Consider the following 265,403-nt stretch of genomic DNA (forward strand, 5'->3'; position numbering starts at 1 on the left):
CTCTCTTTCTCTCTCTCTCTCTTCATCCTCATTTGTCCATCTGGGGGTTTTCTTTGGTGAACTTCCAAAGCATATCCTTGCTCATTTTTGATTACATTAGTTATTATTTTCCCATGGTTGATATTGAAGCAAATCTATTTGCTTGGTGTTTTGCCTGTGAGGCTACCCTTTAGCAGCTGAACCATCTCCCCAGCTCCAATTTCTAAATACTATTTTATTAAATACGATGCCTATGTCAAAAAGCTCACCCCTTTCAAATATACAAACCAGTGCTCATTCTATATACATCCACAGAGCTGTGCATCCAGCACAACTCTTTACACTAATTTAAAATCTCGTTATTTATTTCTTTATTTTCATGTGTGTGGCTACATGCCGCGAGGCACATGTGCCCGTCGAAGGACAACTTGCAGTTGTTAGTCCTCTGCCTTCTACCCTGTGAGTTCCGAGGTTTGAACTCAGGCCAGCAGGCTTGACGGCCCTCTCGCTGGCCCCACACTATTTGATTTTAAGCCATAATCTTTGTGACCGTCCAAAGCAAGTTTATATCCACTAACCCATTTCTGTCCTCCCCCACTATTAGCCCCAGGCAATCACCAACTTAATGTCTATCTGATAGATTTGTTTATTTCAGACACTTCTTATAAATGGAATCCTACAATAAAGTCCACTTTGAAACAAGATGGTTAGTTCAATGAGCTATAGGGAAATTTGGCATTTTTGAATTACATAAGTAGCCCACTGTGCTTAGATGCATTTTGCTTGCATTGAAGTGCTCTCCCCCCCTTCTACCATGAGTTCTGATGAACAAATATGTGTTTTTAAATCCCGACTTCCTGTCGCTGGTATCTTTCACCTTCAAGGATTCCTGGGGGATCTAAACCTCCCTTTGAAAACCATTGGCCCAGAGCAAATTGTAGTCTAAACACAGCTCTTGTGAGAGCAGAACGAACATTCACTTTTGTTTACATTTGGCTGAACTAAAAGGGGTCATTTCAAGAAAGAGTCAAGGACCAGAGAAGGAAATGGCCTGGAATGAGTCTGAAATATTTAATGTTTAAAAATCAAGGATGTGCAGGAGAGCTTCCAGCTATTGTCAATGCCATGATGGAGAAAAAAATCAAGTGTTCAGGTATCCAACCAAACCAAAGTTCCTTTAAGGACAAAAACCATAAAGCACACATTTTTATATGTATATAATAGAGCATATACTACAAAAAATGAACATATTTGCCCTGAGGCCCCCCAGGGAGTGCATCCTTTGAAAACTGTAGGATGCAATTGTAGGGAGGAAAAAGTGGTCCCTAACTAGATTGAAAATACATACTCAGGGCATTTCAAAGATTGGTTAAATAGCAGAGCCTGGGAACTCTGTTCAGCAAGTCAAAGATAACATCTGCATATTTTGCTTTTCTAACTCTTCTAAAGCAAGCAATGGTGGCCATTGATTTTTTTCCTTGTACTTTCTGATAGGCAAGACGATGTTTTAATTTTTATGAATTTAGAGTTCAGCTTGCATTAATTCCAGCAGTAGTCTTTTTATGTTGTGATGCACTTTATGGCAATGTATGTTTCAATATTAATGTAATACGATTCCCCCCCAAAGATATATACTGTAAAGATGCCCATAACTTCTCTAGCATCTCCCACAGCTCCAGCGGGCTTAGCGGATGCTGCATGATGCCAGACACAGATAATGACCATGGACGTGTTAGCCCGGCTGACATCTTCTCCTACGAAGTGTGCATATATCAACATCTTTCAACATTCAGTAGGTCCAAGTGTAAACAGGATTGCAATATAAATGCACTATATTTTGTGGACTTGAATCTCCCCCTTATTTCTCACCAGTTGGCCTCATCTTTTTATCCTGATTTTAAGGAGAAAATTGCCCAATTCTCTAGCGGTCCCTTGAAGTGAGAGTAAGGAAATTCATGAGACATTCACGGTAACACTTCAGTAACCTCAGCTAACAGTGGGAACACAATCTAAAACAGAGAATATTTTTTGAAGAACCGGAGTTTATTGCTTTCTGGCACATTCATAAACTAAAGCTGCAGACAAGGTGTTTTCATGTCAAGGGATCCTGGTCTGTGTTTATGTCTCATTTGTGATGGATGGTGAAGACACACACAGGATGCGAACATGCTGTAAGCAGCTTGTGCAAATACACTCGGAAATATGAACCCTCCTAGTTCCTTTATTAACTTGTTTATTGAAATCTTTTTAAAGAGGTAAGCAGCAGCACTTAAAAGTATTTAAATGTTCAAGGTTGAGTCAATAATACCAAAGGTTCAAACCACAGAAACTCACCAAGGAAACCAGCGGGGACTTGGGGTGGAACTCAGTGGGTAGAGTGTTTGCCTAGCACGCAGGAAGCCTGGGGAGGAGGTAGGAACATCAGAAGCTCAGAGTGCCGCAGCATTTCTTACCTAGAGAATGGCAGTCACCATGAGGTAGCTACAGATTGATCCTCCTGCAACATGGCTTCAAGATGCCATTTCCTATCCAAAAACCGTATCGTTGTCTCTCTTGTATAACCAATATTCCAATGCTCAAGGGCCCCTGTTATTTGGTTCTTCTTTAATTATGTTGCCAGCCTGGTCTCTCACTATAACAGAATACCACATAGGCTTTAAGAGGTCAGTCTAGGCACCATTACCCTGTCTGTATCTTCATATTACCCCGGGCCTTTGCTCATGATGGTTCCTTGGAAGACATGCATTCACATCTCCAAATCCCAATTATAGTTCTAAGGGAAACATGCAACCGAATTTATATTCCTCAGTTGTGACTAAAATGGATTTTATTACAGTGACAGGCTAAATCATGCCCCCTGCCAAAGAGCCCCACACCCCCACATCCTGGCAAGCACTTTACGGGCTGAGCTGCCTCAACAGTCTATTTATTTATTTAGATAGTGTATGTGCTATGGAAAACTATAGCGTGAAAGAAAGGGTTTTCAGAAGATGGGGTGAGGAGAACGGATAAATAAAGGGAAGCATGACCACATCCATTGGCAGCCGTTGGAATTGATAGTCCAATGTGACTATCTCTTCCTACTTTTCTCTTCTCTTCCTACTCCTCTTTCTTCTTATGAGACAGGGTCTAAATAGCCCAAGCTGGTCTCAAGCTCACTGTGTAGCTGGGCTCATTTTGAACTCCTAACCCCTCTATCCTCACCTCTTGAGTGCAAAGATTGTAGATGTGAACCACTGAACCTGACGTCCGTACTGTGTTAGTATAGGTATCTTGTACATGTATTAGAATCTGGGCATATGTTTAAACTCATAGATTGTACACTAATGTGGATCTCTTCTGTATAGACTTTAAAAAAGGATAAGCCAGAGAGTAGGAAAAATATTTGTAACACATACATATTTGATATAGGACATGTATTCATATATATATATACATATTTGAAAAATTATATATATTCAAATGTAAGAATAGGAAGGTAAATATTCAAGGCTGTGCATTGGTGGCACATGCCTTTAATCCCAGCACTCGGGAGGCAGAGGCAGGCGGATCTCTGTAAGTTCGAGGCCAGTCTGGTCTCCAGAGCGAGTGCCAGGATAGGCTCCAAAGCTACACAGAGAAACCCTGTCTCCAACAAAAAAAAAAAAAAAAAAAAAAAAAAAAAAAAAAAGAAGAAGAAGAAGAAGGTAAATATTCCATTTAAAAGGGCAAAAGATTTGAACAAACATTTATCATAGAACATGTCCAGGGGCAGGGGCTGTAGATAACTATGTAGACAAGGCTGGTCGTGAACTCAGAGATCTGCCTGACCCTGCTTCTTGAGTGCTGTGATTAAAAGCAGGGGCCACCACACCATCATGGGGTTATAGTTTAATGGTAGAATGCTCATCTAGCATCAGTGAGGCCCTGGGTTCCATTCCTTGAAGCACAATATCTCTAAGAAAACGCAAATTAAAACCATAATGTGAGCTTATTAGAACTTGTAAAACTAATAAAGTCCTAAAACAATGTGACACTACCACCTGCCAATGGAACAGAGGCTGGAACTGGGGGGATTGCTGATGGTAAGGGAAAATGGTCTGATCCTCTCTGGAAAACAGTGTGTGGTATTTTCTTGAAATGTTCAGCATACCACATGATCCAATAACTGCACTTCTTCGTGTTTAGCCAAGGAAAATGGAAGCATATGTTCATATAAAAACCTGGACATGAGGGATTATAGCAGCTTTATTCATAATTGCCCCAAATTGGAAACAGCCCAAATTCCAAATGTTGTCTGGCTGTTGAAAGGATAAGCTCGGCAATCCATCCATGCATCTTAGCATGACACTTGGCAAAAGGAAGGAACTACTCATACGTGCAACAAGGATGAACTTCTCATTTGCATTATGCTAAGTGAAAGAAGCCAGACTCCTATACCAGATGATTCTATTATGGATTCTAGAAGAGGGGAGTGCTCCAGGAACAGAAAGTAAATAAGGGATCCAAGGGGTCACTGGGGGTCCAAGGAGGAGTTGACTATCATCGGACATGGGAACACTTTTAGTAACAGAACTGTGTTCTGTGTCTTGATCAGGACAGTGGTCACATGGCCTAATGTATATGTCACTATTCACAGATGTGCATACAGTAAAGAGCAAACTTATTGCATGTAAATTATATTGTATAGTTTTTTTTAATGTCAATGGTCTTCAGATCCAGGAGAACTTGACATACTATGAGTTTTACTATTTCCATCAAATGTGATTTCCCATGGATCCAACAAGGATTGAGTGTGTATGTGTGCCATCTATGGTGTTAAGTGTTTTGGAGATTGTAATAGAAGTTTAAGACAATCTCAAGTTGTTCATAACTACGAGGACAAATTTTGCTGTTGAGACTTTATGTGGAGGATTACAGCTGGTCATCTCAAGTCTTCCCATGAGTAAGGACTCTACATCTTACATAGGTGGGGCACAGTTTTATGTTTTTAAAATTACAGCTGGGTTATAATGAAGAGGGAGATGAAGAAGCCAGCCTATGAGAAATGATGTAGATAAAAGTGGAGACTGGGGGTCCATGTATGTCTCTCTTAGGGTGACCCCCAAGAAGGGGAAAGGGACAAGATCTCCTGAGTAAATTGGGAGCATGGGGGAGAGGGAGGTAGGAGTAAGTGGAAGGGAGAATGGGAGGGTGGAGGAGAACATGAGTGATCAGGAAGATTGAATTGGGGGAAGAACAGAGAAGGAGAGCAAGGAAAGAGATACCTTAATAGAGGGAGCCATATGAGCTTAACGAGAAATCTGGCACTAGGGAAATCTCCAGGGATCCACAAGGATGACCCCAACTAAAAATCTATGTAATAGTGGAGAGGCTACCTTAAATGCTTTTCCCTATAATGAGATTGATGACTACCCTAAATGCCATCATAGAGCCTTCATCCAGTAGCTGATGGAAGAAGAAGCAGAGATTCACAGCTAATCATTGAGCCAAACTCCTGGAATCCAGTTGTAGAGAGGGAGGAGTGCTGAACAAAGGGGTCAATACCATGCTGGGGAAACCCACAGAAACAGTTGACCTGAGCAAATGGGAGCTCACAAACAGCAGTCTGACAGCTGGGGAATCAGCATAAGACCGAACCAGGCCTCCTGGATGTGGGTGTTAGTTGGGAGGCCTGGAGAGTCTATGGGTCAACTGGCAGTGGAACCAGTATTTATCCGTAGTGCATGAACGGGCTTTTGGAGCCCATTCCCTATGGAGGAATAACTCTCTCAACCTAGATACATGTGGGAGGGCCTCGGTCCTGCCCCAAATGATGAGACAGACTTTTATGATCCCTCATGGGAGTCCTCCCCCTCTATGAGGAATGGATGGGGGATGGGATGGGGGGTTGGTCAGGGGAACGGGAGGATGGGAGGGAGAGGGAACTGGGATTAGTATGTAAGATAAGGTTGTTTTTAATTTAAATAAAAATCATAAAAATTTTAGAAAAAGAGTGGAGATGGGGGTTGGAGGTTTTGATCCCTGGCTGACAGATTAAGAACATACTATAAGACAAATTGGGGGTAGCTAGAAACAAGAGCTCCACAGCTTAGGATTTTACACATTTTTGCTACTTATCAAGAAGGGCAGTATACATTTTAAATATTGGGACCAGGTCTTAATTTGTCTCTATGTCATGATTGTGGAGATAGGAGGGGGAAAAAAAAGGTAAACTGATAAACTTTAAAACACTAGAAAGGGCTGGGGTGCTTGTATTTGTTACAGCCATTCAAGCTAACCACCAGGGCACAATTTGTGGTCACCATATTCAGATGGGAAAATGAAAAGAGGGTTGTCAGTGTGGCTCAACAGAAGAGTGAGCTTATCATGAACAAGGCTGGGTTCCATTCCCAGAACTGCAGAGGACAAGGCCCAGACTAAAACCATAAGGCACAAAATAGGGAAAAGCATAAAACAGTGATTTCCAAGTTACAACCTCTGATGGATTTAACATTAACAATGAGGGAAAAATCCAACAGAAGCCAAGGCAGGGAGGATTGTCCCATGTTGTATGGGACTGCCTGTACAAATGACTCACATAGTTTGGGAGAGGGTTTTTTTCATCCCAAATGCCCTGGGCTGCCTTGCAGGTCCTGGAACAGGCCAAGCACTCCTCCTGGAGTAGCTGCTGATCTGGCCAGTGACTTAGCTGTGCCCTCAACATGAAATGCTCTTCCCAACAGAGCTGTGTGGTATGCCCGCCCTTCCCATTTCTTTATGTAAATCCCACCTTCTAAATGACGTATATCCAAGTACCCTAAAAGCAAAATGAAACAATAACAACCACAACAAAATTCCTGTGACCAGCCTTCTCAAGCCTCTGTGTCTGTCTCCACTTTGCTTTCCCATAGGGCTTATCTTCTTGCTTTAAAGCATTCTTGACTGCTCAGAACGCCTGTTGCTGTTCACTGTCACCTCTCTCGATAGACTGCAAGCCCACAATGTCAGGGACCATTGGCTATTTTGTTCATAGGCAGACAGTAGTTGCTCGGTAGATATTTGAGGATACAATAATAATCATTTCCATTAGCATCTGCATTACCATTAGCAGAGGCCAGGCCCACACACTGATGTATGACCTGTTCCTGTTCCCACAAAGAAGGAAACAGGACCGCATAAGGGTTTTGATCGTCTGAGCCAAGGTTTCCTATAAGACTAGAAAAGGGGGTGCCAGTGTCCAGTCATGAAAAAGCTTCTAAACTCAGAACGCTTCTAAACACCACTGGGAGTTGCCAGCACGTGGAAGCCTAGAGGGTTCTGGGTTGTCAGGTCCTTGGATAGACTGGGAGAGGAAGCCATTTCAAGGAGTACATTCTCCATGAAAACCCCTGCAAGGAAGATATGGAAAAAACACAGGGGCTAGGAGAGGACTTTTGCACAGTAATACAAGGGGAATTAAATTCAAGTTTTTAATTTCTCAATAATCAGATTCAGCTTAAAGTTACATTTTTTAAAAAGGTAAATGCAGGCTGAATCTCCTTTATTCCCCATTTGGGGTAAAATATACCTAAAATAAGATCCACCTAATGATCGCAAATTACTAAAATTGCTTCACGTAAGTAATTATTTTGGTTTCTGTTTTACCCTGCAGACCGGACAATTTATTATTGCTGCTAATGAATCTCTAAGAATTAATTGTTGAAATGGGATTAACAACACCAAAATAGTTGGAAGAAAATCTTAATTTGGATCATGTTTTCCTAACTCCGTCAGCAGCTTCTGATTATAAAAATAGTCTCAACCCCCTTAGGCGGGACTTACTCTTCCGGTGTCTGCGGAGGGCAGGGTGACCTTTCACTGGCTTTTGATGACCGCCCTCTTGTGGCGGATAGTGAGGATGCTCGTCTAGCTCCAGGGTTCTTTGTGAGATCCCAGCTCCTCGTGGTCTAGAGCATTCTGGGATCTCCCTGGTGGATGATTCCCCTGCTTTCCTTTTCCTTCTCTAGGAGTCTGCATCGCTGTTGTTTCTCTGTATTACAGTTTTTTGACTGATTGTTTTTGTGCCAACTGCTGTTGCTGTGGCCAATTTTAGTCGTACAATTACTTTTCTCTTCCTGTTTCACTGAGGTTGTAAGTAAATGTGAGTAAAAGAAAATCAAGTAGGTAAAAGGATTTCCTTTCATTCACAATTCTAACTTCACTCATTCTCCAAGTGGCTGCAATATTTTTTTGTTAAAAATACAAAGCAAAACCAAACGGCACCCAGGAGGTTAAGTGTGCTTAGCACAGGTCTGTACTTAATCTTGGCACTCAGGAGGACACAAGTTCGGGGCTACAAACAAATAAGCGAACAAATGCATGAACAAGCAAAAACGCCAAAGGATAATATATATTTAAGCCCGAGAAATACCAGAAGGTTTGACATTGTGAATTCTCCCATTTAGTAAGTGCCTTAGGGTAGTGATTCTCAAGCCCCTGGGGTCGTATATCAGATATATTTACATTACAATTCATAATGGTAGCAAAATTACAGTTATGAAGTAGCAACGAAAATAATTTAATGGTTGGGGGTCACTGCAACACGAGGAAATGTATTAAAGAGTCTGCTTTGGCCCTTTAGGAAGGTTGAGAACTACCACCTTAAAGTCAAGGAGAAAGTGATAAGGTTTGGGCTATAGGAAGAGGAGGCCATTTGTGTCAGCTCTTCTACAAGGTCTCTCATGCACAGACACTGTATGAAGTGCCTCTTGAAAATGCAAACACACTGTCTGCCTACAGCGAAACTTACTTAATGGCTTCCGTTTACACTTTACTTAATCGAGGGACAATGCCTGTAACTATATATAAAATACTTTTATTACTTGAAAACTCCAAACATGCATATAATATACTCAACAGTATTCACCCCCATTCCGTCACCTAGCCACCACCCACTCCCCATCCCCCACCTAATTTCATATCCTTCTTTTTCTTCTAACCCATCGAGTCCAGTTTGTGCTGCCCATATATGAGCAGGTATGGGACCATCCACAGAAGCACTGTTGTCCTACTAGGGACCACACCTCTAAAGTAAAGTGGCTCTCCTTCCCCAAGCAGCCCTCAACTGTCAAAGCTCTTCCATGAGGGGTGGGATGGAGTATCGACTGGCTTAATCTTGGGCAGCCACAGCTGCTATGCCCCCCACCCCCTCTCTCTGCTAATTCAGTCTACAGCTGTCTATTTACGATTGCACATGAAGGGACAGTGTCTTAGGTGTACTTCACGACACACTGAAAAGGGTTTGGGTCTCTAGGATCAGAACTGAATTGGAGTCTGAACGCCCAGACTTAGCAGTTGCAGTGGTTTGAATGAGAATGGTTCCCATAGGTTCACGAGTTTGAAAGTTTGGTAGCTGGGGAGTGGAACTATCCGAAAGGACTAGGAGGTGTGGTCTTTTTGGAGAAAGCATGTCACTAGGAGTTGACTTTGAGGTTTTAAAAGCCCATGCCAAGCCCAGAGTCTCTCACTTGGCCAGTGGATCAGGGTGTAGCTCTCAGCTACTTCTCCAGCACCATTTCTTCCCCGTGCTTCCCACCATGATAATGGACCAAACCTCTGAAACTGTAAGCAAGCCTCAATCAAATGCTTTCTTTATAAGAGCTGCTTTGGTCATGATGTCTCTTCACAGCAATAGAACAATGACTAAGACAGTAGTCTGACTCTGGGCACCTTGCTTCACCTCTTGGTGCAAACAGATGGCATTCCCCACTTACTTGAGTCAGGTGACTCAGAAGAGGTAATAATGGAAGAGCCTGGTCTGTAACCTTTCATTTGAGGCTCTGCCTAACCACCCACTCATCGCCCATTTTCATAATGTGTTTAGGAAGACAAATCGCTCTGAAACACCAGGCAGATGAGACACAGCGCGTTGAAAATCATTCGCTCTGTGTACCAGATTTTCCCATCATACTATCTGTGTCTGAGTGGTTTGAGGTTATCTGAATAAGAGAACATAGATATAGAATTGCAATATTGTCCAGGTTAGTTGAAGTCTTTAAACATATCGTTATTTGTCAGCTTCTAGCAATGTTTGCCTGAGAGTCTGTTTTGTTTGCTAATGCCTCAGGTGCATCAGCTGTCCTTGGCTAATATTAGTGGCTTGATTCAGGTTTGTGATTCCAAGTTTGCAATTCTGGAAACCAAAGTTCTGAAAACAAAAAGTTGCTTTTGTAATTCTCCAGGCAGAAAACTCTGTTCTGTGTCCATGAGGAACTATTTAACCTATTATTTTACTTAGTGTGAATGGTTATGTTATTTTTCCAGAAATGCTACTGTGTTTGAGCATGCCCCACTCAGCTCTCACATGTGCCCAGTGTTAACTTTTAAATAGATTAATCTACATTAAACATATTTGGGTCTAGGGTTTGAGCTAAGAGTTGTGACTCTCTTTGTGTATACAGTCTGTATTCTTATGCATTACGTATGGAGGTTATTTTTCACAGGATTTGCTCCTAATGAAATGCAATCAACTATTATTTATCCATGTATCTGTTACTTGTTTTGGAGCAGGATTCTCCATGCCCAGACTGACCTCAAAATCTTAGCCTTCCTGCCTCAGCCTACCAGAGTCCTGGAATTTCAGATGTGTCTATCGTACACCATATCAATATGTTATCTTTAAAATGGAGAATTAAATAGGTTTGAATCTCTTTCAGTGTATTTGCTTTTTCTTCTTCCTCCTTCTTTGCTTTCTGGATATACCACCTTGTCTATGTTTTCTTCCCTTTCAGGGTCTGGTAGAATGACTGGACATCCTTTCCTAACACTTTGATAAATTACACAGGAGTCTGGCCCTCATTATTTTTCTTATGGCTAGTTTTGAATTTATTTAACTTACAAGCCTTCTGACTTGAGTGCAATCCCCCAAACCTATATGATGGAAGACTACACAAAGTTGTCCGTTTATGAGGACACACACACACACACACACACACAGAGAGAGAGAGAGAGAGAGAGAGAGGATAGTTTTGTGGGAACTTGACATAAGCTATCGTCATCTGAAAAGAGGGAACCCCAATTGAGAAAATGACTCCATAGCAGAAGCAGTTCTCAACTTGTGGGGCATGACCACTTGGGGTCTGAAGGAACCTTTCACAGGGGTTACCTAAGACCATCAGAAAAAACACAGATATTTGCATTATGATTCATAACAGTAGCAAAACTACAGTTACAAAATAGCAACAAAATAATTTTATGGTTGGGGTTACCACAACATGAGGAACTGTATTAAAGGGTCACAGTATTAGGAAGGGTGAGAACCACTACTCCTTAAGATCAAGCTGTATGCCATCTTTTTAATTAGTGATTGATGCAGGAAGGTACAGCCCATTGTGGGTGGTCCCTGCCCTGGGCAGGTGGTCCTGGGTTCTGTAAGAAACCACGCTGAGCAAGCCATGATGAACAAGTCAGTAAGCAGCATGCCTCAATGACCTCTACATCAACTCCTGCCTCCAGGATCCAGCCCTGCTTGATTTCCTGTCTTGATTTCCTCCAGTGATGAACTATGATGTGGAAGAATAAGTGAAACAAATTCTTTCCTTCCCGAGTTGCTTTGGTCATGGTGTTTCCTCATAGCAATAGTAACTTTAAGACAATAAGTAAATGTAAAGAAAGAAAGAAAGAAAGAAAGAAAGAAAGAAAGAAAGAAAGAAGAGAAGAGAAGAGAAATAGCCCTTTGCTTCAGCAATGCCAAGCCATGCTACTGTTGTAGTTCTGACCACACTCTATCCACTTCTGTGCTGTTGTCTACCAAACTTGTCTTATTTATTTGTATCCCAGCAGGCCTTGAACTCACTATGTATTGGCCCAGACGTATTATCCTATCATCACCACCATTCAGGACTGCTACTGCTATTTCTGCTTCTGCCTCCCCATTCTGCCTTCCTCCTCCTCCCCATCCACTCCTTGCCTCCTTCTACTTCCTCATCCTCCCCCTTTTTCTTCCTTGATGCAGGGTCTTGCTGCCTTAGCACTTGCTATGAAGACCAGGCTCAACTCAAACTTCAGTTTCCAAGCACCTAGAGATTACAGGTGTGTGCCATCATATCAGGCTTGTATTTTCTTTTTGTTAAATTTATTACTGTTCTATTCATTCATGTCAGTACTGAAGGGACTAGCTCTGCATTTCAGCAGCCATAACTGCCAAACACATGCTTGTCTGACCTTGTCTTGGTCACTAGGAGGTCAGATGCCTGCCTCGTGGCAAGGAACCAATCAGAAGTTGGCTGGTGGTCCTATGCTTTATGTCTCTGGGTGTGCTTTACGGACAAGTGCACAGCAATGACTCACAGAGCATAGCAACCATCCTGGGAGGGCCTATGGGCCATAACAACCAGTTGACCAATCAACAAAGGGCAAACCCTCCAAGCCTGGAGGCACACCAATCCTGAGCCTGTGCGTACCCCTAGACACTCCCCTTACGCTGCTGTATAAGATCTCTATGCAGACGCTTTGAGCCATCCTTCTAGCCATCTGCCATGGTGGGTGGATGAAAGGCCTGAGCTAACGTGGGGTTAGCTCATTAAACAGCTACAATAAAGCCTCTTGCTGTTTGCATGAAGTTTCTGCCTCCGCTTGGTGATTGGGGTGGCCGAGGTCCTGGGCTGAGATCCTGGAGGCCTGAGCTTCCGGGGGTCTTTCAATACTATTTTACATGGATTTTTTGTTAATTGCATTTTAACTTTTCATTTATAGGAACACATTAAATTTTGTATATTGAGTTTTAATCTTGTGACTTGCTGAGTTGATTTAACAGGCTTTTGTTGTTGTCGTTTAGAGAAATTGTAATTGTTTCCTGCATTTGGGATCATGCATCCAGTGAAAAGATAGTTTTCCTCCTTCCCAAAGTGAATGACTTTACTGTTCTTGCCTAATTCTTTTACCAATTTCCCGTTGAGTGGAAGTGGTGAGGACAGACAGAAGTCAACCCTCCCCCCCTTCCTTATCTGAGAAAGCACTCAGTCTTCCTTGTTAGGTGGGATTTTAACTGTTTTTGTTTGTTTGTTTGTTTGTTTTTTGTTTTTTGTTTGTTTGTTTGTTTTAATCTGGTTAAGGTTTATCTCCATTCTTGGTGAAGGAATTCCAATCCTGAAATCATTTTGCATTTGTTTGGCCTTGCACCTTTTCTGCATCTGTTGACCTGGTCTTGTGGGGTATGCTTTATCTATTGATATGCTAACTGATCACTGACTGTTAAACCTACTTTGCATTCCTGAGGAAGATTCCTTATGGCTGCTGTGTTAGTTACTGTTCTTGTTGCAGAGACAAAACATCTGACAGAGATAACTTAAGGGTGTGTTGACATAACAGCACATTCCCAGGGCGGCAGGAAAGAAAGGCATGGCTGGAGCCCACCCTTTCTCAGATACCCACCTCCTCCAGCAAGGCTCTACCTCCTGAGGATACCACAGCCTCCACAAATAGCACTGCCATCCAGTGTTTAGATACTTGATCCTTTGAAGACATTGTCCATTCAAACCCCAACAGGCACTATATTTCTTACCTTTTCCATATTTCTGGATTTCATTTGTTTGCATTTTATTGTATTTCATGATGTGCCCCTTAGTTTTTGTTTTGTCTTACCCCTCATGGTATTATTGTTTGGCATCATGATGGTATTAGATTAATATTGAACTCAGAACCATTCTTTAAATGTTATTTTCAACATTGAAGACATCTGGGCCTGATATATATATATACACACACACACACACACATGTATGTATGTGTATAGACACATATGCCTGTGTGTGTGTGTTTAAAACTAAAAATTCAGAGTTTCCTTACTTATTCCATATCTATTCATATTGTTTACATCTTCGTGAGTCAGTTTTGGTAGTTTGCGTTCTAGAAATCTATTCATTTCATTAAAGTTGTATGCTTTTTCCACACATTATCAATTTGTTTACAATTCTTTCATTGCTGTGAATATGGTAGGAACTATCTTTTTCACTTCTAATTCTATTCATTTAATTTCTCACTTCTTTGTTAGTTTAGCTTAAGATTTCTTAATCTTTTCAAGGAATAAGTTTTTTGTTTCATACGTGGATGTGTGTGTGTGTGTGTTCCTGTGTGTGAGTCAGAGGACAACCTCAGGCATCAGTCTTATACCTTGTTTAAGGCAGTCTCTTGCTCACCACTGAGGTACTCCAGGGGAGCAGAATTTTCCTGTCTTTACTAGTCATCTCCCCCCAGGAGCATTGAGATCAGAGATCTGTTCTCCTGTGTCTAGCTTTATGTGAGTTCTGGGGATATGAACTTAGGTCCTCATGCTTTGCAAGTACTTTACCCACTAAGCTGTCTCTCCAGCCCAATTTTCTCCATTGTTTTTATACCCACTATATCATTAATTTCTTCCCCAGTCTTTATTAGTTCCTTCCACCTGTTTGTTTTAGATTTGGTTTGCTTTTCTTATTATAGTATCTTAAATTAGAAAGTTATAATATTGATGCATAATCTTTTTCTCTTAACATACACATTTCTAAAAACATCTTTTATCTCAAGTTCCAATTTAGCAGCATCCCCACGTTATAGCACAATGTGTCTTTAATATCATTCATCTCAATTCTAATATCCCACTTTAATTTCTTCTTTGACTGAGCATATATTTTTCTTTCAGAAGTGTATGTCCTCACACTTTACAGTTAGGTCTGTGATCCATTTAAAGTTAATTTCCTGAAAAGTATGAAGTCTGAGCTTAGATGCATTCAAAATTTTTTATTTATTTATAATACTTAATTTTTAATTATGTGTTTGCAGTACCCAAGCAGACCAGGAGAGGGCATCAGTTACCTCAGAGCTGGAGTTCACGGGCTTATGAGCCACCTGATGTGGGTGCTGATAAAAGAAATCCAGTCCCTTGCAGGAGCAATAAGTTCTCTTAACTATTGAGTCATCTTCCCAGCCTGTAGATCATTTTTTTTTCTCTCTTGTGAATGATCCTCCAGCTGTTTCAGCAATGTTTTTTGGAAAGACTCTTCTTCCTTCACCAAATTGCCTTTGCTTTTTGCACTTGTTGGCTACATTTTTTTTATTACCTTTCTTCTAGAAGGCATACACATTTTAACTTACAGCACTAGTTTTGGATTCATGTGAATTTCATTCTAGGGAGGTGTCGGAGCATTGTTCTCTTTATCTTCGCCTGTGTTTCCTCTCTTCGTGACATTTTGTTTTACATATTCTACTTAACAAAGATTTCAAACACAACAGCACAAGCTATACTTCTATTTTTTATGCTGCTGTATCTTCTAAGAAAGATGAGAAATGCCAGGCATGGAGGCACATGTCTTTAATCCCAGCATTTGGGAGATACAGACAAGCATCTCTCCGATTTTGAGGCCAGCCTGGCCTACACAGCAAGGTTCCAGGACAGTCAAGGCTACATAGAGAAACCCTGTCTCAAAAAACCCACCAACCAATAACAACCACCGAAAAAAGAAAGAAGGAAAGGAAGGAAAGGAAAGAAGGAAAGGAAGGAAGGAAGGAAGGAGAGAGAAAATCACTTCTTTAGTTCTTCAAATGTTTTAGAGCTACATTGAAGACTTGCCTAAATTTTAGATCTGTTGGCATCTCAGGCAGTTTCTGCTTTCTTCTCCACTCTACCCTCCTCCTCAGTGTGAGTCATTTATTTATTTACCTATCTACTTATTTGTTGTAAGAACTAAGCTTTTTAGATAACATGTTATAGGAATATTACTAGAATTGCCAGTGTCTGAACCTGCGTCCTCAGCAAGCCAGGGAAAGCAATCTATCCCCACTAGGCCAATTAACCAGATGAGCAATACTGAAAAGCAAAGAGGTTTATTCTGTGTGGCCACATTTCAAAGAAGGACAAATAAAAGGTCCAGTGACCTTCCACTCACCATCCACTCAAGTCCATCTTCTGGACCTTGGCAAGCAGTTTAAGGAGGGGTATGCATAACAAAGTGGTCCAGATCAAGTGTAGTCAAGGAGTAGTCCTTCCCACCACTGACTAACCTGTCATCCTCCTGTTAGCTCTGGTTATTCCCAGCACTGACCCATCATCCTCATCTAGACTCTGGTCCTTCCCACCACTGACCAGTCATCCTTGTCTTGGCTCTGGTGTCTACTGTGAGAGATGGTCTGATAAGTTATCAGAACAGGCTGGGTGTTGGTGGCGCACACCTTTAATCCCAGCACTTGGGAGGCAGAGGCAGGCAGATCTCTGTGAGTTCGAGGCCAGCCTGGTCTACAGAGTGAGAGCCTTCCAAAGCTACACAGAGAAACCCAATCTCAAAAAACCAAAAAAAAAAAAAAAAAAAAAGTTATCAGAACTATGTGAAAGCTCTTCCCTCTACTGGGCACCAGACTTCAGCAAGTACCTTTCCCACTGTGAAACTACTCCACAAGCCAATCCCATTGGCTCTATTTTCAAAATACAATTCCAATCTAGCTACTTCTCAAGATCTTTGAAACTACCCTACCCCTGGTGGCAGTGGTAGATCACTTGCTAGGAATGCTTAGGGCCCTTGGGTTCAATGTGGAACACATTAAAAATAAAGCAAAATAAATAAGTACCCAAACCCTCCTTTCTGTGCTTAAGTTCCGCAAGAAAGATAATTTTATTTTGGATGTGGAAAGGAGTGTCAGAATCATTGATAAATTTACACCACGGACCATTTGTCCCCTGGAAGGTTCCTTTCTTTTTACCCTTTAAGTCTCAGCTCAAAATCTATCTTCTATGAAACCTTTACCAACTTCCCCAACTGAATTAATTTAACATACAGTTATTAAACATTTTTGATTTTTGGTTTATCTGAATACATTTTGTTGAAAGATCAAAATGACCAAGACCAGATACTTGAAGAGAATGTCACCTGAACTGTGGTTTTGGAGGAAGGAAGTTTGGGTCACGGACCTACATTTTTTGGTTTCTGGTGATGGCCTCATGCTGTTACACAACACGCAGAGAAACAAGAGGAAGGAAGTGTATGCAAAGAGGAAACAGCCACAAGGAGTTGGGTTGGGAGGCACTGAGCTCGCTCTATGACTATCCACTCTCAGCACCTGTGGGGATCAATGGTGACACTTCTGTTGCCCAAATCCCCCTCAAAGGTCCCCAAACATGAGTTTGGGCAGGGACAAATTGCATCCAAGTCATGGCGGAGCTTGTATTTCAAAGAAGAACTTTGATTTATCCTGAACTGAGCATGTGTTGTCTGTGGTTTGCAATTACCACAGTCTCTCATAGCTTTTTAATTATGTGTGTGCATGGGCATGGGTATGGGCATGGGTATGGGCAGATGACCATGGAGGTCAGAGGCATCAGGTCCCCTAGGGCTGAACCTGAGTGAGCTGCCAGACTTGAGTGTTAGGCTTCGAACTTGGTTCCTCTGCAACAGTAGTAAATACTTTCCATCTCTTCCACCCAACACATTCATTGTCTGTCCCACACACTGCTTTTTCCACACTCATTATCTTAATAGAATCATTCGTGCATTTTTTCCTTTTCTAGTCAGTCCCATTGGATCTATTTTTGAAACATAATATATAACCCAGATTCATCTCTCAAGATCTCTGAAAATACCTCTACCTTCTTCCCACATATACTATGGTATCTACTAACTCCTTGCTCCTTGGCCTGTGTACAACAGCCAATGGGCTTCTCCTAAAATATGAGTCAGCTCACATTACTCTTCTGCCCAAAACTGTGCAGGGCAGGCTGGGGATCAAGCTCAGTAGCAGGGGTCCTGCCTAGAGTAACCCAAGCCTTGGGTTCAATCTCCAGCATGGTAATAAAGCAAAAGCAGCTGCCCATCCTCCAGGGATCATCTATACACAGAGAAATTGAGCTACTGGCCTTAGAACCTGGCTGGTCCTTCACACACCCACCCTACTTGGAATTACTAGTTTCTACACATCCCACACATTCTCCACCTTGCGATCTTAACATTTTGATATCTCTGGTGGAAACCACTCCCACAATGAACCCATATTTACATGCCTCCTTAACCTCCTGTGGTGGTTTGAAAGAAGATGGCCCTCAGAGGGAGTGGCACTATTAGGAGGTGTGGCCTTGTTGGAGGAAGTGTGTCACTGTAGGGTTGTGCTTTGAAGTCTCCTATGCTTAAGCTATGCCCAGTGCCACAGAGTCCTTATGCTGCCTGTGGATTAAGTTGTAGACCTCTCAGCTCCTTCTCTAGCACCACATCTGCCTGCACACTGAGCCATGATGATAATGGACTAAACCTCTGAAACCATAAGCTAGCCCAAGTCAAATGTTTTCCTTTATAAGAGTTGTGGTGGTCATGGTGTCTCTTCACAGCAATAGAAATCCTAACACATCCCTTCCTTTAAGTCCTTGGCCCCAATCCCACTTCTAGTAAGGTCTTTGTTGTAATGTGGATCTGTTGAAATGTCCCACAAAGGTCATGTGTTTAAGGCTTTTCCTCACCCCATGGATTTTCGGAATGGGACAGAAACCATAAAAAGTGAACCTAGTATGAGACTTTAGGTCATTCTGTGAATGCCATTGTGAGACACAGGTCCTTATCATACCTGCTCTTAGCAGATTCCTCTACCATGTTGTTTTCCATGTTTCCTAGTTGCTGTAGGCCAAAAACAATGAAACCAACTAAGCATGGACTGAAAACTCCAAAACCATGGGCCAAGGTTAGCCTTTTAGCTTTATAAGTTGGTTAACTGGGGTACTTGGTAACTGTAATGGAAAGTGACTACCTTTCCTGGCCCACCCTATTAAAAAGCACATATTTCTCTACTCTCCATTTCCCTCAGTTTATTTATTTTTCTTTACAACAATTATCAACTTATAAGTATTCAGAGTTTATTATGCACTTCTTTTTCCCTGTCTGTACCCCCTAGGACATGGGGTCCTTGAAGGTCCCTAGGACTGCTATTATATCACTGTCACAGCCTATACCTTAGTGGGCTCCCAATATCCATACATTGAATGAAGAAGTATGTTCATGTAGGGATACAATATGGAAATGGTGGTTGTACTACGAGGACAGGGGAACCACTGGCAAAGAAAGAGAGCTGATGATGTTCGCCTACTTGGGCTGTTTTCTTGGTGTTTTTGGTTTTATCTGATGCCTTTGGCCCTATCTCCCTTGGTTTTCCATGGCACATATTTCCTTCCTTCTTGAGGGCCCCAAAACAACTCTCACTAAGTACTTCTTGACTGACAGCTTAATAAAGTCATTAGGAGGGGATTCTCCTGTGTGACTACAGGGTGGGGAAGGGATAAAGCTCTTTCCAGATTGCTTTGTTGCACATGCTTGTCCCCAGGAGAGATCAGGGGTTTCCTGTGTTATGTGAGGGGCCTGGATTTGGACCACAGGAGTCATAGTGAGGAGGTGGCAATACAGGTTGATCAGGTACAACTACCTGAGACAAAGGCAGAACCAGTGAGATAGCGCAGTGAGAATCCAGGTTGAGAAGAAGCAGGACAGGTTAAATCCAGTGCTTGGTGGCCATCTTTAGCTCAGTGTCACCCACTCACTACTTTATAACTTCAAATGCTTCAGTTTGTGTGTGCATGTTAAGAGTCTGGGTTGTCTACCAGAACATAAACTGAGAGAGAAGATCTGATTATTTTGCCAGCTTTACTTCAGGCAAAATATTTGGTCATGCTGTGTCTCACATATGGCAGCAATAATATTTAAAACATGAAACTCCAAAGAGGAAGGAAGTAACTGAGGTTTAACTTCAGTTGTCCCAACCAAAGTCAGCAAGAGATGTGCTTCTAGGGACAAACTCTCCTTCTAGCCAGAATCTTGTCCCAAGTTACTCTACTTTTTCTTCCTTTTGATGACTTATGGTTTTCATCCGAGGAAAGAAAAAGTACCCAGATTTTGAAGAACTGTTTCCCATTTTGCATTTCCTTGTGTTTGCACAACAGCATTTAGAATTTCAAAGTCTAAAGAGATGACAAGACATGAATCTATGTTCCTACCTGAGATGCTAAGCTTCAAGATCCACAGCTCTAAGTGTCTAAAGTCTCTCCTGCAGTACACGGGGCAGGAGGCAGACAGTGTGGTCCAGGCAGCTTCAGGTGGCACAGAGTGTGGACCGGCATGGTATGTGGTCTACAAGGGCTGCACTAGAGTAGATGGCTGAGACCAAGGAGGTGAGCAAAGAGCGGTGTGGGGAGAGACACTGCTCAGACAGAGCAGCAAATGACAGAAAGCAAACCAAATCGGGGAAAACAAAAAGAGTGATTTCATTTTGGATTTATTTATGTGTACATGAGTCTGTCTGCAAATATACCAGGGCAGTGCCCGTGGAGGCCACAGGAGAGCGCTGACTACCCTAGAGCCAAGTGACAAGTACTTGGTGTGGGCACTGGTAACTGAACTCAGGTTTTTGGGAAGAAGAGAAAGTGCTCTTAACTGCTGAGCCATTTCTTCAGAGCCCCCATACCCATCAAAGAGATATTTATCTGAGGAATGGAGAGGTAGTCAGAGCTACTCAAGTCCCAGGGACTGAAACTTCTCTCATTCTTCCCCCATTTCCTTCCTTTCACTGTCCTTCTAGCCTCCCTCTGTCTTCCCTCTGTGTATGTGTCTCTCTCTCCGGTTCTTCTCACTTCCCTCATTCCCTCCCCCATCACTCTCCTGCTACACTGAACCTTCCTTTCTCTATGAATTCAGATGGACATTCTCTCCTTAGCCAGAAAAGGGGCCTCTAGCAAATGTCAAAGATGCATCCTGAAAGATCTATAGCTAGACATGAAAAGAAGCTCTTATCAAACAGCCCAGGTTGGATTCTCTGTCCCTCTGCCTCTGTCTCTCTGTGTCTCTGTCTCTTTCTGTCTTTGTCTTTCTGTCTGTCTGTCTGTCTGTCTGTCTGTCTGTCTGTCTGTCTGTCTGTCTGTCTCTCTGTTGCTGAGGATTGAACTTAATACCTTGCACAAGCTAGGCAGTACTCTAACACTAAGCTATCTCTCCAACTCCATTTTTACTTTTTTTTATTTTCACTAAGTTACCCAGGAAGGCCTTATTATTCTCCTGACTCAGCTTCCTGAGTAGTTGAGATAACAGGACCATATTACCAGGTCAAGCTCAGATTGGAGTCTTTTGTTTTGTTTTATTTTTAGAAGCAGGGTTTCTCTGTATATCTCTGGTTGTCCTAGAACTTGCTCTGTAGACCAGCTGGCCTCGAACCCAGAGATCCTTCTGACTCTGCATCTCCAGTGCTGGGATTAAAGGCACGAGCCACCACACTTAACTCAGATTGGAGTCTTACGTCTACCATTTAGACTGACACTGGGGCTAGTCCATATTAAAAATATTTATTATGACTAAATATTTTGTCTAAAGTATGCCACTGTAGCCAGGTGTGATAACATACACCTGTAAATCTGGAACCAGGGAGATGAAGACAAGAGGATCTCGTGTTCAAGACCAGGATGAACTACTTAGTGCTTGTCTCAGGAAATCAGAGTATGTTTGTGCACGTGTGTGTGTGTATGTGTGTGTGTGTGTGTGTGTGTGTGTGTGTGTGTGTGTGTGTGTTTAGACAAACAGGGTTCAGACTATGACTTACTGGCAGGGCAGCAATGTTTCCTGTTCATAAAGTGAAAATATTAATAGTACCAACTTCATGGGCTTGTGGATAGGATTAAATGTCTTTCGTATAAAATTATTAGAACAAGCTTTGGATATGTAAAATTAATTACGGCTAACATAGATGTCCCTAAAATAATGACACAAAGACAACTTGTTCAGTAAGGAGGGGTTCACACCACCTTAATTTCACTCAATTTCCCACTCACTGTCCTATGCTCAGATGCTGTCTCTACTCCCTGAGAGGTGCTGTCACTTTGGCTCTGCCCAAGCCTGGGGGGTCTTCCTCCTTTTAGGGTCCCAAAGAATTTCTTTCCTGCATTGCTTTTCTCCTCACTGGGATAAAGTGCCTGGAAGAAGCAGCTTGAAGGGAGGGGGGTTCATTTTAGCTCACAGTTTGGGAGGTTTTACACACTATCATGGTGGAGAAGGCAGAGTGGGTTCAATGGCCCTGGTGGCTATGACAGTGGGAGCGAAAGGCTGCTTGCTTACATCTCAGGAGGCAGAGAACTTAGGAGGAAGATGACCCAGCCTGGGAGGAAGATGGTTCTGTATACAATGAACCTCAGTGCCTGCTACAGGTGACTCATCTCCTCCGGTTAGACTCCACCTCCTTAAAGGTTCTACCACCTTCCCGAGACAGTACCACCAGCCAGAGACCAAGGGTCAAACACAGGAGCCTGTGATCTCTCTCTCTCTCTCTCTCTCTCTCTCTCTCTCTCTCTCTCTCACACACACACACACACACACACACACACACACAGAGCAATCACTACTCATCACCATGGTGACTTATCCATCCTCTGCTGCCTGTATAACAGTCCACTCATCCCTATGTATACAGCCATGCACCTCAAGTGCCTGAATTCCTTTACCTCTTTGTTAAGTTTTTTTTCTCTCTCTCTCTTTGCTTTATTACACAAGATGCATCTAGATCCAGCTCAATTCAACAAATGCTCTCTGGGGTTCTACAATATCCTGATATTACGCTTCATATCTGTGGTCGTTTGAAAGGAAATGGCCCCCAAAAAGAGTTGCACTATTAGGAGGTGTGGCCTTGTTAGAGGAAGTGTGTCACTGTGGAGGTGGGCTTTGAGGTCTCTTTTACTCAAGCTTCCTGCAGTGTGACAGTCAGTTGACTTCCTGTTGCCTGCAAGATGTAACACTCTCAGCTCCAGGATGACGTCTGCCTGCATGCTGCCCTGCTCCCCACCATGATAATAATGGACTAAACCTCTGAAACTATAAGCAAGCCACCACAATTAAAAATGTTTTCTTTATAAGAGTTGCTGTGAAAAAAAAAAAAGAGTTGCTGTGTCATGGTGTTACTTTACAGCAATAAAAAGCCCAAACTAAGACAATATCATTCACTTTCCTTGCCCTTTTCAGTCTCCATTTCTTTCTTTTCTGAAGATGCCTCCATAGAAGGAGTGACAGCCATCAAGTACTCTTACATAACTGAAACAAAATTTTCTTGCTGAAAAATGTATTTCAAAAATGTACCTTTTCATTTGATGTGAGGTGATTTCAGTAGGGGCCAGGGAGTGTAGATCAGACTCCGTGTCTGTAGATAATATGCTCTACACTGTAATTTCATAGTGTGGTCTCCTTATCCTCAGTTGAACTTTCTGTTCCCAGCTTTTGAAGACTGGACACCTTTAAAGTGAATAGCTAGGTCAGAGTGCTCTAGCAACATTTATGGTCTCTTTCACAGAAAAGGGGTGCAGAAAGACTGTAAGAGCAGAAGGTCAGGGAGGATGGAGTCAAAGTGCCTGGACCCCTGCCCTTACAGCAGCTGTGGTTGCCAGGGCACAGCCAAGCTGATCAACATCCCAGCATGAGGCAGGGAAGGGCCCCTGAGCTCATCCCTAGCTGAGAGGCTGTGGGAGGCTGGGGTGGTGGTGGTGGTGGTGGTGAGGTTGTTTTTCTTAAGGTTGTGGCTCTTGGTAGGTTTACCATGCTCCAGTGGATGGTCCCAAAACTATGGCTATATGGGCAGCAGAAATTGGACTAGGTGGGTTATTTAAAAAAAAATGCCTGGGTATAGTAACAGGTTTCCTGCCCCACATAATAAGTTTCTGCCCCTACCCATACCCCCCACTCCTGAAAATAAGTTTCTCCAGCAATGCAACAAGCCAGATCAGGCCCAACTGAAAAATATAACAACAGGTATACTGAGCAAAGCAAATTTCTGGCAGATTCTTAGGTCTCAGAGATCGAGGCCAGAGAATTTGCATTCCCACTCTAAAGCAGGGAGATTTTATAGGTTTTGGTGAGGTGTGATGATGTGTCTGCCACAAGCTGGGTTTGTGCCTCAAGTATGGTCAAAAGCTGAGCATTTAGGTGGGTGTCAGGGAGGAAGTTGCCATAGTTGCTAAGAATTCAGAACTGGGCTTTTTGGTGCCTTTCCTTTGTTTGGGGACTCTCTGAGTGGGCAGGGTTTGGAGAGAGAAACTGGAATGGGGATTTCTGGGACCATGCAGCGGTGCGTAGAGGCTTCAGGCTCTGTCCGACTGAACACATAGTGTCACCCACCTTTATTCCCAGCACTCAGGAGACAGAGGCAGATCTCTGTGAATTTGAAACCAGACTGGTCTACACAGAGACAGACTATCTCAAGAAAAAAAGAAAAAAAAGGATGTGAAGTTGAGAGGAAAGGGCCTGGGAAACTCAGGGTATCTGGGAGGGGTTAGAGGGAAGAATGGGAGTTGCATACAATAAAAATATATTGTGTGCATGTATAAAATTCTCAAGGAATTAATAAGGATATTCTATTAAAAAACATTACCAGGCAGTAGTGGTACACACCTTTAATCCCAGGCAGATCTCTGAGTTTGAGGCTAGCCTGGTCTACATAGTGAGTTCCAGGGCTACATAGAGAAACCCTGTCCCAAAGAACCAACTACCTCCCCCGCCCCCAAAAAACCATTTATGGTCTCTACTTGTTTTCCAAAGGTGGTGAAACCCATCAAGAACAGGCAGAAGCCTCACAAGGAACCATTCCTGCACAAATGTGACACGTACACTTCAGTGCCTCTTGAAGTGGCAATAATAATCCCCCAGTCTAGAAAGAAACAGGTCAATTAGATGCAGGTAAAGCTCTTTAACTCTGTTGCTAGGTAACTAAAGGAAGTGATGATTATTAAGTAATTTATCATATAAACATTTTCACTGGGAAGACAAGGATCCACAGATAGATAGCATGTTTGTAGAAATATCCTCAATTTTATCGTCTCCACATTTATATCACAATTATCATGCCCATACTCACTTATCATTAGTCAAGCACTTTCTATGTGACATGTGCCACGCTCTGAGCTGAAATCAATAATAAATTTATAGTTCAATCCCACTACACTATATAGACAATACAAAATACATTTTTGTCACTGATAAAATGTTTTACCTTTCAATGATGACTAATCTTGGTTGTCAACTTGACTACATCTTGAATCAACTGAAACCCAAGCAACTGGGTGGACCAGTTAGGGATTTTCTTGACTGGATCATTTGAGGTGATGAGTGGGTTTCTCATTGGCCACAATGAGATTGTGGGGCTGGGCAGATAAGAAAGGTCTTGAAAAGAAGGCAAGTGTATACCCACTATTGTGCTGATAGGATGCCTGCACAATTGTCCTGAACTTTCTCCTACTTTAGTGTCAGTATAGCTGAACTTATGGCCCTGTACATGCTAGACTAGTACTCTTAACAGTGAGCTACACTGCATTCTAAACTCCTGATGCTTTACTCAGCTAAGGAACACTTACAGAACACTCAGAATACTGTGGGACTTAGTTCTAGAGTTAGAGATACACCCATCCTCAGGGTAGATACTCCTACTCTTACAGTGCTTGTGAACAAGTGAGTACAAGAAGATTCAGACAAGAACGATATGACAGGCTCTTATGAATGAGTATCTTGGAAGAGATGATACCTCACCTTGCCAATCAGAGGAAATGAGTGGAACTGTGCAGAACAGAAACATAAAGTGATGCCTTAATTCCAATGACAACATGGAGTCCACTGTCCAGATAGCCATCTTTTCTCAAGGAGCCAGTGCTGCAAAGGACAAGGAGAGTCCGTGCTGGTAGAATCAGTGACTGCAGGTAAGGGTCAGGGTGGGGAGTACAATCGCCAGGGGTGCAAGTGTGTTGATACCTGTGGAAGAAGACAAGTTGGAGAGGGTCTGTTTAGGGTTTATGAAGGCTACTTATTGGGCAGTGGGCATTTATCAGTAAAAAGGAGGACTTTGATGCATTGTGCCTCATCTGGAAAGTGAGTTGACTCATTCTCTTAGGACTTTTTTTCCTTTCCAGTATGCCATGCAAGACCAGCAGTGGAACATACTGTCTATCTCAGAATCATTAAATGAATGAAGAACATTCAAGAAAATATATTTGATAAAGCTAAGAAGAAGAAACTGTTTCCTTACCACAGCCCTTACTTTGTTTCTGAAGAATTTCATGTAGTGTAGGCTAACCTTCAACTACTTAGGTAGCTGAGAATGGCCTTGAACTTCTGATCCTCTTGTTTCAATCTCCTAGGTGCAGGGACTGTAGACATACTCCACCAAGCCCAGCTCCTGCAGTTCTGGGGATCCATCCCCAGACTTCCTGCGTACTGGCAGGCACTCTACCCAGAGCTATATCCCCAGCACTCTTCTGTCTCTTTTAAACAGAGACTTTCATGGCATTTTCATCTATGGTAACTGGCATTTTGTGGTGATGTTGTGTAGCAAAATAAAAAAACCAGAGACAGATATTGGAGTTCAAGCTGAATATCAGAGAAGCAAAGCAGCCAAGCCACCAGAGAGCTCTCACCTCTACCAACACTGGTACTGAAGGGGCCATCCATCAAACCCTGGATTGCATCTCCAGACTGCATTGTTCTTCATCAGATCTCAGACTCGCTGAGCTCCTTATATTCTCTCTAGTGCTGGGATTAAGGGCATGAACTCTGTTTCTCTTTTAGACTGATTCACTCTCATGTAGCCCAGGGTGGCCTTGAACTTACAAAGATCTTTTGCCTTTGTCTCCTGAGTCCTGGGATTAAAGGTGTGTGCCACCACTACCCACCTTCTATGGCTGTGGCATTCTGATCCCCAGACAAGCTTCATTAAATCATAAACAATATAACACCACGTTGTTGCTCTGTGATCATTGTCAGCTCCAGAGATAGGGCTTTGATAATGAGGTTCCCTGGCACCAAAACCCCTTCAACAGGGTTGATATCAGACTGTGTGACAGGTTTCTATACCACACCAGGGTGCATTTAACAAGGCTTTGGTGTCAATTTGGTTCCCTGAGGATTTGTAGAGCCACAGGCATGATACCTTAGCATCCCTAGGTGTTGCTATGGTAATGACTCGTGTAAAATTTGAGCTCCATTAGAATATTTATAGAGTTAAAGTTGTTTAAATATTTTGATAATGCTTTCTCTAAAATAAACCAAAAATACAGGAAACTCATTAATTTGCTAAATATTGAACCTCACAGAGTCCTTTGTTAAAGACACTTGGGAAGAGTAGCTAGAAATTTAAGCCAGATGAGAAGGCTAGAGACTTTCAATGCTATAATCTAACCTGACACTTCCATTTTCTTTTCTATGAAAAACTATAGCCCTTTTCTGCTTTTGTCATGAATTATTGACACCAAGTTAGATATTTCGTTGGTAGGCAAAGCATAATAATCTCTTTGACAGACTGAGAAATTGGTATGTGGCATAAGAGGCAACCCACCAGTATCGACCAAATTTGAATTACTAGGAAAGCCATAAATAGGCATCGTTGTATGGAAACATGCAGTGGGTCCACCCATTTCTGCTGTCTTCAGTGAGCAAGCAAAAGTACAAGCAGGCTCACATGATAGGACTGAAGGCTGTAAACCAACTTAACAAATCGTTAAATAAAATAGCCTTTCTCCCCTATTCCTTTCCCTCTTCCCTTCTCCTCCTCTTCCTCTGGCAAGGCCCTCCCTACTTCCTCCTCCTGCTCTGTGGTAGTTTTTATAAGAATGGCCGCATAGGCTCATATGTTTGAATGGTTAATCACCAGGGAGTATCACTACTTGAGAGAATTAGAAGAATTAGAAGTTGAGTCATTGGGGGTGGACTTTGAAGTTTCAAATGTGGGCAGTCCCAGTCTCTCAAGATGTAGATTTCAGGTACTGCTCCAGTGCCATGTTGTCACCATGCTCCCTACCAGGATGATAGTGAACTAACCCTCTGAAACTGTAAGTCAGCCCCCCTGTTAAATGCTTGCTTTTATAAGTTGCCTTGATCAAGGTTGTCTCCTTACAGCAATAGAACAATGACTAAGACATCCTATTCTGCTTTTTCTGTGGTGAGGTCAGGTCTCGTACAGCTTAGGCTGTGCTCAAACTTCCTGTGTAGTCAAGGATAACCTTGAACTCCTGATTCTCTTGTGCCAGCTTCCTGAGGGTTGGGAGAATAGGCATGATCCACATTGCCCAGTTTATGGGGTGTGGGGGATGGAATCCAGAGTTTTGTGAGTACTAGGCAAGCACTCTACCAAATCCCCATGCCTAGTTTATCTTCTTCTACTGACAAGAATACCTTCTCAGCACCTGAAGGGCAAAGTCTGATTTCACATTGGGATTATTTAATGCTGCACATGGATTTGTGGTCATCTGGGGGCCACTCAGCTTCTACCCAAGGGCTCCTGTATTCAGGCATATGGAACCCATGGCATATGGAACCTATAGGGACACCCTAGCCTTGCAAGTAAATTTTTATCCACCTGCAATAGCTGCAGGCAGTTACCTCTCTACCTTACCAGATACAGCAGGTACTCCAGCAGCACACAGAGAAGATAGATAAAAATGTAATACTGAACCAGAAGAGAGTTCATGGTCATTTGAGAGGAAGAATCTTGGGTACCTGGAGTGAGATTCAGAAGGAAGAGTACTTAGTGTGTGGCATAGGGTAGGAAGAGTTCACTCTCTAAAACATGAGGTCATGGGTGGGACATCTTACCCACACCATAGGGCAGGGACCAGAACCCTCCTTTAGCTAACAGCAAAAGCTGGAACTACTCCCCTCCTGTTGAACTATTATCTTTTTTTCAGAGTGAGCTGTTTGCTTTCCTAGATAAGCCACTTTTATGAGCTTCCGGATGTGCCATCATTCATAGAGAAACAGGAAGGAAAAGGTCATGGGCTTCTTAGGGAAGTGACAGATGTCACCAGAAACTTGGATTGCAGAGAAGACCCTGATAGCAGGGTCCTGTGACCATGCTTTTCTTTAAGGATGTTTTCAAATCACCTCCTTACCTGACTCAGAGCCCTTTGCCAAGGTTCCCTGATTCTTGTTCCCCTTTCTCTTTCCAGTTAAAGGATTCCAGCAGGGCTGGCTGAGAGAAAGTCCCTTCCCCTCCAGTGGTGATCCATCCATTCACCTCTCCCCACCTGTTACAATGATTTTGTGTATGGGTGTGGGAGGGGTCAAGGATGGGTCGGTCTCTCTCTCTAATCTCTGTATAGTGACTCATCTGTATAGTGACTCATCTGGGGGTGGAGTGGAGAGGCCAGCCACACCTGGGAAAAGTGCCTTTTGGATCCTGGAGACTGAATTACTCTGTACTTTGCATTTGATTCAACTATTTAAAACAATGTAATTGGAGTAATGAGAACAAAAACTGCTGTTGGCATTTCCTCCTGTCTCACCACAAATGTAGAAGAGTTCTCTTGATTTCTCTCAAGCCCCTCCCTTTCACTTGATCTCTAATCCTTAACTCATTTCCGGCAGGGTAATTTCAGGTTCAACTTGTTTTTAGTGTTATGAATCATTTCGGTGATTCAAAGCAAACTTGGGTAGAAAAACAAAGCAAAATAAAAACCAAAGCTAGCTCCCATTAGAAATCAAACCTAGAAAGGAATATGGGTTATTATTCTCAGAACCTTTAGCAAACACCCACTAAAGCATCATTCATTTATTCAGCAAAAATATGTTGTAGTCACGCCCAATGGCACGGTTTATAAATGCAATTTTTATATAAAGACAATTAAGTGCTTTTGTCTGAATGGCACTAGATTATTTTTAAATCTATATACTTATATAAAATATTTTTAATGCAGAGTAAAACCATACTCGAAAGTATTGCATACCATAAACCAGTGAAAAGATGGCCAGACATGGGGCTTACACCTTTAATCTAAGCACTTAGGAGGCAGAGCCAAGCAGGTTTCTTTGAGTTTGAGGCCAGTCAGATCTACATTCCAAACTCTAGGCCAGATGTACTTCATAGAGACTTGCTCAGCCTATTTAGGTAGGAAATGGATATAACCCAAATATACTTCAGTTGATAAATGGATAATGAAAATGTGGCACATATTCACTGTGGAATACTATGCATTGTAAAGAAAAATGAGATCATAGATGAAACAGGAAAAAAATAATCTTGGTGAGGTGACCCAGACCCAGAAAGATAAATGTGGTATCAAATATGGTATGTATTCACTTATCTGGAATTGGAAGATCAAACAGCAGTGGGGGGAATGGAGCTGGAGGATCCAGTGGAGAAGGGGGACGAAGTGTGAGGGATAAGGGAAGAGTGGGGAAAGACAGCTAAAATTAAGGGCTATTTGAAGGACTGAAAGAAACAATACAGTAGAAGATTCATAACATATACACATATATGAAGGCAATCCAAATGAAATGGCTAAATTAAGAGGGAGGCAGAGCTCCAGCGGGACATCTCTTGTCACCAAATGAAATTTCCAATACCAGGAATGGGTTACATTTAGTTGAGTTGGCCAAAGGATTCCCATGGTGTCTTACTTAGGGTTTCTATTTCTATGAAGAGGTAGCATGACCACGGCAACTCATATAAAGGAAAGCGTTTAACTGGGGTTGGCTTACAGTTCAGAGGTTTCATGGTGGGAAGTATGGTAGCATGCAGGCAAACATGGTGCTGGAGAGGTAGATGTGAGTTCTGTATCCAAATCCACAAACATCAGGAAGAGCTTGGCTTAGCATCTGAGACCCCAAAGCCCACCCTCTGTGACACACCTCCTCCAATAATACCACACCTACTCCAATAAAGTCACAACTCCTAATAGTGGCATTCCCTAGGAACCTATAGGGACCATTTTTACTTAAAGCATCATGTTTTACTCCATGTCCCCCATAGGCTTATAGCCATATGATAATGAAGAGATGCATTCAGTCCAAATTCAAAAGTCCCCATAGTCTATAACAGTCTCAACTCTGCTTAAAAGTCCAGTTTCTTCTGAGACTCATGGTAATACTTTAAGAGTAATTCCCCCATAAAATCAAAATACAAAAAGAAAATAATTTACATCCAACATATACTGAGGCAGGATATACATTACCATACCAAAAGGAAGGAAAGATAATGTAGTGAGGAAATATTGGACCAAAGCAAGACTGAAAATCAACTGGGCAAACTCCAAACTCTTCATTTCTGTGTTTGATGTCCAAATGCTCTTCATATATCCAACTCCTTTCAGTTTTGTTGACTGAAACACACCTTCCTTTTCATGGACTGGTTAACTGCTTTCCTTGGTGGTTATTCCATAACTTCAGCATCTCCAACATCTTGGGGTCTCCAAAGCAATCCAGACCACATTTGCAGCTTCATGTAATGGCCTCTCCAGGTCTCCACACAGGGACACCCCTTAGAAGGAGACTCTTTAATCCCTTTCTTGTATCATTGACTCTAAATCCATAACCATGTGACCAAAGCTGCCAAGTTCTGCTTGCTGGGCCTGGGACATGGTCCTTTTATTCAATTACACCTTCATCAGATTTCTGTTTTGATGGTTTCCTTCATTGCCTAAGCTTGGCTGTACTGGAACTTACTCTGTAGATCAGACTGGCCTTGAACACAAGAGATCTGAATGTATCTACGTTTTGAGTGCTGGGAATAAAGGTGTGCACTACAATGCCTGACCCTAATCTTTTCTTTAATACATTTTTCCATTTCTTTAATTTCTTTTCACAAGCTGAAAGTTTAGCTGGGTGGATTCTTGCTCAGAGGACACCATACCTTTTTTCCACTTAGCATCAGTCCCTTCTTTAATCTGTTTACACTTCCTGGTACCCCCTATCTCCTCAGATTGTGCATTTTGTATTTTTCCTTTCTCAACTTTCTCCTTTTCATTATAAATTTGCTAATAGTGAACACCAATAAACACAGAACAGAGTCAATACTAAACTGTTTTAAGATTTCCTCTGAAAACTCAATTAATCCAAAGATCTTCAATTTAGCATAAGCACACTTTTTGGACGAGGGTAAAAGCAAAATATCTTTATCAAAATATCTCAAGAACAGTCTCTAGACACATACATTTTTTTCCTCTCTGAAACCTCTTTAGATGGATCCCCACAGTTCAAATCACCCTCAATAACACTGTCTTCCATGCTTCTACTATAATGGCCCACTAAGCCCCACTTAAAATGTCTTTTTTTTTTTAGTCCAAAGTCCCAAATTATTCCATATTCCTCCAACAAAAGCATGGTCAGGCCTATTATAGCACTACCCCACTCCTGGTACCAACATACTTGGTACTTAACTAACGTCTATGTTAGTTAAGGTTTCTATTGCTGTGAAGAGATTCCATGACCATAGCAACTCTTATTTTTATTTTTAGTTAAATTTATTTATTTTACATCTCAGCTATAGTTTCCCCTCCCTCTTCTCCTCCCATTTCCCTCTTTTCTCCTTTGCTGTCCGCCCCCATCCACCCCTCCTCCATTTCTTTTCAGGCCGCCCATGGATGTCAACAAAACATGGCATATCCAGTTGTGTTAAGACTAAGTACCCCCCCACCCCTTGTATTAAGTCTGGGCAAGGCAACACAGTATGAGGACTAGGTTCCCAAAAGCCATTCAAAGAGTTAGAGACAGCCACTGCTCCCACTGTTAAGAGTTCTTCAAGAAGAACAAGCTACACAACTGTCACATATATGTGGAGGGCCTAGGCCAGTCCCATGCAGGCTCTCTGATTGTCAGTTCAGACTCTGTGAGCTCCTATGACAATTGAGGTAGGCACCAATCCATAAGTATAACAGAATATCATTAGTCATCATTACATTAACATTTTTTCTCCATTCTTGTTTGGTTCTTTCCTATATCTCTGGGCCATCCAGCCTCTGGGTCCTGGTGTTCCAGGCAATGTCAGGGGTAGGCTCACTCTCATAGCATGGGTCTCAGGATGTACCAACCATTGGTTGGCCACTCCCACAATCTCTGTTCCATGCTTACCCCAGCATATCTTATAGGTAGGTTGAACTGTAGGTTGAAGGTTATATGGCTGGGTTGGTATCCCAGTTCCTCCAATGGAAGTCTTGTCTGGTCATAGGACAAGTTCATGGCCAGTTCAGTCTACATATCCACTATTGCTAGAAGTCTTAGCTAGGTTCATCCTTGTAGGTTCCAGGGAGTTTCTCTTACATCAGCTTTCTATCTGACCCTGAAGGTGCTCCCCTTTCCAGTTGCCTCTTTCAGTACTCTTCCCCTTTATCCCCCCAACTTGATCCCTCATGTTTCTTCCCCCATCTGCCCCCAGTACACCAACAAAACCTTTTCCATTTCCCCTTCCCATTGAGAACCAAGTCTCCATTTGAGTCCTCCTTCTTACCTAGCCTCTCTGGGTCTGTGGATTGTAGCATGATTATCCTTTACTTTATGGCTAATATTCACTTATAAGTGAGTACATACCATGTTTGTCTCTGGGTCTAGGTTGCTCACTAAAGATGATTTTTTTCTAGTCCCATCTATTTACCTTCAAATTTCATGATGTCATTGTTTTCAACAGCCAAGTAATACTATACTGTGTAAATGTACCACATTTTCTTTATCTGTTTTTGGCTGAGGACTTCTAGGTTATTTTCAGGTTCTGGCTATTATGAATAAAGCTGCTGGAAACATAGCTGATCAAGTATCCTTGTGGTGTGATTGGGCATCCTTGGGTATATACCCAAGAATGATATAGCTGGGTCTTGAGATAGTTCAGTTCTCAATTTTCTGAGAAACCACCATGTTGATTTCCAAAGTGGCTGTAAAAGTTTCCACTCTACCAGCAATGGAGGAGTGTTCCCCTTGCTCAACAACCTCTCCAGAATAAGCAATCACTTGTATTTTTTGTTCTGACAGGTTTAAGATAGAATCTCAGAGTCATTTAATTTGCATTCCCTGATGGCTAAGGATGTTGAACATTTCTTTAAATGTTTCTCAGCCATTTGAGATTCTTCTGTTGAGAATTCTCTGGATAGATCCATACCCTATTTTTTTTTAATTTTTTGAGGCAGGGTTTCTCTGTGGCTTTGGAGGCTGTCCTGGCACTCGCTCTTATAGACCAGGCTGGTCTCACAGAGATCTGCCTGTCTCTGCCTCCCAAGTGCTAGGATTAAAGGTGTGTACCACCACTGCCCAGCTCCCATACCCCATTTTTAAATTGGATTATTTGGTCTTTTGATGTCTAGTGTCTGAGTTGTTTATATATTTGGAAAAATGTAGATTTCATATATTTTGAGTTCTTGATATATTTGGTGTGTGTGTGTGTGTGTGTGTGTGTGTGTGTGTGTGTGTCTGATGTGGGGTTGGTGAAGATCATTTCCCATTGTGTAGGCTGCTGTTTTGTCCTATTGATGGTGCGCATTCCTTTTCAGAAGCTTTTCCATTTCATGAGGTCCTAGTTATTAATTGTTAATCTTAGTGTCTATGCTATTGGTGTTCTATCCAGGAAGTTGTGCTAATATGTTCAAGGGTATACCCCGCTTTCTCTTCTGTCATGTTCAGTGTGTCTGGTTTTATGTTGAGGTCTTTGATCTACTTGGACTTGAGTTCTGTTCAGGGTGATAGAAATGGATCTATTTACATTCTTCTTCATTCCTGTTGTTTTATGTATGGCTCAGCAGATGCACCTGAATCTACTGCTGTTTCAGCCAATAATTGCAGCTACACAGTTACTGTCCCTTTTTTCTGGTAGTGGCCCAATGGGATTTTTACATCCAGCCAGATCTGATTCCTGCCCCTGCTGCCAAATGTAGTTTTAACTAAATCTCTATCGTTTTATTTCTCAGTAAGACTCAGGAGTCAGAGCCTGGAGTGAACATCTGCTAGCTCAGAGAGGTTGAGGAGCAAGTAACTGACTTTCCCTCTTCACCAGGGTCTCAGCAAGAGAGCACCCTTCTGCTCGACCAAAACAAAAAGAGACCACCACACTCAAAGTCCTTCCCTACTACGTCCTGTGTGCCTGATCTCTCCAAGACTTTTATCACTAAGGGGTGTTAGATTTTGTCAAAGGCTTTTTTTGGCATCTAATAAGATGGTTATGTGTTTTTTTTCTTTCAGTTTGTTTATAAGGTGGATTACATTGATGGATTTTCATATGTTAAACTTTCCCTGCATCTCTGAGATGAAGCATACTTGGTCATGATGCTTCATGTTCTTGATATGTTTTGATATGTTCTTGGATTCAGTTTGTGAGTATTTCATTGAATATTTTTGTATCAATGTTCATGAGGGAAACTGATGTGTAATTTTCTTTCTCTGTTAAGTCTTTGTGTGGTTTGTATACATTGTGGCCTCATTAAACATGTTGGCAATGTTCCTTTTTGTAGAATAATTTGAGGACTGTTGGTATTAACTCTTCTTTGGAAGTCTGGTAAAATTCTGCATTAAAACCATCTGGACCTGGGCTTTGTTGTTGTTGTGGAGATACTTTTAATGACTGCTTCTATTTCTTTAGCGGTTATAGGTCTATTTACATTATTTATCTGATCTTTATTTAATTTTGCTATGTGGTATCTATCAAGAAATTTGTCCATTTCTTTTATATTTTCCAATTTTGTGGTATGCTGTAAGGACTCTCTGGATTTCCTCAGTGCCTGTTATTGTATCCTCCTTTTCATTTCTGATTTTTTTAAAATTGGGATGTTCTCTCTCTGTGGTGTTTGGATAAGGGTTTGTCTATCTTGTTGATTTTCTCAAAGAATCAACTCTTTGATTCTTTGTATTGTTTTCTTTGTTTCTATTTGATTGATTTCAGCCCTCAGTTTGATATTTCCTGCTGTATACTCCTCATGGGTATGTTTGCTTCTTTTCTCCTAGAGCTTTCAGATGTGCTGTTAAGTCATTGCATCCCATAAGTTTGGTTATGTTGTGCATCCATTTTCATTGAATCCTAAGAAGTCCTTAATTTCTTTCTTTATTTCTTCCTTGACCCAGCGGTAATTCAGTTGAGAGTTGTTCAGTTTCCATGACTTTGTAGGCTTTCTCTAGTTTGTGCTGTTGTTGTACTCCAGCTTTAATCCATTGTGATCTGATAATATTCAGGGTTTATTTCAATTATTTTTTTTAATCTGTTGAGACTTGCTTTGTGACTGAGTATATGGTCAATTTTGGAGAAGGTTCCATAAAGTGCTGAAAAGAAGGTATATTCTCTTATGTTTGGTTGAAATGTTATGTAGATAGCTGTTAGGTACATTTGAGTTGTAATGTCTGTTCTGTTATTTCTCTGTTTAGTTCCTGTCTGGGTGAACTGTCCATTGATGAGAGTGGGGTGTTTAAGTCACCCACAACTAGTGTGTGGGGCTGATGTGTGATTGAAGCTTTTGTAATGTTTCTTTTACAAATGTGGTACCCTTTCATTTGGGGCATAAATGTTCAGAATTGAAACAACATCTTGGTGGAGTTTTCCTTTGATGATAAGTATGAAATGCCCTTCTTTGTTTCTTTTGATTGATTTTGGTTTGAAGTCTATTTTGTTAGATATTAGGATAGTTATACCAGTTTGCTTCTCAAGTCTGTGTGACTGGAAAATCTTTTTCTAACCCTTTACTCTGAGGTAATGTCTATCTTTGATGTTGAGGTGCATTTCTTGTATGCAGCAGGATGGATCCTGTTTTTGTATCCATTTTGTTAGCCTGTGTCTTTTTATTGGTTTAATTAAGTCCATTGGTATTGAGAGACATTAATCACCAGTGATTGTTAATTCCTGTTTCGTTGTTGTTGTTGTTGTTGATGGTGGGGTATTAGTGTGTGTGTGTGTGTGTGTGTGTGTGTGTGTGTGTGTGTGTGTGTGTGTGTTTCTCTTTTTGGGTTTTGTTGGTGTGAGATTATGTATTGCCTATGTTTATGTGGGTGTAGCTAACTTCCTTGGGTTGGAGTTTTCCTTCTAGTACCTTCTTTAGGGCTAGATTTGTGGATAGATATTGTTTAAATTTGACTTTGTCATGAAGTATCTTGTTTCTCCATCTATGATGATTGAAAGTTTTTTTCTGAGTATACTAGTCTGGGCTGACATCCATGGTCTCTTAGAGTCTGTAAGACATCAGTTCAGGCCCTTCTGGCTTTTAGTGTCTCCACTGAGAAGTCAGGTGTGATTCTAATAGGTCTGCCTTTATATATTACTTGGCCTTTTTTTTCTTGCAGCTTTTAATATTCTTTCTTTGTTTTGTATATTTAATGTTTTGGTTATGTGGCACAGGGAATTTATTTTCTGACACACTTTATTTGGTGTTCTGGAAGCTTCTTATACCTTTATAGGCATGTCCTTCTTTTGGTTAGGAAAATTTTCTTCTATGATTTTATTAAATATATTCTCTGGGTTTTGAGCTAGGATTCTCCTCCTTCTCCTATTCCTATTCTTAGGTTTGTTTTTTTTCATAGTGGCCTATATTTCCTGGATGTTTTGTGTTAAGAATTTTTTAGATTTAACATTTTCTTTGACTGATGAATCTTATTTCTTCTATTGTATCTTCAACATCTGAGAGTCTCTCTTTCATCTCTTGTATTCTGTTGGTGATGCTTGCTTGCATCTATAGTTCCTGTCTGGTTACCTAGATTTTACATTTCCAGAATTCCCTCACTTTGTGGTGTCTTTATTGCTTCTGTTTTGATTTTCAGGTCTTGAACAGTTTCCTTTGCCTGTTTGACTTTTCTTGGTTATCTTGGTGCTCTTCAAGGGATTAATTGAATTCCTCTAATTTTTGGATGCCTTTTCCTCAATTTCTTTTTTTCTTTTCTTTCTTTTTTTGTTTTTTTGAGATAGGGTTTCTCTGTGTAGCTTTGGAGCTTATCCTGGCACTTGCTCTGGAGACCAGGCTGGCCTCGAACTCACAGAGATCCGCCTGCCTCTGCCTCCCCAGTGCTGGGATTAAAGGCGTGCACCACCAACATTGACTCTTTTCCTCAATTTCTTTAAGGGGAGTTTTTCATTTTCTCTTTAAGGTCCCCTCATCTTCATGAAGTTGCTTTTAAGGTTGTTCTCTTGTGCTTCACTGTCTTGGAATCTTCAGGTCTTGCTGTTGTAAGATAGCTGGTGTCTGGTGGCTCCATATTGCCCTTGCTTTGTTGCCTTCATCCTTACACTAGTGCTTAGATCTTGTTTTGGGATGATTATAGGTTTAGGTAGTGATTTCTGAGTTTGTCTTTGTTGGATGGGTGCTTTTTCCTTGGTTTCTGCTTCCTTTTTGGTCTTCTAGTCTTTGTGGCCTGGATTTCTAGTGGCCGGTGTGACCATCTCTCATCTAGTAAGGAGTCTCTGTCCAAGTTGGGCCCTGACCTTCTGGTGGTTAGCATGGCTGTTGATGCAGACAAGAGTTCTCTGTTCTTCTGACTGGCGTGGTCTGTTTTTCCGACTGGTGTGACTGTACCTGAGCCAATGAAGTCTGCCGGAGTTGGAGTTGGGGGAAGGGCTAGCCATGGGGAGGGTGATATGGTGGAAGGGCTTGGGAGGTGGAATGCGTCTTGAAAGAATGGAGTCTAGGGCGTGGGATAGTCCAATGGCAGGCAGGTTACTCACCTGCCTGGTGTCTGACTGATGTGGGCTTATACATCCAGATTGGCAGACAGCAGGAAGAGAGAATGCCCTACTAACTTTGTTTGAGCATCTGAGACCTCAGAGCCCACCCCCAGTGACACACTTCCTCCAACAACACAACTCCTGTTACAATAAGACCTTACCTCATAAGAGTGCTGCTCCCTACGAGCCTATGGGGGCCGTTTTCACACAAAGCACCATGCATGGGAACCCCCAAACAGTCAGGCTATTGCCTAGGATATAGGTTGCTCTCCACAAACTGACAGAAAGGACCTATTGCTAAAGACAACAGCTACACAACTCATAGAACATGGAAAAGTCAAGCTGGTGCCTACCTAGAGCCTTCACTCCTGTGTGCTAGTGTTCTTGGTACTAGAAGACATTCTGCACACTACTCTGTAAACACCAACTCAGTTACAAACCATTCAATCTGTCTTGTGCAATGGCACACAAAGCTTGTACAAATAACCAACTTGTAGGTAGAGTTTCTTTGTGTCCCAGCAGTCACTCCCCAAAACTACACAGACACTTATTAATGCTCAGCTGATAACTTGGGCTTGTCTCCAGCCAGCTCTTACAACTTGAACTACCCATTTTTATTAATCTATGTGCTGCTCCAAGGCTCATTTACCTCAACTGTGAATTTCCCATGTTGCTTCTTCTGTGTCTGGCTTGAGACTCCTCTGACTCTGTCCTTTTTCCCATCATTCTTTCTGCCCTGAAAATCCTGCCTAGCCATTGGTCAATCAACTTTTTATTAACAAGAACATTACATTTTCACAGTGTTCCATAGCACCAACAATATGATTTGATTTAAGTCCTACTCCATGGGTTGCAACCTATGTTCAATGCTGCTTGGTTAACCAAGATAGCTCAGAGAGCTAGGGTAAAACCAAATACAACTACTGTTCTACTTAAAGAGCTTAACAATGAAATTACTTCTAATGACTTTCTTCCATACTCATAGATTAGTGTCTTGCTCAGCCATCATCACAGAAGCCGCCTCTTTTTTTTAAGATTTTATTTATTTATTATGTATACAACATTCTGCCTCTGTGTATATCTGCACACCAGAAGAGGGCACCAAATTTCATAATAGATGGTTGTGAGCCACCATGTGGTTGCTGGGAATTGAACTCAAGACCTCTGGAAGAGCAGTCGGCGCTCTTAACCTCTGAGCCATCTCTCCAGCCCCAGAAGCCTCCTCTTGTAGCACATAAGAGCAAATACAGAGACCCACAGCCAGACAATATGCAAAGAGAGACTGTGAATAGGATATAGAAATGACTACTTTATATTGGTATGTATTTTCATTTATTGATACAAATTTAAGGTCAATTTTGTGATGTGAATAATTAAATACAGATTATATTGTCACCTATAATAGTCAATACTTACAGTTAGGTTAGTTAGGCTTTCTAGATATACAAAGATGTATTTGAGATAGATATTCTTCAAACCTTTCAAATATATAGAATATATTTTTGCATTTAAATGGTTTAGTGTTTTTCTTGGCAGTGAGACACAACTGCTCCTGGCACACCAATTATGTCAGAAAGGAGGATGGGCATCGACAAAACTCATTATGGAGTTTGCTTTCAACATGGCAATTGGCCATTTGGGCAAGAAACTGCTCTTGCCTGGACTGTTTGTTGCTATATAAACTGAACTTACAGGACCCACAAGGAAGTGACTGCTGAACTTACAAAACAAGATGAACAGTCCTGAAGGGTTCCTGCTGAAATGGAGATGTGTGCCAGACACACTGTGGCCTATGGGCTGAAGATGGATGCCCCAATGTTACAGAGAAACTTTGGATGACTGTCCAGGCAGTGAGATGTCTCTGTCAGTTCTAGAGTTTATGTATTATCCTTCTGTGGTCTTTGATGGAGTTGAAGACAGATAGTTATGGTTATAGTTTTCTTCAGTTATAAAAGATAAGTTACCCTTCTTTTTATTTAGACAGAAAAGAGGAGATGATGGGGGAAGTGCTTCTGTGTATGTGTTTGTCTTATTGGATGATAAATAAAGTACTATCTGGCCAATGAGGCAGCAAGTTACTCAGTCCTAATGGAAGATCTCCATCAAATCCCTCCTTTCACAGTTCAGTGAACTTTGTAGAAGAGGGGGTAGAAAGAGTGTGGGAGCCAGAAGAGATGGGGGACACCAAGGCAACAAGGCCCTAGAAACACAGAGGATCAACACACATACAGAGTCAGGGGTTGAGGCAGCATACACATATAGGTCTGCACCAGATGGGGACCTAGAGCTGAAAGTAGAAGAGGACACTTATCCCTAACCCAGAAGTTATTTCCAATTGATAGCCAATTGCCAATGAAAGTTTAGTTTTCTCCAAGTGAGTCTTGCTGAGGAAACAAACGACTCTTAAGGGTAGGCCACATGCCCAGCAATAGATGGCCAGCAGAAAATGAGCTCAATGCCATCCCTGGAGGTTCTTTGTCTCATAATGTCATGTTAGGGCTTTAAAAATTTTTTAGCTTTTTAATTTTAATTTTTTCATCCTACAGGTCCTTTGCATCTTACAGTTCTGTATTTTGATGGGACTCCTGAGTGTGCAAATGAGTGACACTCTCTGTATCTGTTTCTTGGCTCTTTCCTTTCTGTTTGTTTGTTTTTGTCCTATTCTAGGTGTTTATTTTTGCTTTATTTTATAATATTTTATTTATTTAGTTTTAGTTTTGTGAGACAGGGTTTCTTTGTATAGCCCTAGGTTTCCTGGAACTTCCTCTGTAGACCAGGTTGATCTTGAACTCAGAGATCCGTCTGCCTCTGCCTCCTGAGTGCTGGGATTAAAGGCATGTGCCACCACTGCCCAGCTTATGTGATTTTATTATTATCTCTTAAAAGACCATTTGTTTTCTAATGAGAGACAGAAAGGGGGTAGAATAATAGTGTACAAGGGATATGATACGGGGAAAGGGAAAACAGGGTAGGGTGTCTAATTAGGGAGGGTTAGGGAGAGATAAATAACAGAAGAATGAGAAAAGATGGTAAAATAACAGTAAGGATGTCTGGAAAAGTTTTAAGAAATCATACTATTTAACTATCTACCTAAAATATCTATAATACATTTAAATTGGTATATAAATATACTAGTATAGTTTAAATGAAAATTTCCCATCTGGGCTGACAATGTTGCCTCCAAGAGCCAAAGACCATCTAACAAAAACCCAAACATCAAACATTCAAAAACATAAGAAGCTCTTTGGAGTTGTTGGTCAAGGTAGTCCAAGAGAACCTTAAAACATTACAGAATAACTGTTGCCCTTGGTTATTCCATACAGGTGGAAGGTAAGTCTCTATTGCTGAAGACACCATGCATTTCAGACACAGGACCTAAAGGTACATGAACCAGAATTGACTTGAAAGCCTCCTCCTTGAGGACTAGCTTTCATGGTAACAGAAGGGTCATGCAAGCATCCAAGGGAAGGGAAGCAACTAACAGTCCTACCCATAATACTCTATCAGCTATGATGCCTATGAACCACAAAAATGACCATCATGGCACAATAACTCTAAAGGTGAGATAGTGGCACACATAACCTAGTTTTACCCAAAAGCTTTCTTATTGGACTTAAGACTTGCTGAAAAAGAGGGAGACCTACTCAACTACCCAGGGCTAGTGAAGTCATGGATCATGGAGGAGAGCATATAACTTCTACTTTACTAAACCAGCATAACCCCTAACTACAAATTTATACCCGCAGTGAAGTGTAATCCTTATTTGACATCAAGAAAACTTCTCTATGCAACAGATGGAGACCACTACAGCAAACCATAAACAATAAAAATGCAGAACTGTGGAACCCAGTCCAAACTGAGATATCTACAATTCAGCTCCTGCACCTCAGGTGTAGGGGTCATTGTGGAAAAGGGAATGAGAAAGATGGTAAGTGCCGGAGGAACCATGAGCTTGCTGTGAGACTGTGTCTTATAGTAATGTCAGAAGTTACACCTATAAATCTCAACAGCATGGCTGCCTAAACATGAGCTGAACAAGTCAACAAGAGGCATGGCAATGTGGAAGCGGGAAAGCCATGGGGACCTAACCCTACAGTGAGAATTTCAGGCAACGAAGGACTGCAGACACAGGGAGGAACAGTCTTCTTCAGGGAAGAGCATGTCAGTTGATTATCAAATACCAAATGGTCAGGCCTGAAAACATGTATATACAAGTCACATTAGATGAACTAAGCAGGTTGTATTTAAGAATGTGTATGTATATAAAATAAAGTGTATGTATGCATATACATATATGTCAACAATTAATGGACAAAGAGGCCATGAATTTGAAAGTGGGCAAGGGGATAAGTGAAAAAGAGAAGGGAAAAATGTAATTATATTATTGTCTTAGGGTTTCTATTGCTGTGAAGAGAAACCATGACTGTGGCAACTATTTATTTATTTATTTATTTATTTATTTATTTATTCATTCGTTCTCAGTGTCTTTCACATCATGCTTCCTGAGCCCACCTGTCTTTCTCTCCTCATGCCAAAATAAAACAAGACAAAATTTAAGAGGGAAAAAAGGAAAAAATAAAGGAAGAAGGGGAAACTCTCATCATGGAAACTCCAGTGTGACAGTGAGTCACGCAGTAAACCCCTTTATTCATATATTTTTACATGTAGGTACTTATTGCAAAGAATCATTGGTCTGCTTCAAGGCCCGTGGTCTCTGCTGCACCACTGACACTGTGCCCTCACTGGGACATTTCCTGGACATCCTGTTGCTGCCCTGTGTCTTGGAGATCCTTCAGCCAGCCTTGGGTCCAGAGAACTGACCACGGCCCCTCCATCCCACCCTACCCTCCTTGTACTCCAGCGGATCACAGATGTTGGATGTTGGGGTAGATCAACACATAACCCTGGTTCTGGGTCTGGGTAGTTGGAGGGTTGGTCAGCCCACCAGCTCTCCACTGTCTTTGCCACCAGGGTGAGCTCTCCAGCATTGCCCTTGCTAGTTGACTGACCCGTTTCGGCAATGAGCAAGGGGCTCACCTCCTCAAGGTTGGTCCCCTCACACCTACAGGGCCAGCTCTACTGTGTTGCCCAGGTGAGATGTAGAAGCCACTCTCCCAAGTGCTTCAGCTGGTGAGGGGCAGGTACAGCTCTCCCACTTTTATGACCTCAGGGCCTGCCACAGGCATTGATGGAGGGGTGGTGCATTTCTCCTCCATCAAGCAACTTATAAAGGAAAACATTTAATTGAAGTGGCAATTTACAGTTTCAGAGGTTCATCATTGTGGGGAGCATGGGGGCTGGGAGTACAGCGGCCTGCAGGTAGACATGGTGCTGGAGAAATAGCCACGAATCCTACATCTTGCAACAGGAACTGTCTTACTGGGAGTAGCCTGAGCATGTATGAGACCTCAGAGCCCACCTCCACAGTGACACACTTTCTCCAAAAAGGCCACACCTACTCCAACAAGACCACAACTCCTAATAGTGCCACTCCCTATGAGATTACAGGGGCCAATTTCATTTAAACTACCACAATTATAGTTTCAAAAAGAAAAAAAAAAGCAAGAAAGAGGATAGAGCTTTTCAACCCAAACATGGTATATAAAACATGGTACAATGGTGAATTGATAGATTAAACTGCATTTTATAAGCCGAAGATCTGCAGAGATCTCAAAGATAATAGGCAAGATCCTTCAGTTTCATTAATGATGAGAGGGAGGCTTTTACCTAGCAATGACCAGCTCAGCGCTGCACAAGGGCTCAGTCACGGGCAAGCCAGGCCTGGAGGCAGAGCTTTGATCATCTGTGAGCAAGTGCTTGCTGCAGGCACAATCATGATAGCTTTTTTTAAAATGCTATTTTTATATATTATGAAGGTAAGACATTGAAATACTTTTAAATTTATTCTTGGAGAATTTCATATATATATATATATACGTATATACACATATATACGTATATATATGTATATATATATATATATTTCACATATATCATATTCTGAGCATATCCCCAGATCCTTCCAGACCCCCTCCCCAGCCCCTGGCCATGCACACACTATGTCTTCCTTCCATCTTCATGATGTCGTCTTTATTTTAATAAACTGAATCCAATTAGTGCTGCTTCTATGTGCATGGACACTTTATTAATTGCCATATTACTTAATTTCCACATATATTTTCTTTAGAGAAAAAGACATCAAATCTAAGAGAAAGCAAGCCTTTTAACCAAAGGTCTCCAGATTGGTTCCTGTCACAAGGACAATTGCAAAAGGCAATTAGGTAAGTCTCGCTGCACAAGTCAGACCCAAAAGCCCAACATAAAAGCCAGGCATAGTGGTAGGTATCTGTAAGCTTAGTGCTGGGAGGGTGGAGATGGGCAGATATTGAAATTCACTGGACAGCCTGTCTAGCCAGCTGGTAAGGTTTGGATTTAGTGAGAGACCCTGTTTAAACACACACACACACACACACACACACACACACACACACACACACACACTGATCCCAAGATATAAGTGTGTACCACACACTGCAACTCTTTTGTTTCACCCTTTGAGTACATTGATGGGCTTGTCATTCTCTAATAACCAAAAGGACTTGGGCTGGAAGCGAATCTGCCCCCAGGTTAATTTTGTCATTCAAACATTCATTCATTCATTCATTCATTCTCCTCTGGGAAAAGTATTGAATTATGTCTAAAAGAGTTTTAAAAGGTGGGTACGCACAAGAAACAGCCTGTCGTTCTGATATTCAGTATCAAAGGACAACTTAGGACTTGTTCACTTACAGATAAAATATAAAACAGAATGTGCTAAAGGGATGCCAGTTTCAGGAAAAGTAGAAACATTTTTATGATTTAGAAGGTTTAGGAACTCTGGAAAGGAAATATATTAGAAAGATTATGGGTTATTTTTTTCTTTGACACTTACATGATTTTTCTACATAGAGAAAAGCTGTAATGGTTTGTCAAATAATAATTTGCTGTAAAATTTATATGTATAATGTGGAATAACTAAATCAAACTAAATAGCAATCTGTCATCAAAAGCACTTATCATTTTCTGTGGTTAGGACAACTGAATTTTACTCGGTTAGCAATTTGAATATAAGCCACAGTGTTGTTAACTGTTACCCCCTATATAATTAATCTCAAAACTGTTTCTTTGGGATAACCGACACTCTGTACTTTTTAACGAGCATCTTTCCATCCCTCCAACCCTGGGGTAACCACCATCCAACTTTCTCCTGTGAGTTTGCCTTTTCAGATTCTGCACCTAAGTGAGGAGGTGTGGTACTTAGACATGTGTGGTACTTATACCTGGTGCTCTGTATTATGTGAAATGGTGTTTCTCCACATTTCACCTGTGTTGCAAATAACAAAAACACTGGTGGAAAAAAATTGCCCTTCCCCAGCAACCATTAACTTGCAGCATTGCTCAGGAAGAGGTGAGCCTTAGGAGCCTACCCCCCATCTCTGATGATGGGGTCCATCTGGTGCAGGTAACTTCAGCTGTTGTGAAGTCATAAGTGCAAAAGCCACACTATGTCTGAAGACAGCGTTTCACAGTATCTCACTTGTGCATTTTCCTTTTCTTCTGGGATGCTCCTGAGTCTCGGAGAGTGTGATGTAGATGTGCCATGTAGAGCTGAGTTCTCAGGAGTTACTTATTCCTAGTGCTTTGTTTTGTTCTGATTATTTGTTTCTTTTTAATTATAAATGCCTTCTCCCTATGGGTCTAACTTTCGTTTCTCTAATAGTGATTTTGAGAATTTTTTTCATAAAAATTAACCATTCATAGTCTTCTTTTGAGCAAGGGTCTTGCTCATTTAAAAAAATGTTATTTTTCTTACTATTGAGTAATTTCAGTTCCATATCCACTTTAGACATTGACCCTTTACCAGCCATATGCTCAGATCTATGTTTTCTTCTAGTAATGCTATAGAATGCTACAGTTTTTTTTTTGTTTGTTTGTTTGTTTTTTGTTTTGGTTTTTCGAGACAGGGTTTTTCTGTGGCTTTAGAGGCCGTCCTGGAACTAGCTCTTGTAGACCAGGCTGGTCTTGAACTCACATAGATCCACCTGCCTCTGCCTCCCAAGTGCTGGGATTAAAGGCATGCACCACCACTGCCCGGCTAATGTTATAGTTTTATATCTCATGTCTAAACTTAAAATCAATTTTGTATTAATTTGTTATTGTTGTTGTTCTGAGAAAGTATCTCTATGTGACATTGGCTATTCTGTAACTCGCTATGTCAGGCAGGCTGTCCTTGAATTCAGACATCTGCCTCCCTCTGTCTCAAATGCTAGAATCCAAGGAATACACCATAGGACCCAGCTTCAGTTTTGTATTAACTTTTCACATGATATAAGATTGAGGCCTAATTCGATTCTTTTGCATCTATCTGGTTTTCCTTATTCTCTTTATTACAGAGAACATCTCTTTTTCCTGTTATGTCAGTGGACCACAAATGTGAGGGCTTATTTCTTGGAAATCTGTTGTGTTCCACTGGCCATAGTATAGATTTTTGTGTCATTACCATGCTATTTTAGTTATTAGAGCTTTTAGCACAATTTGAAATCAGAAACAAATGCCTCTGGCTTTGTTCTTTTTGCTCAAGATCACCTTAACTTTTGATCTTATTTTGTGGTTTCTAGATGAATTTTAGGATCATCTTTTTTATTTCTGTGAAAAATGTTATTGGAATTGTGATGGGGATTGCATTTAATCTGTAGTCTGCTTTGGGTAACATAAATTTCTTAACATTAACAATTCAGTTGTGAACACAGGTTATCTTTCTATTTCTGTCTTCATCTATTTATAGTCCTAAGATTTTATAGTTTTCAGTGGATAAGGTTTTTTAAGTCTCTTCAGTCAAATTCATCCCTAAATATCTTTTTAATTTATTTTACTGGTATTTCAAGACAGGGTTTGTCTGTGTAACAGCTCTGACTGTCCTGGAACTCTCTTTGTAGACCAGGCTGGTCCCAAACTCACAGAAACCCACCTGCCTCTGCCTCCCGTGTGAGGGCTGAGACGAAAGGTGTGTCCTACCATTGCTCAGGATCCCTAAATATTTTTAATAGCTGTTGTAAATGAGATTATTGTCTTGATTTCTTTTTAAAAATTCGTTGGTATTTCACACATGTATGCAATGCATTTTGGTCCATTTTAATTCCCCACTACCCTTTCTCAGTACCTCCCATGATGTACCTCCCATGATGTTCCCCGAGTCTTAGGGGGTTTTGTTGTGTTCATTATCTTGTTTAATTTTCAAACTACACTTAAACACAGCTTCTTCCTCATTTAAACTACAATGAAATAACATTCAATATAGCTCTAACTTTGAGCCCCTAGTGAACACAATCTCTCTCCCTCCTTCCCCCTCTCTCTCATGCTCTCTCTCATGCTCTCTCTCATTCTCTCTCTCTCTCTCTCTCTCTCTCTCTCTCTCTCTCTCTCTCTCTCTCTCTCTCTCTCACACACACACACACACACACACACACACACACACACACACTTCAAGTTGTCTGACAAGTTACGAAGTAGACAATGAAGTCATGACTGAAGGCACAGGTTCTGCCGTTTGAGAGCAGCCCGGCACACTGCTTTCCTATGGTTTCGTGGTCAATTTCCTTTCAAAAGTCTGTGTGCTAAAAGTTTGGGCCCCGGTGTGGTCCAACTAGGAGGTGGTAGAACGTCTCTCCTCCTCTGCTTCGTATTCCTCCGTTTCTCTCCATCTCTTCCTCCCCCACTTCTCCCTCCTTTCCACTTTTTCATTGTCAATGCTTCTCCCTCTTTTCTCCATCTTCTTCCTTCTGCCTCTCCTTTTCTTTTGGTTCCCTCCTTCTGCTCCTCTTCCTGAACAATGAGGTGAGAAGTTTGCTCTGCTGTGTGCTTTTTCCACTCTGAACAATGGGGTTTGGGCTGTTACATCAGCAAACGCAACCCTCGTGAGGTCACTGGGTCACTCAAGTCCATTCCAGAACCTCACCCCATGTGTCCGTTCTCTTGGCTAGCAATTTACATACAAAAAAATACCCTTTACTATAAACTGGTAATAGTTACTATAGCACTTCCATAAATTCTTATGAGATCATTTTAGAAATCATCAGTATGAGAATGGGGCCAGGGAAAGCCTGACTGATAGCCAATGAGAAATAAGCTGCAGGTGGCAGCTGGGATAGGGGCGGTCTTGGGAATAAGCCTCTTCCATACAGATCTGAATGGAATTCCTGGACAGCTAGTTGTATCAGGAGAGCTGGAGTGGCGGTGAGCTCAGGAGAAACAACAAATTCAGTGCCTGGAAGCGCGTGAGTGAAAAATCAATCATTTTTACATCCCGAAGATTTTATCCTATTTTTTTTAAAGATTTTACTTATTTATTACTTATACATGCTTGCATGACAGGAGAAGGTAACAGATCTCATTCAAGGTGGTTGTGAGCCACCATGTGGTTGCCGGGAATTGAAATCAGGACCTCTGGAAGAACAGTCAGTGCTCTTAACCACTGAGCCATCTCTAAGATTAGTATGGAGTTTGTTGGCTTGGTCCAGTTTAATTTTATCCTTATTTTATTTTCACATTTTTCTAGTTTGTTTTTGTTTCTTGAGTCAGGGTTTCACTATATAGCTCGAGGTGACTTCAAATCCACGATTTGCCTGCCTCCGCCTCTCTAGTCCTGAGATGATACACAACACCCAGGTAAGAGTAATAATTTTCGCTATTATATTTAAGCCTCTGACTCACTTTTGCTTTCTGTGCAATGTGTGAGGTTTATTCTCAGGCTCATGTTTTAAATTTTTAAAATTTGTGCCCGTGTGTTTGTGGAACATGGGGTGTGTGTGTATGTGGTGTATTTGTGTTTGTGGCATTTGTGTGTGTGTGTGTGTGTGTGTGTGTGTGTGTGTGTGTTATGTGTGTGTGTGAGAGAGAGTGTATGTGTGTGTGTGTTTGTAGCATGAGGGGTATGTGCATATGTTGTCTGTGTATGTTTGTCGCATGTGGAGTGGGTGTATATGGTGTGTGTATGCTTGGCTTGTGGGGTATGTGTGTATGTGTTGTGTGTGTGTGGTGTGGTGTTATGTATGGTAAGTATGCTACAGCACACACGTAGAGGTCAGACGACAACTTTTGGGAATTGGTTCTCTCCTTCCTCCATGGATTTTGGGGGCCACACTCAGGTCTCTAGGTTTATACAACAATCAGTTATACCCATTGAACCATTGTCCCCACCCATTAAGCTAATTTTCTGCCTGTGTAAATTTCATCACTGCAGCATCTCTTTTCTCAAATAACTTGCTTTTGTGCCTTTCCCCAGCCTCAGACATGCTCATGTAGATCCGGTTCTGTTTCCTTGACTGATGTGTCTGATACCCCATCAGTGCCATGGTAGCTTTAGTACTATCGCCACCTAAGTGTTAATTAATAGCTGGTGGCATGGCTCCTACTTTTTTTATTGATTCTTTGGAAGTTTCACATTATGTACCCCAACCCCACTCATCTCCCAGTCCCTCTGTATCTACCCCTCACTCTTTTAGTGTCCCCCACAATGGAAAGCTAAAAAGAATAAAAATAAGATAAAAATAAATAACAATAAAACAAAAAGGGGAAACACTGATTCTCCCTCTTTTCTGCCTCTCCATCTCTTCTTCATTCATCTCCCCCACACACACCTTTTTTTTTTTTTTTCTGTGGGTTTCTCTGTGTAGCTTTGGAGCCTATCCTGGCACTCGCCCTGTAGACCACACTGGTCTCAAACTCACAGAGATCTGCCTGCCTCTGCCTCTGCCTCCCGAGTGCTGGGATTAAAGGTGTGTGCCACTACTGCCTGCCCTTTTCCCTTTTTAAATTTAAATTAGAAACAAGCTTGTTTTACTCGTACAGCCACTTTGGAAATCAGTATGGCAGTTCCTCAGGAAAATGGGTATCAGTCTACCACAAGATCCAGCAATTCCATTCTTAGGCACATACCCAAAAGATGCACATTCATACAACAAGGACATCTGTTCAACCATGTTCACAGCAGCATAATTTGTAATAGTCAGAACCTGGAAGCAACCCAGATGCCCCTCAACTGAAGAATGGATGGAGAAAATGTGGTACATTTACACAATGGGGTACTACTCAGTGGGGGGGGAGGGAGGACGGGGGACAATGGAATCTTGAAATTCGCAAGCAGGTGGATGTCACTAGAAGAAACCATTCTGAGTGAGGTAACCAAGTCACAAGAAGACAAACATGGTATGTACTCACTCATACATGGATTTTAGACATTGAGCAAAGGATTACCAGCTTACAATCCACACCACCAGAGAAGGTAGGAAACAAGGAGGAGTCTAAGAGAGACATACATGGTCCCCCGGAAAAAGGGAAAGGGACAAGATCTCCTGAGCTAATGGGGAGCATGGGGGGAGGGGAGAGGGAGTTAGGAGAAAGAGAAGGGGAGAAGAGGAGGACATGAGGGAGAAGCAAGACTGAGTCAGGGGAAGAATAGAGGAGAGCAAGAAAAGAGATACCATAATAGAGGGAGCCATTATAGGTTTAAAGAGAAATCTGGCACTAGGGAAATGCCTAGTGATCTACAAGTTTGACCCCTACCAACAATCTAAGCAATAGTCGAGAGGCTATCTTAAATGTCCTTCTCTGATAATGAGATTGATAACTACCTTATATGTCATCCTAGAGCCTTCATTCTTCATTCATCTTAATGGCACTGGGAGCTACTATGTATTATGAAATATACCCTTTAGTCCAAAAAGCATTACTTGCAAATGTTCATTTTGTAATGAGTTGTTGGTCAGGTTCAAGGCCTCTGGCTTTGGTACATGATCAAAACCTGGACCTCCTCCCCCACCAACTTCCCGCTCATATCCTGCTGTTGCCCTGAGTCATGGCAATCCTGTGGCTATGGTTCTGCAGGACCAGTCCCTTCAAATACTCTAGCAGATCATAGATGGTGTAGATATTGGGGTGTGCCAACTACAAGCCTTGAATATGTGTCTGGGTGGCAGCTGAGTTGCTGAGTTGGTCGGTCCGGGACACTAGGACACTTTATTCTTTTCAAAAATTATCTTAGCTATCCTGAGCCCTTTACCTTTCCATTAATTAGAATAAACTTGTCTATGTTTTGCTGAGAATAACCCTAGAAGATTTTTATCTAGTTGGTTTAGAATAGATCTGTGACAGCAGTATTCAGAAAATGTCCCCGGGTGATTCTGAGGTAAAGCCAGCACGATGAACTTTGGTTTAAAGCAAGATATATGGGCATGAAAATGGCTGTTAGAGAATAAATAACTCAAGGATTGAAGCTTGAAAGAGTGGGGTGGGGCACTGGAGATATGGCTCAGTGGTTAAGAACACTGGCTGCCCTTTCAGAGGTCCCGAGTTCAATTCCTGGCACCCATGTGGCAGTTCAAAACTATCTATAACTTCCAGTTCCAGGGGAATCCATTGCCTTCTTCTTGCCTTTGGGGGCACTTTACTCATGTATATGTACCTCCCTACAAACACACATAATTAGAAAATGGGCCAAACAATGAAATTAGTTAATTAACTAATTTGTAAATGTTTATGAGCTTTGGTGTATTGCAGAGGTTAGAAGACAAACTGTAAGAATTCCTTCTTTCTGTCTACCATGTGGAACCTGAGGTTCAAATGGAGGTCTCCAGGCTTGGCAGCAAGTACCTTTACCTGCTGAGCCATCTTGCCCACCCTGTGCCATTGTTTCATGCCATTGTGAGGCAGGATAGAAACACAGGGACATCTTAGTACCTAGGGAGGGAAAGATGTCCCTCACCCTGTATCTGAGTGAGGACTCTTACCAGCTCAGAGGCAGGAATTCCAGCACAATTAACACTTGCTGTGAAGGCTGGCTGCATGTAGACAATACTCCTTTTATATGGATTTTCAAGTAAAACTGTTAAAATAGCAATGAATTATGCTTAAGGCCTAAGCATGTATGGCTTTTTCCCTTCTCAAGCTGTTAACCTGATGATTTCTAGGAATTTTTCGAGGACCCCCATTTACAGTAAAAAACACATCTTCATCTTCTTGTCCTACCTTTGTGACTCATGATTTAACAGGATCATATTGTAATTTTGTCTAAGGCTGAGCTATTCTATAACTTCATTTATCAAAAACTGGAACAAAGGAGAGTAAAGAGGAGTTTCTTAGAAAATCTTTGAAAATGTCAAGACTTGAAATTCCTATTCCAGCTAAGGCACCAAGAGCAACCTCTCTTGAGAAGCCACACTCACAAGCTTGGGTTGTGTTATCTTGTTTCTTTGAGCATCTCTTTCTTAACTGCCTTGCTTGGATCTATGCTAAAATCTCTTCCTGATAAGCCCCAAGTCTGCTTTGCACAGGCAGGTAGGACCCCAAATTGTTTTCTGTGGTACAGTCAAGAATCTAGTCTTCACCACAGCATGGAGTTGTGTTTGTAGTCCATGCTGGTGTCCTGTGATAGTGTATGTCTAACTTCAGGCAAGCTTCGGATGAGAATGTTTATAAGGTCAGCCCTGTTGGTGGAAGATGGGAATCTTCTGAAGGTCAAGGACTTTATTTATATTATCCCAGTCTCTGGAGATAAATATGTTCATTCTGCACATACGCAAAGAGGTGGAGTGGGTTGGGAACTTGCTCCAGTTCTGAAGCCTGCAAACAGTGAGAGTGGAGATATTCCATCACATGGTCCAAGGCCCTTGTTACGATAAATCTTTCTGCCAAAAGCCGCCGAGCCCCACCGCCATGTGTGAGCTTTACGACAGCCGCCTGCCCGAGTTGGGCCCAAATGAATACACAGAAACTTGTATTAGGTACAAAGCTGCTTGGCCAATGACTAGGATTCTCATCTGTTAGCTCAGTCTTAACTATCATAAATCTATATATGTTATAAGACTTATCTTATCGGACGCCTTATTGGCGTCCCTCCTTGCTGGTGGATCACATCGTGCCGCTGGAGCAGGAGCTGAGGGGAAAAGAGGGCCTTCCTCTTTCTCCTTCACTTAAGTATGAGTCTCCTTGCTGTGTCACTTCCTGCCTGGATCATCACTTCTCTACTACATTTCCCAGAATCCTCTTTGACTCCTAGTCCCGTCTACTTGCTGTCTCATTGGCCAAACAGTATTTTATTTAACAATCAATAAGATAAACATATGCAGTACATTCCCCATCAGGCCCTATTTTACTTTCACACACACCATGCCAAGTCTCATGATGTGGACTTAGATGAACTGAGTTGAGGACTTCCTGATATATCATATAGACTGTACTAGCTACTTTTCCCACCACTGTGCTAAAATATCTAACAGAAGCAACTTAAGAGAAGAGAGATTTGTTTTGTCTTGTGGTGAGGAAGGCATGGTGGCTGCAGGAACTCTGTTCATGGCAGTGGCGGCATGAAGCAGCTGATCATATGGTGATAGAGAGGAAGAAGAGAGAGCTTGGGCTGAAAGGAGGCTCAGCTGTCACCTTCAAAGGTCCCCAGTGACTCTCCTCAGTCAGCCATGCTTCCTACCCCAGTGATTCCATTATCAGCATAAATGATCCCACCAGCTGGAAATGAAGTGGTTAAATATTATAGCCCATGGGGTACATTTCACATTTCAAATTACAATACACACACACACACACACACACACACACACACACACACACACACACACACACACACACACACACACACACACACACGCATGTGTGCACACATGCATGTATACATGCACACACTTGCACTTGATTTTCTTGCTCTTATTTGATTAGTGAGTATCTTTAAAAAAAAATCTGAACTATGGGCCGGTAAGATGGCTCAGCAGGTAATGGCTCCCTGTAAACCAGATGACCTGGGTTCAATCCCAGGACCCACACTCTGGACACGAGACCTAACTTCTACAACTTCTCTTCTTTCCTCCATATGTACATTGTAGCACATGTGTGCCTGCATGCACATACATGAACTCACACAAAAATAAATGTAATAAAAAATGTAAAAACTGAGTTACAAGGAGCCTAAAATTAAATCTATCTCTTTTGTGGTCATCTTCTTTCACCCATGTAGCCTCATCTATAATTATTAAATCAGATTTTTTTTCTCCTGAGAGTCCTTCCCTCTGAAAGAGCCTTACCCACTAATTGATCACAGCTATTCAGGGGTGATTGCTAGAATTTCATTTAGGGGTTCTTTGGGAGCTGGTGTACTTGATAAACTTTACAGACACAGGAATATTAATTCTATCACTGCTGTCTGTTGAGAATACATTTCCAAGCCTTCCCTTTCCCTACTCACTTAACATGTATATCACAAGATGAGGGAATTAAGAATGGAAATAGCTTTGGTAATTATTTTACCTTCTTCTTCATGCTACAGTGAGTAAATTAACTCAAAGAGAGTAAGTAATTTAGCCAAAACCAGAGAGGTAGCTGTTGGAGACATCAACAGAATCAGAAGAAGGATTAATACACACAAAATTCAGAGCTGAAGTAGATGTCTGTCTTTCTAGGAAGCCTGCTCTTCATTTCCCTGTCTTTTGATTACAGAGCCCTATTTCCTGCCCCTCTCCTACTTTCAGTCTGATAGGATCCAATTCCATCTCCAGCCCCACAGGCGAGTACGTGGTACAAATCAGAGGTGTGCATCCATTCTTTGGTTCAGAGGTCAGCACATGATTGCCCAGGGCCAATAGGAGTCTCTCCTAGGATTTCATTTGGAAGGACAGAATGAGTCTGATTCTTGAGAGTCCTGGTTACTTAAACTACCATCTTGACACAGTCTAGAGTCACCTGAGAGGACCTGTCTAAGCCAGGTTGGCTTGTGGGCATGTCTGTGGGGGGATTGTCTTGATTGTTAATTGATGTGAATAATACTATTCCCTGGACAAGTGGCCTAGACTATGCAAGAAAGTGAGTTGAGTGCCAGTCAGTCTGTGATCCAGCTAGCAACCAGCATCTATGGTTCCAGATGTACTTATTTGTGAAGTGAGTTCCTTGGTTCATTACAGATGTAATTCTGTGTGGAATAGCAAGTAGGCCCTCCTTTAAGTTCCTGTTTGAATTCCTACCTTGATGTCCTTCAGTGACAGACAGTAGCCTTTATGGTGAAATAAACACTTTTGCCCCTAAGTTGCTATTGGTCAGAATGTTTTATCACAGCAGCAGAGATCAAACTAGGGCAGAATGTCAGGCAACTTGTCAGCTGACAGAAGGCAGATAGGAAACTGCACGGGAATGGCACCTTCACAGAAGATTTCAATATTCATGATGGCCATTGACCAATCTTCAAAACATAGAGACTGTGGATGGAGCTGTGACTGTTATGTAGCTTCTGGGGATTGAACTCAGGACACCAGTCTTAGGTAGCAAGTACTTTTACCCACTGAGCTGCCTTGCTAATGCTGGTATTAGTTATTGTTCTGATTTCTGTGACTAAACACTTGACAAGGGAAGTAAGGGTTTCTTTTGGCTCCTAGCTTGAAGTTAGAGTCCATCATGGTGGGGAAGGCAAGGGACTCAAGGCCTTTGGTTATATTGCACCTAACATCAGGAAGCAGAGAGAGAGAGAGGGATGAATGTTGTTGCTCGATTACTTTTATCTTTTTATTTAGTCCTGGACCCCAGCCCATGGGATAATACTATCTACATTCAGGATGGATTATCCACTCTCAAACTCTCTGGGAATGCACTTGCAGATACACCAGAGCTGTGTCTCTTACTTGGTTCAAATCCAGCCAAGCTGACAGTGAAGATGAGCCATTATGGTCACACTTACCTCCCTCCGTTATTATTTCTGTGTATTACTTAAGGAAATAAGACAATAATGGTATCAGATAGCATCTGAGATCTAGAGTAGAGTTTTCCTCACTTAGCTGCTAGCTACTTGCCTGATGGTTCTACCAAAGTTCTTAAAAAGTTTCTTGATTCATGACTTTCTCTTGTTCTATAATTGTAAAAACTGTAAAACCTTCATTAAACTTACCACATTAGAGTGGGGTACATGGATTAACAGGAATCTGGCTTTTAGGCTACGGTCACTTATATTCAGCTCTAGAATGAACTATCCCTCATTCCTCGGAGATTAGGGCTTTTTCTGCATTCAATATGTAAAACTCAATATGTAATTCAATATGCCACCCCCTCTTACCTACTGTATCTTTCATTTTTAAAATATATGTACTTATCATTGTCTAGTAACTAGTACTGGTTTTAAGTGGTTTGTTGGTTGTTTGAGGATGCATGAGGAGAGGGATTTTGTAGATGGGTTGCTTTCTGTGTATCTGGAGCACAGAGAACAGAGCTTTACAAATCATGGCCCTGCCCTGAGTAGTGGCACAAGCCTTTAATTCAGTATGAAACACATAGAGAAAGGCAGAGTTCTATAAATTGGAGGCTGGTATGGTCTACATAGTGGACCATAGGATAGGTTAGGGTTACATAGTAAGTCCTTGTTTCAAAAGCAGACAAACAAAACAAGCCACCAAAACCAACCAATCAATCAAACAACAACAAAAATAAAACCATAGCCCTTTTAAAATAAATGTGTGCTGAATATAGAATAAGTATTCACAAAAGAAGGCATGATTCTCCAAGTGTGATATGTGGGATGTGAATTCTGAAGCAAGACTTGGCAGACAAGGCTGTGGTCAGATAATCTTGAAGGCTCTTCTTGGAAACAGACACAAGAAGGACCCCCTGGTATCACCCATGATGGTGCATACCTATATTCCCAGCACTTGGGAGGTGGAGGCAGGAGGATGGTGTGTTATAAAGGCCAGTCTGGATCACATAGTGTGACCATGTCACAAACAAAACAAAATTAAACAACCACTATAAACAACAAGAGACTAAACAAGATAGTTGAAATATTGATTGATGTTTGAATGATTGAAAAATACCAAATGAAATCAAAGGTTAAGATATGGTACATTAGGGATACCTAAAAAGAGCCAGGGGGTGTATGAACTTTAGACCCACAGGCATGAGGTTTGTCTAAATATGTAGGACCTGTGCTAGCCAGTCTGATGTGCTGACTGATCACTATACAGGCTTAGTACAAAGAGATAGGTCATGAGGATTTTACTGAACAATAGAAGAGACAGTCATGAGCCTGGTTGGCTGTGTTGATTGCCAGGAAACATCCATCTATTTGTCTCATAACACCACTACGCTTGGTCCTGACATTGGCTCTGGGGAATAAGGCTGCTGAGCAGGGAATGAAGAATAGGGTAAAATATAAGAGCCAAAGGTGATGCTGAATAGCCTCCAAGAACACAGTCTGGATTTGAAGGGCTTATCCTGCAGAAGTCTGTGAAGCTTAAGATAACAGTGGCTTCACCCTGGAGGAATGTGAATTGAGGAAGGATGGAGCTTGTCAGGTCCAAGCATCTTAGGATACCCAAAGGCTTCAGGGACATTAGTAGGGATCTAGATGATTTCTGAAGGTGAACCTAAGCCATGTATGGTGGTTCATGCTTGTAACCCTAACACCTTGGTGACCTGATGCAGAAGGATTGCAAAGAGTTCATTGTCAGCTTGGGGCATATAGCAAGGCCCTGTGTCAATGTTCCTTAAAAAAAAAAAAAAGCAGCAGCAACAACAATAACAACAAAACACCAATGACAAGCCTCCACCCTTGATCCCCAAATCCCTGTAGCATACCTCAAGTTCTGGATGTGCTAGTTTCTACCTCTCCATCGGAAGCATTACCTGTAATCACATTTTACTATTCACAGGATGTTTTTTTGCAAGAGAAATTATTTGGGATCCCACCAAAGCAGGAAGTAAGAGGGGAAAGCCTCTGAATATGTGACTTAGGAAGGGGTGGAGTTAATCTTGAAAAGGAGCACTTTCACCAATAATCCACTAGGTTCCCACCAATCCTAGGGACTCTATGGCAAACTGTAGGCTTCTCTAGGTGGCAGAAGATCCAAAAGACCAGGCAGGTTGTGACAACTGAAAATAGAGGGAGAAAAGATGAGGACAATAGACAGCAGAGGTGTTGTTGAGAATAATGACCAACTGAACATGTACCTGGTTTTCAAACTCTCCCTGGACTGAAGCCTGTATTTTTCCTCACAACAATACCCAACTTGTTAATGATAACTCAGTTGTGGTCACTAGCTCTCTATAGCTATGGGAAGACATGAGAAATATCTCTTTCTTCAGATTAAAGATAACAAGTTCACAGGGCTGGAGAAATGGCTCAGTGATTAAGAGCACTGACTGTTCTTTCAGAGGACCTGAGTTTGTTCCCCGTCCCCACATGGTAGCTCACAACTACCTGTAACTCCAGTTCCAGGGAATGCAGTACCTTTTTCCAACCTTGCAGGCATCAGGCATGCATGCGGTACACAGATAGACACGTAGGCAAAACATCCATACACATTAATTGCATTAGAAAAAAAGTTCACCAAGGATGAGAATCCACCAAGCAGGGTTAATATTGAAGAATCACTTGCTATTATTTTACATAATCTTTCCTTTGCTTCTCATCCCAGACATCGTGGTTCTTCATATTTGGCGTGTGTGTGTGTGTGTGTGTGTGTGTGTGTGTGTGTGTGTGTGTGTGTGTGTGTACATGCATATGGAGACCAGAGAACAACCTTGAATATTATTTCTCAGGTGCTATTTGCCTTTACTCTTTTGAGACAGTGTCTCTCATTGACTGGAACTCATCAAGTAGGCTTGGCTGGCTGCCCTGTGAATTCCAAGGATCTGCCTGTCTCTGGGTTCCCAGAGATTAGAAGCAGGAGCCCCTTTGCCCAGTTTATTTTATGTGAACTCTGGGCATGGAACTCAGGTCCATGGGTTTTCAAGGCAAGCACTTTACTAATACACATCTCCCCAGCTCCCTTCCTCTTTACCCCCTTTCCTTCTTTTCCCTTTCCTCTTCTCCCAACCTCCCTTTTCAGATGGAATCTTCCTACATAGCCTAGACTGGCCTTGTACTTAACAATTCTCCTGCTGTACCTTCCCATTGCTGGGATTATGGGGCTACACCATCATACTGGACAAAATAATCATTCTAATGCCACTTCATAATGGAGGAAGCTGAGGCCTGAAATGTGGATGTGGATGGCTCAGAAAAAAAGGGCAGTAACCTTCCCACCTCCTCAGGGTTGAAGGGATTTCATTACCTGCCTTCGATGGTGTATTTGGGCTTAAATGATGACCACTCAGGTACACAAAATCATGTATTAAAACAGTGTTCTGAGTATTCTAATTAACAGGGTGTTTTTTTTTTTTTTTCAGGCTTGCTGTCTTCGTCTGACTTACTGTTTTCCATTTCTTGTGACTTTTTTTTTTTGTATCATATAACAGATTCTCTTGTCTTTGAGTTTATCAGTATCCCCTGGATGTGAGAAGCTAGTTAACTGAGATAACTGGTGTTGATATATCTTAGATGCCTACATGTACAAAGTATTCTTAAGGAAAAAAAGTGTGGTAACTGTGGTAACATTGGATGGCTGTTCAGTTTTATTAGTTTCTTTTTTTCTGAACATGTGAAATAGAAAAATAGTGGTTATCTTTGATCTCCAGCCTGGAAAACATGTTTGGCCAGTAGACAATAATAAACATCCAAACACACATCTATCTGTTGAGCTAAAACATGAAGAAACTGGAGCAGAGATTGCAAACTATAAGTTCCTTATGCATTGTGGGTAGGGTAGGAACTACTCAAAGGCCAAGGACAACACTCCCTGCGAGTTTCCACCCTTCTCTGATCAGCTCTCAAATCCTGAGACTCGGGTTTCACTTCTCATGCAAACGGTTTCTTCTTTTTCCTGAAGGTTGACTCCTAGTATAATAAACAGATCTCTGGATAATTAAAAGTAAAATGGAACCATGAATTTTATTTGTATCTTTGCTGTGTTCTAGCTGAATAAACCCGATGACATCTCTAAGTCACTGGTAACTCTGTATTCTTATGAATAAAAGATGACATACTAATAGAAGTGTGGTTCCCCCACGCTGCTAGAGTTGTTGGATCAAAGAAAACCACATGAATGCTAGTACTCCATGAGTCTCTGCTGTCTCTGTGTAGACATAACATTAAGAGGCAAGTTTAGCTTGACATAGGGTGTGAAGATAGTTTCCGTTGTCCTCAAACAAGGTGTGTGTATCTTTGAAAACTTTGAAGATAGTCTTAATTCAGTTATTCTTTAATTATCTTAGTCTTGGTGGAACTAGCATGTGACTGCTATTATTAAAGTGTATGTGGAGGGGGTGGGGTGGGAAGATGGTGGGACAGGAGCTTGCTTCATAGCCCCATCTGGCCTAGAACTCATAATCTTTTGCCTAAGCCCCCTGGGTGTTGGTATTACAGTCTGGTGCTATAGGTGTGGTTCGCCCAACAACAGTGGTATACACTTTTCCACAACAGGCCACAATCTTTATCAGGTCTTGTTGTACCTGACCTTCAGTTTTTATCATGATGAACTGCCAAAGATAACATTCATTTTCATGGAGATATCGCCCCCTCCTTGTTTTTGTTTGCTTTTGGTTGGTTTATGATTTTAAGTGCAGGTGCCCTTTGAGGCCAGAGTTGTTGGATTTCCTGGAGCTGGAGTTACAGACAGTTGTGAACCACTGACCTGGGTGCTGAGAGATAAACTCAGGTCCTCTGGAAGAGCTGCAAGTACTCTAAACCACTGAGCCACCTCTCCAGCTCCCTCACCCCAGAGGACAATTTTTAGACATCCAAGGAGCCTAGCCTTATTATGGGAAATATTTGCTTGAGAATACTAAACCAGTGGCCTACTTCTGTTCTGTCAATTTCCATCCAAGAGCTCCTTTCCCTTTCTTCAGACAAGATCCTAGATATAGCCTAGATTGCCTCCAAATTTCTGGGCTCAAGGCTGACTCTATCTCAGCCTTCTCAATAGATAGGACTGCATACATACCACCATGTCTCCCTTTTAATAAATGCTTGAAGCCCCCATCTTAAATGCTTCAATTCCCCATTTAAGCTTTCATCTCACTTAAGATGAGTATTTCTTCAGCTTGGTTACCTTCCAGAGTTGATGCTTGGTGAGTCTGCCTAACCTTGTTAGCCTCAAGCATATTGCTGTGTTTGTGTCTGTATATGTATCTGTGTTTATGTGTGTGTATGTGTGCTTATGTGCGTGTGCGTGTGCGTGTGTGTGTGTGTGTGTGTGTGTGTGTGTGTGTGTATGCGTGTGCATGTGCCTGTGCCTGTGCTGTGAGTCTACTTGGGAGTAACGGAGGCTTTCCCATCTTGCTCTTTGGTAGGGGGCATGGGTCTAAAAACTGTGGCCTAACAGTTTAATGTTGGCTGTAGCTTTCTAGGAATGACATTTCTAAACACCAGTGGTAAAACCTATGCTTCTGGGAAGAAGTCGTTGCCTGTGTCTGGCAGGCTATCAACTTGAAACCTGAGTCCACATTCATAAAATCTACCTAAAGCCACTGACTACCTCTCTGGTTGGATACTCAGCTAGCCAATTCTTGACTGGAAGCTTCCAGATGCTTCACAGTGGGCCCACAAAGCTCTTTTTCCTTTGGCTTCCTACACATCAACCCAGAGTCCTGTGTTCCTCAAAGCCTCTTCATCAGCTAACATTTCAAGGTTCCTGGAAAGGATGTTAATGGAGTCTGAGGATATTGCTCAGACTGGTCACCAACTTCAGGCTCAAATGATCCTGAGGCCTCAGCCTTCCAAGTAGCTGGGGCTACAGGTGTGTGGCATCATGCCAGACTTCCAATGTGGGTATTTATTTTCACATTTTACTCTCATATTTAGTGGGAAAAGGAGCTCTCAGCAATGAAATGCACAATTCTGCAGTTCTTCAGAAAAACAACAGTGCTTCCATTGACCTCATTTTGTCACAGTCCACTGCTTCTGAGACTGGGCTTTCCTGGGCCAATGCAGCAAGCAAGGTTTCCTGCGGGGTGCTAGAAGATACCCCTCCCATACTGATGGACAACTGGTATTGGGGGGGTGTCACTAAACTTTTTAAATGGAGCTGGGATGCCGTAGTCCTGAAGCTGGTACACAGAGGTTGGAGGGACACGGAAGTAGGAGGTACACAGAGGCTGGGATGGAGGTACATGAAGGTCAGAGGTACACTGTTGTGGAATAATCTTTTTGTAAACTGTTAAGATGTGTCACTCGGATTAGCTTAGTAAAAAGTTAAGCAGCCAATAGCTAAGCAGGATTTTCAGGGCAGAGAGAACACTGGGAGGAAGAAACTGGAGTCGCCAGCCAGATGCAGAGGAAAAAGGACATGCAGGAGGAGAGGTAACAGCCACGAGGCACGTGGCAGGATGTAGTAAGCAATGGGTTAATTTAAGTTAGAACTAGTTAGAAACTAGTCTAAGCTATCGGCAAGCTTTCATAATAAGTCTCTGTGTGGTTATTTGGGAACTGGCTGGTGGGACAAAAACTGACTGATTGTAGTTCACAGAAGTTGGAATTATACAGCTGTCACAGGACCATTGGAGGTGGAGGGCATATGGGAGATAGGAGGTCAGCAGTGTCATCTCACCAAGTTGTTGAAAGGTTCAGGCTTTGATGCTGATCGGCTCTATCTCTTTAAGAGACAGACCCTGCCCCCTGACAACAGTCAGGGCAGGCACAGGAAAACTTGCTAAGTCATCACCATGTCACCTGCCATGCATTACGGCCTGCTGAGGACTCTGTGCATGCATGGAACCTTAGTGTGCACGCGCAGTCTTCCCTTTAAAAGCTCCAACTTTCCTGCTTCACTCTCTCTGCTTCCTCTCTTTATGCCGCTCTCTCTCTGCTCACTCCTTCTCTGCTCTTCTCTTCTCCCACCTACGCACTCTCTCTGCCTCTCTATGGCGACCGGCCAAGGCAGTCAGCCATTACCCCTGTTCCTCTTCTCTCTTAGTGTCCCTACTCTGCCGGGCCATATAATAAACTAGTCAACATGTCTCATCTTAAAAGTTTTCTCTTTTCTTCTTTTTAAATAAAAACATAACAGTTGTCATTCTTCTGTGTCTGTGTCCCTGTATTCCGTGCAGGGTCTCTCTATAGAGCAAAACAAGGGTTTACTCATAGTCTCTCATTGACTGCACAGATAGTAGCTTACAGTTTCTGTAAGCTCATGGGGACATGGCAACAGCTCCAGTTCATTATCACCATCCTGTAAAGATGCCGAGAAATAGCTTTAGCCACAGTGTGGGCCTTCTCTGTGGCTGACTGCGTGTTCAACTACTTCACACTCCTACAGAAAGGCCCCAATTGCCCAGTTACTCCACAGTATAAGCAAAGGGCTGTAGAGGCTGGCAAGACATCCCAATGGTTAAGAGAATTTCCTGCTCTTCCAGAGCACTTGACTTCAGTTGCCAGCACCCCTGATGAACTGTTCACTACTGCCTGTAACTCCAGCTCTGATTCTCTCTTCTGGCCTCCACAGGTACACACACACACACACACACACACACACACACACACACAGAGAGAGAGAGAGAGAGAGAGAGAGAGAGAGAGAGAGAGAGAGAGAGAGAGGGCTTGGTTTCTGGTTTCCTCTCTGTTCAATAGGTTCCTGGGTGTTTCTCAAATTCCCAATATGAACAGCTGCTTTGACATCTGGCTAGATGCAGCAGAGTCTGGAGTGCTGGGAGGGTCTCCCCCATGTCTTCAAATATGTATCAAAGTTGAAAAGGATTTCCTAAGCAATGGCGATACAGAGATGTTGTGGCAAGTGAAAAGCTGCCACCATGTGCATAGTAAACAGTAAGCAAAGTTTACAGGAGAGAAACAGCTCCTGGTCAAAGTGAGACCAGTTGCAGAAGCTGGCGGTCTCCAGTGTTTGCCTGTGTGAAGCAGCGCCTGTGGATCATGGTGCTGGAAACTGAGGCTTGAACAGAGAAAGTAGAGAGAGACTAGCCTTGGGTTCTGGGGGGAACCCTCTGGCAGAGGACCTGAGTTCAGTTTTCAGCACCCACATGGTGGCTCACAATCAGCTGAAACTCCATGGTCTCTTCTGGCCTCCAGAGGCATCAAGTCACAGGGGCACACAATGTATCAAGTTAAGATAAATTGTGTGTGTGTGTGTGTGTGTGTGTGTGTGTGTGTGTGTGTGTGTGTGTGTATGTGAAGCCTGTTATCCCTCATTGGGAGGTTCAGATAGGAGGACAGGAGTTCAAAACAAAAAGAAAGAGAAAACAATTCACACACACACACACACACACCACACACACACACACACACACACACACACAGAGAGAGAGAGAGAGAGAGAGAGAGAGAGAGAGAGAGAGAGAGAGATAAGGAATCTAGAATGGAGTTTTATGGTTGGTGTGCACCTGTACTTCCAGTATTTGTGAGTTCAGGGCTACAGGAGATCTCACCTATAAATAGCAAATAAATCTGAAAAAGTGAGCAGAACATGGGTGTTGGCTAGCGCGAAGATGTCTTCTGGCTTCCTGAATGGCAGCTGGAGCAGGGCCTGAAAAGAAAGCGCAGGACACCTCCGCTGACTGGGAGGAGGGTGAGCGCCAGGGCGGACCCTAAGCCCCCCCTCTCCCGCACACCCCAGGGTAGACGGGCTGGGGAGCGAGCTGGGCGTCTCCCGGCCGCCCCGGGCCCGGCTCCCGGGGATCCGCGCCCTGCTCCGCCCGGCTCCTCCTCCGGGGCGTCCCCGGCTGCCAGCCAATGGGAGGCGGGCAGTACGGAGCGGGAAGCCGAGCGCGGGGGGCCCAGCCCTCCCAGGCGTGGGGCCCGTAGCGCCAACTCCGCGCCCTGGAATAGCCGCCGGGTTCCTGCGCGGTCCTCCCGAGCCCTCGAGGTGGCCGGTGTGCAGCGTCCGGGCGATAGCATACCCGAAGATGCAGGATGGCTGCGCGACCGCCCGTCAGCCTCTCCTACCGCACCACGGGTTCCACCTGCCTGCACCCGCTCAGCCAGCTCCTGGGCATCCCGCTAGACCAGGTAACAGCGTCCCACCCACGACCCCGACCCTCTGTCTGGGGAGAGGGATTCGCCCGGGTCCCGACCCACAGCCCACAGGTGCGAGGGTTTCTTTTTGAGTTGGTTGTTTTTTATGTATGAAAGCTACCCGTTCACCTAAACCAGCAAGTTGGACTGAACTTAAGTTTTGGTCTGTGATCGAATTCTTCATTCGATTTGCGAATCCAACGTTTTCCCACCAGTGTACTTAGGATTTTGTGATTTTGAATTTAGGCGATCCTACTTTAAGAATAAGTCTGATAGAGCTGGGCGTGGTGGCTCACGCCTCTAATCCCAATTCTCCAGAGCCTGGGGCAGGAAAATTGCTGCGTATTCCAGTCTACTGTCTAAGTTACTGAGTGAGACGCCTCAACCCCCAAACAAAACCAAACAACAACAAAAAGTGTAAAGTCCGATTAGCCAGGTGTGGAGGTATATAGTATAGCATATGGTGGAGATTTTTCGTTTGTTTGCTGAGACAGCATCTGGTTGTGTAGCCCAGACTTTCTTGACACTCTGTAGTGTGGCATCGATCTCTCCATTTTGCCTAGGCTGCGCTACAACTTGTGACAATCTCTTGCCTCTTGTGTTGAGATGTTTCTCAGACCAGGAGGGCCTTTGTTCCTCAGTCTTCATTCATCTCTGCTGTGAGAAGCTGATGAGTAGGGCCAGTTCTTGGGAGGAGAGGGCCTGTGGGGAAATCTTTTGAACTGTTCAGGAATTGCCTGCTACATTACAGTTAAAATTGGCAACAGTAACCTGGTAAGAAATCTTGCAAAGACAGCCTGGGCTGCAGCTCAGTGGCAGAGCTTGTAGTATCCAGGAGGGTCTGGGTGCTTGCCCCAGGACTGGGCAGGGAGTGGGGGTGGGGGGGTGTTCTTCCTGAGGTGTAGGCTTGTGTACTTTCTTTTGGCGCCTCAGGCTGTATCACTGTGTAAGAAGCCTATTGATTTAAATGGACTCTGGCAGGGCAGGTTGGAGTAAGACTCCTGCTTCCCCTACTATTTCATTTCTGCTGAGTTTTCCCAGTTTATTTTCCCTTCTTTAGCTGGGTTTTGTGGTGCATGCTTCTATTTCCAGTACTTGGGAGACTGAGGCAGGGAGATTGCTTCTGTTAAATGGCATCTCAGCTATTTGTCCCAGGGTATGAGGATTAACAGCTTCAAGTTGGAGACCAGTTTAGGCCATGTGTAGAGCACCAAGGCAGCCTGGGCTACATAGTAAAACCCTGGCTCAGAAATGCAAAACAAGCCAAAAAATTTTCACCTTCCTAGAGCTGTTTTCTTTCTTTCTTTTCATGCTAGAGCTACCTGTACTTACTGCCCGTCCGTTTGCATTCCTTCTGCAATGATGAAGTTGGACCTGGCCTTTGCATTACTTATAGAGCCACCCTCATCCTCTTAGGCTCTGACTTCTGCCTTCTTATCAGTTGCAAAACTCCGAGAATCAGGAACTTGGTAGAAGTATTAGATGTTAAGTCAATTACTCTCACTTTGTAGTAAAGATCAGGAGTCCAAGGGACCTTGTACAGAAAGAAATGGATTGATAAAGTGCTAAGGCAAATTGAGGGGAGGTCCTAGTTTGTAATTAAGTTTTTAGCTGCATCCACCTCCATCCCCAAGCTCTAGAGTTTTTGTGAAAGTTTCCTTAGTTTTTAGAAGAGATTTATTTTATTACTTTAAAGTGTGTGAGTGTGTGTATGTGTGTGCACACACGTGCATCCGCACATGCATGCACACACTTGCAAGCCCTGATGGATACATGCACATGAGAGTAGGTGCCCACTGAGGTCAGAAGAGGGCCTTGGATCCCCTGGAGCTGGAGTTATGAGCAACTGTGAGGGGCGGGATGTTGGGTCCTCTGAAAGAACAGTCTTTGCTTTTAACCTCTGAGCCATCTACCCAGCCCCCAAAGTAATCCTGTTTTGAATTTATGAAAAGGAAGAGAAGAACATTACAGAGGTGAAGGATTTTAGTTCGTAGCACAAATGAACTCAGATCATCATGGGATGCATGGAGAGTCATAAGGAACACTTGGCATCTCTAAGATCTTGGGTCAGCCTGACCAGCAGGGTTGGTCTAAGCAACTTGGTGGAAGATGTGCTAATCATATGACACCTCAAATCACTTGTTTTCAGCCTGCGGAAAAAATCCCAAGCCATAACTATAATTTGGAACCATACTGTGGCAGTGGGATTGTCCTTGAAGCCTTTTGCCAGTGTCTTAAGATTTCATATTCCTATTCATAGTCTCTCATAAATCACATCCGTGGTTGCCTTCAACCTCTGGCTTTCCGTACTTTAAGAAGTTTTCTATTGGGGTTGGAGAGATGGCTGAGCAGTTGAGAGTGCTTGCTCATCTTCTGACAACTTGAATTTGGTTTCCTTCACCCATATCAGGCAGCTTACCACCTTCTGTAACTCTAGCCCCACAGGATAAGTTTGCACACATACAGACCCTCTCTCTCTCTCTCTCTCTCTCTCTCTCTCTCTCTCTCTCTCTCACTCTCACTCTCTCTCTCTCTCTCTCTCTCTCTCTCTCTCACTCACACACACACACACACACATCAAAAGCAAGTAAGTCTTTTAAAAAGAGTTTATTATCCACAAAACCCTGTACTATCATCCTCTATGTCCCAGCTGATGGGAGGAAGTCTTTGTTGCTGCTTATGTCTATTTTATGTCTATTTACCTGTCCTTAGGGGCAATCTGAAATAGGAATGCTTGGGTCCAATTGCATCTATGATGGAAGCCTATAGCTTTTTTTATAGTTTTTTTTTTTTTTAAATAGGGACTTGCCTGACAAGCTCCTGAAGCTGTTAAATGTAAACTCTTTTTAATGACAGACAGATAGAACACCGAAATCCAAATGAAGTATAGGAAATGGGGATGACTCAGAGATTCTGCAACTTGGCAATGTTTGCTGAAAACTGTATTATGAGGTCCAGGGAGATAGCTTAGTGGGTAAAAGGGCACTTGAGGCTAGCCTGATGGCTTGAGTTCAATCCTAGGGACCCAGGTGATGAGAAGAGAAAACCAACTTCCACAAGATGCCCTCTGACCTCAGCATGTGCACACACACTTGTGCACAATAGAAATGAATTACACACACACACACACACACACACACACACTAAAAGACTAAACCTGCCTTCACTTAGGATAAATTAGGCAAGAAATACCCTTTTCCACTTACAGGGAGTAAGGAGTGAAGGAAGAGGGCTCATGCAGAGAGTTTTGATTTTGGAGTGTGACACGATGAACTTTAAATTGAACTGCAGCTTCTGTGATTACAAGGCAAGACTGACTCAACCACCTGAACGGAACTTAGAGTTCTGACATTATTCATTCTTGTGGTGTGTGGTTGTAGCTTGGTGACAATGCTCATAGAAAACAATTGCTTTGCAGATTTTGAGGGATGTTAGTGTGGTGGTGGTGAATTCTGGGGACCCAGGACATTAGTGCCTAATGGTGTCCCAAAGCTCTGTGTGTTTCTATCAAGGGCCAGTTCAACCTTAGGCCATGATGCTTTGTTTCCCTCCCTCCCTCGGTCCCTCCCTCCTTCCTCCGTCTTCCCTTCCTCTCAATTTGTCATCATCTGCTGAAAAAGAGACAGATTAGACTTAGAATTCAGGAAATGATTCTGAGGTTAAAGTAGCCAAGGTTTAAGGGTTTAACATAGACCTGTGATCCCATTTAAAAGAGAACTTGTGGAGCTGGAGAGATGGCTTAGATGGAGAGATGGTTAAGAGCACTTGCTGCTCTAGCAGAGGACCTGAGTTTGGTCCCAGCACCCATGCAGTGGCTCACAATCATCTGGAACTCCAGTTCTGACCTCTTCTGACCTCTGAGGGCACCAGGCATGCATGTGCGATACATACATACAGACAAAAATACTCATATGTATAAAAATAAATCTTAATTAAAAAAAAGTGCACTCAAGAAGGCCAGCCAGCCTTGGAGACCTGGCACTAGGCTAATGGTGACACAGCAGAATGTTATTACGCTGAGATCTGTGACCTGAGGTTTCGGTCACCTGGTTGAAGTTCTTGGCTATGCTTGGAAAACCCAGGCTCTGTTCTTATCTAAATCTTGCCCTACGTTAAAAGCTCAGCTCACATTCCACAGCCATTGTTAAATACATTAAATATTTATTTAATCCTGTTAGTACCAGGCACTTGGGCGTGTGGTGAAATAAAGTCAAGGTCTCCACTGTAGAAGAGCATCTGAGGAGAGGCCTACACAAGTAAACAGGTGGTTTGTACTACCAAGTTTGTAGTTGGCACCTCAGGGGAGCAGGAAAAGAAGTGCAGGACATATTTGACTCCTGTAGAATTTACTGAATACAAACAAGACACTGGGTGAAAGTCACCTTGTATTGTGACTTTGCTGGCTTTGCAGACTTGATTTCAAATTCAAGTTTTTTTTTTTTTTTTTTTTTTTTTTTTTCATGGTTTCAGATTTTGTCTCACTTTCCCCGGGGATTTTAGATGCCCAATAAATGCCTGTTGTTGTTCATAACAGTAGATACCAATGCTGTTAGTTATTAAAGTTCTGTGCAAAGAACAGTATTATGATTTTGTGATTTTTGGCCCCAGGGATTGAGCCCAGGGCTTTGAAAACACTAAGGCACAGTCTACCCCAGGAGGTGATCCCAGCTCAGGAAACTTGTTTGTTTGTTTTGAGACAGAGTTTCTCTGTGTAGTCCTGGATGTCCTGGAACTTGCTTTGTAAACCAGGCTGGCCTTGAATTCACAGAAATCTGCCTGCCTCTGCCTCTGGAGTGCTGGGATTAAAGGTGTACGCCACCATGCTTGGCTTGGAACCTTGTTTGTAAAGGGGGCAAGAGGTTGGCCTTTTGGAAGAAGATACCTTATTGTAACACCACCGTTGTCTGTGCATCCTCCAGACTGTGACCTGGGTTTGCTGTGGCTCCCCCCAGCTCAGGATGGGTGTGAACACGCATCAGGGCACAGAGCATCAGCCAAGAAAGCCCCCTTTCCAGGTCCCCTCCTCTCCATCCCTCTTCTTTCCCTCCTTCTTGCTTCTTTGGTTTAGTTATTTTTTACAGTCAAATCTCTTCCTAGTTAATATTCCTGTCATTGTTGGATGTCCCAAATGACTTGGTTACAAGAGGAGATTAATCTATTAGACTGCAGACCACAAGAATCAAGTTTCTGTTGGGTTCCAAGGGTTTCCAGAATCCTGGGAAGCAGTGACTCAAGCATGATTACAATAATGTTGACCTTAAAAGCTCATTATGGTAAGGCAGGGATGTATTTTCTGGGTGCCACCTGGACTAACAGTGTCTTTCTCAGAACTTGTTAGTACTGACCCATCTAAGCCAGTTGTGTTGACTCACAACTGTAATTTTAGCAGTTAGAGGCTAAAACAGGAGGATTTCTGAGACTTCCAAGTCTGTCTTGTCTATAGAGTGAATACAAGGGAAGACATTGAAGGGCTAAGGTATAAAATGATCGTCATATTACAATGATACAGGAGGTCATTGCTGATGGAGTCAAGGATGCAGGGTGCAGCAGGGACTTTGAGGGTGGATGAAGGTTTAGAACAATGCTTCTCAACCTTCCTAATGCGACCCTTTAAAGTAGTTCTTCATGTTCGGGTGACCCCCAGCCATAAAATTATTTCCTTGATACTTTATAACTGTAATTTTGCTACTGTTATGAATCATGATACATATCTGATATGCAACCTCTGTGAAAAGGTTGTTCGACTATAAAAGGGTCTCGACCCAAAGGTTGAGAACCACTGGTTTAGAGAGATCATGAAGGGCGTGTGTTAGTTACTTTTCTTGTCTCTGTGACTAAGTAACTTGTGAGAGGAAAGGCATGTTTTGGCCCATAATGTGAAGGTATAGTCTGTCATGGTGGGAAAAGTTTGGTGTTGGGAGAGGCTTTGTGGAAGCATTGGGTCCATCTATGATGGTAGGGAAGGCAGATAGTGGGAGAGGCCAGTAGAAGCATTGGGTCCAGTCTATTTGTGGTGGGGGAAGACAGATGATGGGAGAGGCTCTGTGGGGCCACTGAGCCCAGTTCTTTAAGGCAGGGAAGGCAGATGGTGGGAGAGACTCTGTGGGAGCATTGGGTCCATCCCTCATAGTGGGGGAGACAAACGGAGGGAGACAGTTAAAAGCATTGGGTCCTGTCTATCATGTCAGGGAAGACAGATGATAGGAGAGGCTCTTTGGGGGCACTGAGCCCAGTTCTTTAGGCAGGGAAGGCAGATGATGGGAGAGGCTCTGTGGGAGCTTTTGGCCCGGTTCTTCATGGTGGGAGAGACAGAAGGAGGGAGAGGCCAGTGGAAGCAGGAACTTGTGGTGGTTGCTTCTTCACATCCACAGGGCTTGGGAAAGCAGAGGGAGAACAAGAAGTGATGCCAGACTGTCAATTTCAGGACCTGCCCACTCAGCATCCATTTTCCCTAGTGAAATCTCACCTCCCCAACATTTCAAACCAGTGCCACCTGCTGGGGATCAAGCATTCAATCATAGGAGCCTGTGGGGGACATTACACCATCCAAATCATAACAGAGGGATTGGCGAAAGAGGTCAATTTGGTGGGCTACTGCACATAATCAACTCACCAGAAATTAAAATTTCAGCTGTTTACTCTGTGTGTGGGTGCGCATGCATGTGCGCACTCACAATGGTATATACATATCAGTATGTGGAGGCCAGAACACAACTTCCAGTGTCATCTCAAGGTTGTCATCCGCCTCCTTTGAGACAGGGCCTTTCACTGGTCTAGCGTTCACCAATTAGGGTGGGCCGGCTGACCAGCCAGTCTAGGGATCATCTCTGCATCATCAAGTCTTCGCTTATAAATGTGCCACCACACCAAGAATGTTTACGTGGGTGCTGGGACTCAAATTCAGGTCCTAATGATTGTAAGGTATGGGCTTTTCATACTGAGCCATTTCCTCTGGCTGTCCAACTTTCAGAGCATGAATCACACGTCCTTATCTCTTTCAACAGCTCCTTCCAGGAGCAAAATGGAACAGGTGAAGTTTTCAGAGAAGGTTATTGCAAAGTTAAGCAGGGATGTTGAAAGATACTGGCAAGCAGGCAAATGTGATAGCAGTGAAAAGGGAGCTGTAGAGGCGAGGGACTTGAAGGATCAGGTGCAGAGCAAGCTTGAGCTGGGGACTGAAATTCTTGAGTGGAGGATTTGTGGGCTACCTTGCAAGGCAGGGTTTAGACATATGGGGATCAGGGTAAAAGCCGGGTCACCTGTGCAATCCTCAGGTGCCGGGGAGCTGATGGGTTGCCCTCAGTGTTGAAGTTACTCATGTGTATTTGGGGTTTGGAGATAGAGAAGATTTTGAGGTCTGCAAGATCTCAGGACTGGGCAAGGTTTTGGGCAGCAGGAAGAAAGACCAAAGGAGGACATGTCTTGCTGTGCCAGCCTTCCAGCTTGCATTATCTCATTGAATGCGAGCCCTGGGAGGAGTCTGGAAGGAGAAGAGGTTTTGCAGAATGGTGGAAGGAAAATGATCCCAGACAGCAGTGGGGGTTTGGGAAAGCTCTGACCCTTTTCTCCTGACATTGACTTTGCAATTTTAGTGGTTCAGTTAAAAGGGAGGGAGGTGAGGTTAGCAGTGGCGGGGAGGAGACTGGTGAGGAGATGAGTCACAGAGGAGGAAGTCGGGAGCAGCACATTGGTGAAGATTGAGAAGTAGAGCTTGCATGCCAAGTCTGAGGTCTAGAGAGGTGCAGGTGTCTCCCCGAAGCCACAGAATCCAATGAGTCCAGAGACCTACCTCTGAGACTGCAGTCTTTCCTAGAGCAGTGCATGACTGTGGTGGAAAGTTCCTTTGTGCTTCTGAAGAGATGGCAATGGGAGGTAGAATGTGGCTTTTGGAGCCGCTAGAGAACATCAGGAGGGTGTGTTAGGTTTGCATTCTGTACTGTTTGCATAGGACAAGGCTGTTGGGGTGGGGGTGCCCCTCACCCAGCCGTCAGCTTTTAGATAAGATCCCTGTACATAGGGAGCAGGAAGATGAACAGTCTTCACCCTAGATTCTTTAGGATGCCCTTATGCAGAATATTGGTTTATGCCACAGTGTGATGTATTCCCCATCATTCAAAGCAGAGACCCTGGGATGTGGACAAGAGGTCTTTACATCTTGGCCTCAACTTACCTATCTATGCAAGCATCAGGCACTTGCAATCTCAGTGTTAGGGAGGTGGAGAGAGGCAGATCTCCAGGGCAAGCCTAGCCCAGTTGGCAAGTCTCAGGTCCTTTGGAGAGACCCAGTCTCAATAAGCTAGACTGCTCCTAAGGAACAACGCTCAAGTTGACTCTTGGCCTTTACATACACACCTGTATGTGTACACATGAACCAGAATGTACACAGCACACACATGTGTACACACACACACACACACACACACACTTACTTCAGAGGCATTCCCCAAATTTCAAATGAAGGAACATATCCCCAGGATTTGTGGAGCTTGTCTGTAGTTCTGTAGTTACAAAGGGGAAGAAAGAGAAGCAGGATTTAAACACCGTACTGTGGCTGAAGGCTCTGTGTCATTACTGCGCTGTGTTCTAGCCACACCGATCCATCTTTTCACCCCAGTGGATGGTTCATTCCCTGTCCCTCCCCACTCTTCACAGATTCCAGCCTCTGTGCACACACTTCCTCCCCTGGCACGTTATGGCTAGCCTGTGCCTTCTTTGCCTCCTGTCCCACTGGTTCCCTCTCCCCCAGTATCTGGGAGAGCTCTTGGTTTCTCACAGTTCTTTTTGTAACTGTCATGATTATTATATTTTAAAACTTATACAGATTACTGAGGACTGTTCAGCTGGGCCCAGCATCTTAGAGTTTGAAAAAAGGCTAAGTTTGAATGAGAATACAGTCTCCTGACTAGATAAGGGAATAAAGCAGCAGATGTCATCCTATATAAATGGCTGCATTCATAACTAAGGTATATTTGGGTTTCTAAAAAGAAAATTATGCCGTACATGGTGCCACACACTTCTAATCTCAGCACTTGGGAGGCAGAGGCAGTGGATCTCTGTGAGTTGGAGGCTAGCCTGGTCTACATAGTGAGTTCTAGGACAGCCAGGGCTGCCCCAGACATAGTGAGACACCTCCCACCTCAAACAAACAAACAAACAAAAACCCCAAACCGAAAAAGCAACAACAAAAATTATAATCTTGCCCCTGGTTTACATTTTATTGGCGTTCACAAAAGATGAGTAATATTGTTGCAGCAGATTTTTGGAAATTTACATAAAGTAATAGCTATAAACACCAACTATCATTTCCCTCGAGTGTTTTGTTTCCTGTGCTGCGATTGAACCCAGGGCCCCAGGAATGCCAGGTAAATACTGTAACACTGAGCCACATCTCTAAAGCCCCGTGCTTCGATTGTGCAGATACCCCTTTCTTATTATTGTGTCACTTTCCTTATGTCTTAGTCATCTATTTGTTATTCAGTGTTTTCTGCCCCTCCCAACACTAGAAGACTACTTTGAAAAGTTATGCATGGAGTACTTCAAGGACTCAGTGGCCAAGTACACCTTGCTTCTGTGAAGTGCAGAGATCACCATGGTCTGTGCCTTTTAGGAGGACCTGTAGATGCTTGTTAAATTGCTATCTTGGAGTGTCAATGTGTTCAGTATGTGTGCACTCCATGCCTAGATCTCAGAACCTCTGGGTGCCCCCCAACACTAGAAGGAATGCTACGGGGGAAGGAGAGAGAAAAGAGGAATTTGTGGGGGAGTTCTGGGCTAGGTGAAATAAGCAGAATATTCTAGACAGAAGCAGTTTCAGCCCAGGCCCTGAGACTTGAGAAAGAGGCACATTCTTTTCGGGTAGTGGTCACCATCGAAGAACAGAGTGTCAGCAAACTGAGTTTAAAGACCTGATTGTCTTTTTATTGGTGGTTTAGGAATCTGAGTTGTACGGAGGAGGTGGCTTTGCAGGCAGAACGGCTAAGGGAAGCAGAAACAAGAAACAGACATGTCATGTCAAAGTTATTTTTTCAGGGCTAGTGAGATGGCTCAGCAGGTAAAGGTGTTTGCCATAAAGCCTGAATAAAGATCCTCTGATAGCGTGAGATACACACACACACACACACACACACGCACATGCACACGAACACTCACACAAAATCAAATAGAAAACTCAAAATTACTTTATATTACAAGGTGGCATTCCTTTGCCAAGTAGCTTAGACTACCTTGGTGGGGAGGTTTTTTTTTTTTTTTTTTTTTTTTTTTTTTTTTTTTTTTTTTTTTTTTTTTTTTTGCCTTTGAGAGGTCTCATGTTGCATGGGGTGGCTTCAATCTCTGTGTCCTGAAGATGACCTTAACCTACTGATTTTTTTGCCTCTATCCCCAGGTTGCTAAGATTGGTAGGGGTTCACCACTATGACTGGGTTGCTAGGAATCAAACCCAGGGAATTGAATTTCACACGTGCTAGGCAAGTATTTATCTATTGAGCTACATTCCCTATCTCTGGGGAACCTATGTAGCATTGCTTGTTGCAAGCCCCCCTTTAAAAACAAAACAAACAAGCAAACAAACAAACAAAGCCCACTGGTTCGTTTTGAGGTTGATTTTTGTGTGCGTAGCTTCTCACACCAGTGACCCTGCTCTAGTTTACAAGGCTCTGGGTCTAAGAGCAGAAGCTGATCCTCAACAAAGACCTCTCTCTAGTCAGTTTTTATTAACATCAGGGAGAGTGAGTATGACCCACCTTTGCATGTTTACAACACAGTAGGAGCTAAATATATGTTTGTTGAATTTTGATTGGAACTTATTTACATTCTTGGTCTGGAATGAATGACAAGTTGAGACAAATTTGGGAAGCAATTTTTTCTTTTCTGTTCTTTTTTGCCAAGGGAGTTAGTCCTATGTATTATTTAGAGCTTTGATTTCACACTGATTAGATCTGTTTTTAGTTTCTGGCTCCATTACTGATAATCTAATTATGCTTAATTATGACATACTCCATTTCTGGTCTCATAGTGTGGAGCTGAAGTACCATATCTGGGTATGACTGCTGATTTCTGTGTGGTTTCTGCATAAGTTGTCTCGATTTGTATATACAACCTCTAATACTTTATGCGTCTATATTCAGATCACACATAAAAAAAAATCTCTTAAATATTCTGTAACATGGTCCTTGAACTCTACAAGAGAAAGCGTAGGGGCAGATTATACTTGAAGAGATATAATCTGCGAACAGCTTTGGTGGCAGCAAATTGTGCAAACTCAGTGTGTATCGTTCAGAAAAGGGATCTTCTATTTAAGCAAGTTAGGCTTCTGAGTAGAGAGATACAGGGAAAACTTTCTTCAGTCTAAAGACAATTGCTAGAAATTTTTCCAGGAGCACAAGACTAGGTTTCAAGTAAAAATGTGTTTTATTAAAAGACTGCCAAATCCCAGGCTGAACTGTGACCGCCCCAGCTGATGGAACTCATTAACCCATTTCTAATGTGCTTTTAGTTCTAAAAAAAAAAAAAAAAAAAAAAAAAAAAGTGGGCTTGGTGAATCATTGACCAACTTCCTTGTAATACCCGAGCTCTGTTTGTAGCATTACTCAAGTTTTCAGCGGTTAATCTTTTGTATGTTTGTGATCCTGATCCTATCTGCCTTAGGTATGGATCTGAAAGTCCATGCTAGCTTGAACACAGCTTAAAATTCTGAATTCAGATTTCTGGGCTGAGTTGCTGGGAATCCTCCATCAGTTGTCACCACCATCTTTCTTTTTTAGGTTTAGTGACCTAAACAATACAGGCTCCGGTCAAGTTTAGAAAAGACCAAAGGTTGCATTGGCTTTTAGCTTGTTCTACACGCTCATTTCACACCAGGGGTCCGGGTTAAACATGCTCTCTGTGGTTTCTTCCTTCTCTACTTGGTCCTTCTGGATCATTCTGCAGCTCCAAGGAGTGGCAGGTGATTCAGGGATGACTCAGCTGAGGTATCTAGAGAGGGGCTGCAAGGAGGAACTCACCAGATCCAAAGGTCATGCAGAGAAGTCAGTTGTCCCAGTCTAAACCTCTTTGTTCCTATGACTGTTTTTCCAAAGTCTGAACCTCTTTGTTCCTAAGACTTTTTTTTCCACCTAATTGGGTATCAGTTTTTACTCTTTTTGTTTTTGTTTTATTTGTTTACTGAAGCCAACAACAATAGGAATCTAGTATGTATCTTTCTAGTATATTAAATGTTTTATCATAAATTTTTATTTTTAGTTGTTGTAGATGAGTTTTGAAAATTAACCTTTCTGTCAGGCATGGTTATGAGAATTATCTCAGCAATCTAGAGGCTGAGGCTGGAGGATCACTCTGAGTTTGATGCCAGCCAGGGATACATTGTGAGTACCAGGCTAGCTTTGGTGTAGAGTGAGACAGCATCTCAAAACAAAACAAATGAACAAACAAAAATTATTTTTTAGACTAGGTAGCATATTCACTTGGTATCAAGCACATAGGCAGACAGAGGAGAATGGATCGTGCAGGCCAGTCTCTCTACTGGTCCATTTCCTGACAGCAGTTCCCCTTCCCTGTTTCAGACATAATCTGTGTCTATAGGCACCCAGAATCTTTCTGTCTTCTTTCTGCACACGTGACAACTTGCAGTTCTTCAGCTTGTTTTTTCCCTCTACCCTGATTTCTTAGAAACTGACTCATATCACCTGGTGGAGCCTTGAAGATACCTGACCTCCTTTCCCCCCTTTCTGTTCCATCTCTACCCTTTCAAGATCAGCCCCAGCGTTTTTGCACACATGGACCTGCGGTTGTTTGGGGTGAGAGGGCTGGGAAGGATCTCTGATCACCTGATCTGGGACTATAGAGAGTCCTGATAGCCCCTTCAGGTGGGAGCTATGAGAGGAGACTTGGTTTCATCCCTCCCCCCCCAAGATAGATGAGGGAAGTGAGACACATGTGTAAAGGCATGGATTCCAGCATCCCTGTGCATCAAAGTGAAAATGGCTCCATCTTTAGCTAGCTTGCTGAGCATGGCACTTAGCCTGAAGTCTTGATAATCCACATCCCCTGATGATACTCTACAATTATTATTATCTGATGAGGTGCATTCTTGGAGGCATTCTAGTACCAGATAGATGCATGGGGTAGATGGAGAAGGCTCTTAATCTTTCTCCCTGTTAAAAAAACAAAAACAAAAACAAAAACAAAAAAAACAGAAAAAAAAACCAAAAAAAAAAAACCAATCCATTGACTTTATTGTTGGTAGACAGAGGACACACCAGATATTAAACTGATAAGAATATGTGCTACACTTGATTTTAGTCAAAAGCTGAGAAGCCATCAAAGTAGACTCTCTCAGGCCACTAAGCTGTGTGATTTCAGTACCTTAGATGGTAACAACGATGGCTTGGCTTTAGGAGATAAAGAGTGAGGACCACTATAAACTGAGCACTTTCATTTCCATTTCCTCTTTTCAGTGGACTTGGCTGCAAGGTCAGAGCTGTATATTTTCCAGTGTAATTATTTCTCCAAATGAAAGGGTTCATTTTGGTGTGTGTTGGCCAAAGTGGATTGGCCTTTGTGTTTCTAGACTCTTCTTCCCCATTAGAGTAAAGGCAGAATGTCTTAGGAACTTGCATTTTACTCTGGAGAAGGGTTTGTGCAGAGAACAGCTTTTCACTCTGGTCTGTCAGGGGTGAGCTTTTTAGCCTCTGTCTCCATGTGAAAGGAGCACTGACTGGCCTTGCCTCCCAACAACAGCTGTCAATTTACCTATAGGTAATTTAACAAAAGGGAAGCGAACTCCTATTGAGTAGATTGTGTAGGGAAAATTAAATTAAGATATTTCTTAAATTTTAATGTGTGGGGCATGAGGTGGACTTTACAAAGGTTGCAAAAGCCAAAATTGACCTATTCTTGCTTTCTGCTTTATAAACATTTTGCACAGTCTTTCTTCTTTTCTTGTTCTTCTCCTTCTCCTCCTTCTTCGTCTTCCCTTTTCTTCTTTTTGATAGAAATTCATGTCTCCTAAGTTGGCCTCAAACTTTATAAGTATGGGAAGATAGCCTTGAACTTCTGATCTTCCTGTCTTCACCCCCAAGTTCCAAGAGTATAGGCATGCAACACCATGCTTGCCTTATTTGATGCTTGGGCTCAGACACTGAGCCTTGTGCATGGTAGGCAAGCACTCTGTCAACCAAGCTGCATTCTTAGTCCATATTCATGGTTTTATGGCTAATTTTCCACTTTACAAAACTTAATTTGCTGCATTTGTCATTTTTCCACTTCAGCATTTAGAGTGTCTTTAGAGGTGGCTTTATTTGACTCTGGCTTTGTTGTTTTAGTTTATAAGCTAATGAGGTTATAAATGAAAACCAATCATTTCATCAAGACACAAGGTGGGGCCCTGACTCACGATAATAAATAAGGAGTTATGATTGTGTGTCTTAGCTAGTAGAAATTACAGAGAAAATTTGAAGAAAAGCAATGGGTTATAAAGCAATTTAGAAATGAACTTCTCATAGCTTTATCAGAGTTGTAAAGCCACATCCTGTATACTTGGCAACCTTCAAACACCTATTAGTATAGAGTAATGTGTATCTAGGTTTTGTTTCACATGGTGGTTTCTAGACGAATTGAAGATATTAGGAAAGAGCAAGGAAAATGGCTCTAAGAAAATCAGGTTGGCTAAAGATTGCTAGACCAAAGGAAGTGAACTGTAGTAAGATGGGTTGACTAAAAAGGGCACAAAACTGATCATGGAACAGCTACTAGGAAAACCTCAGTGTGCCATTTAGGCAATTGGGCAGAGTGGGGTATCAGTGGGGCAGGGTAGGGTATCATTGGGGTGGGGTGGGATATCAGTGAGGCTCATTTCCTGAAGAGTACCTTGAACATGGACGGCGGCTTCTCTGTTCTGCTGACTTTTAAGGAATTCTCTTCAGCTCCTGAGAAAGTTCTATCATCATTGCTATATTTATAAAAACTAAAAAGACCAACATTATGATATAACTATTAAATAACCTACAAGTTTTTAGTTTTACTAATTCTTCTATTGATATACTTTCTGTGCTATGATTCTATAACCTCATAATTCACCTATTTAATACTTTTAATGTGCTCATAAGGATGCCCAACCATTGTTACAATCTAATTCTAGAACATTCCTTCTGCTCTAAGAAGAAGCCACATAATTTTAATCCCAGCACTCGGAGAGGCAGAGGCAGGCAGATCTCAGTGAGTTTGAGGCCATCCTGGTCTACAAAGTGAGTTCCAGGACAACCACAGCTGGGACTGTTACACAGAGAAACCCTGTCTCAACCTGCCTGCCCCCCAAAAGCCATACCTCATTAGTAACTCATTATTCTCCTCATTGTAGCACCCCATGCCTCTGCCTTTTCTCTCCCCTATCCCAGGCAACCCTGTGCACTCCCACATCGCATCTAAATGGACTTCATGTGTGTGTGTGATTCTATGTGACTGGCACCTTCACACCAGGGTCTTCAGTGTTTGCTAGATGGGTCCTTATGCTCTGTTTGAGTTCTTTGGAAATGACTTGAGATATGGGCTTACAGGGCAAACCTTTCAATAGAATTTGGGTTTACTCTTGCTAGATACCCAGAGGGTTTCTTAGCGTTGGCAGCATTTCCTACATGTGAAGTTAACTGTCATCCTCAGGGTAGTCTTTAAATTGTTGTCTCTGCCCAGAACCAAGGCCGGTATTTGCAATATGTGGGGATTGGTTCTCTTCTTCCATCATGTGGGTCCTGAGGATTGAAATCAGGCCATCAGGGTTGGTGGCTAGTGCCTTTCCCCACTGAGCCATCTCATTGGCTTCAAGAGTTCTCCTTTTTTTTACTAGACCAGGAATGCATGGAAATGACCAATCCATCAATACAAGCCCCATGCTTATCTTAGTATAAATACCAAAAGTTACAAAGAATAAATATAGGTATTTGAAGATCAAAGGTTAGTGCACACACTTAATCTACTTAGTCTGTCAACTGAGCAGTCTGTAAGAATTAAACTCTATTAGAAGTGGGAGTACCTAAGCTAGATCATGATTTCTAATGCCATTCTCCATCACAAGGAACTGGAGTCTTTGAAGAAATACTTCTAGGGCTCAACTGTGAAATCTATTCTATGAACCTGGAGTTGTTTGTAGTTCCAGAAAGTATAGAAGTACCCAAAAGCAATCTCTGACAGTCTGCCCATCCCCCCCCAAGAAAAATAAAACTCATACACAACAGTGTTCTGTCAGGTATTGAAGGAACAGTTGAAAATGGAGAATCTTGGAATAAAGTGAGCAACTAGTAAGAAAGAAATATAAGATCATGGGAGGACATATTAAAGAAGTTTATAACATAAACATACTTAGAGGTGACAGACATTGCACAGTATAACTTAAAGTAAGAAGTACAGTGTCTATAAGTTCACACCAGGAAGTGTGAAAGCCTACACACATGATTGCCTAGATAACTAAGTGGAGGGAGGGGGAGAGGCAAGGACCCCTCAAAAGAAACTTACATAGAATACTATATATTTTACAGAACATCTAGAACATTCTATAGGATACTAGTTAATTTATAGACTCCTCTGTTATAGCTCTGCATAGTATAGTGTGCAAACAGAGTGGGGCAAATGACCTTATGGGGAGAAGCCAGATAGGTATCACTTCAGTGAATGTTCACATAGGCAGTGATGTGACCACAGCAGGTCACCCTGAACAGGTACGTGCACAAGCAGTATTTTACTTCTCTGACCTTCCTTGCAGAAACCCATAGCCCCCAAAGCCTGTGTGATTATGAGCCAAGTATCAGGCAGATGCTAAGTTTGAGTTTCTGGCTTTTGTTTTATTTTTTGAGAAAGCATCTCATGTAGCTCAGGCTGACCTCCGACTCTTATAGAGCTGGAGTTGTTTTTAGCGACAGATCCTCCTGTCTTGCCTTCTAAGTGCTGGGAATACAGATGTGTGCAGTCATATCCCAAGTAATTGAGAGTTCCTACAAAGAGTTTTCAAAGCTTTCAGGGTCAAACAGTAATATATATTTCAAAATGGGAGGAGGTTTTTGATGTTCTTACTTCGAAGGAGTGATAAATATTTGAGGTGGATACGCTAATTACTCAAATTTAATTGTTACATATTGTGTACATATTGAAACATCCGGCTGTATACCTTACATATGTATACTTGTCTGTAAGTTCAGACCAGAATCCAAGAACACTAGCCAGAGTTAATTCCTAGGTTTTGAAAATGATCATGTGATATGTTAGTTTTGGGGGTGTGTGTAGATAAAGCACAGTTGGGAACTGACTGGCCAGTTCTCTGTTCATTAAAATTATTTCAGAATGAAAAAGTTGAGCAAGCTTTATCTTGAGAAAGGGACAGAGACCATCACAGTACAGTGTGTACTTCCAGCTCTGGACTCTTGAGAGTGGAGTAAAGTGAGCCTGTGGTGTGCAGTGTTCATATGTTAAATTTAACATATGGGGTGGTGTGTAGTGTGCATGTGTTAAACAACTTAACACACAGGGTGGTGTGTCGTGTGTATGCAATAAACTTGGCACACAGGGTGGTGTATTGTGTACATATAACAGCACACCATACACTATGTAGTGTATTAACACAGAGAGTGATGTGTACTGTACATGTAATAAACCTAACACATAGGTGAAGAAAACTGTCACCAACATCAAAACCAAGACAAATCCAAGGTACTATAACAACAGGGAAGCCTAAAATGACAAATAATTATAATGTGGTCCTGGAGTCCTTAAACAGAGAAGAAACATCAGGAATGTGAAAAAAAGTATGAATTTTAGTTACTAATGCAAAAGGTTCATGCTATAACAATTTAATGAGCTTAATTGGCTTTCTCTTTTTTCTTTTCCTTTTACAAGTTGTGTTTTGTTTCCTTAAAACTATCTATCTATCTATCTGTCTATCTATCTATCTATCTATCTATCACCTATCTACCTACCTACTTATCATCTGTCTGTCTATCATCTATGTACCTACCTATTATCTATTTACCTATCTGTCATCTATGTATAATCTCTTATGTCTGTTATTTATTATCTGTCTTATCTACCTTCCTATCTATCTACTGAGTTTTTGGTTTTATTGTAGACTGGGGCAACCTCTCATTCCATAAAATTGCATATGCATTCCTTTGATTTATGAAAAGGATTTTTTTGGGGGGGGCAGGACTCTTTAATCATGAAGAAACAAAGCCAAAAACATGGATGGGTAACTTTAGCCATTTAACATTGTAAGGCAGGCCCCATGAGATAGTGTTTGTTTGCTTGCTGTTGCTTTTTCCAGTTATCTGAGATTTTCAGCTCATGAGACAGAAAGGTTTGCTCTGGGTCTGTCCTTGAGAGGATTCAGGTTCCCTGGTCATGTTGCTTTGAGGCTGTGGTGTCTGTCACAGTACATCCAGCTGGGCGTTCGGCAGAGGAGGTTCTACCTCATGGTGGCTGGGAAGCAAAGAAAGGCAGGAAGGATCTGGAGTCCCCATACCCTACAATGTGTCAGCACTGTTCATTGGCTGTGGTAAGCACAGTCAGCGAGTGGGGGATGTTGACAGGGTGAGTGAGGGAACTCTACCACCGCTGTGCACCTCCTGCTGTCTGAGATGGGTAAAGCTGACACTGATGCCTTTTAACTGTGACCTGGGATTCTTAGTTTTGTTCTACTGATGAACATCGTATTTACCATATTGGTAGACATGGAATTCGTATTTTGGGGGGACTTCCCTTTTTTCTCTCTCCCCTCTTTTTGTCTTTCCCTGCTCTCCCCTCTCTCCCTCCTTCCCTCCCTCCCTTTCACCCTCCCTCTCTCCCTTCCTCCCTGTGTCCCTCCCTTCCTTTTGCCTCCCACCCATTTTCTCTTCCCTTTCGAATTTTCCTTGTTTGGGGATCAAACTCAGGGCACACACTAGACAGTGCTAACCCACTGAGCTATAACTCCTGCCTCTGCAGAATTTTCTGGTAAAAAGATTAGAACATGGATATGCAATTGCATCAATATGTAAAAAGTCCTTAGCTTTCCTTTCATCTTACAACTGGCTCTATTAAAATCCTCAGATACATTTTAAGTAATTTCTGTGAGGATGTAAGGACTTCGGCTCATCTTAATTCTTCAGGCTCCTGTTTGGGTAATCTTCATGAATGAATAATTGTTAAGTAAGAAAAATACTTCTCTTTTCCTAACCCCAACAAAAGAGACCCACCCAGACAACCCTTCCTGCACTTGCCACATCTCACAACTCTCTTAAGATTTGACTTTGGAAATGATCTCAGAATGTTACCCCTCTATTCTCCCTTCAGTCTCTCCTCATTATAGAATGCTTTAAATGTGTGTTCTTCAAACACAATGTTGTCCGCGCTGTAATCTACTTGTAAGGAATGTGAGTATCTGTCTGGAGATAACTACAGCCCTTTTGCTTGGTAGCATCATTAGGTCAACCAAGTGACTTTGATAACTGCCCCAACCCTTGTAGGACTAAATGGCTGAGATAGCCAAGAGTTTCATGACAGCCATTGACACTCTGTTTCTTAACTGACACTGACATGTTGCTGGTGTTTGAGAGAGGTGAGAGGTCGGAGCATTCTGATTGGCTTGAGCTCTCTTGTGTGTAGACTTGCATCTGAGCTCCTAGGTCCCACCCTCTAGTGTAGGGACCCACCTCTCAGTAAGTCTCTAATAAATGTTACTTGTAGAATCCTGGATTTGACTGCCCCCATCTTTGGTATCATGGGACCTTCCACTTTAATTTTTTTAAAAAATGTGTGAGTGAGTGAGGTACCTGTGGAGGTCAGAGGCATCAGATGCCGTGGAGCTAGAGTTACAGGTAGTCATGGGCTACCAATAGGCATGCTGGAAGCTAACTCAGGTGCTCTGCAAGGGTCATATGCTCTTCACTGCAGAGCCATCTCTCTAGCTCTGGGACCTTGTGCTTCTGGCAGAGGTCGTCATACTTGGGGACTTGGTTTTTATAATGCAAGGGATTTAGAGTGGCAAGCTGAAGGGATGAAAACAGACAACACTGGAGAGTCAGGCTGTGTGGTGGACTTTTGGGTTTCCTGTTGAGGTCTCCCTGCTACCTTGCCTTGCTCCATGATAGCAGTTATAAGAAGAATTGGTTTATGGAGATTTCATTCAAGACCTAGATGCAATATTTATTAGTGGAAGCTGGTTAAACTTTCTGGGCCTCTCCTGGTATGGTGGCATACGCCTTTAATCCCAGCAGAATGGAATTATGACCAGAATTCAAGGGAGTTTGGAAAATTCAAGAAGTGCCAACGCTTCTTGGAGGAATGGCTTTTTTTTTTTTTTTAATTACAGCATGGTGGGTTCATATCACACCACAGTGACATGCCTGTGGAAATTCTGAAAAAAAGAAATCAGTTGTCCTTAAATAGACATTGAGACACTGAGGCACCAGTTTTACTTTCCCTCCAGCCAGCTAGATACATGAAAGATGTCCTTTTGTCTCTTCTAACGAAAAGGGACTAAGTTTTGTCTTTTGAGTTAGGGTCTCTCTATGCCATCCTCACTGGCCTTGAACACTTATGTAGCTTGGGCTGAGCTTGATCTCCAAGCATTCTTTTTTGGCCTCAGTTTACCAGCTTCTGGGATTACAGGTATGGGCTACCATGCTCAGGTCTGGAAATACATTTACTTCCTGAAAAGGTCTGGGCTTAAGTTATACTTATTCATTCCATTACGTGGAGATATATTGTTTTCATTTCTGGTTGTATTGCTAACAGGTATGAGTAAGACTTTCAAATCAGGGGCTTCCTATGTGACCATATTATCGATTCTAAGCTGCAGAGCATCTTTTTTTTTTTTTTTTTTTTTTTTGAGACAGGGTTTCTCTGTGTAGCTTTGGAGCCTATCCTGGCACTCTTTCTGGAAACCAGGCTGGCCTCAAACTCACAAAGATCCGCCTGCTTCTGCTTCTCAGTGCTGGGATGAAAGGCGTGCACCACCAATGCCCAGGGCTGCAGAGCATCTTTATGTGGTAAGAAACAACATCCCTCCATAAAAGCCTCCTTGGGTAAGTGGCTTGTGTTGGCTCCATGCTAACCAGAAGTATAGTCAGAATATTGACCCCAGGCCATGTGGATTCCAACTCTCCATTCTTATCTACTTATTGATTTTTATGCTTCAAATCAGGGGTGACTTGAAAATATTTGGGAACATATCAGCTCACTCAGGAGCTTGTCAACTGCCTGGTTTGGCTTGTGCACTGACCAGGGGACTTGTTCTGTTACCATTGTCCCTTGCCGGTGATTTAGCAGGTAGGTCACAGTGTTTGTGCTGTAAGTCAAGTCACATCCCTCTGTAGTTGGGTCATGTGGTTTTAGGAAGGACATTAGCACACTGATGTGGCCAAAGGAAAGTGAACAGGAAACCATTCGACCTTGAACCTGTATCTGAGGAACCATTGTCAGAGCAAGGAAGGATCCCGGAGAGAGGCAGCATAACAGAGGGTATTTAACAAGGAAATGGGTGTTCCAGGCACACAGGAAGAAGAATGTTAAAATTTCCCAAGAAAAATGTTTTTGGAGTTGGTGGAGAAGGGAGTTTTGTGAGCACAGCTAATTGCTGAGTTCAGGAGGGGATGAGTTCAGGAGGAAATGACTGTACGCATCACAGGGAAACCCGATGGCTTCAAAGAAGACGGTGGGAAAGACAAGAGAGGTTTTTAAAAATGTTTTTAAAGATAGAAAGAAATTGACTATATTTGAAGACAGATGTGAGGAAACCACAAAACCTGAGACACTGTAAGAGACAAAATGAAATTAATATGAAAACCCATGGATATGGGTTTGAGGGACTGAACACACTGGGAGAAGGTGGGGTTGGTGGTGACTTAGAACCACTCCCAGGTACACACTGGAAGAAGTTTTTTGTTTGTTTGGTTTTTCTTCTACGCCTGTATGTTTCCAACGAGAAGGTGGGGTGGTGCCCAAAGCAGGAGGAAATGGACCCCTCAGGGGACCCAGCATTTCTCCAGTATAAAGTCCATTCTCCAGTGCTGCTCACCACCACAGTCTTGCCTGGCTTCACTCTGCTGTTTGCTTCTCATCTTTCTGGTCCTTCGAAGCTGCCTGGGGTGCATTGCAGGCTGTGAGATTCCAGGCCACGATAGTGTGAGCTTTGTACAGGGAGGGTTATTTAAGCTTTTACCCCTGTAGGGGTATGTTCTAAATTTTTCCTTACTTGGAACTTTCCTGTCTGCCATAGTAATTAGGCGGCTTACTATTTCCAAGGCTGAATCGGTCTCTGAATTGTAGGTCTGTGTTTGGTTTTCTGTACTGTACTCTGCTGACCATTTAATCTGTGCACACACTTGAATCCTCTTCTCTAGAATCTGTTTAGCTGGTTCATAGGCTTCCCTCTTCCTTCCATAAAGTGTGCCAGCTTCTTCCTTTTCCTTTTTTTCCATCTCTCATTTCTTCTCTCTTTTCTTTAAATAGCATTCCTGGTAGCCCAGGCTGACTTCAAACTTCCTATGTAGCCGAGGCTGGCTTTCATTTCTTGTCCTTCCTGCTTTCATGCCCTAAGTGCTGGGATTGTAGATGTGTGCCACTATACTTGGGTCACTGCTCCAGTTTCCATTATAGGTAGAAAACCTATGATCTATCTATCTATCTATCTATCTATCTATCTATCTATCTATCTATCCATCCATCCTCTGAGAACAGGGTTTCTCTGTGTAACACCCCTGGTTGTCCTGGAACTAGCTTTGTAGACCAGGCTGGCCTTGAATTCATAGAGATCTGCCTGCCTCTGCCACCGGAATGATAAGATTAAAGGCGTGTAACACCACCACCAGCCCCATTATCCTTTTTATACATCTCTCACAAATGAGTCCATCCAGTGACTTAATGAATGAGAAAAAAGTAATAAGGAAAGGACATGGCTTTTCCTATATATATGGAGGAGAAAGTTTAATGTAGATAAAAGGGAGAGTGTAGGCAAAGACAAGGACAATTGGGAATGTCAAGAGTAGACATGACCAGACTGAGCTGGGTCATGTGGGGAGAGGGGGCGAGGGAGGGGAAGAGAGAGGAGAGAGACAGGAACCAGGTGCAGCAGCCAGGAGGGCAAAGGTACAAAAAGTGTGGGTAACCAAAATGTGTGGATTACATAGCAGCCCAGACAGACAGTTCTTCGTAGGGGCCCAGTGTACAAGCCAGAAGAATCCTGTAACAGGTGTGGGCTGAGGGATGATGGGAGAACCGGACAGCCAGGTTCACTTTGCTAACTTAAATAGGCACTTTTGCCATTTGCTTGGGGTTTGAGACTTAACACATAGCACTCAATATTTTGGCTCCCCTTCACTGTTGAGAGCGGAGATTGCTGAATTCTTTGTTTTTATAATTTTTAAAAGGATTACAAAACAATTTAAAAAATTATCTTATGTGTTCTGTGTCTGTGCTAGAGTATGTGCTTGTGGGTTGTTCTCAGGGGTCAGAAGTGGGCACTGGGTTCTCTAGAGCGGGATTACAGGTACTTGTGAGCTGCCTGATACAGGTACTGGGAACCGAATACAGTTTCTCTGTAAGAGTTGCAAGCTCTGAAAGGGTTGCCAGTTTGTAAAACTAGAATCTGAAACTTTTCAGAGGGGATATGGGAAGAAGAAAGCGAATGCTTTGGAATCGCAGAATTCTTGCCTCATTCAGTGTGTGGTGAATGGGCTATTTGTATGCATATGACATGTTTTATTTGGTTTTGCTTAGGAAGTTTAAGATTGACTACAACTATAATCTTACTCCTTTCCTTACTTTGAAATTGAGAAGGCCAAGACTCATCATAATTTCATACCTTGTCCAAGGACACCCATCTGGCTGGTGCAAAACTGTTTTTGTTTTTGACACAAAATCCATACTCTTTCCAATTTTTATGCTTTTTATTCTGTTCATCTTTTAAGAATCAGTAAAATGTGACCATATTGAGGCAAGGCTAGGGGGTGTGGTGGTGGTGCACACCTTTAAACCCAGCACTGCAGAGGCAGAGGCAGAGGCAGGAGGAAGATCTCTGTGAGTTTGAGGCCAGCCTGGTCTATATAGTAAGTTCCAGGACAGCAGTAAGACCCTGTCTCAAATAAATAAATAAATAAGTGGATAAATTAATAAGTAATTTTTTTAAAAAGTAAATTAAAAGAGGAGGCTAAACATCCAAATTAGGTTTTTGCAGATGGAGTTGTTGATTGGTGTTTAAACATTCCAAGCAGCTTAGGAATTCTTTCTGGTTCTTGGGAAGACATTGTATTAATATCTGAATGGATGAGTTGTGGGCGTCAAAGAAGTTTTAGAGGAATAAATATGCAATGCTATTTTTATCCTAAAAACGTTTAAATTTGTCATAAACAGTTCCAACCAACTTAGTAAGTAGTTTATAACTGTGTTTACAAAGTTTTAGCTTTTGCCCAAAGCTGAGCAGGTCACCACGCCAACAGCTTCTGCTTCGATCTTCAGAGGCTGATTATGGCTGAGTGTGGAGCTGTTAAGTGAACTAGAACTGATCATTGTGACTGACCCCAGGTGGTGTGGTTTTCCTTCTGAATTTCTGGTTAGTTTACTTTGTTTCAAGAATAGATATTTTCTTTCTCATGCAGCTCTCCTAAATCCCACAGCAAGACACAGTTTTCACCCCCTTAACATTGTGACCCCAACATGTGTCATGTCTTGAAGGGTTCCCTGTGGGCTCTGCCTGGAAGTGATGGGATTTGAAGCTGGCCTTCCATGGACCCCTCCTGATTCAGAGCCTCATAGGCAGTCAGGGTCTCAAGTCCTTCACTTTAAGCTAGCAGCCTCCCTTTCTACCCAGGGTCACACTTGGCTTCTCTCTCTGTTTCTCAAGCCTTCATCTGTGGCTGCAGGAATGGCGAGGAAACTCAGGCTGTGTGACTCTTCAAGTGCTCAGAGTGGAGGCGGAAGACCCAGGCCATGGGCTTAGCAGCTGCATCATTGGTGATAGTGTTGCTAGCACATAGTAGAGGAAGCCATGGCCTCGTTGTGTTTGTCAGTGCACAGTGCATGCAAGTGAATTTGTGCCAGCGGCAAAGCTGGGTCGTTTCCTTCATCACATTCTGATCTGAGGCTTTGAGACAGAAGCAACTGGAATTGTATCGGAACTGGTGAGGCTTTGGGCATGCAGCCAGTCATTAAGTTTTAACCTTCATCTTTTGAAAGGAGGGGATGGACTGAAAAAAAAAAACTGGAAAAAGCCGTTGGTTCTTTTTTTTTTTTTTTTTCTTCGAGACAGGATTTCTCTGTGTAGCTTTTGGAGCCTATCCTGGCACTCGCTTTGGAGATCAGGCTGGCCTCAAACTCAATAGAGATCACTGCCTCTGCCTCTGCCTCTCAGGTACTGGGATTAAAAGCATGTGTCACCATACTGGCTCAACAGCAAGTCACTGAGCCATCTTGGCAGCTCTCAAGAGTAAAATTGATTTGTATTGCCATGCATACTATGACTTGAATTAGTGAGAACCAGTGAGATGTGTGTGACTCTTCCTATAACTGACTATCTATCCATCCCTCCATCTCTTCATCTGGGTGTCTTTTAAAAGTACTGGCTCATGGAATTGGGGGGTTTGGGAGGTTTGATAAATCCAAAAATTTATAGCCAGGCTGGCAGACCAGAGTCCCAGGAATGGCTGCAACTCAAGTTCAACAGAGGACTGCTTGCTGGTGGAAACCTCTCTTCTATGGTGTTTCTGCTTATTGGGTGAAGCTCACCCCCTTTAGAAAAGTTTTTTTTTTTTTTTTGAGTAGCCTAATTTCAGTAATGCAGACTGTTTCATTCTATTCATTTAAATGTCATTACATTAAATTGCGGTGGAAGGTGTCTACTTCAAATGTGTTTTTAATTAGCTGTGAAAATTTGTGTTCACTTCCACTTCTCATTTAAAATATATCTTCAAAGAAACATCTAAGCAACACTTGAGTGATACGTGAGTACCTTGGTTTGGACAAAGTGGCATATAAAATAAACCACATTTACAAAGAACAAAACTTGTTCACTGCCTATACAGAACTCAGATCTAGCTACCATGCACACAGATGTGCATATGCACACGTATACACACACACACACACACACACACACACACACACAGAGAGAGAGAGAGAGAGAGAGAGAGAGAGAGAGAGAGAGAGAGAGAGAAAGAGAGAAGGAGAGAGGGAGAGAGAAGAATGTAAATACACCATGCAGTATAGAGGTCGGACAGGCAGACATCTAGCCTAGCAGGTGTTGCCTGGAGATCAGGGAAGCAGCAAAATGGTTAGATGATGACAGAGCTTTGCTCTGTAGGGAAGGGGGAGGTATCTGAAAGGCTTTTGGCCCAGGAGAGAAAGGGTGGGTTGTTATGCTTTGTATTCACTTGGTAGAGGATGGTGTGAAAGTGTACAGACTAACAGCCAGGAATGCTGGAGAGACTGATGGACACACAAAGGGCAAGTCACCCTCAGCCTTAGTGTTGGGACTAGAGCCCTGCTGAGATTCACTCCATCACCTGTCTCTTGAATACTTGTTGCCCAGTGTGGTCCTTCTACCATGGTCACATTGGATTATTTGCTCATCTCTGGCCACTGATCATCACATGACATCACCTTAGATAGGACCAGCCCTCTCCTTTACCTCATCGACTAACCCCAGGTTGTAATTGGCTCAGCTGGTGGTGCCACATGTTCAGCTTCAGCACACTGGGGCATCTTCACGCAGTCAGCTCTTTTTCTTTTAGTACCAGGTATTTTTGTAACCATTTCCTCCAAATCGGCACACTCCTTCCTGGAGGGAGGAGGGGAGGCTCACAAGAACCAGGAATCTAATGACACTTTGCAAGGCTCAGGACACCCAGAAAGTGGCAGGATTCACACGGCTCTACCTGAAGGTTATATAAGCAGTAAACAGTTGCTGGACAAGAGTCCCCAGTGGAGCTGTCTGCAAGTTGAGCAGTGAGCACCAGGGGTGTAGCTTTAAAAAGTTGTCACACATGGTGGTGTCGTTTGTCAGGCTTGGCAGAAAGACATCTTTACTCACTGAGACATCTCTTTAACCTTTTAAAATGTGATCCAGGGACACATTAAGTTGCCTGTGCTGGTCTTGAGTGTTTACTTAAACGTATCTTCATGTGCCATGTATGCAGAGTACCTGCAGAAGTCAGAAGAGGACATTGGATCTGCTGGGACTGGAGTTGCAGACAGTTGTGAGCTGCCATGTGGGAACCGGGAGTTGAACCTGGGTCCTCTGGAAGGGCAACCAATTCTCTTAAGCACTGAGCCATCTCTCCAGCCCTCCATATTCCAGCTTTGAAATAGGCAAAGCTAACGGGGTGGTGTTGGTATGGACCTGGAGGTGAAATAGATGTTTCTACATCTGTCTCAGTTGCAGGTCATGCCACTAGAGTGCTTTGGGGAGCTTGACTCGTGTGTGTGTGTGTGTGTGTGTGTGTGTGTGTGTGTGTGTGTGTGTGTGTGTGTGTGTTGTGTACAATAGGAGGGTGACAGAAGCCTGTGAGCTTGAAGCAGGATAGAGGGTCAGAGGGTGAGGTCTTGGCACATTGATCTCCCCAGAGGAAGGGTATTCTCACATTGATGTTTCCTTTCCCTCAGGCAAGGTGACCGAGGAGGACAGGGAGAATGACAGAAGGTCACTTTCCAGTGGTCTAGAAGCAGAATATCCCAGATAAAGTATGGGCCCAGGTGGAGAGATTGGTAGCCTGCTTGATTTTGTTGCTGGTGGGAATGCTTGAGTCTTCTCTGGAATTGCTGTAATGAAATCACATAACCATGAAGTAGTGTTGAGAGAGAGCTGCTCTCTTGAAGGAAATTCATGTCCCTATAAAAAGAAGCAGAGGGAGGGAACTCCTGCCAAGTGAGGACAGATAGGAGGCACCGTCTAGAAGATGTAAAGTCTGCTGGCAGCTTGACCTTGGACTTGGCAGCTTCTAGAACTGTTTCTGTTGTTTATAATTTACCCAGCTCAAGGTGATTTGTTATACTAGCAGAAAAGACCAAGATAGTTGTCAAGCACTTTCCATGTAATTACTTCTACAGCTCTGGGGTATTTGTACTGCTATTTAATCATTATCATTGTTAATTAATATATATTGTTATTGATTGGTTTTTTGAGACAGGGTCTCTCTGTAGCTCTGCATGTCTTGCAACTTGCTGTCTAGACCAGGCTAGCCTCAAACTTCCAGAGATTCTCCTGTCTCTGCTTCTACTGGCAATAGGTATGTCAACAAGCTCAGCTTATACTTCTCTTTTACAAGTAAGGAATCTGAGCTATTTGTCTTGAGTCACTGGCCATCTATGTAGGTGAGCTAAGGGAACAAGGCCTTAACCCTTTGCACTTCTGGCTGTCTGGCCTAGGTCCTCTTGTGCTACCATGCTGCCCATGAGAAGTCATGTGTGCTGGTATGTACTCCTTAAATTCACAGAAAATGTGAAAAGTAGGCTTCAGTTATCTGAAGCGTCAGAGCATAATTGTACACAGCATTCCTTAGGGCTTGGTGTTAGAAACACAGTGTCTTAGTTATTCTTTCATTGCTGTGACAAGATATCACACCCAAGAGAGCATATTAGAAGAAAGAGTCTATTAGGAACTTGCAGTTTCAGAGGGGGAAGTCCATGGTCATCATGGCAGGGAGCATGGCAGAAGACAGGCATGGTGCTGGAGCATTAGCAGAGACTTCCATTCCATTCCACAAGTATGCAGAGAGAGGGAGGGAGGGAGGGAGGGGGAGGGAGGGAGGGAGGGAAGGAGGGAGGAAGGAGAGAGAGAGAGAGAGAGAGAGAGAGAGAGAGAGAGAGAGAGAGAGTAGAGAGAGAGCTAACTGGAAGGCATTTTGGCTTTTGAAATCTCATTCTAGCCCCAGTGACACCTTCAATTGGGCCACACCTCCTAATCCTTCTCAAACGGTTCCAACAACTGGGTTGGTTCCAAGTATTCAAGGCCAAGAATAAGGGCCATTCTTATTCAAACCAACACACACAGTCTTCATTTTAAGCAGTTCTTCCTTTATCTTTGCTTCTTGCAGACATGAGCTCTGGACATTGAATGGGTTGGACCTCATGTGGTGGGCACTGAGGATGTCTCCTATTAGTAGCCCATGGTGCTCATTCTATACATTCTTATAGAAGGTGGTACCTAAGCTCCTGCCATTTGGTAACATGTCCAGTGTGTACTGAACCCAGAGCTGGGCTTTGTGGGATGCTGACTTAAGTCAATAGATCTATGAGTACTGTTCTCTCCCTTTAGGATTTATAAAAGGAAACAGGGGTGTGGAGATAACTCAGATGGTAAAGTGCTAGCTGTTCAAGATACATGCCTGACTTCAGGTCCCCAACCTTTGTGTATAAAGCTGGGTGTGGCCTCACATTTCTGTAATCCCAGCACTAAGTAAGGCAGAGTCAGTTTGATTCCTGGGGTTTGGTGGCCAGTCAGACTTGCAGAACTGATCAACTCTAGGTTCAGAAAGAGCCTTGGTCTCAAAAAATGAGGTATAGCGTGATTGAGGAAGACATCCAACATTGACCTTTGGCCTCTATTTGCACACAAACATATATGCATGTCTACTTGTACACATGAGTGCACACATCCATGATGAAAAGAGACCAATGAGAGAAAAGGGCAGCAAGAGAAAAATAGTATGAAGTGGGGACAGGGAGAAGAAGGCAGAAGGGAGCTGGTACTAGAAGGGGAAAGAGAAGAAATTTAGAAAGACAAGAGAGGAAAGGTCTCACACTCAGCAGGTGGCATGGGCCGTGATGTGGTGGTTCTCCTGTCCCTCTGTGAAGCCATGATTACCCAGCATGACTTGGACTTCTCTGTCTTATGGTGTTTGGGAGGCAGGTATCCCCTCATTTATCATGGCTGGATTGTCTTTTATACCCCACCCACACTGTCTCAGAACCACCAGGCCCCAGAGTGCCCTCATATGGGTAGCTCCCTAACCCACTCAGAAGTAGACAGATAAAAGCAGGTTCTCTTTTAACCTGTCTTCAGCACCGTCTGGCATGGGTTGCTTAAGGTAATCATTCCATGGCATTTCTATTTTAATTACGTGTCTCATTAAAGTCATCTTGGGCTACATCCAACAGCTTTCTGGTCAGCTCATTTTCTTTTGTTCTCAATTTTTAAATTCTAATTAAGCTTTTGTATATCTCCAATTTAAAGCAGTTTGGAAGTTTTCTTAAGAGAAGCCAGTTATTAAATCAAAGTTTTAATCAAATTCATTTGCACATGGATGGATATGTGATCTGTTTGAATTAGGGGGAAAAAAAAGGCCCAAGTAATTGGTATTTAAGTGGCAGAAGGAAGAGTTGGGGTCATATGTAAAAGTCAGCCATTCTATTTCAAAGTCCAGCAATTTCGGGCGCCCCAAGGACAATGTAAGGTGGATTTCCACTGGCAACTTCCTAATAGTTAACAGAATATTGGAGTAGCTGTTTCTGGAAGGGTTAGAAAGTAGGATGAGGCAGCCTGAGCTGAGGGATTTATCGGAGTGAGCTACAGGAGAGACCTGAGAGTCTACACAGGGTGGGGGTGGAGGGGGGAGGATACTCTTAGGAGGAAGGGGGTGAGCAAATGTGGGGGACCTGGCAAGCTGTGGGCTGGAAAAGAAAGGTAGTGGCATTGGAGAATGTATGAAACCAGCACTTGGTGAGGGCGGGGCAAGTGGGGGTGGTTGGAGAAAGGGGCCATTGGGCAGGTTGGAGGAGATAAAGGTGTCTCAGGGTTGCTGTAGAGAGCCCATGGAAGTGTGTACTTTTTGGATGATGGTAAAAACAGCCAAGTAGGACTCTCTTCAGGGAAGACAGTCTATATTGGTGACTTTCCTGATGCTGTGACAAAAATACCCTACAGAACCAACTTAAGGAGGGAATGAAAGAAGGGATTTTTGTTGTTGTTGTTCACAATTTAAAAGGGTGTAGTCATTGTGTGTGTGTACATGTGTCTGTGCGTATGTGTTTCTGTGTGTGTGTGTGTGTGTATGTATTTGTGCAAATGTGTGTGTGTCTGTGTTTCTGTGTGTGCATGTGTCTCTGTGTGTGTTTGTGCCTGCATGGTGGAGTTCATGTCAATGGCACTGTAATGCTAAGACTTCACATCATGGTGGGTCAGGAAGTAGAGAGAGACAAGCCAGCACTTGGCATGCTTCTTCCATTTCCCTTTTTTATTTAGTCTGGGACCCATGGAAGGCTGCTGCCCACATTCAGGGTAGATCTTCCCTCTTCGTTAATCCTTTCTGAAAAAGCTCCCATAGACACACCCAAAGTGTGCCTCATTGATGCCATACATTATTATTAGTCCAACCAAGCTGACAATAAAAATTAACCACCACACAATCTACTAATAGAGAAGTTTAATATCCCAGACTGGTTGTCTCAATAAAATTAGCATATGTAAATTGTAGCAATTATCAAAAGGAGGTAAAGGTTGGGGACTTTCCTCTCCCTGACATCTCGTATTTGTATAGAAATTTCTATTTTATTTACCTTCCTACGGGGATTTCCTTCATGCTAGATACTCATGGTATGTTCATGACTGGGGAGAAGATGTTTGATGGGACGACCTTGCTTCTCCATAGAGTGTGCACATAGTGTATCTGATAGTATACTGATAGTCTCATAGAGTGTGCACACAGTTATCTGATAGTATACTGACTATCTCACCAACGACAACTTTGTGTGTAACGAGTCAGCTCATCATTTGCCATCAGAGTGGCCATAAACCCACTTTCTTAGGCTTGAACACATTTATAGGAAGTTTTCAGGTCAATAGGAACCTAGTAGATCATTTATGTGAGGTCCATATTTCCCTGTTCAGAGCATATTGGCTCTGAAGGGTAAGATGGGGAGAGGCAAGCACTCAGTATTTCCCTCCTTTTGATGACCAGTACGGTTTACACAGGCAACATTACTGCACCCGTGTGTGTTGCTATAAGTATCTGTGTGCATAGCATCTCCATTAAAGGCTCTCCAATGAATACCAGAGGTTGACAGCAACTCTTTCGGTATCTGTCACAGAGCTAGTCAGTGGCTGTTGCAGGACTAGGGAACCAGTGCCCTCACTGTAACACCAGATGTGCTTGGAAGGACTGTCATATTTAAGATGGTAGTAACTCTTTAAAAATATTTATTTATTTTATGTATATGTGCTTGAGTGTAACATATGTGCACCATGTATGTAGGTGCCTATGGAGACCAGAAGAAGGTGTCAGATCTCCTAGAACTGGAGTAAGAGGCAATTGAGAGCTGCCTGATATTGGTGCTGGGAACAGAACTGGGCTATTCTGAAGAGCAGCCAGTGACCTTAATTGCTGTCCAGAGCCCAGTAGCAACTCTTAATTTTAATATTTATTTCCCACGATCCTCCACAGGATTGTGCTGAGGGATCTGCATTTTACTTGGTAGCTCTAACAAGCCTAGCTTCTGCTCAGAAGGAAGCGACATCCTGGGGGAAGGGGAGGTCACATCCCAAACAAAATTGCTGGGACTTCTTTGTGTCCTGTTTTCCTGTATGCAGGTGTCCCCCTACCCAATTCTACCCTCCTTTCTTGGAATACTTGCATTCCTGGGAACTAGCTGGTAGCAGCAGGTAGAGCTTCTGATTGTAGTGTGGAAAGATCTAGTTCAAATGTGAAAGAGAAAGAAGAACCACCATGGGAGACCGGAAGTTTTCTGTTGACTTGGAAGAGTTCAGGAGGTGTGAGTACCACTTGTTGAGATAATATCCCACCATGGAGTTCTTGAACTTGACAGGTCTCCAGGGCTGTCCTAATACACACCATCCTCCTGCCTCAGATTCTCAAGTGCCAGAATTATAGGTGCACACCATTACACTTTGTGAGACTAGCCTTAATGTCAGTCCAGAACATTCGAGAATCTTTCAGATGGCTTCAGGGTATGGGTTGCTCAAGAGATGATCATTTCTGACTGAAGGACTTGGTAGAACTGGTGTTGAGGGAAACCAGATGTGGGTTTCCCTTAGGGGTGGATCCACAGCTTAAGATCAGGGGAAAGGAACAGAAATGGAAAAAGAAAAAAAAAAGTGTTAGTCAAAACTGGCCCCTTAGGGAATGTCTTGTCCAACAAGACTGCCAGGTTCTAGGAGCACTTGGTGTGCATAGCTGCATTTCTTGGTTGGTTTTAAAAATAGTCATATTTATTATCACAGCCATCTCTAGGTAGATCAGAGGCCTTTTGTTTGCTGCTTAAGAAACAGGAACAGATGAAACTTCCTGAAGATCAAAGACCAGTTGTTGGCAGAAAATGATGAATATTGGCCTCTTTTTCGCTGCTGAACCTCCACCCCAACAAGGTCCTTGTTACTGTGTCCTTCTGGGTTATGAGAGTAGCTAGTCCTTTTTGATGGGCCAGATAGACTGTTAAGGAACTTGGGATTTCTTCTCTGTGTGGAGTAGCTTTGTAAGGGGTCAAGTTCTGCTTATAATTATAATTGCAGTTAAGAAATGGAATAAAGAAGTGAATAGTTTGGTCATCTTCTCCCCAGAGTGTGCTTGTTTAAGGAAAAGCTTTAAGGGTTGGTGAGATGGCTCAGCAGGTAAAGGTGCTTGCCAGCAAACTTGACAACCTGAGTTTGTTCCCCAGCACTCACATGGTAGAAGGAGACTGACTGACTCACAAGTTGTCTTGTGACCTCTACACAGGCCCCATGACAGCATGCGCACATGCACGCATGCACACACACATACACACACACACACAATTAAAAATGTAATAAAAATTTAAAAAATGACTCAGCTTAACACAACTTGTTTTGAAATAAAATATTGTCTTCCTCATTAACAGAGTTCTTGAGGACACTGACATGAATATTACTATTTTATGTATCTCAATGTGCTAAGACCTTCTTTCCTCTCTTTCCTGTGAATGTGGAAGGCGTGTCTCCATTCCATAGATGAAGGTAGTAAATAGTGGGTGAGTACCAGATGAGGATCCAGGTAGGATCTGTGCTCTTTGCCACAATGCTTTATTTATTCTAAATCAGAGACAGAAACAAGCACATGAACCTTCATGGCCAGGCTTTCAGTAGCTCTTTGCAGACAACCATGAAGATGCCCTAGGGCTAAATGACACATTGCAATCACTGTTTTCAACAGATGATATTGTGCCTTCGGTTTCTTTTCAAGACACAGTACAGATTTGTTTTGAGAACCTAGGCTCCAATACTGTACCTAGGAAGCAATGTCTTTGCTAAAGGTGACTTGATTTCTTGAATGTTTTTCACAATATTTTTCATATGTGTGTGTGTGTGTGTGTGTGTGTGTGTGTGTGTGTGTGTGTGTGTGTGTGTGTATGTTGTATGCCACAGTGTGCTGGCTGAATTCAGAGGACGGTTTCTCTTTTTCCTCTCTGTGGGCTCTGGGGACTGAACTTGGGTCACCAGGTTTGGCAGCAGGCATCCTTACCTACTGAACTGCCTCGTTTTTTTGGCTCATAGTTTTGGAGGGTGAAAGTCCAAAATCAGGTGGCCATATCTGTTGGACTCTTGTGGGAAGAGTCCGTTTGTCTGGGTCACAATATGGCAGGGAGATGGAAAAGAAAGTGCGTGGGTGCCGTTACGTGAACACCTATTTTTGTAAGGACTATCTTAGTATATTAATCCATTCTGAAGATGGTTCCCCCAGGGATCTAACCACCTTCTGATAGGTCCCACTTTCCAAAGGTTGTTACATTTAGGACAATGGCTCCAGCACACCCGCCTTTGGGAGACACATTGTATTCAAGCCAGTTTTTTTTTTTTTTTCACTCTGAAAATAAAACGTGTCATCACTACCTAGAAAATGGACATGGGTCCCTGGTATTCTCTTCAGACCCTAATGAATCCAGAGTGTACCACTGGATTGCAATTAGTGCTAGATTTGTGCAGTGTATTGCCATTTTTTTTAGTTTTCTTCAAATCCTTTTATTTAAAGCATGTTATTAGCCCCGTTTTTCATCTGAAGCTACAGGCTGGAAGAAGTGGCTGGCTTGGGTCACTGGCTTCTGTCATGTAGCGGGTAAACTTGGCCCTCTGACTTGTATGGGGAGCTGCCCTCACTCTCTGGTGTGTACTGCTTCCCTGTGGCATTATTGAACCTTAGGGAGTTGACAAGAGGTGAGTCAAATGGTGTGAGTATTGAGCTAGTTTTCCCCTTGCTTTTCAACTCTACAGAAGACAAAAGCCAGATAGTCTTTCCATTCAGTGAAGCAGATTCCAGTCATATACTGGTTGAGTATGTAACTTATTGAAGGCTGCATCAAGGAGGAGGAGGCATTTCTGGAGACACTAGTTATGGGGAGCCATTGATGCCTGTTGGGATGGTCTTAATGCTACAACTTTTTCTCCCGGATTTTCTTGAGCTGTCTTTTCTGAGAATGCATGCAGTTCCAAATAGTAACAAGCTACTAGGTTCCTGTGAATGAGACTGTCATATGATTTTTACTAAGAGGATACAAGCTAACATCTGTTCTCCTCAGATAGGACAGTGACGACAGTGATGACAGAACAAAGCATGGTGAACCAGTGGATTTGGTGGCATTACTTACTAGTGCAGGTGGCTCAGAGGTAGCTGAGGCACTGAAAAGCCCACCGGTGTGGGTAACAACTCACAAAAATTGCATCCTTGGAGCTCCCTTCCTAGTTCCCTGTATCCCAGGCAGCTGACAGAAAGACTCCTTTCTCTAGCCATGGTCCATGGCTTTTGTAGCCAGGGGATGGAGTCATAGGATCCTGCACCTTTCATGGGTTTCCCAAATCTCAGAAATCTCATTAGCTTCCTGATTTCTGAATCTGTTGAGCCCCCATGCTCCCTTCAGAAGGAAGCACTTCAGTTTGGAGGAAATGGATGCTCAGTAGATCCCCTCCTGCTCTACCGGGAGTGTGGTCCAGCTTTATCTAGAGGTTTTATTGTTTTCATCATTCTGTAAATTTAGGATCTCACCGGAGCGTTACAGCTGTCTTCAGAAAGTGGACTGTTTTTCTACATCCTTTTTGCTACTCTGCTTTTTATTCATTTTCCTTCCCAAACATTTATATCTTTCTCTCCTCTAGTCTTTAAACTCTGTATTCCTAAATATTTACCTGCATGACCAAATTCTACATGCAGTTCTCAGATTTTAAAAAGCTGTCTGATTTCTGTTCTACCTCTTCTTCAGTCAAACAAATTCAAGCTCTCTTTTGTGTGCTTGGTTTACAAGCAGCCAAACGCATCTTGACTCAGTTTCAGGTATTTTTTTTTTCCAGTGTGAGTAATTCTTCATTTCTCATGAAAGATTTCCATTAGACTGTGGCCTCTTTTAAAACACTTTTAACCTATGATTAACTTATGGAAGTCTGAGATTTAAATCCTAGATTTACTCTCAGAGAATTTTTTTTCCTTTAGCAGAGATCTAGAAATGTCAGTGTAGTGAATAAGGACTCATGTTTTGCCTGGAAAGTTAGACAATCCCATGTCTCTACTCTTTTGTATTAAACTACCACCGTGTGTTAGTGTAGCCTATTATGTTGGAACATATATAATTTACTGCATATAGTTTATTTACTGTGAAATATACCATTGCTATTAAATATACTATTAATTAATAAGTTTACTCATGAAACATAAGGTAAATATTATAAATGCATGAAATTATTTTATGTTTTCTTGTTTACTGTCTTCTTACTAATTCTTGTTGGAATTTTCCGAGAGCAAAATTTAGGCATTTAAGGGCCTTGGTAAATACAGACTTGGGAAGGCAAAATGTTTTACTTTATTCCTCTTTATTTTATGTATATATATTTTTGCCTGTGTGTATGTCTGTCGTATGTGTGTGTGTGTGTGTGTGTGTGTGTGTGTGTGTGTCTGTCTGTCTGTCTGTCTGTCTGTCTGTGTGTCTGTGTGTCTGTGTGTCTGTGTGTCTGTGTGTCTGTGTGTCTGTGTGTAGTACCTGCAGAGACCAAAGGAGGGCATCAGATATTCTGGAACTAGAGTTACAGACAGCTGTGAGCTGCCTCCCCTGTAGGTGCTGGGAACAGAACCTGAGGCCTCTGTATGAGCAACAAGTGCTTTTAACAGCCAAGCTATCTGATTAATTTTAAAAACAAGAGTTGAGGAGACAAGTCTGCAGACCCTCCATTGGTTGGTAAATATAGTGTGAGGTTTGGTAAGTGATGTGTGAGGAATTTTAACTTCCTGAGAATTGGTTTTCATAGCACTCTTTACTTCAGTATATGTTATAACTTCTCTTATATTTTCCTTCCTTGAAGTTGTAAAAGTGTTTCCTACTGTCAGTTATACTCCTTGGTTAGAGTAGGAGGACCATTATAATGTTTCCCATTCAAGTTAGGAGTGAGGATTTGATCTGAACACAATGTCTTTGGTAACGATGGTGTCACCTGACCTTGAAGAGGTCACACTTTTCATGAAATCACCAATGGTTCCAGAACATGCATGGTAACACATCACACTTTTGACAAAGATTTTCTGAGTATCTTGACCAGGCTCGACTAACTTGACATTGTCCTTCCAGAATACAGGGTCCTGAGTCACCAGCTCTCTTCTCTATCCCCTTTATCTACTCTTTGAACACCCCCCAATGCAACCCACCTGCTTTGCTTCTGAACGTAACCTTCATTCATTCTTTCTTCATTCATTCATTAACAGTATTGAGACCCTAATGGAGATGGCAGGCACTATGGATGCTGTTAGGTAGCTGTTTATTTGGGAATTAAAGAAAAGCTTGCTTACTATTGAAAATAAAATTAACCTATAGTTGATTATTGTGTCTTTGCCACTGAGGAAGGGATGGTTCTTAGGGATGTGCAGTGGCTTTGACGTTTGATTTTCTTTTTATTATACACAAATATTTTGGAGAAGGCAATGATGTAATGAGAGCTCAGAATAGCGTAGGTCCTGGGGAATATGCATAGTGACAGTATCCCCCTTTTGACAGCCACTCTCCTCCATTCCTCAATGATCACCAAGCCTTTAGGTCCCTCCACTTTTGGAGATGTGACATTTGTGCTGTACTCCAGCTAGCCCCATGAGAGCTTTGTTTTATGAAAACTAAATGGCAATGTATTTTATTTTCAAATTAAACCAAATTAAAATTAATTTTGTTTTGAGACTTTTGAGAATTTCACAACATATTCTGAGATAATTGGTTTTGCCCCTGGGAATTGCATAAGACAGCAGGCCTAGCTGTGCTTTTTCCTTTGTCCCTATAGGTCTCACTCATGCTAAGATCCTAAGTAGCAATTATTATTGTTGTTGTTATTACTGACTTTGAAGAAACTTACTTTGGAGTGATAAAGTTTTATCTTAAGTTCACCAAGAAAAAGATTGTTCATAGTTAGTTTTTGTTTGTTTAGGAGACAACAGGTTATGGGCAAAGAAGCCATTTGTTGGGAGTTTGTTTTTCTTTTTCTTTATCTTATTTAACCTTTATTTTACCCACTGGGAAAACACTGATAGTAGTTATACTGACTGCCTTATTAGTAACAAAAAAACAGCTAAACACTTGTGTTGAGAGAGATAGAGAAAAAGAGATGTTTATTTTTTAGAGGATGGCACTACCCTGTCATATTATTGATGCTGGTTGGACTAATTTTTTAAATTAATTTTTACATTTCAGATATAAGTATAAGTAACTAAGAATTTAAAAGTAAAGAGATTACAAATTGAGTTGTGTGGGAAGTATAGAGGAGAGCAAGAAAAGAGATACCTTAATAGAAGGAGCTATTCTAGGTTTGAAGAGAAATCTGGTACTAGGGAAATGTCCAGAGATCTACAAGGATGACCTCAACTAAGAATCTAAGCAATAGTGGAGAGGCGACCTTAAATGCCCTTCCCCTATAATGAAAATGATGACTACCTTATATGCCATCCTAGAGCCTTCATCCAGTAGCTGATGGAAACCGAAGCAGAGCTAAGCACTAAGCCAAACTCCTGGAATCCAGTTTCAGAGAGGGAGGAGTGATGAGCAAAGGGTTCAAGGCTGAGGATACCCACACAAGCAGCTGACCTGAACAAGGGGGAGTTCACGGTTCCCAGACTGACAGTTGGGAAACCAGTATAGGACTGAACCAGACACCCTGAATGTGGGTGTAAGTTAGGAGGCCTGGGCAGACTATGGGGCCTGTGGTAGTGGATCAGTATTTATCACTAGTATACGAATGGCCTTTGGGAGCCAGTTCTCCATAGAGGGATACTCTTTCAGCCTACATACATTGGGGAGGACTTAGGCCCTGTCCCAAATGATGTGACAGACCTTGATGATACCTCATGGAAGGCCTCCCCTCTCTGGGGAGCAGAAGGGGGGTGGGATGGGGGCTGGTGGGGGGGTGTATGGGAGGCTGGGAAGGAAAGGAAACTGGGGTTGGTATGTAAAATAAGACTGTTTCTAATTTGAATTAAAAAATCTAGGAAAAAAAAGAAATTGAGTTGTGAATGCTATGTTTTAAAGACACAATTATGAACCCAAATGTCATTTGGAAAAGTTGGTGGGCCAATGCCTTTTTACATGTAGGCCAGGTTGGTTAATAAACTTTATAAGCATTTATTATTTGTTAGGGTGTTGTGATTTGGGGGAGGTCTGCATCCTGTACACGATTTCCACTAAAGGTTGTTCTGAGAAACTGGTGGCCTCTAATCAGTGCCTCTGAGGTTCCCTCCTCTGTTTGGTGTCAGAAAAACAACAGTTCAAGGGAACAAAAGAGATGCTAGTTGCAATATCTAGCATGTGTTGCACATTTCATGCCGTGGAGATGCTGTGTTCACCACCTGACATGCATTATCTTAATTGTGTGAGCATAGATACACTACTTTGTGTATATGTAAAAAGATATAACTTTGTGTATATGTTTTAATGTTTACATTTACTTGTTTATCTGTGTATGTGTGTGGATTCCTATACCACATGGGTGCTGGGGATTGAATTCAGGTCATTAGGTTTGGCAGCAGGCATCTTTACCTGCTGGGCCATCATCCCTTCCCTATTCTCACTTTATAGAGACACAGGCTATATGATTTAGCTGAGGTTATATCAGGGGACAAGGTGGCTTCTGTGCCATTGCTCTACTGTCCCCTGCTTCCTCCTGATACAGGGACTGTGTGCAGCTAATCCAGGCGATGCTCCCCCTCTGCAGTGAATGCTTGAAGATGTTGGTCTAGTGACCCTGAAATTCCCTGGCTGAAGGCCAATCAGCCATGACCATGTGCTCAACCACTAATCAGGAAATTACAAGTAGCGTACTGGGGTTTCTCACCACCAGTTGGTTGAAAACAACTGGATGCAGATTCCTCCATCCGGTACCTGCCTCAAGGTGTGTGGGGTTGGGGGAGAAACAGCCTTATGTTCTACTAATGGGAGTTGATCCTGACTTCAGCATTTGGAAAACAGAACTAGCAGGACTTAAAATTTTGAGTAACTACTTTATCTTATATCCAAGACTTCACCAGTGAGTAATTATATGTAGAAAAGTGTTGTGTGTGGTGTTGTTTGTAACAAAAGCTGTAAGTAAATGAGAAATGGTAGAATGCTGTCATGCTCATAACATCTCGGACAATTGACACACAGTACACTTTGCTTTCTTTCCTAGATATAGGACTGATTTGAAAATAAGACCCAAGCAACTACCACCAGAGATTAAAACATTACTTTAATAATGATGGAGCTGGTTGATCTCAATAGGCTTATTGTCCCCTTTCTACTAATTAATTATTATTATTAGTGCTTGAGTATTGAGGGTTGAGCCTAGGACCTCATGCATGCTGGGCTGTAACTGTTATCATCGAGCTCTATATCCAGCCCTACCCCTTTCTTCACTTTTTATCTACATTATCTCTCCAAGTTCCCCAGGCTGGCCTTGGACATATGATCCTTTTGCCGCTCTGCACCATCAGGACCACTCTTACTTGAATGAAACCAACTTCCCGTCCTTAGAGTAGCAAGACTCCCAGGTAGGTAGACAGGCTTATTCTTGATGAGGGAAGGAAGCCCTTAGGTCCTGGACTGGGCATGCTCAGTGCCTCCCTGTAACTTTTGTTAAATCACCTACTGCCTATCTGGGAACTCCTCGGGTGCACAGGAAGTGGAATGCATCTTCCTTTTTTATGGTTTGGAACTTAAACATCCTCCGAACGTCATGTGTTGAGGGATTGACTGTCAGCCATTGGCACTGCAAGGTGATGTTGGAACCTTTTATAAGAATGGGGGCTACTGAAAGTGTTGGGGGAGGGATATAGCCTTGAAGAGAAAATGAAGATCCTGGCTCTTCCTTTCTCCCATTTTGCTTCCCAGCTTTCATTAGGTGAACAGAGATCCCCTTCACTCATTTTCCACCATGTTGATCCGTCCTGCTACAGGGCCACAGCTATGGGACCAAGCGGTCATGGATGGAAACCTCCGAGGCTGTGAGCCACAAAACCTTTTCCTCCTTTAAGATGATCTACCCAAGTTTTTGTCACAGCCACACCAAGCTGACTTATATACCTTCCTGGGAAATGAAATGGAAATGACAGGCTATCTGTAAAACTCTAAGGAGAGAGGAATGTTCACCTTCCACCGCCCCATACTGTGGAATACCCAAAGCTTTAAAAAGCAGAAGTTAACTCAGAGGAGCGGATTTCGTGGATTAGTTGCTTTTCTCATTGCTTTAGAGGAATTTCTTGAGGAAGGGAAGCTTGCTCAGGCTCACAGTTCAGGCGATACAGTCCAGCCTGCAGCAGAAGGCTGTGGAAGCAGCTCTGGCTGTGATGGCAAAAGGCTGCTTGCCCGTATCATGGTGGGTTGAGAAGCAGAGAAAGGGAAACCCAGTGCTCAACTGACTTCCCCCCTTTCTCTTTTTATTACGTCTGGATCCCAGTCTATGGCAAGGTGCCGTACATTCAGGATGGGTCTTCCCTCTCTGCCAATCTTCTTTGGAAACACCCTCACAGGCATACCCAGAGGAGTGCTTGACTAATGCCCTAGACATTTACTAATCCAATCAAGTTGACAGAATTAATCACCACACCGAAAAAGATACCCATCTTCATAGCTGAGTGGAAAACCATATCACAGGGTAGGCATTATACCACGACTGTACGAAGCCAAAGGAGAAACCAATGCCTGTGAATGGAAACTGCCTTTTTATATTTAAATTAAATATAGAAAAGGTATTAAGGAATGTTCAACTGATCTTGTAAGAAGGAAGGTGGGTGGGTGGGGAGATCATCCCTTCATTTAATTTTTTCATCTTCTATTGAAAATAGATTCCTGTCATTTTATTTAAAGTGGGCATTTATTAATTTCATAATAAAATGGAATCAGTGAAAATTCACATGGCTTCTTACAATGGGTTTCATTTAGATGTGGTTTTCCTGGGTGCCTGGAAGAAGGAAGGGCATGCATCCCTGCAGTATGTTTCATTCAGTACTGGAACAGCAGGTATTAGTTTAATTTGTCTGAATGGCCTGATACACTCCATATGGATCAACTGGTTTTCATGTGTGTGTGTGTGTGTGTGTGTGTGTGTGTGTGTGTGTCTGTGTGTGTGTGTGTGCAGCGTGTGCATGCATGCACACGTGGTGTGGTGTATATGTATATGTTCATGTATTTGTGCCTCTTTGTGTGTATGTACAGGCCCTGGGTTGATGTCAGATGTCTTCTGTGATGCCAGGCACAGTTGCTGGGGACCCAAACCGAGTCCTTATGCTAGCATGGCAAGCACTTTCTCAACTGAACCACCCCATAGCACCTCCCTATGTGCTCATTATTCAAATTTCAAATCACATTGCGATTTTATTAAATGCAACTTAGAGATACATATTTCACATGAAATTTAAAATATTAAAAGACATCTTCAGATATAACAGCATTTAGAAACCAAACCCTGGGTTTGAGGATACCTTAAAAAGATTAGAGTACCTGCTGGGCAAGCATGAGGAATGAGGACCTGCGTTCAAATCCTTGGTCCCTATGTAAAAGAGTCAGGAGTGGCCTTCCAAGCCTGCAATCCCAGTGCTGTTTTGCGGGGCTGAGACAGGAAGCTGTTTGTTTTTAAACCCTGTGTTAAAACTTAGGCCTATAATGTTCTAAGTCTTCCTCGTAGCCTTCTTCCAGTGGATAAATCAGAGGATGTGGAGGAGCAAGGAAATGTTAACAAATGGCACTCTGGATTTGCCAGCCAGCACATAGGAAAGCCATGTCAACAAAGTGTCAGTGATGCCATAGTTCCCATTAGCCAGGTAGTAAAAGCAGATCTAGCTGTCAGGAGATTCCATTTCCTTCTGTAGAGAGTGTGGCCATGGTCTCCACATCCCTCTGGGGACCATTTGAGGGGTTTGGACCAAATCAATGTAAATCTTATATGTTTCTGAAATGCCTTTAATTACTGTAGCATATACTCATATTCCCTTTATCTGCTACTTACCAGTGTGATGAGTGGAAACCAGACCCAGCTCTATCTGCCCGCTAGAATCACGCAGGGAGCTTTTACAACAGAAAGGGCTCTGCTCCTTTATTGTGGTTCAAAGTGAGGTCCTGGCCCCTATTTTTTTCAATGCTGTTTTGGGAGGGAAAAAACATTTTTATTACATAGTGTGTGTGTGTGTGTGTGTGTGTGTGTGTGTGTGTGTGTTGCTGCATGGGTTTAGAGGTTAGAAGTCAGAGGACAATTTGCTGGAATTGGTCCTCACCATCTACCACATGGGTCCTGGGACTTGAACTCAGATCACCAGGCTTGTCAAGTGCATTTACCTAATGAGCCATCTCTAGCACAAACATCAGTTCTTTCCAATTTTGTTGGGAGAATTTTTTAAAATTTTAAATTAAAAGTTTTTTCAAACATTCCTTTGTTTCTAGTGGTCAATCGAGAGTTGTTATCTCTGAGTGGTCTGGTTAGTCAGCTAACACTACAGTTTGCAGCTCAGCTAACTCATATGGGATTTTACAGTTGAGAAAGTGCTAGCACATTACACTTCATGACCATTACAGGCCTGAGGATAGATATTATTTCCTCATATAACCAAGAACATGGTGGTAATGCTTTACTGGATGTTATATTTTATTATCCAACCAGACATAGAGAAGTTGATGACAAACTCAGCTGGGTGGTACTGAGTCGCATGAGAAATGTCATTTCATAAAAATGTTTAATGCACACAAGTATACACATTTATGCAATATTTTATCCATATAAGCATTATATAAATGTGTATTGCCTATATTCACCACACACACACACACACACACACACACACACACACACACACCACTCACCTGCTAGTGTTAGGGATGTGTAGATCTTGACACCGTAAGATTACAATGCCATCCACAAGAGTTCCACTTGCTCTTCCAGGCCTCTTCAGCATCCCTTACCCTCTCCAGATGACCAGAGTTCTTTGCTAAGACCCTATTCCTACATGGGCCCCTCTGACTTCCCACTCTGTTTTACTTTCGCCTGTATCCAAGGCTGTGGAGAGCCACAGAAAGGCTTGCTTAACCTGAGTCAGGAAGCTGTATTTGGACCCAAAATGTCTTCCAAACACCCATGTATTAAGGTGTGAGGCCTAACTGGATGAAGCTAAGTTACTGGGGGAATGCCCTTGAAGGAGATGTTGGGACCTCCTGTCTCTATCCTGGACCTTATGAGGTGAGCAGGCCTCCTTACCACATTCTCCTGCCATGATGGTCTATGCCAACTTGTGCCTGAAGCACCAAGGCTCACTGTCCATGGACTGAAAATGTGAGCCAAAAGATACCTTTGTTTCTTTCTTTTTTAATGGTTTCTTCCAAGTGTGTATCATATCCACAGGAAACAGACTTCACAAGGGACACCTGAGTTCTAGTCCTAGCACTCTGTGACCCAGAACACTTACCAGGCTCATTTCTTTACCTAGAAAACAAGATGTTGGAATTGGGTGAGAAGGTTGAGCTAAATGAGCCCATTGATGGGCTCAGGTGCCACACTCCCTGAGCTGTTTTTCTTTATGACAAGGTTTCCCATAGCCCAGCCCGGCCTCAGACTTGCTGTTTACCTGAGGATAGCATTGAACACCAGATCCTCTTCTCTCTACCTCCTCAGTGTTTGGATACAGGTGTGTAGCATCACTCTCGGTTTTATGCAGTACTAGGGACGAAACCCAGGGCTCTGTGCATTCGAGGCAGGTACTGTAACAAATGAACCACATTCTCAGCTTAGATCTCCTGAATTCAAATCCAGTATTGCCCCTGACTTTCTGGTTGTGTGAGCTTTTAATAAATTTCTTAACCCTTTTGTGACTTAATTTCTTTGTCAACCACATACTTCAAATATCCTTAGATTTGTGAAGATGAAAGACATATTTAGACAGATAAGAGGACTCAGGCAAGTTCTGGTCATGTACTTGGTACCATAAATGCTAGCCACAGCATTATTATTATTGGCTTTTAATACTGGCTAATAGTGGCAGTAAATTTTATTTATAGAGAAGGTGGGTGAGAGCATGTCTGAAGACAGGGTGTTCCAGATCTCACATGGTCCTGGAGTCTATTCATTCTTCCCCGTCTACTGAGCCAATGAGTAGAAACACATGACTTTTGGGTAGATTTATCCTTGTCATGTCTAAGGAGACACCACAATCATTTGCCTCTCAATAGTGTCAGTTTTTAAAGAGTGTTCATTCTGAGTTGTAAGTAACACAGCGCTGCATGCTATTTTCAGGACAGGGCAAGGCATAAGTCTTCCTGTGCAAGTTAAACTATCACCAAGTATGTGTGGATTGTTTCTCTGAGAATTAAGAGGGCTAATCTCTTCTTACTCGGACAGCTGAAGGAGACTTGGTATGTGAGAATACAAACTTGGGGGACTTGGAGAGTTTCACTCAAAGAACAGCCATTAGCAAGAACTTTTAGCCCTTGTAGTATTGCTTTGAATTCCTCCTGGATAGCACTGGTGTCTTGCTGGGTGATGAGGATCCCCAGTTTAACCCAGAGTGCTACCACATAGCGTAGTGTTTTAAGGAATTGGTATTTTATTTTTTATTTTTGGCAGTTGTTGACAGTCTTTGAGATGATTAAATGAGGCAGTAGATGTGAATCACTTTGAATGACACCTGACAATTGTTGAGCCCCTGACACATAATATGTTTCAGTAAATGCTGATTGCCAGGTTGGGGAGATGACTCAGTAGATAAATTGCTTGCCTCGGCAGTATGGAGAGCTGGGTTTCATCATCCAGAACCCATGTAAAAACTCCAGTTGTGATGGGGCTTGTCTCAGTGCTGCAGATTGCTGGCCAACAAACTTAGCTAAATTGGTAAGTTCCAGGTTCAGTGAGAGACTCTGTCTGGAAGGATAAGGTGGGAAGTGACAGAAGGAGTTACCCGTTAGGTACTAGTGCACACACACATACATGAATACACACATTTTAAAAAAGTGTTCTTTGTCACTGCTCTTAAGCTTGTGTGTTTGAAGCAAAGGCCAAAGAACAGTGGATTTTTTTCAACATGTACAATCATAGAATGAACAATCATTCCACAGGGGTGGTAGCATCCAAGCAGGGCCAGCAGCTGGGTGGTCCTGTTAGCAGTCATTTTGGTGTAGCCTTTAGGTATCTGGCTTCAAGTTGTGATGAGGCCCACAGCATCCCCTGTAGCCTTGACTTTGAGCTCTACCTACTCTACCTTCTGGGATAAGAACAGTGATGTCTACTTTAGCTCATGGATTTGGGAAGAGGGTTTTTGTTGGGCTGTGTTGCAAGTGAAGTCCACCAGTGTCTCGGAATGTGACCATGTTTGGAGATGGTCTTTAAGGAGGTGGTGATGAAAATGGTCCATATAGAATCTAGCATAGTTAGTGTCCTTATATGGAAAATTAAGACAGTGACACACAAGATGATATGAGGACACAGGGCGCTAGTCAGTAAAGCTAAGGAGAGGCACCAGAGAAGCCAACCTTGCTCACATCTTGGTCTCAGCCTTCCAGCTTCCAGAATCAGGAGATGATAAGTCTCTGTTGTTCAAGGCACTTGGTTTGTGGTACATTGACATGGCAGCACCAGAAATTGTATAAGCAGCAGTAATTTTGCCCGAGTGGTAGAGCTTCTTGGGAGAATGCTAGGAACTGAGACTTGGTGGTACAGAATCGTGAGTGACCTCCATGGACTCTGCTGTGACTTCAGCCATTGTACTTCATGGTGCTGTCCCTAATTGTCTCCCTGTGTCTAGGGAAGAAGGCTACCATATAAAATTGTCAGAATCATTAGTGTGAAATTTGTCATTGTCCCTCATCCATCATAAGCACTCAATAAAAGACACTTATGTTCAGGATGAGAGGAGATATCAAAGGAAAGTTCACTGGATTGCAAAATTATGCACATTGATTATCCATCTTTAATAACATTTGCGTATCCACAGGCTGGGGAGAAAAATGGGCTCATTGCAGATTTAAAAGCATGTCTTGCTGACATTCCAAGGCGCTGGGAATAAGGATCTCTTTGAAAGGGAAAAGTAGCTAAAGGGTGTGGAACAGACACTTTTTGTTCTGTGAAACAGAAGACAGAAGGGAATCACAGTTTGAGTTCCCCTTCTGTTTTCTTTTTTGGGGTGTGTGTGTGGGAGGGGGAGTGCAAGGTGAGGGAGTGCTGTTTTTGGTGGAATGATTTTCCTTTAAGTCAGGGATCATTTAACCATGTTGATTTTGTCTTGGCGGGTATAAAGCAGTGCTGCTGAGGAGAAACGACCCAGGCCTGCCCTCTTGCTTGCCCCTCCTTGCTGTACTGCTGGTACACTGCTGGAGGAGAGGGAAATCATTTTGGACTGTTGATATTTGCTATCTGTTAAAAATAGTGTGCTTGCCTGTCTTCAAATAGGAGGAAGGCAATAGTTTTAGGACCTGACACAGTTTGTTTTTAGTTGGGAGCCATGAAGGCCATGAGACAGAAATCCCCCAACAATAGCTTTCTATTATGGTGTGAGAGTAGCAGAGGTTATTTTCGAGCCACATTTGAAAAGCTCAGCACAGCATACCCTGGGCGGTGGGGTAAGAACACACACTTTGGGGGTGTGTTTGATTGCCTCCAAGTGATTTTGAAATCTTGTAAAGGCTGTGCAAATTGAGCTTGTGCTGGATCTGAGTCATGCCAGCTTAGCTTGTGTTTGGGAATCTCATCAACAAAACAGCTGCCCTCTGCTTGTCTTTGTACAGCAGGGTCCACACAATGCTGTAATTGTGGGGATAATGTTGCTGGAATTCAGGAATGAAACTGCAACCCCCAGCATGCCTCTGGAGGCCACAGCACTGGAAAAGGAAATATCCCACCAGTGGCCAGTGTTGCCTGTAAATGTGAAGAGTTTAATAAAACGATATTATGATGCATACACATTTTCTTTATCCATGCTTCCTGAGGTTTAATATTTGGGGGATTTGATATATGTTGAATTCTTTTCATGTAGACAAGTTTTTAGAATGAAAAAAAAAAAAACAAGAAAAAAAAAAGAAAAAGAAAAATTCTCTCCTTTCCAGTCCCCTTTCTGGAAACTTCCTTGACTTTCAAGTTTGTCTCTGCTGTGGGTTTATAAAACTCAGCTTAGGAGCTGAAAACCCAGAGAATGACTGGGTTCAGGGTCGTATTGCTTCTTTGTACAGAAGGAAAGGATGAAGGTGATTTGGGTTCTATGTGAATGTTGGGTGGGAGAGAGACTGGGCACAGAGCAAGCAGGGAAGGGGCTGGGGATGTCAGCTGGAAATAGCCCTACAAGAGTCGGTGAATTAATTTATCATGTGGCTCAACTTCGGGGAATGTAGACTACCAGAGAGTGCATGCACTGATTCAAGCAGTCATATATGTTAGCTTCTTTAGTCTAAAGATGACCTTAGGTGATGGTAGAGCAGGGCACTGATCAGACACTAAGGGTGATCAGACATGGAGGGCTGGGGTGTGGCTCTTACTAAAGCTAGAGATGGATCTAGAAGACACAGGAACCTCAGTGAAGCTTGGGCAGTAAGGAATCTTTAGACAATATTTTACAATCACTTTTAGGCTCTATTCTTTTTGTTTGATTTTCTTGTACTTTGGGTTTGACATAGGGTCTTGCTAAGTTGCTTATCTGGCCTAAAAAATTATGCATAACCTAGGCTGACTTCAAAGTTGTGATAATCCTCCTGCCTCTGCCTCCCAAATGCTGGAATTTTATCTATATGCCATTATGCCTGGCTAGGTTGTGTCATTCATTACTTAACTCATTGAAAGCTTTCTTTCCCTTTCATACCACAGTTTCAAAGTAGATTGTGCTGGAGCAAAGGGGGGCACAAACATGGGTTAGTGGGTCCTGCCCATGAGGGCTATGCTCCAAAAATTACTACTGTATTTCCTGAATCATTTCTCATGTACAAATGCTCCACGGTTCCTGGACAGACAGGAGAATAGAGCAAATTTCTCTGTGGCCACTCTCCTGAGTAAATATGCCCTACTGTGGCTATAGGCTGGTCGCTGGGCTGAGAGGAAAGAATGTCTGATACACACACACAGACACACAATTAACTTTTAATTTTTTTGTAGACAAAAATCTCCCTGTCCTCTGAGGCTGTCCTTGTACTAGCTATCCTCCTGCCTCAGCCTCCCGTCTGCTGGGATTAGAAGAACGCTCTGCTGCACCAAATTCTCACTGTATTCTGTGTGCAGGCATGCCCGTTGTTCATTCACCCTAGATTGAAAGACAGGATCAAAGCCTGCATAGCAGGCTCCCAAGCCCTCTTCTCTGGGTCTTCTAAGGTCATAAGTAAAGGTGGAGTCTAGTGGGAACAAGTGTGTTTGGATGTCCAGTGAGATAGAATCTTTTAAACAGAGAGGAAACAGTACAGTCATCACCAAAGGCAGAACAAAACTTTCTGAAGGTGCCATTTTTCTATAGGGGACCTAAAATATTGTTGCATTTTATTGAGAAAACAAAATGAGCTCAAGTGGACCTGGTCCCCCCTCCTTCCTCCTCTTCCCTCTTCTCCTCCTCCCTCTCCTGTAGTAACCAGCTGCCCCCCTTCCAGGCTTGGAAAAGTGCTGATGAAATCTGGTGGTTTTATTCATGTCTTAAATCTTTTTTTTTTTCTTATTGCTTTCTAAAAGTGCCTTGATGCGCATGCTCGTCCTCAATCCGCAGTCCTTTGAAGGGCTTGCAGTACTTTTCTAGTTTGTGATAATGGTTGAAACACTCAGCATGTTTGCAATTCGATTTACCTTAAGTTTAAAATGCAAGGACACATGTTTGTCTTTGTAAAAAATTAGCTGATCTTTCTCAAGGATTTTGAGGAATATATTTCTTCTCCTTCCCTCCTTCCCTCACTTCCTTCCCTTGTTTGTATATATAGACCTGGATGTCCTTGAATTCATCTATGTAACCAGAGATGGTGACCTTGAATTCCTGATCTTCCTGTCTTGGTCTCCCAAGTGCTGAGGTTATAGGCAATGTTCCACCATACCTTGCTTCTAACGTTTTAGGTAAAATCCTCCATCTTATCTTCTCTCTGTTTTGTCCTCCTCCTCCTCCTCTCTGCCTTCCTTCCCCTTCATTGTTCATGCTGGAGATGGAGTCCGGGACCTCATACATGCAAGCCAATTGCCCTACCGCTAAGCCATGCCCACAGCCCTTACCAAAATGTCTTCAGTGACAGATCAGAGAGATTTGTTTCAAAGGGAATGTGGTGTCTTTCATTAAAGTTGGCCAGACAGAAAGAATAGAACAACTTTTTCTGTGGCCACTTTCCTGAGTAAATATGCCCTACTGTGGTTATAGACTGGTTTCTGGGCTGAGAGGAGAAAATGTATGATAAACACACACACACACACACACACACACACACACACACACACACACACACACCTTTTTGTCCTTAAAGTTGACAATAGAGGTTTAATATGGGTTGTGTCTCTTGTGATCTCGTGTCACGCCTTGAACTTGAAGACTGTGTTTTCTTACTTGGTGCTGATTTAAAATAGGAAAACTGGGGTCAGAAAACACCTGATGGCCATCTTGGCAAAACCTTGGACTTTTAAGTTTTCATAATCAGTTAACTATTCTTGTTGTGACCAATGCTTGACAAGAAATAGCTTAGGGAAGAGGATTTATGCTGGCTCACGGTGTTCAGGGATCCAGTCCACCATGGAAAAATGGCATGTGGAAAGAAAGGTCATACTGTATCCATAGTCAGGAATCTGAGGGCAGATAGGAAGTGGGGCTTCCCCATTCCCATGACGTACTTCCTCCAGTGAGGCTCCACCCACTAATGATACAACAACCTTTGAAAACTAGCCTCAGTAGCTATGGACTCAAAAGTTCCAGCACATAAACCTGTAGGGGATGTGCTGCATTTAAACCACAGCAAGAGGTTGTGTCAGACAATATACTCTTCCTTTTAGGGAAGTGCTGGAAGTCAGGAAAGGAGACCCAGTCAGCAGACTTTTGGGCTCCTGAGAGAATGGTTCTCAATCTGTGGGTCACAAACCCTGTGAGGACATATATCAGATATCCCGTATATCAGATGTTTACATTATGATTCATAACAGTAGCAAAATTACAGTTATGAAGTAGCAACGAAAATAATTTTATGGTTGGGGGTCACCACAACATGGGGAACTGTATTAAAGGGTCACAGCATCAGGACAGTTGAGAACCACTGCCTGGGAAGGAGAACATTTGAAGGTTTGCAGGGGCTGGAGAAGAGACTCTTGGGTTTATCATTATCTTTATTTTTTGTGTATGAGTGTTTTGCCTGCACATATGTCTATACACCACATAGACTGTTGGTCATCTCTTCTCCAAACACTCAGCTGAGGTGGGAAAAAATAAATCTAAGTTTCAGGGGCATTTTGGTATAGACACCTGAGGCAAAGCACTGAAAATGTCTATTCTCTGTCTCCACAGGTTAACTTTGTGGCTTGCCAACTCTTTGCCTTGTCTGCTGCTTTCTGGTTTAGAATTTACTTACATCCTGGCAAAGCCAGCCCTGAGGTCCGTCACGCATTGGCCACCATTTTGGGCATTTATTTTGTTGTGTTTTGTTTTGGCTGGTGAGTATGAACCACATAAATTCTAATTTTGATCACTTGGATGCTTTGTGATGATATTCTTGGTAAGAAATATATGGCATTGTAAAATGCCTCCAGTACTGAAAAGATTGGTGAGGTTGTGAATGTTGTAGATATCTTACTGTAAATTAATGGGGATATCCTAGGAACGTTTACTCTTGTTATAGACTGGAACCAACAAAGGGGCTAACCACTGAAAGTCAGTGCTGTTTTCTTTTCTTTTCTTCTTAAGACTAGACCTCTACAGACCTCCTTGAGTCATGTAGACAGAATGCTATAAGGTTTAATTCTTCCCAAGAGGGGACTCCTCCCTAATCTTTGTAAATGTTGGTGTGTTTCTTGTCTTGCTATTGGAGACATGGTGTTAGTCCAAAGGCTTCGGTGCAGGGATTAGGGACATGAGTCATTCTCTAACAGACAGGGAATTAATCTTAGTACAGACACCTCCTAACACCCAAAGATAGCAAATACCTAGGGAGTGGCACTTCTTGGGGTGCATGCATTAGAGACTGATGTTTATAGAAGTGTTTCTTCAAGGAAATTTGTGAGTTTGGTCAAGGTACCAGGAAACTGCTTTAAACCTGCCACAAACCTTTGGGAAAGGGTGCAGATTTGGAATCAGCCATTGTGTTAAAACAACAATAACGAAAAGCCCTGAGCTGGGCATTGGTGGCGCATGCCTTTCATCCCAGCACCCGGGAGGCAGACAGGTAGATCTCTGTGAGTTCGAAGCCAGCCTGATCTCCAGAGTGAGTTCCAGGATAGGCTCCAAAAGCTATACAGAGAAAGCCTGTCTTGAAAAAACAAAAACAAAAAGAAAAAAAGAAAAAAGAAAAGCCCTGAGACATATATATGGAAGTGGGATTTTGGTACTGGTACTTTGAAACTTAGGAAAATATCTTTGAGACTTAAAAACATAAAGTCCACCCAAAACAATTCCTTTTGGGTTTTCAATTTAATATGGATGTAAACATCCTCACTTACTAACTTACTGATTCCGGACATTCCTACGGCTGCACCTGCAAACCATGCCCAGGTTTTCCAGTGTCTTTTCTGTGATACAGTGTTTTGATTCTGTAGAACAATACTTTGACTTATGTTTTCTCATGAGTTAACTTTGGAATAGATAGGGGTTGGGTATCCAATGGGTGGGTCAGTCTGAACTGTTCTCAGCATCTTCCCTCCCTTTTCCTTGTATCTTAAAGGTATGCTGTGCATCTCTTTGTGCTGGTGTTGATGTGTTATGGAGTCATGGTCACTGCAAGTATATCCAATATTCACAGGTAAGATCCTGAGATAGAACAGTGTGTGTGGGAGGAACTTGTGGTCTTTGGGGGAAATGTGTTTTGCTTATTCCCCATGAGTGATGTGTCTGAGCTTCTCTAGGATGTTAGATAACAGGCCTTCAAAAAAGTCTTTATGGAAAAAGGATGCAAAGTGGGATTCAGTTGAAAGAAGGTTTATCCATTTATCAGGCAGCCTAAATCCGGGCACAACTTAGATCTTCACCACATTAGAGTATGATGCAGCTATAGAACAGAAGAACTCTGGAGATAAAGCATGGCATGTTTGCATCTAAAAATAAATGTGTTGAATGAAGGGAGCCACCCTTGTACTATGTTTTAGAAAACCCAAGCTTGTGTGGGGTGGTGCCAAGAGATGGGGCAAGGGTCATGGAAAGAAGCATGTGGAAATGTGCAGGGTTGAGGCAAAGTCCATTCTCAGATTTGGGTACAGTTTTCTGAGTGTTTGCATATATCAAAACTCATTAGTTGTATACTTTGAATATGTCAATATATATTACACAAGAGAACTACTCAACGAGAAAGCTAAGTTTTGCTGTGATGTTTGCTTTCAAGGCACAGAACTTGTTTAATTCTTCCTTGAAGTCTATAGGATCACATGATCAGCAGATAGACTCCCAGAGTGTGTTTTACAATGTCTGTCTTTCCTGGGGTCTGTCTAAAAACTCAGTGTTGATTCTGCCTTGTGGGCTCTAGAATGTTATAGGTCTGTTTTGTTTTTTAAATAAGTTTCTTTTATTAAAACAGTTTATTTGGAGGGCTAGAGAGAAGGCTCACTGGTTAAGAAAGGCTATATACTGCTCTTCCGAAGATTCAAGTTCAGTTGCTAGAATCCAAGTGTGGTGGCTCACACACAGCTGCCTGTAACTCTAGCTTCAGTGAACCCAGCTTCTGGCTTTAATGGACACATACATTCATGTACACATACTCACACACATACACACAACTGAAAATAAAGTAAGTCTTTAAGAATTTATTTTTGTTTGTATGTATGCAGGTGCCTCTGTGAGTTAATGGCCCCCACCTGGTACAGGTGCCTGAGGAGGCCACTGGATCCCCTGGAGCTGGGGTTACAGGTGGTTAAAAACCCCAGGATAGGGATGCTGGGAACCAGTCTCTGTCAGAGCAGCAAGAGACCTTAACTGCTGAGCCATCTCTTCAGCTGCTAGTCTGTTTTGTGAATATACAGACTTGTATTTTTTGCTTATGTTGCATTTTCAACATTTAGAACAACTCCTGGTACAGGCAATATTGAAGGCTAAGTAAATATTTATGAAAGTAATGGCCAGGGTGCTTTGAAAAGATACTTGCAGGCTGAGTATGGGGGTGCACACCTTTAATCCCAACACTCAGGAGGCAGATGCAGGAGGATCTCTGTGAGTTTGAGGCCAGCCTGGTCTACAAAGAGAGTTCTAGGACAGCCAGGGCCACACAGAGAAACCCTGTCTCAAAAAAGCAAAAACAAAAACACTAAACCCAAAACAAACAAAAACCAGTACTTGTACTTTGCTGTTTCTTTGTTCCTTGCTTCTTTGAAAAGTCCCCCTTCTGGCCTCTGGCAGCCCTTGATTTGTGAGGCCATTGCCACACTTCTTAGAAACACTGACATGTAACTTTTCAATATATAATTTTGTAGTTACAATAAAATTTTCATTTTCAGAGGAAAGTCTTTTTACATGCTTTTAAACGTCATAGTCTTCCACCTTTGTATCCAAATGAGCTGTGGAAATGTGGTTTCTAAGCTCTCTCTCCTCTGTGCTGTCCTTGAAAAGACACTATTGTTCCTTCCAGAAGAAAACCAGGAGGTCCGTTTTGCTAATTTGAAAAGGATGAGTCTGGTAAATACTTTACATGATATGTGTAATGCTTACAAAAGCCTTTAAAGGAAAGTCATAGTGGGGAATGGGGGCTAATGAGATTGCTTGCCTTCTTAAACATGGTTTTGAGCATTGGTCAAATCACTGGTTCTCAGCCTTCCTAATGCCATGACCCTTTAATACAGTTCCTCATGTTGTGGTGACCCCAAGCATAAAATTATTTTTGTTGCTACTTCATAACTGTAATTTTGCTGTAAATTTGTTATGAATCATAATGCAAATATCTCTGTTTTCTGATGGTCTTAGGTGACCCCTGTGAAATGGTCATTAGATGCCCGAAGGGGTTGTGATCCACAGGTTGAGAACCACTGAATTAAATGACTAGTAATAATGTTACGATTTATAGCACATTTCCTTTTCTTTTATTCCATTTTGTCACATTGGTGTTTTCTTTTTCTTTCTAAAAATTTTCACACACTTTTTGGGTCATGTTCTTACCCTCCCTGATCTTCCCAGATCTCTGGTCCCACCCTCCTTACTTCATATCCTTTCTCTTAAACAAACAAACAAACAAACAAATAAAGCATGAAACAAAAATCAAACAAAAACACAAAAAGCCCCCAAACCCCATGGATTCTATTTTGTGTTAGTCAGCTATTCCCCAGCACACAGCCTGCCCTGTGTATGTAGTTGATAAGCCCAACATCACTCCATTGAAGAAAACTACTTTTTTTTTCTCCCACTACTTACCAACTGCAAATAGCCTCTTGGATAGAGGTAGGACTTTGCTGGCTACCTATGATAATCTGTCAGCTCTTCCTCATTGGCATGACACTGTTGGGGCATATTCTGGTTTTTGGAAGGTCAAAAACTTACACGAGCTCTTGTTCCATGGCAGGTCTAGGTTTCTAGGTTTCACTCTAGAGTCTGGAAATGGGACATTCCGACCTAGGTGGATATGGGCTGTTCACAGACAGACAATAATTTTCACCATGAGAGTAAAATTGGAAGATGCCCAGACTTGTCCTTCCTCTTTTTGTTTGCTTGAATGGTTGCTAGTTTGCAGAAGTAGGGAGTGGTCCAGTTCCCAAAGGAAGAACTCCATGTAACTTAAATCATGTCTCAAAGTTGTTTTCCTCTGAGTTGTTTCAGGAAAAGAACAAGAGGCTGAGGCTGGAAAATGTGAAATCCAAACAGGTCGGGTAGCCTCCCTGTGATTAGCTTTCCCCAACTCCCGTGAGGTGTGTGTGGGGTTTGTAATAGTGTGAATGACTTTTTTCTTTTTAGTTGAAAAAGTTGTGTGATTATTTCTGAATGATTATGAATAACCCCTCCCGTGTGTGCATGTGTGTAGGTAGGTGTATGCATCTGATACATGCATAGGTGTGCATGCATGCATGCATACATGCATACATGCAGAGACCAGAGTAGAATGTCAGATGTTCTGATGTCCTCCTGTTGCTGGACATCTCATTAGCTTGAGATACTGTCTCTCACTGAAACTGGCTCTTCAGAAAACTTCTAGGATCTGTCTGTCTCTCCCACCCTCGTCCCCCAACTGTTAGGGTTACAGGCAAGTACAGCCATGACCAGGCTTTTACATGGGTGCTGGGATTTTGAACTCACATCTTCATGCTTGTACAGCAAGCATTCTTACCCACTGAGCCAGATTCCCAGTCCCCTTAATGCAAATTCGGAAGATGATGATTTTATGATCTCATCTAAATTGTTCTCCTTTTCATGTTCAGTGTTGAGAGTTGCATCTTGTGGCTCAGAAGAAATACGGAGAGGTAGTGTTGTTTGCTGTCTTCAAGGAACCCATTTCTGGCCTAACTTTCCTCAGGATGTTTTGAGAAAGTTCTTAGGGTACCACCTCTGTTTCCATCTCAAGGCACAGTATTAGGCAGGGAGCAAGGGCATCAGCTTGCTCTCCCGGGGCCAGCTGAAGCAGTTCTAGTTCATATCTTCCAGGATGGAGGCCTTGTGTGACAATAGGTGATGTAGTTAATTGATTCTGGAGACCTTGCTTTGTGCTATATCCTAGGCTAAGCTCTTTTTAAATGTATTCTATTATTCTCAATAAATAAATGGTCAATATATCAGTTGATATTTGATTTTATTATTGCTAACACAGTCTTTCTAAAACAAATGTGTTGGATATAGATGTTCCTTTATTTTTTTGAGTTGAGGTAATGAATGTTTATGTAAGTTGATGAATTTTTATAGAGAGAACATACCTAGTCAGGTCAATGAGAGAACATTACTACTGTCTTGTTCTAATCTCTGCCACACTCCTCTTTCCAAAAATAGCCACCCTGCCAATTTCTCATACCACAGATTGCTTTTACAAGTGCTGGGGTTTGAACTCCTATTACTTTGTGTTCACAATGTATGTTCTCTGCAACACACAGGGATTCAGGTCCAGCCAGGTCAAAAATGTCCTGTTATGTTAGGATTCAGTATTTCTCCCTGTCATTTGCAGCTGTAGTTTAATTACAACCACTGGATTGAATTGTTTACCTTGTTAGGGAAGAAACAGTTGGAACTATAGTTGACCTGGTTCTAGAAGGTTCTGTTTTCTGTTAAATCTGCCTTATACTTCTGCCTTGAGCTCGTGAACTGTCTAGAGAAAGGAACTGGAAGCCAGAAGTAGCAAGGCTTCCTCTCCTCTTCCTGCTCTTGCTTCTCATGGCATCTGTTCTTGGCCATCGAGTTTGTCGACTGTCTTCGTGGTTAGAAGGGACTGAGGATGGATCCAAGGTAAGGGAGGCCTTTCTTGAGGGAGTAGGCTGATTGTTCTTTATGGAAAGTGGTTTGGGAAGAAGTGTTTCCAGTTTTGAAGGCTGTAAGATTTTGGAATATGAGCATAGACCACAGTGGCATGAATATTGAATCTGAAACCTTAATACTGGAAATGTTTTGCAATCTGAATCTTTTTGAGGGCTGACGTAACACTCATTCTTTTTTTTAAATTGTGGAATATTTTTCATTTTAGAATATTTCAGATTTTGAACTTCTGGGTTAGGCCTGTTTAACCCTCATTGTTTTCCTTTCTTCTTTTTGGTAATGCTGAGTAGCAGGCTCAGGTCTTTGTGCACAGCAGGCTAATGCCTGACCATTACCCTTCAGTTGTAATGTCATCCTCCATAACTAAGATGAAAGAGAACCTAATGTTGTCTAATGCTTTAGAGAACTCTTTATGCTCTCTACCTGGCTATTGTCCTTACTTTACTACTCCCTGGGCTGACCTAGAATTCATGAGTTATTTTAATGTGAACATGTGAGTCTCAGTACAATTTAATGTCAGAATATTCATCTTCCCTGGTTTATGACATATGTTAGAAGTTATAGCCTTTGGATTTATATCTCTATCTGTTGATTTCCTGAGACATATAAAATGCTAACTGTATTCAGTTCTTCTAATAGTCATGATGCCCTCCCTACCTGCAATTGGCATGTCAGGTTAAGGGCTGGTATGTTGAGGGTTCCAGTGAGTTGGGGAAGCAGATGTCCATGTGGATAATTATAATTCATTAGTGTTCTGTACTATAAGAATATAAACAGCTGAGCAGTGATTTATGCTGGGCTTGGGGAACAGGGGTGGTGTAATAGGTAGGATGCTCTGGAGAAGCAAGACCAGTAGAATATGCATATATATCCAGACTTGATGGTATATGCCTTTAATCCCAGCACTTGGAAGGCAGAAGCAGAGACAGGCCAACTTAGTCTACATAGAGTGAGTTCTAGGTCAACATAGTCTACATAGAGTGAGTTCCAGGCCTGCTAGTTACAAAGTTAAAGTTACAGGGTGAGACCCTGTATAAACACACACACACACACACACACACACACACACACACAGAGAGAGAGAGAGAGAGAGAGAGAGAGGAGAGAGAGAGAGAGAGAGAGAGAGAGACAGAGACAGAGAGAGAGAGAGACAGAGACAGAGACAGAGACAGAAACAGAAACAGAAACAGAAACAGAGAGATGGAGAGACTGAGACAGACAGACAGACACATACACACACACAGAGAGGTGGGGGGAAGAAACAGAGACAGAAACAGACAGAGAAACAGAGAGAAGCAGAAGACAGACTTGCATACACATGAAATAAAGGGACTTTATTAGATTGGCTTAGGTGATAGAGGCTGAGTCGTACAACAATGGCTTTCTGCTGGAAAGGCAGAAAACCTTGTAGGAATTTAGTCTCAGAAGTCATAATCTGACACTAAAACTGGAGCTCCCTTGTGTACAGAGCTCACACTGAAAGGCTGAAGAAGTTGGAGTCTGATGATAACTGCACATGCTCAGAAATAAGCAGCTAGAACTGGAAAGATGGCTCAGCAGTTAAGGGTACTGACTGCTTTTCAAGAGAGCCCAGGTCAATTCCCAGCATCCACATGGTGACTCACAACTACCTGTAATGCCAGTTCCAGAGAATCTGATGCCTTCTTTTGACCTCTGTGGGGACTGCACACACTTGGTACACAGGCATACATATAGATAAAACACTCATACCGATAAAATGAAGTTAGGAAATTTTTAAAGAAAAGAAACAAGTAGGTGTACAAATGCTTCTTTCTCCTTAGACTTTATATCTATATTCCTGTTGGCTTTACCACCCACATCAGTTAATCTTCTCTTGAAGTACCCTCACAGAGACATCCAAAGGTATATTTCCTCAGCAAGTTTAAATACAGTTAGGTTGACAACCAAGATCAACCAGTGAGGATGTCCCAGCAGTTGGTAGCAGAGAGGTGGCATTGGGCTGAGCCTTGCCTGAGAACTGGGAAGTTTTCAGATGAGCTGTAGGATGAAGGAATGGTTGACAGGCAAAAGGAAGGGCATACAGAAAGGCGTCTGGTCTGAAAACAAGATGCAGTTGTAGACCATGGGCAGGCCGATGTAATTGAGCCAGAGCTGAAGATGAGTCTACAGGGGTGGAGGAGAACTTAGAGTGGGATGCCCCTTGCATGCTGTGCTCAGGGGTTTTCATTTGACTTGATAGTGGGATCATTGGACATTTTAAAGTAAAGTACTGCTCCCATACTTATTTGTACACTTAACACACAGTAGATGAATTTGGCTAACAAACCCTAAGGGACGTTTGTGCTTTCATGAAATGTACAGTCAAGAAAGGGAGACAGTGGCTCATCAGAGTGTCTTAGTCTGCTGAGGCTGGCAACGACGAAGTGCTCTAGCTAGGCTAGACAGCTCCTAAAGACAGAAATTGGTCTGTCATATCTCTGGAGGGTGGAAGCCAGATTCTAACCAGCCAGAGCTTCTGGTGAGCATCTGGCTTCTTATAGTTCTTTATGGGAAAGCTCTTTGGATATCCCACTGGCTTTCCCAATTTCCTATGTACCTGAGAATGACTTTGAATTTATAATCTTCCTGCCTCAACCCCTCACATGCTGGGATTACAGTTGTGTGCCACCACAATGGGCACAGTAGGATCCCTTTTATAAAGGAGCTGATCCCAATCGCCAGGGCTCTATCCTTATGACGTAATCATTTCCCAAAGCCTCAGCACCTGATACCATCGCACTAGAGGTTAGGGTTTTGACATACACATTTGGGGTCCTGCATTCTTTCCATTGCACAGATTATCGTATGTATTTAAAATTACAAGCTGATGAGAAGACATATATATGTAAATGTCTTTCAGTGTGCATGCTCAAGGAGTGAGTGCAAACGGGAGATGGTATGGACTAGGATGTAGCTGGAACATTCATGACTTTGTGACCAGTCACTTGCAGAGGGCGAGAGAGAGGACAAGGAGAGCGTTTATTGAGCACTTTAGTGTCATGCACATTAATCTGGTCCCTGTGGTTTTGGTTTTCAGGTATTCCTTTCTCGTAGCAATGGGCTATCTTACGATATGCCACATCAGCCGAATTTACATCTTCCACTATGGAATTCTCACTACAGATTTTTCAGGGTGAGTATGTTCATTGGAGGGGGACATGTTTGGCTGATGACTTTGACCAGGTCTCTCAGGGTCTGTAAACATCAAGGACATCATGACCAGTTAAGTCACAGTGAGATATGGTGCTGATGAGGAGGAGGTTAAAATTTTACTTGTTCTGTACAAATGCTAAAGGCCACCGATTACAACCCAAGAACCTCACCCCCTCCCATTTTCTTTAGTCTTATTTGAACACAGGCATGTGATTTTGCCTTCTCTGCTGCTTTTGTACTACAAGAGTAGATGCGGCCACAGAACTTAACGAATCTACTCAGTTTCCTGTCTTAGGGTTTTTATTGCTGTGATGAAACACTATGACCAAAAGGCAGGTTGGGGAGGAAAGGGTTTATTCGGCTGGGATTGCACTACCAAATCACAGTTCATCATCAAAAGAAGTCAGAACAGGAACTCAAACAGGGCAGGAACCTGGAGGCATGTTCGGATGCAGAGGTCCTGAGGGATGCTGCTTACTGGCTTGCTCTCCATGGTTTGCTTAGCTTTCTTATAGAACTCAGGACCAGGAGCCCAGGGATGGCACCACCCATAATGGGCTGGGCCGCCCCATCAGTCACGACTTAAGAAAATTCTCTACAGCTGGATATTATGGAGGTGTTTTCTTAATTGAGGTTCCCTCTTCTCAGATGACTTTAACTTGTGTCAAATTTACACGAAACTTTCCAACACACTTCCTTTATGTATTTCATTTTTTAAAGGATTTTTAAAAGTGTGTGCACGTGTGTTACATAGAAGCTGATTATATATACACTTATCTATACATGTGCTGACATAGGTGTATATGTATACCTATAAACGTAAATAAACAAATATGGATGTATGTATTTGAAAGGAGAGATAGTAATTTGTCTGAAACAAGCTTGGGGACTTTGGAAGCCGCTGAAAGAAGTTTAGTACATTAAAAATAATGGCTGTTGAATTAAGTGTGGATGAGGCTGCTGGGAACACTCCAGATATCAAGGATTCTTTGCTTAGATTGCTTTGCAAGCACCTTTTTTGGTTTGTTTTGTTTTCCTCTCTTATTTTATGCTAGAGGAAATGACCCTAGAGCTATCAGGTGGAGTTTATGCAAGAGCTGCATTGTGAAAGGGATCCAAGGAAAGGCCTTGCTCCTACATCAAAAGCTCTTTCATTCATTATTCAGCAGGAATAGACTGCGAGCCCTGTGTATAGCAGCCATGGAAGACACAGACAGGAGTACAGCCGCAGAATGAATGTGCACCATATTAGATCACCTGGAAAACTCACACGTGGCCAGTATTGTGTTCAGGGTTGACTGTCCTTCCCAAACTCATGACCACCCAGCCTCAGGCTATGTCCTCATTTCCAAGCATTGTCTTTGCAGATGTAATTAGTTTAGTTGAGGTGACCCTGGGTTAAAGTATGTGCTTTAGATGCAGTCTGACTGGGTTTTATAGGACAGTCTGGATGGATAGACCCAAAGCACACCTAGAGGTACAGTGGCTATGTAAAGATGGGGGAGGGGGCTCCAGCCATGTTGAAAATTGTTGTCAGGAACCAGGAAGAAGCATGGGGAAGATTACCCTGCTGGGCCACCACCATGTGCATCTGATTAGCATTGGACTCTGTTGTCTAGGACTGTGAATTTAAAACACAGAATTCTAATTTTCTTGTTGTAAGCCATCTGGCATGTGGCAACTTGTCATAGCAGCTTTAAGCAGCTCATACACAGTGATTCATGATTCTTTATCTTTTGATGCCTCAACCACATTTCTTGTTCCTGACTGTGGGGTAAGAGCACCTTGCTGTTCATGTCTTGGATGTTCTTGTTATACCTCCTCCTCCATTTGTTTCATTAACATCCTAGAGTTTTCTCCTTTTCTCTTTCCTTTTCTTCTTTTCTTTCTTTCTCCTGCCCCCACCCTACCCCAGACAGTCTTGCTTATATATTCCAGACTGGTGTCTTTTCTATAGCATAAGCTGGCCTTGAACTCTCAGTTCAGCCTTTCAAATGTATGCTGTGTTTATGGGTATGTATCACGCACCTGGCATCTTCTGCATTAGTTTTCGTACATTCAAAATCATGGTAAGTTACCAGCATGGAGAGTTCAAGGGCATTTGGGGAAAGCAGTCATGTGCTTGCCCTCCATGGCTGATGCTGTGTGTGCTAACAAGGAAGATACAAATCAGCTCCCATCTTCATCACTCTCGGCATTTGGTGTATTTCCTCAAGTCATGTTTATTTCTTTGCGCCCCTCCCCCCAATTTCCTGTAAGAATCTCTGGAGGTTACCCACAATACTTCTGAGTGGTCACCTTCAAGGATGTGCTTAGAGAACAGATCCAAAGACAGTGTGCTGGTTACTTATGTGACTTAGTTTTGGTATCCACTATATGGAGATTTGTTTCCTTTTTATTTTAAAATGAAAATAGCGGACATAAACCCGTCTTCCTGGCTAAACTCTGTCATCATAACTGGAGAGGTATATGCATGCTGAAATTGACAGGGGGCTTCAATCATGAATTGGCAACAATTACAGGGGATCTTCACCAATGTTATTTCTTTAAAAATTTATTACTGTTAGACCCCCGAAAACTCAAGTATCCGGGGTCTCAGGCCAGGTTCGCGGTCACCCCAATCACCAGGCGGATTCGAGAGCTTGCTGCAAACTGCACGAGGCTTTATTGTAACTTAACGAACTAACCCCATGTTAGCTCGGGTCTTTCACCCACCCGCCATGGCGGATGGCGAGAAAAGACGGCTCCTAAGGTCTCCCCAAAGATCTTATAGGGCAGCGTAAGGGGAGTGTCTAGGGGTACGCACAGGCTCATGATTGGTGTGCCTCCAGGCTTGGAGGGCTTGCCCTGTGTTGATTGGTCAACTGGTTGTTATGGCTCATAGGCCCTCCCAGGGTGGTTGCTATGCTCTCTACGTCATTGTCGTGCGCTTGTCCGTAAAGCACACCCAGGGTCGTAAAGCATAGCGCCACCAGCTAACTTCTGATTGGTTCCTTGTCACAAGACAGGCATCTGACCTTTTAGTGACTAAGGTTCCTTGTCACAAGACAGGCATCTGACCTCTAAGTGACCAAGGCAGGTTTATGGCAAGCACGTATTCGGCTGTTATGGCTGCCAAAAGGGAAGCCGGTTCCTTCATTCCCCCATTTTCTTTTTTGTAAATTCCAATCATGGAATTGCTGTCTCTCTAGCATCCCCATCAGGGAGTGATAGATACTGGCATCCCCATGTAAGGGAGTTCCTTTTGACTTAGCATTTTAACCAGGGAAAATGGACGGCGAAATTCTTTTCCAAACTGCTTCCTGCTGACTTTGGGACGAAGTTAGGGACCCCAGAAGGTTGAAATGCTAGTCAAAAGCAAAAAGGAATTTAGGCAATGGGGAATTTATTAGGGGCTTCTGGTTAGCAGACACTGTTGCAGAGACAGGGGGTGTCCATATCAGCTGAACTGGTTCACATTCACAGCAAGTCTAGGGCTCGCAGTCTTAGAACAGTCTGTAGTCAGCAACTGATATTCAGATGTCTGCCAGAAGCAGAAACCTGTTTAAGACATGTTTAAACTAGGAACAGAGGTTAAAACTTATTTACTGAAGCCCACAGTGTAGAAAAAGCAGATATCTGGATATCTGTTTAAACAGCAGGAACATATTTAGCAAAAACTACAGATTTGGGCTATAAGCATGTACATTTTTCTTCTGTCCAGAGAGCCAGGTATGGATTGGACAGAGGTGCCTTTGGCCTGATGAAAAGCCCTTTAAGTTTGTACTTAGATGACAACCAAAATAAACTTAAAAATCTTGAGCTTGTGCCTGAACAGTAGATAGTCACTATTTTATCAGCTAACATACTGACTAATCTATAGTGGATCTGACTGCCTGATGCTGTCAAGCTGACAACCAGTAATATTTCAGAGATCTGAGAAGGGTATATTTTGTCCGAATCTACTAAAAAGTGACAGAAGCCAGTCTATATACAGTTAGCCATACCCAAGTTTCTCCATTACCGCTGGAGGCAGGTGTCTCAAAGACCAGCAATCTTCGCCAGGCCTATACTGTGAGAGGTTTTTTTCTCTCTGTGGAAGAGGGACATGGAAAAGACTGACCTTGTTTTGTCTAGGCAAAGGGGTGCAATCAATTTTCCAGTGTCCAGCAGCTTTGTCCACATTCTCAGCCAGGTTCTGGCAGGCGGCAGGTATCACATCTGAGCATCTCTCTCACTGGTCCAGGTGCAGGAACTGAGGTGCCTCGTAATCTTCTTTGGAGACTTTGGGTCACTGTCAGGATCTGGCAGTCTGTCTGACATTTTAAACTTTAAAGATAACAATTTAAATGTCATATTCTGAAGATCTCTGAAGCATTAGAGGTCTGTTTGTCTGTTTTAGTTACTTTTCTTAAGCACACATTAAGCATACAGGTGGCTAGGTAAGGTCTTATTTCTGTAAATGATTTAGTCTGACTGTAACTGGTTTTAACTTAGTAAAATGTTTGAAACAGCACAGCTGAACTTAAAACTGTATAGAGCTACCTTATATTCCTTAAACAGTAGCTTAACTTTTTTTTTTGAGGCAGGGTTTTTCTGTGACTTTGGAGCCTGTCCTGGAATTCGATCTGCCGGACCAGGCAGGCCTTGAACTCATAAAGATCCATCTGCCTCTTCCTCCCGAATGGTGGGATTAAAGGCGTGTGCCATCTACACCCTGAGCTTAAAGGTGTGTGCTATCAACATCCTAAACTTAACTTCTGAAAACACAAACTGTAACAGATTAGCATCTTTTATAAAACAAGAACTTTACATTGTCAGGCTTTGCTTAGAAATAATTCTAAATTGAAGCTCTTTAAGTACAAACTTTAATAAAAACAAACATTTGAAAACTGGTTTTAAAAAGAAATTTAAATTCCCTTAAGGTCTTTCTGTAATATATAGAAGCATTAACATTTTAAATCTTAATTGAAAAACTTGTTTTTAAGATGGTACCTCTAATTTCCATGCGGTCATCTTTAGTCAAGATGGCGGTTTAAGTATTCTTTTTTAACTTTAGCAAAATGGCGACTAGTCAAGTCATGTGACCAGTTGGCCATGTGCTGGCTAAACCAGGAAACAGAACATTTTAAAACAAATATATATAAATTACTTGAGAAATAAACAGGACTTTTTAAAACAGAATTAGCTTAATATGGTTAAAATTTTAACTTATATTACCATTTTTAAAATTTACTGTTTGTAGACATGAGAAACCATAGCACAGTTTACATTTTTTTTTTTACTTGTAACAACCTTTTCTCTGACCTTTAATAATTTTCCTCTGACCTTTTACAACTTATTTTAACCCTTTATAACTTTTTGTAACAATCTTTTTTTCTGACCTCCAACAACTTGCTTTAACCCTCTATAACTTTTACCATTTGTTTTAACTCTCTATAATCTTTTATTTTATTTTTCTGACTTTCTTAGACATTCTTAGATATTTTTTTTCTCTTTATTACTTGTCTTTTACATTTTTTTTATTTTTTAGTTAACATAAAAATTTTGTCAAAGTCCCTTTTATAGTTCTTAATAACTTTAAGGCCATTTAGATGTCCGGATCAGGCCAGATAAGTTTATACGCTCGAGCTCCATGTGCTCAAGGCAGAGAGACCTGGGGTGGGGGTGCTGCTGGTAACCCCAGACCCTTGGCCAATCCAGGGGTGGGAAAGACTCCTGCGGCCCCCCCTGCATACCATGTGTGTAGAGCACAAAGAATGTCGGGCAGCTAGGCAAATGGCAGGGACCCACGGGACCGGCAAGTGGGGATAGGGAAAGACTCACCTACACGGGCCAGGCTCAGCTGTAAGGGCTGCAGCAGTGGTTCGAGTTCAGAAAAGCAGCCTCGGGGGACTCCAACATAACATTCTAACCCGTGACACATGGCAGAACTCCTTTCCCGTGCCATGTGCTTAGGGCAACAAGAAAAGACCCCTGACCCATGCATGCCACAAATATGAGACATGGAGACATTAGACAGGACAAACCGCGGCAAAGAAATGGTGCCCCAAACCAAAATTACAACCAAACCTTGGACTTTCATCCAGGGTGGAACCAAGGTTCTCGCAAGTCTGCTTACCCTATGGTTCAATTACAAATTCTGCGCAGATCAAATACAAATTACAAATTCTGCGCAGATCAAATCAAGCAACCCTCGGACTTTCATCCAGGGCAGGACTTCAGGGTCTTCCCCAGAAGTCCGAATTACAAATACAAATTCTGCGCAGATCAAATACAAATCATGGCACCAAACAAAACAGCAAGAGACTAAACAAGAAACATAGAACATTGAACATATACAAGTTTCGAGCTCGAATCATCTTACCTCCAAGATCGAATCCACTCAGGTGAAGGGTGGTCGCAAATCGCGGACGAGCCCCCAAAATGTTAGACCCCCGAAAACTCAAGTATCCGGGGTCTCAGGCCAGGTTCGCGGTCACCCCAATCACCAGGCGGATTCGAGAGCTTGCTGCAAACTGCACGAGGCTTTATTGTAACTTAACGAACTAACCCCATGTTAGCTCGGGTCTTTCACCCACCCGCCATGGCGGATGGCGAGAAAAGACGGCTCCTAAGGTCTCCCCAAAGATCTTATAGGGCAGCGTAAGGGGAGTGTCTAGGGGTACGCACAGGCTCATGATTGGTGTGCCTCCAGGCTTGGAGGGCTTGCCCTGTGTTGATTGGTCAACTGGTTGTTATGGCTCATAGGCCCTCCCAGGGTGGTTGCTATGCTCTCTATGTCATTGTCGTGCGCTTGTCCATAAAGCACACCCAGGGTCGTAAAGCATAGCGCCACCAGCTAACTTCTGATTGGTTCCTTGTCACAAGACAGGCATCTGACCTTTTAGTGACTAAGGTTCCTTGTCACAAGACAGGCATCTGACCTCTAAGTGACCAAGGCAGGTTTATGGCAAGCACGTATTCGGCTGTTATGGCTGCCAAAAGGGAAGCCGGTTCCTTCATTACTATTATTACTTTTTAATTAACAAAAATATCTTACGTTTATTTAATCTGTGTATGTGTTCATGGCATGGTGCCCATATAGGTGTTCAGAGGATAATTTGTGTGAGTCAGTTCCCCCCTTCCTGAGGAATGAACTCAGGTCATCAGACTTGGTGGCAATCACCTTTACTGGCTGAACCATCTTACTGGCCCGCAATGCTGACTCTGACTACAAGCATGCTGGCAGCCCCAGGGTTTCTTTTAGAATGGAATTGACTTAACCTTGCTATTTCTTTCAACTGCAATTTAGTGTTTAGGACTTTGTCAAGAGATAAAATGTTCTTTCAAAGTGGAATGTGGTGTCCCACAGCTGCCTGATGTGGGAGTGTCTGTCCTTTGAGCAGCTGGGCAAATCTTAGTGCCTAACACTCTTTATTGCACCTTTAGTGTAAGAGCAGACGGGAGTTTAGTGGCATCTGATGTGATTAGTGTTTGTGTCAGAACATATATGGATGTCTTTAATTTGGGAGAACATAAGCACTTGAACTTTGGGTTGTTCTGGGACTTGAAAATTTATTTATCATTCAAAAGTAATCAGGTTTCCATGGGCTGGCCCAGTAAAGAAAACACACAAAATGCATTTTTCAATGTTACTAATGCAATTTAAATCAATACATGTATTAAGAGCTGTGAATTCCTTCCTGTTTTCTCTGTGAATGTGGGCTACAGAAGGCATTAGAACAGTGATTCTTAACCTGTGGGTTGCAATGGGGTCGAATATCAGATACCCTGCATTTACAGCATGATTCATCACCGTAGCAAAATTACAGTTATGAAGTAGCAATGAAATAATTTTATGGTTGGGGTCACCATGGCATGAGGAACTGTACTAAACGGTCACAGCATTAGGAAACTTGAGAACCACTGCAGTAGAATATGCCCCCCCACTCCCTGGGGAAGCTTTGCAATTGTGGGAACGCTAATATTTTTTAAGTGTATTGTAGTGAATTACTTCTTATTTTTTCACTCACAGAAGAGTACACATAAAGTTATTTTTTCCAAGGGTGGCAGCCAGAACTCTTGACTTCTTTTTTTCCAGTCCAGGCCAGATCCAGGCAGATGATTTCTCTCCTCATGTTGGCAATTCAGGTCATCATGAGTTTTTGAAAACATGGAATGAGAACTTTCCTACCCTGCTGGTGGGAGTATAAATACATATAACCTTCTGGAAGGCAGGTTTCCCACAAGTTTCAAGAAAGAAAATTTTCAAGTTCATATTCTATAATAGGCTAAATTAATAGGAATTGAGTCACTGCAAGGAAACAATTTATTCATAAGAATTTTTAGCTATTTTTATAAATAATGAAAAACTGGAAGTTTCTTGAATGGTCTAAAAATGTGAACAATTAAATCAAAGAGCTAAATTAATACTACATTGAGAATGAGGTTTTCAAGCTAGGTATAATGGCTCACCTAGTACTTGGGAGGCTGAGGCAGGAGGATTGTCCTGAGTTGGAGGCCAGAGTAGGCTACAGAGTGAGACCCTATCTCAAAAAGAAAAAAAAAAGAAAGAAAGAAAAAGAAAAAGCAGAGGAAGAGGAAAATGTTTTTAAAGCATGTAAGGTGAATCTGTGCTGAGATTCCATTTCTTTCTCTGAATGTGGATATCTATAGGAAAGAAATGGGAAGGAATAATGAAAATGTAAGACAGCTTCTCCTAAAGGGGCCATTACTGGTGATTTTATATTTGTTTTATTAGTAGTGTCATGGTGAAAACTCCTAGAATGTTATTTAAATATATTTAAATGCATACTACAAGATCACGGAGATTCATAGTTGAGTTTGGAACAGTAACCATTTGTGTTTCTTGCTATCTTATGGGTACACATTAGAACTATGACTTAGGTCCCTCTCCTGGTGGTGGCCATTTGCCTTTGTTGTCCCTGGGCAGTGTTTTCCTCTGTTGCTTTATGATATCTGGCCACCTACTCTGATGTTCAGCCCAATGGCCATATAATTGGTTTCTATGATTTGGAAAGAGAAAACATATATAAAGAGATTTCAAGTTGACTGTTTTTTTGTTTGTAACATCTGGCCCCCTCTTCAGGCTCTTGCTAGGTTTTCAGTCTTTAGCATAGTCACTTGGAGTTTAATTCTGCAGACAAAAGTTATACCATGTACACTTGTCTTGTGCCCTGTTGAAATGGGAAGTGGTGACTGTGTTCTTGGTCAGTGCCAAAGAATAGAGCTTAAAGCTCTGAAAAGAGGTGTGTGTGTGTGTGTGTGTGTGTGTGTGTGTGTGTGTGTGTGTGTGTGTGTGATGGTGGTGGTTGGAGATTGTCACTGTTTTATCTTTTTGTCCCAAACTTATATTCACCTGCCTGTTTTTCCTTACTTCATTTCTGCCCTTTTATTCCTTTTATTCCTATTTTTCACTTATATTTCTTTGTCCAAATTAGACTAATCATGTTAAGTTCAAGAAGACAAAGTATGATTTTATTCATTTTTGTTTTAATCATGGGAGTAACAATGGCCCAAGGGGATATGACCCCACTCCCCATGCTGGCCTCTCCTCTTGATTTCAGAGGCTTCACAGATCCAAGGGCACTGCATGAAAATGATGAGGGTGTGTGAACATAAGGATGTGGCCCAGTGCTGATGGTGAGGAATAGGAGCACAGCTCAAGCTCAGAAGCCTCGCTGTGCTGAGGAAGGGCTTCAGCTGCATGAGGAAACCATTTGTGTATCTTCTCCTGTTCTTTCTATGCCCATGCTGTGTGTTCAGGATAGCCCCTTGCAGGTGTCCCCAAAGGCTAGCCTCATCTCCAGAACCCTTCACAGGTGATACCAGAGGCTAGCCTAACCTACAGAACCCCTCACAGGTGTTTCCAGAGGCTAGCCTCATCTAGAAAAACCTCTCACCGGTGCTCCCAGAGGCTAGCCTAATCTTTAGAACACCTCACAGAGGTTTGTCTTCCAGGGGATCCTAGATCCTGTCAGTTGACAACATTAACCATCACATTATATACTGAGCTTTGAATTTTGGGCAAAAGTGAGCATGGATAACAATCATAAGCCAACAGATGCACCTGAGGCTGTTTCATTTTATTGAAATACAGTATTGTGGGACTTACATTTTTACATCGAAGCCTCTAAGGATTCAATTCCCAAGTCTCATTACCTTATAGACCCTCTGTCTATACTCAGTAGATCTCGGTTTACATTTAGAGGCAGTCATAACTACAGAGTGGCGGTTGTGGGGTAGCTCTGTGAGGGACGGTTTGGTGCTATCCTGTCATCATGCTTACAGATTCTAGACGTCAGGGTTCAGAACCACTCTTTCTCTCAGTGGACAGGTTCTGGCTCTAGTGTGTGGGTTTTAGATATTTCAGAAACACACGACTGACTGCATGTGTGAGTTGTTTACTTTCTTGTGTGTAGTGTACAGGCATGTGTGAGTGTGTAAGTGTGCACATGTGCGTGAAGATGGATGCACACAATTGTGTGCATGTGTATTGAGCCCAGAGGTTGAGGTTGAGCATCTTTCTTGGTCATTCCTACCTTGTGTATTGAGACAGGATCTTCTATGTGAACCAAAAGCTTATCGATTTGGCTATCATGGCTAACTAGCTTGCTCTAGGGCTCCCATCTCTGTCTCCCAAGTACTGGCATTTCAGGCAGGCCACCACACATACCTAGCATTCATGTGGGTGCTGGGGATCCAAATTCTGGTTTTCGTACTCACTCAGAAAGGGCTTTACCCGCTGAGCCATCTCTTCATCCCTGGGTTTCTTCTTTTTGTATAAATCATTAGGAACTTCTTTAGATATTTCAAATAGAAGCAACACCTGTTGAGAGTACAAAGTAGATAATGCATAACATTATTACTTATACATATTGCTAGGTAACATTTAACCCGCAGATGCTGCTTCTTTTTTCCCCTGAAAATGTCATCTCCACTAAGGCCTGGCAACAGTGTGGTTTTTGTATATTCCAATGGTAGAGACTTCATGCTCACTAATTAGTGTTTATTGACTTGGCTGAGCAATTCGGTAGTACAGACTGCATAGTCTGCTTTCTTTGAGAGGCCGATACTCAGATGGAAACAGGTACAGGAGACTTCTTGGGTGAGACATTTTTCCTCCTCCCACACTGGGAAGAAACTGATGAGGGTAGATGGGGTGTTTAATGTGACACACATTTAAGCCAGGCCTAGTGGCACAGACCTATAGGAGAGTCATCACTTCAAGGCCTGCCTGGGCTTCACAGTAGTTCAGAGCAAACCTGGGCAACTAAATGGAACTCTGAAGAAAGGACTGAGGATGTAGCTCAGTGATAGAATACTTCCATAGCATACGTGAGACCCTGGGTTTAATCCCTGGTACAAGAGAGGGAAGAAGAGAAGGAGAGAGGGAGGGAGATATTTGTGCATATTAGACTATTTAATGTTTATACAGTGGAGTACATTTAATGTAGTCCTTGGTAAGTGAAAACAAATATTATATTTTTACAGAGATGGAACTCTAGGCTAATCCTATAATATTTTATCACTTTATTAGTATGTGTGTGTTCAGACCCTTACTGCAAAGGTGTGAATTAAGTTGACTGTAGAGCTTTACATGGTTTGCAAATATGATGGTCACTACAGAATGCGGCAGACATTTAAAAATATATGCTGGGATTTGCATAGGAAGCATCATTCTTAGCATTTCCAGGCTGCCAGAATAAAGCAAAGGAAGACAGAAAGGCTTTGGAAGGAAAACTCTGATGCTTTGAAAGCCATATTTAGAAACTACTATGAATGCCATGCCTATATATAGCGAGCCTCTTTTTAAGAAAAATAGCTCTCAGCCTTTGTTGTATGTTCTGGGTCAGAGGTCTTGTTGAACATCAAGAGGGTGAGCTACAAAGATAGGTGGATCTGTGTGACCAAGTTGATCTTCTAGAAGTTCTGAGGTAGCATTTATTTTGAGGACTAAAATTATGGTATTCAATTATCTTTCAACATAAAAAAGCATGGCATGGCTTGCTGCCCTAGAGTGACTGACCTTGTTACCTTCTTGTTGGCTGTAGGTATTGTCACCTGTTCTGGCAGAGCACAGATGCCCTCCCTTCTCCTAGGCAGAACTATCTCCATTTTTTTAGCACAACATTGTATTAAGTCCTCCTATTGGCTATTGGGCTTCTAAAAACATGATGTGAGATGTAGGAAGATTTCATCCACTATAGTCCTCCACTCTACCAACTGAGCTATCGAAGACCCCCTGAGATGAATGAAGATTTCAAAGAGCCATTCTCCTGCTCCGTTCTCCTTTTTATTTAGTCTGGTGCTTTAGTGCATGTTATAGCACTATCTGCATTTAGGGTGAATCTTCCCTCTTCAGTTAAACCTCTTGAAATGCACTCACAGACACAGCCAAAAGTGTGCTTCATTAATTTCCTATGTGTTTCTTAATCAAATCAAGTTGATGATCAAAATTAACCATCACATACTCTGGCTAGTAATGTATAAGGGTGCTGATTTCTCTACATCCATGTAAACACTTGTCATTGTCTATCATTTTGATTACAGCTATACTGGTGCTTGGAAAATGTACCTCTCCATGGTTCCCACTTGAATTTCTGTGACTGCTAATTACTAACAGCCATCTTTTCATGTGCTTATTATCCATTTACACACACACACACACACACACACACACACACACACACACACACACACACACGAGAGTTACACATTGAGATTCTGTGACTTCTTTTAAATTGAACTCTGTTATTATGCTATAAAATATGATTTACATATATTTTCATTCATCTTTTCACTTTCTTTACTTTGAATCACAGTGTGTGTGTGTGTGTGTGTGTGTGTGTGTGTGTGTGTGACAGGGTCTCTCTAGGTAAACCAGGTTAGTCCCTAACTCCTGACCTTCCTGCCTTAGCTTCCTGAGTGATGGGATTAGGCATGCAACATATGTAGCTGAAAGTTAAAATGATAATTCTTACCTCATTCAACTATCCCAGCTTTTTGGCCTGAATGCCATTTTTCAGGTAAGTTTTGATTTTGGGCTATTGTGAGACTCTTGTCTTCTGAGCATGACATGGCTATTGCTGTTTTAAAACAGAGCAGTTGCAATTAGCTCCCACAAGTCCCTCACATGATCAGGGCCACTAACAAAGTGTGTGAGATTCTTCACAAGATGGACCTTAAAGTCCATGGTGCCTCATCCTTCTTCAAGGATACACAAGCAGTCAACATTTGCAGGGGGAGATGGAGGCAGAGTCCTCTTCAGTACAGTAGCTGCCCAGAAGTTGCCAATATTCCTATTGGTAACTCTTCACCTATGTACCCGTGAGTAACACTAGTTAAACTCAGTGGTTCACCAAGCTAGACTTGAGTGGATAAATTTCTTTTGTCTCTCATTGGTGTCCTATCTGGGATGAATAGAAGTTTGTTCATGTCTGCCAGGAAAGGTCTCACCATGGTGGCTGGCTTTACCAATTTAAGGTTGCTATTATTTTTTAAATTAATTGCTTATTTTTCAACAGCTGCATTTTACAAATATATCTTATTATGTATGCATGTCAGACTTGCCTTTAACAGAGCAAAGCAGACATGGATGATGAAGCCAATAACAGTGCTATGTCTCTTAACATTTCGAATATGATTTGAGAAATGTGTTATTGGGTAATGTGTCATTATTTGAACAGCCCAGAGTTCACTTATACAAACAGAAACGGTCTAGCCAACCGTCCAACTATATGGGTTAGCTCTTAGGCTAGAAACATGGAAAAGAACATTCCATCCTGCTGACCCTCTCTCACATTTTCATGATGCAATGTTTATTGACCTGGTTATGTGAAGGTGTCATGTAGGCTTTCTCAGACTGTCTCAGTTTGAAAAGGCAATAACCAGAGGACAGAGTACCACAACAAGTACTGTTGTGTCTTTATATGTAAAGCAAATTGCAATGGGGATTAAAAAATGAATATTTTAGGGTCATTGTTTCTGCATTGGATTTAGTAAACTTCAAGGTGAAAACCACCATGAAAAGAAATAGAAGTTTCTTTTCTTTTCTCTTTTTGAACCAGTTTCCATTTTCTGTCCTCTTTCTAGGCCTTTGATGATTGTCACTCAGAAGATCACAACCTTGGCTTTCCAAATTCATGATGGTGAGAAAGCAATTTTCCTTTGGGTTCTGAGAGCCATCCAGGGGTGCAACACTCCCATGTGTGTATTACACACACCGTTCAAGCTTCCATGAGGGCTGGCAGGCCTTGCTCTCTCTTGTTCAAAGTTTCCAGGCCTCCATAGTCACACCCTTCTACTTTCCCAGCCATCACTCCGCATTGCTTTATTGAACCCACAGTCCACATTTGCTAAATGTTTGCTCCAAGAACAAGTGAGGTTCTTGTTTACATTTTAAAGTTAATTCATGATGTCCTCTGCCCTTTCCCAAATTTATTTAGACAAAGGCTTCCTTTTGCTTTGATTTCATCTCTGAAAAACTTAGAGGGCAATAAAAAAATTTAACAGCATTGGCTGCTTAATTGGTTTTTAGAGGTTTTTTTAGCCCCCTGGGGGAGATGTGTGTCTGGAAAAATCGTCTGATAAGATTAGCCTGACCTATAAAAAGCTGGGAAAGGAGGAACTGAATCCTTTCTTCACTTAGGTTCTTCCTAACAATGGTCAGAATATGTGATTTACATCATTAGGGTAGTTTTCTAGAGAAGGGAGGAAGACTTCCAGCCAGGTGGAAGATTCCATTACAGGGTTAAGACAGACAGTGGGCAGGTGCCCTCTCCTCAACCTGTAAGTTTGCACTGCTCTGAGAACATCTCAACTGTTGTAATGTCTTTATAGTAGACAGATTGAGAAGATTTCTCTCCAACAACTAGTTTCCTTGTTTTACTTAAAGCATGGGAACAGATTACATTTCATTTGACCTAGTGTATTTCATTCATACTTGGGACTTTGGCTACTCTGCCTAGAGCTGGGTCATTGCATAGCAAGAATGGGGGCTGTGTAGAGTCACCAACCATCCTGATTTGCCCAGGGCTCAGACACATCCCCAAAATGCAACTTACATTGTTAGAATCAGAAAGTCCCAGGAAGACAGAAACCATGGCTGCCAAGAATATCTCCATGGGCCCGAGTCAGCCAAGGATAACTTTGAATGTGGCCCTACCCCAGATTAGAAACTTACTTAAAAGATCGTAAGACTTTTGGGGGGTGTGAGTGGGGATTAGCTATGCTATTCTGTTCTCGAGTGTAAACTTTATACACATCAACTTTGTGTCACCATATCAAAAGGTTGGGCATGCCTGCTATAATAGTATAGATAGTATAGACTAACAGAAGGAAAGTAACCAATAGTCAAACGTCAGTCTGTTCACTTCTGCAAATTGCTGTCACTGTGTTGAGATCTCATTGGAAGAAACAAAGTGAGGTTCTATTGTTGGCTCTGTGTGTAGGTGTGAGTGTGTAGACATGGCCTTACTGTGTATCCCAATTTAGTCTTGAACTTGGAATTCTCCTGCTTCCTCCCAGGTGCAACCATACCGGGCAGGGATGGATGGGTTTTTTGTTTCTTTCTGGTTTTTGACACTGTTCCTCTTTTTTTTTTTCCTTCCATTTTGAAACAGACTTTGGGCCTAAATTTACATTTTTAAAGTACTCCCCCTTTACCACATTTCCTGGAGTATTCCTAACACAGAGTGAAATGTTTATTTACTTTTTTCTTTTCTTCCCCCTTGTGTGTGTGGGGGAATGAGGGAATTCCAGAAAAACTCTGTCTTTTCTTAGGCTTTTTTTTTGACAGGATCTTATTATGTCTCCTAGCTGGTCTGAAACTTTATCTGCCTGTCTCTGCCTTCTATATGCTGTGGTTACAGGCCCAAGTCACCGCACCTAGTTTAAGTGCTTTGTGGAATTGCCTTCATGGTTGCTGGGCAGATTTAGAGTTCTTATGTTGCTTGTTGTACTTCAGAGCCAATATGTGACTTATATCTGGACTCCCGCCCTTGGATAGCATACACAAGAGGGCCGAAGGTTCAAGGCCAGTCTGTGCTACATAGTGAGATCCTATCTCAAAGAACCAAATAAAAATAAACAAACAAAAAAGAGGGTTAAAAAAACCCCACAAAGATAATGCTTAGTTTCTTTGACTCCAAGATGGCATGCACATTTTATAGGAAGTAAACTTTTTTTTTGTGGCTGGAAGTTTGCTGTGGAAGAAGACAAAAATCTGATGATTCTCTCTTTTCCCTGCAGTCAGGCTTATATTCTTTTTGCTGTTTGGAAGGAGAAAGTCCCTGCTTGTTGCCTCATTATGTCTCATCCGAGTGCTCTCAGCTTTCCCTATTACAGCTCTCTCAGTTCTCTGGCATATTAGTTATTTTTCCTGTTGCTATGACAAAATCCTCTGACCAAAGAAACCCAAGGCAGGAAGAGCTTATTTAGGCTCACAGCGGGAGGTACAGTCAGTCCATCATGGCTGGGAAGACATGGAGGCAGGCAGGTACATTGTCACATTGCATCTGAAGTCAGGAAGCAGAGGCATGTACGTTGGTGTCTTGCTCGTTTTCTCTGTTTTGTTATGCCTAAGAAACCAGTCCCTCCAGTGGCACTGCTGGTAGTTAAGGTGGGTTTCCCCACCTCACATAACCACTTCTAGAAACTCCCTCACAGGCATGCCCAGAGGATTGTCTCCTAGGTCTAGTTGACAGTCGATGTTAGCCATCACACCAAGTTTCCCACTTGGCATCATGAGGGAGACATCTGAATTGGTTCAGCCCATGAAAGGCAATCTTGCAATTGCTAGAGCAATGGAATCCTGCTGTGTGGTAAGGGATCTCTAAGTTGAGGTGATGGGCAGGGGTTTCTGGAGTTAACATACTACTAGACAGATTAAACACAAGTAACCTTGAATGCTCCCTCATTCATACAAACCTACAGAGATTTCTTTCTGTGGACTCATGGGTAACTAATCTAGGATAACTTTACACCTATCATAAGGATGGAGCCCAGGGCCTTATGCACGCTAAGTTCGCTGTCAACCAATCCCTTCCTCCTGTAGGGCTTTTGAAAACTGAAAAGCAGGGATTATTTATAGTAGATGAAGCAAGAATAATCTGGCTTTTTCCAAATGTGCTTGGGAACATTCTTCTAGGATCAGTTCCTTATTTCACTTTAAACACTCTGAATTTCATTTCACTTTCATAGGATTAGGTCGAAAAGCTGAAGACCTTTCTGCCGAGCAACACCGACTTGCTGTGAAGTAAGTTATCAGTCAGCAGTATATTGTCAAGCCCTTTGGTTGTGTCTAGAGCAGTGGTTCTCACCCTTCCTAATGCTGTGACCCTTTAACACATTTCCTCATGTTGTGGTGACTCCAACCATAAAATTATTTTGGTGCTATTTCATAACTGTAATGTTGCTACTGTTCTGAGCCATACTGTCAATGTGTGACATGCAGGCTATCTGATATGTGACCCTACAGGTTGAGAACAACTGGTCTAGAGTTTCTTCATTTTAATAAATACTCATTAATTCCATTATATGGATGTGATATTACTATGTGTCTGCTGTTGATAGACCCTTGTCTGTCTACTAATCTTTGCCTTTGGACAATGGCTAACCTTGCATATAGATCATTTCTGGGTGTATTTGGGTCTGCTGTAGGGCAGAAGTCAAGAGCAGATGGATCTGAGAGTCTCTTTTCCCAGGATGTGTATGTCAACTCCTGAATTATTTTTATTGGATTTGTGTCTGGGACCTTAGAGAAGCAGCTATAACCAATGCATGTAGTATACGAGTAGGTCCCAGCATAGGAAAAACTAGGAAGTAGGACAGAAGGGAATCCAGGTTGGGGAGTCAGAGATCCTGCAGCTGGTCTTTGGCTAGTGTGGATTGGCAGCAGAAAGGGAATGGTGCTAGAGAAAAAGAGGTGGCAGGGGGTGGGGGTGGGGGACTCCCTAAAGAATCAGGAGAAAAACATTGACATGGGGATGAAAATGCCATTGGGGTGTCTCACAAAGAACAGCCATGGCTGGGGGATAGGTTCCTATTAGAGGGTACCAGAAGCAGCTGGCATCCTTAAGGAGTCCTTGGAGGTGCCTTCACTAAGGACCTGAGATGTGGAAGCACTGGAGGATTCTAATAAATCTGGTCTGTTGCTCAGCACTATGTAGCTATTGTTAGCTTAAGGCACAGTCTAAGGAACCAGTGAGCAATGGTGTTTCAAGAACTCCTTCCCTACGACAGTACCCTGATAGAACAGGCCTCCTGTGTGCCCTTGCAGCAGGAGACAGAGCCATGCACTCCAGGTTTTCCCTGGTCTCCTTTTCAGGACCTAGATACCAAAGCAGACAACAGATTGTCACAGTTGGTTTTGTGTGGCTTCCAAGTGGAAACTGGTCGTGTCCGCCCACCATTTACTTTGTATTTATGTTGGCACTTAGGAGAGAATTTCCCCTCTCTGGAGCATTTCAGCAGCTGACATTAGGCCAGATTCTCACCCTGCCTTTGTTTATACCTTTGTTTTGTGATGCAAGCAGATAGAGGTGATAGGAAAAGAACAGCTCCCAGCTTTAGGATAACCTTTGCCTGAGATCCTTCCCTCAGTGTTCATGGTCCTCACCAGCAGAGGGTGACATGGAACTGTGACAGTCTCAATCACCTATCTCATCCATGGTTACTGTCTTAAGATGTCTCTCTTAGCTGGATTTTATAGGAAACAGAAAAACAAAAGGCCTTGCCATGGGTAATAAATAATGTTTCAGGTAGATGGGTGTATTCTGATGGAGAATTGGACGTGGGTGAGTACTCAAGTTTTAAATTTCATTTATGTTCACAGAGTGAAGCCCTCACTTTTGGAATACTTAAGCTACCATCTCAACTTTATGAGTATCATAGCTGGCCCTTGTAACAACTTCAAGGATTATGCAGCCTTCATTGAAGGGAGACATATACATATGAAGTTGCTAGAAGTGAACTGGAAGCAAAGAGGCTTCCACAGTTTGCCAGAACCTTCTCCCTCTGTAAGTTTTTAGTACTCGGGTTTTTTTTTTTTTTTGAGTTTCAGAGAATGGATTTCATTCTCAGGGATGACCCTAGCTAATAGTCATTCTAATGAAAGAGTCATATAGTTGGGAGTGTAGCTTGTTGATAGAGCACGGAAAAATAAAACAGTAACGGCCAAATGCCAAAAGCTTAGCAGAGAGCATGACCAATCAAACACCCCTATTTGCTTAAAATCAAATATAGGTAATTATTAAGCTGTTCTCTGTGTAAGATCACTTAGTTTGGACCCAGGCACTGTTCACAGTTCTTTGTCATGTTCATTCACTTAAGTCCCAGTCACTTCTGGGAAGGGTGCCAATGCTGAGCCACATTAGAAAGGCCACCCATTGGAAACTACAGACATGTAGGATGACATTTCCTGGAAAGTCAGAGGAACTGGGCCAAATTACTGAATCCTGATAAAAAGTCACCATATCTTAACCCTAGATGTTCTAGTTTGTGGCTCTGTTGCTGTAATAAAACCATGATCAAAAACAGCTAGGGGAGGAAAGGGCTTATTTAGCTTACAGGCTATCATTCATCATCAAGAGAAAAGCCTTGGCAGTCACTACAGGCAAAAAATCTGGAGACTTGTTGGTTGAAGCAGAGACCACAGAACTGTTTGCTGACTTGCTTGTAGGCTCTTGTTCTATACCTTTCTTCTATAGCCCAGGCCCAGCTGCCTAGTGGGCCCTCCTACATCAATTAGCAATTAGGAAAATGCCCCACAGACATGCCACAGGCTAATCTGGTGAAAGAATTTCCTCAACTGAGCTTTCCTCTTGCCTGGTTATAGTAAATTTGTGACAAAGTAACAGCTGAAGCTAACAATGGCACCAGATAAAATATTTGAATCTTCTTTGGAAGCCAATGCTCTCCATTATCTGTTCATGAACTGGCTCGGGTGTTCAGTTACCTACACAGAAGAACTTCTGGTATAATGATACCAGAAGCCTCCACCTCCTGGCTAGTGACTCAAGCATGTTTCCCAGCTTTGCAGGCTGTACTAGTGGAAAGCAAATGGTTATTGCTTTCTGGTGGAAAATTGCTACCCTATAATGGTATCCTTTCTCTTATGTTTTGGGCAACAACCCTACTTAACTTATGTTGGTAGGAGATTCTGAAAGACACATTTAGATATGTTCCATGTTTGCAGTGAATACCTCCAGTCCTCAGGGGTTTCATGTGTGTTTAGCATCTAGATATACCTGCTAACCTAATCCTTCCAGGTTTGCATCGTGAGGAAGAAAACCCATGTTCATTGGATAACCATGTCCTTTAGGTGCTCTTGCCAAAATTGTGGTCCTCATACCTGAGTTTTTTCCCCATTTCCAGGCTGCTGTGATACAGAAGTTGTGCATGACCTTGATGTCTCTCCTGTTGTTTTTGACACTCTCAAAGTCCTTTCCTGTCACCTTCCTTATTGATGACTGGTTTGTACATAAGGCCAACTTTCTAAGTCGACTCTGGTACTTATATGTCGTCATGCAAGCCGCAAAGCCCAAGTATTACTTTGCATGGACATTAGGTAAGTTTGATGGAGTGGCCCAAAATGAATGAGGAATGAAGTGGTCTTCCTTGGATGGCTTAGCCAGAGTATCATTTGTATCATCAAATCATAATAAAGTGCAATCCTTGTTGTGGAAGTGAAGCCAGTGCCAAGTTTAACCTTCAACATTGCACTCCTCCCTTCCACCCTCCGTAAACTCAGTTATGGGTGAGATGGAGACATATGGCTCCTGTTTAAACCCAGTGTTCATAACTGCTTCCAACCACTGAACTTGGCCATTCAGTGCAGTGCAAAATTAAGAGAAAATTCCAGAACAGTCTGACTTGCTTCTCTCTGGGATACATACATACATACATACATACATACATACATACATACATACATAACCATCACACATGTCAGTTTAGGTTGCACACAGTCAGCTCACTGCTTTGGAAGGAAGCTGAGTTCAAGGTTTTCTTCTTTATGGTGAAAAGTTCATCTTTGTTTTTTTTATCACATGTCTTTTTTTTCTCTTGGGGGGTGTTGGCCAAACTCAAGGTTTATCTCTTTCTTTTGAAAGAATTTTAGATGGAGTTGTTTAAAGCTTTATTAAAAGAAGAACCTGTGCACTTACCAAGGCTGGTGAGGGATTTTGATTTAAGATGGGCAGGTTAGAGAGAGCAGGGACTTGCCTTCTTAAGCCAAACTGGTCATTCAACAGTTCCCAGTGTTTTGTCCACAGACTGCAAGTTAAGAAATAGCACATGAATCACGTCATCTTCTTCGTTTGTGTTTCAGGTTTTGAAGTCTAAATTAAACTTTGCAGATGCAGAATTATTTTTTCATTCAAATATATCTAATATGAAATAGACTGGTTTGGCCATTTAGGCATGAAGTCCAGCATTGACAGGTTTTTCACATGACAGTTAAGATTGAGAGCCAGAAACGTTCATTGCACCAAACATAAACTTTGTTGCCCATTAAGCAGTTCCCACTGGGGCCAGGTTATTTTTAACTGCAAAAGTATGTATGTGTAAGTTCAGTCCAAAAGCAGTATTTCCCTAGTATTGGGCCAGAGACATCAGACTTAGAGCTCTTGCTTTGTTTTGTTGTTTTGTTTTGTTTGAGACAGGATCTTACTATGTAGTTCCTGGCTAGCCTGGAACTCTCTGTAGACCAGCCTCTGCCTCTGATGGCACTAAAGGTGTGAACTACTTCACCCAGCATCAGAGCTGTTTTGGAATTCACGGTGTGCTATGCTTTGTTTCTATTTCCATTCAGTTTAATTTTATGGCTGTTTGTTGAACACCAGGCTTTGTGCTAGGAAATATCTTCTGCATCTCAAGACTATGGCATTTTGTGGGAACACAGACCTTGCCATCAACTAGGCAAGAGACATCAAGAGTTGCCCCAGGGGCATAATATGGAGGATAAATGTGCTTCAAAGGCTTCTTCCCCTTCTTCCTGATTCTGCTGTTGCTTTGCTAGTTAAAAATGCTGTCTTCTTTATTTCTTTAGTAGCTAAGCATCTCTATCTCTGGTAGCTAGGGGTCTATTTGGATCCCTGTATATATGTATGTGTTTTCCCATGCAAAATAGTGCTTTTTCTTTGCTCTAACCTGAGTACGAATGTGTGTAGGTGTGTGCATGGAGAGAGAGAGGCGGGGGCTAGGGGGCGAGAATGTCTTCCTCCCCTTTACTGCAGTCTCTATTTTCACTTACTTTGCTTTCTGTCTTCTCTCCCTACCCTTTCTGCTCCCATATTTTGTATCTCCGGGCTCTAGGTCTGGCTTTGGACTAAATCAGCTCCAGATTTAAGGAGGAAAAAAAGCCATTCCGTGGCCTTATGGGGAGAGTCTGACACAAGGTGGGTGTGGGCTGTGCTGACAGCGTCTGGGTGGGAGGGGTGACAGGGAACAGGATGTCATCCTGCCCTTTAGGAGAACTCCCCAGACTTTTGGAATGTAAATATGTTTCCTCTGGACAGCTTTCTCTGTGCACTGAACACTGTTTCTCCCCGATCCCCTCTGTCCCATCTTCAAGCTTTCCTGGTTGTTTGGTGAAACGCTTCATTAACTTGCATAGCTTTGATTTGAAGTTTCTTTCCAGTTTAGATTACATGGGCTAGTCTGAAATTAACCTTTCTATTATTTATGAATAAAGAAGCAACAGATAGTCCATCAGGGAATATTTAAATTTCTTAACCGAATAATTGTTTTATCCAGCTCTTTAAAATGCCATTTACATATAATTGATGTACTAATTATAAATTATTATTAATTTAATCCTTGAAGCTGGCCTTTCATGAATGTCAGCTGCACTGCACTGTGTTAGGCTTGCTCTAGTTATTGTTAATATAGTAGCAATAAAATTATTTTCTATGGAGTTAACATCCAATTCTGACCCCCTCTCCAACTAATTGTTACTGTATAAAAGAGGCTCAACTGTCTAGGCTTCATCCTAAGGACCACAAACTCCAACAAAGGGGTAGCCAAAGCTATTTGTTTGCCATAGTAAGTTACACTAGGCTCAGAGAAAGGAAAGCCAGTTCAGGGCTATGAGTCAGAATCTCACTCTGGCTGCTCTAGGTCATGATGGAATCTTAGATAAAGTTCTGCAGAAAGCACTGTGCAGAACAGGGAATCCTGATTCTCCAAATAGGGTGATTGTGGGAGCCGGCTATCTCACAAAGGAGCTCTCAGCCCGTTGGGATGTGGAATCAGTTTTGGCCTTCAGATTCTGGCTCTGCCTACACTGGAATGGTCTGTACACTGAATGAACATCTCCAGTCTCAATCTCCTTTGTGTTCCCATTCGCAGAGGCTATTAGAGTAAAAATGGCCACTGCCATCATCTCCTGATTGCTTTCTTGGATGGGCCCTGTGCTGTGAACTTTGTACGCATTTCAATATCGCTTTAACATAGGTGCCATTGTTGTATCCATTTTATCCTTAGGGGATGGGTTTCTAGAACTTGGTCACCTCCTCTATCTTTTGGTGAGCCTATCCTTACTGACCCTCCTAACAATGCTGTGAGGGTAAATAAGAAATACCTGGAAGGTGCTGGAAACATGTGTGATGTTGATGGCCAGCTTGCTGGGATTGAGTAGCACGCAGGCTGTTAGTACAACACACTTCCAGGTGAGTCTGTAGGGGTGTTTGCAGAGACATCGAGCTGAGAAGGAATTCCATTCCTGTATGTTGGTAGCACCACAGGTAGACTGAGGGCTCAGATGGGACCAAATGGAGGAGAAGGAGATAGGCACGGGAATTCTTCTTGATCTTTCTGCTTTCCGAGTGCCATGATGTGACATGCTCTGCCACACCCCACCTTCCTTACAGGGATTGCAACATCTCTGGTTGAGCTGAAGTATATCTGTCCCTGCTGTAAGTTGTTTTTTTTTTCCTGTGTGTTGTGAAAATCTGACCATCATAGATAATGATCAGGAAAACACACGTTCATGCACACAATCATTGCTTGTTTTTTTTCAACTCTGACCAGGAGTGGTGGGGACAAAATTGAAGGAGATGGGGAGTTAAGAACTGCTGTGCTGGCCTTGTCAAGGGTTGTCCTGCTGTGATTTTAGCTGTCACCTAGATGACATCTATCATTCATAGATTTATTCTCGCCTATGAAACCATGAGGTTCCTTTTCAGGCATCTGCTTTCTCTGTTTTCTTTTTCTTCTCCACCGAATTTCCCTCTAGAGGAGAGAGGATGGCATGGGGCTCCGTCCTTTTAAATCGTTTCTTCCATGAGAAACCAGATAGTTTTCAACTGAAGCCAAGCCTAAGATAAGCATCATTAAATCATCAACTACACCAAAAATAGAGGAGATAGAGCTGTGTTCTCTGTCTCTGACTCTGTCTCTCTCTCTCTCCCCCTTCCCCCTTCCCTTCCTCCCTCCTGCTCTTTCTGTCCTGGGGATGAATCCCAAGGAAAGTGTTAGGCAAATGCTGGACCACTGAGCTCAGAGCCACCCCCCCTACCCCCACAAACCTGGAGAAGGCCCTTCCCTTTAGAGTGTCTGTTCTGAAGGCAGGCTCCTTTCCTTTCATTTTGAAAAGCTGTCTGCACTTGGACTTGGAGGATCCTCTAAGACCTCCTCCAGTCTAGAACTATAAAGTGCTTTGATTTAATTAGTGTGAGTCACTAATGACTATTTTCTTGAAGACCATCTTCTAACAGAATTTGGAATATGATAAAGGAAAAATTAGTCTCTTGGTCTTCATCATAACATCGAGGGCTTGTCAGGACTCTAGTTGGTTACAAAATACCTCATTAAGGCATTGATTTGAGGTAGATTGTTCCTTAGGGGGCCATTTTCTTACAGTTTAGTTAAGTAAATAAAAATGGAAGCAAGGGCTTTCAGAATGGCTTTGTGAGTAAGATGGTTTTCTGTTTTCTTTCTTTTCGAGACAGAATTTTTCTGTATAGTTCAACCTGATCTTCCACTTCCTCAATAGCCCAGGCTAGCCTTATAATTGCTATGTAGCCCAAAATAATCTTACACTCTTAACCCTCATGTCTCTGCCTCCCAAGCTCTGCTACAACACCCTGTGTCGTCAGGGTGTTCAACACTGTGGCCTTGTATGGCTTCCACTGCAGCTGGTTCCCAGTTCCAAGCTAAGCTTCTCTACCTTGTTGTGGATTTAAACTTTCTTTATAGAATGTGTTAGCCGATCAGCCCCGTGCATGTAGCCTGTCAAGGATAAGCTCCTACATTCTCCTATATCTCTCCTGCATCTCTCCTACATAGCACAATTACCCTTTAACACCTGAGATGGTTAATGCTGGCAGTCATTTGGGTGGGGTTTCAAATCACCTGTGGCACACACCTCTGGCATTCCTGAAAGTATTTCCAGAGAAGCCTAACTGATGGAGGAAGACCTGCCCACAGTGTGAGTGGCACCATGCTCTGGGGTCCTGGACTGAACAATAAAAGAGAATTCCATCTCGCTCTCTATTTCCTCAGTGAAGGTGCAGTGTGACCAGATGCCTCATGTCTCTACCACCATGCCTTCCCCACCATGAGCCAAAATAAGCCTTCCATAAATAGCCTCAGTCATAGCAAGGGGGAAAGTAGCAAATCCCAGGTGTTACATCATTGGTGATAACTCGTGTTCTATACCGCGCCCCTTATTGGCCTTCATTTCTAAGCAGTGATGTATTTTACCTCTTTCTCTTCCACTAAACCCTGCCAGTCATTGAATCCAGCTGCTAACATCTTCACCTCATTTCTTCTCCACTCCTTGAAGCTCCTCCGTCCATTCTACGGCCAGTCGGTGCTGTGTCTTTTAGCAAGCACTCAAAGGCTACAGAACAAATAAATAGAAAGCAAGGTCACCAAACAGCCCAGTTCATAATGATGCCAAATCCTTTGTGTGTGTGTTTTGGCTCATTTTCCAAGAAACTACCGAATACGTGTCCCGTGTTGGAGCTAGACAAAAGTTTGCACTCCTTTGCCTGGTTCCTGACGCTTTGTCTTAAACCACAGCGGATGCGGTACACAACGCAGCTGGCTTTGGGTTCAGCGGTGTGGATGCGGATGGGCATTTCTGTTGGGATCTGCTCTCTAACCTGAACATCTGGAAGATTGAGGTGAGAACACTGTGCTTCTGGAACAAATGGCCACAGTGAATAAAGCAAGCAGCTGTTGTGAATGTGGGATTCCCAAATCCTCCTTCGGGGTGTCTGGGGAAAGCTGTTTGGGGAGATGCCACATTCACCTCGCCATCTGTATTTCAGATTGTTTTCCTCTCCTCCACATCCTCCTCCGCACCATCGTCTTCTTGCTTTCAGGATACCTACTTTCTTGACACTTTTAATGATTCAAGGCAAAAAAATGACACCAAAATTTTGGAAAAGAGCCAGAAAAAATCTTTCTGTTGTTTAATTCTCGTTCTACCAACCAGAGAGTGAAAATGTCACCTTCTTTTGTTTCCATTTGACTTGGGTTTCAGTCCAGAGTATAGACCGGAAGCTGATCCTTTAGATTTAAACATGTGGTCCCTGGGTTTTTTTTTTGGGGGGGGCATTTTTAATTCATTTGATTTTTTGAGAAAAACTGTCACAAAGCAAACCTTTTAGGCCGTTGGGATAGTGTGTCTCTTCATCTGCCTTCATTCTTGGGCCATGGTTCTCTTCGTGTCTTTGGAAACAGAAATGGTTCCCTTCAGAAACAAGCATCTCAGTTTGCTTTGCCCTGTTTGCACTAGCATAGGCATGACTACCAAGCCTCAGAGCCTTTGGTATTGCAGCAGTGGAGGAAGGCCAAGCTTCTCACTGTGCAGCCGGAGCGCTGGTCCCCTGGCCAGCCCACTCAGGGTGGCTGTTAATTTTTTTTTTCTTTTTAATTTTCATCTATCCTGGGGCAGACAGGGAGAGCTGGAAGCCTGGGAGACCAACCATCCTTCCACCCACACTTGGTGGAAAGCAGACCAAAAGGAGCCATGAGAAAACCACCACCTCCTCCGCCCGAGGCCTTCTGGATGGTGGCCTGCATTTCACCTAACAAAATGTGCAAGGAGGGTTAGATTTCCTCCTCCCAATCCTTCTCTCCCGCCTCTTCTTTTTCCTTCTCCTCCTCATTTTCTTCCTCTTCCTCCTCCCCCTCTTTCCCTTTTATCTTCTTCCTCATTCTCTTCTCCTTCATCTCTTCCTCTACCTTTCCTCTTCTTCTGCTGTCACTTAGCACTTTGTACCTGTTTCCTAACCAAATGACATTGTATATTCAGTTTAAATTCAGGGTGCTATTTGATGCCGCAGGCTTATCAGGTTGCATAAACAGTAAGTCCCAATGTGTGGGGGGTGATATTTGGATTCTAGAGAATCTGAGGGATCCATGGGTCAGAAAGCCCTGGCAAATATGGAGAAAGAAAAGAAAAGAAAAGAAAAGAAAAGAAAAGAAAAGAAAAGAAAAGAAAAAGGCCGAAATTTAGGACTGGTTTGGAGTGAGCAGTTTGCCCCATTACAATAAACCACTTCTTCAATAGAAAGTTTCCAGATGCCATAACCACCTTTCCTGGTTTTGGAAACGCATATGAAAACTGCACACCTCTCTTTCCTATGCAGATGTCAGGCAAAGTCCTAGGGTTAGGGACTTCGTTCCCTTGGAGCACTATATGTAATGTCCTTCAGAGCTGAACCCCTTGGCTTGTGGCAGCACGTGAATTTACCCAAACTGTGCACCAAAGATAGACCCTTTCATATTTTTATGTTTTTTTTAAAAAACAATCTTATTTTACTTACCAATCCCAGTTCCCTCTCCCTCCTAGGCTCCCACTCCTTCCACCGTCTCCCCATCCCACCCCCCATCCACTCCTCAGGAGGGTGAGGCCTCCCACGGGGGATCATCAAAATCTGTCACATCATTTGGGACAGGACCGAGGCCTTCCCCCCTGTATCTAGGCTAAGCAAGGCCTAGGGAATGGGCTCCAAAAAGCCAGTTCATGCACTATGGATAAATACTGGTTCCACTGCCAGCGGCCCCATAGACTGTCCAAGCCCCCCAACTCACACCTATATTCAAAAGGCCTAGTTTGGTCTTATGCAGGTTCCCAAGCAGGATGGACTACTTCATTATGGGCATGTGCTTGGGGTCAAAGGCTGATATTAAGTTATATAGTTATTGTAAGAGAAAATGACAACACTGATTTCCATTGTATTTGGTATGGGACAAGAACAAAGGAACAACAAGGAAGACTGATTTAGTTACAGTGTTTCAAGGCTGTATTTTTATAGCATTCTATTCACTATGTAAACAGAAACGAACTGAATTGAAAAAAAATAAAAGCTCAATATATAACAGATCTCCTAACAATCTATTATACACCATCTATTATGTTACCACCATCCATCTTCCTTCCATCTGTCATCTGCCCATCATCTGCTTTCCTCTTATCTTTTGATCTATTATCTGCCAATCACCTATCCATATCTATTTATCTGCCTTAGAGTTCCTATTGCTGTGATGTAACTCCATGCCCAAAAGCAACTTGGAGAGGAAAGGGTTTATTTCAGCTTATACTTCCACATCACAGTCCATTACTGGCGGAAGTCAGGGCAGGAACCTGGAGGCAGGAGCTAATGCGGAAGCCATGGAGGGGTGCTGCTTCCTGGCTTTCTCAGTAATGGTTTTCTCGGCCTGCTTTCTTACACATCTCAGGACCACTTTCCCAGGGTGCCACTGACCACAATGCCCATCACTCCCACATCGATCCTTAATGAAGAAAACAATCTACAGACTTGCCTACAGACAATCTATTGGTGGCATTTTCTCAATTAAGGATCCTCTTCCCAAATAAGTCTAGCTTGTTTCAAGTTGACAAAAAAAACTAAGAAGCATATATCTATTATACCATTTCTCTTTTATCATCTGTTGTCTATTCAACCTGGTTCTCCATCATCTGTTTGTCATCTGTATCATCTGTCAGGCCATCTTGCATCTATATGTCATCTGTCTTCTTGGCCTACTCTCTCAAGTGTATTACACTAGACAGGTGTGTGGCCTAAACAGGTGTTCTTATGGCTGAAGCTTTTCCACAAGATAAAGCCATACTTCCTGTTAGTGTCAGTGAGAAAGCACAGTTAATGGCATATTTGGGGATGTCTTCTTTGGCAATTGACTGACTTACACTATTACCAGATGGGTGATATTTCTTTATTTTCTTTTTTGTATTATGATCCCTTCATGCATGAAGTCTCTTACTATTCCAGGCAAAATTGGATGCAGTTGGGACTGTGAAGCTATTTATAGAAATGACTGTAAAAGGCTGACCTAGTTTTCACGTGGTCACATAGCACAAAGATAATGGTTTCATTTAACTTGTCCCGAAAGCTCTACAATCAAATAATTAGGCTTTCCCTGTGTAAATCCCCTTCTAGAGTAGTTCTAAGTGATCTGACTTTGTTTTTTTTTAAATCAGAATGGGAGGGAATTGACAGAACTTCCCCTCAGTTTTGCTGTAATGTAAAAATAAGTTTGGAGCAAACTTGATTCTCCAAGCCAATGTTTAGCTGCAAAGTAAATCTTATAAATGCCAGAAAATGTTACTGCCTGTGGCAGAACAGCTGATTGACTGAACTGTGAGTAAGTCCGCTTGAAACCCTCGTCAACTGTGTGAGCAATGGAGTTCTGGGCAGGACTTCCCACTGCTTGGCTATTTTTAAAGCTAATGATAGGTGTTATTTTCTTGTTTCTAGACTGCTACGAGTTTCAAAATGTACTTAGAAAACTGGAATATTCAGACATCTGCTTGGCTGAAATGGTAAGGGACATGAGAACTACCTTATTGCTCATGGCACAGATGTGCTTAGGGACTTCCTATGTGAGCAACAGTTGCCTGCCAGTCATGCCATATAGCAGACACTTTCGACATCATTGTCCACATCTTGCCAAGAAAAAAGTAGAAATGATGACTTGAGAAGATCCTAGTGTGTGCCTGTTTCATCCCATAATGCTCACTCCTCAGTTCCACACACTAGTTTATTCCTTGCAGCAATCCTGTGAGATGCCATTAGCTGTATGTTATAGCTGAGGAAAGTGAATGAGGGGTTACATGACATGCCCAAAGTCATAGATCTATGAGTGACAAATAGAGGGCCAAAGGTCTGTTCCCAGAACTAGGCTTTTGGCTTCTCTGCTGTTTGGCTTGATACCCAGGAGAATCTAGTTTTCAGATCTTAGGAAGTCAGTGTCAACATCAAATCCCCCATGGAGGTTGCTGCTGTCTCTAGCAGTGAGAGCCTTATGGTACTCTACATGCCTGGGTTTGTATTGACATTTCTCTGACCTGTTTCTATAATGTGTTCTAAATTTAGAAGCATCACTTGTTAGAGAACTATGAATATACTATCTTTGCAATACCACATTCCATCTCATGAATGCACCTGAATTTGCAGGGAGTGTATGAAGAGATTAGGTTTTGCTTTTGATGAACCGTGTCTTTCACAAATCTGAACACCGAGGCGAAGCTCAGGAGGTGGCTGGGTGATTAAGTGTGGACTGCTCTTGCAGAGGAGCCAGGTTCAGTTCCTATCACCTATATGCGTTGTCTCAACCAACTGTAACTCCAGCTCTGAGGGATCCAGTGCCCTCTTCTGGCCTCCAAGGCACATGCATTCATACAGACCCCCATGCAGATACATACAGAATAATGAATCAAACCGTTGAAGCAAAGGAGACACAATGTAGTAATTCTTCAGATAAAGCTAATGCAATGCTCTCTGTAAACTGCCTGTTCCTGCAGTCTTTAAATTCTGATATGAACATGATAGGTTTTTTTTATAAGATTTATTTTTTAAAGATTTATTCATTTATCACATATAGTGTTCTGCCTGCGTGCCAGAAGAGGGCACCAGATTGAATTGTAGATGGTTGTGAGCCACCATGTGGTTGCTGGGAATTGAACTCAGGACCCCTGGAAGAGCAGTCAGTGCTCTTAACCTCTGAGCCATCTCTCAGCCCAAACATGATAGTTTTTAATTAATGTTGCAAGCAATTTTAACAGCAGCCTTTATTTCTTTATGCTGAGTAGTCCCAGCATGCCTAGAGTCATACAGTTTCCATTGGGAGTGCACAGCCCAAGATGATTGAGAATGAAATAGTTCACTCTTGCAAAAAGATACAGAGAACTAAGAAAAAAATTAAAAGGCACATGCCTAGTCCTCATGTCAAAAAGAAATCTTACGGAGAACAGAGTTTCAAGCCTGTGTTTTTTTTCTTCTCAGTTGTATTTTTTTTCCTCTAATGAAAGGGAGATGAAACCCTGAATCCGGGTGTAAATCAGTTACTTTTGTTGGGCAGTGGTGGTGCACATCTTTAATCCCAGCACTTGGGAAGCAAAGGCAGGTGGATCTCTGAGTTTGAGGTCAGCCTGATCTCCAGTGCGTTCCAGTAGAGCCAGGGCTACACAAAGAAACCCTGTCTCGAAAAACAACAAAAATCAGTTACTTTTGAACCATCAGTGGCGGATTCTTGAAAACTGCTTGAATTTACTATTGCATTACTTGAATTTTCTATTGGGACCCTGTCACTAAAGAATGGAGTGGCCACCTTGACTGTAATTGGCAATGCATAGCCTGAACTCTGGGGAGAAAGCCCCCTCTCACTTCCTATTAATTATTTTAGTTTTGGCTCAAGAAGCACCAGAGATTCTCAGGGAACCAGCTGACTTTTCTAGCTTCTCACAGTGTAGTTCCCACATTGAGCACCTCATACCCAAAAACATGGAACCTCAAATGTCCCGATACCTGAAGCCTTTTGAACACTAACATGTTATCCTATGAGGAAAATTCTCCATCTGACTTCATATGAAGTGTTGGGTGACACTTCATTCTGGCTGTGTGTGTCAGGTGTATGCAAAACGCAAATGAGCTTGTGTTTTAGACTTGGCTCTCAACTCCAAGATAACTCATGTATATGTAAACACTCTAAACTCAGAAAAAAATTCAAAATTGAAAAGGCTTCTTGTCTCAGGCATTTGGGATAAGAGCTACTCAACCTCTATCTTCATTTAAAATCTGATGGGCTCTGAGCAGGCCCTCTAATTGCCACACTAATTTCTCACCAGAAAGATAGAAGGGGTTGTCATGTTGATTAGTCAGATGGCATAGGGGTCTGGTTGGAAAGAGTAAATTAATGTTGGCTAAATGAAGATAATTTCTACAGATGCTTATCTGGATTCCAGGCATTTTAATGCCATTGACACTCATATCAGTACCTCCAGTGGATTCGGCCTTTGGGGAGGCTGTTTCTGTAAGCCAGGAACTTGTGTTGAGTAGAACGAGACAGACTACTGAGACTTTTATTATAGTAAACCATGTGATGGGGTGCAGACCATGAGGTTAAAATTTATAGCAGAGCCAAGAGCTGTGTTTCTGATAGTGCTCCAGGATGCCAGAGAAGCACAGGCTGCCTACATTTCATTGCAAGTTCCTGCCAAGAGTCAGACAGGCATCTCTCAGAATGTATCTGAGGACTTCCATGTGGTCTGCCCCAAAGAGATGCAGGTGGAGGCAAGCAGTGTTTTCATTGGGGGTTTGCTGATCCTTCCTCTCTTTTACAGTGTGTGCTATGAACGGGTTCCCTGGTACCCTACCGTGTTCACCTTCGTCCTGTCTGCTCTGTGGCATGGTGTTTACCCTGGATACTACTTTACGTTCTTAACTGGAGTCCCTGTCACATTGGCAGCTAGAGCGGTAAGCTTCCTTCAGCTGTTGACTCTTTTTTGCTTGTGTGTGTGTGTGTGTGTGTGTGTGTGTGTGTGTGTGTGTGTGTGTATTGTTTTGCTTTAAGCGGTGGTGAGTTGAAGGTTTGGGTTTGTTAGGAGTGATTTTTTTGATACAGAGTAATAAGTTCTCCCTGGAATACTTTTTTTGTTTTGTTTTCTTGGAAATGATATTTGGAAAAATCAAATAATGTACACAACATTTTCTTATTACAGAAATGCTTCAGCGTATAGGGATTTGCCATTGTAAAAGTGGTTAACTGATTCACTTGCAGAGTAAAACAACAAGAATTTTATAAGCAACAAATCACTCCCTTGAGGACCGACACATTTTTAATCATTAAAAACTGAATGTACATGTACAGATAATCATGTTTATTAATTAACGAAGGGTCTGTCGTACTTCAGTTTGCTTATATCCTGCTTAATTTCTCCTGTCATTGTACTAAGCCTAGAAGTAATTCACCATGATTCTGAGAAATAAGTGAGGTGGCAGCCTTAGGAACTATATCTATTGAGATGGATCTAACCTCATATGTCTGATACAGTCAAAGAAAATTACTGTGTTAAGTATAAAGTCTTATATTTGGTTTGATTTTCTTCTTTGATCATAATTATGGTCTTTCTTATTTCAGGTTCCAATAATATTAGTTGTACTATATGTAAATTTTGCTATTGACTCATCTTGCCTGGTGTGTGTGTGTGTGTGTGTGTGTGTGTGTGTGTGTAGGTTGGTGAGTGTTTGTAGGTGTATTTGTGTATGTGTGTGGAGAACAGAAGACAACTTTGGGTGTTGTTTCTCAGTTGGCACCCTCTAGTTTTTTTTTTGTTTGTTTTTGTTTTTGAGACAGGATCTCTTGCTGGCCTGGAACTCAAAGCAGGCTAGCTGACTGCTAATGAGCCTCAAGGGTCTGCCTGGTTCCACTTCCCTGGTGCCAGGAATGACAAATGGATGCCACAATGCCTGACTTTTTGTCATTTTTTTTTTATAAAGTGGCTTTTGGGTATTCAATTCACAACTGGATTATCTCCCGAGCTCTTGCTATTTACTCATTCTTCCCTGCACTTTTCTGTGAATATTTCAGCATCCCTGTCATGTGCCAGTCAGTGTGTAGGTGTCCAGCTATCACAGTAGATAAGACAAGCTCTCCCCTGAAGGGTCCTGTCTTACTTAGATGAATTATATTAAATTCTACATATGAACAAGGTAGAAAATTGCTATTCGCCCTAATTTTAAAAATTCTAAATATTAAAAACGTATTTGAACATGAACAAGAAGCAGGAAAGACCTTTTATTTGCTCTTCGTATACCAACTCAGGGTCTGAAACAAAACTAAGAAACAGATGGCTAGAACAAACTACAAAATAAAGGTCAACGCTTTGCTTGTTGATGTATTCAGAGTGCCGGGCCTTAAAATATCTTTACTCTAGTGGCCTCTTCTAGCATAGGCTTTGATTTATGTAGATCTCGTCTATTGCATCCTTGCGAATAGTTCTTACAAGTCAGGTAGTGGATGAAAAGGGGGACTAATGGAACAGAGCTTCCAGTTGTTTTCTAGCAAGAGAATGAACTTAGTAGCCATGAAGATTTAGGCTTCTGGAGGTTAGCTACTTAGTTATTAACATTTCACACCTGCTGCTTAGCATTTCTGAATGGATGGACTCCCAGACTCTGTTCTGAGGAGGAAAAAGATAATTGTTGTTGTTGGGGTCTTTGTTTTGGTTTATTGTTATTTTGAGACAGAATCTGTTGTAGCTCAGGCTATCCTGGAATTCCCTATGTATCCAAAAAATGACTCTGAACTTCTGATCTTTCTGCCTCCACCTCTGGATTTCTGGAGTGCCAGGACCATGGGTCTATGCCATCATACCCAGTTTTAAGAAGCATGATGTGCCGAGTTTTGTGTATCATAGTAACTACCAACTGAGCACATCCCCAGCCTAAGAAATGTCTTTGCTTCACCAGGCAGTGCTGGTGGCTTGCTAGAAGACTCAACAGACACAATCCATGTACAGTATTAGCACAGACATTACACAAGGAAGCATGCAGTAAATAGCAGTTGTTTTTAGTTGTGGTTATAGTTGATACTTGTACTCTTGTAGTCATGGAAACAAGGTGTAACACAGAGACTTATCAATAAGAGTGTGTGCCACAAAACTGTAACAGCAAAAAAGAGCAGGCAGACAAGCTAACTCTCCCCTAATTACCTTAAATTACATTGAAGATTAATATTTATATATTTGTGGACATGGCAAAAAAAGTCTACAATGATTACACCAAACCAAACAAACAAACAAACAAAACATCAAACCAGCTAAAAAAAATTCACCAGTGCCTTTAAGAATATATAAATAGAAAAGGCTTTGGAAGGCTCTGTGCCAAGTTCTTTCCTTTCTTTCTTTCTTTCTTTTCTTTCTTTCCTCCTCCTCCTCCTCCTCCTTCTTTTTTTTTTTTTTTTTGGTTTTTAGTGACAGGATTTTTCTCTGTCTAGCCCTGGCTATTCTGGAATTCACTCTGTAGATCAGGCTGGCTTTGAACTGACAGAGATCCTCCTGCTTCTGCCTCCTGAGTGCTGGAACTAAAGACGTGCACCCCCCCCAGCTCTGTGCCAAGTTCTTAAACTTTTTTGGGGGGAGAATGGTAAAATATATATATATATATTATATAAATATATATGATATATAATATATAAATATATATAATATATATTTATATATAATATCATGTATTAATGTAAATATAATGTAATATATTTATACATATATGCATGCATACATACATGTAATGCAAAAAGCTACAGTGGGGTTTTGGGTGAAAATGGAACTCAGATGGTGGGTTATGCTCTTTGGCCTGTGTTTCTGTGGTCCTGCTTCTTGTGTATCTGATTAAGTGGAAGTTATTTCAGTTTTCACTCCTGCCTCCTACTTCTACCTTCTTGGTTTGCAGGTGAGGAACAACTACAGACATCACTTCCTTTCTTCCAAAGCTCGAAAGGTTGCTTATGACGTAGTTACCTGGGCCGCCACTCAGTTGGCCATCTCTTACACGGCAGCACCCTTTGTCTTGTTGGCAGTTGAGCCAACCATCAGTTTATACAAGTAAGTTTCCAGTGTTCTCAGTTGATGCCTACAGTTGATGGACAGTACATTTATCTTTTTTTGACTTCAGAGTTGGTAAGATGAATCAACATTCTAAGGGATTATACCAAAAATTGCTGTGACTCGACTGTGAAAATGCCTGTAGAAGTTTTAAGAGGAGATGGCTGTCCCAAAGATACCAACATGAGCTCCAATACCGTGATGATGGTTGACAAGAACCCCTTTGGTCATTCCTAATGTTGTGAAAGGGCTCTTGTGGCCGTGCATTTAGAAGGGATAGATACAGAGAACAAACTCAGAGGACTCTCCTGGCAAGATAGTGCACATCTGTAATCCCAGCACTTGGGAAGTAGAGGCATGAGGATCCTGAGTTTGAGCCTGGGCTGTGAGATCTTGTCTCACACAAAAAGTGAGGAAAGAATCTGTAAATATGCTTCCCTCAAACTCAAAGGGAGAATGTCCTGCCATTGGCTCCTTTTCTTAAGGATTAAGCTGTGTTGGAGAGGTGAGACACAGACAGATCGAAGAGAGGTGAGAGGGTGTTGCTGCTGGTTGACTGACTTGCACAGCCTGCAGAAGCACTCTGCCTTTTGCTGAGATGTCATGCTGGTGAGTGTGCATGGGGATTTGTATCCCTAGATGTGCACGATGGCTGGATATGGGAGCCAAGGGTGGGGACCAGAGATTTTAGGAAAAGGTCTGTCAGGTCTTGTATTTGAAAGTCTATGCACCAAATGAACTATGACCTGTGTTCATGTTTAATTTTTTTTCCCACTGTGGAGTGCTTGAGCCTTTGGCCTTGAAACCATGTAATTTCATAGTGAAAGGAGGCTAAGAATGCCTCAAAGCAGCCCTCTTAGGAATGGGTGTGGGAACTGAGTGAGGAGCATGCAGAGGACATAGGTCAGTACCTCTACACAGTAAATGCTAACATGCATTATTTAGTGGGTGTCACAGGCCTTTCCAGATTAACTTTTGTGTGTGTGCGCGCATGAGGGTGTGTGTGTGTGTGTGTGTGTGTGTGTGTGTGTGTGTGCGTGCGTGCACGCACGCACGCACGCACGCACGCACGCACGCACGCACACACATATGGTGAAGCTGTCATTTGGTCCAAAGCTTACGGAATAGGCCAGCCCCAGGGATCCTCCTACCTCCACCTGCCTCGCACTGGGATGACAGGCATGTAATAAACAAGCACATACTTAGCTTTTTAATGCGCATTCTGAGAGTCAGACTCAGGTCCTCATGCTCATGTGGTGAGTGAGCACTAACTGAGTATCTCCCCAGACCCAAGGTTATTTTTTTTATTTAAAAACAATCTTATTTTACATTCCGATCCCAGTTCCCTCTCCCCCTCCCGTCCCATCCCCATCCACTCCTCAGGGAGGGTGAGGCCTCCCATGGGGGATCATCAAAGTCTGTCACATCATTTGGAGCAGGACCTAGGCCCTCCCCCAGTGTATCTAGGCTGAGAGAGTATCCCTCCATAGGGAATGGGTTCCTAAACCCATTCGTGCACTAGGGATAAATACTGGTTCCAGTGCCAGAGGCCCCATAGACTGCCCAAGCCCTCTGACTGTAACCCACATTCAGGGAGGCTGGGTCGGTTTCATGTGAGTTCCCCAGCTGTCAGACTGGAGTCTGTGAGCTCCCACTTGCTCAGATCAGCTGTTTCTGTGGGGTTCTCCAATATGATCTTGGCCCCTTTGCTCATCACTCCTCCCTCTCTATAACTGGACTCCAGGATTTGGAATAATTTTTTTTTAACCTGGTCCCGTTATAAAGAGTGACTTAGAAACGAGCAATGCTATTGTTGACTTGTACCCAAGCCTTGATGTATAGACATGTTGATGCTTTGAACTAAAGGAACCGAAGTCTTTCTGACTGCTTCCCAGTCCCTGTCTCTCTTTTTCTCTCCAAAGTGTGAGAGGCAGCTGCCCCTGAATGTCCTCCTTCTGAAGCCTAAATGTTTCAGAAGTTCAACTTTCAGGTAGACTAGATTTAACACTGCATCCAGAGCTCATGTGGAATTTTCTCAGACTATCTATTCTTCTGGCCATATTTTGGCTAAGCCTAGTCCAGGTAATCATCTCTGACTCTGCACCTGCCTCCCAGGCCCAGCCACAAACCCTGCACCAATACTGGGATTACAGGTACATATGGACATATCCAAATGCCCAGCTTTTTTTTTTAATATGTGTGCTGGGTGATGGGGATGTCTTTTGTACATATGTTTCTCTTATTGGTTGATGAATGAAACACTGTGGCTAATAGGGCAGCAAGATAGGTGGGTCTAGGAGATGTGGAGGATTCTGGGAAATATACGCAGAAAGCAGTCATCATGTGATCCCTGGGAAGAGAGGACTTGAGTGAAATGTTCTCCAGTAAGAGAAGGCCATGTAGAAATACTTAGACTAATAGTTATGGATTAATAATTAAGACAGAGCCAGCCAATAAGAAGCCCTAGCCAGCAGTTAGCGGCTTTCTAATTATTATAGCATCTGTGTGTTTATTTGGGGACTCTGAGCTGTGGAACGGGGCAGGAATTCTGTAACAGCTGGGGATCTAAGCTCAAGTCCCCATGCTTGCACAGCTAGCCCTTTGTCTAGCTCTAACTCACTCTAAAGAGAGACCTTAGATCTAGTAAAAGGAAATTCAAATGCCATGGTCATTTAGAAAGGGGGAGTGGAGTTGCCTTGCAGATCTGTAGATTGTTTGGGGTTAAGTTCACCAACCAGCAGTGAAGGACAGCTGTGTACAAATTCATTTCTCAGATGTTCTCCATCTTTAGCATTTACATTTTGGATATGCTTTGTGTGAGACTATAGTTGTTTTGTTTTTTCTCTTTTTGGCTCTTTTGCTCTTTGGGGGGTCCCACCACCCAGTTCCCAAATAAATACACACGGAGGCTTATTCTTACTTAATGAATGCCCAGCCTTAGCTTAGCTTGTTTCTAGCCAGCTTTTCTTAAATTATCCCATCTACCTTTTCCTCTGGGCTTTTATCTTTCTCTATTCCTGTATACCTTTCTTTAACTAACTATAAATGGTCAGCTCTTTGAGAACAGACACCATTTATGCCTGTAGTACCAAAGTCAGTATTGAGTGTGCTTGATAGTGATAGCTGATTTGAGACTTTCTCTTATAGAAAGAGGGAACATTCCACAAAGTTTTGGAGGAGATATAGACTGTCAGGAAAGGTCACTAAACTTTTCTTGAATGAAGTTTCCTTTTCTTGACTGTGTACTTGGATTTAAGTTAACATAATTGTCTTGTGTCCCTCAGGAAATGGGGCAAAGTAGAAGGACAAACTATCTTAGGTGTGTTCACTTTAAAGTTGTAGTCTATCGTAGCCCTGCCTATGACCTCTGAGAATCCAGTCTATGCTCCCTTCACTCTGTGTTCTTTTCACACTAAGTTAGATGATCGATTGCTACTCCTTTGCTGTTTAAGCAGCTGTTCATGATACCCAGTTGACCCTCTGATTCATGGGCTGAGAATATTTTTAAGACACTGTGTCATACGGATAATCTCTCTCTTGACTTTCCTTGAAAACCATGAAGAAACATCTTCACCAGAAAACAGGTGACAGATTAAAGAAAGATCCCTTGAGTTCAGATGGGGAGTCAATTAATTTATTGGGCTTATTTACCAAACTATCAGTGATTTGCATGTTGGTTTCACCACTGAAAAGCAAAACCCCAGTCATTTTGTATATCTAATATCCTGAGCACAGTTGGCATGGAGGGAGAAGTGATTGGAATCTCAGGGAAGCATCATTCGATACTCTTTCAGTATCCAAAAGGGAGTATAAACATTCCCTTATCCTTTGCTTTCTATTGTGTTATTCTGTTTATTCACCATCATTACTGTAGACCAGGGTCTTCTTAAAGTCACTGCAGCCATTCTCTTCAAGGTGGGGCTAGTCCTGTTGAGTCCAGAGGAAGCTGGGTCTATGGTAGATCATGTACACAACTATCCACTTGTTATTTTCCTCTGGCCATTTACAATGTATTTGGTTTTCTAAGTATACTGCAGGTGGTTAAAAGCATAGAAGAGGCTTGTAGAGATTATATGTAAGCATTGTACTGCTATATAAAGGAAATGGAGTGTCTTGAGATTTGGGCCTAAGCAAGTGCGCTGGTACTGTTGCCCTATGGGTACCAAAGGACCACTGTGCGTTTTCTGTTGATTTTCTCCCAGGACAGGAAAGAAACTCATGCTTTTTTGGAAATCTCAGTTTAGTACTTTTTGGGTTTTCTTTTCTTTTTAAGTGTTGAGAATTGAAGCCAGAGCTCTACATATGACAAGTGCTCCACCAACTCCACCACTAAGCTATATCGTGACCCTGTGCTTCATCCATCTTAGCAGTTGGTGTTTAAGGAACAAATGAGCAAGGGAAGATACAGCAGTGCTCTTGACTACCCCATAAACATCTTTAGGGAGTCATTCCTCTTGCTGAAGGTGGAACAGCTTAGGATAGATGTGAGTCACTTGGCCTTATCATTACCGAGGGTTGTTATACACATAGCTATGGATCTCTTGTCTTTTAACTGTTTTTCCTTCATCTTTAGAGAACATTGGAGTGGTTGGGGATACAGCTGAGTGATGGAGTGCTTGCCCAACATACACAAAACCCTAGTTTCAGTCCTTCCCATCAAGAGAAGGGAGGAACGTAAGAAGAGAGAGGTGGGAAAAGAAAGGGACAGAGAGAGAGAGAGAGAGAGAGAGAGAGAGAGAGAGAGAGAGAGAGTAAGAGCACAGGCAAGCAGGGTTGAGGGAGTTGACTAAAGTGTTAGTTTAGCCTTTCCAATGGATCTCAAATAGTTATGCTAACAAAAACAATTTCTAGTTACATGTATTTATTAACAGGTTATGCCCAGTGTTGACCTGGCATTTACACTGTGCCAATGGCAGTCAGCACTTGTCAAAAGTAAAACTTGGTTCTTACTAGTTTAGATGGAAGCTATTTTCAAGCTCTAAATGCAGTTTTCAAAATACAGATCCTGGACTAGTGAAATGGTCCAGCCATTAAAAGCACTTGATGTGCAAGCCTGACAATCTGACTTCGATCCCAGGAATCCATACTAGAAGAGAACTGACTCCTAAAAGTTGTCCTCTGACCACACATGTACTGTGACACTTTGCAAGCCTCCCCACAACAAATCATAAAATAAAAGTTTTTGTTTTTGTTTTTGTTTTTTAAGTCAGGATCCTTGCAGTTTCCAAGGTAGACTAGAACTTGCCAGTCTTGAGAAGTACATGAGAGATGAGGCTGTGCTTGGGACTAGAGGTCAGAGTGGGCTTCCTGTGCTCTGCCATCCTCAGCTTTTGAACAGCAGAAATGCCTGGTTTTATACATTAATTCTCTTGGTCTGATTATGTCCATGGGGAAGTGCTGTGCCTGTCCATCTCTGCTTCCTCCAGCTTTGTGGTTTCATCCATCCTTGGTAGGCCTGCTTGCCTACCAAACCGAGGAGTACATGGCAAGCCCAAGTCATTTCGAATTACTGCTAATGCTGCTACTGAACACAGTGCCTCTTCTTGCCCCATGACGATGATGCCATCATGTATGTTGTATGTTTTCTGTGTATGCTCATCTTTGAAAGTCAATTCTTGTGTTTTTACTTCTAGGTCTATGTTCTTTTTCTTACACATCGTAAGTCTGCTGATAATCTTTTTCCTGCCAATCAAACCACGTCAGCCTCAAAGGCAGCCTCAAAGTGCAAATTCTGTAAAGAAGAAGGTAGACTGATACCTACAGAGAGAAGCAGAACAACAGAATTGCAGGACATTGGGAAGACACAATGGACAGGCTTGAGGGTCCTCCAGTGACTTGGAGGAGATGTTTACATATGTTCTTTTTTTCACTGCAGGGAATATTTTTATTAGTCCTTTTTTTTTTTGTACAGTTAAAAATCACCATGTCTAGCTTTGTCTTCATACTTTACAGAGCCTTTCAGTGATACAGTGTAGAACAGGCCACTGGGTCAGCTCTTCTGAAATCATTTCCATCTATTGAAATCTGGATGCGTGGATCCAGGCATTGCCTCCAGTACTTATGAGGTGTCTTCTGAGACGACTTGTCCTAGATTTCTGGAATTAGAACATTCCCAGGCATGATTTTCCCTGGCAACTCTGGACCCTTGGATGTGTGACTTACCTGGTTGTGGACACAACTCCTATGTCCAGAAGCCCTCAAAGGGAAGTGATTACAGAGGGATGTTTTTAGGGTATTGAAAAATACCTCCACAAACAGGGATGATTATCCCTGAATGCTTGAATGGATTGGTGTGCCCTCAAACAGGCTGCATTATTTTCCCCAGGAATGTATCGTTCCCTTTTTTTCCTTTTGAACTGAGCCAAGATTGGAAATCAGAAAGTTTTCTGCCTGCGTGCCCCAGGAGCTGGGGAGGGGGCTACTGGTTTCCATTTCACCTGCTTTGATCTGCTAGATTGACCTGTGTTGGCCCCGAGAAGGCACCCAGACACTGATACTGTCAAAGGTGGCTGAGTGCCTCTTCAAGAAATAATTGCTTTCAGTAGGTAGAGGCTCTCTTTTTTTCCCTGCATATCTTGGAAGTGTCAGTGATCATGGCCAATGTGTAGACACAGGCTGATTCTTGTAATGGATTAAATTCAGCTTTATTTTAAGTAAACGTTGGGAAGCTGCAGCTGAATGGCAGCGCTCTACTCCGTCTTCATTATGAATGTGCAGTGGCTCCTTTGGGGGATTTCCACTGGGTAAAATAGTCTATGAAAGAAGGTAACATAATATTTAAAATGTGGAAAATAATGATAATAATGATAATGATAATAATAATAGTAATAATAATAAAATATATGCTTCAGTGATGTGTCCTGGGAGCTGAAAATTTGTTCTGATCAGATGGTAAAAAAATTAGTTTCTCACTGAATAAATAATATATTTCTATTTTAGGAAGAATGGAAGAATTGTTTCTTGCTTGGGTCGACTTGTGTATGTTTTCACATATGTGTGCACAGCTGAAGTTTTCTTTGTCTTAAGTTTTAGCACTGTAGCAAGGTCAGTGCTCACTGTGTGTCAGGAAGGGGACAGTTATGGTTTCTTTATATGATTTCTTATCTTCATTCACAGCGTTGTAAGTATGACTTATTTCCCCTACAAAGGAAGGGTCTGTGGATTACAGACACTAGCTAGTGGCCCTGTGTCACAGAATTAGTGATGTAAATGAGACTTCAATCCAGGGCCCTCATGTGTGAGCTCCTAGCCATGGGCTTTTCCATGATGTACCCCTTCTGATACATACAGGAAGCCTTATACCTTGACTTTGAAAGCATTTATTTATCCGCCTTGGTGCTGGGTAAGTGGACAGTAGTTCCTCCCTGAGGTATCAGTAGGGGATTGGTTCAAGAACTACTTCCTGATTCCAGAGTCTAATGATGATCAAGTTCTGTACACAAAATGGCACATAATTTGCATAAGACTTATGCATAATCTCCTGTGTATTTTAACCAGTCCTTGCATTGCTTATAATACCTAATATTGGGTAAATTATTGTTATAGTGTGATGTTTAGGAAAGAGAAAGAAAGATGCCTATATATGTTCAGTATAGGCATCACCTCCTCCCAATATCACAGAAACACGAACAAATGAGCCAGCAGGAATCGAGAGGAAGTAGACACCAGACGCTGAAGGTGATGGGGAGAATGCAACAACCAGTGGGAGTTCCTTGCATGCTATGGCTGAGCAGCAAGGATCAGAGTATCCTGGACCTGGAGTTCCTCCTCAGTGTAGTTGTTAAGTCATGTGAACCCAGTGTATGAGGCTCATTCCATTTTAACCAGGAACTCATGGGCCAAGCCCACTTTAGAATCCCAAGAACAGTGTTTGTGATAAAGGGTGGGACGTAAGTGCCTAAAACATACCAGAGCCTCCAGCAGGAACATTGTGAGGTACAAACAGGAAAAAGAATTCACACTGAAGAGATCAGTAACCATCAGGATTGGCGTGAAGCATGAGTGATCCATATTGAGAGAAGTTCTTTCTTAGCAGCCCTCCCTATGTAAGCATCTTACTTCTGAGAGAAGAACTTTGGTGATGGACTGAGAGGCGGCTGCTGGGCAGCTAGCTCGCTTCTGTGAGGCTTTTCATCGGCTCTGAAGGGACAGCACACAGAAGGGAAAGTCAGACTTATTCTCTAAAAACCGTGTCCCTATGGTTTCTCTCTAGGGCCCAAGTTTTAACAAGTAGTTGGAACTATATTTGTTGCCTTAAGTTTCCAGGCTGTCTGTGATATAAGGTGCATTTAATTAAAATGAGTTGGATGGGGGGTGGGAGAGGTTGGGTTGAAATCACTACATTTTCTGCTTTTGGTAAATGAAAAAAGTCTATGTTTTTGAGTGTTTGCCTGCATGTATGTATGAGCACCATGTGTGTGCCTGGTGCCCTCAGAGGGCAGGAAAGGACATGGATTCCTTGGAACTGGAGTTATTGATGGTTGTGGGTCCTAGAAGTTGAACCTGTGCCCTCTGCAAGAACAGCAATGCTTTTAACTATTGAGCCACCCTCTCCAGCTCCTGGTTTTATTTGTTTTTAAAGGCAAATGTAAAATAGTCTGTTTTAGTTTTTTTGCTTCTTGTTTTTGTACTTGACTTTTTAGGTAGCCCCAAGGAACAATATTACTCAGTATTTGAGAAAAGCGGTAAGGAATTCAGTTTGAGATTCCAACTGGTTAAGAGGGAAGGCTGGGAGGAGGCTAGCACAGGAATACAGGATTTGACAGTTGTTCCTGGAAGTGGTGGGGCTCAGGCTGTACATCCCAAGTGTGGGCAGTGAGTGAATGACTCACTTTCTCGCCTCTCCTGTACATCTGAACTACTTAGGAAGCTTAAAAAAATCAATGCCTTGTGGTCTAGATATGTCATCTTTTCTTTCCCATTGTCTCTGGCCCTTGGCATAGTGCCTGCTATGTAATGAAGATTTAATAAGTGTTTGTTGAGTGAATGAAAGATTGAATGGATTAACTTAATGTGTCATTGTTCTTGACAGTTTTGATTGAGCTGCGTTTGTACTGGGAAATGTTTCTGCTTTTAAAAATTAGTTATTGAGGTAAAGGCCTAGGTTTGTAGAGAATGCTGGAAGCGTGTTCAGGAGTGGGAGTGGGGTATCATTCAGACAGCTACTTTACATAGTCTGAAACTGCTTTAGTTAATGCATTTATTTACTTGGCAGATGAGTTGTATTTGGTGTGGGCTTGACATTCTTAGACACTGCAAGTAAAAGATGCTGGAGACACATTCTCTGCCCTACACATTGATCCAAGAAAGATACGGTTCAGACTCTTATACCACAGGGATGCCCTGGGCCCATGCAGCACTCCCAAATTAGAAAGCAGTTGGATTGGTGGCCTTACCCCTGCTTTTCTGCAAGTTTCAAGCCGCTATTTCTTATGGTCAATGCTCTACCCTGGACAGCAACTGTACCACCTTCCATCCTGCTGTCCAGAAAGTTAAGTCTGCCCTCATCTAAAGACACATTGACCTAAAGCAAACAGTCAGGGCATTAGCTGTGCCATTAATCGGGCTCCACTTGCATGGTTACCTGCAGAGGTAATTTCAAGCTCAGCAAGTGACTTCATGAGGCCCATGAAGAAAGTTGGTTTTCTAGAAAAGTGCCAGCTCACATGAGCTCTGTCAAACACCCTATGTTTGCCTACTCCTGGCTGTGAAGAGGAACAGAAACATCCATGAACAGCTTCTTCTTACCTGTTTTCTCTCCTACAGTTCTGTGAACTTGGCAATGGCCTTGTCTGTGCAGAGATGGAAGCCAAGGCTCAGGAACTACAGGTGTCGAGATGAAGTTACAACAGGTTCAGCTGGAGATCCAATTGGCTTTTATTTGTGGTTCATTAACCAAACAGCTTCTGGTGACCAAATAGAATGAGCTATCAGTGAGCAGGGCAGACAGCAGGTCTATAGCATGGAAACAATGGGAAATCAGGGGAACATCAGGTTGCTCCAGGTTATTTATATTTTTGTAACAAGTGAATCATGGGGTGTTTCATATGACATAAAGGCAAGTTGACTGGAATTTTCTTTTAGGAAAAACAGACCTGTTTGGAAATCTGCTTGCTTCCTTTGCATGACTGATTGCATTCTGGTTTGATCTGGATTACTACTGCCTTGTATAGAAACTCAGTTCAAAATGGTGGCCTCCCATAAACTCTAGTTAAAACAAGTAGCAGGCTAAGGTTCACCCAGATAGTGGACAAACTGGGATTGGAATTCTGGATGGGTTGGGCCAAGAGTCTACTTTACATCTGACTGCAGAGCCTGTTTTCAGAGCAACAGACACCTTTGGCGCCTAGAGTAACTCTAGCACTCACCTGGCCCAGAGGTTTCCAGATGTACACTGGCTGGCTCTGCCAAGTGGAAGCTTGCAAGGTGTAGAGAAATTGATGTGCTGTAGAAGTTCAAGCAACCACTTCCATGTTGGAGCAAGTCATTCAGGGCAGCATGATTCTGTGTTCCTGGACAGCACTCACTCATATGGCTCAGAATAATCTTTTACCATTTAAGCTGAGAGCTGTGTTTTGCAACAGTAGTTAATCCTCACCTCCATTTCACAGGGGAGGAGAGCTAAGGAACTCAAGGAGTAGAGAAGGAGAGTGGAAGCCATGCTGGCCAGTTAGCTGATGTTACAGATACAGTTTTTCTATCACCACCTTTGTTCCTAAAGGCCCTTTTGTTTACCATGATCCTTGATGTATTTTCAGATATGTAAAGGTTCCAAGGTTTCCCTAGACTTTGGGTATTTGAAGCCTGTTGTGAAAAAGCAAGTTACTTTTCTAGAAATGAAGACACTGTGGGAGGCCTAAGCACAGAGCGCAAGGACACAACAAAAGAAGTTTGAGGTCCAAGAAGGAGAATTCCTAGTAGGTAGACTGGTCTGGTGACCTTTAAACACAGGAAGGTGTCTAGTTGCTGGGTTGTTTGTCTCTTAGCTAGAGAGACTTATCTTTGCAGTACTGGGACCTCATGCCTGCTAGGCACAGGTTCTACCACTGAACCACACCCACAGCTCCCTAGAAATGTTCTCAATCCCAGAAAAGACTCTACTTGGTTCCAATTTTGATTAACATGGCAAGATAAAGGAGAAAAGACTGGATAAGACAGAGAACACTGAAGGAGCTAAAGATTGGACCAAGATATGCCTAGTGTTAGCTAAGCCTCCAGTAAAGATCCCCAGTTGTACTGGCTAAGAAACAGCCTGTTTTTGAAGGTTGCTATGTACCTATTGTTTGCATTTCCAAACATGTCTATAAGGCAAGAAATCTTAGGATATGAAGCTAATGGATGCTTGCTACATCCTTTGTGACTTGGTCCTGGAAACTTGACAGGGAGTGACTTGTGGATGAAGGAAGGACAGACACACATACAGAAAAGCTGGGATTGGATGGGCTGTGCTTGCTCCGACAGAGGGCACCTATTTCACAACCCTGAAACTCAGCAAGCTTATTATGTACAGCATCAGGAGGAGGGATTAGCTAGTATCTATGCATGGTTTCTGTGGGAGAGCAGTCTCAGGATACAAACATCAGGGAGGAGTTATGTGTAGGTCAAAGCTTTCTGCACACTCAGCATTCACAGAACCAGAGGAAGGCTTTTCCATGTCCTGGAGTCGGACCTGAGGACGTCTTTACCACTCCCATGGGTCTGAGGCATTGTTGTCCTTGACATGGCCACGCTAATGTCAACCACACATAGTCACTCAGGACCTCATCAGTTCCCTGAAGATGCTTTCACAGACCTTAGTTACAAACATCCCAGAGGCTCACTCTGCAGATATCATGGTTGAGTGTGTCTGGGGCTCTGCCCAGAGTCAGTATTATTAATTATCTGTCCACAGAATGCTGATGTGTAACCAGGTCAGAATTAATGGCATGGTTTTGCCTTTTTGCATTTAAGGAAACAGAAGCTTGGAGATTTTAGTGCTCAGCCCAACGCATCACTAGGCTCCTTCATACTTGAGATGAATGTAAAGGCATAGTGTTTTTATCCACTAGAGTGTTTTGTTCACAAATGTGCTTTCTTCCTGTGGAAAACACCTAACACAGCCTCACTTCTGGGACAGTGGTTCTCAAAAGAGCTCTCTGATTTTCATTTCCCATCCTGTAGCCTTGAAGATGAGTAGCAGCTCAATGTGAAACTTGGAAGGAAGCAAAGGCTTTCAAGATATGGTGTAGCAAAGGACTAGGAATTAATGGCAACAATTAATGAGCTAGACCCAGGATGGGAAACTTCCAGTTGAGTTCTTGGTTAGGGAAGTCTCTGAGCTCCCCAAAACAATGTAGGCAATTGACACTGCCCTTGGTTGTCTTCCAGAATTTAAAAGTAATACCCTATTGCTGAGACATCACACACTTCAAACACAGGACTTGGAGGAATGGAGCTGGCATAACCAGCAAACCTCCTACCTGAAGACTAGCTCTCATAGTATTCGAAGGTGCTGTGCAAGCTGCCTAGGAAAACACAATCAATATTCCTATCCAGCTGTAAAAAAGCCTAAGAACGACAATAATGGCCATCCTGGCACGATATAATGGTACAGTATTGACACTTTGATCTTTGGCATCACCAACAGTTTTCTTAAGTGGACTTAAGGCCCCACTCAGTAGGAAGGAATTCTGGCCTGGTACTATGACTAGCCTAGCCGATGAGGTCATGGATGCTACAGGAGACCCTACTAATATCAGTAAGTATACTTTCTAAACCAGTATAATGTAAACTACTTTCTGAACATGTGTCTGTGCACCTAGAAAGTGTAGCTTTCACCCTCATCAAAGATGCTTCTTGTTGCAACAGAAAGGAACTGTTAGAGAAACCCACAACTGACCAAATGCAGAGAACTGCTGAGGTGAGGGTTCCTATTCACTCCCCCCACCCTCTCGAATCCTCAAAAGCATGTGTTGCCCAGCCCCAACTGATCCATCTATAATGCAATCTCTACAGGCAAGGCATAGGGCACATCATGGAAGGAGGGGCAGAAAGTTTGTAAGAGTCAGAGGACCAGAAAATCTGCTGAGAGATAGTGTCTTCTAGATAAGATATGACAGGAAGCTGCAGCCATGAAATCTTAACACGATGATTGTCTACGCAGGACCTGAATAATGAAAACACCAGTTGTCAACATGGCTGGGGGAGACAGAGCTACAGGCAATCAATGATAGCTGAGAGAGGGAGAATCGGTGTTCTCTGGGGACAAGCCACCCTGATAGGTTATCCAATCCTAAGGGGTCAGCCCTAAACACGTCATATACAGATAAGCAACAGTAATTGTATTTAGTAGGATGTGTGTGTGTGTGTGTGTGTGTGTGTGTGTGTGTGTGTGTGTGTTTGGTGGGACACTCAGGAGGAACTGGTGGGGAAGAGAGAAATGATGTAAATACAGTGTTCATGTATAAATCCCCAAAACACTTTTTAAAATATAAGAAGTTTTTACAATGAGTATCATGTTTTGATTTCAAATTATGCTACAGAACTATAGACAAAGACAGCTTGGTATTAAAACAAAGAGGTAGACCAATGGGACAGAAGACAGGATCTGAAACTAAACCATCAAAGCTATAGCCAGATAATTTTTTAGAAAAACATGCTGTGGAAAAAGCCTAACCAACCAATGGAGCTGATAAAACTGGGTGGCTGCCCACAGGACAACGAAACTAGATCCACGTCTTTCACTCTGTGTAAAAAATCAACTTGAGCCAGGTAGTGGTGGCACGTGCCTTTAATCCCAACACTTGGGAGGCAGAGGCAGGTGGATCTTTGTGAGTTAAAGGCCACTGGTCTACAGAGTGAGTTCCAGGGCAGCCAGAGCTACTACACAGTGAAACCCTGTCTCAAAAGACAAAAAATTAAAAAAAATCAACTTGAAGTGGATCAAAGGCATTAATTCACATCCCAAAGACTGAAACTGCTAGAAGCAAAGAGGGCGTGCTCTCCAAGATACTTGTGTAGGCAAGAACTATCTGAAAAGTACTGCAGTAGGGCAAGTGCTAGCCCAAAGGGCCAACAGATAGGGCTAGCTGAAATTAAAAAGGTTTCTGCACAGTTAGAAACTGTCAGCAACACAAAACAGATAGCCAGCAGAGTGGCAGAAAACCTTCACCAGCCAGACTTCAAAATTTACACAGAACTCCAGAAACAGCAAAGAAACAAAACTGCTACTCAACCAATGAGCTAGTGAAATGGATTGTCTAGTTCTCAAAAGAAGAAACACAAATGGCCAGTAAGTACTTACAAATGTTTTCAGGATCCCTAGTCACTGGGGAAATGCAACTATTTTGAGATAACGCCTCTCCCCAGTCAGAATGTCTATCACCGAGAAATCTGAGAACAGATGTTAGAGCAGATGTGTGTGGGGGGGAACCCTGTATGCACCGATGGTGTGTGTGGGTAATTTAATACAGCCATTGGGAGATCAGTGTGGAGGTTCCTCGGTAAACTAAAAATAGATCTACCATACTACCCAGCTATTCCATTCCTGGGCATACGCAAAGAACTCTGTATCTTACCACAAAAACACTTGCACATCCATGATTATAACTGCTGCATTTATAATAGAATGTCAGACCAGGCCAGATGTCCATCAACACATGAATGGATAGTGAAAATATGGTATATGCATAGAATGGATTATTATTTAGCTGTGGAAAAAAGTGAAATCATGGAACTTGTAGGAAAATGGATGGATGTGGAAAGTATATTACACAAGGTGAATCAAATTCAGAAAACAAACAAACAAACCCCATGTTCTCCCTCACATGTGGACCCTAGCATGCAATGTATGTGTGCATGTGAACAAGTGTAACATGAGGAAAATCTAAAACTCTGGAAAGGATGCCAAGAGAGGAGGATATTAGATGATGAGGAAGGATGGTGGGTGACAGAGCATACATAGGGCATGAACAATGAAAAGAACCTGGGGGGAGGGGCCACAGAAAGGGAACAGAGGTAACAGGGGACTAGGGGAGCTGGGGGAAGGCAGAATCATGAAATATGTCAGTCAGTCATATGGTGGTATCTAGCATATTATATGCTGATTTAAAAAATCTACATCTACTGGTCAGGGTTTGCAGGGTTTGCATCAAGGGCTTTCCCAGTCATTCCCTTGGGTCTCAGGTGGCCTGATGCTGGAGTTCTCTGCCCACCAGTGAGGTTGAGGGGTGGCCTTCTAGACAGAGAAGCATGTTTTTAGAGAAAAGCCTTACTGAATTCATACGGCTCTTAGGATCCGATGGTCCCCTTTGTTCTTAGACAAAGATGATTCCCACTGATAAGCACTTTTGATTTTAAAATTTAGAGTAAGCAGTTGACAGCTACAGTCAGCCATTTGCCCTGCACTTTCTATTGTCTTTGCTTTACCAACAAAATGATGCTTCAGCATTTTCAGCTGCAGCCAGTTGCAGCTGACACTGTACAGTTCTGGAAAAGGCAGCAAATGCCAGGACTAAGTTTCTGCCTACTCACCAGTGACCTTTTCCCTTGAGTCCTCCACACTGTTGCCAAGGACTTTCTCCTGGACCATACACCAGGCCCTTGCTATTTATTATTCCTGTTGGCTCCTTCTGTATACAGCACAAAGCCCACCCCTCCCTGTTCCTCCTAACCCACCTCCTTCCACCCCTCTTTCAGGCCTGCAGTTGCTCCTGTATGGACTATCTTCAGCAGCAGAAGCAGATAGTGATTTTTTTTTTGGGGGGGGGGTATGCACTTGTAAAGCAGAAATTGAAATAGCATCATATTCCAGGGAAAGACTAGATCCAGAGGGTGAAAGAAGAAATAGCAATTCTATTTCCTAGACAGAGTATTGAGTATGACTGTATTCTCCATTGGGTGGCTTCTAAATTTGGCTCACTGACGCTTGATAATATCATATGCGTTGGTTCTTTTGATGTCATTTGCCTCTTTGCAGCCAGACTAGCAGCTGACCAGTTGTGTTGCCTTCTGTCCTCACATCTAGCAAAGCCCTGAGTCAAATCAGTTCTGGACCAACATTAGCTAAACATATGAAACTTTACTCACCATGGCAAGATTATGTTGTTACTTCTCTGTGCTGAGTATTTAGAGACCAAGATGAGCAGTACAGGTGGCCCTGGTGACAAGCCACTGGCTCTGAATGTCTTCTGAGTCCTCTCTCTTACAGCTGTGGCTACAATTTGCTCTTGTCCACTAGGGTCTGGGTGGAGTAAGGCCAGTAAGCTGAATCTATGTTTCTGGGACTCCCTACTTCTTAGGCCTTATTTTGTGTGACTTCCTGGAGGTTCTGGTTCTGTTGAAAAAGATGTGGTGTCATTGTCTATGCAACCAAGGGCCAGTCTTCTACGATGAACTTTGCATTGTGGAGGACTGCCATTACCCATTACCAGACACTGTGTGTCTTAAGCAACAAATATCCATTGCCTTACATTCCTGGATGCAGGAAACCCAGTTTGGAGTGCCTAGTTAGCACAGACATGTCGTCCTGCCTTTGAGCCCCAGTACTACACAAAGCAGGCATGATGTTACATGCCTGTAATCTCGGCACTCTGGAGGTGGAGGCAGAAGGATTGGAAGTTCAGGGTCTTCCTGAGCTACATAGAGACTTTGAGGCCAGCTTGTGCTACATGAGACCCAGTCTCAAAATAAAAATCTGAGATGAGAGTGTCATCAGGGTTAGTTTGTTCTGAGACATGGCTGTCCTCTTTCCTCCTGGGTCCTCATAGCTCTTCTCTCTGAGTGTACCTGTGTCCTAATCCCCACTCCCTTTTCTAATCAGTTTTATTTTTAAAATAATGTAGTATAATTTTTTTACTTCTTTCTATTCAGTTCTATGAATTTTATTTTTATTTGTTTGCATTTTTTAAAAAAATAGATTATTTTCTCATATACGATATCCTGATTACAGTTTCATTTCCCTCTACTCCCCTCAGTTCTTCTGAAATGCCGGATCCCAATCCAGATTTACTCCCTTTCTGTCTCTCATTACAAAAGAACAGGCTTATAAGTCAATACTAAAATATAGCAAAATAAAATTTACTAAGAAAAAACAAAAACTATCGAAGTTGGACAAAACAAACCAGCAGAAGGAAAAGAGCCTCAAGAGAAGGCACAGGAATCAGAGACCCACTCGTTCACACACTCAGGAATCCCAGAAAAACAGTAAACTGGAAGCCATAGCTGGAGGGCCCAGTGCAGACCCATGCAGACCCTGTGTGTGCTGCTTCAGACTCTGAGTTCATATGAGCTTTGCTCATGCTGACTTAGAAGGCCTTATTTTCTTATGCCCTCCACCCTCTCTGGCTCTTACACTCCTTCTGTCTCCTCTTCTGAGGAGTTCCCGGTAAGCTCAACTTCTTGTAGGAACGCTGACCATGTAGGTTAAAGCCCATCTTGTTTTGTTTTTGAGACAGGGTCTCACTATGTAGCTACCCTGGAACTCACAGAGATCCACCAGCTTCTGCTTCCCAGGTGCTGGGATCAAAGACGTGTGTCACCACTGCCTGGCTTAATGATCTAAAGTTAATGCTTTGAAAACCTTATCTTCAAACATTCTCATGTATTGGGGATAGGCCTTCAACATGAGTTTGGGGACAGTGAATTTCAACCCTTATAAACCTTATGCTTTTCTCATTGTTTCCATGGTAATAATGCTGTAGTGAGCATCCTTATGCATTTCTCTGCTACACACAGTGAGTGTGACGGTATAGACCTGGTATGGCAGTGTAGGTAGAGTGAAGCCTAATGTTAGGATGCTAATGTAAAGAAATGGATTTTCTAGTAGGTTTCAGCAGAATTGCCATCAATTTTAGGCCAGCTTGGGCTATAAAGTGAGATTCTGTCTCAAAAGGCAATAAAAAGAACTGGAATGTCAATGTGCCTGTATATTCTAGTTCCCCAGATGGGTATATGACCCTATGCTTTCTTTTTCTCTGCAGTATGGAATAACTTTCCCTTGCCAATATCAGTACTTGCCAATATCAGTGGTACTTGGTCTCTCTCTCTCTCTCTCTCTCTCTCTCTCTCTGTGTGTGTGTGTGTGTGTGTGTGTGTGTGTGTGTGTGTGTGTATGGGTACCTTTTCTTTGGTAGTGCCAGTCTTGTTTTTGGAGACAGGGTTTATCACTAGCCAGGAGCTTACCAAGAAGGCTAGACTGTATCCCACCAAGGATTATAGAGCGTGCATTTCTCCACTACAGGGGAAGGCTCTGGAGTGGATATGTTGCCAACAAGGCATACCCTGCATACCACCACTGGGGGAAGGGCTGCTCTGATGGTGCAAATTATGAAGGCAATCATTTTTTTGGGTGACAGAAATGGAAACCTATAAAACCTATCTCCAACAAGGTGGGGAATATTAAACAGTATAGACTGCCTAGGGACCATGACATAATTATATAAACCATCAAGGAATCAGAAATGGCAGAGATTATTCACCTAGTCCAAACCCTTTCAAAAGCCCAGTATGGCTCCTGAAGAAGTCAGATGGCTCCTGAAGAATGACAGTGGATTATAGAGCTAAATAAAGCACCCCTCCATCCATGTCTTTGTGCCCAACGTAGCTCTTTTGACTGAACAACTGACACATGTACTAGGGTTTTTACATGCTATGTTAGGCCTTGCTGACGCTTTTTTTTTTTCATATTGCCTTAGCTACTGGATCCCAAAGCTAACTTACATTCAGAAGAAACTGTCAACTGTGGACCTTCAGAGATCTTCCTCAAGGTTCCCTTCTTGTTACTGTGATTTGTAATGGCATAGTGACCTAGAGCCTTGCTTCTAACATCTCTAAAGGGGCTTCTTTATGTAGATGACACCATGCTAACCTGGGAGTGTTTTCTCAAAGGCAGATAGGTAAGGCAAAAGGAAAGAGAATAGGAGATGAATCCACACCAGGTGCAAGGCCTAGGCTTAGCTGAAAATCCTTGAGATTATTATGGCCTGGTAAAGGACATATGATAACTGACAAAATTATTTTCAAAGTTCTACAACAGCTATACCTATAAATGTAAAAGATAAATAAAATAAATATAAACTGAAAGGTACTCTGTGGTTCCCTGGGAATCTGGCGGACTTTCATAGCACACCTCACCCAAGTTGTACATTACCTGGATAACTTGATAAACAGGGTTCCATGCTAGATTTACATCAAAAGGTCCAAGAAGCTTTAAACAACCTAAGAGAGCTGTATATCTCATGACACCTGTGCCCCTTCATGTTAGAAGTCACTGGAAGCTCATAAGGCTGTTTCTGGAAACCATAGTGTGCACAGGCACACACACACACACACACACACACACACACACTCACTCACAAATGGTTCCAGTGGGGTTTGTTCTCTGTCACGAAAGGGAGCGGGAGTACAGTATTCAGCGTTAGAACACAATTTATATATATATATATATATATATATATATATATATCATTCCAACAGATGGAGTTAATCACAGGCCCTACCCCACAACAGTAAAATCAGTTTATCTAGTTGAAGGTTGGATTGAAAGCCCTTTGGCCAAGCTTCTTTCTGGGGTGGCACAGAATGAAACCCTATAAAAGTGACCAAGCATATTCACAACAGCATGGTGTGATGTCTGAAAGGGTCCATCCTGGGTTCCATATTTGGAGTGAGTAAACAATTGTTGTGTCTCTCCAGGAAAAGCCTGTCACACAGTAGCCCCACAGTGATAAAATTTGGAAAACATACTGGAAATGGTGAATAAGGGCAAGGAAATAACAGATATACTTTAGGAAAAGATCCACACAATTCCAAAAATTAATCAGAGAAGTTCCTAACTCCTAATCTTTCCTAATAAGATAGAGAAATACATGTATACATACACACATACATACATACAGCTATAGGCATATATATCACCATTTAATATTATGGTCCAGTTTTTTCATCTGAACAAGGACAATAAGAGCACCTGATACACTGGAAAAAACACAGCATCTTCAACAAATGGTGCTGATCCAACTGGATGTTGTCATGTTATGAATGCAAATAGATCATATTTGTCAACCTGATCAAAACTCAAGTCCAAGTGAATCAGAAACCTCAACATAAATCCAAATACACTGAACTTGACAGAAGAAAAGGTGGCGAATAGCCTTGAACACATTGACACAGGAGACTACTTCCTGAACAGATCACCAACAGTGCAGCCACTAAGATCAACAATTAATAAATGGGACCTCGGGGGCTGGAGAGATGGCTCAAAGGTTAAGAGCACTGACTGCTCTTCCGGAGGTCCTAGTTCAATTCCCAGCAACCACATGGTGGCTCACAACCATCTGTTATGAGATCTGGTGCCCTCTTCTGGTGTGCAGATATACATGGAAGCAGAATGTTGTATACATAATAAATAAATAAAATCTTTTTAAAAAATAAATTAATTAATTAAAAAAAGAAGGCTAGACTGGCCAGTCAGTGAGCCCTAGGAATCCTTCCTTCTCAGCCTCACACAGAACTTTTGTCCAGGTTATAGTTCAACATGGCCAGGATGTCACAGCAACAGGAGCTTGAAGGATTTATATCCATGCTTGTAAGCAGAGAGCAATGAACGAATGCATGCTTGCTAGTCATCAGCTCATTTTCCTTTATTTTTCCTACAGGGCTAATGATCTCTTGGTTAGGGAATGGTGCCACCCACAGTGGATAAGTCTTCTTATCTCAATTAACATATCAAGATTATGCTCCACAGATACATCCACAGTCTAGACCTGATCTAGACAGTCCTTCACTGAGACACCATGCCCAGCAGATTCTAGATTGTGTCTAGAATCTTACAATAAAACGTAAGAATTCTACAAATTAGCCCTTATCAGATTTTGATTCATTTATTTACTATCAATCTGATCATTGTGAAACAAAATTTACAGAGAAAAAGTAATTCTCCTTCCACAATCTGCCCTCAGCTCTATGATTCTGTTTTCTGGAAGCAGTCACTGTTTTCAATTGTAGCTGGTCTAACAGTTCTCTACGTGGGATCTGGATGTTAGCTTGTTGCAAATATACCACATTTCTGCATGCCATTATATAACCTCCCAAGTATTTTTTTAATTATTTTTATTTATTTTATTTGTTGTTGTGTGTGTAATATGTGTATGTGAGTGCAGGTGTGATTGTGTAACAGCTAGCTTGTGAAGATCAGAAGACAACTTGTGGGAGTCAGTTCTCTCCTTTGGTGGGCTCCAGTGACTGAACTCAGGTCATCCGGTTTGGGTAGCAAGCACTTTTACCCACTCAGGTGTAGTGACTAAGCCATCTCACTGCTCCCTAAGAGTTGTTTTTAATGTCTGTACAAGTCTGTGTATGGGAGTATCATGGATTCATGAAATATTCCCTAAATGTCTGAGCACTCAGTTGATGGTTCATTGACAAAAATAATTATAGAAAAACTGAAAACAGACATGGTAAAGCATCCAGCGCCTTAGTGACAGTTAACATTTCACCATATTTCTAGTTTTTAAATTTTTAGTTTTGTTTGTTCTTTTGGAGAAACATTTCTTTTTACAGCTTCACAGGGGTGTGTCATACAGAGGGATCTTCCATTCCTTTCTGTTCCAGGAAGCATAACAAAGAGTGAAAATGAAGGGCACTAAAGCAAATGCTTGGCTTCAGTGTGTCTACTATGTGTTTAATTTTTGCAAGGTCAATCAATCGCAAGCCTTTGCTGTTTAACTACTGTTACTCAGAAATTACTTTGGCATATCTAACTGTCCATCATGACTGGGGGACAGAGCTTCTCCGAATCACTCAGTTCCCCAAGCAGAAAAGGGCTATTTGTTTGCCCTCTCACAAGCAGGTGCATTTGTACAGGGAAAATGGACCTTCAGGGCAAATCAGTTCTTTTGACCTACTATTTCAAGTGCTAATAGAATGATTACTAATTTATTGTTTCAATAAAAAATATTAGGGAAAGAAGTATTAGTAAAGAATACTAATAAAATATCTCAAATCTTCAAGCTTACATTCATAAGGCCACATAAGACTTTCTCAAAGAGAAATTAAATTGACAACCTATAAATATATTTTAGCACTGGTAGACCACAAATGTCCAAGACATGTACAATTAATTTTGATGTTCTGATTTTGTCACTGGTCATCATAGCTGAAGGGGAGATTCTGAGACTGGATAATGTAATGTTACCCTTTTAAAACTTCTAAGAACTTGAAGCAGTGATTTGCAAACTGGACCCTCTCCTCATCCCCCTTCCTTTCTTTTCGATGACAAAGTTTCACATAACCCAGGCTGCCCTCTAACTCTTATGTAGACAGGGTGGCTTTGAACTTTTGATCCTCCTGCCTGCACATGCTTAGTGCCGGGGTTATAGCGCCAGTGTATGCAGTACTGGGGATGGGATCCAGGGCTTCCTGCAGGCTAGGCTAGCTGCACCACTGAGCTCTGTCCTCAGCTGCAAATTGATTTCTAAAGATAGCCACTCATCCATTCCAATAAGCAAAGGCCGTACCCTACTCTAATGGTTAACATGAGTGTCACCCATAAATTCACAGCAGTGGTTTGGTCTTCAATTCCAGCAGGAAGCCTGAGAAGTATTTCAAGAAGAAAGCAGTTAAACCCGGACATACTGCCTTTGGGACTTTGCTGAATCAGTTTCCTGTGAGTCTGAGGCAGGAGTGCGGGAGAATTACAGCAAAGTGCTGGGAGGAAACACTGTAAAAGAGCCTGTGGGGGAGTGAAAACTGGCTAGTGTCGCAACTCCAGTTTGTTTTGATTTGAAACTGGGGCTCCTGTTGCCCTAGCTGCTTTGAAATTTCGGGGCTCAAGCATGTTTCTGCCTCAGTTTCCCCTGTGGTTGATACTACACACCCACTGGCTTGGTTTTGGCTTTCACAAAACAGCCTGGGAAAGAGGTAGACGGGTGACTTCTTAGTGTTTTCCTAGCTTTCTAACCTTTAGGTTATTAGTCTTATTGTGTTTACCTGTGTGTGTGTGTGTGTGTGTGTGTGTGTGTGTGTGTGTGTGTGTGTGTGTGCATATGTGCACGCACACACATGCACATTATTGAGGGACACATGTGCCATACTACATGTATGGAAATCAGAGCAAAACTTTGTGGAGTTGGTTGTGGATGAAAGTTTCTGTCTAGCCCAGTATCGCAGCCCAGTCCCAAATAAACACACAGAAACTCATTATTATTTATAAACTGTTTGGCCTATTGCTCAGGTTTCTTATTGGCTAGCTCTCTCAATTATTAACCCATAACTATTAATCTATGTATCTCCACATGGTCTTGGCTTACCAGAGAATGCCCAGAAGTCCAACCTTCCTGGTAGCTACATGGCATCTCCTTGACACTATTACCTTTTTCTATTCCTGTTTGGATCTCCCACCTGGCTAAATCCTTTATGTCCATTGGCCGAAACAGCTTTATTCATCAACCAATAAGAGAAACATATATTCACAGCATATAGAAGAACACCCCCTAAAAGGCCCCTGAAGGCTCAGGACCCCAGGATCTCGGCCCAGGACCTTGGCAACCCCAATCACCAGGTGGAGGTGAAAGCTTGATGTAAACAGCAAGAGGTATTATTGCAGTTGTTTAATGAGCTAACCCCATGTTAGCTCGGGCCTTTCATCCATCCACCATGGCAGATGGCTAGGAAAGACGCCTCAAAGCCACAGCATAGAGATCTTATAGGGCAGTGTAAGGCGAGTGTCCAGGCATACCCACAGGCTCAGGATTGGTGTGCCTCCAGGCTTGGAGGGTTTGCCCTGTGTTGATCGGTCAACTGGTTGTTATGGCCCATAGGCCCTCCCAGGGCGGTTGCTATGCTCTGCATGTCATTGCTGTGCACTTGTCCGTAAAGCACACCCAGAGCCATAAAGCATAGCACTACCAGCTAACTTCTGATTGGTTCCTTACCATGAGGCAGGCATCTGACCTCCTAGTGACCAAGTCAAGGTCAGGCAAGCACATGTTAGACTGTCATGGCTGCCAAAATGGGGAGCTGGTCCCTTCACCCCCATCAGTTGGTTCTTCCTTTCCTCCTTTAGGTGAATTCTGGGTACTTGGGCAAGGAGAATTGTGTATATCAGGGGTCTAGGGGTACAGAGATCCACTCTATAAGGACTCTTTCTGCTCTTCCAGAGGACCTGTGTTTGGTTCCCAGCACTCACATCATGCAATGTAATTCACAACCAACTCTAACTCCAGCTTCAGGAGATCTGATGCCATTTACAGGCCTCTGCAGACACGCACACATTCACACACACACACACACACACACACACACACACACACACACACACACACACACACACACACACACACACACACGATAATAAATAGTTCTTCTTTTTCTCTTCCATCCTTTCTTTCTTATTTGGTTTTTCAAGACAGGGTTTCTCTGTGTAGCCCTGGCTCTCCTGGAACTCACTCTGTAGACCAGGCTGGCTTCAAACTCACAGAATTCCACCTTCTTCTGCCTCCCAAGTGCTGGGAATAAAGGAGTACAACACCACCTCTCAGCTTTATATTTTTGTTTTATGTGTATGAGTATTTGTCTGCATGTATATCTGTGTACCATGTGACTGCCTTATGACCAAAGAATCCAGAAGAAGGCATGGGATTCCTTGGAACTAGAGTTAGAGATAGTTGTGAGCCACCATACCTGTGCTGGAAACTGAACCCAGATCCTCTCTCTGCAAGAGTAGCAAGTGCTCATAATTGCTGAGCCATCGCTCCAGCTCCCTAAAGAAAGCTTTTTTAAAAGAGGAGGAAAAGCACTTCTATTTGCTGAGCCACTTCCTTGGCCCTCAGCCTAACTAAAGCTTAACCTTGCAGTGTAGGTTTGAGAGGCAGAAATCCCAGTGTACCTGGGGAATGAAGGAGCCTCGCCCACTTAGGAACAATCTCAGCACACACCACCTACAAATCTTTGCTTGAAAGCAATTTCTCTGAACTGGTGTGAAGTAGGGACATCTTGTGGCCACTTGCAGTAACATCGGGTGTTGAATTCCAAGCCAAGTGTTCACCCCTGGTTGCACTCTGAATACTAGCCATGGCCACCTAACCTCTGTGCTCCTCTTTTTGAACTGTAACTGCTAGTCTGTTGTTTAAAAGATCACGCTCTTATCGAGGGAAATGCTTAAATGATCCCCCTGAGTTGTCCTCGTCCTACTTTAGATACAAATAAAAAACAAGACGGTGGGTAGACTTTAAATAGGCAGAAGCGCTGGAGGTAAAAGCAGCTGCGGGTCTTGGCATGTATATGCTCCTCATTTGCTTGTGGCCTTGGAGAAGGCAAGTCACCTTTCTGTTAGATAAATCAGTAACTATCATCAGGGGTAAGTGAGATAGTGTGAGGAACTAAGTTGGTGGATTTCTGCAAGGGTGGCCTAGTTTAAATAAGTCATTGTGAGCAGAAGCCAGGGATTCTTTGGTTATCCCTTTTTTCCCCACCTGTAAGAGGCAGATGTAAGATGACCATGGATTGCTTGTGTTTTAACCTTTTATAATCAGTTTTGTTGTCTCCCTCTTGGAGTCTCTTCATTCCAGTAGCCTGAGGTTGTCAGTGTGAGTTTGGTCTACAACTTTGTGGAAAGCATTTGTTTTCTTTGTAATTCATTCTGAGTGACCAATTTCTAAAGGAAAACTTAGGCCTCTCATAGTTCCCTTTCTTTGCTGACAATTCAGTGTTCTGGTTGTGGCAGCTTGAGCACATTTCTGAACCCGAGAGACACATTGTCATTCTGGGAAATACTTAAGTCTTCAGGGTGCTCTGTTAGAAGACGTAACAAGTAACATCTGGCTCACTTATGACATCTTAAAGGGTCAGCACCTTTGTGCTCCTGCCCCAGGGTCATCAGGCTCAGCCATGCTGGGGCTTAACATAGCTTTCTCCCTCTCTCCCCAGCTTACTTGTTTCTTAACAAAATGTTGGGACTTAGGTAAAATCTGAAAATTGAGCTACACTTATCAGCATCTGGAATGGTAGAAAGTAAGTCGTCTTGTACGTTGGTATGTTGTTCTTCCCTTCACTTTGTTCCTTTCTTGTGATGAGAATTCTACCCCCCCAAACAGTCCCAATTCCCCCAGGAGAGGAGTGACACTTGCTGATACAAGGCACAGCTCTCACCTCACAGCACATAAGAGAGGTAGTTTATCCTGAAGCTAAAGTGAGTGACTCCCATCTGGGAACAAGGATTCGGGTTGCCCAGATTAGCATGTTCTGCTGTGAAAGTTCTCAGCAAGTTGTTAGAATTACAGATTGGAAGACAGTCATAAATCAAGTCACTTCTCAAATACACTGTGAGGACATTGGGTAGGCGGCTTATGGCACACTGGGAATCTCTGCTGTAGGCTTCAAGATGCTATCTAACGACATTCTTAGTGTTGGGGCTCACAGGAGCAAGCAGCTGCTAAGTTAGAACTCTCCAAAGGTTTCATCTGCTCATCACAGGATGTTGGGTCAGGCAGGTCCTCGGGCAAAAGGTGACCAAAGAAAGCCCGAGGTAGTTTTGTCCTGCAGCATTCAACTCTGTTGAGCCAGGATGCTCTAACTAACCAATAAGCCTAGTGGCATCTGTGACACAGGTGCAGCTTTTCTTCTGGGAACTTCAAGTCACACGTTCCAATCCACCCACGCTTTAGTTGTAATTTACAGTTTGGCTAAGCTTCCCATCTGTTCTCGTCATTGATTCCCAAACAATTAGAAGTGGTGGAACCAGGTATTTTATAGAGATTTGTTTTTATTATTTCTCAAATGTGTGTGTATACTTGTGTCTGTATGGATATGTGCACACTTGCATTAGTGCGCTGCATTGTGTCTGCAGAGGCCAAGAAGAGGGCGTCAGATCCTTTGGAGTTACAAGCAGTTGTGAGCTGCTCTCCTGGGGGGAGCTTGAAAGTAAAACTTGGGTCTTCTGCAAGAGCAGCAGGCACTCTTAACTACTGAGCTGCCTCTCCTGGTTCTGGAACCATACATTCATCTTCCTTTTTAAACCAGGAAGTAATTATCTCATGGACCTACTTCTGGCAGATGAAGGTATCAGGACCCTCAGCTTCCTTCTTAAGCCCTACTTTGATAGTGCCAAAATTGTGTAAGTGTCAGGAGCTGTATAAACATTTCCTCTTGTTCTATTAGTCTGAATGGATTGTATATTTAGAATAGACTGTTTGCTTTGTTAATTTTTGAATGAGACATAATCTCTGCAGGGAAACTAAAAGGCCACACACCTTCCTGGATTGCATTTTCCTGTGAACAGCTGCCAAGATGAGGATTTAGTGATAAATTACAGCACTTTGTTTGGGACTGGAATGGGGGAGTGAGACAGAAGAGATGGAAACTCATAAAGGGTGTGGTGATTAAAAAGGAAATGGCCCCCAAGGTTAGTAGTACTATTAGGAGGTGTGGCTTTGTTGGAGTGGGTGTGGCCTTGTTGGAGGAAGTGTGTCACTGTGGAGGTGGACTTTAAGGGCTCATATATGCCCAAGCCACACCCAGTGTCTGAGACCACTTCCTGTTGCCTGCACAAGATGTAGAACTCTTAGCTACCTCTCCAGTACCATGTCTGCCTGCATGCTGCTATGTTCCTCCAGGCTGATAATGCACTGAACCTCTGAACTGTAAGTGAGCTACCACAATTAAATGTTGTCCTTAAGAAGAGCTGCCATGGTCATGATGTCTCTTCGCAGCAATAGAAACCCTGAGTACGTCACAGAGTAAATCATTTAGTAAACTAACATCATCTTAACCCTTCCCAAGACTGTGGAGCTCTAGCATGTTATGTAGGGAGCTCCAGGGCTGCAGCTTTTCTGAATCATCACTCATCCCAAATTTGGTGCAGCTCTTCTGTGACAGAGTTGAAGCTATTCCATCCAAACCTAGATTGCTGGACCATTGTATTTTATGGGGTTTCTTAATGGAGCATCATGGAAAAGAAGTCCCATCTACAGGATATAAGTCAGGGAAGCCACGTCACTAGAGTGGACACTTTGGTCAACCTTCTGTCTAGTCTCTTTCAGCATCCTCAAGACAACCTGATGGTCTGCCTTCTCTTTTCTAACATGATGGGGTGTTGGGAGGTCTGTAGGGAAATTCGAAAATTTTTTAATAGTCCTATAATTAAATTTTTAGATATATCTTTATTCTGTTGCTAATCATATTGTGGTTATCAAAAGTAACATCTTGTCTTAATATAATGAAATCTTTAGGTGTAATGAAAGCATTTGTGTGGAGTTTTATTTTAAAAGAGAGAGATTAACAATGAACCAAACAATATAAAACATGACAAAATTCTACCATTTGATAATATTATCATTTGATGTCATTGTGAAAGTTCTATAATGTACCTTTACAACTTTCATGCAAGTCAAATTGCTTCAAAATTAAAAACAAGAGATTGTTCAAGGTGTAGTGAGAGACATGGTTACAGAGAGGACCAAAGGTGTATGTGTAGTTTATTTTGCAGGCAGTATAAACATCCAAGAAAATATTACTGATAGCTTGTTTGGTGACAACAGCCATGGAGACACATAATGGATCAAGAATTATCCAGGATATGAAATAGAAGTTGAGTGAGGGTGGGCAATGGTGATGCCATTCGCTGAATAGGAGAGCCATGATTCAGGCTGACAGGGCTAGTCATTGAGTTTAATTTGGTATGAAGTATGTGAGCCACTGTCAACTGTTTGAGTTGCTGAAGTGGACTAGATTTGCAGTTCCCAAGCATAAGGATACACATTTGGGGCCTTTAGTACATATTTGGTACTGAAACTTTTGGGATGCAGTTGTTTAAGAAAACATATGAAACAGTGAAGAGAATACGAAAGCTCAATTTTTGAAGGTTTTGTGGGAAAGAAAACATACAGTATGAAGAATAAAAATGGAGAAGCAGCTACAGTGATGCCTGTAGTAAAAATGTCTCCAGTAGGACATTCTGTATAGTTTTATGACATGATGGAAAATGCAAAAGAAATGCATGTATGACTTTAATTTCCTCATTGCGGATCAAATACCTGACAAGAAGCGACTTAAGGGAGAGATGGTTTCAGTGACAAATGTCCCCACAGTCTCAGGCACTTAAGCTCTTGGTCTCCAGTAGGAGGCACTGTTTCAGGGAGGCTTAGGAGGTACAGCCTTGATGGAGGAAGTGCTTCATTGGGGCCTGATTTTTTTTTTAGATTTTTTTATTTGAATTATAAACAAAATTGTGTTACATGACAATCCCAGTTCCCTTCTCCCTCCCCTACCAACCCCCCCCAACTAAAGCCCTACCTATCACATATCCTTTCTGCTCCCCCTGGATGGTGAGGCCTTCCATAGGGTGTCATCAGAGTCTAACATATCCTTTGGGATAGGGCATAGGCCCACCCCCATATGTCTTGGCTCAGGGAGTATTCCTCTATGTGGAATGGGCTATTGGGGCCTGATTTTGAGAGTAAAAAGTCTCCAAATTGCTTTTTCTTCTTCATATTTGTGTTTAAGGATAGAGTTCTCAGCTTCTTGCTTCAGCTGCCACGACTATTGCATACTGCCATGATGGACTCTTACCCCTCTGGAACCGTAAACCAACATAAACTCCTATAAGTTGCCTTGGTTATGTTGTTTTATTACAGCAACAGAGGAGTAACTAATATGGGAGGAAGGATTTATTTAGGCTTACCATGGCTGTGAAGGTATGGTGGGGAAATCAGCATTTAACTAAGGTAAAGGAAATGAGGCTGCTTGCTCAAACTCAGAAAATCAGTAAGTGAAGAAAGCCATTTGTTTATTCAACCTTAGACTCCAGTCTATGGAATGGTGTTTTAGTAGTTTTCTGTTACTGTGATAAAACACTCCAACCAAAAGCAATGTAGGGGACAAAAGTGTTTATTGGTTCAGATATGCTGGTCGCAGTCTACTGTGGTGGATGGCTTAGGGACTGACATAACTGGGCTGATGGGGAATGAAGAAACAGCAGATACAGAGGCAGGGAAACTGGGATCCAGTGGGCTGGGTGGGTTTTTCCAGCTGTTGGAGATGCAGCTTGGAAACTACAGGCATTTGTTATATACAGCAGCAACAGGAGGAGCTGGGTGAGCTAATCTCAGTAGGGCATCCTTGTAAGGAGCAGTCTCAGGTTGCAGTGGTCTGGGGGGAGAGGCTACAGCTGATACCTTCTACACACACTATCAACATATCATCATTCATTCTCTGACCTGGCTTTGTCATTGCTTTGAGCCCTGGGAAGGCCTTGGAATTCCCATGATTTGAGGCATTGGGGTCCTTGACATGGCCATGCTCATGGCAATAATATACATTCCCTCAGGACTTCATCTGCTCCCCACAACAGTCTATCATTGAGGAAAATCATGCAAGAAATTCAAGCAAGAATTTGAAGAAGAAAACATGGAGGAATGATGCTTGCTAGTTCTCTTTCAACCTCATGCATCTTTAAAAAAGATTTATTTTATTATTTTATTCATGTGTATGTGTGTGTGTCAGTGAAGGCCGTGTGTGTGTATGTGTTTACACCATTACATGCAATTTTGATTATTATAGCTATGTAGAATATTTTGAGGTCAGAAAGTGTGATGTCTCTGTTTTTTTGTTATGATTATTTTAAATAGTTTTCGAAGTATTTGTGAAGCAGAGGCAGGTGGATCTCTACAAGTTTGAGGCCAACCCGGTCTACAGAACAAATTTCGGGACATCTAGGGTTGTTACATGGAGAAACCCTGTCTCAAAACACACACACACACACACACACACACACACACACACACACACACACACACACACACATAATATATATATATATATATATATATATATATATATATCCACACAATTGGTTATATTTGTTTGTATCTCCAGAGGGTTCTGTTTCTCTGGAGACTGCTGACTAATATACCCCTTTGCTTTTATCTCTTGCCAGGCCGATACTCCCTCTTGCTTCTTCTATTCAACACAGAACTGGAAGTCTTAGCCAGAGCAATTAACCAAGAGAAAGAAATCAATGATACCCAATGAGAAAGGGAGAGGATAAAGTGTTCCTATTAATGAACAATATACATTTTAATTTAGAGACTTAAAGAGGACACAGAACAACCTGTTATTATTATTACAATTCAATGAAGTTGCCGGGTTACAACAGTACACAAAAATCAGCAGTATGCCCCCCTCTCCACACACACACAAAGATTTTTTGAGAAACAGATCAAGGAAACAAATACACTTACAATAGCAACTGTGAAAGATAAAATATTCAGAGTGTAACATATATCTTACACCATTTATACCCCACAGAACCTGGGAAGTTCCGGGATCACAATTTGCAAGCTGGAGATCCAGGGGAATCTGTGGTGAGAGTTTTACCTGAATCTAAGCTAAAAGTGTGAGAAGACCAATGTTCAGTGAAGATCCCTTGAGGGGAGTGGGGAGGGAGGGATGTTAGCATTGGGATAGAGAGACAGAGGGGAGAGAGCGAGAGATTGATAGATAAACAAGCAGATAGACAGACAGAGATCTTACATAGCCTTCTATTCAAGGGACTGTAGGAGAACCACCCACAGTCTCTTTCCCCATTTTTCATGTTGAAGGGTTAGTCCTATCTAGAAACACCTGACAGACTCACCCAGAATACTGTTACTCAAATGTCTGGACATCCCATGGGCCAGTCAACTTGAGCTTAACTTAATAAATTAATACCATAGAGAACTGTCTAGCCAGGGACATCTTCCAGGTCCAGCAAGATGACTCGGAAAAATGTGCTCACCTCCAAGCCTGAGGACCTGAGTTTGATCCCCACAAGGTGAAAGAGTTCATATTCCTAAAGGAGACGGAGTATGAACTAAGGGACTTGTTTACTTCATCAGGTTGGGTTCAGTAATCTTTTTCTTTCATCCCACCAATTACTGAGAGATTATGAAAGAGTATAGGTGGCAATTGATGTTTTTAAAATGTAAATATTAGTGCACCATTAGCGATAGGAAAAGCCACACTGTAGAGGGGCATATTGACCTGTTCTGTGATCTGCTTTCGTGACCACACAAACACATCACAGATGACTTTCTAGATCAGTAAGTGTAGCTCTCCATGGAGATCATTAACAATATCAGCTTGGGAGCCATTGCACACCCAGAGTACTCTTATTGCTTATTGCATTGTTTCTAAGTTTTAATTCTTAAGAGGATTCTGTGATTTTTCCTTGTTGGAAAGCCAAATGCCCATAATTCATCCCAAAAAACCTTAAAAAACTGTCAGAGATTCTGGTTGTACATTTTTTGGTCCTCTTTTGTTTTGCCATAATATGGAGAAGAATAATTTGTATTTGCTCTTTGGACACCAGAGTTTGATGAGTAAAATGGGAAGAGATTAAGATTTGTGAAAGGAGAGGGAATGGAGCCTGCATGTCCACGAAGATCCTGTTATGTCACTGCCTAGTTATGGCAGAATTGGCAAGTTAGTGATTGTTAGCGCTTCTTAGGAAATTCTGTTCACTTACCAAGTGGCACTCTTCTTGGGCTGTTGCTATCACAGACTTGCCTGAGGTCTGTGGAAGAGGGGAAGCTGGGCAGAAGGCATGCTTCTGCTTCCTGCCAAAATAATGAACTAGAGGAGGCAGGAAATGCTGGAAGTGACAGCTGAAAGGGAGCCTGCAGCCCTACTCAGTGGTCCAGTGCTTGGGGAGATGTGGGTGAGCTGTTTATCCAGAGCTGCTCATTGCAAGCTACTGTAAAGCTTCAATTAGTCTTTTTGATTGATGGTCGGCTTAATGAGCCGGTTTACAGAGGGCCATCCTATGTAGCCATTACACCTGTAATCAACATAGCTCTGCATAAAACCACAACCTGACTAATTAGTGTCCCCACCATATGGCAGCAGCTTCTGTTGGCAGGAGTGCTTCGAGCTCCTCTCTGTATCCTCCTGTGAGTGACAGGGGTACTCAGAGCAGGAAAGAGGATGGCTAGGGTCTCTCGGGAAGGAAAGACCAGTAGTTACATGGCTGTTATTCCAAAACTCATAATTTTCTTTCCATGCTGCTGCTGTTGTTTTTTTTTTTTCCTGCTCCCGTTTGGTTGATGTTTCAGGGCAGTGTTATATATGGAGGACAACATTCAATTACCTGGATATGAAATATTTATAACCCTGCTGTATGTGCCCATCAAAAAAGAGCTTTACAACTCTTCTCATTAGTACAAGCTGGTGACTCATTTCTCTCTTTTTACAGCCATTCACAACTAAAATTCAATTGATCTAATATCCCTGTGAATATAATCAAATTATTGGAAAAACTACATTCAGAAGCTAGGATGAGGGGAAGGAGCAGGCCTTGTGGGTTCTCATTTATTCTTTGCAAAGCACATATTACCAGAGGGGCCATCAACCCCTCTTTGTTTGGGTGCTCAGCTCCAGGTTTGGGGTCCATGTCTATGAAGCACACGGCTGTGAACCAGGAGGGTCTCAGCTGTTGGCTCTGCGACTGCCTAAGTTAATAATGCTGCAGCGGAGGCAGTGCCTACCATCCCACAACACTGGATTCTAAACGGTCTAAAGCATTTGCCAAATGCAGGATTGCAGTGGAGCAGAAAGGTAAGGTCTGCAGTGTAGGCAGCTCTGGAGAGGACCTCTTTAATATGGGACAAGGACTGTTCCATGGGCTAAGGATGTAACTCTGACATGTGTTCAATGCATGAAGAAAACATGGATTTGATCTCAGCACCACATAAAATGGTAGCTCACACAGTAATCCCAGGACTTGGGAGTTGGAGGCAGGAAGATCAGAAGTTCAGTGTTATCCATGGCTATATAGCAAATCTGAGGCCAGCATGGGAGAGTCTATTTCAAAGCCAACCAAACAGGAAGAATAAGAACTGATTTGGAAATTCCCAGGTTCCATAAGGTTGTAGAATGCTGCAGTCTTAGGATTTTCTCATCTAAGTGTTGAGTAAAAAGTTAAAAGGAACAGTCTATGATATAGAGGGGGGAGTAGAACAAAATGGCAGAGATCCCCTGCATGTCTGGAAAATGAGGCATTGCTAACCTTGCTCTGTTTTTTGTTTTGTTTTGCTTTTTTTTTTCTTGCAATGCAAGTCACCCAACTCAAAGCCTTGTATAAATAGTTATGTATTCTGCTACTGGTGACACTCTCAGCTTGCTAGCATGATCAATGAATTTTTAGTCCACTGACCATTTTGTTTGTCCAGTGGTTCATGAGAGCACTTGAACTGTTTGTATTTTGGTGAAAGAAGAAAACAACAAAGAGGCTGCACCTATAGCAAGCAGTGCCCTGAGAATCTTCCTGTGGACTGATATGATGACGGTTTGGCCCATTATTTGGAAGCTGGCCCTTCAAAACATATCATGACCCACGAAAGTGTTCTAGAAATTGTGGCTCCCACTGCTGTTGTGCCAACACTGACTGTGTTCCTTCTGTCTGCCCAGCGCTGTGCCAGGCACTGAGGGGTTATGGAACCACTAGTTATGTGTATTACAGCTCTTGCCTAATGAGGGCTCAACTTAAGATGGGTTCACTTCTGACATTTTGACTTTATGGTGGTGAGCAATTGGTAACTATTTGAGAGAATCTGTTCTTGGCCTTCTGATCTTTTCCTGGGGTAGAGATGTGGAACACAATCCTCTCTCAAGACACTGGATGGCAGCAGTGAGCTGCAGCTACCCCTAAACCCAGCACCACCAAGAAGGAAACAGCTGCTAAGTCCATAGCCTGGCTACTGGCTACCTCTGGGTGTGTGGTGGTTAATTGTATTAAACACATTGGGCATTCCATCTGTCTGTCTGTCTGTCTGTCTGTCTGTCTGTCTGTCTGTCTATCCATCCATCTAGTGTGTGTGTGTGTGTGTGTGTGTGTGTGTGTGTGTGTGTGTGATGGGATTGTGCTTCTGTACTGAATTAGACTGTTTCTCCACTCCTTAATACAGCTCTGTCTACAAGAGTGTCACACAAGTGCTGTACCGTACATAATCTTCGGAGAGGACCCTGGATTTAGCATGGCGCCTTTGAACGTGTATATCTTGTCTTTTTTTTGATTACTGAGTACTTCCTTCCTCATGTGACTGTTCTTTGGTTTGGATTTCCACCAACTGGTTGGACATTAGTGTTTCCCCCTGATCTTGGTAGTTGTGAATACAGCTGCTATAAATATGCTTGTAGGGTTTTTTGTTTTTTTTTTTAAGAACATGTTTTCATTTCTGGAAGGCATGTATCTAGAAGTATTCTGTATAGCAAATGCATTCTCCTGGTTTCATTCTGTTGCTGTGATAAACACCCCAACAAAAGAAACCAAGGGAAAGGGGTTATTTTGGCTCACAACTCCGTCACCGTGGGGAAACCACATCACATCTGCAACCCAGAGCAGAGAGAGGACGAATGCATGGACCTTTGCTCTCTGTTCCTGATTGTGCGTATGATGTGACTAGCTTCCTTAAACATCTGCTTCTGACTTCCCTGTTGTGAGAGATTGAAACCTGGGCCTATGAGCCGCAATAAGCCCTTTATCCCCTAAGTGGCTTCTGTCAGAGGATTTTGTCATACTAACTGGAAACAAAACTAGGACATGTATGTGTTATAAGACACTGACAAAATGTCTTCTCAAGTGGTGTTCTCTTTTCATTGCTCTCATGTCCAAGAGCTCTGGGTGCCTCCCATCCCTGTCAGCATTTGATATTGGCAACACCTTAAATTTTAGCCATTCTAATGTGTTATATTCATCATTTTCATTGGAATGTCCTTGATGGTCCATGATGCCTATATCTCTTCAGATGCTGTGTGTTTACCCCCCCCCCCTAGTTTTTTGAGACTGGATTTCTCTGTGTGTATCCCTGGCTGTTCTGGAACTCACTTTTTAGACCAGGCCTCAAACTCACAGAAGTCCATCTGCCTCTGCCTCCTGAGTGCTGGGATTAAAGGTGTGTACCACCACCCAGGCTAGTGTCTATTCTTTTATAGCATATATCAAATTCATGTTACAAATGTACATAGTAATATATGGTAAATAGGTTTTGGGTAACATGAATGTATTACTTATTTAAAATTACTATTTAAATATTGCTGTACTGTCCCTAAACTGCCTTGCACTATTTCTCTTTTCTGTAAAGGAGATGGGCACAGGAATCATATAATACCTCAGTTTTCTCCCCTTTGAAAATAGAGGAGTTTTTTTTTTCATTAGCTTTGTGTTAGTTCTCGTGGGAAGGATGAGTGACATGGAGACCACAAGGCCTTCATGGGCCCATGCTTGCTACTCTGGAAATCATGAGTTCTCATCGTCTCGGACAATACCAGGCAAAGGTCCCTGTGATGTACTCACTGCCGGTTATGGTTCAAATACTCTTGGTAGCTGGAGGATCTTTTGTCCGGATCTACAAAGTGGTCATTTTGCCCATGCATTTCCTGAGTGACAAATTCACACTTGTCAAAGGCTTGTATAAACAAATGGATCTCACATTTTGCACGGTGACTAGTGATTTGAAATGAACCTCTGCAGAGGCATTTTCCTTTTATTTTACTGGTTGGAGCCTGGGGGTCCTGTTTGCTGGAAGTCTCCTTGACAGGGAAACCTGTCAGTTAGAGAAAATGAACTTGCAGCCTCCCAGTGGCTCAGCATCAATTTAATTCACATCAGTAGATGGTTTGAACTCTGATCATAGGCATGGCCTGTGTTAGCAACACCAAACTAGACTCTGTTTCAAGGACTCTTCTGCAGCAGAATGCTACTCACTGTGAGGAGCACTGTAGCCGTAGCTTAGGGTTGGCGTGCAGCACTGATCTCTTTTACAGGCGTGGGAGTGGAAGTGCTGAAGGCTTCAGCCAGGAGCAGGAGATCTGGATCTCAACGTAGGGCTGTCTGGCTCCAACGACCACCCCCAGGCCCCAATCCCTGAGACTGACTTTGGTCATCCCTTCCATTTTTATCTTTACACATCCATGCTCTTATTTACAGTAATGGGGGGGGATTAAGGCATTAGATTTGGGGCTACTAAAATGCAGACGGTCTTTAAAGCAAGTGTCAAATAATCATTATCCCTATCTTTTTTTAGAATACTATTTTAGTGAATAGAATCTTAATGTCTTTAAATTATAAGCCACAGGTTCCTCCCGTGAAAGCTAGAAATCAAACCTGTGTAAAGTGGCCAAGGGGTTTCCTACCGACTTTCATATATACATAGACTTCTTATTTACCATAAAATGTAATTCTTTTTCATGTGTATGGATGTTTTGCCTGCATGCATGTCTGTGCACAGAATGCTTATCTGGTGCCTGCAGATAACAGAAGATGGTGTCCACTTCCCTAGGACTGGAGTTTCAGATGGTTGAGAGATGCCATATAGGGGCTAGGAATTGAACCCAGGTCCTCTGGAAAAGCAGCCAGGACTTCTAACTGCTGAGCCATCTCTCCAGCCCTTATATCTTTTCAACATTGTGAAACTGCATTACAATCTACAAACTTGTACTCAAGCACTGAGCAATCAAATATTTTAAAATTTAAAAAGAAATCTAATACTGATGTTTCGAGCAAGTTTGTTATTTTGTGTTGGGTCTCATTCTATACCTATCCTGGCTGTATGTGGCCTACATTTCTTATTGCATATGAACATGCTATAATCAATGAGAAAATAAAGGAACACATTTTCTTCTTTGTCTCCTTGAGAGAAGTAACTTTAACAAGTTTCTTGGACATGCATTGCATGGTGGTTGTGCTATGCTGATGCGAAAGCAACATTGTACACAGTTGGCTCTTGGAAGTGAAGATGGACATAGACTGTCTAGTTTCTGTAAGTATTTCTTACTCACTCTTCTGGTCCCAACCCCGTTGCTACCAGAGTCTCTTTAGCATGCAAACTTGGTGAAGGTTAAAAGATACAGTAGGCTGCCTGCTCTCTCCTTCCCTGACCCCATCCATTGAGTCACCTAAGCCCCAAGCCTAAGTCTACTGCTTGCCAGGGAAGAACACCTCCTCTCACACATTCTTCCTTCCTCTGGGACTTGCCTGATCCATCCTTCTCAACACTAGGGACTCTCTAGCCAGAACAAATGGTGCAGAGACCTGTGTAGGCTACCCACTCTTCCTCTCCATTTGGGTTGTCCAAGCTTGTGGTGAAATTTTATTTATGAGCTAACAAATAAAGCTTGCTTGAGGATCAGAGCACAGAGCTATCCACACTAGTTAGCAACAGAGGCCAGGCAGTGGTAGCACACACCTTTAATCTTAGCACTCAGGAGACAGAGGTGGAGGGATCTTTGTGAATTCAAGGCCACTCTGGGCTACATGAGTTTGAATCTATCTAAAAGAGAAACAGAGCTCACACAAAGGTGATCCTAGTACTTTGGGATCACGAACCTTTAATCCCAGCATTAGGGAGGTGAAGACAGGAGTGATATGGCTGTGTTGAAAGAGGAATATAAGGCTGGAAGAGACAAGAGAGAGTTGTAGTCTGAGGATTTGTAGAGGTGATTCAGTCTATGTAGTCAGTCTGAGGATTCCTAGAGACAAGATTGCCTCCTTGGTTTGAGGATTTAGTAGAGCTAAGAACTAGTGGCTGGCTGTTTTGCTTCTCTGATCTTTCAGCTCCTCCTCTAATATCTGACTCTTTTTTTTTAAAATTATTAATGCTGATTAGAATTCGTGCTACACAAGCTCCATAGCTGCTCACTAGGGACTGCTACTTCCTCTTGGCCCGTCTCCCTTCAGGACTTGCCTCTCCCAGTATGTTACTAGGGACTCTCCATGTAACACATATCCTACATAGACACAGGAATTCTCCAGGTACTACAGGTGACTTGACAACTCAGAGCTGTTCCAGCTAGCAGGCTAGTACATGGTAGGCAACTGCCCTATCATGACTTGAGACATGGACATTCCACACTGCCAAGGGAAATTTGTTCCAAGTTCCAGGTTGAAGGTACCAGACTATTTTGTAAAAAAAAAAACAAAAAAAAAAAAAAAAAAAAAAAACAAAAAAAAAACTTTTAATCTGTTATGCCTATTTTACTGGGGGCAATGAGACCATTAACATCCAGAATTATTTTTGAAAATGTCTATTAAATCCCTCTTTTGTTTTCTGAGATGTGATTTTTATATTTTCACCGTGACCTCTTTGCTGTGTTTGTCTTCCCCTTAAAATTGAAGCATCCCTTCACATGGATATTTTAATGGATATTTTTGCTAGCTTTTCAGAACTTAGAATACAATTTTTTCATGCCCTTATGGCTTTCTTTAAAGGTTTCTGTTTAAAAAAAAATCAGGTGTTACTCTAATAGGCCTGCCTTTATAAGCAACAGACCTTCTCCTTTCAGCTTCAGTGTGTTTCCTTTGTTCTGTTTTCTTCTTTTTTATATTCCGTGTTTTTAGTATTTTAAGTATGCTGCAGGGACTCTCTTCTTTCTTCCCCCCACTCCATCCCTCCTCCCTCTCTCTGTCTGTCTCTGTCTCTCTGTCTCTCTGTCTCTGTCTCTGTCTCTTTCTGTCTGTCTCTCTCTCTTTCCCCATCTAAATGTATTTCTACAGGAGGAGTGTTCCCCTTGCTCCACATCCTCTCCAGCAATTGTGTTTTTGATCTCAGTCATTCAGGCAGGTATAAGATGGAATCTCAGAGTCATTTTGATTTGAATTTCCCTGATGGCTAAGGATGTTGAATATTTCTTTAAGTGTATCTTGGCCATTTGAGATTCTTCTGTTGAGAATTCTTTGTTTAGATATGTATCTCATTTTTAAATTGTATTATTTGGCTTTTTGATGTCTAGTTTCTTCAGTTCTTTATATATTTTAAATATCAGCCCCCCCCCAGTCAGATGTTGGATTGTTGAAGATCTTTTCCCATTCCTATAAACAGTGTCCTTTGTCTTACAGAAGCTTTTCAGTTTCATGATATCCCTTTTATTAATTGCTGATCTTAGTGTCTGTGCTATTGATTTTCTATTCAAGAAGTTTTCTCCTGTGCCAATGTATTCAAGGGTATTCCCCACTTTCTCTTATATCATGTTCAGTATATCTGGATTTATATTGAGGATTTTTTATTCACTTGGGCTTGAGCTTTGTTCAGGGTGACAGATATGGATCTATTTGCATTCTTCTACATACTGATATCCAGGTATACCAGTACCATTTGTTGACGATACTTTCTTTTCTCCATTGTATAATTTTGACTTCTTTGTCAAAAATGTTTTTACTTTTATATCAATTATGTGATTGATATTTTTGCTGGGTATAATAGTCTGTGCTGACACTTGTGGTTTCTTAAAGCTTGTAGAACATTTTTTAGGTTCTTCTGTCCTGTGGAGTCCATATTGATGGGCTGGCCTTTGTATATAGCTTAGTCTTCTTTTCCCCCTTTTCAGCTTTTAATAGTCTTTCTTTGTACTGTCTTTTGATCATGATGTATCATGAAGAATTTTTTTTCTAAATTCATTTGATGTTCTGTATGCCTTGCTAGGTGTCTCTTTAGTTTGGGAAATTTTTCTTCTATGATTTTGTTAAAAATATTTTTGTGTCTTTGGTCTGGGTTTATTCTCCTTCCTCTATATGTATTATTTGTAGGTTTAGTATTTTCACATTGTCACAGATTTCCTAGATGTTTTGTCTCTGGAATTTTTTTTAGATTTAACATTTTCTTTGACTGAACTATTTGTTTTTCTACCTTGTTTTCGAGATCTGAAATTCCTTCTTCCATGTCTTTTAGTCTGTTGGTAAGGCTTTACCTTTGAGGGTTTTGTTTGACATTATGAGTCTTTGATTTGCAGTTTTATTTGTTGGGTTTTCTTTAGCGATTCTATTTCTTTATTACATTCTACTTTCACATCTTGAATTATTTTTCAGCTGTTTGTGTTTTTACATTCTTCATTAAGGCATTTATTCATACCTCTTTAAATTCTTTGGAAATATTCACAATTGCTACTTTGATGTACATTTTCCTGTGCTTTGGCTCAGTTGCTTTTCTCAGGGCCTAAAATAAAATAGGGTTGCTAGCTTCTGGTGGAGGTTTATTATCCTAGTTCTTCATGTTTGTGTTTTTATGCTAGGATCCAGGCATCTGGAATTATCATGTTTGAGGTGGGTTTTTTAAATAGCTATCTAGTCTTGTCTTTGTTGAGTAGATATTCCACTCTTTGGATTCTGTTGCCCAACCTCTAATCTAGCCAAGGGTGGTGGCTGTGGGGGTCCCTGGGAGACAGAATTTCTGAATCCCATCCAAGTATGGTAGGTGTGTGGTCCCTGATTGATAACTGTTATGAAGATCAGTGGGACGTCACGAAGGAATTAAGATAGTCTAAAAGGAAAGGCTGAGAGGGGCACTGTGGAATGACTAGGGGGGATCCAGATTCTGCACCAAAAGGCCAAATCCCTAGGGGATTGAGTTGGGTTAGTAGGAGGGACTCCTATGGGCAAGCAGCAGCAGGAGGAAGAAAATCTAGACAGACCAGCATAGAAGACAGGAAGGAGGATAGAAATATCCTATATGAGTCCTGGCCTAGTGTGGCTGCTTTGGGTCCCTGGTAGACAGAGATTCTGAGGAGTCACAGAGGACTAGAAATGGGCTAGAGATAAAGGTTAAAAGGGGCTTCCAAGAATAACTGTGGGGTGGGGGGGAACCCTTGGTCCTCACTAAGAGGCCGAGTCCCTAGGAGATGGACTTGGCTGGGCTAAAAAAGATTTCTTTTTTATCACACAATAAACACAATGTTAATAAGAACTAAGGAATGTGAGTTTGTAAAAACATATTAAAGTTGATTAATGATGCCTTGACTTTCACAATGGAGTATAAGATGATAGCTCATTGTCAGGTCTCTTCCTTCTTTCAGGGCTGCCTTGACACCCTTATCAGATATTAACTGTTGCCTGTATGAACACTGTCTTAGTGAGTGTTCTGTTGCCGTGAAGAGACGCCATGACCACAACAACTCTCATAAAGAATAGCACTTAAGTGGCACTAACTTATAGTTCAGAGGTTTGCAGGAAGCATGACAGCAAGAAGGCAGACATGGTGCTGTAGAGGTAGCTGAGAGTTCTACGTATGGAACTGCAGGCAGCAGGAAGAACCGGTGAACCACTAGGACTGGACTGAGCTTCTGAGACCTCAAAGTCCACCTGCAGTGAAAGGCCACAGCTCCATTCCAAAATGGCCCATGGGAGCCATTTCTATTCAAACCACCACCCTCCCCCTAGTCTTGTAGCCATATCACAATGCAAAATACATTTAGGCCAACTTCAAAAGTTCCCACTATCTATAACAGTCTCAAACTTGTTCAAAAGTCCCGAGTCTCCTCCAAGATCACAGCAGTTTCTTAACTGTAAACCTTGTAAGATCAAAATGAAAAAGTAGATCACATACTTCCAATGTAATAATGGCACAGGATATACATTACCATTCCAAAACATAGGGAAGGGAGTATAATGAGGAAATACTAGACCAAATACTAGACCAAAGCAAGACTGAAAACCACCTGGACAACTCCAAACTCTGCATATCCATGTCTGATGTCAAAGAGTTCTTCACATTTCCAACTCCTTTCAGCTTAATTGACTGCCACACACTTTGTCTCAGGCTGCTATTGGCAGCCCTCCAAGGCTCCGGCATCTCCAACATTTTGGAATCTCCAAGGCAATCCAGGCTTCACCTTCACAGCTTCACACAATGGTCTCTCTAGGCCTTCGTCAAGGGACACCCCTCCACCCCCCACAACCCCCCCACGCCTGGCTTCAGTGCTTTTGTTAGTTGTGGAAGGAGATTCCATAATTTCTTTCTTCTATCTTTGACTCTAAAGCCAGACCACGTGGCTTAAGCCACCACTTTCAATTATACCTTCACCAGCTTTCACTGCCTAAGTTGGCTGTCCTGGAACTTGCTTTGTAGACAAGGATGGCCTTGAACTCAGAGATCTTCCAGTCTTTGCCTTCTGAGTGCTGGGATTAAAGGTATGTAGCACCACTCTTGTCCCTATGCTTTTCTTTAAATCCTTGTCACAAATTGGATGCTTAGCTGGGTGGGGTCTCCCTCTGAGGCCACTTCTTTCAATCTACTTAGCATCAGGCTTTCCTTCAATCTGTTTACACTTCCTGGTGCCCCCTTCCTCCTCAAACAGTATGTTTTGTATTTTTCCACGCTTAGCTTTCTCCTTTTCATTACAAATCTGTGTAAGTGTGACCTCTAATAATAGGCTGCCTGGAAATTTCCTCTGTCAAAGCTGATAAGCCATTACTCTTCAATTTAGCCTCAGGTAGATTTTTTTGGGAGGGAGGGACAAGGGCAGAAAGCAGCAACATTCTTTGCCAAAGTATCAGAAGAATGGTCCCTAGGCCACGTATTAATATTCTTCTCCTCAGAGACCTCTTGAGCCAGGCCCCCACAGTTCAAATCACCCTCAGCACCACAGTCTTCCATGATCCTACTAGAGTGGCCCATTATGGCCTACTTAAAGGATTCAGCTGCTTCCTAATTCAAGGTCACAAAGTCCAAATTCCTCCAAACAAAAGCATTGTCAGGCCTATCACAGCAATAATCCAGGTTCTGGTGCCAACTTCTGTCTTAGGGTTTCTATTGCTGTGAAGAGATGCCGTGACCACAACAACTCTTTTTTCTTATTTCATTTATTTTTCTCTCACATATTACATCCTGACTGCAGCCCCCCCCCCCACTTCTCTCTTCTCAGCCTCCCCACCTCCTCCAGATCCTCTTCTGTTCTATTTCAGAAAAGGGCAGGCCTCCCAGGGGTATTAACCAAACATGGCATATCAATTTACAATAAGACTAGGCACATCCCCTCATATTAAGGCTAAATGAGGCAACCTGGTAGGAGGAAAAGTGGGCAAAAGAGCCAGAGACAACCCTTCTCTCACAGTTAGGAGTCCCATAAGAACACCAAACACAGGAATTCTTACAAAGGAAAATGTTTAATTGGAGCTGACTTACAGTTCAGAGGTTGGGTCCACTATTGTTATGGCAGAAAACATGGTGGCATACAGGCAGACATGGTGCTGGAGAGGTAGCTGAGAGTTTTACATCTGAATCCAGAGGCAGCAGAAGAGCCAGTGAGCCAGTAGGCCTGGCTTGGGCTTCTGAAACCTCAAAGCCCATACCAGTGACATACTTCCTCCAACAAGGCCACACCTCCTAAAGGAGCCACTCCCTATGGGCCTGTGGGGGCCATTTTTATTCAAATCACCACAGATGTCAAGGAGAGAGGACAATGTATTCATGCTGGGTGAAAAATTCATTGAGCCATAACATTTTTCTGGACTGGAAGTAGAGAACTGGATTCTCTTTTAAACTCTTTTTTCAGAGGCTTTAACAAGCTTCTTGTCATATACTGAATGTTTCATTCATGAACACTAAAATGTGCTCTTATAGAAAATTTGTCATGCTGAGTAGAAGATGAATCACACATTATATTGGCTCACAGATTACAGAAGATGATGAATTCCTAGTCTTCCATAATTATCCCTTCTGAAATTTCTTGTCGCATAGCTACTTTCCCACTTATGAGCACTGGGATATATACTCACAGAGCAGAATGTGTTCGTGATGGATGAAGGATGCACCACACACGAGCATCTTGCATACAAGGGAAACAGGTGGCGGATCTTCATCTTCTGTAAAGATCCCTCTCCAAATCTCTAACAAGGTTCTTGTCACATGGTGAATATATTATAAAACCTAATCTCTTCCTGATGGCTATGAAATATACAGTGTGTCCAGAATCTTCTCATGAAATGCAGTATGGCACATTCACATTGTTCTATAAAAAGCCTCCAAGAACATTTTTACATATTGAGTGTGGTGCACATGAGCCGTAGGAGTATGTGCTTATAAACATTCTTGAGGCTCGTTGAAGGTGAATCATAGAAAGCATTGTCTAGTGGTGTGAAATATGACTTGACAAGCTTATGTGTCTCCTTTTGAGGAAGGCTCCATCAAACATTGTGACACATTGTGTCCCATTGTGACAATAGCTAACTTGGAGAATGTTGAATGTAGTCTTACAAAACTGAATCAGTCAGAAAACAAGTGAGCTAAGTATTGGTGAGGAAATTGAAGAAGACTGTTCTGTGGGAATAGATGGAATTAATGCCTATGATAAACTCTGTGACCTCCCCCAAGGCCCACCTCCCACTCAGAGATATCGCGGTTTATCTTAAAAATGCTGCATAGACACGAAGAAGGTGTATACTCATCAATAAAGGACAAAGGACTCATCAGTTGTGTATTACCCAATCTTTGCTGAAATGTCTGTGCTCTATTGGTGGTGTGCATTTCAAAAAGAGTCCAGATATGTATTTTAAAATGAACTCTTCATTTTTGTAAACAAAATACATCCTATGTGAGAATGGAGATGACAAGTTGTCCGTTTTGTTTTTTTTGTTTGTTTGTTTTGTTTTTTTTTTCCTTTTCTTATGTCTTTTCCCGACAGGAATAACCTTTCCCTACAAACCATACAGAAGACAAAAACTGTGAGGAACCACAATTCCTGTGTTGGAAACTGAACTGATCAGCTCAATCCCCCATCCCCTTAACCCAGTAAAGTCCTATTAACTGAAGGCAGTGAACTCAAAGGTATTCCTTCCAGGGCTTCCCAGGACTACTACTTCTTTCTGTTTCCTGAGCTTTCTATAACAAAATACTTTTTTCGAAAACTCAACCTCCATGGTCTGTGAATTTCATTCTTCAGTTTTTGAAGACAAGAACTCCAAGGCCTTTGGCTTCAGTGGCTATTGCGTTTCTAGAACCCCAGCCTCTCAGGATTAGCACACAGAGCCAAGAAAGGCTCTGCCATACTCAAAAACACGCCACCATTTCCATGCTATTTCTGATGTGTTGGCCAAGCATCTGAAGGAAGGAGGGTACATGGATCAACAATCTCTGCTTCCCCTTTCACTGTACCACATCTTCTATCTTCCTGCTTTCCTCAGCATTCTAGTTGTTTCTCTGTTGCAGTGATAAAACATTGACCGAAAGTAACCTGGGTGAAAAGGGTTTATTTCATTTTACAGCTGCAGTCTATCATCAAGGCAAGGCAGGGCAGGGACTCAAAGCAGGAAACCTTGGAGAAAAGACCTGAAACAGAGACTAAGGAGGAATGCTGCTTTCTGGCTTGCTCAGCTACCTTTCTTAGACCACTCAACTCCACCCCTCTTGAGATGACACCATCCACAGCACCCTCCTACATCAATTAGCAATCAAGAAAATGCCTCAAAGACTTGGCTTTTGTGGGATATTTGTTTTCACTGAATGACGTGTCTATGTTTGCCTTACCTGACTAAGGCACCTGATTGTTTTAATAAAGTAATAACTGGCCAATAAGTAGGCAAGAAGGAATAGCCAGGACCTCTGGGAAAAGAGGTAGGATTTACCAGCTAGAAGATTTCAGCAGCCAGAAGCAGAGGGAGTTGGATGTTCAGAAAAGAGGAGATGTAAAGAGCCACATGGCAGTACATAGATTAATAGAAACAGGTCAATTTGAGTTCTAAGAACTAGTTGTGAACAAGCCTAGACTAAAGCCAAACATTCATAATTAATAAGAAGTCTCCATGTCATTATTTGGGAACTGGCAGTGCAAAGAAAGTCTGACCACATTTGGTGTCCAACATCAGGCCTGCATATTCGAGCATAGAGCAGCTAGCACGCTACCTGGCAGGAGACTAGCTAAAAGAGCTTGCTGCAGCATGGGCCAACCAACTTGCCAGAGCTGGAGCGGGTAATTGCAGCTTCCTGCCAGTACTTGAGGTCATGCAGCTAGGCTCCCATGGAAGGGCAAACAGCAGCTGCAGCCCAGAGCCAGTGGGGTAGCTGGCTGGATTTATCCTGGGGGTGGGGTGGGCTTAAGCCAGTCACCAGCAACATGTGCTAGGTGGAGCCACATGGGAGATCATTTAAGGTTTGGCTCACATGGTCAGAGAAGGCTGAAGGTGCTCCAAAAGCCAGATCTAGACTGAGAAAACCTCTGACCAGGCACAGTATTCTTGAAAATGTGCTTAGATGCTGAAGAAAGAAAAGAAAATGGGTATAGACAATCAGAAAAAAAAGTTTAAAATAATAAAGTGAAGTTCTTTTTATTTAAATTACAAACAATCTTGTTTTATATATCAATCCCAGTTCCCTCTCCCTCCCATCCTCCCATGCCCCCCCACTGACCCCCATCCCATTCCTCTTCTGCTCCATAGAAAGGGTGAGGCCTTCCATGGGGATCACCAAAGTCTGTCACATCATTTGGGGCAGGGTCTAGGCCCTCCCCAGTGTAAAGTGAAGTTCTTAAAGAAAAAGTAAAATAATAATAATAATAATAATAATAATAATAATAATAATAGTAGTAGTAGTAGTAGTAGTAGTAGTAGTAGTAGTAGTAGTAGTAAGGTAATAAAAGGAATATGCCATGTAAGGATGGAAAAAACAACACAGAATGTCTGGATTCTATATAGTGCTTTATTAAATTTAAATTTTAAAATGCTAATGAGCAAAACCCAACAGCTATTAAGAGACACTGGATTATAGAAACTGCTGAATTAAACCAGCCTATATATTTTAAGGATGCCTTAATTTCAGAATGGAAGCCAGGAAATGTTGCCTTGGGGGAGAGGTTATGCTTTTGTTTCCTCAAGAAACAAAAGCTATATAGTCCTTCAAAATTAAGATCAGATTTGACTAGGGGAGACTTCTTGAAAATCATGGCTTCAGACATGAAGGAAGAAACCAAGAAAAACTATAACACAGATATAAATATGCTGATCCCTCCACTATGGGAACAACTCTGAGACTGGATGAGACATGATTAATCTTGTTGGCTACAGAGTCCTCATGACTTATTATTACATGCTAGCCTTTCATATTGCATAGATGGGGTTTTATACTACAGTTTGGATATGCAGTCCAAACAGACATATAACGTTGACAGATGTCTTTTACCTGCTCAAACAGAGAACAGAGAATCATAGCTGATTTGTGCACATCAAATATTCCATACTTGTGATAATGCATATATATATGTATATATACATATATATACATATATATATATATATATATCCTTTAAAAGTTTGTGTGTTTTCAGAAAAAAAGAGGAGACATTAATGAAGATAAATAGCCCAGATGATCCATACTCTAAGAATGCCTCTGTTGCAACTTCCTCAAAAATCTGCATCCAGGACAACTTCAAAGCTGCTCCCTGAGATGGTCCAGCATCATAGACTACTCTAGCCAGGACTTCAGATAAGCTCTGCATTTCCCATCACACAGAGAATGAACAAAAATGTTACATCTAGCTCTACTAGGACTTGACCATTATCCCAATTTTCTCAGGGTCCCCTAAAGATGCTATTGCCCCCCCAGACAACAGGAAGTAATTTTAAGAACATGACACCCACATTCCCAAGAGGTGGGATGGGTGGTTTTTTGAGATTTGGTAGATTATGGATGTTTGTCGTCATGTAGGGGGGTTGTTTGCAAATTGTTACCAGTCATGTGAACTAAGCAAAGGAGGTTAGATTCAGGGATCTCTTTCTGAAATGAAAATGGAGAGGATATAGGAGTGATAGGGAAAAAAAAGGTAGATTATTGAATCTACTTTTAAACTAAAAAGCAACTACTAGTCTCAAATATTTATTTTATGGTAAAGTCTAGGAGAGGTAATGATTCTGTCTGTGACCCTAAAGAATAGATTGTCAGGTATGAGACAAGTGCTCCTAGAAAGAAGGTGGCCAACAGAAAATCAAAGACAGCCCTGCTTTGATGGTAGTCACAGTGGCAAGAACAGCACTTAGTATGTGGTGGTGCCAGCCTGGGTGATGGAATACAAGACGCTGTCTCTTCCTTCTCTTAATCCTGCCCACTTTCAGATGACTCCAGTCCTCGTTTTCTCTGGCTGATATTGAATGGTTTTCCTGCCCTCCAACCTCAATATTGCTACCCATTGCACCCTGGGTACTCTTGTGTTTACTTTTGCTTTCCTTGACATGGACAAGATAAGGAGAAAGAATGTGCTGACATTGTTTACCTTTTCAAGTTCTTTTAGATGCCATTGTCACTTGTGTGTTATATTCCCTAGATTAGGATTGTGTGTGATAAATTATAATGTGGCTTTTCTAGTCAGGCAGCCTGACTAATCGCCCTCTTTAAAAGTGGAACTCATCTTGAGCACTATCATGCTTGTCTCCTATCTAGACTGAGAAATGCAAGATGGACTGACGGGTTAAGGATTTTAAGAAAGGGGTCACAGAGTGTTTAAGGAGGATACTAAAGGCTCAAACCACCATACTTCACCTTATGCACTATGCCTCCTTCATACCAGGCAGCCATGATCCTTCCTGTCTCATATAATCATTAGAAATTAGCTTACTTCCCTGACACAATATGTATTCTAAAGGGGGAAATTTCCAGAGGATGCTTTGAAGAGAGAGACAAAAGGGTCTAGAAGACTCCAATTTACCTTTTTTGTCTTTCAGATGGGAAATCATCTGTCTTCAGTGAACGCTTCTCTAGATGGTGACCTTACCCATTTTGATATCTTCCACTCATAGGTCTTAAGAAAAGAATGCCTATTTTTTTCTGTACTCAAGCCTGTCCTTAATATAAACTGGAGGATGAAGAAAGATCACTTCTGGGTTCCAGGATGAAGTATTCCTTTTAATACATTTTTGCAATTAGAGTTGTTTTGTAAAAAGAAAGGTAAATGAACCAAAATTCTTTATATGCAGTCCTTCTGTACTCTGAGAACCCAAACTCATACAGGGAGTGTTATAATGACCCTTCACTCTTGGCTGCCCTCACAATGGTCTTCTATGGCTGCCAAAGACTTCAGGCAGGTGCAGCAGCCCTTCTCAGCCTTCCTGATCAAGAACTGAGAGTTTGTCATAGTCCTTAATACTCCCTCTCAAATGCATCCTTCTTTCCTGCCATTTCAGATGCTGACAGGATGGGGTGACCCACTTAGGTACACACCCCCTTTTCTTTTTAAGATCCAAAGAAAAGGCTGATCTTGGTAAGTTTTATATCCAGGTCTTGAAGGGACTAATGCAATTCTATGAACTAGCTTGAAAGGACATGTTACTGTTTAAATCAGACCCTGACCTACACTGAAATGACTGCAGCTTTACAAGCTGTCACAAGATATGGGGACCAGATACAATGAATGCAAATATAAACCTCATAATAGATGAAGCAGAAGTACAAATAGAAAGTCAGTTACTCCTTCAGTGTGGGGAAGATGAAAACAGGTGGTAGAAATGACTAGACAGTTTAGAATAAAAAGACCCCACAGAATGTAACTAGTTTCTTGTCCGTAAGCCAGGGGTGACTTGTGCTTTATTTTTGCTGGATGTTAGAGATCCCTGTTTTGTAAGTCCAAAACATCTGGTCCTACAATTGTCTGGGATTTTTGGTGGTGGTGGTGGTGGTGGTGGTGGTGGTGGTGGTGGTGGTGGTGGTGGTGGTTTTTTGAATCTCTTTTCCTCAAGGCATACCCTTTTCCAGGGAAACCATGCTGAGGGTATGACTGAAGCTAAAAGGGACCCTGCCTCTTGGAATGGATACTAGGATGACTTGTCCATCCTTCCTGATTCCTATAGGAAACCCAGGAAGGAAGCCTTGAGTGAATGTATAAGGAGCAGATAAGTCTGGAATGAATGTGTATTGTTGACATGTTCATCGCCTGTCAGCCCACTGCAAAGCCTTTTCTCCAGGGTGAGGCTCAGAGGAATATTAAGGCCTTCCCCTGGTCTGAATGTGAATGTTGAGTATGTGTGAAAATACAGGTGTTCTGAACAATTGATTAGTCTACAAAAACTAGCAGTTTCAGTTTCTTCCTAGATGTTTAAAGCCTGGAACTATTGCCCAAAGACACTAGCTAACTCCCCCGCCCCTTTTCTGTATATAATAAATGTGCTGAGATTCTGGGTTGTTGCATAATTGGTGCTACTCCAACAGAGTGTGTACAACCCACCAGAACCCAGTTTTTCTTTGTATGTGTGTTGTGTCTGTCCTTTCTTCATTCCCTTGCTACCCATAGTCAGGTCGAGGTTCCAAACCATGCAGGACACAGTACCTACCTCTACCTCATTAAGCCTTATACATTCCAAGCCAGTGAGACTTACTGGTGTCGTACTCCCAGGGACCCTTACTTCTACACTGGAGCTCTAACTTCTTTATTTCTCAAGCTCTAGTGCTGGTTAGTTTTGACAACTTGACGTTAGCTAGAGTCACCAGGGTAGAGGGAACTTCAATTGGGGAAGTGCCTCCATCAGATTGGACTGTGTGCATGTCTGTGGAGTCATTTCTTGATTAATGATGGATTTGGGAGGGCTCAGCACATTGCAGGCAGTGTCACCTTGAGCTGATGGGCCTGGGTTGTATAAGAAAGCAAACTTAGCAATCCAGGGAAGCAGTCTTTTTCCATGATCTCTGCTTGAGTTCCTGCCCTGGTTACCCTCAATTATGAACTGAAACCTGTATGCCAAATAAGCTCTTTCCTCCCCAAGTTGGTTATGGCTGGTGCTTTATCACATCAACAAAGCAGCAAACTAGAATAATTCTCTAAAATAAAATACTTCTTTCTAAAACAAAACCTCTGAGGGCTCTGTTACATTGAAAGACACCCCAATATTACTGTATTGATATTATAATCATGTTGCAAGAGGAAAAGAAAGATACCACAGCTGTTTATGACAGGGTTTGGTCATCAAGTTAAGATTCCTTTCCATTTGTGGAGGTTTGGAATGGGCTGTATTTTCATTTGTTTCTATGAAGGGGGAGCTAAGGAGTCAGAGCCTTTTCAATTTTTTCATGGAAAATATTACAATATTGTCTCATTTTCATCATGCAAATAAATATGCACACATAATACATATGTGCTATTTATATATAGCTATATATCAGTAATGCTTGCTAGCTTCAGTTTTCTTTATTGCTATAGTTCTGTTTTAACATGCACATGTCTGTGCAGAAATACACCATGTTTAATTTTTGCAGTCATATTTAATCCTGAAATTTATTTCTGAAATGAGTCATTTCCTTCAATTAAGTGTAAGATACACTGTTTTACGAACACTATGTTCTTGGCTATTTTTGCTAATTCTCTCTCTGCAAAAATCTGCAATTTAAAACCTAGACTTAATAAAACAAAGATTTTCGTTCTACAGAAAAAAATAAAGGTAATTAGGATTTTGAGTACAGGAATAAAAGAACCTTCATTAAACTTCATTAGTCTTATTTGAGTATCCAGATCATTGGTACAAACACATTTTGTAATGTACTTTTTGAAGCATAATATGTGTGTTTTGAGATTTATAGCTGTAATTCCTTGGGACCGGTAATCAAACCACCTGTTAATCACTTTAAAGATTCATTCATTCACTCACTCACTTATTTGTGTATATTTTTCATGGTGGAAAACAAAAAAGGAGATTTATTCAATGAAGCAACATTGGGAAGGTGTACAATGAGATCCAGTGACCACCCCCCATCTGGGACTGAAGTTTATACAGAGGACCAAGGAGACACACTTCTAAGAAGTCCCACTCAAGCATTGTCCTGCCCACTGTTGACCATCATTGTCATCCTCCAAGGAGACCTAGCTTCCTATTAGAAATGTGTAAAATCTCTTCCCAGGAGACAGATTCCCCTCTGCCTAGCATCTTTTCCTTCTTTGTGCATGAGATTCCTGGGGGATTTCCATTTCTTTCCGGGTCCTTTATACCAATAATCTGATAGCTTGAGGGATACAAGTGTCTCTTTAGAATATCTTCATTTCCACCAGATCAGTTAAAAGTTCCCAATTTTTGCTTTAATGCCTCCATCTTAGGGTGGACCCTGCCTATGTTTGAAACAAATATAATAAACAGAGTGGAAGCAGGGACCAAGATTAGAAGACGTTTAGTTAGTGCCAGGCAGCTATCTTTCATAATATCTTGGCTTTAGTTAATTTTTGGAGAGCAAGCAAAAGCAACTCCAGCTAGTTGGCTTGAGACAGGGTCTCATCATAGAAGTCCACTTTGGTCTCAAATTTATAATACTATTGTTCTGGCTTCCCAAGTTCTGGGATTATAGGTGATCATAACCAAGCCCAGAGTGGCTTATTTTAATTCTGTAAATTCCCCACCCCTTGTCTCTGAACAATATTATCTGAGGAGAAGACATCTCTGATTAACTCGTGTTTTGTTTTCTGTTGTCCTGCAATGCCAGGAAAAGATTCATTCTGGTTGACCTGACTGGGAAAGTGATCTGAAGTAAAGGTAAGAGTGACATTGAGGATAGGAAGACCTTCAGTCTCAGGACTCTACAGCTACTCTGAGGAGAGGCAGCAGGATCAGCCCATTCAGCCTGAGGTAATGGTAAGAGCTAGTGGCCTGCTATTTTGTTTTTCTCTTCTTCAGCTTGAAGTTTGAATCCCAATATCAGTCTCTGGGCCTTTTATTTTTCATGTTACATTTGGTGCCAAACTGAATGTCTTCCTCTCCTCAATGTGACTGGAGAACGAGTGCCTGATACTGAGACCTTGCTCCTGTCTTATAAACCTCCTTAATGCTGAGATTAAAGGTGTGTGATATCAGGTGCTGAGATCTTTGTGTGAGCTGTTTCTCTTTAGGACAGGATCAATCTTGTGTAGATCTAGGTGGCCTTGAACTCACAGAGATCCATCTACCTCTTAATTCTGAGTCCTAGGATTAAAGGTGTGTACCACCACTTCTTAGCTTCTGGCTGCTGTGCCTGACTTCTATTTTTATTGGAATTACAAACAAGATTGAATTACATGACAATCCCAGTTCCCTTCTTTCTCCCATCTTCTCCTACCACCCCCCAACCCTACCTATCACATATCCTTTCTTCTAATCTACACCTGACTCAACCTTTCTGCTCCCTCATGGCCTCTGCATCCTTCCTTCTCTTCCCTTCTCATTCTCGTAGCTCCCTTCCCCCTCTACCCATGTTCTCAATTTGTTCAGGGGATGGTGACCCTTTCCTCTTCTCCAGGGGACAAAGTTTGTCTCTTTTAGGGTCCTCTTTGTTTACTAGTTTCTCTTGTGCCTGGCTTCTATGGTTTGTGGCTGACTTTACTTTCTGAATCCACAGGCAAGCTTTAATAAAAACAAACAAAACGCCAACCAATCAACCAACAAATCTCCCCCCAATTCAACTAATATTTTACATAACTCTGCCACAGATGTAGCCCAGAAATAAGTTTTCTTTTTCCTTAAATTTAAAGTTTCTGAACTCTGATTCTTTTCTAAGATTTATTTATGAGTGTTTTGCCTTCATGCCTGTGAACTTTGTGTATGCAGTGTCTGCAGAGGCCAGCAGAGGGCACTGGATCCCCTGGACCTGGAGTTATGAATGGTTATGAGACACCACGTGGGTGCTGAAACCCAACATGAGTCTTCTGCAAGAGAAACCAGAGTTCTTCACTTCAGGATCATCTCTCCACCTCTGAATTTTAGGCTGAAAGAAAAGGACATAGAAGCAGTTGCTTTTATGAGTCTAAAATGACCCTAACCACCCCCCCACACACACACAAAGACACCCCAATCATGATTTTCAGTGCATAACGAATTAGAAAAGGAATGCAAGTTGTTTGAGTTTTCTTTTGAGGAGCTCCAGGGGCAGAGAATAGTTTTTGCCCCATTACTGTTTTAGAAATCATCCCAAGTTAAAATTTCTTATGGGTGTAATTATATATATCTGTGAGTTCAAATGGGGTTACCTTATATGGAACAGTAACACTTCTTCCTGATGCCATGGGTTCTCAATCAGCTCAGTGACAGTTGTGGGATACCTTCCCCTAGAGTTGTTGATCATAGGTATAGCAGAGACCTGCAAAACAATACAGGCTGTAGCTCTTGCTCTAGGTCCACCAGAAATTGACAGTAAGACTCTATTGCTGAAGGTCACTCATTGGCCACAGGACATGGAAGAATCAAGTTGGTACTGATCACATAGAAGCCTCTCTGATGGCTTCTATGCACAGTACTAAAACGTGCTATGTGGGTAGCTGAGGGGAAAAAGTTACCAATAGTCTTACTTAGCAGTGAACCTTTGAAGTTACAATAACAACCTAGCTGGCAAGATATGCCTATTGGTGCAATAGTGTCATGAATGTTAAAGGAGTAACCAGCCACTTTCAGATTGGATTTAAACCCACAGCACAAGACAAAACTCAGACTTAGCATTATGAACTTTGCATAAAGTCTAGAGCTGGAAACATTGCAAACAACAGGTGAGAACTTGCTACTACTCTGCTAAATGAACACACCATCAAACTGCTTTTTAACTACTCATCTCATTCCTATGTATCAGTGCGTCTGCCAAGCCTCATCAGACAGGCTTCTGTTTATGTCAGCACAGAAACCCACAGCTGGTCAGAGTGCTGAAAATGAGTGCTTGTGGTGCACTCAGCCCTAAAGGAGATACCTATCACACCCCACTCCTACATGGCTCAGAAAACAATGAAGAAAAGGAGGCAGAAAGATTGTTAAGAGTCAGAAGTTGGGGATGACTTCCGAAACACAGTGTTCAGGACAGGACAGGAGTACTGCACTCGTGAACTCACAGCGACTGTGACGGCTTGCTCAGGACTACACAAAATAAAGCCAGTAAAAACTCCTGCATAGCTCAGGAAGGAGGGGCTCACGATGCCCCCCACCCCCTTTCCTAGCTGAGCAGTTTTAGCAGTTGAAGGCTGATGGGATGGGAAGAACCAGTTTTCTTCACGGAAGTTGTCCTTGCCCATGCTTCACGGGATGGCCTGACACACGTGCCTGTAAGTACAGCATTGATTGGCTTCAGTAGATTATGAAAATTATAAATCACATTGGGAGTAGGATGTGGCAACCGGAGGGGTGAGAGGAGTCAGAGGGGGATTAGAGAGGTTGATGATCAAGATATATTGTATAAATGTATGAAATCCTCAAAGGATGAATAACAAATTTTAGTTAACCACTCAATATAAGAATAAGTAACTAAATATTAGCAAATAAATAAATATTTTGACTTCAGCATTATGCATGTATGATTAGCATAAACTTCATAGCAAGCAGTATACAACATTAGTATGATGTTATTAAAATCTAAAATTAATCAAAATATATGTTATTAAATACAATAATACAAGTTAAATAACAAACTTGTGTAATAGACTTTGGGTTGGATTGGTTATCCCCCAAACATTGAAGTATATTTAGTAATTTTCTGAGGAAGCTTGACTGTGCTATTCAGTTCATAGAAAGGGAGATACCCATGCTCAGCACCTCTTAAGGTCTACTTGGATCATCGCAATGCATTCTTTGCTTCACTTAAGGATCAAATAGAAGGGGAGAGTGCGCAAGAAATAAAATAATGAGCACTTGCACATTCAGACCAAGAATTGAAAATGAAAATGATTCATCATTACTGTTCTGTTATAGAAAGTATCCTCACTATGGAAAAAGCATGAAAATATGACAGGATGTGAGAATTTCTAACAATTCAAGTTTGTGGCCTTAAGCATTTGCCTTGGAATTAATTCACACCTTCATCTCCACTTAAAATACACATCTTGAAAGTTAATTATGACACTAACCAACTCACACCTTCATCTCCACACACAGCACACATTTTGAAAATTATCATGATACTAAGCAATTCACACCTTCATCCCCACCTATAATACTCATACATGAAAGTTAATTATGACACTGTAAACATAGCTCAAATGCAATCTTCCTTTATTTGCAGGCTCATTCATAGAATTTCTTTTTAGTGTGGAATTTAATACTTCCATGCTCTTTAAGTAGGATGTGGTTGCTTGATTTAATTTTCAGTAATTTTGTGCTTTCTGTCAAATTGTGACTACTTTCGGTAGGTAATGTAAATGGTAAAAGAAGCAGAAAAAAAAAAAAACCCTGAGTCTTTTCAAACTAATTTATCCCTCAGACATGTTTAGACTAGAAGAAAGAAGTAATTTACATGACACTCCACTTTGCTTTAACATAATAACATGTATTGTTTTATCTCTCTGTCTCTGCCTCATCTCTGTCTGCCTGTCTGAGGTTCAGCTTTCTGAGACCTAGTGTCTTTCTTCCACTATTTTTGTAGATGTTCCCTAACAGTTTATATTTTTTTCATGGTTGAACCATTACTTCTTGCATTTGGAAGATTTAGCATTGACTGAGCTTGGGGGGTTCTGGGCACTCTGAAATTATTAAATATATATTTGAGCTGTCTTATGTGCATGCCACCATCTATATTTCATTACCTGAAGGCTTTACCTTAAAAAAGATTATTGATAAATTGAGGCTTATTGTAGCATAAACTGTTCATATGGTACTTAAATTCATGGTTAAATTCATTAATAATGAAATTATTTTCATTAATTAACTGATATTAAAGTGACTTTTATTAATTAATTTGAGACATGGTCTCATTGTACAGCCCTGACTGATCTGGAACTCAAAATACAGACCATGTTTATCTCAAATGCACACAGAGATCCAATTGACTCTGCCTCCTGATTACTGGGATTAAAGATGTGTGCACACTCAGCGATCTGTTTTAAATTTATCTCTTAAAATCTTAATGTTCAATATTCACATGTACCTGTTCCCAGGGTGTCTGGTGAACAGAATGCAGCATTTTCATTGTCTCTCTGAAGTTTCTCTTTCCTTGCTTTTTACCTATATAATTTGCCTCATTGAAACGTCTTGGGTAATAAGTGAAGTGTCAGGGCACCATTGAAAGTTGATGGTACTGGTGGGATATGAGCAAGGAGACAGAAAGGAAGCAACAAGAATCTGAAAGGAAACTGTTAGATAGCAGTTGGGACATTACAGCATCCAAGGACTCTGATTAAATTGCTCCATCCCTGGAGCTATAGTCCCAGGGCCTGCTGTGCAGTGGGTATTTGGTATTTGATTCACAGAGCAGAATACACTCGACAGACTAGTACCTAATGTTAGCATTTATATGTATGTATAGTCACAATATAGAATAGCTTAAATAACAATATTCTTAAATAACAATTCCTCTGAATTTCATTTTAACAAAACTGATTTTTCCCCATGTACCAAATATTGCTAGTCACAAAAATTAAGATAAAAGATTGGACTCACATGAGAAATCAAGGCTCCCAGGTTTTGTGGGCCTAAGAAAATCTTAGAAGGGAAATGTGTCCTTTGGATATATCTAACAAGAGTGGAAAGAATTTAAGTTACTCTAAGGTAGCATTAATTTATTGTAATTTTAATATTTTAACTGTGCATCTTTATGAGTATGTGTGTATGCATGCATGATTCACATGAGTGTACATGTGTGATCAACCTTTAGTAGTATTTCTCAAGAGCTATATACTATGGTAGTTTGAATGTAATTGGCCCCCATAAGCTCATAGGAGTGGTACTATTAGGAGGTATGACTTTTTTGAGTAGGTGTGGCCTTGTTGGAGGAAGTGTGTCACTGTGGGGGTGGGCTTTTGAGGTCTCTTATATGCTCAAGCTACATCCGGTGTCTCAGTTAACTTCCTGTTTCCTTCAGATCAAGATGTAGGACTCTTAGCTTCTTCCCCAGCCCATGTTTGCCTGCATACCACTATGTTCCACCATGAGAATGGACTAAACCTCTGAAACCCATTCAGTGTTTTCCTTTATAAAAGCTGCTATGGTCACATCAATAGAAACCCTAACTAAGACACTTACTATTTTAGACAGTCACTCATTGACTTTTAGTCTGCTGTGTAGACGTGGCTAGCTGACCAGCCTATCTCATGTACTTCTTGCCTTTGCTCCTCCAAGGCTAGGATTGTAAGAACACACTACTGCACTAGGAATTTTTATTTGGTTTCTGAATCAAACTCAGGTACTTAAGCATTCTCAGTAAGCACTTTATCTACTGAATTGTTTTCCTGGCCACCCCTCCCACTAGTGTTTACTATCAATAAAGACACAATAATCTTATTCTTTTGAATTTAAAACAGAGGCACCTCATTTACACAATGGAGTGTTACTCAGCAGAAAAAAAAGAAAAACAATGAAATCTTGAAATTCGAAGGCAAATGGATGGAACTGAATGAAAACATCCTGAGTGAGGTAACCCAATCACAGAAAGACAAGCATGGTATATACTCACTCATATATGGATATTAGACATAGAGCAAAGACTACCAGCCTACAATCTACACCACCAGAGAAATTAGGAAACAAGGAGGACCCCAAGAGAAAAACACATGGTCCTCCAAAGAAGGGGAAAGGGACAAGAATCTCTGAGCAAATTGGGAGCATGGGGGGGGGAGAGAGAAAGGAGGTAGGAAAAAGAGAAGGGGAGAATAGGTGAGGGGAGGAGAACAAGAGGGATCAGGAAGACTGAGACAGGGGAGGAATAGAGAAGAACAAGAAAAGATAGAGGGAGCCAGTATAGGTTTAGAGAGAGGTCTGGCACTAGGGAAATGTTCAGGGATCAACAGGGATTACCCCAACTAAGAATCTAGGCAGCAGTGGAGAGGCTTCCCCTGTAATGAGATTGATGACTATCTTGGTTGCCATCCTAAAGCCTTCATCCAGTAGCTGATGGAAGCAGTAGTAGGCACCCACAGCTAAACACTGAGTCATACTCCTGGAATCCAGTTGCAGAGAGAGAGGAGGGATGAGCAAAGGAGCCAAGACTGTGCTGGAGAAACCCACAGAAACAGTTGACCTGACCTAGTGAGAGCACAGAGACCCTACTGAACCAAGTCCTCTGAATGTGGGTGACAGCTAGGAGGTCTGAGAAGTCTATGGGACCTCTAACAGTGGAGCCAGTGTTTATCCCTAGTGCACAAACGGACTTTGGAAGCCCATTCCCTATGGAGGGATACTATTGCAGCTCAGATGCTTGAAAGAGGGCCTAGGCCCTCCTCCAAATGATGTGACAGACTTTGATGATCCCCTGTGGAAGGCTTAACTATCCTTGGGGAGTGAGTGGGGGATGGATTGGGGGGTAACTGGGGGACATGGAAGGACAAGGGAATGGGGTGATTGTTATGTAAAATAAGATTGTTTCTAAAATAAAATAAACAGAGGCACCTCAAAATTGAGTTCCTCCTCAAATATTTAAATCTTTGTAAGTTTAATAATGAGACATTAAAGGTCTGAATTACACTAAATAATGAGAATATTCTTTTACAGAGGTAGTAAAAAAAAACTTGGTGTTGAAAATTTGGTTCAAGTAAGGTTGCAGGTCTGGGTAATGAAACAATCACAACACAAACATTATGAATTATGGGTTGGGAGGACAACTCTGCTGGCAAAGTATTTATCATGTAATCACAGGATCCAAGTTTGATCCCCAGAACCTGCTTTAGAGGCCAGGTAGAGGATCCTTGAAGCTTACAGAACCACTAGGCTAGCCAAATCCCTCAGCCCTGGGTCCTGTGAGAGAACTTATATCAAAAAATAAGGGAAAAGAAGGCATGCATGTACACACACACACTCAAAGGTGAACATGATAAATGAAGGGACACGGTATTGTCCTCATTTGTAGCATCATTGAAACTGACTGCATTATGTCTATCACTTAACACATATACCAGTGAAAATCCAAATATCTCAGATAGTTATAAAAATCTAAATCGGAAGGGTTTAAGAAATATAGAAAAGATTTAGTAGAAATGTTGTTTGAGATAACTGAGTTCTGTTTATTGGTACCCAGTTTCAATGTAGCTGACGATGGACATCACCCAACTTTTCTGACGCCTATGGAGATGTGTTCCCAGAAGAGGCTGGCATAGATCTGGGTAAGATACATTAATCAGCATTCATCTCTTGACATTCTGCAGCACAGGGGGTGGTGTGAAGTAGCTGGTAGTCCTTTTGCCTGAGAGACAGCCTCAGTGCATAAAGTTGCCTCACTCCAGCTCCCATTCTTCCAGACCTCTGGGAGTTATACGAAGAAACTAAACAATCCTGAATTTTCAGTTAATGTTTAAAAGGCTCCTGTGGAAGTGAGTAATGTCATCCTTGAGCAGAAGATGGCTCATATGACACTTTAATTCTTATAGGATGCCCAGTAATTATTGTGTAAAGTGATCTTTAAATGCTCTCCAAAAATGCTAATTAGAATGTCTAATTACTAATTAGGAATGGGAAGAACTGATATGAGTGTCAGTGTCCAAGGAAGCCTAGGACTCATTAGAAAAATTTGACAATTGGTGACATTTTTTACTTACCTGCCAGGATATAGTATTGAAGATCATACCCAAATCCCAGAAGGTCCAGCTATCATGCAGGAAACATCACAAAGTTTTTAGCTCCCCTCTCCTCAAACACATTTTATTTTCATTTAATTTATTTTACTGTGTATTCATGGATGTTTGCTCCATGTATATCTGTGCACTACGCGTGTACTTGTTGCCTGAGGAGGCCAGTGTTGGTCACCTGGAATTTGAGTTATGGGTGGTGTGAGCCACCGTGTAGGGCTTGGGAATCAAACCCAAGGTCCTTTGGAAGAGCAGCCAGTACACTTCACCACTGAGCCATCTCTCCAGCTCCTAGCCACCTCCACCCCCTTTAAATATAGGAAGGACCACCATTCTAAGTTTTATCCTAAAAAGGGACATTGCTATCTTCTTTTGACACAGACTTTTGATCTGCTTGGAGATAATGAAGGAAGAGGTAATGCCAGGCAAGGTTAGCTGACAGTCAGGAGTTGAGAAAAGTTAGATTCTTCAGAATTCATATTTAGTTATGGCATGTCTATGATTTAAAAGTGTTATGTTTCTTAAAGATTTTATTTATTTATTATGTATACAACATTCTGCTTCCATGTATATTTGCACACCAGAAGAGAGCACCAGGTCTCAAAATGGATGGTTGAGCCATGTGGTTGCTGGGAATTGAACTCAGGACATCTGGAAGAGCAGTCAGCACTCTTAACCTCTGAGCCATCTCTCCAGCCCCTAAATCTGATATTTTTAACATCCCTTTTAAAATTAGATGTAATTTCTGAAGTCTTCATTAATCTTTTGTATACTGGTAGTTTTGTAATTTTTGGATGCTTTTTATTCCAAATAAATTAGGTTGTTCTCTTAATAGTAATCAATTGTATTGATGAGGATTTACAATTTAGTGTGGAAAAATTGGACTATCAAATGTTCCTCACTGAGGAAAACATAAAAGCCTACTTAGCTTTAGTTTTATTTGCCCATTTTCCAAATTCTTTTAAGTTGGATTCATACAATTATTAAACATTACACCAACTGGAATACCAAATAGAAGTATTTCCTGGGCATTTCCTTCATTGAATATTTTTCCATTTTCTCTTAAGAATAACAAGTATCTTCATGGTAGCTGGGATCTGTGTGTGGATTAGATCTATATATTGCTTTGGGGAATAATTCTGTCAGTTACTCACATTGTGCCTTAGGCCTGTTCTGTACCTTATGAGAACACAAGGAGGCACAAGACACTGAGTGACCAACCTGTGTGTGTCATCCCCGCTGAGTCAATAAAGTTCCTCCACCTGAGGTTCCCAAAGAGGTGATAACATCTCCATACTGTTGGGCTAGAGGCAACAAGTCCCTGTTATCTTCAACATCTTTATAATCAGGTGCTCTAGGGATTCTGAAACTGAAGGCCACAGGAATGCAATAAACAGGAAAGGTCACAGAAGATGTAGAAACAAAATGGAAGGAGTGACAGGAGGAAAAGACCAAATGCTAGCCAATCAGCAAACAGTTTAAGAGCAAACAACCAGAATGCTCTGAAAACTGGGCGCTCTGGAAAAAAAAATTGATATCTCAAACTGAGTGATTGAAACAAACAAAACAGAATCCTAACAACTGGCTGAGAATAAACCAATAGACTGTTGACCAAACCAAGAGAGGGCTGAGCCTTGGAAAGAACTCACCAGCTTCCACCAGGGAGGTGATGTTGAATGACTAGGCACAAGGCACCATGCTCATCCCAAATACCACTCCAGGTGGCCCCTCCAGTGAAAGCGTATCATCCCTGGAGCTTCATATTGGATGTCTTCCTAATACTGTGACCGCCAACCATAAAATGATTTCATGCTCCTTCATAACTGTAATGAATCATAATGTAAATATCTGATGTGCGGGATATCTGACATGTGACCCCTGTGGAGACTGTGACCCACAGTTGGAGAACCACTGCTTTAGCTGCACAAACGCAGCTCTGATCACAAATTGAGTGAGTTTCTTCTTCTGGAGTCTAATATGGGTGACAGAGTAGCACACGTTGAGATTATCTCACATGCCATATTCCAGTGCGATAGCAGTTTGGGGAAGTTTTTACAGTCAGCCTGATCTTAGACTTTTAACTTTATTTGGGGTAGCTAGCTCTAATTCTTAGGAAAAACTGATCTTTAATATCTAAATTATCATAACTCTTATTTGTGGATATTGACATGATCTGTTTTATTATACTAGCATTTATTATACCAGATTTAGCCACATTTTTGAAGCAATGACATAACAATGTAGCATTCCTCCAAATTTCTTTTAACAAGATTGTTTTTCAGTGTACCAAATATTAATAAGTGATAAAAACAAGAAGTGAGATCCATTAGAAAGCAGGATTCTATAGGCCTTGTATACACATCCAAGTCCCCACCCCCTTTTCATAGTTAGAAATTGGATTCTAGAAGGAATCACTATAGTATAGTCAATTTCCTTTTTAATTATCCAAACACAACTGTCTTTTACTTTTTAAACAGACTTATTTTTTATTGTTTTTAGTTATCTCTAGGTGTATCTGGATAGGTACCTGCAGAGGCCAGGTGTGTCAGATTTCCCTGGAAGTGGAGTTACAGATGGTTGTGAACTGCCTGATGTGGATGCTGGGAACTGAACTCTAATTCTCTGGAAGAACAGCAAGTTTGCTTAATCACTGAGCTGTCTCTCCAGTCCTAGTTAAGTTTTATAAGTCCTGGCTAGTTATATTATATGACTCCTTAAATACTAATTTAATCAAGGAATATCAGTGCTTAAGGTACAGAACATCACACATGTCATTATTAGATACTAATATCTTCTGTATAATTTGGATAAGAAGAGTTAATGCCTATCTTTGGGTATCTCTGGCCAGAGTAAATAAAGGGAAAGTTATTTCATTTGTTAAACATCTGAGAACGTTATAATCCCTCTTACCACATTTAATGTGTTGAATCTTAACATTTTAACATCAATAGAAACATAGTAATCTAACTGGCTGTGTGTGTGTGTGTGTGTGTGTGTGTGTGTGTGTGTGTGTGTGTGTGTGTATGTGTGTGTGTGTGGTGTCTTCTACTTGACCAGAAAAAGTTTATTAACTTGTTTTAAGAATTTGGATTATTTCCAAACTGAAGGTTTTTTTTAAAGACTTAAAATAAGTTTTGGTGAGTTTAAAAACTAGATTTCCTTTATCTAATTTATACTGAATCAGAGTGAGAATAGTGTGCTTCACAAAGATTGTGAAGAAAAGGCACTTGGATTTTTTAAGTACAAAAATTAGATTTCAGTAAGGTGGGAGTCTGGGATAAGCAAACAGTCACAAAAGCATGATTAATGAGGAGAAGCGATTTCATTATCATGAATAACTTCATTAAAAACAAGATTAGCCTTATTTTGTTACTTAGGAATGTACAAGTGGAATATTAAATACCACAATTAAAATCTAAACATGAAAGGGGTTAGGAGACATAAAATGTGGGAGAAATGTTCAGTTACTCCGGGTATTCATTTGTCCTTGACATTGAAGGCAAGGATTTTTGAATATTATGTGGATATTTGTTGTCAGGTGTGGTTGGCACATGTTGGTTGTGAAAAAATGTGAGTCTAAAAGTTCGTCTCCTGGAATTTTGTAATCCAGGCATGGGTTAGAAGTCCCTGGATAGAGTTTGTTTCCTCTAGTGAAAATGGAGGCTTCGATGTGATGTCCTTTTTACTCCTAGTTGATGAAAACGTCCCTGCTTCTTATATTTTTGGTTGTGAACTTAGCCTTTAAAGCCGTGTCATCTCTCCAACCCCCTCCCAGTTTCTTTATCCCTCAAGAAAGTCTTTGTAACCAATTCTGATTCTTAGTTACCATATTTTAAAGTCCTTTATAGCTCTGTGCATCTTTATTCGATAAAGATGGCTCATTGCACTTAATTCTTATAGGATGCTGAGTATTTGTTTTACAGGGAGATAATGATGTTTCCCAAAGGAGTAAATCTTAGTAGAAAGCCAAAGCTTCAGTTCATTTGGACAGTTCATTAACATTATTGTTTGTCTAATCAGTCAAATTTTATAAACAGATTTTGGATTTGTCCATTAAAGTGGGTTTCACAATCATTGTGTAATTTTAGTAAGAACGCCTCAACTAGGAATTATTCCTTGAAGAGAATTTTTCCCACGATTAAGACAGTAACTATTTAACAAAGCAAAGGCTTTGCCCAGTGAGGAAATGTATAAAACATAAAAATGAAATCAAATCACAGATTTTAAATGTCTTACTTAGTGAAAAAGTAAAACAAAGTCCTTACTTTTCTGTTTCACATTTATCAGTTTTATACTAAGAATATTTATGAAAAAGAAAGTCATATGTTTTTTATGAAACCAATGATTATTATGTAGGTGAAATAAAATTTTAATGTTAATTTAGAACCAGTGTGTAAGAAAATCTTATCAAAATCTATGTATATAATACATTTTGTAGCTTAATGAAGCCTTTATCTTATGAATCCAGTGAATATTGTTTTTTATAAACAAATAACATTGTAAGATTTTATTGAACACTTAATAGACCCCAAAACATCATTTTAAGATTTTGAAGAAGTTAAGAGTACCTAAATGTAATAAATCACCAAGTAGCTTGATAGCCCCTTCCCATCCACTCTGGAATTAGTTTTTAATTTTTAAAATTAAAATATAATTACATTGTTTTCCCCTTTACCTTTACTTCCTCCAATCCTTCCCATATACCCGTGTGTGTGTGTGTGTGTGTGTATGTGTGTGTGTGTGTGTGTGTGTTCCTGAATATATAAGTACAATCTTCTCAGTCCATATAATGTTACTTGTGTGCATGTGGTATTTGGTATTAGATAACCACCTGGGGTACTCTTCTCTGGGGAATACTATTTTCTTCCATTATCAATATTCCTTAGTTGCCTGTGGTTCTTTGTCCAGGTTTGATATTTCCCCTTTCCATGTTATTATATCTGTTGGTGTCACCCTTAATCAGGTCTTGTTTAGGTAGCCATGTAGCTGACATTTCTAGGAGATGCAATCTCACAGTAGATATCCTGTTGCTTTGGTTCTTACAATATTTCTGCCTCCTCTTTTACCACGCTCCCTAAGCATTAGGTGCAGGAGTTGTATTACAGAAAGATCAGCAGTAGTTTAGTGCAATTCTACTTGGTCTGGCAATGCTTCCCTCAAAAAGCCATAGACTATCTAACCCTGGCTTGAGATACCTTCTTATAAGTTATTGGTTGCAGGAGTCCAAGAAACTCCCCAAACACTACAGGCTATTGCTGTTGCCCTTGGTGCCTCCCAGAGGTTAAAGGAAAGTCCCTGTTGCTGAAGACACCTTCACTTCAGACACAGAACCTGGAGGATATGTGCTGGATCTGACCTAAAAGCATCTGCCACGTGGGCTAGCTTTAATAGTAACAGAAAGTGCTGTGCAAGCTTCCCAGGGAGGAAAGCAACCAACAGTCCTATCAAGCTATGATACCTATGAGCTACAACTACTATTTCACAATAAAACCTGAGGGTACAATGGTGGCACTCACTTCTTGTTGTAACCAATAGTTCTCCAATTGAATGTAAGACCTGTTTAACAAGAGGGAAATCATCTCCTTGTAAAGAAAACCAAGCCATCTACCTGGGGCTAGTGAGGTCATGGATTTTGGAAGGGAACCTGCAACCTCCACTTTGCTAGACCAGCACACTTCTTAACTGCATTCTGAATATGTATCTTTATACCTACAAATAAGTGTAGCTCTCACCCTTCAACAAATAAACTTCCCTTTGCAGCAGATAGAGATCATTCCAGAAAACCACAACAAATCAAAACACAGAGAACAAGTGATCCTGTGGCGCTCAGCCTTAGCTGATCCATGCTGGAGTTTTTAATGAGCTTGGTCTTGTATTAGGATCCAAAAGTAGAAATCTGTGTCTTTGAGACTTAAAAATATGGCGATGAATTTAAAGTACTGTGGTAATATCCTGCTTGTACAAATAAAGCCTGTCTGAAGATCAGAGAATGGAGCTCACCACTAGCTAACCATAGAGGTCTAGAGGTCTGGTACAGACAGACAGACTCCCTTTACAAAGTAGTAAAGGAAGTCTGACATTACTAGAATGACAGGATAATGAATCAGAAGAAAATACAAAAGTGACATCTGCATATATGATTGGTTGAGCAATGGCTCCAAGACCAGTGGAAAATGGTTGTTGAACAAATATTGATGGAAAAACTGGCTATGACACAGGACAATGTCACAACCACCTCATGATCTGCACAAAATTGAACTCAAATTAGATTGTAAATGTTTTAAAACCCAAATCCATAAAACTATTATAAATAAACAAGAGAAAAATCTTCCTTTGTTTGAGATAAGTGAAAATGTTTTAGGACCAAAGTAAAAGCTATAAAAGAAAACGACAGCTGAGTGTGATAGCATACAAGCACTGGGGGCACTTGTGGTGATATATTATTTATGATTTAATAAAGATTGCCTAAAGGATCAGAATGCAAAGCCAGCCACACTAGCTAGCTATACAAGCTGGACAGTGGTGGCACACACCTTTAATCCCAGGTCTCAGGAGACAGAGGCAGATGGATCTCTGTGAGTTGAAGGCCACCCAAGGCCACATTAGAGTGTCTGAAAGAGAAGCAGAACTCATGCATTTAATCCCAGCACTAGAGAGTATATAAGGAGCTCAGTACAGTAAGAGGGCAGTCTAGATTCAGAGGCTTGGTGGAGAGTCATGAAGACTGGAGAGGCAATCTGAAGTTCAGTGGATCACCCCTTCTGTCTGGGCATTGGTAGGGGTGAGAACTTTCTAGTGGCTGCTGCTTTTCTTCTCCGATCTTCAGCTTTAACCCCAGTATCTGTCTCTGTTTTTTATGAATTATGCTGTAGAAACTGAGGCAGCACTGAGAAGTCATGGCCTGCCTGAGCTCCAATAGGGAGAGTTTATGTTAAAACCTGAGGGCTGCTCATCCAGTGGCTGATGGAAGCACAGGCAGACACCCCCAGCTAAACACTGAACTGAACTCTGGAACCCAGTTGCAGAGAGGGAGGAATGAAGATCAAAGGGGTCGGGACAAGGCTGGTGAAACCCACAGAAACAGCTGACCTGAACAAGGAGGGGGGGCACATGGACCCCAGACTGATGTATGGGAAGCGACTGATCCAGACCTCTGAACGTGGATGTCAATGAGGAGGCCTCCGCATTCTATGGGGCCCCTGGTAGTGGATCAGTATCCCCCCCACCCCGTGTAAGAAGGAACTTTGAGAGCCCATCCCACATGAAGGGATGCTCTCTCGGCCTGGACACATGCGGGAGGGCCTAGGCCTGGCCCTGGATGACATGGTGGACTTTGGGGAGCCCCCATGGAGGGCCCTATCCTCCCTGGGGAGCAGATGGGGGGATGGGGTGGGGTGACTGGTGGAGGGTTTGGGGAGGAGAGGAAGAAGGAGAGGGATTGACATGTGAAGCAAGCTTGTTCCTAATTTGAACTAATAAAAAAACAACAAAAACCCTGAGGGCTGGGGATGTAGGTCAGTGGTAGGGAACTGGCCTAGCCTGTGCAGGTTCTGGGTTTCTCTGCTATCCATAGAAAGAAAGAAAATTTTAAAAAGGAGCAGAGAAGAAAGAGTGAGTAAAAAAGGGTAGGGGGAGAAGAGGGAAACAGACAGGAGGACAGATGGGGAAGTGATGGAGGGAAGAGGAAAAACCGATTAATTTGACTTCTTTAATGTTGAAATGGTCCAGTCTTCTGTTAAAAGGTGGAAGGTTAAAATTGATGGAAAATATTCACAACACATATATTTGATGAATGACCAGCATTTATCTTTATAACAATGTGTGTTATATGAGATATACTCTGTATTCCTCAGTCTCTCTCTCCCCCCCCTCTCTGTGTGTGTGTGTGGGGGGGGTGTGGGTGTGGGTGTGGGTGTGGGTGTATGTGTGTTTCACCAAGCACAGGCTTATATTTCATGTGCTACAGCCTACTCCTTTCAGGAATTCAAGCTGAACACAAAATATAAGATGATGTGGCAAGAATACTCTCAAAGCACTACAGCAAGAGAGTGGTGTTCTCTGGGCTGAGTATCTGTGCCTCAGTGAACTCTCACAACTAGAAAACATGACAGACAGATAGACAGACAGACAGACAGACAGACAGACAGACAGACAGACAGATAGATAGATAGATGTTAGTTTTGTTTCTCCAGAGACTTCTTATCAGTACAGAATACAACCCAGTAGCAAAAATGGATGAACTGCTTTTACATGTCATGCTAATCTTCTCACTCACATGAGTGAAAATAGTCATCTAAATGACAACATGCTTTAGTTCCATTATGTGAAACTCTAGGAAAGATATAATTTATCTTTATCAATAGAAATCAGATCAGTTGTCACTTGGGGATGGACATGGGCTGTGGCATTAGGAAACTTTTCAGAGTAATAACATCTCAGAATATTTGATGCTTTGCTGGCGGTGACTGTATCATGAATGTATATATCTGTCAGAATTAAGAAACTGTGTGCTCTAAATTCATGGACTTCATTGAAAAGAAATGGACCTAGTAACATGAACCAGAAAAAGAACAAGTTGGGCACTTGTTTATTTCACTCATACATCAGTATACAGAAACTAGAGGTCTTGGAAGAACTAATGTTTTGGCGGAACCTCTATTTCCAGCTCACAGTTTCTAGAATTTATCCTCTTCCTTGGACCTAAGGGAAGCTCTAGTTATCAGTAGCGATTCTTCTAGCAGCAAAAAAGGGGGAGAGTGGGGGAGGTGATGAATGCAGTGCCTGGGGTCTCACAGCGAAGGTGAGCTGAAGACAGTCCCATCTCCTTTCACACTCTACCAGCCACATCTCAGTCACATGCACACACGCAGAGGAAGGGTGTGGCTGCAATGGTAGACTGTGCTTTGCTGAGTGTCAACACATATAGCTAAATATGAAAGATTTTAATAGCAAACAGGAAAGAAACCAAAGTGAGTCCTGAAGAATAACTGCAGCGATTATTATTTGAGCAGGTACAACTTCATGCAGAAATTCTATTCCTTCTCTTAATTCAGTTATGTATCTGGCAGATTGTAAACACTCAGTACATGTGTAGTAAATGAGAGAATGAATGAGCTGCATCTAAGAAGGTAACCATTCAGCACAACCATTCAGCACACAGTGTCTGTTAACTTATGAACTGTTGTTCCCCAGCAGGCAAACTTATTTTCCTGCTGTCATACTATCAACCCCTAAATCACTGAAAAATTATTGCTTATACTCCTGATATTTTTACTGGGAGATGCTTAGGCCAGTGGGAGATGCTCAGGCCAGAGAACAACATATTCCCTTGGCTTTGCTTTGGGAGTGAAGTCACCCTTGCCATGATCAGGGAACACAACCAGGGAGAAAGCACATAAAACTCAGCATCCCCTCTATAGACCTCACATAAGGATTTTTTATAGCTGAACTGACATGACCATTATGATTCCAAATCCTTTCAGGGCACCATTTATAACTTCTTTAGATATGAATTACAAACTAATTGTAAAATAGCAGGATTCTCTAATAGATGCAAAGACAGAGTCAAACAGCAGTGGGATAGGCAAGGATGATAAGCCAATAACCTCCCCTGTCACTCTGTCACCCAGTGGCAGCCAGTAAGGAGTTAATTCTATATAGAAGCCAGATGAGCATAATGAGAAATCAATGGGGAGACAGCTAGGGAAGTAGGAGTATATGTTCTTTCACAACGTTGTGGTTGGCCAACATTGTCTGAGGAAGTAAGCAGACACCAGGGCAGGTGACACCAATGATAACAATAGTAGAAAGCCGAGTATTAAGACACCAGTCATATTGAAGTCACTGATATCCAGGTAAATCTGCCTGTGTAATGAGTTAATTTTAATGGGGGGCAAGTTTATTATTACAAATCATGCCCTCATTGGGAGCCTGTGCAGCAAGGAGCAGATAAACACACCAAAATTCACAGGAGTCATATCTAAAAATTTTAGGATTTACAAAGATGATTCATGAATAATATATCCTATTAAATAGTTGAATGTACCAAGAGAATGAAAGAAACATATCATAATTATTGTTATACACTGAGATACATATTAATTAGTAGCGGCAACATTATTATCAAGGTTCAACCTGTACATAACTTCCTGCATGTGTGAATAGCTAAGGAAGGCCTGGGATTAGATTCCATTGGGTCATCTTTAATTACAGGTTGATCTTTAAGCCAAACATTCTGCTCTAAAAGATGACAAATGCTGCTTAGTCAGGCTTGGGTCACTTGGCTATTCTGGAGCCAACGGATAAAGTTACTTTACTGGGACACACAGACTGAGATAGCTGGGAGTGTTTATTTTTTTTTTTTCTGTACAAGTGGACAGAACAGTCATCACCATAAATCTGCATAACAACAACAACAATAAAAGTAATTATACAACTTCCTTCTGTGTGTTACAGAGCCAACAATCAGCCTGTATGTTTTGGCTTCAGTGTTTAAAGTTGGAATCCATTACATATTTCTGAGCCTTTGGTATGAAATTAATATAACTATATAAAGATACATCTTTGGAAAAGAGGCATTTCATCTGGCTAATTCAACTTACTGCTAGATTCTTCAAGTATTTTTATATCAGCTTATGAAAACTATGTCAAGCGTTTTGAATATATTGACTGTTGGACACACTTTGCCTTTTTTGCTGATTGCACTACCGTTATGGATCACAGTGGCGGCCTTGTTCTATAAAGCACATGGTCTGGAGTCCAAGTCTTCATTCCCCTTCCCTCCTTGTCCAGCAGCTGTCTCTGTCTCACTGCCAGTTTCCTTGCTTCTCATTTCTCACCTCCATTCTAATTTGTTTTTCTTTTTTAATCCTCTTTGAGCAGGAAACCAGAAAAGCCACAATGATCATGTCCTTGGTTGACTCAGAAGAAAGAACCTCTGATGAAAGCACACGTGTGCAAGGGGGAAAGAGAGACTCTCTTGTCAGTTGTCTCCTGACCCCACACTCACACTTCATGGCATACGTGCACACACACACACACACACACACACACACACACACACACACACACACACACACACGTAAAAAAATAGAAAGAAATCCTGGTACCCTCCTTTCCTCTACTTCATTCATGTAAGATGCCTGAGTTTTAACTTCCAATTCTATCCCTTCCCTCATCCCTGTCAAATAAATAAGTGACCATTACAACTTTGCCACTTGACTCTACAGAATCTGGGGTGAACTGGTCTTAGTGGTAGTAACAACTGGATCACAGGAGCCCCCACTCCTCACTTTGCTTCATGCTCAGCTGTGTTCAGGGGGCCTTTCTTGAAACTGATACCTCTGTTTATGAGGAGTGTGACTGCTGCACTGAAGCCATGTAGACAGAAGTGGACCCATTAAACCACCAAAGAAGCGATTGCACTCTGTGGACATGTATAAAACTGGCACGCTGCGTATGCTTCCTATATTCTATAACATTTCATACTATTGGAAAGATGCATCCATTTTGATACAATTCATATTCATTTTCATGTTTTTGAAGCACATTTCCATCATGTTATCCATTTTATCTAAGAGAAACAGCACTTTAAAAAAAGGGGGGGGTGCATGGGCCAGGTGAATAAAACAGCCATGCCAAATGCTTGTCTTTTATAAAAAATATAGAGATACATTACCACTATCCTCAGATTTTTACACAACTGTCATTAAGTGACAGAGGGCTTACGGAGTGTGAAAACACATTCTCTTAACCAGGATATGTGGTAGAACCCCCGGCTCTAATGGGCCTGTCAAAGTCTTCAGAGAAGGCAGAGCCCGGTGATGCTGGTGTCGCCAGGGCTCCAGTCACAATCTTCCGTGATTGCTCCATCCTGGCGTCGATACAGCACATTTTTTATCCACCTCTTGCTGTTTTAATCAGCATTTGAAGGAAGAGAGAGGTAGGAGATCCGTTAGGAGGACAGGTAATTGAGTTCAGTGCCACTGGCTGTCAGATGAACCTAAAATATTCATTCATCACTTCCACAAACTATTGGGATTACACTACCAAAATAGCTATCAGAATGTTTAAAAACTCCTATTAAAATAAATCCTTTAAGACCTCCCTGCATAAAAAAAGGATTGTGAGGTTTAAGAGAAACCTCTTTTCTTTAGTAATTGAACGGCACATTGTTTCATAGATCATTCTTACGTCTTTTATGAGAATAGGAAAATGAGAGACACTTTGAAGATTCTTTTTTTTGTGAGTTACAGGAAACTACAAAATATATCACTTCTCTAGAAGGCACTTAATTCCCTAGCTTTCTTATTTTTAGGATAATTTAAAAATGTATACTCTCTGGTACTATTCATGTTTTCCAACTGCAGTATACATTATAATCTAGAGGAAGATATTTTTATATACATATGTGAGGTATGAACAAAAGATTTCATCCAGAATTGCTAACTGTGGTTTCTGTTACTTGACGTTGATGTACATGTGTGCTGTTGATTTTGCTGGGGGAAGCAAGAATGACTAGAGGCAAATATCACAATGTATCTACTTTGGATGTGATGCAGTTTTCATGTACTGGTGTTGAATGGTGGATGTCAAACTCTGGCTCCTCTTTTATAGTACTTATAGTAAGTCACACTAAAAATGTACAACAATGCCCACTGTTATAAACGCTAGCCCATTCCTGAAATCTTTTATATTGACTACCATTTTAAAGGGCACAGCATAAAGCTTTAGACAGTGGCTCTCAACCTGTAGGTCACACCCCCCTCAACAAAACTCTATCTCCAAAATTATTTAAATTACCATTCATAACAGTAACAAAATTCCAGTTATAAAGTAAGAATGAAAATAATTTTATGGTTGGGGGTCACCACAATATGAGGAACTGTAGTAAAGGGATGCAGGAGTAGGAAGGGTGAGAACCACCGCTCTAGACTCTGATGCATTCAGAATGGCCAACGATGATTTTGGATTAACAGGAATATTGTGCCTAATATATGTAGAAATTTCTATGGAATTCAGTTCTACGTGAAATACGTATTACACTCTGGAGCAACATTTATTTTTTATGACAATGATTCAAAATCATTGGAAAGATTGGTGGTATGTGGATTGTTGCCATGTGCAGACATTCCTATTGTACAATGCAGGCATTTAAATTCTATCTGATGGTAATTTTGAAAAATTTGAACTGTTTGAATTCTGTTTAAAGAGAAGCTTAAAATAGCTTCATATTCTGCAACAGAAATGGGAAAGCTTTCCTTGGCTTCAGTACATCAAATCACTGCCCTGAAATTAGACGTGTTGTAATTGTAACCTCAAAAATAATAGTTGGGTAGTAGAGGTGTACACCCTTAATCCCAGTGCTCTGGAGGCAGGTGGATCTCTGTAAGTTCAATGCCAGCCTGATCTGCAGAGTGAGTTTTGGACAGGGCTACACAGAAAAACCTTGTCTCAAAAAACTAAAAAAAAAAAAAAAGGCTATTAACTTCATGATAAAATTAAAAATAATGTATATCTTAGTATAGTCACCATTTTTATTCAATTTTCTTTCTTTTGTTTCCTTTATGTTACAATTTATATTTCACAAATCTAAGCAAATATAATGAGTAATTTATAAGGAAAGGGTGACAATTTAGAGACAAAAGTTTAGACACTTTAGAGAAGAAAATGCACACATATAATAAGAAATGTTCTCCATAGGCTCAGCAATTTTAGTCCCTGGTCCTCATCTGGGACACTATTTAGCAGGGTGGTTTGAATAAGAATGGCCCCCACAGACTCATTTGTACATTTGAATGCTTAGTCACCAGGGAGCAGAACTATTTTAGAAGGAATAGGAGGCTCGGCCTTGGAGTAGATGTGGTCTTGTGGGAGGAAGTGTCACTGCTGGTGGGTTTTGAGGTTTCAAAAGCCCCCGACTAGGCCCAGTCTCTCTGTTTGTGGATTAGGATGTAACTCTCAGCTACTGCTTCAGCATCATGAATGCTGCCATGTTCCTGGCCATGATGATAATGGACTAACCCTCTGGCACTGTGAACAAGCCTCCAATAAAATGCTCCCTTTTATAAGAGTTGCCTTGGTCATGTGTCTCCTCACAGCAATTGAACAAGACTAAGACTAAAGGTGCAGCCCTGTTGTAGGAAGTATGTCACTGAGGGTAAGCTTAGAGAGATTACAGCCTCACTCCAATTCTCTCTCTTCTCTCTCTCTCTCTCTCTCTCTCTCTCTCTCTCTCTCTCTCTCTCTCTCTCTCTCTCTCCCTCCCTCCCTTATTTTGCACATGGTTGAAAATGTGATCTGTCAGCTTTCTGTTCTGGCCACCTACTGCCATGTCTCCCCCACCATTGCAGACTCTCCCTATGGAACTCTAAGCAGAATAAACACTTCCTTCCAGAAGTTGCTTTGGGTCTTGTTTTGTCACCGAAACTGAGAAGTAACTATGACACTGCCTGAACTCTTTGTCTGCCATTTACATTCTTAGAATAGTGGCAGACAATGATAGAAATCATACTGGCTAACAGGATACTTCATGTCATCCATTTAGCATGCGCTCTATGTATGAGCTCTTCATGTTATCCATTTACCATGCACTCTGTGTGTGAGCTCCTTCATGTCATCCATTTACCATGCACTCTGTGTGTGAGCTCCTTCATGTCATCCATTTAGCGCACACTCTATGTATGAGTTCCTTTTACAATTTCTTAAACTTCCACTGGGGTTTTCTACGCTTTTCTCAAAAGAGGTTGAGGAAATTTGGAAAGCTTAATTCATAAGCCACATTCATCCCCACTTAAGTCTTTAGTTAAAACTGAATCGTGACTTCATATTTTGTGTTACTTAGTTCTTGGGAGCTGATCCGAGGACTATCTTCTGAATCTAGTGAGCCTCTAAGTTTTGCAGTAACCATTAGATTACTTACCTTTCGCCGTGTGTTGGTGGCGCACGCCTTTAATCCCAGCACTCGGGAGGCAGAGGCAGGAGGATCTCTGTGAGTCCGAGGCCAGCCTGGTCTCCAGAGAGAGTGCCAGGATAGGCTCTAAAGCTACACGGAGAAACCCTGTCTCGAAAAACCAAAAAAAAAAAAAAAAAAAAGATTATGATTTGAGGCACAATGATATGGGAGTGACATGTATGTCCCTTTAGGCCCAGTTTGTAGGTTCTCAGAACACTGACATTCTAGCTTGATGTAGACAAAACTATCACAGACAAAATGTCCCAAATGAAAGACTCTGGATTCCTTTGTTTTGTGCTTAATTTAGTTTTATTTGGAGTGAGATGACTGAAAAGGATACGATTAACTTATAGAAAGAACACTGACTGGAAAATCAATTAGCTATGTAGCTCTCTTCCCTAAGGAACTTTTGCAATGTTTATTTTGGACAGTGTTTGATTTTTTTATGATGAATCATGAGTTCTTTGCAAGAAAAATATGTCTAGGTCCCCGAGCCAAAATGATTACAGCTGAAAAAAATGGACTCTTCTTGAAGATGAAATTAAAAACACAGTCATCAAATCTTGCCTAGAGAGAGATCTGCTTCCTAATAAGTGTGAAACGTTTTCATTCACTGAAGTGTAAAAGTGGAAACAAGTAACTTGTGGTTCTCAGTTTATTGTTTATAAACCATCCTTCATTTGAGTAACAAAGTAAGTTCTAATAGTGCATTTACATTCATTTACTAGGATCTCAGACATTTTATTTAGACAAAATTATGGCTATGCTATGTAGATGCCCAGGAAAAAATCATGTAATTAGCTTAATAACTTAATATTTTCCAATGGTTCAACTTACTAAGTACCAATTAGGAAACCTCAGTCATCGATTCTCACTTTCCACCTTGTTTGAGAAAAAAAACCTCTTGCTTTTTGCTGCCTCTCATTCTGGATGAGTCCGTATTCTGCAGGGAATCTCCCATCTTTGCCTCCCATCTAATCATAGGAACATTGAGATCACAGACGAGTGCTATTGCATCTGACTTTACATGGGTTCTGGGAATCTGAATTTAGGTCCCCTCATTTGTACAGCAAATACTTTACCCACTGAGCCATTTCCCAAGCCCCACTGCTGTATTTTACAAAAAAAGGTCCCCTTTCACTCTGCCTTAGTCATGTGTGGGGACTACAGGTCCATTTGTGCATCAATAAAATTTAGTTTTCCACCTAACATTAAGATGAGGAACAGGAGAGATGGCTTAGTGGCTAAGAGCCCCAGCAGCTCTTTCGGAGACCTGGGTTTGATTCCAAGCACCCACACAGTAATTCACAACCTTCTGTTGTGGGGATGTGATGCCCTCTTCTGACTTCACAGGCAAGGCATGGACATGCTGTGCAGACATACATACAAGCAACACATAAATAATAAAAATAAATCTTTTTCCATTCTTTTATTTAGCTCATAAATAAAGTCATGCACAATTATGATATATAATACAGTATGTTCACAATGGCATGGCTAAATTAAACCAATTAACATGTTATATCACACATATTCATCATTTTTGTTTTGAGAACACAAAGTATACTATCTCACAACTTTTAAAGTATAGCATATTGTTATCAACAATATTTAACAATATTTATCATGCTCTCAGTAGACCTCAAGACATCACAGAGTATAAAAATAAATCTTAAAAAATATGTCATCATACCAATCAAAATGGCCATCATCAAGAATGCAAGTGACCAAAAATGAAGGCATGGATATGACAAAGAGACACTGTTGGCTGGAGTGTAAACTAGTACACTCCAAACTACTTCTGAAATCTGTTTTTGTTTTTTTTTTAAAAAAAAACAAAACAAAAACAAAAACCAAAAAACAAACAAATGAACAAAAAAACTAGGAATAGCTTTTAGACCTGCTCCACAGGATGGAATTCACAGCTGGTTACTGCAATCCTAGTCAAAAGCCCATGCCTGGGGAAGTCATGGGATGGCACATGATACAATTTACTGTTGTTATTTTCTAAATTGTCATGTTGTCAAACTTTTCTATATTTATTTTTGTATACCCATACACCTGGGCTGCTCTTGACTTGGCCAGGGAGGTTTCTATTTTGGCAGGCATAAGTCAGTACAGAGATTCATACCTGGTCAAAACATTTATAACAAGTGACTGTGAGCTTCAGAGACTGTTTCTCTGAAAGCAAGATGAAGAGCAGCTGAGGAAGACACTGTGTGTTGACCTCTAGCCTGTCTGCACACACACACACACACACACACATACACACACACACACACACACACACACACACACACACCCTCACTTAACACAACTGTGCTCTTATGAACACACACATAAACTTGTATACACACGCACGAGCACACACTCCTGCACATGCAACTGCTCGGCGAGTAGATAGAATCGCTGGGAACAGCCACAAGAGGGCCAATTCCTGCTGTCTTTACAGAGTGGTTATCACTCTCTCTTATCTGCCTTGGATAGATACTCCCACAAAATTTAAGCTGCAAGTCGAATTTAATTTTAAAATACCACTACTTTCACTCCTTTGTATCTCCTCTCAACACTCTTCAATTGTTTTGAAAGTAGACAAAAAAAAAAATTAAAGATAGATTTTTGTTTGGTTGGTTTGGTTTTGAAATGAGGTCTCACGATCTATTCCTGCCTAGATTTGCTGAGTATAGTGTTCATTGGCATGTGTTGCCAAGCCAGCAAGTTGCTTTGGAGACGGTTAACCTGAACATTTCCTTAGGACAAATGAATACTTTATTCAACCGTTGATAACCACTCTAAGTTTTAGGCAAGTTTGTTGAACACTGTCCTGTTCCCCAGTGATATTCCGATTTCCAGAGCAGCCAATGGTTAGAAGAGATGGCCATGCATACATACTTGTCTTTAAAATGACATCATTAAAGCAGGTCCTTGTGTGTGCCCCTAAGTAGGAATTACCTAAACAAATTAATGTAGCTAAGGGCTGTAATGAGATTTTCAATTGAACTCCTCTGTAAGACAAGATTATTGTAGAATGAAAATGAATTCCCTTCAGCCATCTTAGAATCTTCTTTAGAAGCATTAACATTAGGGGCCATGAGTAAGAATAAAGTGTTTACCCGAACCTCAAAGGATAAATAGTAGGAAAGGCAATCTGCTCGTGTACAGAGCTAACACTTCTTCTTTCCACACCATTGGGCCTATTTCTGATATCTTCTCTTCCACACAACTCCCCCACACACACCCCAAAGTCTTTTATCCACAAATAAACAAAACTGTCCTGGAGTATTCCCTTTTCCTTAAATTATTACCTAAATTCTTTTTCCCTGTCAGATATAAGAAAATGTATATTATTAATTTAGCAGCCTCTTGATTATTCCTTAACCTGTTACAGAGGTGTTTGTGTTCCTTTATTCCTTGGAAATCATTTTTGCTGGGTCAAGATGCAACTGATAATTTTTAGGACTCACGAATTTTCACCAGAGCCTAAAATTCCTCTTTAAACCAAGAAACATTCTACAGCCCCCTTCCTGATTTCATGTGCTCCAGGACCTTAGAACTCTTTACATATTTGTAAATCTTTTTTTAAAAATCCAAAGAATAATATTTTATGACAGATAAAAAATATGAATTCAAATAAAATGTGGCCGAAACACAGTCACTGCTCTTTTCTTGTCAGTGGCTACTTTTGCACACTGGAAGCAGAGTTGAATAGTCACCATAATGACAGCGTAGCCATAAAGTCAAATATAATTAATCCCGAGGTAGATTGGGTAGGCAAGACTAGATGAGAACAAGCGAGGCAAACTGCAGCTGTATCTTGGCTGCTGTGTCAGAATGCCCCTTTGTGGTTAAATGACCCTGGAACTACAGATAGGTTCTCTCCCCTGTATCAGAAATGCAGGGGGCTCTCCACTTGCTTACACATGCATACCAATAAATTATATTCATTCTCAAAATACCCTGGATTCTTTGTAATGGCATTTGTGTTGTAGTTTTGATCCCCCTTGTCTGCCTTTCAAGGGGTTCATAGAACAAAATACACTAGAAGGGAGCTATGACTTACTGTGATGTGGAAAGTAGAGACACTTTACCCATACAAATATGTTTCCTGGCTCATACTCATTGCAACATCTTTAAAATCTACAGTTCTGAACCCAATGAGCTGATAGCACCACCTCCCATTCTGGTCAGTCTGCAGCAAACTCTCTTTAACTTTTGCTTGGCTAACTAAATTTCTGTTAAGTTGTCTATGTCTCTGACTGAATTATATTCGCAGAGAAGACAAGAACCAAGGAGCAATATTCACTGGTGATATAGCCAAGTTGTAAGATAAATCTTCTAGAAAATTTGCCACTACTGGTTCTCCTTTGCTGCTGTGAAGATCAAGTAAGACGAGTAAAGTACAGATAATATCTCATCGTTACTGATTGAGAGTCAGTGTTAGTCCCTTCATGTGTTGGCTTCTCTGCCTTAGATATGTGTGCTTCCTAAGGTTCCACCTGTACCTCTTCATCTGATGTTTATCCTCCAACCCCATTCCCTCCTTAACCTTTGTGACAGATGATAGTGATTGTCAACTTGACTGGATCTGGATTCACAGAAGAAGCAAGCCCCTGGGCTTATCTGTATTGGATAATCTTGATTCATTCTTGTGGGAAGACCCACTTAAATGTGGGTGTCACCGTCCTCCAGGGTGGGATCCCAGAAAAACAAGGGAAAACGAGAAGTGCACCAGCCATTACTGCTCTTGTTTCCTCATTGCAGACATAAGGCAACCAGTTTGTCTCCCTCTCCTGCGACCCTGCTACCACATTTCCCTTCTACAAGGAAATGCATGCCTCTGAACTACAAGCCAAAATAAATCCTTTGCCCTTACATGTTTTCTTGTTAGGTATTTTGACACGCAATGAGAAAAATAACTAATACAAGCCTCAGACATTCTTAATGCCATTGCCCTGGGATGCATATCCCAGCTTGGATTGTGCTTCCTTTTGGTTTTCTCCAGTAAAATAAGCTTATCGTATCCAAAATTACATTCCTTCTTTCTCTAAAATTTGTTTCCTTATTTGTATTCTTAATCTCTAGGGATAGCACAACCACTCACTGTGCCATGCAACAAACAAATGTCTTTCTTTGTGCTTCATTTTCATCTGTCACATCCAACCAACGAATAAATCCCTTCTACTGCATCTCAGGTCCCACCATCTACATAACCATTCCTATCGGTCCTCTACCTTGCCTTAGGAATATCTAATTTGATTAAAGGTGTGATGGCAATGTATTTAATCCCAGCACTTAGGAGGCAGAGACAGGTGGAGCTCTGTGAGTTTAAGGCTACCCTGTTCTACATAGGGTGCTCCAAGACAGCCAGAGCTACAGAGTGAGACCCTCACTCAACAAACAAATAGACAAAAACAACTTAATCTAACTCTCTGCCAGAAGTCACTTTATATTTGAGTCTTTGCCCTCTATTTCTACCACAGCTATCTTTCATCTTCCAATCCAAAAAGTGATGTCAGAGGACACTGAACAGTGATTTGATGATTCTAATTTTCCATGGAACATGGTCCAGACACTAGAATCTGTCCTTCCACAACTTATTCATTCTTTCAAAAAAGTACTTATTGAACATGTACAATGTGCCAAACTTTGAGAAGAGCAGTAAGAAAGACCAAAATATTCTCGCTCTATAGGGATTCCAGCTCATGAGAAGTGATGAACATCAAGGAAAGAACTATTCAGCCACAGTGGCAAAGGCATCATTTTGTACCCTGTGGCACCATCACCTTTTTCTGGGGTACCCTAACCTTCAAAGCATGGCTCAAATCCCTTCTCTTCTGTTACCATGACCTTCCTCCAACTTACTATTGTCAGAGTAAATTCTGGTCTAGCTAATCTGAGTCAGTCTTTCTTTCTCTATTATTTAAACACAGTGGTGTACATTCCTACTTTTCTTGCCTCCCTGAATAATGTTTTGGTGGGTGTGGTTGTGGTGCTGGGGTCAAAGCCTGACCTTTGTAAACTGAAGCAGGCACTCTACCACTGAGCTATATACTCAACACGAAGTTTTTCATTCAGAGTCTATGAAATATCAAAGACTAACTACAAATTATCACAGTTGGTATGAAGTTGCTTTGATTAATGGATTAGTCATGTCTTTCTTTTGGTGACATCAGAGTAATAAGCAATACTTTAAAAATAAAATTTGTAAATAAATATTTAAAATTTGTAAAAACAAATCTGAAAATTAATCAGCGATAATATTTTGCTTCTGAACAAGTACTGTGAAGAAAGGGCACTTGATTTGCAATATTAATCAGTCACTTTTTAAAAGATTTTAATTATTTATTATGTATACAACATTCTGCTTCCATGTATATCTGTACATAAGAAGAGGACACCAGATCTCATTACGGATGTTTGTGAGCCACCATGTGGTTGCTGGGACAGGTCCTCTGGAAAAGCAGCCGGTGCTCTTAACCTCTGAGCCATCTCTCCAGCCCTCAATCAGTCACTTTTAATACTACAATTTTTATATTTTTATTCAAGAAAAGTAAAGTGATTTGTCAAAAAAAAAACCATGTTTACCTACTAATGCTTAACTTTTGCCATTAAATTTGACTTTCATTTTAGTATATTTCAGTGCATATAAATAACTTTGCAGATAAATATTGAGTGTTAATCTCACAATAAAATGTATATTTTTATATGAATAATATTTCTGCCTGGAAATATCATTGTGTTTATTTGTTGGTATATAGTTGAATACTTGAGTTTCCAATACCATATTAAACAATTTTATTTGGAAATTAGCATGCAAGTTACACGAATTAATATTTTCTTCCCCAAATTTATATTTTATAGAAATTGAGAAATTTTACAGAAAATTTTTATTCATTAAAGAAGTACATGTCTGCATGGAAGAGCATGTCTTTAACCTAAGCTCTCTAGAGCATGAAGCAGGCTGGCCATGAAAATGCCAACAGGCAAGGACGAAAGGAATGAAAGACAGCATGGCCTACATATCAAAACCTTGTCTCAAAAAGACTTCATTTCACTGATAGAGCACTGTAAGGCTCTTTGAATTCGTTGCAACTTCTTCATGATTGCTTTTATTTAAAAATGATTTATGAGCATGGATATTGAAAATCCAGATCATCTGTAAGAAATTTCTAGATAAAAAGGACAGGTGCTACATGTGCTTGGCAAGCTCAGTGTGACTGCGTCATACCTCAGTACCAACTCTTCACACTGAAACATGTTCTGACTGTCTCATCGCTGTACCTGCTAAGAGTCAGGTGCAGCCATTCACACCCCTCGTCCATGCAACAGATGCCTCATCCACACCCCTCACCCATGCAACAGATGCCTCATCCACACCCCTCGTCCATGCAACAGATGCCTCATCCACACCCCTCATCCATGCAACAGATGCCTCATCCACACCCCTCACCCATGCAACAGATGCCTCATCCACACCCCTCACCCATGCAACAGATGCCTCATCCACACCCTCACCCATGCAACAGATGCCTCATCCACAACTCTCAGGTTCGCATGGTTTCTAGTATGAATCCTTGATGCAAAGTCAGGTGAATCATGCCAGAATACATTCTTTTTTATTTTTATTTTTTCCTCTTTTTTATTTAAATTAGAAACAAGACTGCTTTTACATGTCAATCCCCTTTCCCTCTTCCTCTCCTCCTCCCTTGCCCCTGACTAACACCCTACCTATCCCAAACCATTTCTGCTCCCCAGGGAGAGTGAGGTCTTCCATGGGGGCATCTTCAGAGTCTGTCATATCCTTTGGGATAGGGCCTAGGCCCTCCTTCGTGTGTCTAGGCTGAGGGAGTATCCCTCTATGTGAAATGGGCTCCCAAAGTCCATTCCTATGCTAGGGATAAGTACTGATCTACTACAAGAGGCCCCATAGATTTCCGAGGCCTCCTCACTGATACCCACATTCATGGGGTCTGGATCAGTCCCATGCTGGTTTCCCAGTGATCAGTCTGGGGACCTAGAGCTCCCACCTGTTCAGCTGTTTCTGTGAGTTTCACTAGCCTGGTCTTGTCCACTTTGCTCATCACTCCTCCTTTTCTGCAACTGGATTCCAGTTCAGTTCAGTGTTTAGCTGTTGGTATCTGCTTCTACTTCCATCAGCTGCTGGATGAAGGCTCTAGGATGGCATATTACTTAGTTCTCAATCTCATTATCAGGGGAGGGCATTTAAGGTAGCCTCACCACTGTTGCTTAGATGGTTAGTTGATGTCATCCTTGTAGATCTCTGGACATTTCCCTAGTGCCTGATTTCTCTTTAAACCTATATTGGCTCCCTCTCTGATGGTGTCTCTTATTTTGCTCTCCTAGGTTCTTCCCCCAACACAACCTTCCTGCTCCTTTATATCCTCCTCACTCCTCGTCTTCTCTCCTTCTTATTGTCCTAGCTCCCTCTCCCCTCCCTCCATGCTCCCAATTTGCTCAGGAGATCTTGTCCCTTTCCCCTTCTCGGGGGACCATGTATGTCTCTCTTAGAGTCCTCCTTGTTCCCTAACTTTTCTAGTGGTGTGGATTGTAGGCTGGTAATCCTTTGCTCTATGTGTAAAATCCATATATGAGTGAGTGCATACCACGTTTGTCTATTTGTGACTGGGTTACCTCGATCAGAATGGTTTCTTCTAGTTCCATCCATTTTCCTGCAAATATCAAGATTCCATTGTTTTTTTTTTTCTGCTGAGTAGTACTCCATTGTGTAAATGTACCACATTTTCTTTATCCATTCTTCAGTTGAGGGGCATCTAGGTTGCTTCCAGATTCTGGTTATTACAGATAATGTTGCTATGAACATAGTTGAGCACATGTCTTTGTTTTATGAATGTGCTTCTTTTGGGTATATGCCTAAGAGTGGAATTGCTGGATCTTGTGGTAGACTGATTCCCATTTTCCTGAGGAATCGCCATACTGATTTCCAAAGTGGCTGTACAAGTTTGCATTCCCACCAGAAGTGGAGGAGTGTTCCCCTTTCTTCAACACTCTCCAGCATAAGTTATCATTGGTGTTTTTGATTTTAGCCATTCTGACTGGAGTAAGATGGTATCTCAGAGTTGTTTTGATTTGCATTTCCCTGATGGCTAAGGATGTTGAACACTTTCTTATGTGTCTTTCAGCCATTTTAGACTCCTCTGTTGAGAATTCTCTATTTAGTTCTGTACCCCACTTTTTAATTGGATTATTTGGTGTTTTGGAAACTAGCTTTTTGAGTTCTTTGTAAATTTTGGAGATCAGCCCTCTGTCAGATATGGGGTTGGTGAATATCTTTTCCCATTCTGTGGGCTGCCATTTTGTCTTGCTGACTGTATCCCTTGCCTTACAGAAGCTTCTCAGTTTCAGGGGAACCCATTTACTAATAGTTGATCTCAGTGTCTGTGCTACAGATGTAATGTTCAGGAAATTGTCTCCTGTACTAATTTGTTCAAGGGTACTTCCCACTTTCCTTTCTAAGAGGTTCAGTGTGGTTGGATTTATGTTGAGGTCTTTGATCAATTTGGACTTAAGTTTTGTGCATGGCAATAAACTCAGTGGGACTTCTGATGCCAGTTGAGTTTACTTTAGAAGTTTTTGACATCTTCTATGTCTTTATGATTTAACAGTAATTTTGGCTCTGATGTCATTTAAGAATATCTCCAGGAGAGAACTTTCCCATCTATCATCTATCTATCTATCTATCTATCTATCTATCTATCTATCTATCCATCCACAAGGTTTTGCTGTGCAACCCTGGCTGGCCTGGGACTCACTATGTAGATCAGACTGTCCTCAGCCTCACTGAGGTCCACCTGCCTCTGCCTCATGAGTGCTGGGAGTAAAGGCAGGTCCCACCACACCTGTCTTCTGCATGTGTTTAGATATGGGTCTTTCTCTGTTACTCAGGCTAGTCCTAAACACTGAATCCAGAGGAGATTCTGTCAAGATCATGCAAATGACCTCTGATGAAAAGCTGCACCCAGACAATCGCCATACAAAACCTTACACTTTCATGTGTTTTATGAATAATATTTTTCACCTTACAGACATTCAAGTCATGGGCCATGCAGAAAATTGGCAATGATAAACAGGCTGCACAAAGAGTTAAAAATATAATTATAACAACAGCTATTTTGAATCTACAAAATGTGCCAAAGGGGAGACTCAGGAAATTACCCGGTAGTTAGCATCAATACCAGGGAAGAAAAAGAACAAGTAATGACAGGATCGATCAAGAAGTACTTAGGCAAGAACAATTTAATGAGCAAGAAGCAGTGTGAATTTGTGCAGAAAGATTGTGGAACACAAACAAATTGGAAAGTCCAAGTCCAAGTGCTGGGGCCAAAGGAACCCAAATCTGGCAATTTTGTGTTACAGCAATAATCCTGTGAAAAAGTATAAATTAAAGTAATCCTATGAGAATAAAAATAAAATTAGCTTTTGAGTGGAAAATAAGGTCGTTTGGAAAATTTTGCTGCTTAGAAGACGGTTTCACCCCAATCAATGTTTCCACCAGTGCCACGCAGCACATAATGAGTGTTAGGGTATTAGCCCACCACCCACTAACATGTTCAAAGCTTATTAATAAGCAATTGCCAAGCCAGCTAAATATGGGCAGTTTGTGAAGGCTATCTTTGCAAGTAAATCAGGATGAAAACTAATAAAGATTAAATTCTGAAAAGATGAAAACTTTTAGCAATCCAAGGCCCTCAGGAGGATATATAAAGTTTTACTTTATTTCACACGTATTTTATTTGTTTAAAGCTGGCTGTGATTTTGTTTTATTTTTTGAGTCAGGGTTCCTCTACATCGCCATGGTTTTCCTGGAACTTGCTCTGTACACCAGGCTGACCTCGAACTCAGACCATCTGCCTGCTGCTTACTGAGTGCTGGGATTAAAGGTGTGCACCACCACTGCTCAACTTATGTTTTTTTTGAGGATTTCACAATAAGTACTATGTTTATATTGTTTACAGCCCACCCAGAGCCTCCTCCAATGTCTCCTGTGCATCCCTACCACTCTTTCTTACATTCATGACATTTCCTTCTTTATTATTGTTCATACACACACAGACACACAAACACACACAGACACACACACACACACACACACACACACACACACACACACACACCATGCTGAGTCCATTTGGTGTTGCTTGTATGTGTATGTGTTTAGGGATGACCCAGCCTTATAGTAGACTCTCTGTTGTGGAATAATCTTTTTGCACACTGGAAATATGTGTCACTCATTTTGGTTTAATAAAGAGCTAAACGTCCAGTAGCTAAGCAAGATTTCCAGGGAAGAAGAAGGGTGGGGTTTCGAGGAGATGCCAGAGAAGAAAAGCAAACAACATGTGCTTTACAAAGTAAAGGTAATCAAGTCATGCGATAGGAGTAAATTTAAAGATATGGGTTAAAGATCTAGGTAGAAACAGGCCTAAGCTGCCATTATTAATAAGAGTCTCTGTGAGGTGATTTGGGAGCTGGCTGGCTAGTAGGAAGACAAAGACTAGCCATACTGTCCTTTTCTCAGCAGCCATTACTTGCCAGTAGCTCATCATCTAAGGGTGGGTCACTTTCTTAAAGCAGCATAACTCCCAACTACACTCTAAACACTATCTTTTTATCTCATCTTTCATCAAAAAGCTTCTTTTTGCAGAGACCATTATAGAAACCCATATTTTTAACCTAAAAGTTATTTCCTTATATATGAGGTCTCATAACACAAAGTTGGGGTTGAGGGAATGGAAAAATATTTGGACTGTGGAGTCAAGCTAAAGATTCCAAGTGGACCAGAGGAAGACAATAATTGGATTTTGTTCACCAGGACCTTTCCCTAACCTAGCCGAGCTCAGGTCAGTCCTAAGCACCTCTGTTCTAACAAGACATGCTTTGCCACTGGTCATGAAGGCACTTGTGTGGATCACAAATCATACAACTTTTAGTCAGCGGGAATATGTCTGGGCTGTGGCCAAGAGAGGCATTTTCAAGGTGGTCAGATGTCAAAGAAGCTTTAGCCCCGTGATGGATACACAACAGCAATCATTTTGATGTAAATTAACTGCTTTAGAGGAAAGAAAGGGTCACTCTCCAAAACTGGACCAAAGTAAGAAATATGGTAGGAAATGCTTGCACCCGCCCTCTTCTATTCGGGGAAGGTCGTCCTCTTCGACCAAGCACACACGGAGAGGTGAGAGAGGAAGGGGCCACCCGCCTAGCCAGTCAGATCAGCCGAATCAACCCTGGCGATCAATGGAGTGACAGATGTTGCAGCCAGATCGCCCTCACATCTGTATGCTGATTTCTTTACCCAGGTGAAATTATATACACTTCCATCTTAAGTTCCTGCCTTAATCTTTAATTTATACCTCATTTCACTGAATATGCAAGACTTTCTCCTTTAGAGGTTAATGTGTAAGCAACTATCACGAATGCATTCTTTTGTGGAGAGCATGGCATAGTTATTCAACCATCATTTCTGAAATGCTATTAGATTTAAAACACACAAAGCATTTTGCTGGTGGGAATTTTATGTCTTTTTTTATTACTTCCTCTTGCCTATCAAAATTATCACTGGTAAATGTACTGGGTTTATCATTTTCAGAAAACGGAAATAGTTCACTCCAAAGTGGTTCATTTCTTACTATACATCTTGAATCATGTCCAAAGGCAAAACACCCTTTATTTCTCTAAGTTCTCTCTTTCCCTGTGAATATTTAAATAATTTGAAAATACTGATCTCACAGGTAAATGAAAATAAAACTTAGATATAAACATTTTAATTCTTTAGATACTTCAAATATTGAACAATTTTGTTGAGTTATAGAACATCTCAATTGTTCAGTTTCTATTTCTGTAAGTGGAGACGATGAAAATAATAGTGTAAATCCTAATAAAGATCTGTGAAATTTTCACTTTGTATTTTAAAAATGCTACATTTACACCAAAATTTATTGTGCTTCTACTCACTTTGGAAAACAAATGGCATCGGTCTAGAGGTATATCAATAGGTGAATGTATAATAAAAATGTGGTACATGCAAGCAATAGAGCTTATTCAGTCATAAACAAGAATGAGATTATAAAAATTTCTGGAAAATAGGTGTAATTAAAATATACTGTAATATGCTAGGTGGTGGTGGCACACGCCTTTAATCCCAGCACTCGGGAGGCAGAGGCAGGCAGAACTCTGTGAGTTCGAGACCAGGCTGGTCTACAAGAGCTAGTTCTAGGACAGTCTCCAAAGCCACAGAGAAACCCTGTCTTGAAAAACAAAACAAAACAAAAACAAAAAACAAAAAAATACTTTATTAAGTAATATAACTAAGGCTTAAAAAAATCACAAGTACCATCCTACACATGGATCGTAGCTTCTAAACTATAGTCCTGTATTATCTAGTAGTTAGTTTGTGTAGAGTCCAGGGAGCGAGAAAGGGGACTGTGAGAGTTGGGAAAAGAGGTTTGAAAGTAGACAGGTAAAGAGAATATTAAAGCTTATGTTGTAGGCAATCAAAGAGTTGGCTCAAGATACCCCAAGACCAAATTCTCAGCTCAAAGGAGATTTATTTGTCCCAGACAGACAGAGGGCAGGGATAAGAAACAAAGACAGGAGATAGAGGAAAGGGGAGAAAGGGAAGGGAACAAGGGAGAGGGGGAAGGGGCATTTGTCCTGGAGGGGCACAAATGCCTGCCTCTGGACAGAGAGGAAATAGACGTGGACCAAATAAAATGGCAGTTTATGAAGGTAAAAGGGGAAACCCCATGTCAGGATGAGATGTTTAATTTTCATTGGGCATGTTAATTCAGTGAGTCAAAGGGGGCTTCTGACTGCTGGACTTCAGTACTTTGATAGCTGGACCCTGGTAGCCAGCCTCAGGAAGAGGGAGTGGCTAAATAAGGGAACAGACTTTGCTGACTAGTTTTAGGATGGCAATCTAATGGTTTTTAGCAAGGGAGAGGGAATGGAGGGCAAGGACAGGGTCTGCCAAAGCCATGCTTGCCATGCTTGGGCTAGCTAGAGTCCCTTTGCGTGTGATATGAAAGTAGATTGGTATAAGCAGGGGGAGGGGCAGGGATATGAGAGAGATGAGCAGGGGGAGGGGCAGGGATATGAGAGAGATGAGCAGGGGGAGAGGCAATCAAAACTAAGTATGCATGAAAACTGCTACTTTATAAGGTAATTAAAATTAAATTAAAATTTCAGCTAAGCACCTTTTAGAATATTTATTTATTTTTATTGCATGGTTATTACCTGCTTGTATGTGTATCTCATGCATGCCTGTTTTGCAGGGAGGCCACAAGATCAGAAGATGTCAACAGACTTCCTGCAACTAGAGTTCCAGTTGTGAGCCACCACATGGGTTCTGGGAACTGACATCCACCAGGTCCTCTGAAGAATAGCAAGTACTAAGTGACTTTTCTCCAGCCCTTAATAAATTCATAAGTGAATAAACAAATACACTTAAGTAGTGACAATGTAAAGGTAGAAAATAAAATGGATAAAGTGGTTGTTTATTTACCACATGTAACATCTGGCAGTACACTACACAGATAGTGGAAAAAGATCCAGATTATAAATCATCAGAACTCAAATTGTAAAAGTCTAAAAAAAAAAAAAAAAAGATAGCATGCATGCCCATCCAAGAGCATTGAACAACGCTAGTTTTGTCGTTTTTATATTTGTCCCTATGTTCTCATAAAATTACTTGAACTAGGGACATGAAATTTGGTAAAGCATACTGAATAAGATAGATTTCTGTGTTGTCTGGAGTGGATGTGTCTGAGCTATGGGCAATATACATGCACAGAATAGTTAGAGCTAGGACTAATAATAAGTTAAATGGTGGAGCATTTGCCTGACAACTCTAAGGCACTGAGTTCAATTCCCAGCACCACAAGGAAAAATAAATAAACAGACAGAGAGGGCAAGTGGGGAAGGAAGAAATAAAGGAAGATTTGAGCTAATAAAAATACCCAACACTTATTGATCTTAATTATAGTCAGTAGCAATAACCTATTTTTACCTGTATTAATCCATCTGATCCTCATTATAATAGAGACATTTCACTGCAAATTAAACTGAAGCAATTTAAACAACTTCACCAATTCAAACACCTAGTAAGTGAGATGCTATAAATCCCTCATTGTAAGTATGTTGTGTAGCAGTTTCTTCCCTGTGAGATTAAGTCTTCTATCTTGGAAGAAAACTTTCTTAGTCCCAGGATAAAAGTGAAGCAACAGGACATTTTAGAGAACAGGATGTTTGCAAGGAGGTGAAAAAACAGGATGTTCCAGAAGGAGGTAAGACCCCCCCATAGTGCCTTGAAGCCCTGTTAAGACAGAAAGTGAACAACTCAAAATAGTTTTGGAAATCTCTGAAACTGATCAAATTTGCTAAGTGCCTCCCTCTCCAACTGAAAGACCAGCCTGGAAAGGGCACACTACAACCTGTTGAGGCTGGGCAGTGTGCTCCAGGATCCCAGCTTTGTGAGCTGTCATCCATGCTGGAGTGGGCTTTCGAGATGCATCTGTCTTTGAGTCATGTTTGTACCTGTAGTAACTTCTCATAACCTCGCACCTATATTCTTGAAAGTGATCCCAAGAAAACTCATTGGCTCATGGAGTTGGAGTTTGGTGGTATGTGTGCTTTGGTCTATCATTGGGGCACCTATCTGAGGCTAGTAGACACTGTCTCCCTAGGAAAAGTCTGTTTTATAACCAAATGCCAGGTAACATCTGCTGTCAACTGGCTTAGCCAAGCTCCATTGGCTCCTCTTTAAATGAATGTCGGGTCTTTGGACTCCTAGTTAGCACTTTTCTCCACAAAATTATGCTGTCTTTGTATTTTCAAAAACAGGCATAAAGTTCAAAGGAGAAAGTAGTAACTTGGTAGATATGAAAATAGCATTTGTCTCAACTTTTGAGGATAGGCCAAGTGGTAAAGTAGCAATGTTAGAAGGTAGAGTAGTCTAAACAATGGTTACACAAGATAAATATTAAAGTGGGAAGTTGGAAAACATGAAAAGACAAGAAAGGGTAAGAGAAAATGAAATAAAATGAAGCCGGTGTGGGTTAAGAGTCAGCAATGGTCTTTCCTAGCATTGGACTGGCATGCTACACTTGCCAGATAAGAAAGGCATTTACTGGTGGAATAGCGGCCTTGTTGCTATGTAGATAACCAACTGATTTCTGATTCAGCTGAGGCTTACTCCATACAAGAAAGTTAAGGCCCATGAATGGGGAGATGAAAGATACTAGAGTGAGCCTACTACTTTTGTTAGGCTAAACTAAGATATTGTCAAACTGCCTCAGAGATATTTATGTTTATACACCTAGACTAGTGATGCTCTCAGCCTTGATCAAAGATGCTTCTCTTTGTAGCAAACAGCAGCTAATTCAGATACTATGGCTGGTCAACATACTGAGAACCAGTGACTGTTGGATATTCAGCCTTAAATAGGACACCCATAAAATTCCCTTCCCAAAATAACACAAGAGCAGACAGTGGAGAAGAGGCCCGTGAAATGCTGTCTTCATGGAAAACTGCCATTGCCTGACAGACTGAGCCCTTAAAACTTTAGTCATAGACAGAGGTGGGGATAATAGGGCCTTGCCCTGCCCAGTAGAGCTTACTAACAGGGTTAGGCTGTGAGAAAGATTAAGTCATCATTTTATTGATAGAGCCACCGGTGGTTATGCATATTCCAGAAAATAGCTTCAAACCCATGCCACACAGTGATAGAGCCACTGGTGAGTTAATCAAAGTCCAGCAAATAGCTATGTACCCATGCCCACACAGTGGCCTTGGTTAATCCCAGTCACAAAGCAAAATAAAACAAGGCAAAGAAACAAAAGATCAAGTCATGAATCTAGAATGAGGACTTGGTGGCAGGTGGAGTGCTTTTGGAGAAAAGGATGATAAGTGATGGAGGAGGGATGAGCATGACCAGAGTGCATTATAGACACATATAGAATTGAGAAAAATAAATTTATTTTGAAAGATAACTATTCCTATATCTCTTTTTAAAAACAGGTTTTTAAAGTTCGTTATCTCAGCCAAGCAGAGGTAAGACACAAGTCTGTAAATTTGGGCCTTAAAAAAAAAAAAAAAAAAAAAAAAAAAAAAAAAAAAAAAAAAAAAAACCAACTCTGAAAAGCTACTTAGAGACTGCCAGATGCATTTCAAGTTTAATAATGATCTTGTGTTTCCTGATAATTATATTTTCCATTTTGCAGTGTACTTGGGATGATAACTCATCTCTATGCTTTTAGCTTTAAAGAAATAGAAAATAATTTAGGTGAAATACTCTTCAGTGATTAACAGGCTTATCTATAGAGGTCCAGTTAGCTCAAAGGAAAGGAGATTGACGGAATAAAAACACAAACACGGAAACTTTATCCTGTTTTGGATGCCTTGTGAGCCCAAATAAAAAGTAAAAACTGTTGAACAGAAGTGCTTTCTTTCTATGTGCCTGTTAACACAGGACTTAAATCTCCCAAAGCAGAGGTCCAGGGCTGCTGGTTGACAAGGTTTTGTCTATGTTTAGATACAGTGTCCTGGCTTTCATTTACATATGATTAGCTTATTAAGGAAGAAATTTGATTTTATAAATTCTATCAAAACCTTTATAAATTGCTTAATAAAATAGCAATAATAGCACAGGAATGAGCCCTCGTGTTAATAAGAAAGATATAAAGTGTATAGATGTAAAATGAATTTTTGATAAAAAGTGTTAAAGAACAAGGAAACGCTTTTTAGATAGGGATGGTTTTTGTACAGAGTTTTGTCCTGAAATAGAAGAGAGTTCCAGGATGGGAAGATGGAAAAGGACAAAATTGAAGGCAATGCTTACCAAACCTGACTTGGAAGAACAAGAATTTTGTTTCATCCTTTTGCTAAATGAGGCATTTAAGCCTGTCTCTAATCACTAAGCTTATGTTTTCTTATGAAATAAAATATTCACTTGCTGGGTGACTTGAGCAGTAGGAAAAATTCTGTTAAAGTGTATTTGTATTGAGGGCATTTTGGGTAGATTGCATAGTGATTGAAGAACTTATTTTAATGACACAATTCAAATCTACTAATACAATTAGAGTTGTTAGACAACACTAATAACTTTTCAAAACTAACCAAAACTTTATCTAAGATTCACCTCTTTTGGAAACATCAAAATGTCTTTATAAAATAAGTTCTTGGTGTATTATAAGAAGTTAAATGAAAGCCATATGAGCACTTACATATTATAGGGAGGCACAGATAGGAGACTTTAAACATGACTACCAAAAATTCAGAATTCTTTGCCATCCTTCTCCGGACATGGAGAAACCCAAGTGAGGGAAAGGAGCCTGTGGGGTACTTCCAACCACCTCTTCTTCTGCAAAACTTCAGGACATAAGCTTTTAAATTAATGTTTCTCACATCAAACTTGTTTCTGCTTTTTCTGAGAACTTATTCACACAGACTGTAGAAGTTCTGGGTGATAACCAGCTTCAATTACTTTATCATTGAGTACCACAAGTGACTAAACATTTCTATCCCTTTTATATATTATCTTAACTCGTGTTCAGTTTTTTATTGTGTTTGTTTATTCTGTGTGTGTTTGTGTGTGTGAGTGCATGTGTATGTATGCACACATATGTGCTTGCAGAGGAACTTGCAGAAGTCAATTTCTTGTTTCCACCATGGAGGTCTAGGGAATAGAACTCAGATGTTCATGTATGGTTGCAAGCAGCTTCACTCACAAGCTATCACGCCAGCTGAAATAATTTTGTATTTAGTACTAAAATAGTGTTGAAGGAGGCCAGTGAGATGGCTCAGCAAACACTTGTTATGCAAATTTGATGACCTGATTGTGAACCCATGTAAAGGTGGAAGGAGAAGGCAGACAACACAGAGTTATCCTCTGATACAGGGCACAACCCCTCAAAACAATAATAAATTCATAAAAGTTGTAAAGTCAATAAATAATGTGTTTAAGATGTCTACTGTTTCACTGGTATATTCCTAGGGGATAAAATACCATTCTTGTATTTTTACTATTTTAAAAGTTTTATGTGTATGTTCTGTAAGTTGCTGTGTATGTGGTGCATGCCTGTGTCTGGGGGAGGCTAGAGGCATCTGTCTTCCTTCGTTAGGAATGACAAGTGTTCATGAGATTTCTGACATGGGTTCTGGGAAATCAACTCGGGTTCTCTGCAAGAGAAGTGCCTTCTCTTAATTCACTGAGCCATTTCTGCAGCTCCTCTAATCCTGTTTTCTTTATAGCTTAATATTTTAATTTTTTGAGAATTTCACACATGAGTATTTACACCATTTTCATCTCCCACTTCCAATACCCTGCTCTCTCCCACTCCCAGCCCTCTCATCTCTCCCTTCTCTGCTTTGTGTGTGTGTGTGTGTGTGTGTGTAACCTGCTAAGTCCATCTAGCATTGCTAGTATGTGTGTGAGCTTAGGGTTGACCAGTAGAAATTGAATGGCCTATCTGGGAGCTCATCCCTGGAGAAAACCAATTTTCTCCCATTCTCAGTAGCCACTGATCTCTTCATTGGAGGTGGTACCTGTGGAACTTCCCCATCTAGGTTGGCATGCTAACTGGAGTTGTCATTATGCAGGTCTTGTTTAGGACAATATTGCATCCACCTGCTGAAACAGAAGCTTCTTTGACGAAAGGAGTATGATCCACATTTATCTGTGAGTAAAGAATAAGTATTTATAATACATCTAGGAACTATATTAACTTAAAAATGGCAGTAGTAGGTTCCCCTCTGGGATCTATGACTTCTCCAGCCACCACTACCATGCATGAATTCCCTCCTAATGAGTGGGCCTTCACTTGAATTTAGACAGCTGCTAGTTACCCCCAAGACAATAGTGCTACTGGTGTACCATTGAGGCTGTCTTGCCCGCTATTTTGGTTCATAGTCTTTCCCTTCAGGTGGGACTATCAATTACTCCTCTTCCTTGGCAAGTTTACCTACCACCTCCTGATGCTGAGAGTAAGTCCTTAGGCTTGCAGATCAGCTCCAGTTCGATTCCTCCAACTCTTGTGTCCAAAGTGTGGGGTGTTATCAGAAAGAGGGCCTTACCTTCAAGTTCTGGAAGGCAACCAAAGACATCAACAACAATCCATATTGTTTTAGAAAACTCTTGTAATCTGACCAACACAACAACTCAAAAGCTTCCCCATGCTCAGTACTGTAGTTATGGCAAGGTAGTGTATGGCTCTTGGGCCCCAACCCTCCCCCCAACCACCGTGTGTGTGTGTGTGTGTGTGTGTGTGTGTGTGTGTGTGTGTGTGTGTGTACATCTTTAAAATGTTAAAATGTAAGCTTATAAAATAGTATGTTGCCCTATGGGGCCTTTTCAAAAACTCTTAGTATTATTTCTTTCTCTTCCCTTTCCTGAATATTACCCTTCCTCCTTACTCCAGTACAGGTAGGTCTCCCCCTTTTCTCTGAGTCTCCTGTTACCCCCTTTCTAGAGCTCACCCCCTCTGTGCATGGTTTCCTGCTTTCCTGGTTTCTTAGGATACTTAGGATTACATCTAGGTTACCTCTCTCAGTGTAACATTTTCTAGTTCCATCCATTTACCTGCAAAGTTCATGGTTTTATTCTTGTTTCTAAGAGCTGAATAGTATTCCATTGTATGTTTGAGCCACATTTCCATCATCCATTCATTAGTTGAAGGACATTTAGGTTGTTTCTATTTCCTAGCCATTATGAATAGAGTAGCTAGGAACATGGATGAGCAAGTATCATGGAGTAGGATGTAGAGGCCTTTGGGTTTATGACAAAGAGTGTTGTCGTTGGGTCATATGGCAGACTGACTTTTAGATTTTTAAGACTTTCCCACACTGACACCCATATTGGCTGCACCAGTTTTCAATCTGACCAACAATGAACCAGGGTCCCCTTTTCCTCCTGCATCCTCAGCATACTTGTTGCCAGCTCTTTTCTTGGTCTTCACCGATCTACCTGGGGTAAGATGGACTCTCAGAGTGGTTTAATTTTCATTTCTCTGATTGCTAAGGATGTTGAACATTTTATAATTATCTTTCTTAGCCATTTTTACTTCTTCTTTAGTAAACTCTCTGTTCAGATTCAGGGGGCATTTTAAAATTGGGCCATATGTTTTCTTGACTCTATTTTTTTTGAGTACTTTATATATTCTGAGTATTTACCTTCTCTCAGCTATACTAGCTTGCAAAGATTCTCTCCTACTCTGTGGGCTTCCACTTCACTCAATTGACTGTTTCTGTTTCTTTTGATGAGTAGACGATTTTTAGTTTTGTGAAGTCTCATTTGTAAATTGTTGGCCTTAATTTCTGAACAAATGAAGTCCTATTCAGGAAGTGCCATTCTACATGTATTTCATAGGGCAGTGCTTATGTTTTCTTTTAGCTGTTTCATTGTTTCACGTTTCACACTAAAAGACCACCTCCATTTTTAAAAACTGAGCTTTTATGTTTACAAAGATTCAACTAACATGCTTGTGACCTTTCACCATGTCAGAATTTATTGACTGACAATAAATTCACAAGGTATATTGACTTTGTAAGTATCAATTTGCCAAGTAGTCTCTGTTTCCTTGATAACCTGACAAGGCAAATACAGAAACACAGATTCTTTTATTCTAATCTTACCTAGATTAACTTTCATATTACGAATTACACTTCACACAATACGTATGCATATACATAGTTTACACATTGGCTACATAAGAGTGAAGAGACCCAAATAGAGCTCGAGAAATTGAGAAGCAAGTAGGGTTATGATCATAAGATAACTCCTGCTGGAGGTCTGCTGCTATGGAGTCAAGGTTTGAGCTCAGCCAATGGCAGAGGCTAGAGAGGCCAAGTGCAAGACTCAGCCCAGATGACAGTTATATGGCAGGTGGAGACGGACAAGTGGGCAGATGTATCAATGCCATTTAGAGTAGAACAGCCACAGCAGCAGCTGGGACTGAGCCAATCTGAAGCCCCAGGATTGTTGGGAGTCCTTTGCTGCACACCGGATGGTAAGATAAGGTCTTTCAACCATTGAAGCATTAGGTCTCCTCTTCATGCTGTTCAGGTGAGGAAGCTGCACCCTTCCCCAGTGTTTTGAGTCCAGTATGTAGTCATGCCTGCTTCCCCTGGTTTGATCTTAACACCAGCGTGTGTGACTGTAGTTCCCATTTACCTCGATTTTTTTTTTTTAAATAGGGGGACCCTTTCTGCTTTAAGGAATAAGTTGTTAATCTGTCTGGTGCCAGACAGATGGTGTTTACTGGCCCATCAAGGTGTGAACTTTACTTCTGCATTTTTTTTTTCTCAAAATGCAGTCGATGCTGCTTGTAAAACAGATCCCCTTGCAGTCTGAAAAGCCACTGTTACAGTGTGGAGTAACTGGGAACAGGGCTCATCCTGATCACAATATTTTATTTTTCATTGGATTTGAATCGCTAGCACTTCATTGAGGATTTGCATCTCCATTCACAGGAGTGGTTAGTCTGAGGTCTTCTTGTAATGTGTTGCATGGGTTTGGTATCAGAGTAATTCTGGCCTCATGACAATGCGCTGGGGAAAGTATTTTTGCTTTTGAAAATAATTGAGTTGAGTTCTTTTTTTTTTTTTTTTTTTTTTTTTTTTTGGTTTTTCGAGACAAGAGTTTCTCTGTGTAGCTTTGGAGCCTATCCTGGCAGTTGCTCTGGAGACCAGGCTGGCCTCGAACTCACAGAGATCCGCTTGCCTCTGCCTCCCGAGTGCTGGAATTAAAGGCGTGCGCCACCAACGCCCGGCTTTGAGTTCATTTTTGTTCTCAAATATTTGAGTGTTATTTGTTTTTTGGCAGTCTGTTTTTATTTTTAAATAAGTGCAGCTTGAGCTGCGTGTAAGCTAGGAGGAACTGGTGATCAGCTCTTTCATTTTACAACTCTGAAATTAATCCCTACCATCTGTGAGCCACAAAAAATTTTGAGTTAGCCACAGGGAAAGACAAGGGAGTTCCCTAATTCATCCTTAAAAGTTTTCCAAGCTTCCCCACTCCTTTCTAAGTGGAGTATTTATCTTGGACTCCCTTTATGTAGCCTGACACCAACCTCCCTCCATCTTCAACACTCAGGCTGTGATAGGGGGTTCAGGACCAGATGAGCATGGATCTGGGAAGTGACAGAGGGTAGGGTGGCTGGCTGCAGAGAAGATGCATGCAGTCAGAATCTGGAGAAGGAGAGGGTTGGACCGAGGGTCTGGGGCGGGGCCGGGAGGAGTGCAAAGCAGAGCCGAGGGGTTGGAACCTGTGGAGCAGCGACGCCCCCTAGGCTATAAATGAGGAGGCGCTTCCCTGCTGATCGCCAGGCAGCTGCAAGGGACTGGGTGATGCTGTGTGGTTGGAGAGGACACGGGGCGTGAGTCCTCCTCCACGGGTGGCTCGGGTGGCCGAGGCCAGTACCAGCGCAGCGGCTGTCCCAGCTCTGGCGCTCTCCCGGGTGCGGTGAGTCCTAACCGAGGCGTCCTGCCAGCGTGGTGATCAGGGGCGGGAGGGATCCGTTCCTTGCCTCCGCATCTGAACCGGGAGTACTGGGCGAGGAGGACCCGGGGGACCTAGGAGAGTGAGCACATTCCCGGCCAGCCGGCAGACTGGAGCTGGCCGCCCTTCTCCAGACCAGGTGGGAGGAAAGTACGCTAATTTGCAGAGTGCTCCAAAAGAGTCATAATGTTTTGACCAAACTCTTTGGAGTTACAGGCTAGGAATCTACAGAAACGGGAGGCAAGCAAACCAACTTTCCTCCGCGCTTTTAAATACCGTTGTATTTTAACTGTGTCCTGACTTTAACCGTGGCCTGAGTCACCGCGAGGCCAGCCATTTGAAGTTGTGCTACTTTGAGTTTAAGAATGTCCCCTCTTTGTTTACCAATGACCCCACATTGTCCTCTGCTTTCCCCTTTCCCAGCAAACCCTACCAGTGTGGGTCATTGTCATCAAACTCGGTCGGTAGGTGGGCCAAACTCCATCACCACAGGTGTTCCCAGCGGCCCTTTGATTACCCAGACTGGGGCGGGGAGAAGCAGGTTGGGGCACCTTAGCAGGCGGACATGGCCTGCAGTCCCTGCAGTGTTTAAGTCGTCTCTTTTCAGTACTGAACCCAGAGCAGGGCTCTCCACTCCTCTGACCCATTTCCCGTTCCTTTAGTTAGCCCAGTGTCTCCGCAACCCCAAACTGAGGTAGTCTCCAGAAAACTCAAGCTGATCCTCCCCAAGGCTTGTCCTGTCCCCTTGTCTTTGGTCAAGCATAGAGAAACTGGCTACCTGTGCCCTTGTTTGCTAATGTCCTCATTAAGCATAAAAACCCACCTCCGACTCCCAGGAGACTTTTTCACAGGAAAGTTTGGGCACTTTGTGTGCTCTGGGGTCACATTTAGAAGTTGGCAACATTAATTTCCTGTGTCGTTCCGGGAAGAGAGAGCAACAGAGAGGGAATCAAGCAGTCTTACCCCTTCTGTTCTCTTCAACCAGTAATTGTCCCCTTCAAGGTACTTCATTCCCAAAATGATTTTTTTTTTTTTTTGATAGTCACAACCACCGGGTCCTGGGGCTCCTGTATTTATTGCCCTTAGCAAAAAGACTTAACCTTCCTTAAAATTTTCTATTAGAAAAAAAAAAATCCCAAGGAACCCAAGAGGCTTATTTAGTGTTTTTATCTCCTTGGTTTAACCACAAACAAACAAACAAACACAACCCGTGGTGTTTGCCGTGGAAGGGCCCCATTTGGACAATCACTTCTCCATAGGAACCATTTTCCTGTCAATGCCCAAGAACCCTCCCACCAAATTAGCTGCACGATATTAAGAGTCTTTGTTTGTTTAACAACTCTGAGTCTCAGGTCACTGCCCAGAATGTCTCCTTCAGTTATTAAAAACTACCTTTCTGCTTCTTAGTGATTGCTAACAAAATAAAAGTCTATGATGGTTACCTTGTTAGCCGATGCTTAGAGTCTTCCAAACTGTCTAACTTTCCTTTTGTCTTCTCTGGACAAACATTAAGTTTCCTAATAGTTCCACGCTCCATCCCAAAAATCATAGGTGACAATCCCTATAATATATAATACATAAACATTGAGGTTTAGGCAGTGCCCTTAAGTTGCAAGGTCTTAATATTTACTTCTTCTCTTCCTCTTGGGTTTTATTTATTTATTTATTTATTTATTTATTTATTTATTTGGTTTGTTCATGTTTTTGTTGTTGATGTTGGTTTATTTTCTCCTCCACAAGGCCTTGGTTTCTAGTTCTGCTCCTCTTTGGTGTTAGTTGAATCGACCTCAGTGTCCATCACCTCAGAAGAGAGTAGGTTTCCTCCCAGTGGAAGACCTGTCATCCCGAGGCTTACAAAATGTCTGTCCATCAGTATCTGCGGCAGTCAGTCATACCGAGCTTCAGTCTGTCCGCTGTCTTAGTTGGGTCAGTGCTAGGACACATCTACAGATCTTTCAGCTTTGTCTTCTGTCTAGTATGGAGGAAGAATTGTCCCTGATACTTTGGAGCTTATTTTTGCTGCCTTTGGCTGCTGCTACTTATGACTGTGGATACTGTGTTACTAATTAACAGTGACAACTAATTTTGCTTGTGCCAAGGAAAGAAAAGCTTAATCTTATACTTACTCCAAACCCCATGAAGTCCTTAGCTGCGAAGGACTTCGAAGCAGTTTGAACAACAGCCTAGCTGAGAGTGCTCTGTTTTGCTTTCAGATCTGTTATAGGGACAGAGAAGGGATTCCCATTTGCATGTTTTTGTTGCCCAGCACAGACTCCTGTCCCTTAGCCTTTTATTTATTACTGTGCCTGGTCCTTTCCCTGAATTTTGGGTTCTAAAAGTCAACTTTTTAATGGCTTGATGGCTACAGTTATGTTTAACCTGTATTACCTAAGTGGCAGAAGGTAATACTCAAATGATTTGGCAAGTCACTACTATTAACTTATTAAAAGCTCTAAAATTTATTTACCTCCCAGAAAAAAAATTGAAAGAGGTATAAATTTGCCAAAGTTTTGTTAGAGTTATTACTTTAACATCAGATGGGAATACAAAACAAAATATATATTTATAGCATTCATAAAAATGACAAATTGATATTACTGTTGTGTACAGCTGTATTACCAGGCAATATTAACTGGCTTTTAGTTCTTTTCATAGCAGATATTCAGAAAAGTTCCTTTGCATCTGAAAAATAAAATCATGTTTCAAATTTCTTTTATAATGGAGTTTGCTCTATGGCTTGAATGCTGTGTGACTAATTGCTTACTTTGTTCTACTGCTTTCTTATAGGTCATTTTAGAATCGCTTATTTTAATTTTTGTTTTGGTGCTTTCTCTAAGGGTCTTATGTAGATACAAGTTTCTAGATTCTGCTAGCTACGGTTCTAACTCCCATACCCAAGAGTGTTTTCAAGAGTTTCACGTTCACTTACATTTATAGCATAAAAGTTTGGGAAACAGGTGGGCAATGAGTCCGCACTGCTTCTAGTGACAGCCTGTCTTTCCTAGTTCTGGATGTGTTCCAAATTCTTTTAATCAGATGACTAACCATCCTTTGATTTAGATCCACTTATTTCTTAACTTATTTTATACACATAGAAGACACCTTGATCTTCACCAAGTGGTAAAATCTTAGTTTAGGCCAATGACGTTAATGTTTTGTCTTGATTAACTACAGAGCAAGAGTATTGGAAACATACATGTGACAGTGTACTTGCTTAGAAAGAGATGCTATGCTTGCTAATTAACTCTCTGAGTTGTGTAGATATTTGTTCATTTTATATGAATTGAAGATCATACACTGCTTTGGAAAATGAAGAATTGTCTGTGAAATCTGTTATCAGCAGTAGCAAGTTCTTGCATAGGCAATTGTATGGAGCAGAGTGACATTTGGCCTGTGAGGACACATCAAAGTGCAGAAATGGTCTTTGCCCTGCAGAGTTGTTGGTCAGGCTAAGGGTTTGTTGAGAAACAGAAGACATTTAAAAACTACTCTTCCTGTCCCCGTGTTCGGATGAGATGGGTGTCCGGTGTGCCTGCACTGTACAGTTCCTGCACTTCTCCGGTAATGAA

At 41.9% G+C, this 265,403-nt stretch overlaps 1 protein-coding gene and 1 long non-coding RNA gene across 6 annotated transcripts; one reads left to right on the plus strand and one right to left on the minus strand.

Moving 5' to 3' along the window:
• Nucleotides 1-22,825: 22,825 nt before the first annotated feature.
• Nucleotides 22,826-53,136, minus strand: LOC113831232. Of its 3 annotated transcripts, none has more exons than XR_004769369.1 (4): nt 52,137-53,136; nt 28,318-28,421; nt 25,464-25,682; nt 22,826-23,180 (listed from the first exon to the last, which is right to left on the minus strand). It is a non-coding gene; the product is annotated as an uncharacterized LOC113831232 (long non-coding RNA). The 3 variants fall into 3 exon arrangements; XR_003484109.2 differs by lacking the exon at nt 22,826-23,180 and adding an exon at nt 23,234-24,588; XR_004769368.1 differs by lacking the exons at nt 22,826-23,180; nt 28,318-28,421 and adding an exon at nt 23,234-24,588.
• An 11,833-nt stretch (nt 53,137-64,969) lies between these two features.
• On the plus strand, nt 64,970-169,041 carry Mboat1 (membrane bound O-acyltransferase domain containing 1). Of its 3 annotated transcripts, none has more exons than XM_035442884.1 (13): nt 64,970-65,224; nt 117,100-117,245; nt 118,469-118,546; nt 126,230-126,325; nt 140,422-140,477; nt 143,530-143,584; nt 145,163-145,346; nt 146,704-146,896; nt 152,356-152,459; nt 156,063-156,127; nt 158,927-159,059; nt 162,036-162,187; nt 166,461-166,488. In XM_035442884.1, the coding sequence occupies exons 1-13, from the start codon at nt 65,129-65,131 to the stop codon at nt 166,471-166,473; spliced, it is 1,371 nt and encodes a 456-aa protein (XP_035298775.1). In that variant the 5' UTR covers nt 64,970-65,128; the 3' UTR covers nt 166,474-166,488. The 3 variants fall into 3 exon arrangements, with proteins under 3 accessions (XP_035298775.1, XP_027265111.1, XP_027265110.1); XM_027409309.2 differs by lacking the exon at nt 166,461-166,488 and adding an exon at nt 167,821-169,041 and having other exon boundaries at nt 64,972-65,224; XM_027409310.2 differs by lacking the exons at nt 126,230-126,325; nt 166,461-166,488 and adding an exon at nt 167,821-169,041 and having other exon boundaries at nt 64,971-65,224.
• The last annotated feature ends 96,362 nt before the right edge of the window (nt 169,042-265,403 follow it).

This window comes from Cricetulus griseus, chromosome 3 (genome assembly GCF_003668045.3).
Source record: "Cricetulus griseus strain 17A/GY chromosome 3, alternate assembly CriGri-PICRH-1.0, whole genome shotgun sequence".
NCBI classification, from domain to species: Eukaryota; Metazoa; Chordata; class Mammalia; order Rodentia; family Cricetidae; genus Cricetulus; species Cricetulus griseus.

What these genes read in the sequence shown, in the direction of transcription:
- Mboat1 (XM_027409309.2), top strand. Translation starts at nt 65,129, where the DNA reads ATGGCTGCGCGACCGCCCGTCAGCCTCTCCTACCGCACCACGGGTTCC. An exon ending in GGCTTTCCAAATTCATGATG is followed by an intron (nt 140,478 to 143,529) that starts GTGAGAAAGCAA and finishes TCACTTTCATAG; the next exon opens with GATTAGGTCGAAAAGCTGAA. An exon ending in ACATCTGCTTGGCTGAAATG is followed by an intron (nt 156,128 to 158,926) that starts GTAAGGGACATG and finishes TCTCTTTTACAG; the next exon opens with TGTGTGCTATGAACGGGTTC.